The 288,358-nt window shown below is 38.3% G+C and overlaps 3 protein-coding genes across 4 annotated transcripts; all 3 read left to right on the top strand.

Annotated features, from left to right (window-relative positions):
* The first annotated feature begins 60,422 nt into the window (after window positions 1–60,422).
* On the top strand, window positions 60,423–201,766 carry Ddah1 (dimethylarginine dimethylaminohydrolase 1). Its single transcript, XM_046443270.2, has 6 exons — window positions 60,423–60,882; window positions 159,877–159,976; window positions 168,843–168,916; window positions 169,784–169,903; window positions 196,396–196,539; window positions 198,641–201,766. The coding sequence occupies exons 1-6, from the start codon at window positions 60,580–60,582 to the stop codon at window positions 198,755–198,757; spliced, it is 858 nt and encodes a 285-aa protein (XP_046299226.1). The 5' UTR covers window positions 60,423–60,579; the 3' UTR covers window positions 198,758–201,766.
* Window positions 201,767–240,916: 39,150 nt separating this feature from the next.
* On the top strand, window positions 240,917–252,062 carry Bcl10 (BCL10 immune signaling adaptor). 2 transcript variants are annotated; one of them, XM_046443269.2, is made up of 3 exons: window positions 240,917–241,224; window positions 248,083–248,371; window positions 250,714–252,062. In XM_046443269.2, the coding sequence occupies exons 1-3, from the start codon at window positions 241,168–241,170 to the stop codon at window positions 251,064–251,066; spliced, it is 699 nt and encodes a 232-aa protein (XP_046299225.1). In that variant the 5' UTR covers window positions 240,917–241,167; the 3' UTR covers window positions 251,067–252,062. The 2 variants fall into 2 exon arrangements, with proteins under 2 accessions (XP_046299225.1, XP_046299224.1); XM_046443268.2 differs by lacking the exon at window positions 240,917–241,224 and adding an exon at window positions 241,618–241,744.
* An 8,376-nt stretch (window positions 252,063–260,438) lies between these two features.
* CUNH1orf52 (chromosome unknown C1orf52 homolog) lies at window positions 260,439–268,356 on the top strand. The gene is made up of 3 exons (XM_046443267.2): window positions 260,439–260,755; window positions 261,398–261,596; window positions 267,653–268,356. The coding sequence occupies exons 1-3, from the start codon at window positions 260,480–260,482 to the stop codon at window positions 267,724–267,726; spliced, it is 549 nt and encodes a 182-aa protein (XP_046299223.1). The 5' UTR covers window positions 260,439–260,479; the 3' UTR covers window positions 267,727–268,356.
* Window positions 268,357–288,358: the final 20,002 nt, after the last annotated feature.

Raw genomic sequence — 288,358 nt, 5'->3', positions numbered from 1 at the left:
CAGTGGACAGGGAAATTAAAATTAAAATGAGTCATAGTCATGATTTATATTTTATACAAAGGAAGCACAAAATAGATTAGAAAATATAAAAATTTACCACACTCTTTGTAAGGATAGGTTTTGTTTCATGAAATTTAGTTTCAGGTTTATATCCACACACATAGGCACATGTACCTATTTGTATATGCTTATATATGTATGTAAATAGCACACAAACATACATATGATTTACTTACTGTGGAATGCAGACCAAAAAAATTGAGAAATCCTAAATGATGACTATTCTAAATAAAAGTTAAAAATGACCATGTTACACAATAAATATGATTTTATTGCTATGCATCTTTATTACAACAAGTTTTCAGTTTGAACAGATTTATAGTTCTAATAAACAAAAGAGGCATTCAGGCAACATATATTCCTATATGTATATACGGACATATATATAGGCACATATCTAAAAATGGAATTTTTAAAACATTTAAAATATGATTAAAAATAAACTTCCTGATTCCAGAAATAGCATTTATGAATGCTTGTAAAATTATGGTGCAAGTATGCTGATATTTTAAGCGTTCACTCATTCATATGCTCTAAAGGCTAGCATGAGAAAAATTGCAGGTAGCTGTTTTTCTGAAAGGTTATTGCTTATTAACTCCTAGCCCTCACATCTGCCTGTAATGATAGCAGATGGTCCCTGTGATGCAGTTGGAATTCAGAAAGAAATTCTCAAACTGTTAACACTTGAGGAGAGACAATCCTATCCCTCATCTTAGTAACTTCTCCCTGGATCTCTTTCTCTGATCTGAACCAGTCTTGCTTAACATTGTAATACTGCTTTGCCCATTCTTCACCATGGACCATGTAGACTTCCCGGAAACTCTCAGGGCTAAAGACATTCCAGACATTCTTTAACACAACGTTCCTCAAAAGGTTGGTTTCTTAGGCTCCTGCAAGAACACTGCCCACATGGTTCACAGAGACTGCTGCACTAGCCTTCCATTAGCAGACAGCCGCCCCTCCCCTCCTCTGAAAGGCTTGCTGTGCTCAGCCAGGACTCCATCAAACTCCCCTTTAGAGGGGTAGCGGAGGACACTGGGATCCTCAGTAAAGAAGAATCCATCAATGAGGCCAGAGTTTCCAGCAGCACAGCAAAGCTACACATAGGTTGTATATCTTGGTATGATGTGTGTTTTCTTTGGAAACAGGAATTTAAATGAAGTTTCCTTTAGCAAAACTTGCTCCCTAAATCCAAAGTCTCAAAATTACATTTAATGAATTCAAGAAATAGAAATTATTGGAACTCATTACATTAGTTGCCTTTCTTATACATTCTACAAAAAAAAAACAAAAAAAAAACAGGACACTTATTTCCTTCATTTTCCCTATTGATATTTCCCATTCTGCCTCTTTCCTCCCTCTTTCCTTCTCTCCTCACTTCACTTCACATGCGCTTTGTTTGAAATTCTCTCATTCTCTTTTTAGGCCAGCTAGAATGGATATCAAACATTCCAGAGCTGAAGGTTTTCAAAAAAAAGAGAAGAGAAACATTCATGAATTTCACAAGTGACTAGATGTCTTCATACTCTCTCTGGCTAATAAGATATTCACTGCCAATTTCAGTCAGTAAATTTGCCTAGAATCCTTCTTATCCCTTTTTCCCAACTCAACTCTTCCACTTGACCCCCACATTTCCTGATAAACACAACTAAATCCAGCATCTCTCTCAGCAATGCAAAACTAATGCAAGGTCTTACACACAGTTCTCACGCCATGAAATATGAATTTTGGGTCAACTGTTATCAACTGTAATGACACACCTTAATCTGGGAGCTCTAACAAATGGAATTAGTCATCAGGCCCTATTCTTTCTCAGTGACCCATGAGACACTGAGCAAATTACAGGTGCTCTATATTCAGCATGTGACTGACTGTGGGTGAAATATAACTCAGAGCCCAGGGATGCACCACAGAATGAGGGGGATGATTCAGAAACTTGGAGATCAGTTCACACTCCTGATGTATAGTATGAGAGCTAGAGGGAAGCTATTAGCTTCAAGAATAAGCATTTTTCCTTCCTTGCCTCTAACTCCATAAGCTGTAGTCTGGGACTCGCTTGAAGGTGTTCCTGAAATGAGAGTAAAATAGGCACTGGTTTTTCTTCAGCATGAGCAACACTTACATTTCCAGAACCTTTGTTACGTATTTTTCTGGATCCATTTAACCAGATGGCCTCTGCTTTGGAATCTATGGCAGAATTTTCAATGCCTACTCTGAAACAGAGAGGATCACATGCCCTGTAAGATTTTGTCACCTAAAAATACCCCTCATGGATTACTGGGAGCAGGAAATGAAGCAGAGATAGAAAGTTCACACTGACTTTTAAAAGAGTCACTATAGAGTGTTTACAAGGATCCCACAGATGACTAAAATTAGTTTATTCTGCACAGCATTATCTACTGCTGACTCAAGATGGTGATACAAGCAGTGTTAAGCTGTGAGCTCACCAGGAAGCTCATTCCCTAAAATTATTTTCTGGCAGGGATAGACCCCTAGTTCACATCAGCGGATGGAAGATGGGGTATAAATAGCAACTTGTTATGCCATCACTCAGAACTTGTGTCCTGCTTGTCTTCAGTTCTGCTTCTTGCAGATATAAGAGCATGACTGGTCTGTTGAGCCAGTGCTCAAGAGTATGGTGTGTGTAAAAGAGAGAGAGAGAGACAGAAAGGGAGAGAAGGAGAGAACACCATTCTTTTGGTTATGTGATGCAATAATTAGAAAACAGAGGTTAAGTGACCGGGTTAGGATCATCCAACAACTCACTGACAATTAAAACTGAATTTTTAGACTTATAATCCTCAAAGATGATTAAACATATTAATTTTCTTCTATAAGGTAGAAACCCTGTCCTATCAGTTAACCTAAGGGCCTAGAATCAACTTATTAGAAATATGTATAGATAGGTACAGGCAAAGAAGAATTTGTAGATATCGATGCTATCCAAGTGGTTTCTCTGTTAAGAAAACAAAGGCTTCCTTTATATTTAATGGTGGATTTATGAGAATGAAGTTGCATTTTCATAGTAATTAAAGTTGCTATTTTTGGTTGCTTCCTTCACATAGTCAATTCAATAATAATTTAAAAAGTCAGGCAAGTGAACTATTTAACTTCATTGGTTAATCAATAAAAGCAGTGAAAATTGGCTCCAGCTTTTCTGTACCCATCCATAGTCTATCGTATTCTCTCTTGCAGTGGTTTGTATTCCTTTTCATATCCACTACAGATTTTTTTATAGCATTCATTTCAGGACACAAACATCTTCTTTAGTGTGTGCCAGACTCCTTTTGGTTCTGAATAATCCTATTTCTCCATAGGTGTCCACTGATAACATTGCCCCCCATCTGTTTCATCTATTTTCTGGCTTATTAAGTACTGGGATGATTTCTTCAGTGACAGAAGAAATTATGTATCATTGATTTTCTATTTTTGAAGCCCTGGAAATTTTTTTGTTGGGACACTGAGTACTTCATTTCTAATTAGGCTTTCCTTCTTACTCATATTTGGCTTTGCTTTATCAATAAATTACACAACCAATAATTGGGAACAGGATCCCAGCATGTGCCGCAAGCATTCTTCCCTGTGACACATGGGGAAGGAAGGAGGATTCAGGGAGAACTGGAATTGGAATTGTGATGAAGGCAAGATGAGTCTCAGGCCTGATGATGGAATGGAAAGTTTGAACTTTAAAGCAACAACTGGACTCTGACGCAGGTTGGTAGTAGTTCTGTTCTACAGCCAGATGAAAGTTCAGTAGGAACAATCCCATTTTATCAGATATTTCCTTTAAAATAGTCTTTGTGCCAAGTACCTTTAGAAGAAGCCACTGGACCTGTTGAACTATATAATCAGTGTTGAAAGTATTTTCCAAGACCTAATTGTAATGTTTCCACTTCCAGTAAGTTTTTCCTGATCCCCCCCAGGTAGGAGCTATGTTTCCATCCTTTCAACTCCCACAGCATTCTGAGATAATCCGCAGAAGGCACTTAGAACAGTCTGGTATACAGAAAGAATTCCCTAAGTGACCATTATTATTGACCCTGCTTTGTGTCTCTGTTATTTCTGTACAATTTATCTCCCTGCAAGCTACTGGAGAGTCTGATGCATCATTTTTATCTCTAGCAGTGACTTGCACTTCCAGGGTACCTGGAAAACATGTATGGAGTGAATAATCAACAAATTGTCAATCCTTCTCAGCCATAACCACCTTATGCCTGACAGTCAGTAGGCAATAAGTGTGGGCATAATGAGGGGGGAAATAAACCAAAAAATCCGTTGTTAAGTCCTGAAAGGCCACTGAAGTTCAGCCTTTGTGTTCATAGAGTTAACTTCCTAATATGTTATGCCAAGACATTAAACAGCAGCAACTACATCACTCCTGATGTAAATGATGTGCTTGCTATTCACATAACTGCTTAACAACTTCACTGATACTTCCCAATGACGAGTAAAATACTTGTGGCTAATTCTTTTTGGAAATTTGCTCAAGTCAGGAGCCAGTCTTTGTTCTAAACACTTCATCTATGCTCACTTATTTAATTCTTTTTTTTTTTTTTGGTACCAGGAATTGAACTCAGGGGCACTCAGCCATTGAGCCCCAACCCCAGCCTCATTTTATATTTTATTTAGAGACAGGGTCTCACTGAGTTGCTTAGCACCTCATCATTGCTGAGGCGGCTTTGAATTCTGGATTCTTCTGTCTCAGCCTCCAGAGCCACTGGGATTACAGGCGTGTGCCACCGCACTTGGCTTCATTTATTTAATTCTTGCTGCAATCTCTTTTAAAGATGAGGTCCTGAGGTACAATGAGGTTGAATCCCTTTCTCCAGGTCAAGCTTTTGACAAACAGCACATTGTAAGCAGAGCCAGGCTGGAGTTGAAGAGGAATTATGGTTTGATGTCATGTTTCTCCATGTTTCATTCAAAAGGATGAAATGAAAGCAAAGGCCAGAATCAGTCCAACCAAGATGTTGCTGTGCAGAGGTTTCAATGACCCTCTCCAATACACTTGAGCTCTCAGATGTCTTTTCTATTGCAGGTACCTGATGTAGAGGGGGATAAAAGGCTAAAGAAGCTGCTACTTTGTTTGTGAGCCCAGAAAATGTTTGCCTACAGATTTAGACTCACTTACCTTTGTAAATGGCTGCTCTGCTCCATCAGGAAGCACAGCCCCGCCTCATCCTCTCCAACTTTGCATCTCATTCTCTGATCTCTACTGGCTATTCCCTGAGCTTTGCATTTTCTACTTTCCTAACCTCCTTCAACTGCCTGAAACCTACAGGTCTTTTGAGGTGCAAGTTAGATGGGCACTTCTTGCTAGAAGTCATCCCTGACTATCCCAGACAGTGACGGTATCTGTACAGCTCCCTGCTCATCTCCCAGCATGGGAGATGTTTCTATGTTGTAATTATTGGTTTAGTTATCACTAGTAGACTCCAAGCTCATCAAGGGTGGGGACTCTGTTTTAGTCTCTGGCATCCTAAGAATCCAGCACAATTCTGAGCACAGAGAAGGTGTCTTATAACTGTTTGTTGAATGAATAAAGGATGGAATAAATGAGTCTGTCCCTTCACGTGTCCATTCCACTCTTAAAGTAGTGCATAAACCAACACAGCAACTGTGTATCTTCACTTTTAGATATTCAAGATTTGGCAGGAATGACGCAGCCAAGAATAATAGGTTAGAGATGTTATTTCTCTGTCCCTATGTAGCAGAGAGAAAATGTCCCACTGCTATCCAAACCAAGAACATATGAAGAAAAAATCTTTGATGAGGGAGAGAAAATGTAAGCCTGAAAAAAAAAAGTTGTGGCTGAAAAAACTGTTTCAAACAGCATTTTATTTTTCTCCTCTGTGGGCTTGTTGTGTAAATTATGTGTAAGGCAAATATGTGATAGAGAGATGCAGTGGTAATTACTTGTTCTCAAATGTTTGGTTAGCCATGCCTTTTAATCCCACATACAGTAGTTTAGCACAGAATTAAATTCTGCCCTTTAGGCAGGATTAGCGTTTGAAGTTTCTTGTTTCTATCATTTAAATATTTTTATCCCAATATTTGTACTTTTCCATTTAGAATAAATGCAGAGTGTGTGTGGGAAATATAAATAGCATGGAGTTTTTATGATTCAACTCATCATCCTTATTGGTTTGTGGTCGATTTTTGTGGATACCAATTTTTTTAATTACTCATCCATAACTAGTTACAGGAACACAGAAAAAAATTGCTAGTTCACTCCCTCCTCTAATGAATCTAGTATCTTTGCCCAAAATTGAAGTTTTTAATTTTATAAGAGAAAAATAATTTCCTTCAATCTTTACTCCTAAATTTCAAGTACTTAATGAGACATTGTTATATGAAATAATCAGGGAGAAAGGTTTTTCTCTATTGCCGTGTGTAGAGGGAATGGGAAAAAAAATAGTTGGTCTGATTAACTGGAGAATCTATATGAGTGGACTACATTAATAAAATTAATTAGAATTCTAAATGAATACATTACTAATTTATTAATTCCTGCTACTGCAGGAATTAATTTCTCTGTGCCCAGGATGTACAGCAACAGCTTTATTAGAGATGTAAGAAGAACTAAAACTTGGTCTCTGTCCTCAAGGAGCTTACAATGGGGGTGGAGACAGTGGTATAAACAATTACAAAGAAACAAACCATTCTTCCAGGGAAACCTAAAAGCAGCAAGGCTCTTGAAGAAGAATATGAGCAGGCCGGGTGGGGATGATCAGGAATATGGATTTACAGAGGACAGAACATCTGAGCAGAGCCGGCTGGAGAGGCAAGAATTTAGGGGAGGGGAAGGGGGGATAGGAAGGGCAGCAGAATAAAATAGACACTAGTATTGCTGTATGTATATATGTGTCTGTATAAGCCATGTGATTCTGCAACCTGTACACTTAGAAAAATGAGAAATTATAACCCATTTGATTCAAATGTATGATATGTCAAGATCATTGTATTGTCATGTGCAACTAATTAAAAAAAAAAAAAGAATTTGCCAGGCAGCAGAGCCAGTGGTTGATGTATGCATACAGGCTCTCTAGACACAGGAGTGAGACAGACCGGTTGATGGAATCTTTGGGTTTTATTACACCAAAAAAAATGACCCACCTCGAAACTCACAGAGACACATCAGTGTGAGGCAATCCCATTGAAAGCCTTCCTGGCAGTTCTGGGAAGGCTTTAAGCACAGCGGGGACCTGTTCCTTGATTGGCCTGTAGAGTGAGAGAGCTTTCACGCTGGCAGCCAAATGGCAGGGAGACCACTGATGGGGAAGCTGCCTGAGTGTTTTGGCAAATCAAGATGAGTACTGATCTGTAGCAGCAGTGGTGAGAATTCAGATGTAAGCGGTGGTGAAGAGACAGAAGCAGAGATCTGGTGATCAGCCAGGTAGGTCACAGGGTGCCCTTGTGTAGAAGCCACAGATCTAGACTGACTCAGGTTTCTAGTTAACAGTGATGGCCACCTGCATCTCCCCAAACAGAACTCAGGTTGAGCTTTTTTGTGCTCAAATTAACATGTAGGCAGAAAGGTAAATTTAGCCCAACGTTAGAATATTTTGATGACGTTAGGAGGGATATTTTCAAAATAGATTGTCCTCATCGGGGAAGAATACCTATCTGTGTTAATTTTTTAAGCTATTGTTTGTAGCTCCAGGGAGGTAACTGTAGCCCTTCCAACAGGGAACAAACTGAGGCTTACTCATGGTTCTCCATCAGCATTCCTCCCCTGCTTTTTTTCAAAGAAGTTCATAAATATTTTCCTTGTGATTTATATTTTTATGGTGGAGCCAGCAAATGTATAGGGTAGAAGTTGATTATCATAGTCAATCTAAATTTGTGATGTCAGATCTATTTTACTGGTAGCCTGCATCTTCTATTTAATTGCATATTGACGTTTTTCTGTGCTCATGTTCATATCTGTTTTCATAGCTCTTTAGAAATCCAGAAAGGGAACTTGCTCCAGTCACATTGATCTACTGCTGTCCCTGCATTCTGGTAATGAGGTCCTTTCTTTGTGCCTTGGCGCAGATTGTTTTCCTATCTTTCCTATTTCCTATCTCAGAAATCCATGAACTTCTCTTTCAGATTCTGCCTCAAAATGAAATTTCTCTGAGAAATGTAGTCTCTATTCCAATTACTTCTTTTTACCTTGACATCATTTGTGAACTGTATTAAATTTGCATAGGTGTTTCTACTTAAGTCTTATTGAACATTTTCATGTAATTATTTAGGCATTTTCAAATAGTATCTAATGGTGGTATGTGTGTTCAGTAGAGGATAACTTTAAATATTGGACAGACAGTGGCAATACATTTCCATCCGTCTGCCCTAATTTCTTGTTTGCCTTTAAAATCTTTTCTCTGGAATTAAGATGTCATCCTTACTTCTGACTTCTCAGTATAGTTCTTTTAAAAAAATATTTAAAATATTTTACATGCACAGAAAAGTACAGAATAAAACAAACCAGAATTTTTAAAAATTAAGTATCTTTTTCAGATACTTAATTTTTGTTAGAAAGAAGTAAAATATGACAGATATAGTTGATCCCCTTTTGTGAACTTCTCCCATACTATTTTCTCCCTTTTCTTTCTAAATGCAACCATAAACCTGAGATTAGGGCATTTATCTTCTTCCTATTCTTTTTCTAAATATTTATCCTTTCATGATCAATATTATGCATTAATGTTTGTGTTTTAAGATTGTGCCCATTTGATACCTTTACACATTTGGATTTTATTTTCTCTAAACTGAACACCTTTATATCTTAATAAGCAGATGTAACACATTTGTATTCATTGTGATTATTGATATGTTTAGGATTATTTCTAGCACCTTACTTGGAATTTTTTAATTTACTAAAATTTTCAATGCTTTATTTCTCTTCTTCTTTTGTCATTTTATAAGTAACAATTCCTTTGTTTCCACACTGGTTTGGAAAATAAACATTATATTTATCTTACTTATGTGACTACCACTTTAAATTAAAAAAAATAGTTGTGATTATTTTTAAAGATTTTCAATCTATATTTACTTTCTCAATCTTAATATGTCAAGATCTATCCATTTCCCCCCACATCAATACAAGTATCTTTTTCCCTTCTTTTATAAAAAAGTGGCTATATGGGTTGGGGTTGTAGCTCAGTGAAGAGTGTTTGCCTAGTACCTGTGAGGCACAGGTTCAATTCTCAGCACTACATAAAAATAAATAAAATAAAGGTCTTTAAAAAAGCGGCTATACTCTAATATTCTTCTATAGCTTACCTTTTTCTTATATCATTTTAACATCTTTTTATGTCAGTAATATAGTTCTATTTCCTTTATTTTAGTGAACACATAGCAAAGATGGTGTTGGTGATATTTACTGAGTGCTTCACTATGCACCAAAGGTTGTGTCTCATCTGAAGTTCTCAACCAATATATGTGGAAAGAAATCCTGTTTTAGAGGCTTTGAGAGATATAGTAGGTAGAATACGACCCCCATAAATGTCTATGTCCAAATCCCTGGAAACCTGAACATGTTTAAAGATGTGATTAAGTCTAATGACCTCAAGATGAGACCATAATAATGGTCTACTATGGTCCATTGATGTGGGCCCAATCTAATTACTTGAGTCCCTAAAAATAGAACGTTTCCCCCTGGTTTAGAGGATGATGTGCTAGTAGAAGCAGAGTTAAAGAGATGGTAGCATGAGGAGGACTCAATACCCTGTTGCTGTTTTGAGATATAGGGGCTTCTGTGCAGGGACCAATGAGAGGACTTTAGAAGCTAAGGGCGGCCCTCAACTGATAGCCAGCAAGGAAAGAGAGACCTCAGTTCTACAACTACATGGAACTGAATTCTACCAACAACTGAACAAGCAAGGAAAGTGTTTCTCAGACTTTACAAGAAGAAACACAGCCCTGCCAATGCACAGATTGGCATTCTGGACTTTTAAACTACGAGCTGGGGGTATAGCTCAGTTGGTAGAGTACTTGCCTTGCATGAGCAAGGCCCTAGGTTCAATTTCCCAGTACCACAGAAAATTAAAAAAAAATAATAAAAAATAAACCACTGAACTGCAATATAATAATTTTTATGCCATTGTTTTATACCTCTAAAGTTGTAGTAATTTGTGTGCAGCAATAGAAAATGAATGCAAGTGAGCTGGCAGGCATGGTGGCACATACCTATAATCCCAGCAGCTGGGAGACTGAGACAGGAGGATCACAGGTTCAAAGTCAGCCTCAGCAAAAGAGAGTTGCTAAGCAACTCAGTGAGACCCTGTCTCTAAATAAAATACAAAGTAGGGCTAGAGATATGAGTCAGTGGTCGAGTGTCCCTGAATTCAATTCCCAGCATCCACAAGAAAAAAAAAAAGAAAAAGAAAATGAATACAAGTGGCCACAATTAGAAAGTTTAAGTGAAATATGGCTAAATCATAATTCATATTGGTGGATATTTAGGTTGTTTTCAATTTACAGTATTTTAGACAAATGAGACAGATTTCCTCATATTTATATCTTTGTACATTTTAATTAGAATTTCTGTAGGAAAATTCCTAAAAATGAAATTATTGGGTTAAAAGATAAATACATTAAACATTTAAAAAAATAAATACTGTCACATCACCTTACAAAAGGTTCCATGCAACTCATAGACAAGAACCAAAATCAGTAGGAAAAGAATTACCAAAATCTACAGGAGGTGGCTGGATGTGTCACTGGATGTGGCTCATTGATGATAATTTTAACAAAGCATAGGTCTAAAATGGCCATGTAACAAAAAATGCCTTTCTTCTTCAATTTAGCTGGAAAGCCTGCCAGTGTCTGTTCCAGAAGAGTCCCTCTGGCTCTTTATATGTGTATTGTGCATAAATTCATTTCTTTGTGCTTTTACTTCTGGTTCATGCTATTTGGCCTTTGCATTATTGAGGACTAACAAAAATAAATAGCTTTTTGAGTAAATATCCCTTATGTTACATATCCATTCAAAGGCCTATATTACTTCAACTGAGGCCAGAGTTTCACATGTGCACAATTAGACACTAATACAATTAGCATTCCGTCAATTTTAAATGACAGATTTTCCAGTGAGGCCCTGGAATCCAAATGTTAGCGAAATCACTGATTAAAGAAAATTACCAGGGGCTGAGGTTGTGGCTCAGTGGTGGAGCACCCGAGTAGCACGTGTGGGGCCCTGGGTTGGATCCTCAGCACCACATATAAATAAATAAATAAATAAATAAATAAATAAATAAATAAATGTATTGTGTCCATCTACAACTAAAACATAAATATTAAAGAAAGAAAGAAAAATACCACAACAGACAGCTCAAATGCAAGGAACCAGTGACTAGCTGGTGTTTTATGTGAATCAGGGAAAGAGGATGGCCAGTTCCTTCATCAGAACCAACCTCTTCACGTTAACTGACCCCAGGCTTTGAAAGACAGGAAGGAGTCTTTCTTGCTAAAAACAAATTTACTGATTGACTTTCCTTGGGTATGTTAACTTCATTCTTTTATTTGGACAGTGATCTTGCCGTTTTGTTGTTGTTGTGCGGCTTTTGTTTTATGGTGAGAAAGTTGGTGTTTAGAACTAGTTGGTGGTCTCCGGGTAGATGTTCTAAGTTTTATTGTTAACGTCCACAGCTTTGTAATCAGGAACCAGTAAAACATAAGCCTCTCCGAAGGCTTATCAGGGCGTTGACCTTGGCTGTGTTGGTGTCACAGCTTCTTCACAGTCTGAGGGAGTGCTTTGGCTTTGGACAACAAACACAAGCTGCTCATTGCCCTCTTTGTTCTTTGTGGCTGATTCAGTGGTCAGAGGGAACTGGATGGCACAGCGGCTCCAGAGGGTGCTCTTCAGAGAGTATCTGGTCTGCCTTGGGAGCCGTAGTGTCCAGGACTAGCAGAAGGTGGGTGAGATGTGACTTTTTTGTTTGTGGCTGGGGATGCCATTCAGCACAGACTTCTTGACCTTCAAAGCTTTTGCTTTGGTTTCAGCTTATGAGAACTACAGGTATAAATTTCTTTTCACTCCTGACTTGCATCGATGCTGGAATGTATAGATTTTACAGTGTCCTTTCTTTTCTTTCTTTTTTTTCCCATGCTCTTCCTTTGTCCCAGGACTTCCTTTTCTACTGGTGCTGGGATGTTGGTTTTTTCTCTTAGGCAGTGATTTTTAATCCCCAGCGTTGTGGAACCTTTTGACTACATGTTATACTTGCCTTTTGCCTTTGTGCTCAACTGCTTGATCCTGGGACATTGTAATAAACACCCTCTTTGCTGTGAAATAGAAAGATGCCTAATTCCCGATATGTGACTATCTATTTTCGCTTCATTTTACCTAAGAAACCAGAATGGAAATTTTAAATTCTGATCAATTTTAGTGCAGTTTATAATAACACCTGTTTATTGAACATTATTATTTTTTTTGAAAAATGCTTTCACTTATTGAGTTCTCAGAGCCATTCTGTAAGGTAGGTGCTATTATTAACTCCCTGTTTCACCATGGAAGAAATTGAGATTTTGCAAAGTTGCATAACCTGCCTAAGGCTACAGTTTAGTGGAATGATACAGCTGGATTCAAACATGGGCTTTTTTGGACCAGGCTGTGTTCTTAACCACTGTACCGCAGTGTTCTTTGACATTTCAAATTATTGGTAAGTAATACTTCCAGGAATATCTTTAATCAGAAAAATTAAACACAGAGCTAGTTAGTTGTGGTGAAATAGGAAGAACGCTGGGATAGGAGACAAGAGTCCCGGCTATATCCTCAACCAGCTGAACAAGTCTGTGAGGAAATAATCCCACCAGCCCAGCCAGGAGTTTTTTTTTTCATCTGTGAAAGTTCCAGTCCTCTAGCATTCTTAACAAAACTCAATTTCCTCTTCTTTAATTTTTCCTACACAAAGATAGATTAAACCTGCCACTCCCATATCATTGGTGACAGTTAAAGCTGGTATCAGATGACTCAGTTGGCATAGGGGTACTTGTCCTGAAGAAAAGGAAGAAAAGGCAATGATTAAATGCCCCCCCCCGCCCCCCCCCCGCCCCCCCGGGCAGAAAGCAAGCTAAGCAGAATGACTCAAGTCCAAAGCCTAGAAAATCTTGGCGGAAGCAGGGTGGATCTATTCCTCTGTCTCCAGTTTTCTCTGTGTACATTCGCCATTGACCGTAGAAATGTGGATGAACATGTGACTCATCATTCATCATCATCTCAAATTTGTTAACTCCATCATGGAGAAATAATGCTACCAAACTTTGTCCAGGTAGAATTGAGACCAGCCACAGAGAAGACTTGCTAACCTTCCCAAGTGTGTATTCCATGTGTTACCAGCTAAATGATGTCAACCCCACCCCTGAATTCATATGTTGAGGTTCTAACCCCTAGTACCTCAGAATGTGATCTTGTAAGACAGAAGGCCTTTAAAGAGGTAAATGTGGTAAAATGAAATGCTGTGGGTGGCCCCTAATCAAATAGGACCAGTGTCCTTATAAGAAGAGGAAATTAGGACACAGATGACACATAGACTAGAGACAATTTTGGAGGAGACAAAGAGAAAGTGGACATCTGCAAGCCAACAAGAGAAGGTTCAGAAGAAAACAAACCTGTCAACACATTGATCTTGGATTTCTATCTTTCAGACCATGAGGAAATTAATTTCAGTTATTTAACCCATACTGTCTGTGTATTTTGTTATTACTGTGCAAGTCAACTAATACCTCATGTTATAAAATTGGGATGGTTTTAAAGTGTCTCCCTTACTTTCCAGAAATTCTTCCCCTTCATTCTTTTAAAAAATTTCTTTCCTCTTTTGAGGGAGTGAGATTTCTACACCCTAATAAGTCATACTTCTTATCTAGCTTCATCCACACACTGAAGTACAGAGATGTTGCCATTGTTAATGGTATTTGAAGAGAACCTATCATCTTTCTTGATGAGTACTTTGAACATATCTTACATTACTATACTTCTATAAAATCCTTGTCTTATCATTGCTCTTTTCTTATGTCAGTTCTCAATTAGGTGAAATTAGTTTGATTTTATAACTGATAAAATAAAACACTGAATGATGGATAATTGATGATCATTCCCCAGCCCTGCCACTCTGTGAATTGTACTCCCTGTCTTGGGTAAAATGGAAGCAACACCACCCACCCAGGCTCAGATCCTTAAGCTAGGAACTTAGGAGGTTATTTTCAATTCCTTCTTTTTCCTTGCCTCTGACATCTAACTCATTACCTACTTCTGTTCATTTTTCCTTTAAAACATCAAATGGAAAAAGACTTATAATTTTTAAATTATAACATTAAATTTGAATTGGAAATATCAATATGGGCTCATGAATTAAAATATAAAAATGCCCGTGTGTAGAATATATACAGAGAGAGCTGGAGTATAGAGCTAGAGTGTGTGTGGATGTAGATATAGCTCTATCCACTGAAAGAACAGAATTAATGTAATCCCTCTAACAATGAGCACTCCTAGAACTCAGGTTTTGGTTTCTACTCATTCTTACCTACTAAAAACAACCAGAATCTTTGGAAAAATAGCTGATTTAGATGATGATGAACAGGAAAAGCACAAGGTAAGTTTAGGGCCAGAAAGCAAGAGTGCTCAGTGACTTATGGGAGTCTTTTAGTCAGCTTTTTCGCTGCTGTGACTTAAGGATCTGATCAGCATAACTGTAGGGGAGGAAAAGTTTAAGGGCTCATGGTTTCAGAGGTCTTAGTCCAGAGAAGGCCAGCTCCATTCCTCAGGGCTCGAGATGAGGCAGAATATTCATGGCGGAGTGTGTGGCAGAGGGATGCAGCTCACGTCATGGTGATCAGGAAGCAGAGAGGCGCCAGCTCCAGATATGAAATATATACCCCATAGGCACACCCCCAATTAAACCACTCCCTCCAGCCACACCCCATCTGCCTCTAGCCATCACTCAGTTAATCCCATCAGAGATTGATATGCTGATTGGGGTAAGATTTTCATGATCCAATCATTTCCTCTCTAAACCTTCTTGCATTGTCTCACACGTGAGCTTTTGGGGGACATCTCACATCCAAACCATAACAGGGAGCATGTTACAAGGACATCAGAGCTGGTCTGAAGAACTCCCAATAGTCAAATTTTGGACAATTTGAACATGTTTGTATTGATTGTAAAACACTGAATATATATAAATCTCAGTCCACAGTGAAACCCCCAAAAAGTGAAATAAAGGGGAAAAAAGTCCCTCACATCATTATTGGAGATGACTATTCAATAAATCCCTACTCCAGAATTATAGTAAAAGGAAAAGAATTAGACATTTACCTTTTTTTTTTTTTTTTTTTGTGGTGATGCTGGGGCTCAAACCCAGGCCCCTGTGCATGCCAGGAAGACACTCAACCAGTAAGGCACATTCCCAGCCCCTACCTTGCCTTTTATTTTGTTAATCAATGAGGGAAAAGTCATCTCTAGAGAATGTCCAAGGAGTGATAATATTTGAAAGTCACTATTTTGCAACTCTCAATGAAATAATTGACTCAGGTAAAGATCAGCAGTGGGAAAAGATTACTGTAGAACAGGATATTTACCCAGTGAAAAACCATCATCACACAGGTTACTTCCTAATCTAAGGGTGCAAAAGGGACATCAGGCAGTGACCACTTTGACCAAGTGATCGACCTTAGAATCAATAACATGGAATTAACTGACATTATGATCCTTCTGATGTAATGCAGATGAGAGTCACAAATCAATTTATGAAGTATATTTTGCTGACAGTGTTTAACCTGAATACAATGAAGTCTTCAGATCTAAATTCAAATATATGTATTACAGGGAATCAAAGAGTCATCAAAGTACAAAACAAAACAAAAGACCTGCAGAATAATCCTGAATGAAAGATATTCTACAAGACAACTTTTTTTTGCATTCCTCCAAAAGTCATGATCACCAAAGAGGAGACTGTCTTGGATTCAAAAAAACTAAAGAGACATAACAACCAAATACAACATATAAACTGCAATGGATTATTAGCTTAATCAAAATTGAAAAAAAAAGAAAAGAAAAAGAAAGAAAGAAAAAGAAAAAAAACCCACTTTGGAGTGGTTTAGTTAGCTTTTGCATGGCTTTGACCAAAAGACCTGACAAAAACAATTTTAGAGGAGGACTCATGGTTTTAGAGGTCTCTGTCCGTAGAAGGCCAGCTACATTCCTTGGGGCTCTTAAGCCCCAAGAAATCAGAACATCATGGTGGAAGAATATGATGAAGGAATGTGACTCAGGGAGCAGAGAGAGCTCCCCTCATTAAGGATAAAATACATACCCCAAAGGGACCCACTTGCTCCAGCCACACCATACCAGCCTACAGTTACCACCCAGTTAATACATTCAAGTGTATTAATGTACTGATCAGGGTAGGGCTCTCATAACCAATCATTTCTCCTCTCTAAACCTTCTTGCATTGTCTCACATATGAGCTTTTGGGGGACACCTAATGGAGACAATTGGGAAAAATCTGAATATGAGCTATATATTAACTGATGTGGATGTTACATGATGTTAAGGAACCAATACCAATTTTCTTAGATGTGATAATGGCATTGTGATAATGGTTATGTGTAAGAAATTTCTTATTTTTAGGAGATACATTTATAAATATGAAGTGTAATGATTTCAGCAACTTTATAACATGTATGTATGCACACATGTGCGTGCATGTGTTCATGCACGTGTATGGAAATATAAAGCAAATATATATTGGTTATCTCCCTTAACCCTGAGGGATACATTTCAAGACCCCCCAGTAGAAGCTTGAAACTGTGGATTGTACTGATATCTCTCTCTCTCTCTCTCTCTCTCTCTCTCTCTCTCTCTCTCTCTCTTTCTCCCTATCTCTCCCCCTCCTTCCCTATCTATCTTTGGTTTATCTATGCTGTGTTTTGATCTGAGAGTAGGTCTTAGCAATCTCATTTTTTCCCTTCCTAACTGAGAATTTTCTCTTGATGGAAGTACTTTGTCGCTTCCCTTTGGCATACCTAAATTGCCTGTATCACTCCTTTTGCACTCTGGGGTCCTTATTAAGTACAATAAGGATAAATTGAACACAAGCACTTCAGTTCTGCAACAGGCAAGCTGATAACTGAGGTGGCTGCTGAAGTGATCTAAGGGTGGGTCACGCACACAGCATGGATATGCTGAATAGAAGCGTGATTCATGTCCTGGGTGGACAGAGTAGAATGGTGCAAGATTTCATCAAGCCACTCAGAATAGCGTGCAATTTAAAACATATGAATTGCTCATTTATGTAATTTTCAATTTAATATTTTCAGACTAAGGTTGGTGGTGGATAACTGAAACCACAGAAAGTGAAATCTTGAATAAGGGAGACTTGTATGTGGCAAATCAAAACGATTGTAGAATCTATGTGGAATCTAGGTAGAGATTGTGTAAGTATTTATTTTACTATTTTTTCAACTTTTCTAGATGTTTAGACATTTTCATATTAAACAATTTAGAAAAGTTTTATGCCTCTGCCCCTCATCTCTATCCTCATGGTCACTCTTGTACCACAACTCTTCTTTGCCTCTTCTCTGAGATATTATGGTGGTCTCCTGAATAATTTCTGACTTCAGTCTAAATGCCTCCAAGCCATCTTCCAAAGAGGGCAAGAGTGAGGGAATAAAAATCGTTTCTCACTATTTCCCTACCTCACTGTGGCTATCCCTTCTCATCATCCCCATGGTAAAGCATGAGTAAGCTTAGCAAGCCAGGCTTTTACCTTTGACTCTCCCTGTAATCCTGCTCAAGATAGTCTTCTGTTACCTCATGTACTCTGCCAGGGTAACAGACTCAAATAGTTGAGAGTGTGGGTCTGGGGTGGACTGGGGAGCAGGAGCCTTCTCTGAAGGGAGCGCTGTTACTTGGAACCCATTGAATGTAGCCACTAGAGAGTACAGGCCCAGTGTTGCTAAGTCTTTTTTTACCATGAAGTCAAAAATCAAGATTTGTTTATGAATCATCTCACATCTTAAATGATAATGAGTAATTTAATTTTTTAAAATATTATGAGAGGTGAAAGAAATTATGAAGTAGACCGTGTGACATTTCTGCAATAATCCATGGACTGAATGCTTCCTCTTGGGCACTGTTAAGATTTAGCCATGAGGTGTCCACCAAGAGCTTGTGTGTAAGACCATGGAAGAAAGTTCAGAGGTGAAATGATTTGCTTAGAGCTTTAATCTAATTGTGGTTTCATCCACTGACAAGGATTAACTGGGTTATAACCATAGGCAGGTAGGTTGTGACTGGAGGAGGAAGGTCACTGGGGGCACTTGTCTTTGGGATTTATATTTGTCCCTGGAACTGTGAGCCAAATAAACTTTTCCTCTTCTATGTTGTTCTTGTCAGGTCTTTTGGTCACAGCAGTGAAACAACTGACTAACAGGCACTAATTGGTCATTCTTCCATCTGTCACCTTAGCCTAGAATATTTTCTTCCTCCTTCTCCTGGTGAAATTCTGTGGATCCTTCAAAATCCAGCAGGGAAAACCCTTCACATTGCCCTGACTGCTCTAAGCAGGTGCTCCCTCTTCAGTGGACCCCATGCCATTTATACAACTTTGCTCCAGGATTGTCATAGAATTACATATCTGGCCATCTGTCTTCTTCCACTGGATTCTGAATCCTCATGATTCAGAACCATAATTTGTTCATTTTTGTCTTTGTGCTGCTCACAATTTCTGGTAGTCAACATTTGATGAACTCAACATATGATTGAGTCGCAGGGTGTTAAAGGTAATGCTATAGAAGAATGGAGGATATGGCTTCTAAACATCCAGTTGGAAATGTACTTAAGAATGTCTATGAGTCAATTTTAAAAAATCCTTCCTATTATTATATTCCAAGTAAAGTTGTCTTTTGGGCTTATTTGTCTATTATAGGAATTCAGATAAGCAAGGTTAGCTTTCTTTCTAACACTTGAACCCAAGAGAACGATATTTCAGTATTGTTTTGAAGATTGTCTTTCCAGATCAGTCTCAGCCACGATCAGGCTAAGAACCTAGACAGCCTCAGTCATCAGCAAATGCTCTAAACTTGCTTGAACCTCACTGAGTGGTAGGGAGTGTGCTGAACCAAATCACCTCCTCTCTTTGGAACATCAATTCCATTCAGGGCCCTACACACCTGACCCTCTCATCCTCGTCTCTTTTCTGTTTTTCCTTTTGTAGAATGACTTCTTCCTTTCACTAGACATTCCTGTCAAAATCCAGCCCAAAACTTACTTCTTTCAAGAAGTGTCTGAGAAATACTATCTGCCTTGATTGTTCCTTTATGTTGTGTTTTCCATTGATTGGTGTTCTTTTTTGTTGGGTATGGCCTATATCATAGTAAGACTAATTATGATATTAAGAATAAGATAATATAATAAGAAGAACCCACTTGAGGGACTTTGTAAAAGTAATAGATTCCCAAACTCCCCTGGAGATGCTGATACGGGAGGATCTGGCATGAGATGGGGGAATGAGTACGGGTATTTGTGTTTTTAACAAATGTGACAGCTAATTCTTACCATCAGGCAACCCTGAGAAATAATAACACCATCCTTATAAGCTTAGACTTGGATTCAGACTGATCAAATTTTAAAGCTGGGCTCTTGTGCTAGCTAGCTGTGTATAACCACATGCAAGTTGACAAGTCCAAAGCCACGGTTTTCTCATCAAGAAAATGGGGTTGATAATCACTGTCATAAAGTTGTTCTGGAAACTAAACAATTCACATGGAGCATCATTATAGTGCCTGGAGCATTCTCAGTAAATGTTTGAAAAGTTATGCTTACATTTTATTGTAATTTTTTGGCTGCATTCCTATGATTCAAGGTCAGAATGATGGTTTCCTTGGGTTTTTCTGCAGCACCATGGTGATTCAGGACAGGGCAACTCACAAGATTTTACCTCTGCCAAAGACTATTTTTGAGAGCTTGCTAACCTCTGCTAACTTTTTATTGCCTCAATGAAGTATTACCATTTGTTCACTTTAATTTTACCTGTCATCTCCATTCAATTATGGAAAGGTCTCCGAGGGCAGTGACCCTGCCATCTAGTTTTGTTATACAGTAGAGCTAGTATCCTACATAGTGGGCTATCAGCCAGGGGCATTATCTAATAGAACACACACTTATTTCGTGTAATTATAGAAACATCATCCCTTACTTAGGTTACAATAGTTCCTAATGACTCTTGAGGCCTTATATTTTTCCCCTTCTATAGGCTTTCTCGACACAGCAGCCAAAGTGATCTTTTAACAATGTAATCAAAGCATGTCCCTCCCATTTCAAAATCTTCCAAAGTTTCTCACTGTATTTGGAATAAAATCCAAATTCCCTACCCTGGACTTGTAAGTGCTTTCCAGTCTGGGCTGGTCTGCTTCTATCTCCTGAAAGTCAATTCCTAGGTCATTATATTCCAGCCACACCACTTGCTATGGTTTGGATATGGTTTGACATGTGTGTAGCCCCCAGGTTCATAGAAGCTCAGCCTCAGTGTGACAATATGGGAGGTGGGGTCTAGTGAGAAGTCCTTAGATCACTGGGGGAATACCATCAGAAGGGATTAAGGTAGTGCTCATGGGATCTCTGAGCTCTCATGACGTGAGTTGTTATTAGAACAAGCCCCACATCTGAATTTCTCTATGGCTTTCCAGTTCAAGAGAGATCTTTTCCTTTTGCTGGGTGTAGTGATGCATGCCTATAATTTCAGCAAAACTTGGGAGGCTGAGGCAGGAGAATCACAAATGCAAAGCCAACCTCAGCAACTTAGTGAGGCTCTAAGCAATTTAGCATGACCCTGTCTCAGAATGTGGGGCTAAGGCTATGGCTCAATAGTAGAGTGCTCGCCTAGCATGTGTGAGGTGCTGGGTTCGATCCTTAGTACCACATAAAAATAAATAAATAAAATAAAGGTATTAAAAAAATCACATCAATCTTTTAAAAAAAAAAAAAAAGGGAGTGGGGCTGGGAATGTGACTCAGTGCCTAAGTGTCTCCGTGTGTTCAATCCCTGGTATCAAAACACCTTTGTCTCATCTCATATATGTGCTCCTGCTGTTACATCCTCACCAGAGGCAAAACCAATGGGCTGCCTGGGGCTTTGAACATCCAGAACTGTGAGCTAAATGAACCCCTTTTCTCTATAAAATCATCTAGCTTCAGTTTTCATTATAGTAACAACAACAACAAAATAGTCAATACATCTCTGCTCCCCCTCCCTGGACTGTCCTTTCTCTAATTTCACATGTCATTCAGCCCAGTTGTCACTTTCTCAGAGACCTTCCATCACCTCCCTAATGTTTTCCTTTTATTAGTTTCTATCCCATTATCTTGCTTTATTTTCTTCTTATCGCTTTCATCTGTTCAATACTGCACTTACTAGTAGCTGAAATTAACTTTTTTCTTTATTGGACACTCCATGAGAGCAGACATCTTGTCTATCTCATATTCGCAGACGGGGCCAGAACATGTTACTTTTGTGGACTTGGTTATATACTTGTCAAATTGATGAATGAACTTTACAGATAAAGAATATCTACAGGGCCCAGTAGATTTCAGCCTTTTCAAAACAAGGGACTCTTAATCAACAAAATGTTTGGTGTTCAATTATTAATTGATTTGATTGGTTCTTTTTTTCTTCTTTCTTGACAATTAATAGAATCCTACAGACATAAGAAAGCTTTTAGCAAATCCACAGCAATAGAGTCCTTGTTGTATGAGAGCCACCACCAGGGGGAAATCAGTACTCTGATCAGTAGCTGTGGACAGTGAGAAAAACTTGGCTGAAACAGGCCTAACCTCGGGGGACAAGGGCAGGCAGGCAAGAGGCGCTGGATGTTCTTGCAACATACTTCCTCCAGAGATTACCCATGGCTCTTCAGAGAAAGCAGAGGAGGCAGGACTATTGTTTGGGGCACTTTTAAATGCAGGGAGATGCTTCTGTACCTGAAGCAGCCCTGGACCAGTGGCTGTAGCACTGTAGGGAGGATGGCAGTGGCTGTGACAGGTGAAAGTGGCAACAGTGGTGGGTGGTAGGAATGGTGGTGCCACAGGAACATCTCAGGGAGGTGCTGACTTATGAAGTAGTTTCCCACCAAGCTCAAGCTACAAGGGACCTGGGGAAGTGGGCAACAATTTCAGGGACAAGCATGCAGCAGCTAGGAGGGCATTTGACCTCCCACACTCTCCCAGTGACAGGAAGGGTCTCAAGGAACTGGAATTCCAGCAGTTGAGCATGTCACGTGTGATCGTCATCAGACATATGGACTTTGTCATCCTTTGTGTTCTTTTGGTTTTCAGAATCATTCTCAAGGATGAAGCAAGATGACAGGTGAAAAAGCACATAGCATGCGATGTAGCCAGTAAATATTGTTTCCTCTCATTGCCAGGAAGCACCAGTAGGACCACATCAAAATTAGATTCCAACAGGTAAATAATATGTTAATCTCTCTGGAGGAAACAATGATGATTAAAACTTTGTCCTTGTCTCCAGAGAGCTCATAATATGCTAGGAACGTGATCATCCAAAAAGGTAGAAAAGTGAAAAGTGCTACCCAAAGCACTGCTAAAAAGTCAGGAATGTTCACATGAGCGATACAAATGCCAAGGTAGAGACCAAGTGAATTTTACAGATGAGACTTGCTTGGGTCTTGAACAATGGATCTAATTTAGGTATGGAAAGAATCAGGTGAAGTATACTCCAAATAAAAGGAATAGTGTGAATTAGTCACAGAGGAGGAACAACACATAACTTCTATAGAAAATAGTTGACTGAAGCATAAGGCAAGAGAAGAAGCATCTTGAGGGGAAAATGCAGACAGATAGAGGTTACAGATGAACTAGAACATCCGATTTAAGGTGTTACGCAAAGGAATAACGTTCAGCATTCTATACAAGAGACTTAAACTCTCAAAATGGACTTAAAAAAAATCGAACTAAAGAATTTTTAATTCGACAATCTGTTTGAGTGCCTACTATATGCTAGGCAGTGTTCTGGGTTCTAGATATAATAATTAACAAAACAGACAAAAAGCTCTGAGCTGCAGGAGCTCATGAACCATTAACATGGTTTGTAGGAAGTATTGTCTGGAATGAGATGGAGACTGGCAGGTTATCTAAGAGACTCATAATTTGTTCAGTCTAGAAATAGTAAAGATCCAAAGTAGGGTAGGCTCAGAGAATTAGAGGAAAGGAATCAAGGCGTGATACACTCTGAAGATAGAATTGACAGAGCTCAGCAACTAACTGTGGGTGGAACCAGAGATTAGGGAACCAAGTGACTATAAATTTGACCCTAGGGACTAATGCCATTACACTTGGGAAAGAAAAGGATCAAAGCTAGGAACAAAAGTGGATTTTGAAGGAAAAAAAAATGTGCTGACTTTCAATATACCAGGTGTGTTGGGTTAGTGACTACTTAGTACACAGTTGCAGTAGATATCTGGAATTATGAACTGGGGTTTGGGAAATAGATCTGGCCTGAATATATAGGTTTGTAAGTGAATGACCAGAAAGGAGAATATTGACCAAAGAGAAAAAATATTGGACTTTTATTAAAGAAATATATCCAATAGAAGCAAAAGGAGGAGGAGGTAAATAAAGAATAATGATAAATTTAGGGGGGGAAACTAAGAGGTTTTGAAGTTAAATAAGGAAGAGTTTTAAATAGCAGTTATGATCTAAAGTATCCAAAATGAAGGACTTCTGCTTCTGGTTGTGGTGATGTTATGGGTATAGCCCTCTTGCCATAAATAGCTGTACAACTGGACAAAGCATATGAAGCAACTGTTTTCAGTCACTGGAAATCAGGCAGTGCTGGACTTTGATCCCTGAGAAAAGAAAAACACATGAGAGGAGCCCCTGGGTCACCGTGTCTTTCTTCCTGGAGGCATAGGAAAGTAGAGCCCAAGTTGGTAACAGTTGTCTTGCTCAGCTGAGGAGGTACAGATCAGAACTCAGGGCTGTTGAGTGGTTGGAATTTGTAGGCCAGGGTAATGAAGAGGAAAGAATTGCACAGAGAAAGAGGTTCAGAAGTCCATACAGGCCACTGTTAAAGTCTTTGGCTGATTATTAAACCCAGGGGAAAACAACTATAGGGGAGCTGCAAGCTGCGTGGAGATTCCAAAGGTGCACAGAAATGATGTAGGCTTTCTGAGATCACAGTGATTCCTTGGGGTTTGCAGTAAAGACTCAAGAAAGGCCATACATTAGAAGCAGAACTACTCTAACCCTAGGATAATATAATAGCTTATCCAAATAAAACTTTAAAACAGCCTTGTAAAGACCAAGTTGTCCCACCAGGAAATTAGCAAAACTCAACACTCTTTTTTCTTTTTCTTTCATTTTTTTTTCTTTCTCTCTCTCTCTCTCTCTCTACTGTGGATTGAACCTACGGCATGCTAAGGAAGTACTCTACTACAGAGCTACATCCCCAGTCCTTCAACACTCTTTAAATCCAAAACCAATAATATAGAATTTAATGTTCAGCATACAATTAAAAAATTGTTATATATGTGAAGACACATGACGACAACAGATTTTAAAAATTCAATCAACACATGGCCAAGCATGACAGAGATGTTGGAGTGAACAAGCAAGGGCTTTAAAACAGTTCTTATAGGAATGGGAAGGGGGGTCTCAGGATGGGAGAGGAGAGAGGAGTGAGGAGAGGGTACAGGAAGGATGATTGGTCACGATCAATGCATAACACCTGTGCATGAAAAATCACAGGGAATCCATCCGTTTGTTGTTATATCATCATATCATAATATGGACTCAAGAAAATAGAGAAATTTTTCACTAAAAAAATGGAAATCTGAATAAAACCATCTGGAAACTCTAGAACTAAAATAGTCTATACATGAAATAAAGAAAAATAATCATTAGGTGGGCTTAACAACAAGTTGGATAATATAGAAGAAAAAAATTATTGAACTTGAAGAAGGGCAATATACACTACCTGAACTGAATTATAGAAAAAAGGCCGGTGAAAATGAACAAAGCCTTCTTGATTGGTGGGATAGTGTGAGGTGGTGTGACATCTGTGAAACTGGAGTTCCAATAAGAGGGGACAGAGTGAGGCAGAAAAATATTTGAATAATAGCTGAAAAAATTAAAAATTTGATGAAAAGAATGTTAACCCATAAATCTAAGAACATCAGTGAATTCCAAATAATATAAAAACAAAACAAAACAATAATAATAACAACAAAAAAATCACTGCTAGGCTTATATCATAGTGAAACTTCTGAAAACCAAGGATCAAAAAGAAAAGTTTTTGCTGGGTGCTATGGTGCATGCCTGTAATCCCAGCAGCTCGGGAGGCTGAGGAAAGAGGACTGTGAGTTCAAAGCCGGCCTCAGCAACTTAGCAAGGCCCTAAGCAACTCAGGGAGACCCTGTCTCTAAATAAATTTTCTTTTTTTTTTTTTTAAGGGTTGGGGATGTGGCTCAGTGACTTGGATCCAGTTCCCAGTACAAAAAAAATAAAATAAAATAACATAAAATAAATTTAAAAAAGAGAAAAATAACTCACTCTGCACAAGATTCTAGGGAACAGTAATGATGACTTCTCAACAAGCCAGAAAACAAGAGATGGCATCTTCCCAGGCTGAAAGAAATAAAACCTGTTAACCTGGAAAGAGAAACTGAATGAAACGCTTTGTTTGTTTGTTTGTTTTGCTTTGTTTTTTAATGAAGAGAAAAAATAAAGCAAGAAGGAAAGAATAGAGGGATAGTGGAGGGAGGAAAAAAGTAATAAGAAGAGAGAAACTTTGTCAAATAAAAGCTGAGAGAATTTGTCAGTGTATGTATGTATCATAAGACAAGTTGAAATAGGTTCTTCAGGCTGAAGGAAGTGATGCCAGACAGAAACTCAGATCAACAAGAAAAATGAATGGCTGGAAGTGGTAAATGTGGGTAAACAGAAACTACTTTTTCCATAGTCATTATTTAATGAGTAAGAATTAGATGCATAGCTGAGTGCCTTGCAGTACTCTAAGAGTTAGGAAATCTAGGGTCTAGTCCACTCATGATTCTATCATGGGCCAGGTAGGATTCTAACACAGCATGTTCCTCTCGTAATGGTAAATATCCAAGAACTAGTTTTTTAAAATCATTACCAAATACCTTAAAGAGGTTATCTGCCCATTGCTTCTCAAATTTTAATATGCATATGAAATCACCTGGGAATCTCATTAAATGTAAGCTATAATAATAAAGCTTGTGATTTTGGTTAAAAAAATAGACAAATATATCAACCAAATAGGATGAAAATGTATCACTTTGTAAAGCTCACTTCTAACTGGTTACTTTTAACCTTTGTACTTGTGCTTTATACTTAAAGCATTGTATGAACTGTCTAGAGTTGGTTCTTGTCTTTTTACTCAGTTTCATAATCTCTGCTTTTTTAACTGAAATATTTAGTCCAATTACATTTAATATAATTTTGAAATTTGATTTATATCTACCATTTTGCTATTTGTTTTCTCTATTTTGTCCCATTTTTTTGTTTTGTTGTTTCTTTTTTCTTTTTTCCTTCCTTCTTTTGACTTGTTGAGAATTTATATATATGACATTTTATCTCCCCTATTGGCTTAAAGCTATACTTCCATCTTATTTTTTAATGGATGACATAGGAATTGAAAGATACATCCTTTACATAGTAAGAATCTATGAATCTATGACCTCACAGAATATCACAATATGTGTGGTATAAAAAAACTTCCAAAAGTATACTTCTAATTCCCAAACTTGTTCAGTATTGTCCAAAAGCATGTACTACTGTTATACTTCTATATATATTAAAAAGTACCATGGTAAATTTTCTTATTTTTGCTTTAAAAAGTCAACTGTTTTGTTTTTTTTTTAATTAAAGAAAGTTAATAGAAGAACAATTCTGGAAAACTTCCTATAGTAATCAGTAAACTGTCTGATTACTGTATTTTCCAAGCATAGTATGTAAAGTCCTTAATTTGGCTTACCAGCAGTGAGGAAATCCTTCAGTGAAGTCACTGCTACTGTCCTGATGGCTATCCTTAGAGCATCTCTAAAAGTCACACTGGAGAAAGGGGAGAGCAGGATGCTAGAGAGGAATAATACTAGCCAGAGGCTGAAAGAATGAGACCACGCTGTCTTTTTTTTTTATTATTATTATTTTATTAAACTTCTCTTTTTTTGTGAAGTATAACTTGAAGAGTTATATTTCTTTTTACAAAGCAAGCTGTAAGACATTTGGAAGTTAGTTCATCCAGGGAGATGCTGATAATTACATTTGAATTGTCAGTAATTCCCGTTCTAGCTCCAGAAAGCAAAAATGCAAACACTGAAGAATGAATCTTTACTTAAGATCTCTGTGGGCAGAAAGAAATTTGTTTCCTCTCAAGGTCAATGATGATTTAATGATATATTACATGAAGGATTATATTTTTATAATTACATCCCATTTTGAGATCTTATTTTTTATGTAGAAAACGGAGTTTGTCTGAAATCTGCAAATGTCATATTTGAGTTGAAATTGCATTTTACTTACCATAAATATGTACTATCTAACAATCTGTTTGCAATGACCATGTATCTCAATTAAAATACATGTCCACATTACAGTGTAAATCTGTATTTAGTTTAGATATTCTTGAATTTTATAAGAATAGAAAGCCTATTTCAGAAATTTTTATAATGAAAATAGAAACCTTGTTAACATCATATAAATCATGCTCAATGTGAAAAAGAAAATTGGGGCCATCTTAATAGTACCCTTTCTTGGCACAGAGTGCTAAAGCACTGGTATGTAAGCACTGTTTTGTTTTTGTTTTTGTTTTCTTTTTCTTTTGTCTTTTTAATCTTCAAATGTTACTAAATTTCATAGTACTTCTTTGGAAATACTGTGGCTTTTGGCTCCCTGGCTCTGTGTTATATCCCAATAGAGATAACAATTCCTAGCCATTCTTTGCATTCTTGGGCTGTCCTTGACTGTGTTTCTTTACCTCCTGGGCTATGTGACACCACTCCTTCAAATATGGCCTCATGTTTGTGACTGCTGTGTCAAATTATTGGGTCTGGATGCCCCTCCAGCTATTTACCGGCCTGAACTTGTGAGAAGCCCACACAGTTGTCAGAGTCATGGTGCTCTACTCTTAGGTTAAATCATTCTGGTGGTATCCAAAACACTTCTGGTAGAAGAACTATTTTTTTTTTCTCTTTTGAATTAATGAAGCAGAAACTTAAGCTGTGAGCAATGTCTGTAAATAGACTTTGCTCTTTTATGTAGAATGGCCTCCATGTTAGCACCGGCAAGAAGATATGTATTAGTTTTATGATATTGGTGCTTGTGCAGAGTAATGGCTGGAAAACAAGGTGGGTTTTTAATTTCTTATTAGTTAGTCTTGATTAATGATATTCATGTGAGGGTTTATGGTATTAGGTTAAACCACATAAAATTGCTAATTGTGTAGATAATTAAGTATGGTTCAACGAAGTAGCTTCAGTTCTAGGAGACAAGACATTTTTAGTTAATTTCCTCTATATCATTGTGAATGCATTACAAATATTTTAAATTAATTCATATAATTTAAAACTCAGAACTCAAAAGGCAAGATTCGTTTTGATCTTATTGCTGTTTCTGCTCAGGGTCACTGCTCCCATGCTCTCAAGGAAAATGGAGACTCTCTTTACAGAACATCTCCTGACCTCTGCCATTCTATAGCCCCTTGAGAGGCAAGCAAGTAAAAACACAAATATCACTTATTTGATTGTGAGCTAAAGACATGTTTAAAACCTTCTAACAATACTCTGAATTGGCAGCTGTTCCTTTATGAATTTTTATGAATTCTCTTTTTCTGTAGAGGAGACAATCCATCACAGGAATATATTAGCAATACAGAAATGCCTTTCCCCTCCCCCTTCCTCCATATTTCTCTGTTTCAGTTTCCTCTGTACAGAAAGAGAATTCTGGTAGCTTTGGCTGAGACTTTTCAGTCAAAAATGCTTCCAAATAGAAACCAAGAGCTATTTTCAAGACAGACCTTCTAAAATTATCTTCAGGTAAGTTACCTTTCAGATGTCATCCCTTATAGCTAAAAGTAAACACGTTTGATTTAATCATGTTGATCAAAATGTACTTGCATTCAAGTGTTCTTATATATCAGTTCTCCTGGATGGATTTGAATTATATTGACAGAAAACATTCATTTCCTCACATTCTCAAATACCAAGCAGGTTTCAGAACCTGGTCTTCAGCATGGTTGTTTTGGAAAAAAAAAAAAATGTTAATTCCGCCAAGGCTTGATCTTGTTTTTCCTTTATTCTTTAAGCCAGAAGCAATTACTTTTCATTTCAGGATTAAGCGCTGTAACGTTGCCACTTGTCGCTGGGGCTCCTGGTTTCAGCATGTCCCCTTGGTTCCCAGCCAGCCTGGGTGTGCAGGTAGCAGCTGGGGCTGGGAGTGCCTCTCCAGCCTGCATTCCTTGGCCATGAATTTTGCAGCCCTGTTTATCTGATGAAGACCTCCCAGTAGTGAATTGCTCATGACTTTGTCACACAGACCTTAATGAATGGTTTGGAAAGATACTGAATAATTTCCCCTGGAATGCCAACCAATCTTGAATTTCCCAGCCTATTCATTCTGGCTGATTGCCACAAAGACCTGGTACTGAGATCTCATAAGACCCTTCCTACAGAAAAAAAAAAAAAATCTAACAGGATGTTTTCAAGTTCTCTCTGCTCAGGGAATTTTCAAAAATTATATTTGCCCATACATTGAGTCTCACTTCTCTGCACTAATTATTCACTTCAAGTTTTATAGCCATCCCTTGAAATTCTCTAGGGGTTAGTTCCAGCGACGCTTATCCCCTCCCACACCAAAATTCGAGAATCTTCATCTCTCTTATATAAAGTGGCATAAGATTTGCCTATAACCCAGACACATCCTCCCATACGCTTTAAATCATCTCCAGCTTATTTATAATACCTAATACAATGTAAGTGCTATGTAAATAGCTGTTATACTGCATTGTTAGGGAATAATGACAAAAAATGTCTGGACATGTTCAGAATAAATACAATATTTTTTTCTAAATAATTCTGATCTGCAGTTGGTTGAAACCAAGCATGCATATAACCTGAGGATTTGGAGGCGGATACTGTACATAATCTACCCATGCCCTCAACAGCTTGAGCACACAAAGCCCTCTTTTCCTTTTCTTGAAACCCACAGCTTTACTTGTGATAGTTGGGGTAGCTTGATAGCATGGCTTTATTATTATTTCATGTTTTAATTTGCTTTCCCAAACCAGATTGTAAATTCCTTGAGAGAAAAGACCCTGAGAATTAGAAACACAAGACATAGTGGGGTAGGGGGATAAATAGAAAGATCTTTGTTGCTCTAAATACTCCAGAAAATTTGCCTTAACACGCTCAGAAGACTCAAGCTCTTCTGCTAGGTGTGGCTCCTTTCCCCTGCCTGCCCTCTGCTGGAACTGCTAGTGAGCAGTAAGATGGCCAAAGCAGGACATCAACATTGTAAGGGAATGGAAAACAGGGGGCTTCTCTCACTGAAAAACAAGCTGAATACCAATTTGTGAATCCACAGCCTCGATCTTTGGGACTTTTCATTATGTGCCTTTGGATAACTAGCAACCTCACAGTACTCCTTAATTGTTCAACTGTGCACAGGCATGTGATTCTATCTACCCACATGAAATGAACCAAATGTCCCTGCTGGTCCTTTTCCTCCTCCATGTTGTTTCTTCTCCAGAACCATCCAGCAGATGGCAGACAGCCAAGCCTGGCTATGCCCCCTCCCAAACACAAATGCCCTCCTGTTTACCAGCCCCTCATACAAAGCCTTCCTTCACCTCCTTCATCTATAAAAGGCATTTACAAAGGTTTGGCAAAGTTGACCAATCTGGTAATGTAACACAGGAGACAGGTCTGAAACTCTAGACTGGTTTCCTGTTTCAAAGGGCAGCAGGATGTGTCAGCTGCTTTGCCCTTGGGGAGGAGAAGTGATCACTCCATGACCTCTCCCTCCGGCAGCCCCACAGGGAGTGTGGGCAGTCTCCCTCCTACCTGCTTGGGGCCAGGTGGCTAGATATTGTGGAAAAGAGGAGGAAAAACATGAAATCCCCCCCCCCTTTTTTAAATTATTAAAAGAGAGGAATCTCTGGAGAAGCAGAATCCATTAGCTGAATCCATTTCAGTATCTATGGTTAATTAATTTAGGCAGCTTTAATGCAATTTTATTATGTAGCCTTTAAGAGCTGTTCTGGTAAATGCCCATCCCATAAATACTGACTGTACTTTGTATGTATGGTATCCTTCTGGAAGGGTAAATCTGAATTATGAGCTAGAGATCAATCTATCCAGAACTCCAGACAATGAGAAGATGCTTCCTCATATTGTGGACATTGTTGAATATATTCGAAAATGGGAAAAACTGCTCAGATGTGACACTCTACATTTTAAGACTGTGGATGTCAAACCGGTTGCCTCCCAAACATAATTTTGATGACCAGTTTCACCAAACAATGCATTAAGTCATTGGCTTCTGAATTTCATTCTGTAAATTAAACATGTATAGTGTTTGAATTACTAGAAGGAATAGCACAGTTAGCCAATAAACATTTCTTATAAAATGACAAAATTTTAATTGATTATATATACTAACACTGATTCATATCTAAGACTTCATCAATAAATTGTCCATTTTAAAAATATGTTTCTGGAAACAACAATGAAGAAATGCCAAGTTTCAAAAGCAATGTCATTAAGGGGAACAGGTCTAGCATTCCGGGCACATGTTTAACTAAATTATAGTCAATAACTTGTGGCTCCACCTTATGAACTTACTCTCTTGGAATGTCAGAATTTAAAAAAGAAAATATTTGGATTTCACTATTTAAAAGGTGTCCTTTATTTGTTCAATATTACAGCAACCTCTGATGTTATTTTAAAATATTTATTTTGTCACTCTGACAGCCTTCTTTTACATTGCTGTTGAATTTTAATTTTGTTTACAGTACTACATTTCAATAGTTGGCTTCAGATTAAATGACTATTAGTATTTGTGATGATTTTATTAATTAGTTATTTTTTGAAAAATATATTAAGCTGAAAGTTACTCCAAAATAGAAGCTCTAAGAATCACGATTACAGGGTAAATGTTAACTTTAAGTCATTTATTAATTTCACTCACTCAATAAAAATATATTTAATACATGTCAGGACTGACTCATCCATAACTCAAAGCAGGGCCATGGTTTGAATGTTCCCTCCAAAATGTATGTTGAAACTCAATTATCATTGTAATAGTCTTAGGAACTGGGACTTTTAGAAGGTGATTAGGTTGTAAAGTCTCTGCCCTTAAGAACAGTTTAATTCTGTTATCTCCTAATCTTTATAAAGTATCTAGCTTGTGATATTCTGTTATAGCAGCTGAAAAAGGACTAAGATATTGAGAAAGGTAGGCATAGCCTCAGGGGCCCACAGTACTTAATGGGACTTATGAAATTGTTTTAATTTCTTTTAAAATAATAAGAAAAAATAAAATTTTGGGTCAAAGAAAATGTTTAGAAACAGTCATCTCTTATTATCCTTAGCGGATTTGTTCCAGGATTCCCCCTGAATCTCAAAATCCATAGATGCTCAAGTCTCTTATATGAAATGACAGAGGATTTGTGCATAACCTATGTACATCCTCCTGTGTACTTTAACTCACCTTTAGGTTATTTATAATGCCTAATACAACACTGTGTAAATATTTCTTATGCTGTGTTGTTTATGAAATAATAACAAGAAAAAAATCTGTAGATATTCAGTGCAGATGTATTTTTTTTAAAGTATTTTTGATCCACAGTTGGTGGAATCCATGGATGCAGAACCCATGGATACAAAAGAATGACTATATAACATTTATATATTTATTTTTATATTAATATGGTTATAAAATATATTTTAAAATATCTTTAATGAAGAGCAGGGCCCTTGAAGGCAAAAGTTTCCAGGTGCCACAAAAGTCACTGTGCAACCCAGTGTACTCTATGGCAAATTTTATCTATACTAGAATCTAGGGATAAGAAGATGATTAGGACAGAGTTAATGTACCCAAAGTACTCTAAGAGTCTAATGAGTAAAATAGACTTTATATCTATCTATCTATCTACCTACCTATCTACACACATATATAGATATAGACATATTTTATAAGGTTGTTTTTAAAAAATTGAACCAGTAATTATAGGCTGAAAGATATGAAGATTTTATTATAAAATGTCACTTAACACATAAACTAGTCTTGTCCTTTCAGTTAAACTTGTGTAAAAGTAGGATTCGCGTATATTATAATGCTACATAGACAGAGTAACCATATATGATTGTTCATCTCAAACACCACTGGTATTACCGTCCAGATCTGTAAGTCAAAATATTCAGATTTTATAAATACCATTTAACAATAAGGTCACAAAGGAAATTTGGTGTCCTGCGTAGTAATGGTCCAATGAGGAAGATGAGAATGAGATATGGTTTTCCCTAGCTGAGCTAATCTTACTTACTTAAGTCATTTGAGTTTTATTGAGGCTTCAGAAATGGAACAGAATCTTGGCTGCACTTTCCCTCTTCATAAAATGTCTCATTTAGATGAGATCCAGCATTTATTTTTTTCAATTACTGTTTCTAATGCCATAATTAGAGTAGTCAGAATGTTCTCCTTAACTTAAATCTTGTTAATATTTGAGTCCATTTTCACATTTTTTGTTGTCAATTAGAGAATGATTTTGGAACATTTTCTGTATTTAGAGCAATTCTACCTATATTATCCTGTTACACACACAAAAGCATTTGAATAAGTAGGACATCATAGAACACCAGAAACACTGAGCACAGGCTCACGCAAACGTGGCTATGAATCTGAATTCTGCCAATCAAGCTATATGACCTTGGTCATTTCATTTAACCTCATTTGCATCTCAGTTTGTTCATCTATAAAACGGGGACCATTCTATGTGCCTCACAAAGTTGCTGTAAGAATTAAAATAATATCTGTTGAATATTAGACCAGTTCTTGGAATATAGTAGATGTTAAATAAGTAGTTGCTCTTGTTATTAGCCATGTTTTATAAAGTAGGAAACTGAAACACAGACATATCAAATACTTAGGCCAGCTTCAGGGTGGGGAGTCATGGGTGGCACCTACAGGCAAATATTAGCCTTAGTTTTAACCACATTTTGACAGAAAGAGTGTGAGATACAAGTGCAGAAGCAAATTTATAGATTTGATCACATCGAATCAACCAGGTGATCAATATACGGGCATATCAATGATCACATTGTAAGTATAAGGCACTTTGTGTACAGCTGGGCTAGTGGGGATTGCAAATGTCAGAATCTCAAGTTGCTTACACAAAAAGGAGAATTTGCTGGCTGATATCATCCAAACACAGAGGTGGGAGGGTGATGCTGCAGATGTCTGGATTCAGTGGCAAGAACCCTTCTAGGACTTATACTTTGAGACTGGTTCAATTAAATGCACATGTCATCCTTGTCATGAGGCTAGATAAAGCTACAATGAGCAAGCAAAAATAGTAGCATTTAATTTCTACAAGTTATAATAGAGAGCAAGGTGCAGTGGAACACACCTGTAATTCCAGTGGCTTGGTAGGCTGAAGCAGGAGGATCTTGAGTGCAAAGCCAGCTTCAGCAGCTTAGTGAGGCCCTAAGCAACTCAGCAAGACTCTGTTTCTAAATAAAATATAAAAGTGGGGGTGGGGCACTGGGGATGTTGCTCTGTGGTTCAGCACCCCTGGGTTCAGTTCCCAGTGCCCCCCCCCCAAAAAAAAAGAAGAAGAAGAAAGATGTAATGGAGAAATTAATATTTTAATTAATTAATTTAAAAGATAGAATTGACTGAAAAAGGCAAGACCCTAGAATTTCAGAATATCCAGCTGAGATATCTTCAAGAGGCCTGAGTGGACATGTTTGTACATTGCTCGGCTAAGAAGAGAAACCTATCATACATCCCAATTGTGTTCTTAGACTGCAGACTTAAATTTCTTTCTTAACATGCCTACTTTTTAAAGAAGAAAGTTGTGATGCTTTGGTATTATCTTAGAGAAAGCAGAACTCTTTAAAGAAGCTGGACGGCAGAGCGACATCTCTGTGATTTAAATAGTTGCAGGATGTCTTGTCCTGTTGGGAAGAAGCATTATTCTAACAGATTGCTTAATGCTTTGTCTTCCTGAGTGTGTGGTGGGAGCAGGGACTCAGAGCAGACTCATAAATTGGATTGTACAGTGCATGAGCTTTTCTTAATGTCTTTGCTGGGGTTATTTAAGACATTGAACTGTTGGTCTTGTCTCCAGTGGGTTAACAGCCACTCACCATTACATTAAGGGGAGGATCATTACACTGGCTTAGAGATCTAGAAAGCTGGTGAGTGGGTGGCAAGTCAGTGTCTTGACTTTTTATGTCAACATCATCATTCCCTACTTGCTTCACATTTCTCCTGTGAGTTTGCCCCTTAACTTCAAGGTTACCTTGATTTGTTTCAGGTCTTTAGTCCTTAATCTTTTTAAACTGTTTTTACCTCAGAATGTTCCTTCCTTTCATGAACTCACTTTTCTGTCTCAAAATTAGATGGGTTTCCTACTCTTTTCCTATGTTAATTTTTTTTCTCTCTCACATCCTTAGGAAACTTACTCCGCCCATTACTTCATCTTCTGTTTGCATCTTCAGTTATCACTCTCCACTTATCCACTTACAGAACCATCCCCTTGAGATATCGAATGAGATCTCGCATGGAAAGTGTTCTGTTATTCTAAAATGGAATATAAATATGGAATAGTATCATTATCCTTTCTTCTTCACTCCAAAATCACCTAAAAATTGTCAGTATGAAGTATTTCTTAATTTTACTTTATCACTGTTTGACTCATTACTTCGTGTCTTGAAATCTAAGCTCTGTCTCCTAAAATACTGTGTTGAAGTTCCTTCTCGTAATCCTTCTGCCAACATTGGACGCAGTTAGCTACACCCTCCTTTCCTGGTTTCCATTCTCTCTTCTTTGGTTCACCTCCACTCCCTCTGACCACTCTTTTCTCCTCTTCAGTCGTCAGCCTTTTCCTTCTACCCCTGAATGTGGGTGATTTCCATTATTTTGTCCTTGTTCTTTTTCATTCTTATAAACCCTTGAAGCCATCTACAGATCTCTTTTCCCCTCAACCTCTATTAAATATCAGCTTGTAGTTTTAACCTAGAAGTCTCACTATCACCCAAACACAATGTATGGATAGTAAAATAAACTCTTATCCTACTCCAAATGTTATGGTCAGGGTGTCCTGTTGGGGTCCAGGTCCTTGGTGTCCAGAAGAAAGAATTGAGCAAGATAAACATAGGTAACAGGCAATGCACAGATTTATTGAAGGTGAATATAGCTCTCCGTTAGGTAGAGCAGAGAGTGTGTGTTTATGGGGGGGTTGTGTTCAAGCCATGATCTGTGAAATTAGTGTCTTATATGTTGAGCTGTGAGGTGTTCTTCCCTTTGTGGATCTGATTGAAGACCTTCCTCATTTGCTCCCATAGGTTACCTTGTGATACCTGATTAGAATACTATCCAATTTACCTCCATTGGTCATTGTAAAATACCAAACCTGTGGTGGGAGTTGTCATGGTAATGGAGTTTATTGTAAACAGGGATAGGACTCATCCCCTTGTCTTGTCCTCCACAAACTTCTAATACCCTGTCTCCGCCATCTTGGTGTCCCTGAACTCATTACCTAACACAAATATCTTCCACCCTCTCTCAGTCAAGTGTTATTCAAGGATCCGATTCTTTTTTTTTTTTTTTTTTTGTGATGCTGGGGATTGAACCTAGGGCCTTGTGCATGCCAGGCAAGCACTCTACCAACTGAGCTATATCCCCAGCCCCCAGGAATCCAATTCTAACCATATTTTAAGTGCATGCTGTTCTGTTCTTCCCTTCACTGTCTTCCCACTCTGCCTTCAGAGAGCAATAGTTCAGGCCTCTGCATTTTGCTCTTAGTTTGTCCAGGAGAATTTTGTGGCCATACTTTTTCTCTTTTTCAGTGTTGGTTCTTTCCCTTTTTAGAACTGAATAACCATCTGAACTTAATTTATAGAATGCACTAAATATTTTTCTATCTAATAATACCTTTCTCAGAACCTAAAGATACACAAAAATGTTTAGAAAGGTTTGCATAACAAGCCTGGCAAATAGCAGCCAGGTGTAAGTTGACTGTTGCTTATAAGCAATAACATGACAAAAATGCATTTCATAGCTACATGTCTTTGTTAATATGATTTGCACCTTCAAATACAATCAGACCTTCTTGTCAGAACTTTTCAATCATATTTGATTCAGAAAGCTGAAATTTCGAGAATATAAAGATGTGCTAATGAATATGCACTGAACATTTTGCTTGAATTTTGATACTTTTTCCATCAATCATCAGAATGTAATTTCAGCTTATGTCTAATCTTATCAGAAACATCAGTTTTCAATCTCTGGGATTCGAGTCTTCTCATTTTATTTCTGCAGATCCTAATAACAAAGGATACTTAAGGATAGTTTCAGTTTTCCCAGTTTTGACATTAAGGATGTTTGATGTTACAATATCTTACTGTGCGGCTATTAAAAAAGAAAAAGTACATATTTCTGTAATGTGTGTATACAGAAAGATCTCTGTTAGGGATTGAATGTTTATGTCTTCAAATTTCATATATTGAATGTCCTAAACCCAATGTGATAATATTTGGTGATGGGCTTTGGGAGCTAATTAGGGTTAGGTGAGGCTGTATGGCAGAGCTCTCATGATGCAATTAGTGCCTTTATAAGAAAAGACACCAGAGAAGTTGCTGGCTCTCTCTCCATCATGTGAGGACAATAGCGAGAAGGCAACCATTTGCAAGCTGTGAAGAGAAGCAGGCTCTTTCAGTATCCAGAACTGTGAGAAAGTAAGTTTCTGTTTTTAAGCCATCCAATCTATGGTATTTTTTTAAATTTATTTTTTAGTTGTAGTTGGATACAATATATTTATTTTATTTTTATGTGTTGCTGAGGATCGAACCCAGGGCCTCGCACGTGCTAGATGAGCGCTCTACCACTGAGCCACAATCCCAGCCTCAATCTATGGTATTTTGTTGTGGCAGACTGAACTGTCTAGTATAATCTCCAAGATTTATTTTTAAGTGGGGAGACAAGGGTGCCAAAATAATATCATAATTGGGGTAAAAAAGACAAGAGCTGGGTGCAATGGTACATGCCTGTAATCCCAGGGCTGGGGAAGTTGAGACAGAAGGATCACAAGTTTAAGGCAAGCTTCAGCAATTTAGGGAGGCCCTAAACAACTTAGTGAGACCCTGTCTCAAAAACAAAAGGGCTGGGGATGTGGCTCAACTGGTAAATCGCCTCTGGGTTAAATCTCTAATTCCAAAGAGAGAGAGAGAGAGAGAGAGAGAGAGAGAGAGAGAGAGAGAGAGAAGAGAAAATAATCTAGGCTTGGACTATCTTACAGACATATTTTTTAAATCTTGGGAAGTGCAAATGAGAAACTGGTAATGTTGATAGCCTGTCGTGCAAGGATAGGAACTTGGCAGATAGATGACAGAGGGGGAAAGGAGCCATTGCTGTTTATCTTTTTAAATTTTTAAATTATTTTTATTTTTGAGGCTTAAACTATGTAAATGTGCTATCAGTTCAAGAAACTAAATAAATAAAATTTACTTGCAGTAATAACAAAAATATTTGTTCTGGAAAAACAAGATTATATTGAAAGAAGAAAAATACTGATTATATTGAAAGAAGGTTATTGAATACCAGGATAAATATAGCAGTTTACTTTTGATGCAAATACAATTTGAACAAGATGAATGATTAGGAGAAGTTGTATTAAATTGCTTCTTAGTTCTTTTATAATGTAGGCAGTTCTTATTGTCTATTTTCCTTTCTTGGATCTGCACTGGTTCCTGCAAGCAGAGCTTAGGGCCCCACATGGGATACATATAACTGGAAGGTGATGAACAAGATCTCTACTACTCTCAGTAATTCCAGATGGTCTCTGACAGTAAAGCCTTCTCCTTCAACTTTCTTTGGGTGGTGGTCATAGAGACAAGGACAAAATCTGTCAGGAAAAGAATCCAGTCTTTCCTTTGAAACAGGTTGATGTCTCTTCTAAGGAAACAGATGTAACTCTTCTCACAACTACTTTGTCCAGTTAAATCTCCAGTTGTATCAGGTATATTATGTGATACCACCCCAAAGTGTTTCTCTCATATGCAATCTGATCCCCCTCCTTTTTTTTTTTTTTTGGTACTGGTGATTGAACCCAGAGGCGCTTAACCACTGAGCCACATTCCCAGCCCTTTTTAATATTTTACTGGAGACAGGGCTCGCTAAGTTGCTGAGGCTGGCTTTGAACTCACGATCCTCTTGCCTCAGTCTCTCAAGCCAATGGGATTATGGGTGTGCACCACATCAGGCCTCTGATCACTTCATTTTTGTTCAACATCTGTCTCCATTAGTTTCAGGATAAAATCTAAACTCCAGAATATGATATTCAAAATTCCTGATCATTTCTGCCTATCTCTTTATCCCCATCTACTCATTTTTTGCTGTTTCTTCTGGACCCCAACGTGCCTTTTTTTCTCAAGCCTAGAGTGAGAAAGTGCCATTTACATTCTCTGGACCACCTTTCTGTTTGTTGCTTTTGATAATGCTTCTCCAAATTGAGGTATCACCTTATATTTATTGAATGCCATTGAGATTCTCTATGTGTTCTTTCCTGTCCATCAAACATAAGAAGTACAGGAGTCATTTTGCACCTCTGATACTGGCATCAAGTATGTTCATTTTGCACCTCTGATACTGGCATCAAGTAGGCACTTGATGGTTGAATGAATGAATAAATATATAGTCTGGCTGAAGTTTTAACCGTAGAAATTTTATAGTAACCTATAACAAAATCCAAACCAAGACTTGGGGAAAATGCTCAGCAGCAGGATTCTGTCTGCAATTTCAGAGTATTATTCAACCTCAGATTGACTTGTGAGAGATGAAATATATCAGAAAAAATATTGATGAGCCTTTCAATTTTTTGGAAAACTTTCAGTTTTGTAGATTTTTGTGTGTGTGTGGTTTAAAAACTCTACTAGACATCACTTTGATGAACTCATCTGTTTAAGAGCATTTTACTTCTAACATTCTGAAGCCTTAATGACAGCTCTCAATCCAGTGGACTTTCATTCTTATCTCCAGAAAACCACATTTCTTATGGTTTCTTGGTTGTTACATATCTATCAAAACCATCCCATGGAAGTTAGTCTTCAGTTAGAACCTCAAATCCACATTTGCTTGCTAGAGAGCAAGAGTGACAGCTGGGTGAACTCTACCACTGTGTATTTAGATGTGTTTCTCAAAGACATTCTTTTAAAAGTTTGTGTAAGTTTCAGAAAATAAATAAACATATCTTCATAATATTTTTTGTCATGGTTTATTAATTTCAATTGTCCTATGGATGCCATTAAAATGTGTCAAATGATATGTCTAACGTGTTAGTACTCATTTTTCTATAGTAATGAGAACTGTCACTATTGAACTGAGTTCAGTAGACATTTGAGTACAAGCCTGGCACTAATCTCAAATAAGTAGCACATTTGATCTTAGTGACATGTGGCTGAAGGCAAAACTCAAATCCAACAGAATTTGCTGGGCTTTATTTCTGATGCCATTTCTTGCAAAATTTGGAAATAAAAATGATAACAGTCTTGGAAAATTTCTAACAGTTTTATTATTTTACAGTCACTGAATCTGCAAACTCTCTAGATTTTCTGTCCTTAAGGAAACATTGTCTTAATTAAATAGTTAATTAAGCTCTTTTAAGAACCAGCGATTCTCCTGTGGTTTGCTCCTATAATTGCCTCTTCACTCATGAACTAAAGGACTACCTAAGCTGTCTTATTTGTGCTCAATATGTTTTACCTATTTAATTCATGCAATCATTTATCACACAGCTGTAATATCTTTGTTATCAAAATGGGAGGGTATTGGAAGACAAGACCTGAGTATCCTTATTTTCTGTGGAATCCACACAGCATTAAATGGTATTAAGCAGGGAACAATTATTTTAGTGTGATGATGATGGAGACAGGAATTTATAGTAGACTGATAAAATATGAGTTTAACATAGAAAAAAGTTATTGAAGCTCTATATGTACTATTCATAGCACACAGTAACCTATATCAGTTACTAAGAAGTTTAGTATGGGAAGGCAGTGATGAAAATTTTCAAAACAGGCAACTTCCAGTGAATCATAGGGTGCATGTGTCCCTTCAATTGCTCACCTGCTTTTGCTCAAAGTCTATATGTCAGTTTTTATTTCTCCCATAAGGTAAATTAGCTAATTTTCTGTGAGTTCGTTGTCTGGCAACAGGGTTGCTGAGAGAGGAAGTGGTAACGATCACTAAACTTTACTTTTAGGGGTCATTTTTCAATTAAGATCTTGACAGTCAGCTTACATCAATAAAGCAACATGCATCAAACCTGTGAAGATATTCTTTTGATGTCAAAAGCTCGGTATGGTTAGTTTGACGGTAGAAGATCTCATATCCACATGAGGAAATTAAACGGTCCGTCTTAATGGACTAGCAGAGTGTGAGGAACAAGCCTTAAAGACAAAGAACAGAGTTTTTTTAGAATTGAAGAATTTAACCTTTGTTCTAGTGCTCTCTCCTGTCAGCCTCATCAGCAGGAAAACTGTCAAGGTTGATTTCAAATGAATCATCTTTTGCAGCACCCCCCACCCAGAACCACTTATCTGTCACTTCTTGGAAATTGCTACTTGCCCTCAGCAATATGCAACAGTAGTTCAGACATTGCACAAAGTTCATTACATTAAAAAAAATTGAAAAAAATCCCACATTATATATTACATGTAAGTAACATTATATATTAAAATAGATGAATAGTTAGATAAATTGATCAATAGATTGATAATAATCTCTCCTAAACTGATTATGTGTCAACAAGTTCAGCAGTTTTACAGTTAAATTCTGAAACCACAGCCTATTTATCACTTCTTGACAGTTGCCTCTACTGTTTTTCCAAAGAGAGATAAGGAAGTATTTGGCTTAGAGATGATCTTTAAAATATGCTAAGAAGTGCATTTTTTAGCTTTATTAACATTACTTCTACCTAGGTGACTCACATGTCTCTTGATGTTTTTAAATGTTTGCAAACTGAATTTATGGTAATATTTCTTTTTCCTTCAAACCAACTCTAGGTCCCTGAGGCACTTGTGTTTTTTTTTTTTAATTTTTTATTGTAAGTTGTTCAAAACATTACAAATTTCTTGACATATCATATTCCACACTTTGATTCAAGTGGGTTATGAACTCCCACCTTCACCCCATACACAGATTGCAGAATCACATCAGTTACACATCCATTGATTTACATATTGCCATACTAGTGTCTGTTGTGCTCCACTGCCCTTCCCATCCTCCACCCTCCCCCCTCCCCACCGCTCCCCTCCCTTCCTCTCCTCTCTCTCTACCCCCTCCACTGTATAACCCTGAGGGTCTCCTTCCATTACCATGCAATTTCCCTTCTCTCTCCCTTTCCCTCCCACCTCTCATCCCTGTTAAATGTTAATCTTCTTCTCCTGCTCTTCGTCCCTACTCTGATCTTAGTTACTCTCCTTATATCAAAGAAGACATTTGGCATTTGTTTTTTAGGGATTGGCTAGCTTCACTTAGCATAATCTGCTCTAATGCCATCCATTTCCCTGTAAATTCTATGATTTTGTCATTTTTTAATGCAGAGTAATACTGCATTGTGTATAAATGCCACATTTTTTTTATCCATTCGTCTATTGAAGGGCATCTAGGTTGGTTCCACAGTCTTGCTATTGTGAACTGTGCTGCTATGAACATCGATGTAGCAGTGTCCCTGTAGCATGCTCTTTTTAGGTCTTTAGGGAATAGACCAAGAAGGGGAATAGCTGGGTCAAATGGTGGCTCCATTCCCAGCTTTCCAAGAAATCTCCATACTGCTTTCCAAATTGGCTGCACCAATCTGCAGTCCCACCAGCAATGTACAAGTGTACCCTTTTCCCCACATCCTCGCCAGCACTTGTTGTTGTTTGACTTCATAATGGCTGCCAATCTTACTGGAGTGAGATGGTATCTTAGGGTGGTTTTGATTTGCATTTCTCTGACAGCTAGAGATGTTGAGCATTTTTTCATGTACTTGTTGATTGACTGTATGTCCTCCTCTGAGAAGTGTCTGTTCAGGTCCTTGGCCCATTTGTTGATTGGGTTGTTTGTTCTCTTATTGTCTAATTTTTTGAGTTCTTTGTATACTCTGGATATTAGGGCTCTATCTGAAGTGTGAGGAGTAAAGATTTGTTCCCAGGGTGTAGGCTCCCTATTTACCTCTCTTATTGTTTCTTTTGCTGAGAAAAAACTTTTTAGTTTGAGTAAGTCCCATTTGTTGATTCTAGTTATTAACTTTTGTGCTATGGGTGTCCTATTGAGGAATTTGGAGCCCGACCCCACCGAATGTAGATCGTAGCCAACTTTTTCTTCTATCAGACAGCGTGTCTCTGATTTGATATCAAGCTCCTTGATCCATTTTGAATTCACTTTTGTGCATGGCGAGAGAAAGGGATTGAGTTTCATTTTGTTGCATATGGATTTCCAGTTTTCCCAGCACCATTTGTTGAAGATGCTATCCTTCCTCCATTGCATGCTTTTAGCCCCTTTATCAAATATAAGGTAGTTGTAGTTTTGTGGATTGGTTTCTGTGTCCTCTATTCTGTACCATTGGTCCACCCGCCTGTTTTGGTACCAGTACCATGCTGTTTTTGTTACTATTGCTCTGTAGTATAGTATGAAGTCTGGTATCGCTATACCGCCTGATTCACACTTCCTGCTTAGCATTGTTTTTGCTATTCTGGGTCTTTTATTTTTCCATATGAATTTCATGATTGCTTTCTCTATTTCTACAAGAAATGCCGTTGGGATTTTGATTGGCATTGCATTAAACCTATAGAGAACTTTTGGTAATATCGCCATTTTGATGATGTTAGTTCTGCCTATCCATGAACAGGGTATATTTTTCCATCTTCTAAGATCTTCTTCTATTTCTCTCTTTAGGGTTCTGTAGTTTTCATTGTATAAGTCTTTCACCTCTTTTGTTAGGTTGATTCCCAAGTATTTTATTTTTTTTGAAGATATTTTGAATGGAGTGGTTGTCCTCATTTCCATTTCAGAGGATTTGTCGCTGATATACAGGAATGCCTTTGATTTATGCATGTTGATTTTATATCCTGCCACTTTGCTGAATTCATTTATTAGCTCTAATGGTTTCTTTGTAGAGCCTTTTGGGTCTGCTAGGTATAGAATCATGTCATCTGCAAATAGTGATAATTTAAGTTCTTCTTTTCCTATTTTGATGCCTTTAATTTCTTTCGTCTGTCTAATTGCTCTGGCCAGTGTTTCGAGAACTATGTTGAAGAGAAGTGGAGAGAGAGGGCATCCCTGTCTTGTTCCAGATTTTAGAGGGAATGCCTTCAGTTTTTCTCCATTCAGAATGATGCTAGCCTGAGGCTTAGCATAGATTGCTTTTACAATATTGAGGTATGTTCCTGTTATCCCTAGTTGTTCTAGAGTTTTGAACATAAAGGGATGCTGTACTTTGTCGAATGTTTTTTCCGCATCTATCGAGATGATCATATGGTTCTTATTTTTAAGTCTATTGATGTGGTGAATAACATTTATTGATTTCCGTATATTGAACCAGCCTTGCATCCCAGGGATGAATCCTACTTGATCATGGTGTACAATTTTTTTGATATGTTTTTGTATCCGATTCGCCAGAATTTTCTTGAGAATTTTTGCATCTAGGTTCATTAGAGATATTGGTCTGTAGTTTTCTTTCTTTGAAGTGTCTTTGTCTGGTTTAGGTATCAGGGTGATGTTGGCCTCATAGAATGAATTTGGAAGTTCTCCCTCTTTTTCTATTTCCTGAAGTAGCTTGAAAAGTATTGGTATTAGTTCTTCTTTAAAGGTTTTGTAAAATTCTGCTGTATACCCATCCGGTCCTGGGCTTTTCTTAGTTGGTAGTCTTTTTATGGTTTCTTCTATTTCCTCAAATGATATTGGTCTGTTTAGGTTGTCTATATCCTCCTGACTCAATCTGGGCAGATCATATGACTTAAGAAATTTATCTATGCCTTCACTATCTTCTAATTTATTGGAGTATAAGGATTCAAAATCGTTTTTGATTATCTTCTGTATTTCTGAAGTGTCTGTTGTGATATTGCCTTTTTCATCCCGTATGCTAGTAATTTGAGTTCTCTCTCTTCTTCTCTTCGCTAGCATCGCTAAGGGTCTGTCGATTTTGTTTATTTTTTCAAAGAACCAACTTTTAGTTTTGTCAATTTTTTCAATTGTTTCTTTTGTTTCGATTTCATTAATTTCAGCTCTGATTTTAATTATTTCTTGCCTTCTACTTCTTTTGCTGTTGTTTTGCTCTTCTTTTTCAAGGATTTTGAGATGAAGTATGAGATCATTTATTTGTTGGTTTTTTCTTTTTTTAAGGAATGAACTCCAAGCAATGAATTTTCCTCTTAGAACTGCTTTCAATGTGTCCCATAGATTCTGATATGTTGTGTCTGTGTTTTCATTTATCTCTAAGAATTTTTTAATTTCCTCCTTGATGTCTTCTATAACCCATTGATCATTCAGTAACCTATTGTTCATTCTCCAAGTGATGTATGCTTTTTCCTTCCTTCTTTTATCGTTGATTTTCAGTTTCATTCCATTATGATCAGATAAGATGCATGGTATTATCTCTACTCCTTTATATTGTCTACGAGTTGCCCTGTGACATAATATATGATCTATTTTTGAGAAGGATCCATGTGCTGCTGAGAAAAAAGTGTAACTGCTTGATGTTGGGTGGTATACTCTATATATGTCAATTAGGTCTAGGTTATTAATTGTGTTATTGAGTTCTATAGTTTCCTTATTCAACTTTTGTTTGGAAGATCTGTCCAGTGGCGAGAGAGGTGTGTTGAAGTCTCCCATGATTATGGTATGGTGGTCTATTAGACTCTTGAACTTGAGAAGAGTTTGTTTGACGAACATAGCTGCACCATTGTTTGGGGCATAAATATTTATGATTGTTATGTCTTGTTGGTGTATGGTTCCCTTAAGCAGTATGTAGTGTCCCTCTTTATCCCTCTTGATTAACTTTGGCTTGAAATCTATTTTATTTGATATGAGTATGGACACTCCTGCTTGTTTCCGAAGTCCATATGAGTGATATGATTTTTCCCAACCTTTCACCTTCAGCCTATGTATGTCTTTTCCTATCAAATGCGTCTCCTGTAGGCAGCATATTGTCGGGTCTTGTTTTGTGATCCATTCTACTAGCCTGTGTCTCTTAATTGGTGAGTTTAAGACATTAACATTTAGGGTTATTATTGAGATATGGGTTGTTCTTCCAGCCATATTTGTTTATTTCTGTTACTAAACATGGTTTGTTTTCCTCTTTGATTATTTTCCCCCCTTTACTGTCCTACCTCCCACTGTTGGTTTTCATTGTTATTTTCCATTTCCTCTTCCTGTAATGTTTTGGCGAGGATGTTTTGAAGAGATGGTTTTCTAGCTGCGAATTCTTTAAACTTTTGTTTATCGTGGAAGGTTTTAATTTCATCTTCCATCCTGAAGCTTAATTTCGCTGGATACACAATTCTTGGTTGGAACCCATTTTCTTTCAGTGTTTGAAATATGTTATTCCAGGATCTTCTAGCTTTCAGAGTCTGTGTTGAAAGATCAGCTGTTATCCTGATTGGCTTACCCCTAAATGTAATCTGCTTCCTTTCTCTTGTAGCTTTTAAAATTCTCTCCTTATTCTGTATGTTGGGCATCTTCATTATAATGTGTCTAGGTGTGGATCTCTTATGATTTTGCACATTCGGCGTCCTGTAGGCTTCTAGGATTTGGGATTCTGTCTCATTCTTCAAGTCTGGGAAGTTTTCTCGTATTATTTCATTGAATAGACTGCTCATTCCTTTGGTTTGGAGCTCTGTACCTTCCTGTATCCCAATGACTCTTAAGTTTGGTCTCTTTATGTTATCCCATATTTCTTGGATGTTCTGCTCATGGTTTCTTAACAGTCTTGCTGAGCTGTCTATGTTCTTTTCCAGTTGAAATACTTTGTCTTCATTGTCTGATGTTCTATCTTCTAAGTGTTCTACTCTGCTGGTAGTATTCTCCATTGAGTTTTTAAGTTGGTTTATTGCTTCCTGCATTTCTAGGATTTCTGTTTATTTGTTTTTTATAACCTCTATCTCCCTGTATAGTTGATCCTTTGCTTCCTGGATTTGTTTGCGTAATTCATTGTCGAAGTGATCTTTCATTGTCTGATATTGCTGTTTAATGTCTTCCTTGATACTCCATATCATCTGAAGCATGTATATCCTGAATTCTTTATCTGACATTCCATCTGCTGCAGCTGTTACCTCTTCTAAAGTTGCGTTGACCTGCATTGCTTGTGGTCCTTTCTTTCCTTGTCTTTTCATACTGCTTGCGTATCTTTCCTGCAGGCGCGGGCGGTGGCTCTGCTCTCTCCTTATTCCAATTGGGGTGTCGTGGCTACCACGCCGGCAGGTCACTGGGCCTGTTCTGGGAGCTGGCGGCGGCTCTGTTCTGCCCCTACTCCAATTGGGGTGACGAGTGTACCACGCCGGCAGGCCACCGGGCCTGATCCGCCGGTCGGTTGCAGGTTTGCCTACCCTGCAGGCGCAGGCGGCGGCTCTACTCTGCCCCTACTCCAAATGGGGTGACGTGTCTGTCGTACCGGCAGGCCACTGGGCCTGTCCCGCTGGTCGGTTGCATATCTGCCCACGGGTGGAGGCTCTGCTCTGCCCCTACTCCAATTGGGGTGTTGTGACTACCCCGCCTGCAGGACACTGGGCCTGTTCCTGGCACGGGCGGCGACTCTGCTCTGCCCCTACTCCAATTAGGGTGGTGTGTGTACCACGCCGGCAGGCTCCTGGGCCTGATCCGCTGGTCTGTTGCAGGTCTGCCTACCTTGGAGGCACGGGCGGCGGATCTTCCCTGCCCCTCCTACCACGCCTGCGGACCCCTGGGCCTGATCTGCAGGTTAGTCACAGGTCTGCTCACCCTGCGGGCACGGGTGGCGGTTCCGCTCCGCCCCCACTCCAATTGGGGTCACGTGGCCACCACACCGGCAGGGCCTGATCCGGGCGTGGGAGAAGGATCTGCTCTGCCCCTACTCCAGTTGGGGTGATGTGTGTACCACACTGGCAGGCCACTGGGCCTGACCCGCCAGGCTGTCACAGGTCTGTTTACCTTGCAAGCGCGAACGGCGGCTCTGCCCTGCCCCTCCTACCACGCCCATGTACCACTGGGTCGTGGGTCTGCCCACCTTGCGGGTGCGGGTGGCGGCTCCGCTCCACCCCCTCTCCAATTGGGGTCATGCGGTCACCACGCTGGCGAGCCGCTGGGCCTGCTCTGGGCGCTGGCGGCTGCCCGGCTCCTCCCCTCTGGCTCGACGACAAATTGAGGAGACTCGGGTGTCTGTGCCTCACCCCCCCTACCAGGAGACCAACTGTTTCTGTCGCTGCTGGTATTGATGAAGTTCTCTCCTCCGCTGCTTTCTGATGACATCAGATCTCTGCCATGTTGGTATCCTATGCGAATGGCAGCATTTCGTTCCCCTTGCCGGGCAACCAAAGCAACGGGTGAGTCCTGACCGGCCCTCAGCAGGACCCGGACCGAGAAGCAGTTTCCGCGGGCTCCTAGCCCCGGGCCAGGGCAGTTCCGGGAGCCGGAACTCGGCCGCTCCGTGCTCGGTGTAAGCTCCTATAAGGGTAGGCTCCAAGAAGCAGTCCCCGCGGGCTCCACTTGTGTTTTTAAGACATAGAATTGGAGCATTTTCACTCCTGGAGTGTATGTCTGCCATCAAACATGATGCTAATGTGAATTTTAGTTTTAACTCCTAAAATCAGAGCTAATGTTGAGCTTAACGAGCTGGTTGAATTGAGAATGGACAACGAAGGATGTGTCTGAGTCCCCACATTTTTCATAAAGGTTCACAATTGGGGCTGGGGATGTGGCTCAAGCGGTAGCGCCCTCGCCTGGCATGCGTGCGGCCCGGGTTCGACCCTCAGCACCACATACAAACAAAGATGTTGTGTCCGCCGAAAAATAAAAAATAAAAAAAAATAAAAAAATAAAGTTTCACAATCCATTATCTGCAGTTCAAAAATCCAAAGGGGTACAAAAAAGGAGTACTTTTTAGTAACAAATTTGGTGGTCAAATTTGATTCAAAGCTTTATAATCCTTATTCACCTCTTTAATGAGAATATTATTATGTTTGATTATGAGCTTCTGCATAAGATATGCTTACCACATTATTTTCCTAAAATTCAAAAAAGTCAATTTTGAAACATTCTGGCACAAAAGATTTTTGAATAATAATTATTAACTGTATCTTTCCTTAAAATACTAAAGACTTCTGAGAAATCACTAGGAATGGTAGCATATTAAATCTTCCATATTTGGTGGGGGTGGTTAGTTGTTCTCATAATGCTATGTACATTACTATACTATAATGCTTAACATAATGTAGGAATAATTTGTTTTCAATCTTTCAATTTGGACTAGACTTACAACTCTTCTAGAGAGAAATTGTCTTTAAAAACAATGTTTATTGTTTCTGATTATAACACAAGAAAATTGTGTATTGAAGAAATTTTGTAAAATACTTAAAAGTTTGAAGAAAATAAAAATCATACGTAATTGTACTTCTAAAAGATAACCAAAGTTGCTATTATATTTCATTAAGTCTTTTTTTCCTACGCATGTTCTCATAGTAAAACTGTGATAATACTCAACTGTTGCTTTCAAAAGCATATTTTTTGATGGCTACAGAGTAGCCCAGAGATAATGTATTCCACAGACATGTTTTTCTACCATGATTTATATAATTATTTCCTTATTGTAGAACTTTCCGATTGTCACCAATTTTTAAAATGATGAAGAGACAATCTGTTTATGAATCAGATTATAGTCATAGTGCCCTATCACAGTCACTTAGTATAAAATTATTGAATTGACTATTTTCATCCAAGATTTTAGCCTGAATAGGTTTATTAGTTTTAGACATTGAGGAGGAATCTGAAAGAATTAACCCTAGGTAGATATATTTGGTTCTGGAAGAGAGTAATTTAAGCCTGGGTTGAGAGAGGAGAATAACAGAGAATTGCTCAGGGTGTGTGGGGTGGGGAGAGAGGAGCATAAAAGAATTTCTAAGATGAATTTCGACTGTGTCACAGTTTAACATACTGACAGAAGTGTTGAACCATCTCTAATGGCTTAGTTCTCCTACGCTTCTGAAGGAGTAGCTCTTTTGTCACATGTTCTGTTTTCTCTTTTAATTGCTCACAGTTCCTATGAGAGAAGACATGTGCTTTGTGAATTTAATTGAATGTCTGCTTTAGAATAGTGTGACAAGGAAATATTATCTTCTTAGATTTAGTATGTGTATGATAGGTACAGTCATTTCTATAAATTCCCAAAGCAGAACTGTGTGAACTTTTCTAAGATGTGGTTCGTCTGACCCAGCACGACTCTCTCAAGCAGGGCCAAGCAGATAGAGGCTGGAAGCATCATTTTTCCCTAAAGGGACTAGGACAAGGTCTAGCAAATCCACTAGCAATTTCTAATCTCCTGGTATTCTAATGTTCCTCACATGAGCCCCACCTGCAGAATGCAGGTTACCATAACATCTAACACTGCCTGTTCTGATTTGTGGCAAAGCTACTCTGCTTTCAGACTGGTGAACACCGTTGCAACACTCAATAAGCAATTAGTGGTGCAAACGCTGGTCATGGTAATATTAATGTTCACCTAATTTGTTTAATTAAGTAGTTAATTTCCGTCTGGTATCTTCATAAAAGAAAAACAAGAGGGAGGAAAAATAATCTCAGATTATTAACTACTTTAAGCTTTTCAGGTGCTAAATCTTGGGCTAAAGTGAATCATGAATCTTTAAAAAGCAAAATATAAAATAGATTTAAAATTATGTTTAGACTATCAAAAGGCAAAGAAGATATATTTTATTTTAAAAAACATTAGTTTAACATATTTCTTAGAATAAATATTATGAAGAGACATAGAATTATATGAAATACAAAATTATACTGTGTATGAAGTCCCAAAGACTGTCCTCCAAAATGTTCAGAGCCCATGCTTTTTACATTGATGTTCATTATTCTTCTCTGACAATGTCCAACATTTTCTCTATTTCTAGTTCAGCTGTCAATGACAGTTTCCAATGAATCAGAACAATATTGCAACAACTGAATATTGTAAAGCTCAAGAAACACGAACAAAGTCACAATAGGAAGGATAATCCAGCTGAAAAAATAATCCCTAAAATTAAGATATCGGAAAGGATTCTTGGCAAAATACAAATTAGTGTTGAAAACTGTCTTCTTCTTAAAGATGTATTATGTGATCTTTAGGTTTTCCATAAACATGCAATTCTGATTTTTATAATATGCTTGCCCACCTTCCCTTTAAAATGTTGTATTTATCCTAGCACTCCCACAGGAAAAAAAAATTTTTGCTTTCCAAGACTGTTTCTTTTCTCTCTCTCTCTCTCTCTCTCTCTCTCTCTCTCTCTCTATATATATATATATATATATATATATATATATATATGAAAGTTATTGATAAACCTTTATGTATTTATTATTTATTTATTTATATGTGGTGCTGAGAATCAAACCCAGTGCCTTACATATGGCAGGCAAGCATGCTACTGCTGAGCCCCAGCCACAGCCCTGTTTCTTTATATTTTTGAAGTCTTTTTTTCTTTAAAAGCCTTTCTACTTTTTTTTTTTTTTTGGCTTTTGAGTTGGCAGATGGCATCATTAACTTTTTTCAATTATAGCAAATACAATAAAATAACTGAACAGAGACTTGAGGCTCACATACCATGGGATAAAAACATAAGCATCCTGATTTACCAAATTATAGATAATCTGTATAGTGTTTTTATTGATGCATATGTTGGTTTTATGGTTGGTATATTTAAATAAATTCCTTGAAAAAAATTAATAAGTAGTTGCATATATGACCTGTGTGAACACAAATTACAATTTTCCTCTAGGTTTTATATCAAAATTGAAGCGAGCACGTGCACATACACACACGGACACACACACACACAGTGGATATAGTAGTATGAGTCATATATCATCTCTAAAGAGTTATATAACCTTGGTATGAATTGATTTTTATTTACATTCAAATTACACACTATAATACCACCAGGATATGTTGTATTTTCTGCAGACAATGTTTTTGTATGGTGGCTTTGATGCTGGATATGGAAGAGTTTCATATAAGATGTCTTTAGGTTGTAGCAGACACTCCTGCAATTGTAAAATCTATATTTAAAAAAAGTTCTTTATAACTAGAAGAAGCCAGGCCACATCTCAAGTGCCCTGTGACTGAGGAAGCACACTTAATGTGGAGCCCAAGCCCCTATTTGTGTCAGGGATCTCAGTTGGGAACTGATCCTTAAATTTTAAAGCAAGATTAACAGTATCATGACATTCCAGCACATGGATTTCTATTAATTCTTCAAATGCACCAAGTTCTCTCTCATCCTGTGTCTTTGCTTATAAGTTCTCTTGGATTGGTGTATTCTGTCCACATTGAATCAACTCCTATCCATCTTTCAATGCTCAGCTCAAAAGTCACCTCTGCAGGGGTGTGTTTTCTTGATACTCTCAGACATAGTCACTTAAGTCATTGCATCAAAAAGCCTGTTTATGGTACCCAGGCCATACAAAGGGAGTACTTGGACTTTGTTCTGAGGATACTGGAAGCCACTGGAAGATTTAGGCAAGAAAACAGTCATGTTTGCCATTCAGAAAGACCACATTGGATAATTGACTGTTGCAATAATCCAGGAATCCAATAATTGCATTCAGAATAATGTGGTGACAGAATGAATGGAGAAACATGGGTGGATTTGAGTCATTTTTCAGAGTTAAATGTCAGAAAGTGGTGTTTGATTAAACATGGAGGCAAAAAAAAAAAAAAAAGCAAAGGATAACCCTTGTGTTACTCACTTGAGAAACTACATCTACGAATGGAATAGGGACTGGGAGAAGAGAAGGAGAAATCCTGGATAGAACATGAGTCCAGCTCTGAGCATGTTGACTTCAGAGTGTCTGTGGGACATCCAACCCACACTATTTCCTAAACTTTTCTGAAGCTCAGCACAAGACCAAAAATGAAGGTTTGAACATTGGTGTCATCAAGCTGGCATTTGAAGTCACAGAACTAGTTTAGCTCACCACAGAAAGGGGCATGTAAAATTCAAAGAAAAGAAATGCAGGGCCAAAAAATTCTGGGAAATACCAACATTCAAAAGGTAGGAAAGAAGAAAAGCAAGGGAACAGAAGCAGAGACAGAGGCAGACAAAAGAAAAGAAACCAGGAAAGAGCAGTATCATTGAGCAAAGGAGAATTCCTGGGACAATTGTGTACTGATTCTGTTAAAATAATTGTGTGTTAATGCTATAAATGCAAACATGATAATATCCTGGTATGGCTAACCTGAAGTTTCCTTGGTCTTTGTAAGGAAATGAAGCAAGTTCATGTCATAAGAAAATGAAGAAGTCTTATCCAAGCACTGTAGTGTGTGTGTACACATGTAGCAACGTATAGATGCATATATGACAATTCTAACTGTAGTGAAATAGTTATCTTTTTCTGTATTTGAATTACCTTCTGTATGAGTGGTCTTTTCTCTCAACCTATTTCTTCCCCACAAGCATACATTTGAGTATGAAATAGTTATTAAAAACCACTTCTGGAAAGATAATGTCACCAAAAGCTGTGACTGAAAAAAAAAAAAAGAGCTATGAAAGTTCGGGGCCATGGTCTCCTCTGCATAGCCTTATAATAAATCATGAACTTGTTAAAATTCAACACATTTATATGGTACTTTGTACTTTCAAGGATACTTTATCTCATTAGCCTCTAATGTGGTTGTAATGAGGTAGGTACTCGAGCAGCCATGGATTGTTGCACTGTGCTAAGAGAAAGGGATAGCGGTATGTCTCAGTTCTTCCAAAAGAACTGACAAGAACAGCTTAGAGGAGTAAAAGTTTATTTTGGCTCATAGTTTTAGGAGTTCAGTCCACCATCTTCCGGCTCCATGGCTCTGGGTCCGGAGGTGAGGCAGAACATCAAGGTGGAGGGGAATGGCAGAGGAAACCGACTCAGTTCATGACAGTCCAGGAAGCAGAGAGAGAGAGAGAGCTCCACTCACCAGGGACAAAATATGAACCCCAGAGTCATGCTCCCAGTGACCTACTTCATCCAGTCACACATTACCTGCCTATAGTTACCACCCAGTTAATTCTATCAGTGGATCAATTCAGTTCTCATAAACTAATCATTTTACATCTGAACATTCTTGCTTTGTGTTGCCCATGAACTTTTGGAGAACACCTCATACCTAAACCATAAGACAGCAGATGAAGGGGAAACAGAATTGTGGAAATTCAGAGAAGGAACGTGTTGTTTTCATGGGAGGAAGTGGGGAAAAGAGAAGGCTGAGCTTTGATGGTCCAACAGCACTTACTGAGTACTTTTAGTGTTCCTGTAATTGTGGTGGGCACTTTATATGTTTTCTCATTTGAAGAACTTTGGTATATTGAATGTAGAAATGGACATTTTACAGAGGCAGGTGGATATTTTGGTATTCGTCATCGCACTTGGCACAAGAGTACAATGGCTATTAATGTTAGTGGTGATAATTACTGAATATTTCCTGTGTACCAGAAGTAATGCTAGGGCCCTTTGCACATTTCAACCTCATAACAGCCCTGAGAACAAAGTATGATAACTTCCACTTTACACATACATTCAAGTGACTCATCCAAGGGGAGGACCCTGGTTAAAAAAAAAATCAAATGACATACTGAACTAAGAATTTTAAATATAATGTTTTTAAAAAGAAATGTTTTTAGAGGTATTGCTGGTTAAAGAGAATTAACAAGGAACACTGAGGTACTCAGGGACTATCAAAAATTGAAAACTAATACCACGTCTAGATAGGGATAATGGGGAAAAAATGGCATTATCAGAACCCAGCTGAGAGTCAGAATCACAAAAGAGGATATCAGCAGAAGAAAAGCAAAAAGGGAGTCAGAGCAGTCCGTGAAAGTCAGTTCTCCAGGGCTTTCAGGAAGACAGAAAGTGGTTAACCTTGGACTTGAGCACATGGAAGTTACACAGTGAAGGCAGCCGGGCCAGGTTTCTTTGCATCTAAAACCCATGCCTCCTACACTGCTTTTACATGTTTCTCTATCATATACACAATGTAGCTGCTTAGTAAATACTTGTATAATGAATGAAATCCCAGATGAAAGTTGGAGAAACCAAGTTTGGGGGCTATGTGTCTTGACCTTAGGAACCCAAGCTATGGTTACTCTGAAACTATCTCCCCATATAACTCACTGCGTGCTCATTTGACGAAACATCACTCACTCCTTGGGATGTAAAAGGAACTATATTCAGCAATGACCTTCTTTCACAGTAAAACTTTCTGCAATAATTCTTATGTTGAAACACTTAGGATTTAGTGTAAGACCTATGGTGCTTACTCTTGCAATATTTCTAGCACTTGTGATGGATAAGAACATCATTGAATTTTCCATCTCTTTTAGGATTCCCATCCCCATCCTCAAACACCAGCTTCAATGAAAGTAAATCTTGTATCTGCTACAGGGCAGGAATGTCTGAGATACATGCTATGTAAACTTGACTTCAAAATTCGGGTGCTAGCAATGTTATCAATGGAGAAGAAAAATTGCTTCTATATTCATCAAATCCAGTTCAGAGAATAAAAACAGCTGTTTCAAATACAGGAACTTTATACAGGAAATTGGTTATAAAGGTGTTGAAATGTCTGGAAGACCAAAAGAAGCAATTTGATAATAAGCCCTTCATTATCATTCACAATTACATCCCCAGTGCCTAGCACAGTACCTGGCATGTAGCAATGGCTCAGTAAATATGTATTGGATCTATGAACACATTTGTGGGTGAGATTTAGGCTGTCAGCCTAAGAAGGCGGCTAGTTCTTTTGGAAAGCATTATGACACCTGCATGACTCTTGATAATTCCACTGATGTGGATATGTGTTTTGGCCTTTGAAAGAAAATCGTTCAAAGTCTTCTGTTCAAAATGTTTTAATGGATGACATTCATTGAGCCCCTACTGGGCAGCAGGTACTATTCTAAACACTTTTCTAAGCACTTTGAAATATTATCTTCAACATAACCCTAGGATAATGGGTTCGTTATTCCTCATTTTACAGATGAAGATGAAAGTGAGGCAAAGTGCTTTTAAGTAACATCTGAGATCATACAACAAGGAAATGGCAGAGTCAAGCTTTCACGCACAGAGTGCGGTTCCCAAACCTACGATCCTAAGTTCTGTACCATATGTGTCTCCATGGCTTGTGATGAAAGCTTAGCCTCCCTTTCTACCTTCGTTTCCATTTTATCCACTGCACCCCTACGCTCTACTAGCTAGAGTAGAAATTAGATAGCTGTTTCCCGATCTCATTTGTTCTTCTTCTGGGCCACAGAAGATCATATTTTCTAGCCCTTCCTCATGGTTGTTGAAGCTGTGGTAATGAATGTAGCCAGAGGAATGTAAGCAGAGGTGACATGCATCCGTGGCAGGCCTGGCCTATAAACCTTTCACATTTGGTGCCATTCCCATGTTCTCTCCCTTTCCTTCAGCACGAGGAAGGTGAGCATGGTGAACTAAGATGCCACGTGCTGAAGGGCTGGAGTCACACAACAGAAGAAGGCTGGATCCCTGGATGATGCTTGGAGAAGAGCAGAGAATCAAACAGGAGCATCTGCATTCAACTTTAAGCAAGTGAGAGATAAGCATTGCCAGATTTGCACTGTTATACAGTAGGTTTCCTCCTCCCCTTCCCTTTCCTTCCCCTTTCTCTTCTTTTCTTTCTGAGATGTAACTCAACAAATACCCAATTTGAACGGATCTATCTATTGTCCTTTGAACATGCCTCTGGCTTTTTCCCATAATTTTCTCATTCCCTTCTTCAATTACAGTCTAAAAATTATTCGAGGCCTAAACCAAGGGCAATCATTGACTGTCAGGTACCTTTCTTCCACTCCTGCCAGCTACAATGATAGTTCTTTCTCTCGGCTTCCTGTAGCACTTTGTTATCTACACCTTTCATGTGCGCTTATTGTGGCTCCAATTCTGCATGTCTTGTTTTCCTAATGAGAGTGTAGTCTCTTTAAGGACAAAGATCATGTTTTTATGCTTTCTGTGTGATTCTAAAGTGCATGGCATGGTGTTGTGCCTTGGGAATTTTCCATAAATATGCATGGGGAAAGAAACTTGTAAGTGTATTAAGTTCAATAAAGTCCATTTTTCTAAAAACCATCCTTCATTACTGAAACATGAAACCATGTAAATTATAATTTATTGGATTTGGTGTTTTTATTATTCTTTTCACCAACTTACACATTCTAACTCTTCTTAACTCCTTAGAGGAGACAGAAGGCAGGCATGCTTATCAAATTTCAGATGGCACAGACTACGAGTAATAAATAATGCACAAAATGACAGAACCAAAACTAGACAAGTTGGGATGTAGCAGATAATATTAAATAGGGATAACTACAAAATTGCATTTTTTAAAACCAGCTGTCCAATTTCAGTATGGAATGACATGGTTAACACCAATTTACAGGGAGAGACTTTTAGGATTTATTGAATGCTAGGCTGACATGAGCCCAGAGTGGTACACAGAACCCTGTTCACAGGATGAGGGTGATGATTGGCTGGCAAACTGTTCAGACTCCAAGATACAGGCATAAATGAAGGTTGCTGGATGGTGTCCAATTCAAAGTGGATCAAGCTGCAATGTTGGGTAAAATCTACAATAAATAGGAAACAAAGTCTTATATTTTAATTTGGTCAAGCTAAATATATGGGTTAACTTTCACCTTTGAAATGCTTGTGGGAATCCTCCATCAGAGGACATCATTAAGTAGTTTCTGATGTTAAACTGGTATTAATTGGTCAGGGTTGATCCCCTGAAAGTTTTGCTTTAGAAGCAGAACCTAGTCTTAAAGGCTTGTTTTTTTACTTTTGATCCTCCTCCTAGGTGTCAGGATTAGAGTTGTCCTTCAGTGAAGTTGACTAATTTTAGAAGCTGGCAAGTGCTGTCATTTGTAAACTCAACTCTCCTTGGGGAAAGAGTGAGAAAGCACATCCCATCTTCTTTGGGCTCAGCTGGGACAACCATTCTCAAATGCTCATATAGATTTGCTCCTAGAAACCCATACTTCCTGAAAGCTGGGATCAGAGATCTGGCAAGAAGACTATAGCCTAGGCCTTGGCACTAGAACTCTGAAAAGTGAATATGGTCTTGGACAGTGTTAACAGAAGCCTAGCATCTGGAACAAGGGTGCTGCTCCAGTCACGCTGGTCAGACCACACACATGAATAATTATTTTCCTTCCAACACCATGATTTAAAAAGGATACAGGCAAATTGGTGCACATCAAAAGGGAGATTACTAGAATGTTGAAGGGACTTAGAAACCAAATCACTAGTGGTGGTTCAGGCTCCAAGACTGAAGGGGGTCAGGATGGAAGGGGGCACCATAAATATTCCAAATATCTTCAGGCATGTGCATGCTATTTTGTCAAAGATTGTTGGAACTTTAGGTAATGCCAGAAAGCAGAACTGGGGCCAGTAGGATGTAAGCTTAAAATGATGTTTTACAGCCATTAGAGATCTTCAAAAATGGAGTCAATTTTGTGAATATGAAAGATTTAAAATATTCAAGTAAAAATTCAATGATTGTCATAGAGTTTTTAGGTGGAATTCAAGACATTGGGCAGGAAGTTAGATAACAGGGTTTCTAATATTTTAGGAGTTGAACAATCTGAATGATGTGGTACTAGGCATGGTGATGGCTGCCTGTAATCCCAGAGGCTGGGGAGGCTGAGGCAGGAGGATTGGGAGTTCAAAGTCAGCCTTAACAACTTAGTGACACTCTAATCAACTTAGTGAGACTCTGTTTATAAATAAAATACAAAAAAGGGACTGGGGATGTGGCTCAGTGGTTAAGTGCCCCTGTTCAACCCCTGGTACCCAACAACAAAACAAACAAACAAACAAACAAAAACCATTAAAAAATGAGTAGCTGTGGTACAGCATGTGAAGAGAGAAAGTTATTACCTTTAGATTATTTTGGTGTTATAGCCTTTTTTTGTTTTTGTTTTTTTAAGTTCAACCCATCAAAAAGGGTACAATCCATGGATTTTAAAATACGCAACATATGAGAAAAAAATAAAAGCTTACAGAAGGAAGAATAGTCTCATAGGGATAAAGAAAAAGCAATGTTCGAGGAATACCACAGGAATTCCAGAGTCTGTACCAATGTGAGGGAAAAAGGCGCAGGGAGGAGGTTGGAAACCCTGCTTCCCACGGACAAGGATCTGATGCTACACACTTGGCACCATTCCAGGTGAGCACAGATCTGTACTGGGAATAATACGCTTGCTCTTTGGCTCGTAGGTCTATTGGCCATGGAGACAAACACTCCAGGATCACACTGTTCTGAGAACTGATTGTCCTGTTAAAAAAAAAAAAAAATGCGTTTTTTTCTCTTTCTTGGACTCTTCCTCTTTTTCACGGTTGAGAGGAAATACATTCTTTTTATAATCTCGTGTCTCATGTGGGGTAAGAGGTCAATTTTGGAGGAAGTCAAGGTAATGCAAACTTGAATATAAAAACAGATTGTAAAGCTAGGAACATGGAGGATGTGGGGCGACCTGGGAATAGAAGAGTGTGGTAAAAAAGGTGAAAGTATCCACCAAAGAACCATCCCATCCCTTGCCTCCTGACCACCAAGAAGACCTCCCCGGTCATTTTGTATAGACCACTGCCCAGTCTCCAAGTCCTCTTTAGGGGCAAGTGAAATGTGCACCTGCGGCGGAATACAGACCAGGTAGGGGTGACTTTTTGCAGAGACCCATCCACCTGCGCACACCACTCGCCCTCGCTGCTTCCTCGGCTGTCTCCCCATCCCCACGCCTGGTGCGGTGCCCCTGGCTACAACTCTCGCTCTGGCTGCCGCAAAACCCCGGAGCGCTGGAGTGGGCGCGCGGGCTGCGCGCGGGCCGGCGCCGGGAGCACTGGGCATGCTCAGTCGCGCGGGCAGAGCTCCGGGCGCGAGCCGGGCTCCTTCTGCACCACATTCATCGGCTGCCAAGGGGAGCCACTGGGCGCTCGCAGGCTTCGCAAGCGCTGCCCGAGGGAAGACCCGGCCGCCGCGCCCCCGCCGCTGTCCCATCGTCTCACAGAACCATGGCCGGCCTCGGCCACCCCGCCGCCTTTGGCCGGGCCACCCACGCAGTGGTGCGGGCGCCGCCCGAGTCCCTCAGCCAGCACGCGCTGAGGCGCGCCAAGGGCGACGAGGTGGATTTCGCCCGCGCGGAGCGGCAGCACCAGCTCTACGTGGGCGTGCTGGGCAGCAAGCTGGGGCTGCAGGTGGTGGAGCTGCCGGCCGACGAGAGCCTCCCGGACTGCGTGTTCGTGGAGGATGTCGCCGTGGTGTGCGAGGAGACGGCCCTCATTACTCGACCCGGGGCGCCGAGCCGGAGGAAGGAGGTAACTGCCCACCCGGCGACGCGAGGGGCGCGGCCGGGGGCGCGCGCGGGGCCCTCTCCTACTGCCCGCTGCCGAGTTGCCGGCGGAATTGGCCACCCCGGCTAGTTCACAACTTCTCATTGGGGGGCGAGGGGGTGTGCGTACGGGTGTGAGAGAGAGCGTCAAAGAGAGAAGTTCATTGTTCACACCTCCTGGCTGTCGGCAGGCTGCCTTCCAGACGATCCGATTGAGTGTGGTTCTGGGGATTGGGGCAGGTGGGTGGGCTGGGGAATCCATCTCGCAAGCATTTTTATTTGCAAAAATTAAACAGCAGAAAAGACAAAGCAACTCTGAGTGTTTCCCAGGAAGTGGGGACTGAGATGGGTGTCGCCCCAGGCAGGCGGGCGGTGGCTGGGTGCCCCTCCAGGGGACAGCGCCCGTAGCTGAAGAAACCCTCAAGTCCTGCCTTGGCGCTTGGGGCTGGGCGAGCCTGATGAATTAACAGGCGTCTGTGCCACAGATCTGGGGGGCGATTCGAGTTACTTTTCAGTGGTGGCGAGTAAGTCCCAAAGAACGGGACTGGCAAGCGAATGAATTTAAGGGGAGCGTTTTGTTGGTGAGCTGTGTATGGGCTGGGTTCAAAAAGCTGTACTCACTGTGGGATGTTGGCTTGTGCGCTTAATTGAAAATATTTTTTCTCAAATTCCATAATTTTTATTCTCTATATTTTTTAACTCATAGCAATTAAGAGAGCTTTTTGTGTTCTCAGGGGATAATGACTAAAATATTGCAATTGTGAAAATGGCTGTGATTGCTTTAAAGACAATGTAGGTTAGTGGGAGAGACAAATAGAGTGAGATTGGATTTTAAAATGCCATCTGGCTTGGGATTCTTCTCATTGCGCGTTAAGAGCTCAGGCTCAAGACTCTCCTTTGCTATTGGCATTATTGGCATTACAAGATGCAGGTGGTTTCTTTCATTTCTGAGGGTTAGAATTTTTTTCCCCATTTTTGTCTTTTTTTGCTTCGCATTGGAAATGCCTCATAAAGCTTATGATTTAAATATGCTTATTCTATATGTGCTCCACTACTTGGATGATGGAATCTTGCATGGTCTGAGAATAACGATATTCCATTTATTTTTCACTGAAGTAATCAACTTTTTTCTCACCCTACTTTAGAAGAAAACCTTTAAAAGAGTAACAGGTCTCATTCTTTTAGCTCTTTTATTGCCTTTGCTACACCTTTCCACGTTTGAGTCTGTGAGATGCCCACTCTGTTTTAACCTGGTAAGGAATGTAATCAATCCCATTAGAGTACCTTCTAATGTGTTATAGACCATATGGCACAACTGTGGTTTCTACTTAAGAGTAAAATAGGTTTCAGAAACCCTTTTAAAATGGTACTCATTTGATGATAGTGGTCCAGTTTTCTCTCAAGAGACTTCATCCATTTCACTTTATTCCTATAATAAAACCTCCCAAGTTTATTAGTGTGAGCAGTGATTTTTGTCCCCTGCCCAGATATGGCTCCATTTTGATACCAGCTTGTTGGCCCATTAGCAGAGGTCACAAAGTTCAAAGGATGAGAACATTAGGCTGGATTTCTCAGCCTCACCGCTTCAATTCTATCACCTTGGGGAAATATTTCTTGCCTCAATTTTCTCACCTATTGGGTGGGCATGATAATACCTATTTCACAGAATTGTAATAAATTTATTAATCTACCTGAAATTCACAGGTGAGGACATTTGATGAATGTCAATTATTAATTATCCACTTCATGGGTCACGGAAGAATGACTCCTTGAGTAAGAAGCAGTATGCAATACACTGATGTAGTTAGTGACATTTCTACTTCCCAGGGTGAAGGTGAGTCACCTTTATGCTTTAGGCTCCATCTTAATCTTTCTGTGACCTTGCCTCTTAGCTTGGCTTTCTGTGTATGATCTCTCCCGGAAACACTTTTGCTATTGCATATGATCTGGGTCACCAGGGTAACAGGCCTTCCAGCCAGAGAGAGGAAAACGGGCAGTCAGTGTTGGATGGGATGCTTCAGGAAAACAGGGCCATACGGGGTGATGCTCTTTGAAATCTCTCTCAGTACAATGCTTGTTGGAATGAATGAAATGCTAATTAGCTAATACAGACAAGCCTGATAGTAACTTCAGGATCCTTTTTAGATTGCTATGTTTTTTTTTTTTCATGTGATGTCTACCTTCTTACCTGAAAATATACAGTAGCCAAGGAGTTATTTGATCTCCCTGCTTCTATTCTCTTTTTATTTTATTCCCACACTGTAGCCAAGTTGATCATTTTAAAACTCTAATCTGATACTGTTCCTCCTCTGATTAAAATTCTTGAGGTACCCCCACTTAGCTGGATAAATCCATGGAGCTTGGTTCTGCCTGCCTTTCCAGCGTCTGCTTCATCTCCAAACACTTGGCTTGAGCCAGCTTTATTATACTATTGCTTTTCTGAATGGACTTTTTTTTTTGACAGGGGACATGCTTCCTCCTTCCTCCCTTCCTTTTACCTGGCTAATTTTATTTATTCTTCAGTTCTCAGCTTACTGTCATCATTAATATTATTAGCTAACATTTATTGGGTACTTGTTATCTGCCATATACAGATTTGTGACATGTATTTCCTTAATACTCAACTCTTTGAGCTCAACACTATTTTTATTTCTATTTTAAAGTTGAGGGAGCTAAGGCTTAGATTAAATAAATTGGCCAAGGTTATAGAGTGGAATCAGTGAAATCAGGATTTGAATCCAGGTTTGCAGAACTCCTAAGCTATAGTCTCACACTCTGTGTCATTAGACATTAACTTTCCTGTGGATTGGTTCTCTGTTTTTTTTATTGGTGCATAATAATTGTACATAATAGGGGGTTTCATTATGGTGTATTGATATATACATATAACATAATTTGATCAGTTTTTCTCCATGCCTTCCCGTATCCTCCCCTCCTTCCTGGATCCCTTCCTCTGTCCTCACGTGAAAACCTAGTGTTTGCCTCAGTGGGGCCTTCAGAGATTTATAAAACTCAGCTCCTGTGAACACAAAGCTTAAGTTTTAGTGAAAGAAACTGTATATATAGAAAATAAATAAATTATGTTAATTATCTAATAGCTCTGTGTCTTCAGGACTGTGTTTTTAATATGTTTATTATTTTGAAGATAAATAAATCAGTCTTGAAAAGACTATCATTTTTTTTTTAGTTGTCAGTGGACCTTTATTTTATTTATTTGTATGTGGTGCTGAGAATCGAACCTGGTACCTCACACATGCGAGGCAAGCCTCTACCACTGAGCCACAAACTCACCCCCAAGCTTGTCATATTTTAAATGAATCCAACTTATTTTTAGGGGAAAAGGCCAATTCTTAAATACCAAAACATGTAAGTACATTCTCTAAAACCTAAGGTAGAACAAGTGACAGAATGTGATGATTGAGTTTTTAAAAAATAATTTAAAATTTTGTATAGGTTACACCTGCCTACAGTACCACGTTCAAAAAGTGTAAGAGAATATGCAATGAAAGCAAGCGTCACCTTGCCCTTCCATGTGGCTCTCCAGTCCCCTACCTTAGAAGCAACTATCAATACCATTTTCTTGAGTTCCTTTCAGGAGTTTTTTAGTACAAAATCAAATTATTAACAGGTAAAGCTTATTTTAAGCAAAGTTGTGACATGTATCCTGTGCCCTTTTGTCCCTTTATTAAGAATGATTTTATCCTTTCCCAGGTACCTAAGTATCAGTATGTGGGATAATTCTGACCAGGAGAAAAACCATGCACACATATTCTCACAAAGTGATAATAGCTTTAATCTTTCCTTGATCATTTTCATTTTTGGACCTCTTTAGGAAGAATGCTTAGAACAAAGTTATAAATCCTGAAAGAGACTTAGGCATCAGGTAGGAGGATGGGGACATAAATGGAAGGAATGAGCATTATATATTTTGGTAGATGGTCCGTTTCTTTTAGGGCGCTTAACTATTAGGACCTACATATTTTGGTTCTGGGTTTATTCTCTCACTAGGAAAAAGCAAAATTATGTTGATCCTAGAGGCTAGGTGAACAGGAGGATCGTGTCTAGTAACAAGAACTAACAAATACCTAAGTTCTTAAGTGTATATGAATCTAAAAGATGGTATTAGTATTAGCCCTATTTAACAGACAAGAAAAATGAGGCTCAGTAACCAAGATTAAGTAACTTGACCAAAGTCATACACAGATAATAAGTTACAGAAGTGAGGTATTCATGGAAATGTGAAGGTCATTTTTTGCTTAAAGGGCTTATTGCCAATTGTGGTTAATCCTAACAGAATATTAAATAGACACAGAAGAACTGCTTGAAGTCTGTTTTGCACATTTATGATATACAACCTAACTTAGTTGTTAACTAAGTGAATCATTTTACTTGCTTTCTCTCAGGAATGAGAGTAAATTATTTTCATCTTAGTTAAAAAATAACAATTCAATCATTTACATGAACCTCCTAAGTTGCCTGGGCACAATTTGGTACATAATTGTGTCTTGTTTACTAGCAGATAGGTATTTAGTTTTTTTAAATGCACATATTTTCCTCGAACTTCTGTTTTACTTCAGGTGAGGATACTGCCCTGAACCATAATTAGAAATTACTCTGTCACTGAGAAGGAAAGTGAACGTGCTGGAGGCTGTTCACATGGCAGCAGATTAACGGTTCTTGATAAATCATCACCTCCAACTGGTTAGAACAACTGTTCCTTTTCAGGATGTTTCTTTTTCAACTCTTTGCATGGCCTTGGCAATAATATTTAGAAATTGATATGTCCCAGAGACTGGGATACATTCCATAATGCAATCTATCCTGTACAGTTGATCTTGAAAGCCTTAAAAATAAGAACAAAATGATGAGTAGAGAGTGACTTCTATTAGATACTATTAGCTGAAAATGAGCTTTCTGCAGAGATTCTCAGAATCATTAGAGAATCATTATAAGACTAAGAAGGCAGGGATGAATTCCTTGTAATTCAGACATGCTGGAAAATTGCTTTTGCATGTATTTGAATTTTTATTGAGCTCAGATTTCTTCAAAATTAGTTTTATTATAGAAATGGTAGGTATATCCATTAATGTAAACTGCAACCACAGAAAAATTTGCTTAGACTTTAGAACAAACAGATTTATCTTCTGTTGAGATCTTCCACTGCTTTATGTCATAAATAAATTATTTGTGGCATATTATAACCTCAATATAAATTTGGATATATATGTGGGAAACATGAGTGCTGATTATTATTTATTTTTCTTATTAAAGTTTGTAACCATTTCAGAAATGGTTGAATGGTGATCTGGACATGTGGTAGTGTTCATTTCCCCTTATCAAGGGAGCATCATAATTAAAGATAGAATAGCTGAAACATTAATGAGACAAAGTATCTTTTATATAGAACACGGTGAATTGTTCACCCCAGGTAGTCTGTAATTGTTTATTTACCACAACTGAATCTCCTGCTGTTCTGTCAGAATGTTCATCTGACCTTTGAAGTTGGCTTCCATTGCTTTCCATAAACTGATAATAGATATTAAATCTGTCAGAGTCCTCAGACTCATTTCATAAGCAGGCATTTTCCATCTGAATAGACAAGCAGAAGTAATCTCAAACAACAAATCCCATTAAAAATTTCTTGCATATAATGTCATCCTAGTTCACTTTGTCATTGTCAAATAATTTAATGATGTCCATTGTCTTCCTGAAACTGAGTGCTGAAGGAGCAGTTGCATCACATAAGAAGGAATAAATCACCAGACTTTAGACCTCTGTTTCTAAATGTCTAGATCATCCAAGCAAGTATCACGAGAGAAATCAGTACATCGGAGTACAAAGATAAAAGTACAAAGTACTGCAGGTTTGGTTCAGTTTTACCCAGTGAATCAATATGGGCAATAACTTGACTCAGGTTTTATGCAAATTTAAGGGAATGCAACGTTTAAGCTCCTTTTTCTTTTTTTTCTTTTTTGTAGTTTTAGTCTTTATTTTCTTCTTTTTGGTCAACCAGTAGGAGTTAAGCTCCTTTTTCAATGAAGAGGTATACATCTATATTTTTTGGATTTGGATATGTGTAAGTAAACAAACCTTTGTCTTCATTAAAATATTTTGCCTTGATTTCTTTGTTCTTATATTGTAAAGAAATATGAAAGTTTTCTAATTTTGTGTGGCAGTAAGTATACCTGGGATGATTGCATTGAAAAGGACTTTGCTTTTGAAAGTAAAGGGATAATAATTGCATCACTCATGTATGTTTGTATTCAGTAAGTTTCTGTTACATGCCAGAAGCAATATTTGGTGCTGGGCAATGTAGATGAGTTAGATACCTCTAATGCCCTCAAGGATCTCATGGTGTAGCTAAGGATCACATGGCAGACCCTTGTAGAAGAGTGTGACAAAGCTCTGCCTGGTACCGTGGATGCTTCAGGATATGTCTGACCCATACCAGGGCTTCTAGATGGAGCAGTTGATGTGTGAGAATTAACTAGGGAAGGCAGGAAGGGCAGCCTTTTCAGATAAAGAAACCACATGAGATAGGATGGAGATGATAGTCCAGTGAAAATTAATTTTATTAATTTTGGAAAGGTGCAAAATTGAAAAAAAAAAGCACACTTCTGCCATTTAAGATCACTTAAAATTTCAGATACTTGATTCCAAGTTCACCAAGAGAACTACATTTATAATACTAATTCTTGCTTTGGGGATAGAGGGATTTGGCTGCCTAGCAAATCTCTTGAAATTCCATAAGGGTCTTACTCCCTTTTCAGGATTCCTGATTAGCACACCTTAGGAACTATATAGTCAACCCTGGAGTGCACTTATGTTCACTGTAGGTCTGAGACTCATTTCTGGAAGTTGCCATTTAGACTCTGGAAAGGCACTTTTGGGGGTGAGGTCCTATAAGTTATAAGTATATTCTTTGGTGGGCAATCATTTTTCCCCTTGGCACATAATTTGGCATATTAGGATATATCAGGCAAATTTGACATCCTGTAGCACATATAACATTACCTGCGTCAGTGGCAGGTAGGAAAAGACTATTTTCTACTTGGTGTTGAAATGTGTTTTTATTCACAGATCTCTTCATCTTGGCAGTAGTCAGCCCTGAATCTCACACTAACATAAATCAAGAGCAGAAGCTGAGTGGCATCTCTAATCAGGGTTAAACTTTGTATATGCTCCTGAAGGTAGAAGGTTGGGGAATACAACACTGTCCTGCAGATTAGAAGATGCTGGTTTTGGTTTCTGAAATGACATTAAAATCTAATATTGTTTTCAGCTTGAAAACACCATTCTTTTGAAACTCAGGTGGTGCTTCGGTGGAGAATATAGAATAAGAAAGGGATAAAGAGAAGTGGGAAGTGGTGGGGAGTCTGTGATAAGTTAGACTCATGAGAAGGGATTGGGGTTTGATGAATAAAAAATACTGGATGTTATTCAACCCAAGACATTATACTTTTTCCACTTAATTAACCAATCATATAAACTCATGTCTTGCTAATGGTAATCTATTATGAGATGAAGTTGAATCTGCTAAATCTATTTCACAAGCTCTGCTTACTCAACCATTCATAACACATTTAATGAGTAATTTTTCCTATAGAAGATTTAAAATAAAAAGTCGTTGAAATCATCTAAGATCCTTAGACCTACATAATTTCTGCTATCACGTATTGTTGAGAGCCACAGCCAAAGGGGCCCCAGCAAACTTCCAGCTGCCAGCAAACTTCCAGCTGCTGGCTGATGATTGGCTCACAGCGGCTCCAGCAACATCTAGCTGATTGGCTCCTCTGCGGTGATGCTCATTGGGCTGTTTCCCTGCCCTTTCAGACCACGGAGCTGCTCATTGGGGGACTTTTTTGGCTCCGCCCACGTGACCCAGCCAATCGGCCTCAAGAGCAGGAGGATTGTGGGAGGTGGAGAGAAGCTTGTGTGGGAGAGAGAGGCTTGTGGAAAGCCGGTGGTGGCAGTTGAGGCTCTGAGGGTTTTTCCTGAGAGGCTGTTTTGTTTGGCGTGTGTGGTTCTAAAAATAAAGTTAGTTTCTTTTGACAAGTGGCTCCTGATTGTGCCCAGCCAGACTGCGGCATTTCGCCTAGCCGTCTCCTTGCAAAATTCCTCATTGGCAACCTTCCATAACAGGTATTGTCCTCCATTTAGCACAGCTTTACACATATTAGCCCAATCTGCTGGCGTCATGTTCAAGTTGTTAATGGATTCGACCAAGCTTACAGTGAAGGGTGCTTGAGGACCATAGGTTGTTACAGCCTCTTTTAGCTGCTTCACTGTTTTGAAATTTAAAACTTGGTAAAATCGCTGCCCTCCTGCCTCAAATACAGGGCATGTTAATATTTGAGACCTTGTCTCAGGATCCCAACTATCAACTGCGGGGGTTGGGGGCCTCCCAGCATATGGAGGTGGCGCTGTTGGTTGGACACTTACGCCCTCTGGTGATAGAAAGGTGTTAGTAGCAGTCTCCTGTAGAGGTGGTGCTGTTGGTTGGACACTTACACCCTCTGGTGATAGAAAGGTGTTAATAGCAGTCTCCTGTTGTAACTTTCCCCCTGATGGCTTTTTCTGTTTTACACTTTCTTTCTCTGTCTGACTAGCTTGAGAGGCCTTCTCTTTTACTTGAATCTTTTCCTCTGTCTGACTAACTTGAGAGACCTTCTCTTTTACTTGAATCATTATGTCTCTCCTTCCTCTACCATTGTCTGAACTGAAGGCTTTGGACTAAGCAAACAAGATACGAATGTCCACAATGGCAATGTGCCAACTGGCAGAGTCCCTGGGCTTTTCTTTTCTACTCTTTTTAAATCTTCACCATGATGGTTCCATTGTGATATATTTAACAACTCCTCCTTAAAAAGCCATGGGCTACATTTTTGTATTGTATCAACGTATGCCCTGACTGCTCTTGATTTTACTGGGATGCCTCCTTCCTCTAACAATTTACTTAACACTCTTTCAGTTTGTTTTTTACTAATTTCTGATCCCGTATTTCTACTATAATACAACCCAACAAGATGACGCCAAACAAAACTGAGACAGAATGAAATAAAAAGGGAACAACAAAAAGTCATTATAGCCTTTCTATCCTCCTGACATGTGCATCCGTCCTTTCTCCCTATCTGTTCCTCAGACGTAAATAGTTTTTCCTCAGATGTGAGCGGTTTTTCTTCCGTCTCACTCATCTCCAGGGACAGGCAACTTAAAACAAAAGTGAAGCAAAATAAAAGAGGAATCTTAAAATGGCTACCCATCCTCTCGCCCTGCCCTCAGGGGCGAGCAGTTTCACTTACCCTCAGTCGCTCCCCGTGCGAGCCACCAAATGCCGCAGTCTGGCTGGGCACAATCAGGAGCCACTTGTCAAAAGAAACTAACTTTATTTTTAGAACCACACACGCCAAACAAAACAGCCTCTCAGGAAAAACCCTCAGAGCCTCAACTGCCACCACCGGCTTTCCACAAGCCTCTCTCTCCCACACTGAGACAATAAAAATTAGCAGCTAAAAGAGGCTGTAACAACCTATGGTCCTCAAGCACCCTTCACTGTAAGCTTGGTCGAATCCATTAACAACTTGAACATGACGCCAGCAGATTGGGCTAATATGTGTAAAGCTGTGCTAAATGGAGGACAATACCTGTTATGGAAGGTTGCCAATGAGGAATTTTGCAAGGAGACGGCTAGGCGAAATGCAGCAGCTGGTTATCCTCAGAGAAATCTAGATATGTTGTTAGGAAAGGGACCTTATGAGGATCAGCAGCAACAAATTGCATATGATCCTGGCGTATACGCACAAATTGCTGCAGATGCAATTAAGGCATGGAAGACTTTACAAGGACATGGAGGTTTACAAGGTCAATTATCTAAGGTAATACAAGGAGCTAATGAACCTTATGCTGAATTTGTAGATAGGCTTATTCAAACAGCTACCAGAGTTTTTGGGAATACAGAACAAGCAATGCCATTACTAAAACACCTGGCTTATGAGCAAGCGAATCGTTGGTGCAGAGATATCATTAGACCATGGAAACATGAAGATTTAAACACATATATTAAATTATGTAGAGACATTAATGAACAAGAGCAAGTCGTGGCAGCTGCAGTAAAACAGGCTTTAGATGCCAGAGACATTAATGAACAAGGGCAAATTGTGGCAGCTGCAGTAAAACAGGCTTTAGATGCCAGGCCAAGAACATGCTACAATTGTGAACAAACAGGACATTTTAAAAGGAATTGCCCCATTGGAGGAGGGTTTAACAAAACTAGGTATCAAAGGAGTAGAATACCAGGTATTTGCCCACGATGCCGTAGAGGGAGACATTGGGCTAATGAATGCCGTTCTCAAACCACCATAGAGGGTACTCCATTATCAAAAAAACGAACAAGGACCAGGTGTTTATCCACGATATCGTGGAGAAAGGCATTGGGCTCCATTGCCAAAAAATGGACAGGGGGGCCCAATGCTCCGGGGCCCAAAACCACAAATATACGGAGCACTGGAGGAACCCAGCAACCCCATCAGGGTAGTGCCCAGGACACATTGTCCATCACGTCCCTCATCAGACAAACCAGAGGGAGCGCAGGGTTGGACATCTGCGCCTCCGCCAGAGCAGTACTAACTCCAGAGATGGGAGTTCAAATCATTCCCACAGGGGTGAAAGGACCTCTTCCCAAAGGAACAGTAGGCTTATTATTGGGACGCAGCTCTTCTACTCTAAAAGGACTTATGATAAGTCCTGGGGTAATTGATCCCGATTATGAAGGTGAAATAAAAATTATAGCCAGTTCTCCAAAGGGTATATCAGTAATTTCACCAGGAGATAGAATAGCACAGTTACTAATAATACCCAGCCTACATGATAAATTTTCCAGTCGTACTGTAGAAAGAGGTTCCAAGGGATTAGGCTCCACAGGTGTAGATTGGGCTATGCTTTCTTTAAATTTAGATTCTCGCCCCATGCTAAAACTAAATATTCAAGGACATGAATTTAATGGGCTACTGGATACAGGTGCAGACCTTAGCATCATCTCTCGTCAAGAATGGCCAAAACATTGGCCATTACAACAAGCCACTCAAACGCTTCGAGGCCTAGGAGTGGCGACTAATCCCCATAGAAGTGCAATGGTATTAGATTGGAAGGATCCTGAAGGATGTGAAGGAACTATACAGCCATATGTATTGGATCATCTTCCCGTAAATTTATGGGGACGAGATGTCCTAGATCAATTAGGTTTGACATTAACAAATAACATCAACCAAAATGCACCCACTATTATGACTAGACAAGGTTTTAGGAAAGGAAAAAGATTAGAAAAACAAGAACAAGGTATAGCAGCACCAATACAAATAGATCAAGGAACAGACAGACATGGGTTGGATTTTCAGAAAGGGCCACTGAGACAATAAAAATTAGCAGCTAAAAGAGGCTGTAACAACCTATGGTCCTCAAGCACCCTTCACTGTAAGCTTGGTCGAATCCATTAACAACTTGAACATGACGCCAGCAGATTGGGCTAATATGTGTAAAGCTGTGCTAAATGGAGGACAATACCTGTTATGGAAGGTTGCCAATGAGGAATTTTGCAAGGAGACGGCTAGGCGAAATGCCGCAGTCTGGCTGGGCACAATCAGGAGCCACTTGTCAAAAGAAACTAACTTTATTTTTAGAACCACACACGCCAAACAAAACAGCCTCTCAGGAAAAACCCTCAGAGCCTCAACTGCCACCACCGGCTTTCCACAAGCCTCTCTCTCCCACACAAGCTTCTCTCCACCTCCCACAATCCTCCTGCTCTTGAGGCCGATTGGCTGGGTCACGTGGGCGGAGCCAAAAAAGTCCCCCAATGAGCAGCTCCGTGGTCTGAAAGGGCAGGGAAACAGCCCAATGAGCATCACCGCAGAGGAGCCAATCAGCTAGATGTTGCTGGGGCCGAGGAGCCAATCAGCTAGATGTTGAGAGCCACAGCCAAAGGGGCCCCAGCAAGGGGCTCTAGAGGCTGAGGCAGGAAGATCACAAGTTCAAAGACAGTCTCAGCAACTTAGTGAGACCCTAAACAACTTATAAAAACCCTGTCTCAAAATAAAACACACAAGGAGCTGGGGATGTGGCTCAGCGAATTCAATCCCTGGTATCCTACTCTAAAAAAGAAGCAAAAGATGATACTCCAGAGCCCCTGGGATTACAGGCATTTTTTTTTTTTTTTTGCATTTGAGCCGCTGTGAGCCAATCATCAGCCAGCACGTATCACTCATTAGTGTTTGCCAGTTTGTGTTTCTGTGGTAAATGTGAATCAATGGAAGACAGTAGAATGAATTGGACATAACTTTCATATGTTCATATATGAATACACAACCAGTGAAACTCTACATTATGTACAACCACAAGAATGGGATCCTAAGTTATATTCCATGTATGTATAATATGTCAAAATATACTCTACTGTCCTGTATATCTAAACAGAGCATTATTAAAAAATGTGGATCAGTGGTCTAAAGTAAAGGAGAACAGTGGATATGAGGTATGTGCTGTAAGTTAGGTTTGCTATTGTAACCAAAAGTTTTGATTTGTCCAGGTGACTACTTCTTGTCCATAGATTTCCATCTTGATGCTGAACATTTTGTTTTGTCTTCCAAATTTTAACTTTTATCTTCAAAAACTTCACGAAGTTATTTTTCTATGTAAAGACAAAAAAGTAAAAGATACCAACTTAAACATAGCCTTTCTGTAGTTAGCTCTGTACACAGTACAATATTGTTAGTCCTGTGCAGTATACATGTAATTATTTTTTATCATGTAGAGATATGGTTGTGGTAAGCCTAGACATATTTGGTCTAAAATGATTGAAATAGTTAAAATTAGTGAGCTAATCCTAATGAAGTTACAAAATTATAATAACAGAAGATAACATGTCCATTTTATAATTCTTCTTTTTAGTCATAAGGGAACCATCATTTCAGGAAGAAAGAATAATTACATTTTGACTTTGGATCATATTTTAAGCCATTTAGGATATAATTTCTAGTTCAAGAGTTTTGTGTGGCAAAATTAAATCTAGTATATTCTAAAGAATCCAGGCCATTTTTGGTCTTGCTTTGGATATTTTTTGAACTTTCTGCATGCTGTCTTAATCCTCTGTCAGGGTTCCTATGCATACCAAGTCACATTGGATTTTTACTCACTTTGCTTGACTCTTTTCAGTCATGGTTTTCTGGCTGTTTAGACCCCTGTCCATTCAGAAAACTGGTATTGAGTACCTAATTCTCTGTGGCCTGGTACATGTGACTAGGAAACATGAAAAAGAAGATTGTCATCTTCACCATTTGCAAGAAACTGATTCTTCCTCTTCTTCTTTGGTGACATTGAGATAGGAAGGCATAGTTTTCCACCTGAACTTTCATCTTTTGCTTCTTTTTTAGAGTAGGATACCAGGGATTGAATTCGCTGAGCCACATCCCCAGCTCCTTGTGTGTTTTATTTTGAGACAGGGTTTTTATAAGTTGTTTAGGGTCTCACTAAGTTGCTGAGACTGTCTTTGAACTTGTGATCTTCCTGCCTCAGCCTCCAGAGCCCCTGGGATTACAGGCATTTTTTTTTTTTTTTTTTGCATTTTTAAAATAGTAGATTCAGTGGCAGCAGTGCCAGGGGCCATATCTAGCAGGAGGGAACAGCTTCTCCCCAGCTTCTTTAGGTGGAGACTGAGACCCACACTGTCACCAAGAGGCCTCAGGGTTCAACATCAAGATTTGGTTGTGGATACTCTTGGAATGAAGATAGAAACTCAGCACACTTTTTTTTCCCCCTAGCTCAGAGAAGTCCAGCATGAGTACTAACACAGAATGTACCAAAAAAATTATAATTTTCATGTTATTCTCAGGTCAGTGCCTAAAGGCCTAGAAACGACCTTGAAAAACCACTGATTTCACCATCTTTCCTTCACACTTCCACAACATCAGACAGGTGTAAATCCAACCTTTATGTGAGAGTGGCCAAAGGAAATTTAATTTTCTTCCCTAAGTATCCCATTTTAGAAATATTTCTTGGTGATGGTGCCTGTTAGGTATGAGACATTTGGTATGATGTGTAAGTTGAGATTGACTGTGACAAAGTATATGTACTGTTTTAGTAATGAGTGATTCCCTGTGATTACAGGGAAACTGGACATTTGATTTTCAATGGTAGCTTCTGATTCCCAGCTATGCAGCTTACTTCTAAGAGTGGAGTGTACTCCCTCACATGTGCCATTTTGTCCCCACAAAAAGAGTGCTTTGAAGATTTTGATAAAAGACATTAATGATAGAGGCAAACTATGTAGCTGTGACATTGTGAAATTGTGTGTTTGTTGGAATTATGTGGTTTGAAGCTGTAATTACATGAGAAAAAAATGGGCAGTAAGATTGTCATGTCCATCTCATTTTTCTTTTGTGAGCACTGAGCTGGATAACTGAATCCTCTGAATGGTTTGCAAGAAAACTGAGGATTAATATTGTTTCTAAACTGGACCCCCAAACAAACTTCTTGGGGGAGGGGGTGGGTAATAAGGATTTAAGTTACAGCATTTTCTTGAAAGTAAATGCAGAAAAACACAGGATACAGCCCATTGGTCTCGGTGCAGCTGAGGACTCAATTATGATTCGATCCACACTCCCTGAAATGCTTTCCTGCCCTGAGGTCAGCCTAATGACTGGAAATGCTGGAAATGTAACAGCTACTGTCTCTTGGCCTATTTTAAAACACCCCTGCCACCACCACCACCACACATACAGTTTGTACACATTCTGAATCAGGTTTGGATAAAATCAGTTTCTAACAGCGACTTCCTTGTGAATAACACTTGGTGGTAAGGTAGGTTAACAGAAATGCTTAGAGGAATCCTTGAGTTACATTATTTTGATGATGTTCGAACCAGGATTTTTTTTTTAATGAGTTATGCCTTTTTACTGGGCTCTTCCAATTTGTGATTGCCTCCATTAGGCCTTCTTTTTATCTTGTTTTCACCCTGGGGATGGGTTTTTTTTCTGGAGCTGTACGTGGGGCAGAGCGTATCTGCAGTTCCTAGAGCTTCCATACCCTTCTTTACCCTGATCTTTTAGGGGAGCTCCTGTAACACCATGGACTGGTCTTTATACTTTGGGTCTGGCTGGTGATTTGTAAATAAGAAGTTTCAACTTATAAGTGGATCACAAACACACCCTAAGGGTCACTCCAGTGTTTTTGTTTGTTTGTTAGTAAATGAGCTGGAGTAGATGGAGTAGAATAGGAAATTTCAAGTGCATGTGTTACTCAGAGTATAGCCAGGTATTATTTCATGTAAACTTTGTTTCATTTAAAACACATTTACGCACACATGTATGTCCCCTTGCATGTTGTAGGTCACAAGGTAATGAATATTTCTCATCATGGGTCATTATCAAGAGATTTGAAATATACTTATCTAAGAGACCAAAACAAAACTTAAATAAGTACTGTCATTTTAGTTCTTGTTGCCATTCTTTGCCATTCCCAGAAATAATAGAATTTTAGTATGTGTCAGTGGTACTTGACTTCCATTGAGCAAATATGGGCAGTTTCGTCACAGGGTCCTGGGTATTTATTATCTAGTAGGAAGGTAAAGCTGCTTATCTATATCTAGGAAAATAGAAGAGATGGAGAGGAAGAAAAGAGAAGCATATAGTGTAGGTAGAAAGTTTTGGATTTTCCCAGTGACTAGGAATTGTCAAATATCAAGGACTCCTTCACTAATGCCATAGAGTATTTTCATACACTTAGAAGTGATGTGTTGGTTTGTAAATCAAATAATGTAATGTTGTGATATTATAGTCCAGGATGGCAGGTGTTCAGAAGCATACCACTGGCCACATGAGAGCCCACTACATTTTCATGTTTTGTTGGCCCCAGTCTCATTCCCACTGCTTCTACTTTTGCTTACCCCCCCCCCACCACCACCACCACTGATCTGTCCACCATAAAGTTGTAGAAAGTTAGTTATAACTTTAAGACTTACCTGCAGAGGGTCTGAATCTCCTTTTAAATGGAGCCCCTTAGGCAATAAGTGTTTGTTGATCAGATGATGCATGCCTGGTCTAATGAGACCCTTCCCCAGGCAAGTATGAGTTGGTGACATTGACCAGGAACTAAACTAGAAGCCTTAAAACCTGTTCCTTAAATGCTGCGTGGCTGAGGGCCAGTAGGTGGCCAATGTGGGCTTTAGGATTTCCGTCTGTAAACTGAGGAATAATTCTGATCTCAATCAACCTCTTGGTGCTGAAGTTTAAATGAAGAAATGAACATGAGGGTAGTCTCTGAGGATCATGGCTGTGGGCATTGTGCATTGGCTGCCTCTGAACATTAAACTCAGCATCCACAGGAATAGGACCACAAGGACATCTAAAGACAGGCCCTCAGCCCCATAGTCCTCTCCAGAACCTTTAGAATCAGCTCTGATCTGCCCGAGATGGCTCCTCAGACTTCGGGTAGCAGGATCTGTATCAGTGGTTCTGAGTATGCCAATCTTTTTACCCTGTACCAAGGTACTAGTTAGCAAGTAGGACTCCCATGAGAAGCCCTCTTGTTATGAGAGACCCAGGAGATGAATTAGCATCAAAATATTCACCCTGTAAGTAGAAAAATAACTACCATTTATGGTGCTGTGTATTTTCTGATTTGTGTTTCCTACTTCATCTAACCCTCACAAAGCCCCAATTTTATAGACAGGAAAACTAAGGAGAAGTTACATTGAGTTACTTTAGGTCAAGTAGTTACTACGTATTTGTATTAGCCTGATTTATGTTGTTATAACAAAATACCTGAGACTGGGTGACTTATAAAGAGGTTTATTTAGCCACAATTCTAATGGATATTGTCCAAACGTGGTGCCAGAATCCTGGTGACGGCACCCTGGCTTTGTTGTAACATGGCAGAGAAAGGGAACTGGTTAGGTAGAGAAGGAGCATGTGGGTGAACAAGGAAGCAAGAGACCAGTGAAGAGCCCTCTTACTCTTTATGTAAAAACCCATTCTCTTGGGAGTTAATTCACTCCTTCCAGACAGGATCCACTCCTATGAGACAGCATTAATCCATTCATGGGGGTAGTCATGACCCAGTCACCTCCCTCTAGTTCCTATCTCTTCAAGGTTCCACCATCTCTTAACACCAACCACCATGCTTCTAGAACATGAAACTTCAATGGGAAAAACTTAAGTTATATCCAAACTGTAGCAGTAGTGAAACAGATTGCAGTGAGGTCTTTCTGACTCAAAAGCCAGAGCATTTAGCCACTGTGCAAACCTGACTGTAGACACTTTGGGTTAGTGAGACCCTGTTGGTATAAATACCATAGCCGTGGTCTTGATGTCCCTGAGGTGAAGGTATCCTGTCTGTTAGGACATCAAGAAGAGTAAAGACAAAGGCTTCTCTTGATGGAGACAGGATTTCAGTTCAGCTTGACCTATATTGCTACCCCTTATCTCTAAGGGTAGCTTGGAAACCTTCCACACTCCAGGGAGTCAGGGGCAGTCATTGTTGATAGCCATGAATTTAGTCCAAGTTTAATATTTGTTGGCAGAGTTCTATTCCAAATAACTGTACAACTCATGGAGAACCCTGACCTTAATATAAGCATAGAAGAGTGTGGTGAATAAGAGCCTATAGAGGAATTCTGGGAATGTCCTAGCTCCAAAAAGGAACCCCCACTGGCTCTTTAGAGTAAAAAATAAGGGTTAATTCAATTTTCACACCTGCACTAGCTTTTGCTCACTTTCCTCATAGCCAACCAAAGGGGAAATTACATGAAAGTTGGGGCACAGATTGTCATTATTCTGGAAATAGATGTTGCCCTAAGTCTGTGTGTCTTGGTAAAACAGACCCCTAGTCAACAATACAAACAATAATATGAACCACAATGTAAACAAGAGACCACTTCTGTAATTTCTGTGCACCTCAGTTTTGTTTCAGGGAGTGGGGAAGCATACAGAAGTATGCTTGGACCTTGTTATCTCCATATGTGAGAAGAGGAAAGGCAGGATGACATGCCTGGCTTTGAATCCCAGCATCCCTTAGCCCCACAACTATGACCCTTTGCATCTCTGGTGACCTGGGAAGCCCTTAGTGTGTAAACCTTCTCTCTCCAATTCTGCTCTAGGCTTGGGACCAATATTACCTATGCACAGTAGAAATTATAATTTACCCAAGCTCTTGCTCCTGTTAGTGTAAATCTGAGTTTTTCTTATAAACAGTCCCTCTCCTTACTAGAGGATACTGGAATCCTGCCCAAATTCAAGCCCCATGGGTATCTGCCTTTGGCCAGCCCTGACTTCTGGACCCTGTAGTCTGCTGCTTTCTCTAACCTGCTCTTCTCAACCTCTTTGCTTCACCTCCCACTTGTTTCTGCAACTTTGCTTTCCAGAGATTCAACCTTACCTACTTGAACTTCCACCCACAAAACATGTATCTCCCTTGAGCTTAGGTCCAGTTTTCAGGTTCATTGATTCCTTTCAATGTGACCCACCTTCTCCCAGTTAATCCTTTCACCTGCAATGAACAGCAGTAATATAATTTATCATGTATTTATTTGCACCAGCACTTTAAATCCCATCATTCTTACTAGCTGTATTGGCTCTGTTCCAAGATCTGGAAGCAGTTTGGCTATACGCTGAGGAAATAAGGGGCCCATTAGCCAATGGGTCACCTGGTCAGCCTCATCATTTCTGCTGTTGGCCATGCCCCAACATGACCCTTCCTCATTTCATATGCTTATTTTGTGCCCTGGTTCTATTAACTGGGTTTACATCTTGACCCCTTCTGCTAATGTCCTGCCTAGACCTGAAGACTAACCCCTAATCCCTGTATGAGAGAATGCCTGAAACCTACTGCCAAGGCCTCTGGTGCCCTGTTCTGCCAGCCCTCTTATACATCTGTTGGGTTGTTTGGCCAACCCCAACATGCCTTACTCTGGCCTGTGCCCAGCAGCCTGGCCCCTCCTGAACGGCCTCTGACTATTCTTCCTTTTGCCCAGACCTGGTCACTGGTCTTGAGCTGGACTCAGATCCAACATATGTTTTTATTTTCTAAAGCATTAGGTTCTACCTATTAGGAGGTTTGAGGTAAGGTGACTTGGCTAAAACATAACTTTAATTTTCCATCTTTTTCCTTACCTCCTGTGGTAGCTATCCATTAGATGCTACTTTTCTGACCTCATTTAATCAAGAAACTTCTTCTTGGAACTCTTCAGTAAACTGATACCAGCACAATTTAGTAAAATGGCATTTGCTAGTAGAAAAGTAATTTTATTGTATTTAATTAAACCTATTAAAATATGATTGTATCAGTTGTCAAAACTGTATTTGTAGAGTTCCTGTGTTTTGTGTTCCTTTTTGTAAAAGAAAAATTTTTCACGTTATTGTAATTCCATATAGTACAGAACTGAACAAAGGAAGTGATGCAAATCCTTTAGCAAAAAGGTCAGTTGAGTCACTGGAGTGTCCTGAACCATGGTGGGAATGTGGGGCCGCTGTCAATGCACAGCACATTTCTTCAGATTAAGACGCCAGTCATTTGTGTGGAATTTTTCTTCTGAATATTTGGACTGAAGGAGAGTAGAGGGATATTCATTTGTAAACAAAGGTGGGTGGTGTGGGGAGGAAATGAATGCTTCATGGAACTCCAGAATAAAACAGATTCTCAGAACCTCTCACTCTTAATAATAATTATAATAATTCCTGCCATTCTTTATCTTTTAGAACAGAGGTGTTTGAGAGAATTGAAGAGCATGCTTAGGAATGATAAAAATGTGAATTCTGACTGGTGATCCAGGACAACAACTCAAAAGTGTCAGCCCTTGATATTCTAACAGGAAGGGATAATGACTGTTCCACATCCTGATCATAATTGGTAGGCATTTACTGCAGAACACATGGCACTGAACAAGGTCTCCATGTCTTACTCAGGTCAATGTAAAATAAGAGACGAATATAGGAAAACAGCCGGCTCCTCTTGTGGATGATTTGAGTGAAGGGAAAAAGGTAGTTTTGCAGAGGAGAAATCATTCCAGTGTTTCCATCAAGAATTAGCCTGTTGATGAGGCACTTCAGAAAGCAAAGGCCATTGTAACTTTTGATTAATATTTTGCATAATTCAGACTGACTAAACCTGCAATTCCTGGTAACTCAATTCCTGGTAACTCAATTTGAATCTTTGGCAAGTCTTGAAATGAAATAGGATCTACCTCCAGGCTAAGACTAGCAATCATATTACTGGGATAGGGATTTTTAGGTTACAAATAACAGAGAACTAACTGTCCATGCCTACTGCAAGAAAAAGAGGAAGACTGTAATGTTAGACTCAAATTGAATCCACAAAATTATTAGGACCCCAGAGTCTCTCTCTTGATGCTGTTGTTTCTCTCTGCGGAATGATACATTATGATTCTTTTCTCCTATTTGTCTATAACATAAGCTTCCTTCTGGTTCACCCAGAGTTTCAGGGACCTATAATAATTTTTGTAAGCCAGTCAACCAAGTCATAGGTAGCTGGCCAGCCTGTGAATATACTGGATTTGGGGCAAGTGCCCAACCTTAATTCAGTCACCTTAGTTTCAGGGTTGAAGGTCATGGTAGGTTTCTTAGAACAGCATTCTGCTACCCATACAATGTATATAAATATTTAGGAAGGCATGGATGGTGTCTCCTTGCATAACTAGAATCCTGCTAGTAAGTGGATCCAAACACTATACTGTTGTGAAAGAAGTACCCTGGGTGGGGAGACCACAATCTAGTCTTTTATTTCTTTAGAGTTTTCCAATTCAAAGATGACCACCTTCCTTTATCTCCTGTTGAAAGGTGGCCCATCCTAAATCCATTTAATGTGAATACCTCTCTCCTGCCCCCAGGGAAAGTTTTAAGACATAATATTAAAAGCTGTTGCTACAGGGGAGAGTGAACACCAAGAAGGGCAAATGGGAAGTGAGAAGAAGAAAAGGAAGAACTATCTAGAAATGAAGTCCTCAGTTTCCATCCATAAATTTGATACATCTTCATCTTGCTCATCTATAAACTAGAAGATTGGGGGTGGGTTGGGGGCAAAGTTGAAGAAGTTAGGGAGGAGGGGAGGTGAGGTTGAAACTTGGAGGTCAAAGAACCAGTAGCAAAGTAATTGTGATATTGTGCCTCAAGGTGGGTATTCCACCTTGATGTCCTTGATGTGATGTTGTCAAAGGATAGGACAAAAGGTGGACTTAAAATGCAGATGATCAAGTGGGCCTGGCTGGCTTTCAGCTTTCCCTTTTCCTGAAAGCATGCCAGTACACAAGCCCATGAGCAATCACTGTGGCATGACATATCAGCATGAGTGTCTCAACCTCAAACCAGCCTCAGTCAGAGATATACCAGAAAGCAAGCATCTGGGTGTTCCAGACAGCTTTACTGGGTTGTAGTATTTTGAATTTGCCATTTTAACAAATGGTCAGAGTTGCAGATGGCATTTAACTGTTGGGATAAATTCATCTGGCTTTAAAATGTAACATGATCTTTTCAATGAGCTCCTACCCTTTAGAAAGGACAGAAGGACTTCTTTATTCTTTTGTGCAACTTTACTTTTAGCATTATGTCTCTCTCCTAATTTGTTGCCATATGGTCTGGCCTGCAGATCCACATATGTCAAGGTTCCTAAATATCTGGTCTTGGGCCAAGTGCTAACATTGCACAAATCACTAATCTTTTACCCTCTTTCTTGACAATTAAAAAATAACCTACTTGTTGAATCCCTGAATTCATTCTGTTAAACTTAACTCAGATGTCTCTCCTCCTTGAAGCACTCACAGACTTCTAGAGTTATTATATCCTATCTGCTTTAGTCAACCATAGTATCAACCTGGTATCATAGTCACTTACTTGCAAGATGTTCTCCTTCACTATCTGTGAGCCCTTCCTGCAGCTCCTGTGACTGTTTTGCTTCTGAACCTCCAGCACTGAGCACAGTGAGCTGCTTGCAGGCAGTGCTCAGTGAATGTTGGTTGAATTGAGTAGACTATGTTCAGTACAGTTTAGCATTCACAATATTGTCAGGGCCCATTCTGTAGGGCCATCCCAAAGTGACAACTTTGGAAGAACACAGGATTTTGGGTCAGGATGCCTAGCTTTGTTCTTTAGGTGTGTATGGCTTTGGCCCATGTCTCCCTGGATCTTGGTTTTCTCATATGTAAAATAGCATAAAGATTCTTACTGCTTAAGACTTGTGAAGATGAAATGAAAAAAAAATGTGGAAAGTCTTTATAATGTTAAAGAGTGTAGTTTATTAAGCCGAATATCTTCAAAACCATCCCTTTAGAATTTCAGAAAGTAATCGTCCTTAGATGTAATCCAAGACAGACCTTTCTTCTACTGAATCCTGCTCTGTAGCAAACATGTCATAGAGTTGAAAGCTACACTGTGGGGAGAATGTGAAACATGAAACATCTGGTATGGTGCTGAGCATGGAACAGTCAGGTCTTGCATGACAGCTGCCATTACAGTTACTACTGCTGTTATTAGATAATGTAACGTTTCCTCAGCTGACTTAGAGGAACACACGTGGTGGTCTGAGCAGGGTAGCGGGTCTTCAACCTCTTGTCATTTCTATAACCTTCTGTCCCTGCAGAGAACTGATTTCGTGTCTCCTTTCTCAGTCCTCTATAATCTTTTCTTGTGTACTGTGAGGATGACTTTGAGCTCAGAGAAGTGCTGAAAAATCCAGGCGAGTGTTGCTTTCCTCTTGAGCATGTGCTCATTCTCTTGTGATCTGTACTAGGATGATGAGGCCCTAAAAACATCTGCATTTATCTGCAGGACTGATACACTGCTTGGGGAGTTGGGGTGGAGATGGAAGCCTGTCAAGTACCTGATGCCATTGAGCCTTGTGAATTTGTGAAGAGGTTTTGTATTTGCCCTCTTTCTTTGCCTTTTTTTTTTTTTTAACCATTCTTAATTTTCCAGTCCTGCTTTTTGTTGGCTTCAGATGTGCTCACCAGAGTCCTGCCAGCTTTAGTTGGAAGGAATATATTTCCGAGCTTAGTTGGACATCAGTTTTTTTTGGGCCCTGCCCAGACTTTTGACAGAGAAGGTAGTGTTAAGGGGGTTGATGGTGTCTAGACAGTAAAATCAGAAACTGTGTAATTTATGTTGTATTACAGACATCCACTTCCCGGATTGGAAAAAGGAAACTGGCTTTTATCTAAGGAAGTTACATTAAAAACCGAAACCCCTGGGTATTTCTGACCTATGAAAAGTTGAAGCTTGAATAGTTTTATATAACACTCTCCAGCCCCCTCAGAGACAGGAATTATTGAGAATAGTACTTACACAGTACTAGAGATGAGAAATAAACTTCCAAGTTTCAGGAGACAATTCCAAAATTGTACAGCAATCCTCTCCAGCTACTCACCTCTGGTTAGACCTCCATGAGCTCACAAGGCAATCTGGGTACTACATATCAGTTTTAGAGGGATATTGGAGAGGAGAGAATCTAATAGCAAAAGAACTTGAAAGATGATTGAAAATCTGACTCAGGGACCCACACCTCCCCTACCAAAAAAAAAAATCAGATTTTGCCATAAAGAAAAAGCATGCTTTTGATTAGAAACAATCATAATAAAAATAAAAACCTCATCAGATACTCAATATTCTGACTGAGGAAAAGAGTAAAAAGATAAAAATCTTAATAAGCAAGGCAAAATTTCTGTGGAACTAAATGTTTCTAAAGCCTATGACAGCTTTTGTTTTGTTTTGACCTGGATGATTATCCAGGTCCTCAATTACAACTCTGAGTCTCTTTTAGAAAAGTATAAATTCTGTGTAGAGCTATGAGGCATCATATCAAAAGCTGCCATCTGAGCTGTTTTATAATGCATGCATTCGAAATGCTACAGTCTTTGTTAGTATTATAAATTAAATTCGTGTTTTTCTGTCAATCTTTTAAAATATATTACTGTCTCTTAAAACAGGAAAATTAAGCATACAACTTCAGTCATTACTGAGGAATTATCTTGTTTTTCTTACCAGATTCTAGATTAGTCCACTAGGCTTAAAATCTAATTAATTATTCTTTTCTGCAGATTTTGCCTGGTCCTAATAGGCATTCAAAGAGTGCTAGTTGAACCTATCTATTGAGTTGCTTCTAAATCTTAGATAGGAATCACTTTTAAAGTGTAGTAACTATACAATTAAAATTTGTAAAGTAGATAGTTTTTGTAAAGTAGATAGTTTTTTAAAGTAGATAGTTTCCAATATTAAATTAAAAAGGAGTACAATGTATAGGGTGTTGGTTGCTAAATACTCGTGTATAATAAGGAGAAATCTCTGAAGCAGTCAGGGATTGTAATGAAAGCCTTTTCTACAGCTTTGTAGCCCTTTGGCAGGCGGACTTGGAGATCAGAACTGTCTCAGACACTTGGGAAGCTGAAGTCATTTGCTCACACCAGTTTGGGATATTTAGGTTGTTGGCTTCCCAGGGTGAAAGTTTCACAGTTCTAGCATAATGCTGGAAGTATAGAGGTACAGTGGGAAATTCTCAATTAATTGGTGGATTGTCTGTACAAAAGGACGTTTTTTGTAACCAGAATGAGCTGGGACATTTGTATCTTCCCCTGCTAATTATGTTATAATGCAAAATTGCGAAACTGCCAAAATAACAATTGATAATAATAATCACCATTAACTAAGCGCCTACCACCAGCTCACTTAATAGTCACAACTACATGAATTTGTGAGTTTCTCTGTAGAGTTTCTCTGCTCTCTCTAGCTCAGAACTTTCTAGCCCTCCTGCTTCACATTCCTCCTTACCCCTACCATAATACTTATCGGAACAATTAGCCCAGGACTGTGAAGCCCAAAGAGATATTGGGCCCCATTATCAGCACATCCAGCAGAGCTCCTGCCGCCTTAGCACCACCCAGTGCCTGAGCCTTTCTGACCCAGGCTCACAGTGTGGCTGTATGGCCAAAGCACTTGTTTTTACCTCACCAGCAATGCAATGCAGTGATATGCCACAATTTTCCCAGGATGTTTTGGCTAAAAGCTTCATTTTTTAGTGCACCGCTCTGTTGGTCAGCTTTGATCACTGTGACCAAAATACCTGAACTCAAAAAGCTCAAAGGAAAGAAAGATCTGTTTGGCTCATGTTTTCCAAAGTTTTGGTGCATGGTCAGCTGGCTTCGTTGCTCTTAGGCCTGAGGTAAGGTGAAATTTCATGGTGGAAGGGCATGGTGAAGGAAAGCTGCATAGCTTACAGCAGGCAGGAAGGAGAAGAGAGGAGAGACTGGAGAAAAGATGGAGACAGACACTGACAGGAGAGAAGATAAACCCTTACATGCCACACCCCCATTGACCAGCTTCCCTCAACAAGGTCCTGCCTTCCAGTAGTCTATTCAGTCACTGATAGGTTAATCCACTTAAGAGATCAGAGCCCCCATGATCCAATCACTTCCCAAAAGCCCCAACTCTGAACACATGCAACTTTGGGGGACATTCTAGATCCAAACCATAAAAACCCCAGTCTTAAGTTTCTGAAACACTAAATAAACACTGAGTGAAATTAATAAAATATATTAGTTCTGGAATGGAAAACCTATTCAAAGGCATAGAAAAGAAGTGGATTTTCCTTCCTACAAAGAGTTTATTGGTTGCCAGGACAAAGCAGGGTTTTTCTCCTTTGATTCCCCTGATGACTTTGATGTACTGGAAAATAAAATATAGTACCTCCATATTTTCATAAATCATCCTGCTGTGTTTTTTTTTTGGTGAAAATGCATTTTTATGGCAGAAAGATCAGTAGAGGGAAGAGAGTCGGGGTGGGGGAGGGGAGGGAAGGAGAGATACTAAGTACTGAATTAGAGCAAGATAGATTCCATGCTTTTATAATTATGTTGAAATGAATTCTACTGTCATGTATAACTAAAAAGAACCAATAAACCAAAAAAAAAAAGAAAATGCATTTTTTAGAAAATTAAATTTAAATACTAAAAGCTTCCTAGAGCTTTAATAAATAATAGGGAATATTGTTTGTGGGTTAGTAAAATAAATTATTATAGTTTTGTTTGGAATGTCTTCTTTCTTATTACCCAGACATCATGTATTCATTGTGTTCCTGAAGCTGGAATAATCTTCGGGATTTATTGTGTGAGGGTCAGTGATTCAAGACCTTGTTTTTAATCATGTTATAAATTGTGAAGGAACCAGCCAAGTGCATTTTCTAATTTTAAAATATGACACTTGATTTGGAGAGTGCAGATGTGGCCTTTAACTCATAATTCTGAATCACTCATTAAATGTGAGCAGAGGCCTTATTCTGCTTAATCTTACTCTCATAAGCAGCTATCTCCAGTATTTGCCATCCAGGAAGCTGGAATGAGCTGCACCAGGGATCCTGGCAGTCACCACAATGCTAGGTTATAAGGCTGATTTCAGGCTCAGTGTACTGTGACCATCACTAGTGGCCATTTAGGGAGGATTTAGTGTGTCAGGCACTTGGTGCATAAAATCTCACTTTAATCCTTTGAAACATATGTTAATGTCTACATTTACAAGCAGCAAAACTGAGGCTTCAACACAGTCATGATTATAAGAGCTATTTAATAAGTCTTAAAATTGAGCACACCGATTCCTCCCATTTTTTCAAGATTGTTTTAGCTATTCCTTTGCCATTTCATATAAATTTTGGAACAGTCATGTCTATAGATTGAAAAATCTTTTAGAATTTTAATAGGAATTACATTAAACCTGTGTACCCCTCTGGGGAGCATTAATATATTTACTGTGTTGAACCCTCCAGTCCACGTACATGGTATATCTCACTATTTATTTAGATCTTTGATTGCTTTAGTTTCATAGCATTTTATAATTTTCCACGTACTCATCCTGTATATGTTTTGCAGATTATCATCTAAGTACTTCATTTTTTGAATAATTATAGTTTTTATTTTCAATGTCTATGTGTTCATGTTTAATATATGTAAACATGACTGATTTTGTATGTTTATCTCATACCCTCTGACTTGGTTGAACTCACTTATTAGTTCTAGAAGATTTTTTTTTCCCTTGAAAATCTTGGGATTTTCTGTGTACACCACCATGTCATTTGCAAACAGACAATTTTGTTTCTTCTTGTCTAATATGCCTTTTATTTTCTCTTATTATCTTGTTGGCAGTGTCCAGAACATTGAGTACTATGTTGAATAAAAGTTTGTGGTAACAGTCACTATCCTTGCCTTGTTCCTGATCTTTGAAAGAAAGTGTTGTCATTAACTCTTTTTTTAATTTGTTTTAATTAGTTACAATGACCTTGACATATCATACATTTGAATCACATGGGATACAATATCTCATTTTTCTGAGTATACAGGTTGCAGAATCACATTGGTCATGCATTCACATATATACACACAGTAATAATAATGTCTGTTTCATTCTACTATCCTTCCTATCTTAGTATAATGTTATCTGTAGAGTTTTTATAGATCATCTTTATCAAGTTGAGGAAGTTCCTGCTTATATTTTGGGGACATTTTAAAAATCATGAATGGGTGTTGAATTTTGTAAAATGTTTTTATGTATTAATTGATATGATCATGTGATTTTTATTCTTCAACTTCATCCTAATATATTGAAATTCCTTCATGTTGTTGCAGCATCAATAGGCACTCATTCACTTGTATTCCTGAGTATGCAGAATATTCCTAGTATAAATGGAAAATTTGAGAGGTTTTTCTCACCTTTTACCCATTGGGTTAATCTGATATATTGGATCTATAAATCAATTTGAGGAGAAATGACATCTGAATATTTGAGTCATACAAAGAAAACCCAGTATTAATTTAGGTCCTAATGCTGCTTTTGCAACGTGTTGCAGTTTCCATACATAATTAATGTTTTTTAGTGGTATTATAAATGGTATTTTTAAAAATTTACTTTCTAGTTGTTTATTGCTATATATAGAAATGTAGTTTTTGGGTTTTATATAGGAACTTTGTATCTGCAAACTTGCTAAATTCATTTACTAGTTTTAGTAGGTTTTTTTTTTTGTGTGTGTGTGTGTGGGGGGAACCTTGTAGTATTTTCTGTATATGTGATCATGTCATCTGAGGGGAAAAAAAGATTTATTTTGTCCTCTCTAAATGGTGTAATGGAATGCCTTTTCTTTGTTTCCTTTTTTCTTGTTTTATTTTGTTTAGTTTTACTTATTTCTCTAATCTTTAATAAAATGTTGAAAGAAGTTGTAGTTGTAAAAGTGACCATCCTAGCTTGTTTTCAGTCTTAGGGGGAAAGCATTCAGTTTTTAACATTAAATACGATGTTAACTGTGTGATTTTCATAGATGTTCTTTGTCAGACTGAGAAAGTTCTTCAGTTCCTGGTTTCTAAGCATTTTCATGAATTTTCTGAAAGGGTATTAAATGTTTTCACATGGTTTTTCTGCAGCCATTGAGATGATCTTACGAAGGTTTCCTTTGCTCTGTTAATATGAAGAATCGACATATAGTTGTTTAACTAATATAACCATTTAAGTCAATGATTAATATACAAACATAAAACTATTCCTGTTAAAAATGATCACAAAGTAAGAAGACCTGTTTTCATCTTTTAAAAATAATGTTCTTGAATTTCTGGTTAATGCAATAAAATATAAAACAGAAATAAGTGGTCTAGCGTAATCAGACGTCCCTCTATTTCCCCTGCTCTTCTGTCCTGTACTCAATTCCACCTGGCCACTGCCCAGGAATACTCTTTGCCTAGGGCTTTGCACTACTTATTCTGTCTGCCTCCGGCACTCCTCTCACACATATGTGTGGCTCCCTCCCTCACAGACTTCAAGTCTTTCCTCAGGAAGTTCTATACAGAGTACTTTATTTAAAATTGCAAAGCCCTTCACTCCTGCATTCCTTGTCTCCCTTGCTCTGGTTTTCTATAGGATTTGTCACCTTCTCACACACTATATTTATTAGTTGTATTTTTCTACTCCATTGGGTGAGATTTTTTTTAAAAAGTATTGCTCACATCTATATTTCTATGGTCTAGCACCATGCTCAGCATATAGTAGATGATCTATAAATATGTATTGTATAAATGGATAACAATTATAAGAGACTGAAACCGTGATTATTTGCCATGCTAAATCATCTAATTAGAAACCCCTAAGTAATCAAGTAGAAAGATATTAAACTAATGGGCAAATCAATTGGAAAGATCAATTGCTATTATAGCATCAGTACTCTGTTAGTAAATGTTTTTATAGTCCTATGCAAGAAGAAACGCATTGGAAAATATTTCATTAAAAATTTGTAGGACTGGGCTGGGGTTGTGGCTCAGCAGTAGAGCATTTGCAAGGCTCTGGGTTCAGTCCTCAGCACCACATACAAATAAATAAAATAAAGGTATTGTGTCCAACTACAACTAAAAAATAAATATTAAAAAAAATTTATAGGACCCACAGAAGGAAAATTGTAAAACTTCACTTAGAGGAATAGACAACATAAGAGGATAATATATCTGGGTGATCATTACGTATCTACATATATTATGAGGATTTCCAAGTTAATTTATTTTTATTAATATCTGATATTATACACACTATTAATTTTAACATTATTTTAATATTGTTTCAGTTAATTCCCAAAGGATTTATTTGCTTTGGCACTTGAATTAAAGTTTGCCTGAATTCAAGAATAAGTGTGTGAAAATAGCTAAGAACATTTTAAAGACACGGGGTAATATTTAGTCAGAGGATTTCCCTTATTATAAGACAGCAAAACATTATATTATACTGTAAAATTGGTACTAGAGCAAGAATAGACATAAAATTATGGAAACATAATAGTCTAGAAATTTTCAAGTGTTTATAAAATTTAACAAATGTAATAGAAGGCATTTCAAATCAGTGAGAAATTGGTGATTTTTTAAAAAATTGAGGTGTAACATGACATCAAAATAAATTCTAGATGAATTAAAAATTTAAATGTAATATGTAGGCCTGGGGTTGTGGCTCAGTTGTAGAGCGCTTGCCTAGCATGTGCGAGGCCCTGGGTTTAATCCTCAGCACTGCATAAAAATAAAATAAAGGTTTTGTGTCCAACTACAACTAAATATACAAAATATTGTTTTAAAAATGTAATATGTAAAAGGACAAGAGAAACAGGTCATTTTAATGATATGGTATTAGGCTAAAAAAATAGAAAACTATAAGCATAAAATAGAAATCACAATGTGAAAAATTGGTCATTTTGGCTATATTTTATACCCCATCTCTTCTAATGTGTTTTATTTTTTAATTAATAAGAAATATGCAAAAGTGTTTATTTTGTTTGAAACCTACATTTGAACTAAATAACTGAAATAAATAATTATCTAAGATTTGTGTGTTTCTTTTCTACAAGATCAATAATAAAAAATATTTAACATATTATACATGAATTTTTAATTAGCTAAATCAGAACTAACAAAATATTTTATCTTTCTCAAGTTTTAATTTCCTCTGGTATTTTTCTCCAAAATTAATATAGCTTGAGCTATATGTAACACATATAGATTATATTGCATGGTTATTAACTTGTTGACGTTGTTTTTATGAAAGAACATGAATGATTTTAATGATGTTCTTATAAAAGAATGGTACAAAATGTGAAAACTAAAAAGAGATTTCCAAAAAAAATTGTTCATTTTTTTTTAGTTTAAGACTTTAGTACAACTCTTGTACATATTACTTGTCTGCCTAGTTGTTGGATTGGCAACAACTCCTGTAAAATTCCTTACAATTTAGTATTTTAATTAGTCTTCTTCAGAATATCCTTAAGTTATTGTCTGACTATGTGCATGATATGAATTATTGCAGTTGTCACTGTTGTTTGGCCTTAAAGGTCAGAATCTCCATAGATATCAATCAAATACCCAGAATGCATTTTCCAGAAATTATTGAGGAGAGGTAGATGTCATGTACAGAGGTGAAGAAAGCCCTTCTCCATACTGCCGCCTCCAGCCAGGTTCAGACCCATTCTCGTTCCCTTGGAACTTCCTTTCTCTGGGTATGCCCCCTGGAGCCCCTTACCAGTTCTTTACCTCTTAATTACCTCTCTTCCTGGCACTTCAGCTTTTCCATGATAAATCACTGTGTGGCACATGAGGACCTTAAAAACACAAGCAAGATTGAATATTTTGTGTGTATCTATATCCCTATCTAGAGAGAGAGAGAGAGAGAGAGAGAGAGAGATCGATCCTAGCTCAAAAATATTTTTTGTTAAATTAATTGGTATCACACAGTGTAAATATCAGGACGGTAAAGTAGATTCTGTGCCTTCTAGTTGTCTTCTCTAAACCAGTAAGTTTAAGCCAAAATTAAAACAGAGAATTCTGAGATTTGGAGTATTGTCTTGTTTTCTTGGTTTTGGTTTGTGGGAGTCAGGCCACGTCTTGATCACTTCAAGCTCCTCATTTGCATTCATCACACCATGCTTTCAAGATGCGAAAATACCAGAATTAAAAGGGAGAAATTCTGTTGATTATCTAATGCCCTAAATACTAAATGGTTGAGTTAACATTTAAATTTAAATATTAAACATTTAATTTAAATATTAAATATTTGAAGGTTTAGTAGATGAGCCAAATCATCAACTAAACTAAAAGTCATTTATATTTGTTTCTGGAATATGTCATGCAATATTTTCCTGGGAAAATTTACCTCCTTAATTATGTTGGTTTACAATAATAATAAAATAACTGCATTTCCTGAGTGCAATTCAATTGTGCCATTAAGGGATGTGATGTTCTTTCATCATTCCAGGCAGGGTAGAATCCACTGGGAATAAAAATTGGCCATGAATAATCCACACAAAAGGAAAATAGACTTGATAATCTTGTTAGTCAGCTTTTTGTTGCTGGGATGAACACCTGAGAAAGAAAACTTAAGAGGAGGAAAAGCTTATTTTGGAAACTCAGAGTTGCAAAGGTTTCATTCTTGGTCCTCTGGCTCAGTTGCTTTGGGCCCAAGGGGAGGCAGAACATAGCAGAAGGGCATGACAGAGGAAAGCTGCTCAGCTCTGACAGCCAGGAAGCAGAGAAAGAGATAGGAAGGGACCTGAAACAAGATCCAATGTCTAAGGGCATGCCCCCAGAGACCTTTTCCTCCAACTATGCCCCACCCGCCTACTGGTCCCATCACCTCCCTGTACTTCATTCAAGGATCAATAGATTAATGCACTAATGAGGTCAGAGGCATGATGACCAATCACTTCCCCAAAGCCCTGGCCTTTAACACATGAGACTTTGGGGGACAGTTCATATCCACACCACAGCAACTATATTTAAAAGCATCTATACAGATAGGATTTGCATTCTCTCTCTGTTCTGGTATTGCTTAGCTTAGAATCACAGCAGGCATGTAGGGGGCCCTCACTAATTTAGTGAGGTAATTTAGGAAGCAATGCAAGTTACCCTGTGGGGAAAGGAGAGTGGATGAAGAGGCCATGCCATCGAGGAGCTCCCTATGTAATGGTGCTCCATCTGGCTATCTTGAGCCTGTCTTCATTCCTTCATACTCCAGGATTCAAACTGGAGGTCACAATCTAAGGAGATTGTAGAGGACATGGACCTAAAGTGGGACTACATCACACACAGTCCTTAGAAAAGTTTCTAACTCTGCACAGTCACCTTACATTTCCCAAAGCACTTCTAAAATACTAATTGTACTTAGGAATGAACAAAATCTATATAAAACTCATCACATTTGAGTTAACACAGATAGAACCCAACGGATGTTGGCACAGACCAAATGCCTGAGGATGTAGGAAAGCACTTCATGCTGTAAGGTCCCTACCTCTTGTATTGCTATATTGATTCCAAAACAGTGTGTGGGAAACAGAGAGACACATGGAGGCCCTTTGCCTCACCTGGCTTGACTGTTCTGGTTTTTTTTTTTGGTTGGTTTTTGTTTCTATGATGCTGTAAAGAAGTGCACTTTAAAAATATTACTTATGCCTCAAAGCGTCAGTTTTGTCCACCTGGAGGTGCTGTAAAAGGTCAAGGGTTACTTGAGTCAAATAGCATTTACTGGGGTCAAATGTGTTGCTAAGGGAGGGCACGTGGAGGTGTTTCTTTTTATTCTTCTTTGTAAGTACTGGGGATTGAACTTGGGGCCTCAGGCATGATAGGTAAGCACTCTACCACTGAACTACATCTCCAGCTGGTGAAGGTGTTTCTTAGTACTGTCATGGAGCTTTATGTAAGGGAGGGAGGGAGGAAGAGTCTGCTGGTTATTAGACATAGGAGAAGCGTTTCAGCTTAAGGAATAACCTAGTCCCCTCAATCCCTGGAACTTTTATCCTTTCATGATCATAAATTGAAGGCAAAGGGTTTGCCCACCCTGCTCTGCACAACTCTCCTAGCTGTTCTTAAACAGGACTGAAAAACCTCCCATTCTCACCCCCTCTCCACTTTCCTAGCCTCCTTGTCTGTGGCTCTAGATCTCACTTCCTCTTGTTGCTATCTCCCACCATATGGCCACACATCCTCATTTTTTTAATCACACATGTTTAACAGAAGCCTTCACCAGAAAATTGTAGTCCCGCAGGGCTCTGATTCTCTGAAGCTAAAATGCTTGATCATCCTGCATAAAGCACTGCTTTCTTTGCTGTCCAGGCAAGCAGGAGTAAACAGGCACCCTGCTGACTGTTTATGTTGCCTGGAGTCACTTGTCTTGAATCTTCACTGCAGGAAGTTGGTGAACAGGCCAGTCCCACTGCCTTCTCAGATATCAGTTTACTGACCTTGGCCACAACCTTAGGCTTGTTAAGTAGCATCCTCTCTAACCAAAGCTCTGGACATGCAGTAAAATCCTTCTGAGCCTTTGTCCTAAGAGGGCTAGAAAGGCAGATGAATAACCCAAAGGATCCTGAGAGACCCAAACTATTTGAATTCCTAATATACAGACAATTTATTACTCAACTGGTTAACACACAGCCTTCTAAGCCAATAAGAGAAGGATGTGGATTGGTGCCACAGAAGAATGAACCTTTCTGTGTACCTCTGATTATACTTCTCAAACCAGTGTTCAGCTCTCAATGCTAGAGGAGACATTTGATACCTGAAGATGTGAGCCTTCCCTACCCCCTCCCTCACCTGTGATATTTGGGGAGACAGTTAATTAGGAAACAGGCAAGAGTTTATGAGGTAGGAGGGGATACAATAAATATACTCAAATATCAGGGGCTCCTATTGTGACTTTTGCTGTTCCTTCTACTTACTCTTACTTCTGTCACAACCATAGAGAGAAATAAGAAATTTACACCTTGTTTGTTTTCCGAGAGTAGTTGACAGTCCTGAAAACATACTCAGTTTAACGATCAAGATAGATGATCATTCTGGTCTGTCCCTTAGTTGGCTCTGCATGGACTGGCAGGTCACAAGCATTTTGTACATGCCATTTCTATATAGAGATCTCAGAGCTGTAAAAGTCTTGCTTGAATCCAAGTTACCATATGAACCAGTTGGAATAAAAACCCTAAACAAAGTTCTGCGACTGGCTTATTCCTTCTGAGCAGACTCCTTGACAGAAATCTGAACTTCACATAAAAAATTTTGGAAAATGAACAGATTTTCAGGCATGCCATTAAACAGAATACCTCTTTTCTATTTTACTTCCCATGGGCTCCTCTACTTTTTTTTTTCCTTTTTCTTTTTTAAGCTAGCTTGGGGAAAGGAGGGAAATGCAATAGAACTATAAGAATGATGAGCTCTTTATACACTGAGGAGCGGAATCTGAGGCCTGAATTCTGTTGTGTGTGGACGTGTGATAAGCGCATGCTTGCCTTGGGTTAAGGGTGAAATGGAAACTGACACTGACATTCACTATGATCCCGAGGAAGTAACCCCACTTCTCAGAGCCTTAGTTGCCTCAGCTGTAAAATCGGGAACTCAAACTATGAGCATCCTTAAACTAATAAGGAAGTTTAGAAGTTTTAGCCAAAGTGGGTATGCCAGGAAAATGTCATGTTTTTCAATCCTTTTGATATTTCAGGTAATTTATTGTTAGGCAATATCAAATTAGCAGAAGTTGTTTGAGTAAATTGGTAGTTGGTTACCTACTTCAACAAATTTGATTGTTAGGTCTCAAGAATTGACAGGACTGCTTGGAAAGTGACTATTGAATTGCTTTGGCAATAAATTAACATTTAATTCAATTAACATGTATTGAGGGACCTGTAAGATCAAGGATTTATGCCAAGCGAGACATTATGACACCTTTAATCTTTGTAGCATAAGGTAGTTTACAAAGCATTTTCATATAAATGATTTTATTAGATTTTCATACCAACACTATGGAGTCGACTGGCAAATGTCATTATCCTTTCCAAATAAGGAAATTGAGGCTCAGTGATAGCATATAAAATGCTATAATTTGGTCACTTCAGTCTTGGTGTCAAGGGGACAAGAACGGAAAGAGCAAAAGGAAAACTTTTCATGGGAATTTAATATAAATAATGAAGAAGGAGGAGAAGGAGAAAACTAACTTTTAATGACCTTTCATTGTTTGCTCAACACTATTCTAAGTGTTCATGAGTATTCATTCATTCTCAAAACAATCTTATGAGAGAGGTACTAAAATTACCCAACCAGTAGTGAATATTGTGAATTCCACCAGTACAGAATTTTTAAAAATCTGTTTTGTAATTGAAACTTCACAGCGTGTACAACCACAAGAGTGGGACATTATACTCCATGTATGTATAATCTGTCAAAATACATTCTGTTGTCATGTGTAACTAAAAAGAACAAATAAAAAATTGTAAAAAAAAAATCTGTTTTATTTAATCATACACCTGGCAGTTGGAATAGAGCCTAGCACAAAGTAAGTACTCCATAAATATTTTTTAATGAATGAATTTATGTTTTTCAGATAGAGAAAATGAGCCCCAGAATAATTAAGGTGCGTGGAAAATTTGAACTGAGGCAGCCTAATCCATAATTCTTAACACCACAAGCCATCTTTGTATTCAAAACAAAACAAAATAACCTACCAATCAAAGCTAAGTGTATATTTTGGAAGAAAAATTGAAACTATGGAAAGTTATAACTTTTTTTTTTTAATCCTTGTATTTAGGTTCTTCCAAGGAAACACATAATTGATGGAAAGCCTCCAACTGGATATGTATTCTTTATGTAGTTATGGTGATCAGGCTTGGGAAACATTTGTTTAGCTGAGTATTCTCATGTTGCTACTTAAGAACGCATTCTCCAAATGTGTTTAGTATTTATTTTGTTTTCGTTAGATTGCTTACTATAAACCAGGAAAGTATAGTTCTAATTTATCCATCAAAGAAATAGAAATGTCTGAGAGGCAGTGTGATGATTGAAGTTGGAAGTGGGGCCTGAAGGGAGGAATGCAAATTCAGGTCAAAACAAAATATTTAGGAAACACTAAGTCATCATCAGATGTTGCATTTTTTTCTTCTCTTCTTTCCTTTTCTTTTTGTGCTGGGGATTGAACCCAGGACCTCATGCATGCTAAGCACACAGTCTACCACTCGGCTGCACCCCAGCCTCCAAAAAGTTTCTAGCTTGTAGAAATGGATGAGTGAACATCTAGAAAGAAAAGAAGTGATGGATTGTCTTTGAAAAGTACAGATCTGAAACTGCAATACTGAAGTGAGATTTTGGTTTCAACATGAAGGAGTTTCAGTGTGAAATCTTACACCTCATTTCATCCAATAGTTAATACAACATGACAGTTCACCTGAAAATGAACTGCAAAGACATGCTAAACTTAAAAAACGATATTGTATGTTATCAGTGACTAAAACATTGAAAGTTCCTTAGCAGAGCATAAATAAATGTTTCAGTAAAAAACATAAATTCTTTCCTAAAAATAGCCTGTGATAGTAGATTGGTGACTGATAATTTTCATTATTGTTTATGTAACTAGTGTCCTGTGTGTATTTGCTATTTTTTTTTGCATTGATACTCTAGAAAAGAAAGCCAAGAGTGGATTCTCTTTATTTTATAACTTTTGTATTATTATAAAATTGATAAATACACATTAGTATGTACAAAATCCTTTAAAAAGATTTTTTTTAATTTAATATCTTAAAACTCAGAGATTTCCAGTAGAGAGGTGATATATATATATATATATATATATATATATATATATATATATATGCCTATAGTAACTCTTTTAGGAACTTAAAAATAAAGGCTGGATTTTCTTATATACTCCTGTGAACTAAAAAATAAGGAGATAATGGTACCCATATTTATGTCTGAGAAAATAGAGATGCTGGCTAAGGAAATAAATATATAAATGGGGTTTAAAAAGCATACTCACAAATAAAAAAAAAAAACTAAAAATGGGAGTTCATAACCCACTTGAAGCAAAGTGTGAAAGATGATATATCAAGAACTATGTAATGTTTTGAACAACCAACAATAAAAAATAAAAAAATAAAAAATAAAAAGCATACTCACTATACTGTGTTATGCTCTTTACTTATATATAGTTATATCACCTTAGTTAATGTCTTGCAGAAAAACGTGATGTGTATTCAAAGATATATTAGGTTGTGTAAGTCATACAATAGCTAGCTTAGTTTCACAATCCCTAATGTCATCTTGATTCCACTCTACTTAACAACCTAAAAAAAAAAAAAGCACTAATCTCAGTTGATTTTATTGGTAAATTCTACCAAACATTTGAAGAAAGATGGAACCAATTCTCCATAATCTCTTCCAGGAAGTAGAAGCAGAAAGAATACTTTGTAATTCATCCTATGAGGCCCATATTACCTTAATACTAAAGTCAGACAAAGACATAATGATAAAGGCCTACTGGCCAATATTTCTTATGAACATATATGAAAATCCTCAAAAAAATATTAGAAATTGAATCTAATAATATATAAAAAATAATCATATACCAAGACCACATCATTTATTCCAGGTATGCAAGACTGACTCACTGTTTGAAAATCAGAATAATCCTCCACTTCAGTAGTCTTAAAGAAGAAAAATAATATGGTCGTACCAACATATTCAGAAAAAACATTTGACGCATATTCATGATTCAAAACAAAACAAAACTCTCAGCAAACTAAAAATACAGAGGAACGTCCTTGATACGATAAAGAACTTCTACTAAAAAACTTACAGCTAACACAGATTTAAGGGTAACAAACTAAATGTTTGCCCTTTAACATCAGGAACAAGGTACTTCTATTCAACATTGTATTGAGAATCCTAACTAGAGTAATAAGACAAGAAAAGGAAATAAAAGGTATACATGTTAGGAAGGAAGAAATTAAACTGCTTTGTTTGCAAATGTTATGATTTTCTCCTTAGGAAAATACCAAAGGATTGATAAGATAAATGAGTAAATAACCTTCTAGAATTAATAAGGAAGTATAATAAAGTCTTAGGGCACAATGTTAGAGCATGAAAGTTAGTTGCTTTCCCATATACCAGCAATGAACATTTGGAATTTAAAGTTAAAAACAATACCATTTAAGATGTCATTAAAAAAGAAGTAAGGAAGAGAGGGGGAAATATTTATGTAAAATCTAACAAAAATAAATATAGGATCTATATGTGGAAAACTATAAAACTCTGATGAATGAAATAGAAGAACTGAATAAATGGAGAGATTTTATGTTCATGGATTAGAAGACTCCATTGTTAAGATGTTGATTATTCTCTACTTGGCCTATTGATTGATTCATTTCAAATCAAAATCCAAGCAAGCTATTTTGTAGTTATCAACAAAGTGATCCTGAAGCATGTATGCAAAGGCACAAAATCTAGAATAGCCAATTTATCCTGAACAAAGTCAGAGAACTCATACTACCTGGTTTCAAGACTGTCTATAAATCCACAGCAATCAATGCATTGTGGTATTGGTGAAGGAACAGACATGTAGACTAATGGAACAGAATAAAAGGCCCAGGAATATACTCACATAAGTGCAATCAACTGATTTTTTGATGAGGATCAAAGGCCTTTTATCTTAGTCTGCTCAGGCTGCCATAACAAAATCACACAGACTAGGTGCCTTGCACAACAGAATTGTTTTTTCCTCACAGATTTGGAGGCCAGAATTCTGAGATTAGGGTGCCAGCATGATTGGATTCTGGTGAGGGTTCTCTTCCTGGCTTGCAGTTAGCTACCTTCTCACTGTGTGCTCACTTAGCCTTTCCTTGCTTCTTGTGCATGGAGAGAGAGAGCGAGAGAGAGCAAGCTCTTAATGTCTCTTCCTACAAGGGCACCAATCCCATTTTAAGGATGCTCCCATGACCTCATCTAAACCTGATTATCTTCCAAGGGCCCATCTGTAATCTCACTGTATTGGGAACTAGGCTTCCACAACATGTGAATTTTTGAAGGAATATAGTTCAGTCCATAGCATCATTCTTTAGAAAAATGATAATCTTTTCCAAAAATGGTTCTAGAAAAATGGAATGTCCATAAACAAAGTGAATCTAGGCATATACTTTATGGTTTTCATAAATATTAACTCAAAGTAGATCATAAACCAAGATTTAATATGCAAAACTATAAAACTTCTTAAGGAATACATAGGAGAAAATCTAGGTGGCCTTGGGTTTGGCAACAAATCTTTATATATAACACCAAAAACATGATTCATGAAAGAGAAATGTGATAATCTGGACTTTATTAAGATTTAAAACTTCTGCTCTGTAAAAGGAACTGTTAAGTGAATAAAAGACAAGCCACAGACTGGGAGAAAAACATTTGCAAAACACATATCTGGTAGAGGACTTGTATCCAAAATATACAAAGAACTCTTAAAAACTCAGCGATAAGAAAACAGTCCAATTAATAAATGGCCAAAAGCTCTGAATAGATTCCTCACCCAATAAAATATACAGATAAGAATAAACATATGAAAAGATGCTTAGCATCATTTTTTGTTAAGGAATTGCAAATTAAAATGAGATACCACCACCCACCTGTTAAAATGGCTGAAATCCAAAAAACTGTCAATATCAATTCCTTAGCCAGGAATCAGAACAACAGGAACTCTCATTCATTGTTAGTAGGAATGAAAATGGCACAGCCATTTCTTTCAAAGCCAACACAGTCTTGCCATACAATCCAGCAATCATGGTGTCAGATATTTACCCAAGTGAATTGAAAACTTATGTTCACACAAAACCTGCATATAAATGTTTCTAGCAGAAAATGTGTGTGTGTGTGTGTACTACAAATTGAAAGGAACCATGATGTCCTTCAGTAGGCAAAAGGATGAACAAACCATGGTACATTTGTATAAAGGAATATTATTATTCAACAATAAGAAGGCATAAACAACAAGTATGTAAAGGATATAAATAAATCTTAAATGCATATTGCTAAGTCAAAGGACCCAGTCTGAATAGGCTATATGCTATGTGATTCCAGGTTTATGACATTCTGGACAAAACAAACTATAGCAACACAGAAAAGATCCAGTGGTTGCCAGGGATTCAGAGATAGAAGAAAAAAAGGTCAAATAGGGGAAGCACAGGGAATTTTGAGGAAGAGGTTGGTGCAACTATTCTGTATGGTATTGTAAATATGGATATGTGAATCTGTGCATTTGTCAGCACCCATATGTGCATTTCACAGCACAAAAAGTAGATCTTAATGAATGCCAATAAACAATCATTGAGGTGGGTTGGAGTTCCAGGATTGAAAGCAGAACTTGATAAAAAAAAAAACCAGTCTTACTGTATGTATTACATAGTGAGTGAAACAACCACACTGAAGTGGGTGAGGGAGAAAGCTGCTGAACTGAGTGACAGTGGAAAACAGTACACAAACAATAAACTCTGATAAAGTAGTTTCTCTTGGAGACATGGGTTAGCAATTCTGACTCTGTTATAACGTGTACCTGAATTGAACAATTAAGTAAATGGTTAGCAGATAGCAGTAGCTAGGTTTTTCACATTGGATTAAGAGTTCACATTTAAGCCAGAAAAACTAGAATAATTCATATGGTAATGGATTAGAGTTGGAGAAATCAATATGAATTCCTTTTCAGTTTGAAATAGATGATTACCCGTGGAGATATTTATAGATATGTATCTATACATAAGTTATTATGCACATACTTATTTCTTTGCTCTATCAGTTGAGAGGACTTAGAAGTAATAACACCCCAGGAGAAGCAAGCATAACTAACACCCAGATCTTGATTTCTAATACCATTCCCTAATCAAATGAACCAGGCCCCCTTGGAGAAATAGCTGATTCTAGAACTAGGACAGGAAGATATCCAGTATGAGCCTGGAGAACCTTATCCTGCCAGAAGGCAAAGAAAGCTAAACAAACAAACAACCCACACACTACAGTGAGGTGTGTCAAAAGAATACAGGAGCCAAATGAAAGAGCTCCTAATGGCTGGTGCTGGAGCAATTTGAGCAACAAGATAAAGTTCTATTGGATTGTAATTTAAAGTATAAAATGACTATCATTCAGTCCATCCTGATATAAATAAATGACTAAGTAAATAAATAAATACATGTGGGGAAAAAAAAGACAAATCCCTGAATAATTTATATAGATGCTTTGCCTTCAAGGAGATAGAACAGAATTCCTCACACCCTTAGCGTGGGCTGCGCACAGTGACTTCCTTCCAAAGGGACAGTGTGAGGAAAAGGGCCTGAGGTAGGTGGAGGGAATAGTTTTGCAGGGGAGAAACCTGGCAAACACTGTTTCAGACGGGTGATGGTGGTCAGCATCAGCAGGAGTAAATCATGTTGACAGTGTAGACCCTTGATACATGTAATGAAAATGGCTCTGTAATTCCATAGTCTTCTCACAAAAAAACATAAACCCAGGCCAATCACAAACAAAACATAAGGCAAATCCAAAGTGAGGGACATTCTACAAAAACCCTGACAAGCACTCCTTAAAAATGTCAAGGTATCTATCAGAAATAAGGGAAGTCTAAAGAATTATTATAGCCAAGAGGAACCTATGGAGATGTCATGGATAATCATGCAGATTTATTTCTCTTTTTTCTTCTAGCTGATCACTAACAGTGTACCAGTTGAATAAATGTACCACACCACTATTAAGATGTCAGAAGTAGGGGAAACTGGTTGCAGATGTGTGTGGGAACACTCTGCACTCGTTGCATAATTTTTCTGTAGACCAAAACTATCCTGAAAACAAGGTTTCATTTTAAAATGTCACCCAGCTTTTAAAATGGTCCCTAGCAATTTTGTTGTTGCTGTCATCCTGAGGACCACTCATCACACAGCACTATCCCTGTAAAATTCGGTGTGAATGGTCCCTGTGAAACTTCAGTTGATAACAGATCCTGCTTCACTTGTTTGCTCAGAAGGGAAAGGCTGTGCTGAATTAGTGACTTGCCTTTTTCAGGAAGAAGTGTGGAAGGCACTTTCCCTCTTGTTAACAGGTATCAGCCCAACTGCCTATGAGCAGAGGGCATAGATAGACCAATGTTGAGATCTGACTGGCTTCTCCAGTCCTGGCTTATGATCTTCACGCTAGCCCTTTACACAATACTGACCTTGGTGATAGGGCAGGAACCTCAGCCTCACATAAATGGCAATTCTGGTGTTTTAGCCCCCTGCACCAGGAACCAACTCCAATGGACCAGAAAAGCTCAAGGCTATGGGACACTGCGTTGGAAGAATCAGAAGCAGCAGCAGCATTCCTGAGCACAAAGAAAGATGTTTCCAACGTCCAAAGAGATGTTGCATTTTCCAGCCAGCTTTAATAAGAGGCGAAAAGATAGAAAACTTTTGTTGACGCCTCTGAAAACTTGGTTTAACCAAAATTTGTAAATGAAATATTAAATTCTCCTAAAATATGAGGCCGTATCCTGGTATTTGGTTCATAAATTATTTTCTACCAGATCATGAAGCTCCTGCATTCCAGACCAAACAAATGGTCTTTCACTTTCTGTTCCTATAAATTATAAACTCCAGATGTGTCAAATTATATAATGAAAACCATATAAAAAGAAATTTGTATTTTAGGGGACTTCATAAATTTCTATGTTTTAGCGAAGTTTATTGGTCTTATTTCAGTGGTACAGAAAAAAAAAATTAACCTTTCATGTTTTCACTTTATGTTACATTGCAGGGAGATCCTGAATTGTAGTGCAAAAAAGGAAAATGCTCTTCTTGGGCCAATTTTTTGAATAGAGTAGGTCCAGCTGCTGAGATAAGCCTCTTGCTGAACCAAATGTATGTTTTTGTGTTTGGTCTTGGATCTTATCTGCCCACAGCAGCAAGCTTAATAACAAATGAGGTTCAAAGAGATGCCTCTGCTATTTCAGCTTTTCACCCTAATGTTTTCAAAGAGCTCTTTAGATTTGGTCATTATGCCCATCCCTAATCAAAGTCTTTAAAAGCTTATCATCTGCCACATTTCCTACAGCCTTTCCGCAGAGAAACCATTATTTGTAATCATTAGTAGGATGGTATGTGGTGTGCAAATATATGTGATAGGTGCATTTCCAAGACATTTTTTAAGACCATCCTTTAAAGGCTCTCAGCTTGACAATGAATTCTTTTTCATTTTCAAACTGGAACATTTTGCAATTATTTTGCAGTTAATTTCCTAAGTTATTCTTCAGTTTATGAGAGGTATGGTTTTTCCAGTGCAAGTGACTTAAATATATGGTATTTGGGGGTTATAGATGACAATTAGAAATTTTTTTTTTTGTGTGTGTGTGTGTGTGTGTGTGTTTGATAATACTGCAGGAAGCTGCTGCTGATTAGAGAGAGAATTGTGTGTAAGGAGGCTGATAAAGAGGAAAACGATTTTCCTAGAATGAGATGGAATTCATAGACCAACTTTGGTTTTCTTTCAGAGGCCCTGTTGCTTAAATTGTTAGAAAATATGATTGAACTTTCCCATCAACTAAACTGAGGAAGGGGCCTGTCAGCATTTGGAGGGTGTGGGGTGGCGGTGTTGGGGATAGAGACTAATGTGATGAAAGAGGGACCAGAATTCCTAGAACACAAGCCTGTTGAACCCACTTACCTCTGTGAATGGGGGCTCCTGACCACAGCCATGCCTGGCTTCTCTCTCCACTGCTCTTCCAGCAGAGCCTACTGATCCAGCCCTGCCAAGAGGTGGCTGTCCTTGGCCAGAGGCAGCTCCTGGCTGCACGCTGTGCTCCACACAGCCTTCCAGCCCAGCGAGCTTGGCTATGGGGATCTCAAATTTCATCTCTAAGTGCCAGGAGAGTCCCTTTACTAAAATCAAAATTTTTTTTTCACCTGGTAATTTGATCATTTCACAGTGGGTGGGTTTCATACACACACACACACACACACACACACACACATACACACACAAAAAGTCCTCTAAAAAAAAATCCAGTGTTATTGTTCATGATGTTACATGTAATAACACTACCCAGTAAAAGCTACTGAGAGAACCTTGGTCAGAAAATACCAGTTCAGTTGTCCAATCTATTCCACATCTGACCACACCACTTTAAATTCCTTCATAGAAACTAGAGACACCTGTTTTTTTTAAAAAATAAATATCAAATGTTATTAACTTCATAAGTGTTTCTCTGCAGATAATCAAGCTAATGAAATACTATTTGCAGAAGGAAACCAAAATCACAGTCACACACAAACTGTGACAATGTGAGTGACTTTTTTAGAATAAAAGATTCAAAAGATATTTATTGTTTCTTCAATCTTTGAAGTAAATTTTATGGAAATATGTCTTAACATAAGCAAACTCATATTATGACCATCAACATAAATAAATTAGGGAGTTATTTTTTTTTACACTAAGGCTTTCATGATAAATTTTTGTAAAGAGATCATTCCTATAGCTTAATGGTGGAGTGTTTTGCCTAGCATTTGTGAGTTGAAGAGGAGGAGGAAAAGGAAAAAGGAGAACTTTATATATTCATAAGATTTATAAAACAAAAATGAAAAAAGAAAAACACTAAAGCCAATACTCATGTACTGATTACACAGATTAAGAAATCAAAACTCAAGAGGCTCCTATGTGCCTTTCCTAACCACATTTCTCCCCAAAGAGGTAACTAGTCATCTGCATTTTATGTCACCCCATTCCCTTATTTTTCATTATAATTTAGTCATCTATGTATTAAAATGATAAAGCATTTAGACTTTTCAGTTTTGAACTTCATGTAAAATAGAACCATACTTTGTATTTTTGTGTGACTTCTTTTACTTAATATGACTGTGTACTAGATTCCAGTGTATGAATATGTCCACTTTATTTATATATGCTCCTGCAGATCGACATTTGGGTTGTTTCAGTCTCTTGCTGTTTTGACCAATCTTGAAGTTAATATACTTTCACATATCTCTGAGGCCACATGTGAAAGATATCTCAGGTAGATATTTAAGAGTAGAGCTGGGTTGTTAAGGTATACAAGATTTTCAGCTATAGTAAGTAATGCCAAAATATTTTCCAAAGTGGTTGTTCCTATTTATTTTCCCACAAGCCCTGGATGAGAGTGCCCATTGCACCACATCCTCTCTAAATTATTTGCTTTTAGTTTTTTCCAGTATTGTGAATATGAAATAATATCCCGTTGTGGTTTTCATTTTTATTTCTCTGGTTACCAGTGAAGTTGGGTATCTTCTCATATGTTTATGGGCCATTGTGTTTCCATTCATTTTATAAATATTGTTTGAGTAACTCCCATGTTCCAGTCACTCTTTGGATCTCTCCTCTAGTTCTTTGAAATGCCTGAATGTATCAATTGCCCATTTTTCTATTGGTTTGTTGTTCCTTTCCAAAGCAGTTCTTTATATGTTCTGGAAACTTCCTTGGTTGGTTATATGTGTTGCAAATATTGTCTCCAAGTTTGTGGCTTGCTGTTTTACTCTGTGGTATTTTCTGATGAACAGAAGTTCTTCATTTTAATGTGGTCAGGTCATTTTCTGATATTGTCTTCTAAAAGTTTTAGAATCTTGCATTTCACATTTAAGACCTGACTTCCATTTGGAATATATTCTTACGTCATATGAAGAAGGAATCTAGTCTCTTTCTTTTTGTTTTTCCCCATGTAGAGAACTAACTCTCCTGACACCATTAATGAATGGTCTAGCCTTTGCCTGGTGAGCTAAAATGCTCTCCTGTCCTGAGACATGTCCCCGTAGATGAGTGTGTAAATTTTTTTCTATTTCATTGTTCTGTTTCTTTCCCTTTTTCTCTCTATGTCATTTCCTCTGTTATCACTGTCTTAATTATTTATCATAAAAAGAAAAAAAATTGGAATAATTTTGCAAGTTGAATGTACAGTGCCTGACACTCAATAAATGTTATCTATTACTATTTTAATAGGAAATACATTTTAATATATCTATTAAAATTGTATTGAAAAATCTGTAGACAATTAGTAAATATTTCATAGAAATAGCCACTTTTTGCATTTGATCTGAGTTACTGTGGGTATCTTAAGACTTAAGAAATATCCATTGTCTTTGCCCTTATTGGGGATCAGAAAAACAATACCTCAAAGTACAGCGCTTTGGCAGGCTGAGTACGTTGAACTAAAGGATATTGGAAGGCCTTAGAAGCAAAGCCTCTCTTTCTTCTGTCTCCCATGCCTCCTTCTCCCCCCTAAAATTAGAATTTCTCTTCCTCAAGGTGAATCACAGAAACTAAAACTCTTGTCCTCAAAGCAAGCCTTACAGCCTAGAAAAGTCACTCTCTCCCTTCTCCCTTAAAGACTGCCTTTCCAGAGGGGTCCTTCTCTACTAATAGGAGGAAGGAAGCCTGTACAGAAAGGTCAAGAAGAACCTGAACAAGCAGGCCCCCTGCGGGGTGGGGTCCCCTCTCAGTCATACCCTTTTGTCCAATCACATTTCTACAGAGCAGTCTATTCTTCACTAACCCTAAGCATAAAAAGTTTGCCCTGTTTTTTTTTTTTAGGGGTGGGGGGGGGCGGGTCTTCATTTCTGAAGGCTCCTGTGTCTTGGAAAACATTGATTAGATAAATTTGTTAGACTTTCTCTCATTATTCTGTTCTAGGAGTGTTGACTGTGACCTGGATGGCTGAGGGAAAGTGGGCCTTTTCACCCCCGCCCTCTTTGGAAGCCTGTAGGAAAGGAGGAAGGTCTGTAGGTCCTTTACTCTTTCTCATCAGCAGTCTCTTAAACTAAATGAAGAAGTTGTGGCTTTGATACTTTGTTTCTTTCTCAGATTTGAGTTCTAGAAGAGAAAATGATGCTGGAAGATCAAAGAACTTTATTAGGGAATGATGAGGGAATGGTAATATCGGCACATCCAGTTTTCTGCATCTTGCTTCTATGGCATATTTTACTTATTATAAACCCCACTCAAGTTCTTTATAAATGAAACCCATTTGTTTGATGAAGGAGAGGGAAGTGCCACATTTTAACTGTTACTGAAAGAAATGTTCTTTGCTCTGTTGGTCTTGGACTTCCACAAAATGCTTGATTCCAGATGTTAAATTGTTTTTTCAGAAGCCTTGTTAAAGTGCCAGAGCGTTAGATTTTTTTTTTTTTTTTTAAGGCATTTCCAAACCCCAGCTGATTATCACAACACACAGGAATCCAAACTTTCAAGCTCAGCTTTGGCTCTGATGTGTATCAGCAGCTGCAAAAAATATGAGCAGAGGCACAGGTTCACAGGACTGGGACCCAGTGTCCTTATATGGTAAAACTATAAGTAAATTTCCTTTCCTTCCTAGTTATCAGAGATTCAGCTCAGTAGTTTAAAACGCACCAAATTTCCTTGATGCTATCAGGAATAATTAGCTTGATAAGGTAATAGCAAAACTGGTGTTTAAGTTCTATTATATAATATTACAGATTTGAATAAATTCTTTGTTTCTATTAGTTTTTGTTTGTACCAGGGATTGAACTCAGGGCACTCAACCACTGAGTCACATCCCCAGCCCTGTTTTGTATTTTATTTAGAGACAGGGTCTCACTGAGTTGCTGAGCACCTCACTGTGGCTGAGGCTGGCTTTGAACTCTTGATCCTCCTGCCTCATCCTGCTGAACTGCTGGGATTATAGGTGTGTGCCACTGCACCTGGCTGTCTCTATTAATTCTTGTACCAATGTATTCACAGTGGTGAATTTATTTTGAATTTTACTCTAGTTATATATTCTTAGACTACATTTAAGTAAGTTAAGTAAGTAACCTTTCCTCAAAATATTTTATACATAACTATTTGCATTATTAAGTAGTCTCATCATTTTCTAGGGAATAGACATTATGTTTTTCCAAAGATGGAAAGAAAGAAAGTTTTCTCAACAGATGCCTTCCACACAAGGGTGGGAAGAGGTACGATGGGAAAGCAAAGGGAAGCTTTGAGCTACACCACATCAGTGGAATTTGAGAAGAGGGGAAGGTGCTTCAGGTGAGAAAATAACAATGGCACAGAGGCACTAGTGGCCAAGAGATAGAAGGCACAGGAAGATAGTCTTGCCCTGAGCAGAGGACACATTTTGATTTCTTAAGGACAGTCTAGTTAGAAGAGGCAGGTGAACAAATGTAGAAGATATCCCCAAAAATGAAATTCAGTGTGTTCCAACAGCAGACTGAGTATTTCTGTGTTAGTCTGTATCACTTAACAAACAGCATTAGAGCATCTAGTAGATTCCACACTCAGTGAATTCTTGTAGTCAGAGGGAGCTGAATTGTATAGTTTATAGTAAATGAGAGAATATCCCAGGCCTTAAAATCTTTCAAATGTTTTTAATTAATTTTTTTTAAAAATTCTATTTCCTGCCATTGGCACTATGCCTGGAATTTGGTACATGTAGGAATTTAAAAAATCAGTCCTCTTTCTCTCCTAAATTGCACAAGTACATTCTATATAGGTGGGATAATTCAGAAGGAAGCCCTAATGATATCCATGCAGAATATTCTTCCAGGCTGGGTAGGCTGGGGATTTTGCTTTCATCTGTTTCTAAATCCTTTTTCAGCTATTGATTGGCCTCCACCGTGCTGAGGCTGAGATGTCAACTGATCTTTTTGTGGTTCCTTAAGATTCCTCCTTTTTAGCAAAAGCCAGCATGACTAGAGTAGTTCCAAGGAACCCACAGCAGCGGTCCCCATGGGGAGCCTCTGAATGATGGTGAAACACATTTACCCTCAAATGGTTCAGCAGTTGTCATCATGGCAGCTATCGGGAACTGCAGATGTCTTTTTCACTGTCTTTATATTTAAGGCCCAGTAGAATTAATCATCTGCTGTCCTGACTTCTGGGTATAGACAGATGTACACTAGATGAACATTGCTTAGGGCTGGGGATCCCAAAATGAAAGACAGCCCTAGCCACAGATGAGCTCATGCAATTTAGTGAAGGACACAGACAAGGACTGCAGAGCATGGAAGTGAACACACCATTGATCCCCCATAAGAGTCAACATTTACTCTGTCAAATGAGCATCCAACTTTAAGCAGGTCTGTTATCTTTCTAATAGTTTTCCCAGTTATATGGAGTTTTCTCTTTATCTTACTTGACCTTAACACTTGCAGTTTGTTTTTTAAATCTTACTCTAAGCTACTGATTGTGATTGATCCAGATGTTTAATTTATTTAATTCAGTCAGTTCACAACAATTCATTGCTATTTCTTAGATTCCTGACTCTCCACCAATCTGTTATTGGTTTGTTTCATGGATGACGGTAACTGAATATTTTCACATGCCCTGTGGCGCTGTTTTCTGTGATGCTGTGATAATTTGTGAACTAGACCAAGACTGGTTGCTGTGGACCCCTGCCCAGGCAATCAAGTCAATGGACCTATGAAGAATATGCTTAGTGTAGAGCTGTCTCTCAAAGACATCTTCTTCATCCCGTGGATGAACAATGCTGTCTGCAACAGCCTAGGCTCCATTTGATAGTGACTCTACTCTTTCATAGGGTCTCTCTCCCTCCTTCCTATTTCCGTCATCAGATTTTCTGCTCCTGCTTGGTCCATGTTTCTCAAGGTTGCTGGACCAGAAGCAAAGGGATGTTTCTCATTGACTTTAACAGCATTCAAGGCTATTATAGAAGTGAATGCTAACTGCTTTGGAATAGAGAACTAAATATCTGCCAAGGAAGTTAAGTAGCCCTCATCAGAGAGGGAATGTTTGGATTGAGAACCATATGTAGGAGCTCCAGGTAGAGAAAGGTGAAGGATATTTTAGGCAGCATGTGGAAAATCAGAGAGGTGTAACAGAGAATCTGCAGAACAGTGGGACATTTGAATAGACTAGAACCTAAAGTAACAGGAGAAAAGTTGGGAGATTAGACAGTGAATGCCAGGCTGAAATGATTGTGGTTTGTCCTGTATTGTGATTTGAGGAAGAATGAGGAAGATGTTTCTTTGGAGCAGTGGTACGATCAGATCTTGCTCTTTGGGGATATCTCTGCTGTGGATTGGAATGCAAAACACTGGACAGAGGGAAATAACCTCAGGCGGGGTTCCTGCAGTCGTTCCCACTGAGAAATGTAGAGTCTGCTGTAACAGTGGCTGTGGGAATGGAGAGAAGAGGGTAAAGTTGGAGGGTCCTTAGAATTCGACTGTTAGTGCCATGAAGGCAGGAACCATGTGTGTTCTAGCTCTTGTTGAGATCTCCAGGTTGACATAGCTTCTTTCTTCTCTTTCTTGCTAGATTCCTACCATTTTTACCTTTCTACTCAAATTATACTGTTCAAAGTAATGGACCTACTCATTGCTTCCACTGCTATTGGATACACAGAATTGCCATCAGTGAAATAAATAAAAAATTAAACTAAATGTCTTCACTTGTCCTTTTTCAAACACCATTTTGTTCTGTCTGTCCATCTAGGTTATTATGGAAGAATGGCATTAGTTTTAGTGGATGTTTTTAATTTGCCCCATTTCAAAATATAAGCTACATACAATGAAATACTTTTTACCAATGTTTAACATGAAATGGATTAGATGTACAGAAAGAGTAAGATTTCCAGGAAGTAGTTTTTAAAAAGGTAATTCATGACAATATTTCAAATATTTCAAATGCAAAACAAAATTATATATTTTATACATAAAATCATGTAAATCTCCAGAAAACAGTTTGAAAGGGAATACCCTAATTTGACAACAGTGGGTACCTCTTGAGGAAAGTGGAATGGAAGGGAGATCTTTTAGTTAATCTTTATTGTTTAAATATTTTATCACACAAAAAAATAACAACAACAAGAAAAAGGAGAGGAAAATGAACAGGAGGGAGGGGAGATGAAGTAAAGCAGCCCAAAGCAGAGATCTTTTGAGGCAGAAAATTCCTCTTTTGTGCATACATTTGTCAAGAGGAAAAGAAATTAGGAAATTTGTCTGAAGAAAAGAAGGATCTAGCTTTATTATTATTATTTTTCTTATAGTTACTGAAATTGTGAGTGATAAAGAATTGCAATGAATCATGAATCTTATTTCCCATTTTAAAGTAAAAACTCCTATTGCAGACCTGGGCCTGCCTTAGAATAGCTCTGAGTTCAGACTAACAATTTAAAATTCTAGGTGCATGGTCTTCCAGTTCCAAAGGAGGGGAAAAAATACTTACACCTAAAAAGGATACTGGAGGAGACAAATGAGAAATCTTAGCAAAAGAACTGAACTCTTGAATTTTATGTAAATATAAGATAGAATGTCCTGATGTAATCTCACATACACATACTGACAGACATTGGGTATCTATTGTGTAATGTTTACCAATTTTAATGTGCAAATTAAATTGTTTAGGGTAATCTTGCAACATCCTGAGTCAATATTACAGAAAACTAACAATCAGTTCTTTCAGTTTCAGATTTCAAAAAGCCTCCTTTCAGATTTAAATCAAATAGACAACCATTATTTTTAGTGCTTAAAAACACAGTGCTGTCCCTTTGGAAATCTCCAATTAGTAGCACCATTGTCTAATTAGGTGAAAACGATCATCTAAGAAAGTCTATCAGTTGTTCTAAAAGTAAGATATTATAAATTCAAGTGTATTTCCAGATGCCAGTGAATTGCTGGAAAGCTGCAAGCTTAACTTTCTGCTCTGATAGAGTTTTAAAAGAGGTCAGAGTACGTTTTACCATAGTGTCTAGCAATGTGAGTTTATTCAGACCTTTTGGCAGACATTCCTGCACACTCAAGCTAAATCAGTGAATCATCCATTGTTGGCCAGCTCCACTTTCAGTTGCTAAGAGATTTTTCAAGCATACTAAGGTTTTGTTCTAGATGGTCTGTAGAAGGGAAAAGTACATAAAGTTTTAAAATGCCTCATCTTTCCTAAATTAGTAATTAAAACTTTGCTCAGAGTTTTAATTTTGGGGCAATGGGAAAGTCTGTATGCAGCTAGAGGACTTTCCACTTGGGAAAATACACAAGAAAATGTCCTGCCTGTAACTCTTTAGAAATAGTGTGTAGAGGAAATGGAAATATTTAAAAAGAGGACACAGACACCAAACACAAAAACTTGGGGAGGAAGGTCTGAACTCTTTAAAAGAAATATAACATGTGTTTCTTTTAACGTTTCAAATGAATTTTCTTTAATATTAGTAAATGTTCTCTAATTTTTCTATTCCTGTTTGAGTCATAAAGACCTTTTTTGTAACTTAATACATTATTTTAAAGGTTTGATATGTCTTTGAAAATATAGAATAAAACCATGCCCAGTGGCATGCACTTGTAATCCCAGCAACTTGGGAGACTGAGGCAGGAGGATCACATAAATTCAAGGGCAGCTTCAGCAAGTTAGTGAGGCCCTAAGCATCTTAGTGAGACCCTGTCTTAAAAAATAAAAAGGGATGTGGTTTGGTGGTTAAATCCTCCTGTGGTCAATCCCTAGTACCAAAAAAGAAAGAAAGAAAAAGGAAGGAAGGAATATATAGAAAAAAAATTTTTTATGAATGTTTATAGTATAGTCTGCTCTCTATTGTTAATAACAATGTATTGTATACTTGGAAATTGCTAAGATAGTAGACATTTAGTGTTCTCACCACAAATAAATAAGATGGTATTATACATGTTAATTAGCTTGGTTTAATCATTCTATCACTTATACATATTTCAAAATATAATGTTATACCATAAATTATATGATTTTTTTATCTGTCAATTTAATTTTTTAAATAATTTTATTTATTTATTTTTTATGTGATACTGAGGATTGAGCCCAGTGCCTTACATGTGCTAGGCTACCACTGAGCCACAACCTTATCCCTTTACCTGTCAATTTTTAAAAATAAAAATTTTAAAATGAAATTTATTATGTTCTATACAATAAACATATGATAGTTTAAGATATGTAATAGTTTTACTTATGTTCCTTTCGAACTTGGTGATGATTTCACATTATTGAGAGTCCCACAATTCATCATGGATATTAATCTTTCATTTTGATGAAAGAAAAGGGAAAATCTGGACTATGAATTTAAGAAGAAAGATTGAGTGTAATGTATCTTAACTTAAAAAACAAGATTTTTTTAAGCATATAAGATTTAGATTTAATGATAAAGTAAACTTCTCATAATATGGAATTGTATTTCAGAAATGTCTAATGAAGACTTTATGAAATAATTTAAAAAGAGTTTTATAGATGGAATGTGGACTTTGGAGTTAGACGGGCTTGGCCATTCCAAGTTGTTGATGGTGTGACCCTGGACAAGTTAGTCACCCTGTTTGGGCCTAGACTTCCATGTCCATGAACATAATGCACACCACATCAAATAGCTGTAGGATTCAAGTGAAGAAACACAGGAGCTCTGGCACATAGTGGCTCTTGGATGAATGCCACTTCTCAGTTTCTCTCAAACTGTTGGAGGCTGATACCAGTATGCTCTCAAATGCTCACAACCAAACCCTGTTTGCTTTAAGTTGGTGACGTTAAGTGTTTTGTTTCACTTCTTAGTTCAACTGAGATGTATTCAAGTGAGTAGGAGAGAACATTCATCTCATGTCGGGGCTTGGGATAAGAGGACATGGAAGAGCCTTGTGGTTCCTTGCAGAGAAACAAAACATTTGTGACTCTTGGGTTCTTGCCTAGCTCTCTCTCTCTCTCTCTCTCTCTCTCTCTCTCTCTCTCCCACTCTCCCTCTCTCCCCTCTTCCCCTTCTCTCTCTTTAAGAAATAAAGGACCCCGCTTTCTCTGAAGACTTCTATTCCAGAGTGCTGTCTCTAATCTACTACTCACTGCTACAAGACAGGGCTACCTCAGGGCACTGTAGATCCAGCCAAGGCCAGCTGTGCAGCAGGGAATGGACTGTGTGCCTTGGTATTAGCCCTGCTGCAGTTCACCCAGAACATGACTTTTTAAGACTTGAACCAAGCTTAAAGAAAAATAAGAGTGACCCTATTTATATACTCAAGCTTCCTGACACCTGTGTTTGTTTAAAGGCAACATCTCCATGTCTGTACTGACAACCCGATAATGCACACCCTTTACAGAACCAAGTACCGTGTTTTTACAGTAAGTTTTTTAATATCAGAGAAAAAACAAAATCTCTTCCTCAGGTGTTTGGCTATTTCCTTGTGTAATTTTAGATACAGTTTAAGCCCTATTTCTTTTAAGTAATCTTGTTATTTTAGATGGTTGACTAAATGAAATCATACCCATTTGGACTGTCTAATTAAACTGAAGGGAATTACTAGAATGTTTGCTCTCAGAGTAATGTGAAGTGGCAGCTACATCGAGCTGGTGGAGAATCTGGTAGGTCTGCATAATAAATGGAAGGCCTCATATAACTTAGTGGTACCAGCAAAAGAAACATGTCTGTGCTGATTGAGAGAGGGACGATGACAGAACGAGACCGTAATACTTGTTGTTGTAAATGTTCACCTGCATTTTCCTGATTAGCTTTATTTGTGACTTCTAATGTATAGTTCTTAAAGGAAAATCCCATAAACTTTGTATGAGGGCGCTTAAAAATATCCTAGAAATTTATTAAAACCGATTATAGTAAGATTTCTTAACCTATTAAAATAGCAGAAAGAGGAACAGAGTTATGATCTAAGATATAGAAATCATTTTGTATTAACTAATATGTTTTATTGTCAGCAATTACAATGTCAGGCTCTCCTAGGGCCGGTTATAGAGTTTAGTCATTCCCTGGCAAAAATGAAACAAAAGAAAATCCAAGGAAAAGGAGTTTAATGGCTAAAGAAATAATGTTCCCCCCAAATATAGAAAATCAGCATAAACTGACAAATTGTGGTGGTGGGGTTCAATGACAACACTATATGAAACAACTCCTGTGGTTTTCTGTTAGTTTCCCTTTGTAATTATAACTTGTATAAGTCAACTTGAGAAAGAGGGAAGGGAAAAGGGGGAGAGAAAGGGAGGGAGAGTTTTCCTCACTTTCTAAGTCATGGTTCAAAAATGTGTTATAAAACACCAAGAACGGAAAAGCCATTACGTAGAATATAAAGAAATACTTGAGTCTACAATACCATTGAACTCTTGGATTCAGTTTCAGCAGACATGCTCTGTATTCCCACAAGTGTCTGGAAAAATTAACTCCTATTTTTTTCTGTCTGGAGTTGCAGTTAGTATTATTATTTGCTCCCTGGCTCAATCCGGGTCAGACTGTTCTGCAGTAACACAGGTGGATGTTGAAACAGGGAATCTGTTGAAAAGATTGCAGAGAACTGCTTCCCTAATGCAGTTTTGGATGGCAATTTGATGGCAGTCAGCTGTGGTAAGGAAGCTCAGCAATACCTTCTAGAACGTGGTCGTTCAGAGTTTGTCAGTGCAGTCCTGTGGGCAGCGGTTCCATTTGTAATGGCTCCTCACAAACTGGTGGCATCACTAAGAAGTGGGTTCTAGAAATGGAGGTCATTGAATGCTTAATACTTGGGAATTGTATTGTTGATCTGCCTTTTCTGGATTAGCCCTATTTGTGAATTACAATATGTAGTTCTTAAAGGAATATTCCATAAAGTTGTGTGTGTGCGTATATGTGGTCTTGAGTTATTGTAGAAACTTGTTAGAAAAGCCCAGTTTCTTATGTAAATTTCTTATATAAATAGCAGGAGGAAAATAGCTAGCATTTGAGATATAGAAATTGTTTTGTATTGACTAATGCGTTTTATTGTCATCAATTACATTGCTAAAATGTAACAAGTGATTTTGCTTAGAATACATGGATCCATTTGTAAGTAATCACACAAGGGAAACTATATGTTATACATTCTATCCATTGAATCATTTTTTTTTAGTAAACAACTTGACATAACATTCATTTAACAACTATGTTAAATTATGGATTAATGCTCCAAAATAAAATTTGAACTGATTTAATACATAATTCAGTATGAGGGGGGAAAATAGATCTCTTCCCAGCTGAGGTTAGACATAATTTTTTTCTTTTGAGAATAACTTATTTTCCCCTTAATAAGTTTAGGACTTGCCTGAACCACAGCCAGCCTTAAGAATCCTTTGTTCAGAAATGTTTAAGGTTAAATTGACTAAGGAGCAACTTGGGGGTTGAGAAATAGATCAGCTTTTCAGTTTCTGACTTTAGACTATTTTTAAAGTAAAGCGCTGAGAGTTCCAATTGAAAAATTGCAAGTGCTCCAGGACACTGTGCCTGGAAATAAGATTCCTGAAGAGTAGAGCTTAGGGATGTTTAGGCGGCCCTTACAGAAATGAGCCTTCACAGTACAATTAAAGTACGGTGTGTCTTGCACGTTTTGAATGGTTCTTCTCAGACTTTTCTTGGATATGACTATTCTATTTCATTTTACCTTTTTCCGTAATTCTGTTTGGTAAACCTAGGAATTTACAGGTCTAAGGGAGAAATTCCCTAAAATTGCTCTCATTACTCACCAGATCAAACACTAGCAGGCCCTTAGGGAGGGTCCCAGCCCAGGGCCAACACACACAGATCCATTCTTATCACTGTGAACAGACCATCCTCCAGGGGTGTGCATATAGCCTTCTCAAGAGAACAGGTAGCTGTTGAGGTTAAACTAATATTTTTGGAACAAAAATGAGAATTCTGAGAAGATTTTTATTAGTTAATTGTATTTCCTAGAAATGAAACTTTAGGTCAGCTGTATTTACCAGAAAATCCACAAAGCACTTTTGTATCATAGTTTTTGTGACAGAAATTACAGGAGTCAGGGGGAAAAAAACAGATTAATCTGAGGCTAAAACACTGTAAGAAATTTATATATACTATATTTTCAAAAATATTTCGTGTATAAGAAAATGTGGGACATACTCTCATTGCTATAGATGACTCTTAATTGAAGAAAAAAACCTTGACATTTTCCCTACTGGAATAGAGAAATGAGGTGGATTTTTGAAGACTATATTTTCAGGACACATTTAAAAAAGGACGAGGTATGAAACAGTTTATGAAAATGTTTCCTTTCAAGTTAGATACTAATAATACTTCTTTTTTCAAATTTACATATAAATGAGTATCTGATTCTACAAATTAATGAAAGATATTTTAAAATAGCTCAAAAGCTGCTTTTCTTAACATTCAAGGTAAAATTACCTTTCAGCCTCATTGCAACTCTTTTTTCTTTAAGCTAACTATTAACCATACCATCATGTATGTGCTGTTTAAATTCTCTGTATTTGATTTATTTAGCGAGTCTGCAGTGCTCCCAGAAAGTGAATAAATCCAGGTTGAAAAAAAAATGTCAGTAATGAAAGATTTTATTTTTCATGAATTTCTTATTTTTGTAGTAGGCTTTCTTTGGAGCTCTGTGGTCTTGGAAAAAGTGAAGGATTTCTGTAATTTTGTCATTAGACAATGTCAATGTAGTTATAGCTACTTTTAAACACTAGAGTGCTATTTCTATGCAGCACCAAAATTTAATGGCAAAAGAGTGCAGTCTACTGTCCTCAGAAGTGTTCACTTTTTAGCCCAGTGTTCTGGGATTGTATAGATTAAGCTTTAGAAACCGTAGACTTCTGCCTGTCATGTATTGGAAGAAGGTAATCACATCATGGGTGTGGATCAAATCTCTGATTACTTTTTATGTTTTTCATTTATGCACCATCATTTTGCAGAAGTGATAGAAGGCAGCCTAGAAAGATACATAAAATATGAGGTACACATAATCAAAAGATGGGTATAGGAGGAAAATAAGAATAATTACCATTAGGTAGAGTCAGGAGGGCAGTTTGTGACAGCAGGATCTGCATACTAGGTGGTCAAAGATTCTACTCTAAACCTTCTTGCTTTCAGTATAGAAGTGAGTTTGGTAGATGTTTCAGTCTATGAAGACTCAAAAGTACAGGCAGTTTGGTTACTGAGGAGAAGGGAAGGTATGCTTACTGCTAAACTCAAGAGAGGCATTTCCTCCCAGGGACCCCATGTGGACAGTGTGGGTGAAGTAAACAGAATTCAGTATCACAGCAGGTGAACTCTCTTCATTTAGGTGTGCTGGAAGAACAGGCCATGTCCTGAAAGCTTGGCTGAGATACAACAGAAGAAGGCCAAGAGTCTCCATCCAAAGTGGAAAAAAGTATCAAAAACCTGCCTGTTCACTTGATACATAGACAAAAAAACAAAGCAAAACAACACAAAAACAAACAAACAAAGAAAAAACTCAGACTTTCACAGCCCCACCATTCTATTTAATGAGGCTGGCATAGAGACAATCTCAAAAAAAAAAAGGTATTCATCTCAATAAAACATCTATTTAACTTGGTGTTGTTGTCTAGTGTTGTCTCCAAGATGAACCACTTGAATTGTACCACCCAAGCAACTAAACTGATTTAATTTCTCCCTCATTATTACTTATATGACAAACAAACAACAAAATAACTCCAATTTTAGGATATATGAATCACAGGCACCCTTTCTTTTTTTGTTGTTATTATTAGCTATTAAATTCGTCTTATCCACCCATTCCTAAAGAGCCTGTCAATATGTTTCTACACATACACACACACAGAATATTTCTGACACCAGATATGTGGGATTGTGACCACACTGATCAGTACTCTAACACCAGCTGGACATCCGGTAACTCAATTCAGTTCTAACATCATCTACCTGTTAACAGTAGATCCCATAAATTCAGGGCTCTGTCCCACAAGACTTCCCTCATATCAGATGCTGATCATAAGCCTAGACTTCTTGAACTTCTGAAAAAACAGCTATAAATTGGGAGGTCCCTAGGACATCCTGCTGAATATTTCATAACTTTGTAGGAATGGCTCATGGAACTCAGGGGAACACTTTACTTACATTTACCCATTTATTATAAAAGGATACAATTTAAGAACAGCAAGATGGAAGAGATGCATAAGGCAGGGTATGGAGGTGGGTGTCCAACTTCCATGTCTTCTCTAAGCATGGCACGCTCCTAGAATCTCAGTGTATTCAACAACCATGAAGCTCATCAGATCTTGTTGTTTAAGAGTTTATGTAAAGTTTAATCTCTGTCCTCCTACACTGCCCACTTCCTGGAGGTCAGCGGGTAAGGCTGAAAGTTCTAACCCTTCAATCACTTGGGTCTTTCTGGTGACCAGCCCCATCCTAAGGCTATCTAGAGATCCTACCTTGCCACCTTATTAATATAAACCCAGGTGCAATGGAAAGGATTTTGTTATGAATAACAAAAGACACTCTTATCACTCAGGAAATTCCAAGGGTTTTAGGAGCTCTGTGCCAAGAACTGGAGGCAAAGACCAAATTTATTTCTTATAATTCCACAGAGATAAAAGAAATAATTATATAAAGAATACTTGTCCTTCTGCTATCAATAGCAGAAGACCAAGCATCTTTTTCATCCAAACACATTATTGGATCAGTAAAAACCATGCTGAAAAGAAATTAGAATTTTCTCACAATCTTCTATTTTTTTTGTATCCTTTCTTTCCTCTCCTTAAAAAAGAAAAAAAATTGTACATGGAATGCAGGAGGCAAGAGCCATTTATCTCCTTTCCTCATATTTCCTTAAAGGAAACCATTGCCGTGAACCACTCAGGTCCTTTTATCCATAGTAGATGACTAAGGTTGTTGGTCAGCCATACTTCTGAGTGAATTGGTAGGTGGCTTCACTTCAGAAGTAGGAAACAGATTTCACCATTTTCTCTTTGCTCAGCAAAATATCCTTTGCCCTTCTGTTTCCTGTTGGCCTATGGAATGCCGTGGGACAGAAGGGTAAGTAGAGGACCATACTATCGAGTTTTTAAATCAGATTCACCCTGCTTGCAGATCACATTGTATTCAGTTTTAACTGAAAGGCAGGAGACCTTCTCTAATTTGGCCATTACCAGGGAACTCTGGATGAAGCTTATGTCTGACCCCCATTTTTCAGTGTCTCTTCCTAATCAGCCATAAGATGGGAAAGAGGAGGGGGCATGACTCTGACATCCCTGACCACCGGCAGATAGTGCAAAGACCCTGGGGAAGTACTGGGCTTCGCCTAACATAGAAGAATAACAGTATTATTCCTTTCCTTCCTTTGACTTTAAGATATAAAACTGAGTGGAGTCTCTTTTTTCTACAAGTAATAAAGATGCTTCTCTTTTTTGTTAGAAATTAAGAAGTCTTATAGAAATGTTGCCGTTATCACTGAATTCGATTAGCATAACTGTAATAGAGTTTTTAGTATTTTCCTAATTGTGATCCCAGTGTGTGAAATTTTCTTCCTAACTCCCTACTTCCATTGTCATTCCATTCCCCTTTGGGGAACTTCATTTAGAACATGAGTTCCCTGAAATCAAGGAGTAAACTTAAATCATCTTTGGGTCATATCATTCATTCATCCCACAAAATCTTGTTAGCCTCTCCTACTTGGTAGGCTCCATGCCAGGCCCTATACGTTACATGGTGACATAGCCATTGACATGAGAGTAGAGACCCCACACTTGCTGAGCTCAGTCTCTAATGAATACCATCCAGACAAGAGGATTTCAACTAAGTCACCAAGGTGTTGAGCGCAGCCTCTGACATGACATCAGCCTCTCAGCACACATCTGTTCAGTGGATGAGCAAATCTGTAGCAGTAGAAATATAGTTAAATAGGCACATAGTTGGTGTTCTGGGTTTTTTGTTTGAATGGCCTAAATGGCTAGACTAAACTTTAACAGATAATAGTTAATGAACATTCCTTGAGTAGGGCAACACTAAATGCTCATCACAACAACCCTGAGAAGTAAAAATAACTTTTAGCATCCATTTTATAGAGGAGGAAACTGAAACTCTAAGTAACTTCCTCAACTTGCCCAATTAAATAACAACTGTCAAACCAAGTTTTTCAATTCCCCGGTGTGAACCCAAGCATTTTTCTGCATAATCCACAAGGGTTGTCTGTTTGAATGCCATTTAATGAATCCTAGGACCTTAAACTGGCTTCCTGCCACTTGGGGAGCTAAACGCTCTGTCTTGAAAGTAGGTGAAAATGGCTTCATCAGGAGCTCAGGAAAAGGGACACTTTCTTCTTTTTGTCATATTTCAGGGAGCCATTGGTTGTCCTAGAGTGTTAATAGGTACCAGGATTTTCCTGAGTGCTACATCCAGATCAGTTCAAGAAGACAGTGTGGCTTCTTATAGTGATATTTCTATGTAAAATATAGTTTTATACTTGTCCAGGTTCTAATAATTTTGCATAACACATTTAGAAATGGAACTGGGAGGGGGAAAGAGAGGTTGTTCCTACCCATGCTTCTTCTAGTTTCGTTTCTCAGGGAAAACAGTGTACATGGTTCAAAACGATTTTTTATAATTACTTTTCATTCAGTCATTCAGATTATTCCTGTAATCTCATTGTCAGTGACATTTACTGTCTATGTAATTTATGTTTATAAGGCTAGTGTTCAAGAGGCAGTTTCTCTGTTTCTTAGCAGGGTTGGGCTGGTGATGCAGCTCTTAGTAGTAGAAACTAGTGTGTTCTGTCCCCAGTACTGCCAAAGAAACAAAAACCAAACAAACCCACAAAACTGACAGCAACATTAGCTTAAATTGAGAGCTTGCTTTGTGTCAGGCTTTGCACTAGGGCTTTTCACATGCATTATTTCATTTAAACATCACAACAGACTTATGAGATAGGCCCTGTTCTAATCTCCTCTTTACAGGACAAGGAACCAAAAGTAGGAGAACATGGGTGGTAACTCAAGATCGTACAACTGGTAACAAATTGGTAGATCCTATAACCCAATATGAGGTCTGGCTGATTCCAGTCCGTGAGCTCAGCAGGTCTCCTAGGCCACCTCCCTGCCAAGCTGGCCTGACTCAGAGTAAACTTCCATCAGGTCAGAGGTGGCCACTTGGTTAAGGCCTTGGGGTCCAAATGTACAGGTTTCCCAGTGGCAAATTTATTTGAGGAAGAGTTTGGTGATAATTTTGGTTTTCTTTATCAGGGATAAATGGAATTCCCTCCCCCCACCCCCCAAACTATTCAGAATTTGTGTTTGCTTCAAGTAGAAAAGTTCCCAGATGCCTTGCCTTGTGCCAATGTCTGTGAGTCCTTCCACAAAGGCACTCTGGCAGGCCAAGGCTCACTCTCTCTCTCTTTTTCCCCCAAGGCTTTCTTATTCAGGAACTTAAATAGATACTACTGAGGAGAAGAGGAAATGTCAGCAGTGATTATTAATTATGCTTCTAGGTCTCTGTTAATTTTAATATAATGGTTACATTTGCTTATTAATCACTTTGCTATGTAGATCCATTTCCCAAAAAAGGTCCAGAGACAGACTGCAGTGCAGTACAAATGATCTCCTTAATTAACTTCCAAGCTCTGTTACACTGGAGGACTATATGTGAGCATAGCATTTTAAGTAACATTTAAATAAATCCAAAAGTAAGTTTGATCTTGCTGGCTGCTCCCTCTCGTGCCATCATCCAGATCACCAAGAACCACCATGTTTGTTCTTACAGAAGCAATTGCTAGACCTTCTACTTATTTATTAGCTAAGGTGGCAGGGGAGTGATGTTGGTCCTCCACGTTGTAATGAGAAAAAAAATAGGCACTTGGGTTATGAGAAATTGCACAATGTTGTTACAGAGGTTGTCAGGGAAGCAGAGTGGCGGTGTGTGGGCTTCAGCAGTTCACTTCCAACTATGAGAGATTAACAGCGATGGAATTTCCCTTTTGCTCTAAACAATTAGGCAAATGGGCCAGCTGTATGAAACAACGACTTTCAGATGGTGTACATCAGGAAGCCTAGGACCAGGATCCCTAAGAGAAAAATGAACGGAGATTTGTAATTACCCTTGCCTACTGTCTTCAGGCAATTTCCAGGCCACAGTAGAGAGAGGGGGAACAGAACAGAGCCCAGAAGTCTTGCTGACAAAGATCAGAGTTTTAGGAAACCAAGAGGGTAGAAATTCCAGGGCAGAGTACCGGAGATAATGGATGGCACAGAGAGCAATCCAGAGATCTGCAGAATCATTACTTGAGTTTTTGGCTGGATATCTGTGCTTAATTAAGAGGAACTACCCAAAGCTGGAGAAAGAACCAACAGAAGATAAGCCAGACAATTCCCAGAGTTCGTGGAAAGATGAGAATAATTTACATTCCCACAAACCAGAATGGAAAGACCTCATAAAACACAGAGCTTCAGGTGAGATTCACAGGACCCATGCTTAGTAGTGAGGGAAAATCTCTACTTTGTACCAGAATCTTTATGCCAGAAGAAAGACTGCTCTGGATTCACCATAACAAAGGTGAAAAATAATCCTCAAAAGAATCAAACTGATATGAAATTCATTCAACTACATACCAAAACAAAAGCCAACCCTCTTTAAAGAAATACAGTCCAATCTAGCCACCAGCAGTGTTTACATTGACTAGAATCTAATTAAGAATGAGCAGTCATGCAAAGAAGCAGGAAAATATGACCCATATTCTGGGGGAAAAACTTATTAGAAAGAGACCTGTAAAATGATAGAGATGATGGAGGTAGAAAACAGGTATCATAAAAATCTCATAAATATGCTCAACTGGATAAAAACTCAGTGTGATGGGACAAGATGTAGAATATGTATTTTTTAAAATCCAAATAATATTTCTAGAAATTAAAAACATATCTTAAGTAGTTATAAGTGGGGAAATCACACACACACCAAAAAAAACTTAAGAAATAATAGCTGAAAATAATAAAAATAATAACATTTTTCTAAGTTGAGGAAAACTATACTCCCAGACTTAAAATATGCAATTGCAAACAAAGGAAGCCAAACCAAACATAATCATAAGCCAAACATCATAATCAATAGCTAAAAACAAATGATGAAGAAAAAAATTTAAAAGCAGTCAGAAGGTGGGGAAAAAAAACCCTCATGGTGTACAGAGGAAAAAAGACGAAAATGATAGCAAAATTCTTATTAGAAACATTGTAGACCACAAGACAATATAAGGATGATCTTTAAAGTGCTAAAAGGAAATCAGCAAAAGAAACCATTAAGAACTTGACAAGAGAGCCTACTGAATGGGAGAAAATCTTTGCCAGGTACTCTTCTGACAGGAGATTAATATCCAGAATATATAAAGAACTCAATATATAAAATAATCCAATCAATAAATGGGCAAATGTATTAAACAGACATTTCTAAAAACAGGAAATACAAATGGCCAGCAAATATATGAAAAAAATGTTCAATGTTTAGAAATCTGGGAAATGCAAATCAAAATTACACTTAGATTTCATTTCTTCAGTTAAAATGGCAATCCTCAAGAATACAAATAACAATAAATGCTGGCAAAGATATGGGGGGAAGGTACAATTATGCATTGCTGGTGAGACTGCAAATTAGTGCAGCCGCTCTGGAAAGAAGTATGGAGATTCCTCAAATGACTGGGAATGGAACCGTCATGTGACCCAGTTTTCCGATTCATTGGTATTTATCCAAAAAAATTAAAATCAGCATACTATAGTAATACATGCATAGCAATGTTAAGAGCAGCACATTTCATGATAGCCAAGGTATGGAAGCAGCCCAGGTTGAAATCAACAGATGAACAGATAAAGCACATGTGGTATGTACACACAATGAAGTCCTACTCAACCATAAAGAAGAATGAAATTATGTCATGTGCTGGTAAATGGATGGAAATGGAGAACGCAATGCTGAGTGAAAGAAGCCAGACTCAGAAAGCCAGCGGTTGAATGTTTTCTCTCATATGTAGAAGCTAAAGAAAAATAAGGAAATTTTTTTAAAGGGTTTCATGAATATAGAAGGGAGAACAGTGAAGTAGAGAAAGGGTATTGAGGTGGAGGGAGGAGGGATGGGTAAGGGGAGGAACTGTGAAATGAAATTGATCAAATTATTTTATGTGCATGTATGATTATCACAATGAATTCTACTTTTATGTGTACCTATAACATATCAATTTAATATAACTAAATAGAAAGAAGACCAATAGGGTAAAAGGAAGGGGCTAAAAGGGAGGGAGAAAGGAAGGAAAAGGGGAAATCCTAGGGATTGAGATGGAGCAGATTATGTTATATACATTTTGATTATTTCAAAATGAATTACACTATTATATATAACTATAATGCACTAATAAAAATATTTTTTTAAAAAAACCCTAGAATTCTATATCTAGAGAAAACATTTTAGATCCACAGTACCTTTCCTGAAATGCTAATATTTCAAAAATGAGATTTTTCAGATTTTTGAAAAATGTGTAAACTAAATTTTATAACATATCTAGACAGGTCTGAGACAGCACCCTCTAATCAAACACAGCAAAACCTAGGAATAGCCATTGTAGATGAGAAATAAAATCTGTTAAAACTTGCACATTTAATTGCACTTGCTACTAAATGAGTTTGGGCATTAAATTTAAAAACAGGCTATAGTTTTCAGAGATCTTGTACTAGTTGCTTTTCTAGATGTTATAGCTGCATTACCTCTAATCCTTACCAAGTGTATATTATTGGCTGCTATCCCAGTTTTATTGAAGCAGAGACTGAGATTAGTGATGGAGCCACTCTCAAGCAGGAGGAGCTCCTGTCTGCTCTGAGATAACTGAGGAAGTCAATATAAGGAAGAGAAATCTCAACTTCCAGGATTCTACTACCAAAGACACCATCTGCAGCCCCCAAGTAACCCAAAGGTTCCACTGGATGAAGCCCAGGGAAATTTCTGACCTCACAAAATCTGGGAATTGACATGGGAGGTCTTCAGTAGAGAGAGTGGCCAACATTATATCCTGGGCTCTGTGGTGCAACAGTGTGGTATATGAACTGTGGCTTCAGTGTTCATGCTACCATCCCCATTCTACTGTCTTCACACCAGTGAGTAACTAGAGCGAGAACACCAGGAGTGCAAAGGGAGCTTATAGTCAGGATAAGAATATATGACTACAGAATGCAACAGGGTTCTTGTAGCCAGTGACAGTGAGAGTGTGGCCATTTAAGCCATGATAGTACTAGTGACCTAGGGCCCACGGTAGACCCAGGTCTATCCTGCAACCCGCAGACCCCTGATAGAGCTCAGGCCCAGCCCAGGACTGCCTCGCTGACCTGCATGGGATCCAGGACCCAGGGTAGGCCTGGGTCCATCCCGCCACTGGCAGAGCCCCGCCGGAGCTCAGGCCCAGCCCAGGATCTCCTCACCAACATGCATGGGAGCCAGGGCCCAGGGTAGGCTCAGGTCTGCTCCCACCACCATCATGTGGGAGCCCAGGTCTAACCCACTTTCATCTTGAGACACTTCGACCATCCCCATAGCCTGCCTCATGCAGGAGCCTCTACCCTGGGACAATAGACAGGGACTAGAAGCAGCTGCATCTTAGAGCAGGCATCCCAAAGCCAGTGTAAGGTCCACCCTTTCAGCTCCATCTCTGAAAGACGTTGCATCCACCTTGGGGCACCTCCATTGCCATCTTGAGTACTTCCTGCTATTGCTGCCACCACCTATAGTTGTAGTAGCATGTGTCCTGGGTCACCAGCAGGGTCTGGAAGCCCAATACCAAGGTGAGATACAGACAATCTGCACAGATAATAAAAGATTATAGGGTAGAAACTGTAATACCTCAGATCCACACTGCAAGAAAGGAAATCACATAGACAACAGGAAAAAACAAGGGAGGAAAGTGCCCCAAACAAACCAGGATACCACAATAACAGAACTCATGGACAGCATGCCGATGAAATGTCAGAGAAGGAGTTCAGAAGGTTCATAACTAAAATGATCTGTAAATTAAAGAATGACATAAGTAAGTAAACAGGCGAAAATTGATCACTCTAACAAAGAAACAAGAGAGCAAATACAGGCAACCATTGATGACACCAATAAACAGATAAGGGAGCAAATATAGGCATCCATTGATCACACCAACAAAGAGATAAGGGAGCAAATACAGTAAGTAAAAGATTACTTCAAGAAAGAGAGAGAGATTCTGGAAAAAAATCAGAAATACTTGAAATGAAGGAAACAATAAGCCAAATAAAAACCTCAATAGAAAGCATCACCAACAGACTAGATCACTTGGAAGACAGAACATCAGATAATGAAGAAAACAATATACAATCTGGAAAATAAAGTTGACCACACAGTGAAAATGGTAAGAAATCGTGAGCAGAACATCCAGGAATTATGGGATAGCCTCAAAAGACCAAATCTAAGAGTTATTGGGATAGAGGAAGGCACAGAGTTGCAAACCAAAGGAATGCACAATCTCTTCAATGAAATAATATCAGAAAATTTCCCAACCATGAAAAATGAATTGGAAAATCAAATATAAGACTCTTAAAGGACAATGGTTTCCATCTTCTATGGTCTTACAGGACAATGAATGAATGGGTTGCAAAAGACATCAAGGAGGAGATTAAAAAATTTTTACAGGTGAATGAGAACCCAGATACAACATATTGAAATCTCTGGGACACCAAAAAGGCAGTATTAAGTTGCATGGAGTTCATTCCTTAAAAGAAGAAAAAGTCAACAAATAAATGACTTAACATTACATCTTAAAGCCCTAGAAAAAGAAGAACAAATTAACACCAAAAGCAGAAGACAGGAAATAATTAAAATCAGAGCTGAAATTAATTAAATTGAAACAAAAGAAACAATTGAAAAAATTCACAGAACAGAAAGTTGGTTCTTTGAAAAAATAAATAAAATTGACAGACCCATAGCCATGCTAATGAAGAGAAGGAGAGAGAAAACTCAAATTACTAACATACGTGATGAAAAAGGAAATATCACAACAGACACTACAGAAATACAGAAGATAATTAGAAGTTATTTTGAAACTTGTACTCCAATAAAATAGAAAATATCAAAGGCATCGACAGATTTCTAGAGTCATATAATTTGCCCAAATTGAATCAGGATGATACACATAATTTTAACAGATCAATTTCAAGCAATGAAATAGAAGATGCCATCAGAAGCCTACCAATCAAGAAAAGCCCAGGACCAGATGAATACACAGCCAAGTTCTACAAGACCTTTAAAGAAGAACTAATACCAATACTCTTCAGTTTATTTCAGGAAATAGAAAAAGAGGCAGCACTTCCAAATTTCTATGAGGACAATATCACCTTGATTCCAAAACCAGGCAGACACATCAAAGAAAGAAAACTTCAGACTAATATCTCTAATGAACATAGATGCAAAAATTCTCAATAAAATTCTGGAAAATTGAATACAAAAATATATCAAAAAGATCATGCACCACAATCAATTGGGATTCATCCCAGGGATGCAAGCGTGCGTGGTTCAACATACAGAAATCAATTAATGTAATTTATCTCATCAGTAGACTTAAAGAAAAGAACCATATGATCATCTCAATAGACAGAAAAAGCATTCAACAGAATCCAGCACCCCTTCATGTTCAAAACACTAGAAAAACTAGGGATAACAGGAACATATCTCAACATCATAAAGGCTATGCTAAGTCCCAGGCCAACAACATTCCAAATGGAAAAAAAATGAAGGCATTCCCTTTAAAAACTGGAACAAGACAGGGATGCCCTCTTTCATCACTTCTATTTAACATAGTTCTTGAAACACTGGCCAGAGCAATGAGACAGACAAAAGAAATTAAAGGGATACACATAGGAAAAGAAGAACTCAAATTGGCACTATTTGCTGATGATATGATTCTGTACCTAGAAGGCCCAAAAAATTCCACCAGAAAACTTCTAGAACTAATAAATGAATTCAGCAAAGTAGCAGGATATAAAATCAACACCTATTAATCAAAGGCATTTCTGTATATCAGTGACAAATCCTCTGAAAGGGAAACAAGGAAAACTACCCCATTTAAATAGCCTAAAAAAAATACAATACTTGAGAATCAACTTAACACAAAAGGTGAAACATTTATATATTGAAAATTACAGAACCCTAAAGAAAGAAATCAAAGAAAACCTTAAAAGATGGAAACATCTACCTTGCTCTTGGATCGGCAGAATTAATATTATTAAAATGACCATACTACAAAAAGCACTATACAGATTTAATGCAATTCTGACAAAAATCCCACCAACATTCCTCATAGAAATAGAAAAAAGCAGTCATGAAATTCATCTGAAAAAATAAAGAGACCCAGAATGGTTAAAGCAATCCTTAGCAGGAAGAGTGAAGCAGGTGGCATCACTATAGCAGACCTTAAACTATACTACAGAGCAATAGTAACAAAAACAGCATGGTACTGGCACCAAAACAGACTTGTATACCAATGTTACAGAATAGAGGACACAGAGACTAACCCACATAATTACAGTTATCTTATATTAGACAAAGGCGCCAAAAACATTCATTGGAGAAAAGATAGCCTCTTCAACAAATGGTGCTGGGAAAACTGGAAATCCATATACAACAAAATGAAATTAAACCCTTATCTCTCACCATGCACAAAACTCAACTCAGTGTGGATCAAGGACCTAAAAATTAAACCAGAGACACTGTGTCTATTCGAAGAAAAAGTAGGCCCAAATCTCCATCATGTGGGATTAGGCCCCAACTTCCTTTATAAGACTCTGTAGCACAAGAATTAAAATCAAGAATCAATAAATGGGATGAATTCAAACTAAAAAGCTTTTCAGCAAAACAAAGAATCTGTGAGGTAAATAGAGAGCCTACAAGTTGGAAACAAATTTTTACCACATGCACATCAGATAGAGCACTAATCCCTGGGATACATACATAAAGAACTCAAAAATCTTAACACCAAAAACCTAATAATCCAATCAATAAATGGACCATGGACCTGAACAGACACTTCTGAGAAGAAGATATACAACAAATACATGAAAAAATGTTTGTTATCGCTAGCAATTAGAGAAATGCAAAATCCAAACTACTCTAAGATTTCATCTCACTCCAGTCAGAATGGCAGCTATTCAGAATACAAACAACAATAAGTATTGGCAAGGATGTGGGGGAAAAGGTACACTCATACATTGCTGGTTGGGCTGCAAATTGGTGCAGCCAATATGGAAAGCAGTATGGAGATTACTTGAAAAACTTGGAATGGAACCACCAGCTATCCCACTCCTTGGTTTATACCCAGAGGACTTAAAAACACCATACTAAAGGGACACAACCACATCAATGTTTACAACAGCACAATTCACAATAGCTAAACTGGAACCAATCTAGATGCCCTTCAGTAGATGAGTGGATAAAGAAAATGTGATATATATACACAATGGAATACTATTCAGCATTAAAAGGGAATGAAATCATGGCATTTGCAGGTAAATGGGTGGAGTTGGAGAATATAATGCTAAGTGAAGTTAGCCAATCCCCAAAAAACAAATGCTGAATGTTTTCTCTGATTTAGGGATGCTGATTCATAAAGTGATTGGGGGAGGGGCATGGGAGGATTAGATGAACTCTAGATAGTGCAGAGTGGTGGGAGGGGAAAGGAGGGAGATGGGGGTAGGAAGGATGGTGAAATGAGATGGACATCATTACCCTAAGTACATGTATGAAGGCATGAATGGTGTGAATATACTTTGTGTACAACCAAAGATATGAAAAGTTATGATGTATATGTGTAATTTGAATTGTAATGCATTCTGCTGTCATAAATAGCAAATTAAAATTTTTTTAAATAAAAAAAGAATTTGAGACCTTGGTAGGATGATTCCTGGAAGATACCAGTACAAGATACCATGTAAATGCTCTGTGTGGATGTCAGGTAGAAAGAAAGAGTTGTAGAGGAAGAGAAAAGAGCAGAATTTAACTAAGTTGAAATCTAAAATGATAGAATTACTAGGTTTGACTATGTTTACTTGGATTGTTTTGTACCTTTAGCAATATGTCCAGTTATAAGAAAAGAAAGTTACATTTTTATATAACAGAATATGTGGGTTTTTAAATTATCCGCTACACATTATTTAAGGCCATGGGTTCTGGTTGCTCATCTGTTAAACAAAACAAACAATACCAACTTCACACAATTACATAAGGTTGCAAAGAGAAACATGGGGGGAAGGGTTATACATTTAAAAGAAAATTTCAAATGTGAATATGAGATAAGTTTGGGTTTTAAAATTCTTGGAGATTTCTGTTGTTTTAAGATAATTACTTTGGGTACAGTATGTATGATGAATTGGAGAAGGGAAAGCCATTAGGAGGCCACCATGTAGGAGGAAACAGGGAATGAGGCCACATGTAAGGAAATAGCATGGGTTCAAGAGCTTTCCAGTGATAGAAACATAGAGAAGGGTGAAGAATTAGGAAAGAGTTAAAGGTGACACTAAGTTTCCTCTGTTGGTGATTTAAAAGGACAGGGTAACATATAACTGAGCTGGAAGCATGCACAGCAGCAGGTTTGAGATTAAATGAGTTCAGTTTAGTGCATGATGAATTTACAGGGTAGGCAGATGTCCTGAGTAAGGGGAAAGTGAACTGACTACTCTAGTTAAGAGTGAGCATGTGGGGTGGCTTCAGAGACCAACTGCTGCACAAGTTATATGAGCACTTAGTGCCTCTGTTTCCTCTTCTGTAGAGTGATGGTGAATATAGTACGTGATTCGTGGCTTTGTCATGATAGGGAATAAGGTCATCCAAGAGAAGGTCCTCGAAAGGCACCATTATTTCATGAATGTAGCCCTCACATATGTCCTTCATGGTAAGGACCATGCTGTGGATGTGATGGAAAGAGCCCTGCCAACTGCTTTGGTTGACCGAAGACAGCCCTAAAATCTAACTAGCTGGTGACTTTGAACAAGGGACTCAGCTGGGTCTCAGTTCATCTGTGAGATAAGGGATTGGATACTTCTCAATGAGGCCACTTACAGTTTTTAACTTTTATTATGTGGTTGATGCAGATATGCCAAAATGGAGATAATTTATTCACAGATAATGGAGCCACTAACTTCAACATGTTTATTAAACATCTGTGTTATTTTTGCATTTAAAGCACATTAGGAAATTTAGAAATGGTAAAGGTAAAAAACTTTTTAGATTCACCTCTGAAGACTATATTTTTTTAAAATTTGGAATTTCAATTGTGCCTTATTCTTTACCTATCTCCACAAATTCTCTTCAGGATTTCAGATAAATATGGCACCTTTATTGCCTTCTCCTGTTATGATTGGCTTAGTGATGTCACAGAACAGCTGTCGGGATACTTACTTCATTTGCAAGAATAGGACATTTCATTTGCCAGGATTTCCACTTCTCAAAAAAAATCTGAGCTCCATAGACAGGGTTCTAATTTACTGTCACTTTCTCCGCTTTTATAGCAGAGTGCAATCTTCTTTCCATTACAGTACTAGAAACTTTTTGTCAATCAAGACATGCTAGGCACACAAACAAGCTAAGATTTGCATTTAGCATATATGGGAAGAAACTATGAGAAGGAGATGTTAAGAAACTGACTTCTTAATAGCATACACCTGCTCTATTACTTTGCTTTTTTTTTTTTTTTTTTTTTGTAGAGGAGATTTCATTCACCCTCATTATCTTTCTTTATTCTTTTTTGCTTTTCAATTTTTATGCCTACTTATATGTACTAAACAAAATCATCATTCAATTATACATCCTGCATAAATGCCAATATGTGAGATATTGTTGACATAATGCAATGGAATTCTATAAGTCACCTATAAAAATCAGTATAATTATTACCTTATATTCACATGAGTTACTACACATGCTAAACTTTCCCCCCTCATCTTAGATATTTTTTCCAATGTGTTCAGCTGTTAGAAATTAGAAATCGAGTACAAAAACTATGTCATGGTTTATACTATATATTTTCCAGTTCTTGAGTTATGGAGGTTTTAAATATTAATGTAGAGGAAGAGGGATTGTCATCTTACTCAGGAAGCTGAATCTTCCTCAAATAGATTACTCAAAAATCTTACTGCATGTGGGTGTGAGTGTGTGGGTGTGTGTATATTTCATGTGTGTGTCTATGTGTATATGAGAGAGAGAAAAACAGAAGGAAAGAGACATGTTTTGCTTCTTAAAATAAGACATTGTGAATTACTTTTGATTTAAATTTTTCTCTTTTCAACAAAAGTTGGAAAACATCTAGACCGTAATTCTGCATTGTGTGGACACCTCTAAAAATGCATCTGCCTATGAAATGTCATGGAAGACCATAGTCCTCGCTCTTGTCTTCCTAAGCCAAGCCGCATTTATTCTATTGTCTTTGAGTTTGGTCAGATGGCAGATGGTTCCTCGTTTTGTGGCAGGAAAAGCTGAAATCTTAGCCAACATAAAAACTTTAAACAAAATCTGGTGATTTGTACTTGGGAGTCTAGAAAACAATTTAAATACCCAAGAACATATAATTAATTACACTAATTATTTTCAAACATTTAAGTAGAAACAACTTTTTATTAGCAGTCAACATTGGGTTTTCATCTCAGAAACATTTCTGGTTCAGAAGAAGCTTGTTTTACAGTAAATAAATGGACTTCTTGTCTAATCCTGCTTTTGTGCCTATGACTGGAAACTGTCACTTAAACCTGGTTGGGGCTTCTTCTCCTGATCCTTATGACCACCAAGATCTCTTCTGCATTTTACATTTCATGATTCTGCAACTTTTATATCCTGTGCTAGTTTATTTTCATTTAATTCTCCAGTCCAGAAATTCATCACACATATATCTACATCTAGCTTTGACATGTGTTAGGTGATCAATAAATATTTGTTAAAGTAATGGTGTGTTTTTTTTCTGTTTGTGATGGATTGTGAAATTATTGTAATTTCACAGCTTTTTTTATTGAGGCTATTACTCATTTTTATTTTTGTTGAATCATGTTATTGTTGCTTTAACATTTACTTTCTACTGTGGCTTTATGCATGATTTACAGTTGGTTTTTATGTGTTCTCTCTAAGGTGTTTCAGAGAAGAAGCTGCAGGAAAAATCATTTCACAACATCTAAACTTGGTCACTGAAAAGATAGACACAAATATTTTCACAATCATAAAGTAATTCAAGAAGTAAACTTTGCTTTTATCCAGCTTGGTTTTGCTGGCAAAAAAAAAAAAAAAAAAAAAAAAACCAACATTCTCAGTACATGGGCAGTTCCCCCCCCCCACAAACCAGTTGCCCTATGGAAAGAAAAGCTACTCCAACTGTATCCATTGGAAAACTGTCAGGGTAGAGACAAGCATTTGGTACCGTGAGTTTGAGGAGACCTATCATTTCTTCTAAGGCTCTAAGATTTATATAGATAAGGAAAAAATTACAAAGAATTAATTGCTTCCTGTTCAATAACAGTATTTTAAAGTTAAGATATTCCCCTCAAATTTAGTATTATTTTCTATCATGTGTTTCAATTAATCTTTAAATGAGGGATAAACTAGATGAGCCATAAGATACATAGTGAAAATACTGTTATTTGCTCTTTTAAAAGTACCTGCCCCCATAGGGGATCACTTCAGCTTCAGTATTTTTCAGTACTTACACCCTAATAACAGCAGTGGCTTCATATGCCATTTATAACAGAGAGGCAGTTAATTACTTGAAGTGAAAAGCAAATTTCAAGCATTTGATCCACTGTATGTTATTATTTGCTCTGAGAGACTATCTTACGATTTATGAGGTTCAGTTTTGAACCCCGGAATAAATGAAGGTAGGAGAAACTTCCCTGATGTTGAAGGGGAAATCCTTGTTTTCTAACCTCCTATGAATAGCAGTATTGTCTATCACCATTTGTGCAGGAGGAACAAGACCTTGCCAGTCCATACTTAGGCTTGTTTTTATTTTTAAAGAATGTTGGAAAATTGTGGAAATGAATGTTTTTTCTTTTCTTTTTTTCCTTAATACCTCATAGATCCTGACCTTTTCCTTTAAACTGGCTTAGTATTTGTTTCCCTTAAAATTGATCATTAACCCCAGAGTAAGTTTGATTTTCTTTTTCTGTGTTCTTCTCTAAAGAATTCTGTTAAGAGCATACTAAACTGGATTACAAACTTACTGAAAAGGTGCTTTGAATTTTAGGCAACCTTGGAATCAAGGGCACAGAAAAAGTAACACTGCACAGAATGAAATTGGGCAAGTTGGTATAAAGGAAAGGAATGCGACTGTATGGTTGGTGTGATCAACATCTTCTAGTAGGTTTATTACCAATTTAATGGAATATGGTTATTCAATCACAATGATGGCCCCAGTTGAAATGTCTGTTCTGCTCTTTTCCCCATACACTTTGGAATGAGTAGAATGTGACAGTGGGGCTTTCAACAAGCTTCATGAATTTTAAATTCTCTGTAGTTTTAAAACCGGGTACATGGTATGTAGTTGGTGTGGACAAGGAGTTGGCAACCTCACCAGGTGTTATGGGATATCAGGTGTCTTCAAGATAATGAGGGCTCAGGTTGACCAGGTACATTCTGGGTCTGCTCTTCCTTTCCCCAGAGAACAGAGAACCTCTTTCTGTCCAACATTTATAATTAATGATCTTGTAATTGTAAGAGTACTTTACCAGCATTTGGTGCAAGACCTAAAATCCTTTTTATTGTCATAGAAGAAAACCTTTACTGATGTCTCAGAACAACTTTTTTCTTGACAGCTAAAATTTTTATTTCATTCTCTCTCTTGCTGATTTAGGTATAGTCAGAGAAGAAAGGATCTGTGAATTGTGACATAGCTTTGAATTCTCAAGTTTTAACACATAACCTAGTTGATACACTTCTTTAAATATTTAAATGTTTTACCAAGTTGTTCTGTTACCACCATAAAAGTCTGAATCTCAGCTTTAAGTATTCTAAAATTCAATATAAGGAGCTTTGCTTGTTGTATATGGAATTACTTAACAACAAAAGATTATTTTCAAAGATTTTTTTCCAAAAAAATCCAAATTAAAGTAATTTCAGTTAAATTTTATGAATTTATTTTAAATGGACTTATAACAATGCTTTGTTTTATTTAAATATGGAACACGTGCTTATGGTATAATTTTATAGTAGTATGGGCAAAAAATGTTCTTATAAACACGTTTAAAAGGAATGTCTGGAAGTTTATATGACAGATTATTAATAGTGAGTAATATCTATCCATGGCTGTTGGGATCACAAAAATTTTTAATGGTTTTATTTTTCTTACTTCCTAATTTTTCTACATTGGCTGTCTGGGGATATGGGATGTTATCTTTTTCACATCAAGTCCGTAGAATGGACTTCAAATATACCTCTTATAGAGTTGATATATAATCTTTGCATTTTGGAAACACCAAGGACAAGTGTCTGAGATATCTAGAGGACAAGAAGCTGGGTGACCAACTGCTTTGCTAGACAGCCAAGAAGGTACTACTGGTTGGGGAGAACTGCCCTGCCAGTTGGTGGACAAAGTATATGTAAGAGTTTATATGTAATAGAAATGGGTCATGTACGAGAAAAGACTGGGTTGGGGCTAGTGCAAGTCCAGTACAAGATGGTAGCCTAGGGATGCAAAGGAATAATCACGAGAACTTAGAGTAACCCACAGGTGGAGCAAGGGCAAAAACTACTCCAATGATACAGCTCCATGTGGTCCAGTTTTCCATATCTGGAGACACATTAGCATTTGGATGTTTAGATAGAAAGTGTGCCCTATGCATAGATTTGCCTTAGGAACAGGTAGTGATTTCTGTAGTTGGAGGGAGTGGATGAAATTTTGACTGTTTAGATTATGGGTCCCAGGTATCTCTCAAATTTTGTCACCAGTGACACATGTTGATCTATCAACCAACTGTAGTTCTAGTTTTATTTTTGCATATTTCATCTTAGTCTATTAACAGCCAGACTTTTAAAAAAATTATTGTAATTCTAGTTTTTTGCTTAATCTTTTAGCTGCTGAATTTATTATCCACATTCTCCTTATCCTTAGAGCTGTCTCCTAGTTTCACCCTGGGTATTTATAAGCATACTCTTGGGTTCATACACTCTCAGTTCTTTAATACTAAATGGCTTAATCACTGAAGAAGGTGTATGTAAAATTGCACCCTGAAGATCTGAAAGAGTTCATCTATTCAGAGTTCCTGAAGTGCTGTCTAGGAGAAACTGAAGTAACAAGAAAACCTGGCTAACTATATAATGTAAATAATAAACATTTTGGTCATATATTTAGATGGTACAAAAATGCATTGAGTTTTGACAGCATAAATAGAACTGTATTCACTGGGAATTAATTTCAAGATTTGAAGATCAACCCACATTATATTAAATTCAGTTAAGAGACATCAGAAAAATTTGCAAATCATAACCCCTGTTAAGCTAAGTGAAATTTTGCCAACAGATTGTGTGCTTTGTTGGATTGAAAGCTTTATACATTTTATAATAAGCACATTCCTGTTGTGAAATGGAATGTATCTGATCTATAATAAATCTGCTAGAGAGACAATGGATTCCAGCCAGTGCATCCCTAGTTCGAGGAAAATACAGTAAGTAGGGACAATGACATTTATGGGAATCTAATTTCCTCATGCTCTGTCTCATAAGAAGTGTATCGAGATAGTGTTAAGGTTATTGTGTATTGAGAGTTGCTTGCTCCAGAATTGAACTCTCTTCTGTGTTATATCCCTAATGGCTATTCCTCAAGTGATGTTTTACTCAAAAATTAGTTAATAGGTGGTAATAAATTTGAAGCAGAAATAAAAATTTCTTTTAAAAGAAAAGAAAAACTACAAAGAAGGAAAGAAAAACTACAAAGACAGAAGCTTATCATGTGTTTAAAAAGTAATTTGGGAAAGGCAAAATTTATTAGCTAGATGATAATTTTCCTTGGCAAAAGGTTGGCTGGAATGTTTCTATTAGGAAAACACTATTGAACTATTCCTCTTTTGGTCCAGCTGAGGACACCCAGATTGGATAACAGAGAAAAGAAATTGTTCATTGTTATTGTTACCACCTTGTTAGAACATGAACCACTTTCAAATGCAAGGACAATTTTCTGAAGCTAGCCTTCCCCCTCAGCACTGGGGATCAAACCCTGGGACCTTGCACATCCTGGGCAAGCACTCTATGACTGAGGCACATGCTCAGCCCTCAAATCTAGCCATTTTGTTCAACTACAGTTAGAAATAAACCTTTACTTAATATCTGTGAGAATACAAGTATTTAGCTAATGTTTTTTTCACTAACAATTTTGCAGAGTAAATTTCTGTGCACTCTATTAAGCCTGACTGGACCCTTTCACCACCATCTATGTTGAAGGCACTAATAATAAAACTCAAAAAAATCCAGGACTAGGAAGGAAAAAAAAAAAGCACTAGCACTTTCAAAAATAAAATAATTCATCCCAGCCTTCCAGAAGCCTTCCTGCATACCACATTCAGCCCCTGGGAAGTGTGGTACAATCAAAAAAGCACCAGCTCACACCAGTTATGGAGAAGGCTACTTTCAGTTGGTGAAAAATTAGCAAGTTCAATGTATTTATTTTAAAGAAATGCAGCTTTACTCATTTTTAGCACATGCAGCAGTTATGGAACATATACCAATGAAGAGTTTCTCATTGAAGATATTTACCTACTTGAATAAGTGAATAAGAATGCATTTTAATTAGCACTGTAAGAATTCATTCAATCCTGTGTAGCTATATAGTGTGAATATGTTTTGAAATGACTGATCCAAAAAGTGTTTGAAAGGTATCCTACTGCCTTGCCTACTCTATTGATTTGCTTAATGACCCTCACCTGTCTCCTGTTTAAGCACTCACAATTTAAAATTTGGTGATTTCTGAAAGGATAAAATTTTGTGCTACTGCCATGTTTTATAGCTTCTACAAAACTGAATTTAACAAGAAAATGTACAGGCAATTGACAAGAAGTAGCACTTGAAGATTTCAGATTCCTGTTACCTCTGGAAAGTTCATTACAATCCATTCCTTTCCAGGACTTTGTCTAGATGGCATCTGTTCAGTCATAATGAATGTGCAGTAAGGAGCCCTTCCTGCTGGGGGGAATTTTTCCAATCATTGCTGCAAATAGCCACCATACCTGGCAACAGCAGTGAGTGAATGAAATCTCCTGGAGCTTAGAATATTATCTTCTTAGAATATAATTATTAAAAGGAATGGATAAAGCAAGCTTTCTCCCATCACTTCTTTTTTTAATTTTTTATTTAGATATGACAGCAGAATGCATTACAATTCTTGTTACCCATATAAAGCACAATTTTTCATATCTCTATTGTATACAAAGTATATTCACACCAATTCGTGTCTTTATACATGTACTTTGGATGATAATGTCCATCACATTCCACCATCATTTCTAACCCCATACCACCCTCCCACCCCTCTGCTCTATCTAGAGTTTGTCTATTCCTCCCAAGCTCCCTCTCCCTACCTCACTATGAATCAGCCTCCTTATATCAGAGAAAACATTCTGCATTTGGCTTTTGGGGGATTGGCTAACTTCACTTAGCATTATCTTCTCTAACTCCTCCCATTTACCTGCAAATGCCATGATTTTATTTTCTTTTATTGCTGATTAATATTTCATTGTGTATATATGCCACATTTTTATTATCCATTCATCTATTGAACAGCATCTAGGTTTGTTCCACAGTTTAGCTGTTGTGAATTGTGCTGCTATCAGCATTGATGTGGCCGTGTCTATAGTATGCTGTTTTTAAGTCCTTTGGGTATAGACCAAGGAGAGGGATAGCTGGATCGAATGGTGGTTCCATTCCCAATTTTCCAAGAAATCTCCATACTTCTTTCCATATTGGCTGCACCAATTTGCAGTCCCACCAGCAATGTATGAGTGTGCCATTTTCCCCACATCCTCGCCAACACTTATTGTTGTTTGTCTTCATAATAGCTGCTATTCTGACTGGAGTGAGATGAAATCTTAGAGTAGTTTTGATTTGCATTTCTCTAATTGCTAGTGATGGTGAACATTTTTTTATATATATTTGATGATTAGTTGTATATCATCTTCTGAGAAGTATCTGTTCAGGGCCTTGGCCCATTTATTGATTGGGTTATTTCTTGTGTGTGTGCTTAGCTTTTTGAGTTCTTTATATACCCTAGAGATTAGTGCTCTATCTGATGTGTGAGAGGTAAAGATTTGGTCCCAAGATGTAGACTCTCTATTAACCTCACAGATTGTTTCTTTTGCTGAGAAGAAACTTTTTAGTTTGAGTCCATCCCATTTATTGATTCTTGATTTTAATTCTTGAGACAAAGAGTCTTATTAAGGAAGTTGGGGCCTAATCCCACATGATAGAGATTTGGGCCTACTTTTCCTTCCAATAGACACAGGGTCTCTGTTTTAATTCTTAGATCCTTGGTCCATTTTGAGTTGAGTTTTGTGCAAGGTGAGAGATAAGGTTTAATTTCATTTTGTTGCATATGCATTTCCAGTTTTCCCAGCACCGTTTGTTGAAGAGGCTAACTTTTCTCCAGTGCATGTTTTTGGAACCTTTGTCTAATATAAGATAGTTGTAATTTTGTGGGCTAGGATCTGTGTCCTCTATTCTGTACCATTGGTCTACCAGTCTGTTTTGGTGCCAGTACCATGCTGTTTTTGTTACTGTTGCTGTGTAGTATAGTTTAAGGTCTGCTATAGTGATGTCACCTGCTTTACTCTTCTTGCTAAGGATTGCTTTAGCTATTAGGATCTCTTATTTTTCCAGATGAATTTCATGATTGCTTTTTCTATTTCTATGAGGAATGTCGGTGGGATTTTTATCGGAATTGCATTAAATCTGTATAGTGCTTTTGGTAGTATGGTCATTTTGGTAATATTAATTCTGCCTATCCAAGAGCAAGGTAGATCTTTCCATCTTCTAAGGTCTTCTTCGATTTCTTTCTTTAGGGTACTGTAATTTTTATTATATAAATGTTTCATCTCTTGTGTTAAGTTGAATCCCAAGTATTTTATTGTTTTTTGAGGCTATTTCCTTGTTTCCCTTTTAGAGGATTTGTCACTGATATACAGAAATACCTTTGATTTATGGGTGTTGATTTTATATCCTGCTACTTTCCTGAATTCATTTATTAGTTCTAGAAGTTTTCTGGTGGAATTTTTTGGGTCTTCTAGGTACAGAATCATATCATCAGCAAATAGTGCCAATTTGAGTTCTTCTTTTCCTATGTGTATCCCTTTAATTTCTTTTTGTCTGTCACATTGCTCTGTCCAGTGTTTCAAGAAGTGGTGAAAGAGGACATCCCTGTCTTGTTCGAGTTTTTAGAGGGAATGCCTTAAATTTTTCTCCATTTAGAATGTTGTTGGCCTGGGGCTTAGCATAGATAGCCTTCATGATGTTGAGATATGTTCCTGTTATCCTTAGTTTTTCTAGTGTTTTGAACATAAAGGGGTGCTGTATTTTGTCAAATGCTTATCTGTGTCTGTTGAGATGATCATATGATTCTTATCTTTAAGTCTATTGTTGTGATGAATTACATTTATTAATATCCATATGTTGAACCAACCTTGCATATCTGGGATAAATCCCACTTGATTGCTGTGCAGGATCTTTTTGATATGTTTTTGTATTCAATTTTCCAGCATTTTATTGAGAATTTTTATATCTATGTTCATTTATCGATATTGGTCTGAAGATTTTTTTTTTAATTTTTCTTTTTTCTTTGTATTTGCCTGGTTTTGGAATCAGAGTGATATTGTCCTCATAGAATGAGTTTGGAAGTGCTGCCTCTTTTTCTATTTCCTGAAATAAATTGAAGAGTATTGGTTTTAGTTCTTCTTTAAAGGTCTTGTAGAACTTTGCTGTGTATCCATCTGGTCCTGGGCTTTTCTTGGTTGGTGGGCTTCTGATGGTATCTGCTATTTCGTCACTTGAAATTTATCTGTTAAAATTTTGTATATCATCCTGATTCAATTTGGGCAAATTATATGACTACAAATTTGTCGATGCCTTTGATATTTTCTATTTTATTGGAGTACAATTTTTCAAAAATAATTTCTAATTATCTTCTGTATTTCTGTAGTGTCTGTTGTGATATTTCCTTTTTCAACACGTATGTTAGTATTTTGAGTTTTCTCTCTCCTTCTCTTCATTAGCATGGCTATGGGTCTGTCAATTTTATTTATTTCTTCAAAGAACCAACTTTTTGTTCTATAATTTTTTTCAATTGTTTCTTTTGTTTCAATTTAATTAATTTCAGCTCTGATTTTAATTATTTTCTGTCTTCTACTGCTTTTGGTGTTGATTTGTTCTTCTTTTTCTAGGGCTTTAAAATGTAATGTTAAGTCATTTATTTGTTGACTTTTTCTTCTTTTAAGGAATGAACTCCATGCAATGAACTTTCTTCTTAGAACTGTTTTCATAGTGTCCCAGAGATTTCAATATGTTTTATCTGTGTTCTCATCACCTCTAAAAATTTTTTTGATCTCCTCCTTGATATCTTCTGCAACCCAGTGTTCATTCAGTAGCATATTATTTAGTCTCCAGGTATTAGAGTGGATTTTATTATTGATTTCTAATTTCATTTCCTTATGATCTGATAGAATGCATGGTAGTATCTCTACTTTTTTATATTTGGTAATATTTGCTTTGTGGCATCATATATGGTCTATTTTAGAAAAGGATCCATGTGCTGCTGAGAAGAAAGTGTATTCACTACTTGAAGGATAAAACATTCTATATATGCCAGTTAAGTCTAAGTTATTGATTGTGTTATTGAATTCTATAGTTTCTTTGTTCAGCTTTTGTTTGGAAGATCTATTCAGTGGTGAAAGAGCTGTGTTAAAGTCACCCAGTGTGTTGTGGTCTGTTTGAGTCTTAAACTTGAGAAGAGTTTGATGAATGTAGACGCTCCATTGTTTGGGGCGTACATATTTATCATTGTTAAGTCTTGTTGGTGTATGGTTCCCTTGAGCAGTATGTAGTGTCCTTCTTTATCCTGTTTGATTGACTTTAGCTTGAAGTCTATTTGATATAAGGATGGAAACCCACAGTCCACGTGAGTGGTATGATTTTTTCCAACCCTTCACCTTCAGTCTGTGGGTATATTTTCCTATGAGATGTGTCTCTTGGAGGCAGCATATTGTTGGGTCTGGTTTTTTTTTTTTTTTTATATACAATCTGCTGATCTATGTCTTTTGACTGGTGAGTTTGGGCCATTCAGGGTTATTATTGAGACATGATTTGTATTCCCAGCTATTTTTGTTTATTTTTGGTATTTAATGTCACTTGTTTTCTCCTCTGATTAGATTTCCCTTTAGTGTAATACCTCCCTCTGCTGATTTTCATTATTGTTTTTGATTTCCTCTTCATGGAATAATTTGCCGAGGATGTTCTGTAGTACAGGCTTTCTAGTTGTAAATTCTTTTTTTTAATTTTTTTATTTGTTTTAATTAGTTACACATGACAGTACAATGACCTTGACATATCATACATTTGAATCAGATGGGGTATAATTTCTCATTTTTCTGAGTGTACAGGTTGCAGAATCACATCGGTCATGCAGTCACATATATCCACACAGTAATAATAATAATGTCTGTTTCATTCTACTATCCTTCCTTTTCCCCCATCCCCTCCACTCCCCTCCCATCGCTTCTCTCTACCTAATCTAAGGTAACGCTATTCTTTTTTTTCCTCACATCTTCATACATGTATTTTGTACAATGATGAGGGTCTCCTTCCACCATCCATGCAATTCCCCTTCTCCCTCTCTTTCCCTCCCACCTCTCTTCCCTATAAATGTGGCATTTATACACAATGGAATATTACTCAGCACTAAAAAATAATAAGATCATGGCATTTGCAGGGAAATGGATGGCATTAGAGCAGATTATGCTAAGCGGAGTTAGCCAATCCCCAAAAAACAAATGCAGAATGTCTTCTCTGATATAAGGGGGGTGACTCAAAATGGGGTAGGGCGGAAGAGCATGGGAAGAAGATTACCTATAGCTATAAGTTCTTTTAACTTTTGTTTATCATGGAAGCTTTTTATTTCATCATCAAATCTAAAGCTTAATTTTTCTGGCTATAAGATTCTTGGTTGGCATTCATTTTCTTTCAGAGTTTCAAATATGTTGTTCCAGGATCTCCTGGCTTTGAGGGTATGGGTTGAAAAATCTGCTGAGATAAGAATTGGTCTCCTCCTACTTGTGATCTGATTCCTCTCTCTTGTGGCTTTTAAGATTCTATCCTTATTCTGAGTGCTAGGCATTTTCATTATAATGTACCTTGGTGTAGATCTGTTGTAATTTTGTACATTTGGTGTCCTGTAAGCCTCTTGTATTTGATTTTCCAATTCATTCTTCATGCTTGGGAAATTTTCTGATGGTATGTCATTGAAGAGATTGTGCATTCCTTTGGTTTGAAACCCTGTGCTTTCCTCTATCCCAATAACTCTTAGATTTGATCTTTTGATGCTGTCCCATAATTCTTGGATGTTCTGTTCATGGTTTCTTACTATCTTCACTGTATAATCGACTTTATTTTCCAGATTATATACTTTGTCTTCATTATCTGATGTTCTTTCTTCCAAGTGATCTAGTTTGTTGATGATGCTTTCTATTGAGTTTTTTATTTGGATTATTGTATCCTTCATTTCAAGGATTTCCGACTTGTTTTCTTTCAGAATCTCTATCTTGAAGTAATCTTTTGCTGCCTGTATTTGCTCCCTTATCTCTTTGTTGGAGTAATCAATTTTTGCCTGTATTTGCTCATTTAGGTCATTGTTTAACGCACAGATCATTTTAATTATGAACCTTCTGAACTGCTTCTCTGACATTTCATCAACTGTGCTGTCCATGGGTTCTGTTATCATAGTGTCCTGGTTTGTTTGGGGCACTTTCCTCCCTTGTTTTTCATGTTGTCTATGTGATTTCCTTTCCTGCAGCGTGGATCTGAGGTATTACAGTTTCTACCCTGTATTCTTGTAGTACCCGTGCAGATTGTCTGTACCTTACCTTGATGTGGGGCTTGCAGACACTGCTGGTGTCCCTCAATGTATGGTACTGCATTTAAAGGTGGTGGCAGCAATAGCCGAGGTAACTCAAGGTAATAGTTGAGGCGCCCCAAGATGGAAGCAGTGTTTTACAGCGAGGGGGCTGAAAGGGTGGGCCTCGCGCTCTCTTTGAGAAGCTTACTCTGAGATGCAGCTGCTTCTAGACCCTCTCTGTTGTCAAAAAGTTAGGGGCTGCTGGGTGGAGAAGGCTATGGTGGTGACTGCAGTGTCCCAAGATGGAAGTGGGTTAGTCTTAGGCTCCAAGTGGGGTGGGGGGGCAAACTCAGACCTACCCTGGACCTGGGTTCTGTGCAAGTCGGTGTAGGTGGATCTGGGCTGCTGGGATTGACCTCCTGAGGTAATCCACTGCTAAGAATGGGCAGTCCTGTGCTGGAGGCTGGGCTCTGGCAGGTGGAGGTATGGACTTGGGCCTACTGTGAGCCTAGGTCCCGTAATAGGTTGGTGTGAGTGTATCTGTCCCATCACTTCTTGCCTGTTCAGTCAGTGAATTCTTCCAGCATCTCTTGATTTTAAGTACCTGTTCATGTACTTGACTCAAAAGTTCTTGTTTCAAGTTCTGACTACTATACTCTTCACAAATCTGGACTAGCATATTCAAGTGTGCTGACATCTACCTTTGAGTATCTAGAAAGCATTTCCCATTCAATATGATCAAAAACAGAATTATTAAATTTTCTCTCTTCACATTTGCTCTTCTCCTCCTTGAGTTTTCCTTATTAGGAATTGGGACCCTCGTCTACTCAATTGTTCAAGACAAAAAACAATGACGACAACAACAAAGAACTTTTTTCACCCTCACATGTAATCTACCAACTCCTGTCAAGTCTCCCTTTAAAACATGCCAAATTGAGATAGGGTCTTTAAAAAGATAATTAGATTCAAATGAGGTTCTTAGGGTGGGCCCTAATTCAATGTGATTTATATCCTTATAAGAGATTAGGATGCAGGCACTCAAAACACGTGCCAAATAAGGACACTTCTCTGTCTCCACTGTCACCACTCCTGTGCAAACCACTATCGTCTTCTGCTTGGACTACAGCAACTGCCCCTCAACTAATTTCCCTGCTCCAATTTGTATTTTCCAATCCACTTTCCACAAAGCAGCTATTCAGAATTATCTTTGTAAGTTAAACCATGGTTGTTCAAACTCTCCAATGGCTTCCTAGAACAATTCTAATCCTGTGTGCTGTTTTACTAAATTCAGGATGACCTGATCCCTTCCTATGTCCCCAGCTTTATCTGGTAATTGGCTGTATTAGTTTTCTAGGACCATTGTAATGAAGTATCAAAGCCTGGGAGGCTAAAACAATAGAAATTGATTTTCTTATAATTCTGTAAACTGAAGTCTGAGATCAAGGTGTCATTAGGGTTGGTTTCCTCTGGAGTGTCTCTCCTCAGCTTGCAGATGACCACCTTCTCACTGTGTCCTCACATGGTCTTCTGTATGTGTCTATGTCCCAATCTGTTTTTATAAAGACACCAGCAATACTGGATTAGGGCACACTCTTAATGACCTTATTTTAAAAAGTACCTGTTTAAAGACCCTATTGCTAAATAGGTACTGAAATTACTGAGGTACTGGAAGTGTTGAATATATTAATTTGGTGGGGAGATAAAATTTATCCCATAAAGTTTACCCTCTCATTTCAGCCCCATACTGGCTATCTTTCTGTTCCTTGGACAAATTAAGCGTGTTCCTACCTAAGGGCCTTTGCACTGGCTCTTGTTGGAATGTTCTTCTTACTTTCAACAGGGTTGGTCCTTTTGGTTATTATGGTCTTGGTGCAAATGTCATGTTTTCAGAAAGACTGCTCCTGACTGCCCAATCTATAGTTACTACCCACTCACTGTATAGTGAGTCTCCTGAATTAAATCTCTGCACAGCACATATCACTCCCTACTATTTTTTTCTGTTTATTGTTTGTTTACCTAGCTCTCTATTTCCCCATAAGAACATACACAGATTCTTCTCTCTTTACTGAGTACCTAACATAGTATCAGGTATGTTGAACATGCTGAACAAATGTTCGTTGAATGAGCAGATAAATGAATGCAATAATGATTGGAGAAGAGTGGCGGCAGTTAGTGATTTTTGGAGCAAATAGGTCAAGGATAATTTTCTCATTTGGAAATCCTTAGAAATAAAGACAAATCTGTTCACCCTTGAAATGCCAGAGGGTTGTTTAGAAGGAGTCACCCACCTTGTGACTATACCTGGACATTTTTGCCTTGTGTGTAAGTTAATAACATTCCTCGAAATTATGTCCAATTTGCAGAGTTGTCAGCTGTTCCTTCAGTTAACATATAGAGCCTGCCGGGGGCCCATCTTGTGTTAGCAGAATGCCCTAGGGGACACCCAGAAGGAATGTCTAACCCAGCCAGGAACCACAGTTGGGGTGGGAGCAGAAATATGTCAGAAGGCTTGTAGGGCAGCTTCGTGCCTACAATGTATTAATTGTGTACTGAACGTATAAAATATTTCCCATAACTTCAAGTCTATTTGCTTTACATTATAAATGGCAGTGTTTAACTTCCCTGAATTCACAGAAAATTATGGGCATTTGAGTACTATAGCTGGTGTTTATTTTGGATGGCCTGCACAGTGAATTTTTATGCCTTTTGACTTTCAGGAAAATTAGTTTAAAAATTTAGAATCTTGTCAGCTTCCTGGATTTTTCATATACTAAATTTTGCAGGCCTTTTGGCAGCTGACGCTGACACTCATTAGGTATTGGTGATAAATCATATTTTTATTTGTCCTCTGCAGGCAGAATGTCAGTGGCCCTTAGGTACTCAATACATGTATTGTGCCATTATCGTCAACAAGGAAATGTCCTGCTGAATTGGTACGTTATATGTCAAGAGAGCTGACAAGACCAGCAGAACCCCTGCCTTGCTTTCATTTAAAAAGCTGAATGTTGCTTTCACCCTTCTTCCGGGAAACTGTCTTTCAGTGACATCTTTATGGAGGGACTTGCGAATGCCTGGAACTTTGTCATTGTGTCCCTTCCAAATAATAAGGAGGAGCTTTCTTAGTTTTATCCAGAGTGGTTTTTATTTCTCTGATATACTCTGACCTCTTTGGTTTTTCCTTCCACATTTCTATCTAACCTTCCTTGACACCAATATATCCTCCAGATCTGAACACTGGCTCAAAGATGTAAATGCTGGACATTAACTTTCAGGTCTAACATGCAAAGTTGATTATCTACAGAATCAATAAAGTATAGTCCTTCCTGGGTTGCTTTTAGCCTTACAAGTTTTTATTTTTGGTCTATTTCCTATGATCTATTATTATGACTTATTGTTTTTCTGTAAGCAGGATGGCATTAGTGTTATAAGTAGTAGTTGATCAAATCTTTGTCACATATGAGACATTGTCAGTTAAAATCACATCTTACAAATGGTATAAATCGTGATACGGCTAGTCATGGTTTATACCTGCAGAAAGAAAAAGAATATTCCATTAATAGTTGTTTCTACATTTAAATATCATGAGTTTTAGTAATGCAGTCTTTACTAGTTCTTTGAATACTACTTGTTGGTTTTGTCATGTAAGTAAACTAGTTGCTTTTAGCTGCAGCAGAAAACTCAAGGCAAATTAAGTAAGGAAATGAAAGTCATCATCATGTATGAAGAATTCCAGGGCCTCAGACTTGGTAGATCCAGCATCTCCACAATGTCATTAGGGACTCCCATTCTTCCCATCGCTCTGTCCCACCACAGCTTGGTAGTTGCTGTGTCCTCAGACCAGCACCAGTTCCAGACATCACATCCATATAGGATAGTGTCCAAAGGAAAACAAGGGATTATGTTTCTTTCTACGGCTTCAGGAACATCAATAGATTTTTGCTCATTGGCCAAACCAGGTCACTTGCAAGGGAAAGGGAACTGCCATGAGTGATTTTTACCTGCAGGGATATGATGATAACTAAATGATGCAATCAGTGCAGAATCATTTAGCACAATAATTGGCACTGAAAGGGAATATAATAAATTTATGTATTATTAATTATGACACATCTTTAAATTGTTGATGAGGGTCCAAGTTATGAGTAGTTAAGAGACGGATTCCTCATACCTTGCTGACACTGATTCTATGTTGAGGGAATGGAGAAAGATGGCAAGGATCAGCTGAGAAACTCAGCTACAGTGCTCAGTCGAAGGGTCCAAAACTCATATCCTTGGGGAGAGCACAGAACAGAACCCTGTTCATAGGAAGAGACTGGGTCAAGTTGCTAGCACAGAACTCTAGGGGAAAGAACAAAAGTACTGCCCAGGAATGTGATCTGAAGTGGGCCAATACAGAAAGAATGACTTGATCCTAGGTCTCAGCCTAGCATGAGCTTGTTAGATCCTCTTTTCTCAGGTTAAGATTGATCCTGGGAATCAAGTAGGCAATGGATCGAAAATTGATGAAATCTACTATATGTGGATATGAGAAAACACATAGCTTAGCAACTAAGTAGGGCATGACATCAACCTTCTCATAGGAAAGGCATTATGGGTGTTTACTGTTGGCAGGTAGTTAGCAGCCTTGGAGGAACTGTGAGCACTCCAAAAAAATAAGATAAAAGTGTAACAAGTTAGTGGTAAGCTGACACGCACCTTATTTTCTAGATATAGTTTTTCCTACTACATAAAATCCTTCTGCTTGCTTCTGATAGCTCCCATCCTTCTGGAATTTTTTTAATCCACTCTTGTGGTTTGCTGCATCTTTTCTCTATCCATACACCCAGCCTCTTGCTTCTAATTGAATTTGGTTCAACACCAGAGCACTGTACTCATGAATAACCATCTGGGGTGTTTTCAATAAACTCAATGTGAGGAAAAGAGGACTACACATTTATGCCTACCAAAAACTGTTTAGAGAGTACAAGTCTTAGAAATGTAGAACTGGAAATGACCTCATTTTAAGCTTTGTCCTCTCATTGTACGAGTATGGAAGCAAAGATGCTAAATATCCTCATTAATTTTTAGTACTTGTCACTAGAAATAAGCCAATAAGCTTAGAAAACAATGAGAAAAAAATACAATGGATATGTAACAGTCTGTGGGAAATGTTTTAAAACTCTTATTCACCTAGGTTATTTTTTATAAAAGTTCAAAGGGAAAATGAGCTAAGTATTTATAAAATCTTATGTATGTTGACTTTTATAAACATAAAGAGTTACCAGAATAATCATAGGATTAATGACATTTACTTAACTCTGGTGAGTTTTGAAATTTTCAATTATTGAGTAGTTTCCTGTTCTATGGACCATTTTCCTAATACAATAAGCCCTTCATTAACTAATCATAGACTGTAGTGAGCTATTTACAATCTGAGGATCATCCAGAATTTTCTTTTGCTTCTAAGGAATTTCGGATGATCTACCAGCAGGAATAAAAACTATAAACATTTTGATTTTTTTTAACTTAAATGCCACTTCCTCAAAGAGTCCTTCCTCATCTGAATTATGTCCCTGTCTTATATCTCAAACATGCAGTGTTCCACACCTGCCACAGTTCCTTTGTTGCCTTTATCATAATGTTTAACTGTATGTGGCATGTGTGAATGTTCCATTTCTGTTACCACAAGGATACTAACTATATGTCAGGGGCAACACCTAATTTTGATAGCTACTGACCATTGCTTAGCATGATGTCTAGCTCTCAATACTGAACACTTACTAAGTGAATGAAAACTAGAGTAAGATTGGAGTGACCCAGACATGTTTTTGCTTTTTATTACTATGTATATACATGTATGCGTATGCTTTGGTCATTTTACCCCATGTGCATGTGTTGGATTTATAAATTAAACAGTATTGCAACTTGTTTTATACATTTTAAAATTTTGACTTTACAACATTTCAGTAGGTAATGGATTAAGGAAGTTGGTGTGTCTAGGACCCCTAAACTCATTTAAGACATAGTTTTCTTGGGAATTTCTTAGGAACATCTTATGAAATGGTACACCATATTTGGAACAAACAACTTGGAAATAAACATTTAATTCAACTTTTCTGCTTCTGACTACAGGCCTTTACAAGTATATGCTTAAATAAAATCTGTTTAAATTTGGAGTTTCCAGTATTCGTCTTCTATGGCTGTATAATAAATCACCTAAACATAGCAACTTAAAGGAACATCTGTTTATTATCTCACAGTTTTTGCAGGTCAGAAATTTGGTCATGGTGTATCTGGCTTCTTTGGTCAGGGTTATGCAAGGCCACAGTTGAGGTGTTAGTTGGGCTATGTTCTCATCTGGAGCTTTGGTCCTCTTCCAAGCCCATTCAGATTGTTGGCGCAATTCCGTACCTTGTGGTTTTAGGACTAACAACCTGCATTTTTTTTTTTCTGGGATTGTTCTCAATTCTTAGAGGCTGCCCTGTAAACATCCTACATTGGCAATTCATGCTGATTGCTTTTTTCAGAACAGAGTCAGAACATCTTTCTGACTTGTTCCTTTTCTAACCCTTGAGACCCCCTTTCTGAGCTCTCCTTATTAGGTCAGGGCCAGCAGGGACATGCTCCCTTTTGATTAACTTAAGCCAACTGATTAGTTACCTTAATAACAAACATCTGCAAAATATCTTTGCTTGTGTTGTGTAATGTAACCTTATCACAGGAGTGATAGTCCCATCAAATTAACAGGTCCTTTCTGCACTCAGAGGGGGAAGTTTGTGCAGGATATGCATATAAGGGGCAGCATTCTTGGGCACCATCCTGGAATTCCACCAGCCATAATTCACAGTGTGGTCAAAACTCTTCTCATCTTTTTAAACTTATCATATTGGTTTGAAGTGCATCTGGGTGTCCACTGCTATTATAACTTCACTAATTTAAAACACATATCATTGATTATTCCATAAATAACACCTCATAATCTGATGCTTGAATTAGTAGCTCCCAAACTTCATTAGCTTTAGTTTGTGTATGCTTGGAAAAACATAATTCAGGATCTTTAGAAACCAAACCCAGGTTCAGACAGCTGCAGCACATAGTCTCTGCCCTCCATTCCTTCAGAATGCTGTAGTCCACCTTTTTTTGTTCAAGTGAATAATAATAATAATGAGTATGATCTGTTTTTGAACAGATTTTGATAGCTCCTCACAATCATTCTAACACTTGTTTCCATTTGAGTGCACAGTAGGTGACTAAATAATCTTTTTGTTAATGACAATATTGTAGAGGAAAGAATACTTTAAACTTCAGAGCATAGCTCTCAAAACTTAAATTTCAACTCTGCTGATTACTTCCTGAGATTTTGGGCATGCTATCTACCCTACCTCCGTTTCCTCATTTCTAAAAGAGAAACAATGCTTGATCTTGCTTCATTAGGTTGTAAGAATTATATAAATGAAATATGAGTTCTGGCATATAGGAAGACTGTATACATGTTTGCTATTATCATTGCTAATTTTTAAATTAGCAATATAAATTCCTCTGAAAACCTTTGTCCTACATTTAGAATAGAGAAGAGGATTCCAATGTTTTTATTTAGAAATTAAGACTGAGTTGTTTGGTATGTTAAACCTCTCTTTGATCCTACTTTTATTGGTCGTTTTGGTTAGTTTTAGTAATTTAATCAGCACATGTGGAAAAGTTAAGAAATGAACCACTAAGACATCCCAAAATTGAAGGGTGGTAGTTAATATGCAGGCCTTCTTTGGTAAACATCCCTGGTGTGGTTTGTACATTCTATTCATATTACTTAGTGTTCTTAATCTCTGGGTAACTTAACATCCTAAGACCCTAATTTATAGGAATTTCATTTACCTCTGATTTGAAGAGATCATTGAATCCAAAGCCACTTTGGCACAGGATCTTGTAATATCCAGTGGACTTAAGTGTGCAGAATTGGAAAGCAGCAGACATGAGCTCCAGTTCTGATGTGGGCCAGGCTAATCACACAGTAGAGTGAACATGGGGATAGATTCAGGAGACTTGACTCAGCAAGTCAGGTAGCTTCCCTTAGCCTCAGTTTACTCATATGTAAAATAGACATTCTAATAGGCATTCTACCCTTCCTGTGTTTTTGGAACTCCTGTAACATAACAATTAATATTCCATTTTATTGTCACTATGTATTCACAAGTTGTATCTCTTCCACCAAATTGTTATCTTTCTAGGACAAGGACGATAGCATTAAAAAAAAAAAAAAAACTTTAAGGACTGGTAAGTTGACATCCACTAAATGTTTGCTGAACTGAAATGTTAATCATATGAAAAAATATATAGGAAAGCATGATACAGACACTAAGAACTGACGTAAAACTAGCCAAAATATGCAGATGTGTGGATTACCAAAGAATATTAAAGTGGCATAAAGAAATGAAATGTGGCCTTTTGAATGTGACCAGGATTGACATAGTGTGGCTTTAATGCATCAGCAAGTTCCAAGACAACTGTTTCTTGACATGCTAGAGACATTACATCAGCTTCTTGAGTGGCTTCCTCAGCATTGTCTGAGTGCCACACTTGACATGGAAAGGCACAACAAAATCAACAACAAGTGGAGAAAAGGAAACCATTTCACCACCAACTAAGCTATGTTGCTGCTATTCAACTCTTTGGATAGGATGACAGCATCATTTCAAAGGCTTTTATAATGTGAGCAGTCTTAAAAGGACTTGGAAAATGTAAGTAGGCATTGAAAACAGTGGTTTGTTAGTCAGCTTTCCATTACTATCATAAATACCTGAGAAAATCAACTTATAAAGAGAAAAAGGTTATTTTGGTTCACAGTTTCATTCTACTCCATGATCAGTTTTTTTCTGTTGTTTTGGGTCTATGGCGAGGTAGCACATCACAGTGGGAGTGTTAAGGAACAAAACCTCTCACCTCTTGACTGGGACATAAAAGAGGGGAAGCAGAAGGGTTTTGGTTTTGTTTTTGTTTTGGTTTTGGTTCCTAATATCCCTTTCCATGACATGTCCTTAATGACTGGAAAACTTCCCACTCATCCTTACCTCTTAAAGGTTTTACCACCTTCCAACGGCACCATGGGTTATGGGCCAAGCATTTAACACACAGATCCATTCTGGATCCCAACTATAACAAGTGGTGATAGTATTGACAGCATAGCTTCCAGCACAGGCAGAACTGTGGGTGATTGAGACAGATTGGCCACAGACAGGTCAACTTCAAGGGCCTCCTTCGTAGTCATAACATTTGACAATCCACTGAGCAGAAGCAGCTAAAGGGAAGTGGTTTAGCTAACAGAGGCTGATGAGTATTCTTTGTGGAGCTGCAGCACATCGGCGCATCAGGCCTGATGAGCGCACTCACCACATTCAGGGTGAAGAAGCAGAACATTCCAAATGGACATTGAAAAGACACAGCAAGAATCAACTTTGGACAGGTCACCTGGAAAATATTGTCTCTAAATAAAGAATACTAAATTAGTCACAGTATGTTGCAAGCTAATATGAACATAGCTTCCTGGGAAAACTGTATAAGGTTTTTGATTCGATTTGTTTTTCTTTATATTAGGGAGAGTTTGGCGGGGAGGGGGGGGTTGATTTTAGGTTGGGGGAAAGTTTGCAAGAAGAAAAGTAGAGTTGAACTTCTAAGATTATTTAGTGCTGAAAGTGGTGTTTTTAATCTTTTCTTTCTTTTGAAATGTAACCAGAATCCAAACAAAAACTGACTTAAGGCCAAAATACTACTACTACTAATAATAATAGTAACTATTGGTTTTGAGTCCCACATGGCAGACACTGAGCTAGGTGCTTTCCATGTGTTACCTGACTTATTATTCACATAATCCCTGTTAGAAAAATGTTATCTTGTTTGCAGATGAGGAAACTGAGGCTCAGAGAGGTTAATTTATTCCAAGTCATATCACTCACAAGTCACAGAGCCAGTATCCAAATCTCTAGTACTTTACACTCACTTTGAGGGTCTGAAATGAGAAGACAGGATGATGACAGCAACTTGAGAAAACAAAGGAGAGAAAGGAAACTGGGTATCAAGAAAAAGAAGGAATCCTTCAGACTGATTGCATCCTCTAGAGTGGCCGTGTCCTCATAACCCATTCATATGTCTGGGCTGATGTTCTTTTGAGTTCTGTGATACATCTTACCAGTCAGGCCCACTCTGGTGTGGTACCTGCAGATCACTGGTTCAAAGCAGATATTATACAAGAAATGCACCTCATTCTTTCTGGCAGCTTCCAGGACCTGGAAGAAAATCAAATTTGAATGTTTCAAATTTAAATATAAATGTCCTTTACATTGAATTTGCAGAAAAGACTACAGTTTTAATTTACTGGAAAGCAGATGGAATCTGTCATGGGGTGGCAAAACACAAGAAACTTGTCCAAATGTAAGAAAAAGGAACAGATTTTTTCGTGGTGGGTCAGTTTTATAACACAAGTATCTGTAAGGATATGCACACAAGCTGGTATTTCACCAAAACAGTGAACGCTGTATCTAACATTTATTGAGCAATTACGGTTATATGTGCTCAGAGCTTTGCATGAATTTAATAATCATAAAGAACTCAACAAGTTGGTATTATTATAAGTAAACAGCCACTTTAAAGATGAACAGACCGAAGATCATCAGAATGTTAAACAAACCAAGGTCACTTAGCTAGTAAGTAGCAGAGTGGAGATTTGAACTCCAGGCCATAGATCATAGACTTTCCTAGTGTAATGACTATGAATGTGTAACCCCAATAACTACATTTTTGAACACTGGTACTCCAGCGGAAAAGAAAAGGAGAGAGGAAGTGGAAGGGAAGATAATTACCTCAAGCCTATACCAACTCTTGGAGACCAAGATATATGGCTGAATGAAGGGGAGCATCAAAGGTGATCAGAAGCCACTGTGGCCAAGGAAGTAAAGGGTAGGAGGAGAAAAGTTGGAGCAACAATAAATGCAAATATAGAATAAAACGATGAAATCAAAGTGTATGAGCATGATGATGGAAGGAGAAAGTTAATTCTTGTAAGTCTTCAGAATAGAATAAGAGAATTATATATCCTACTCTAAGGTACAAATTGAGGTTTAAACTAATTAGGGCTGTTTCTCTAATTCTGCCCTTTTCGTTTCTAATTTCATGGGCTATAAACGACCCATTCAGCTCAACCTTTGGAATTAATACTGTTTGTTCTGACGGTTTCTCTGAGTAATGTAAAATTCCACTCTGTGGGATTACTGTCGCTGCTAAAGGTTGGTGGTATAGTTTGGCCTTTTTTTTTTTTTTTTTTTTTTTTGTACCTCTTGAAAGTTAATTAAGTCAGCTTTGACCATGGCTGTGTAACAACAGAATGGGCAGTTTCTTGAAGGTTCATGGTTTGGATCTTTTCCTGCATACATTCCCACTTCTACAGTTAAAGTTCTAACTGCCTGAGTGGCTGGCTCACTTTGTGCCTGTGTGTCAGGGCAGGGCCTGGTCTGTGTGCAGCTGCCTTGGTATGCTTTGCTGGAACCTCTGTGCCAAGAGAATGCAGTTCTCTGTGGTCAGCCTATGGGGTTCAGCCTCTCTTGTTTCTTTCTCAGAAATCTCCCTGAGTTAGCATTACCAATTTGACACCATATGGTCCTGCGCTTCTCAAAACTGTTTACTTGATGTTTAAATTTTTAAAAACTCTTCTCCATGAACTTAACTCTGAAAAATTAATGTAGTACTATCAACATTTGTGGTATGGACCTCTCCTTATGACTTTGTGTAGATGTGACTGAACATTTAAAAAGAAAAAGAAAAAAAAAAAGTACTTCCCTTGCACAAAAGCCAGTTCCTTAATGTCAGTGCAGCTGTTTTGACTTTTATAAGAAAACCACAAACATTTTATCCTCTAAAACTTTGATTTTGAAAGATATAAGACTTTTTAAAAAGAAACAATGTTTCTGAAACCTGTGTATAAGTAGCCTTCTTACTGTCCTTTAACACTTAAAAGTTGAATGAAGTTCTTAAGTTGAGAAGTTACATAGTTACAGACAAACTTTTCAGACCAAAATCCATGTTACTGCTAAACTCCTAGTAACCTTTGAGATGTTAAGCTATAATGGAAGCGGCAGCATTAGCCATAGAAACAAAAGGTGATGGTAGCACAGTTCTCATGATCTCTCTCCCTATGGTCAGTGAATTTTCCATGGACACAGAAGCACAGAGGCCAGAAGCAAATGGTTGTGTGTTTTCCTGGGTTCACAGTAGCTCAACAAGCCATAGTAAATGTTGTTTTCTCTTTTTCCATGCTATAGCAACGATTCCATTTCCTGTTACATAGGAAAACCTATCCTGCTGTTAAAAGAGGTCACTGGATGTATTTATAACAACATTAAGACCATTTTGTCCATGGAAATAATTTTTATTGTTCTGAGTCACTCTGGTTTGTGGAATTTTAGCATGCGTTCCAGAACAAGGATGAGATGATATATTTATTTTACTTTGTATCCTCTTTAATGTTTTTGAATGCATGAATGTCAGCCTTGTTGTCGAAGTATTTCCATATTTTTATTGCTTTAGAGCCGACTCTTGCCATACTGATATCTCTTCATTGACAAGTCACTCTGTGTCCTCAGCATGCTATATTTTGGCAGAGCCTCCTGCTTCGCCCAGTGTGTTGTGATCTCTTATTTTCCTTTCATGTCTTGTGAATGTATGTCCTTGCCATGTTAAAGATTTTGCAGACCTTCAAAACTATTTAAGTTGTTTTTTTGAGTCACTGGAATGACTTTAATTAAATTGTAAGCTTCAAAGGGCATTTGTTATGCCTTATAGTTTTTTTCTCGTATTAAAGTAAGTCTCATTAGAAATGTTTCCTAATTCAGCCCAGAATCTCTGTGTGCTGAGACACACCCCAGAATCATAGAGAGTCCCTGAATGTCATTTTCTAATATTCTTTGGTTTGACTGCAGTTACTATATTTGTTAATCCTCTCTAGGGAAGTAGGTTTTAAGACAAGTAATCATATTAATTGTTTGAGTATAAACTTAAATAACAATTTAGATTTACAGAGAAGGCTTGGAAGTTCTGGCATTTTAGAAAACACTTGAGCCAGGCACAATGGTGCACACCTGCAATACCAGCAGGAGGTATCTGAAGTTTAAAACCAGCCTCAGCAATTTAGCAAGGCTCTAAGTAACTCAGTGAGACCCTATCTCAAAATAAAACATAAAAAGGACTGGGGATGTGACTCAGTGGTTAAGTACCCCTGGGTTCAATTTCTGGTACTAAAAATAATAATAATAATAATAATAATAATAGGAAACAATGGCCGCCTATAGATTGAAATTTCAAGTTGTTAGTTATTGATTTTCCTTCCATTATTATTCTGTATGTGTGTTATTCTGACTCACCAAGTGACTCAGGATGAAAATTAAGATCTTGTTCTTTCTGGCAAAGATATATGGACTATGTCACTTGCCTCTTGCCTTTTTTGACTTACATGCCCTATAAAAGGTCAGCTTCCAGTAGTGTCCTAACTGGTCAGCATTAACAGTATCCTAGATAGTGAGTTACTCTCCTCCAAAAAAAGAAGACTAATATTAATTAACTCTTAGACTAAAAGGGAACCAAATGGGTAATTTCTAATGATAATTTCTTCTCTTACAAATTGTCATGACTTATCCTGTGATCTTGCACTCTATAACATGTTTCCTACATACATAAGGATGAGAGAGTGTGCGTGTATGTGTGTGTGTGTGTGTGTGTGTGCGCGCGCGCTTACATAGGAGGATAACAGTGCTCAGAAGTTTTCAGAAATTGGTTTTTGTATTAGGAAATGGTATCTACTAATATGAATTGTTTTATTTTTCAACAGGTTGACATGATGAAAGAAGCATTAGAAAAACTTCAGCTTAATATAGTAGAGATGAAGGATGAAAATGCGACCTTAGATGGTGGAGATGTCTTATTCACAGGTAGAGTTACATTTATTTTTTTATGTCCAAAAATACTTTCACTACCTTAATCATACTCATTTTCTTATAGTTTTTATTTTACTTACTGAAGTAATGGATGCTAAATGCCGAGAATTTGACAAATACAGAAAAGCACAATGAGGGAAAAATTGACCTTCCATTTAGAGATAATCACTTTAACATTTGGTTGTTCATTCCTTTCAATACTTTTGTTTGCATATATTTGCATATTCTGACAAGAATATTATTGGTAGGTAGATGATTAATATGTATCTTGCTTCTGTGTTCTTCTACAATTGATTTTATGAGTGGCATAGTTTTGCATCTAGCGACTGTATGTCTGGTTTGTATTTAGAGGATTCTAAATTCTAGATTAGTGTCATTTACAAATAATTTTCTCTCCAGATGGCAAGAGGAATTCAAATAATTTTCTATACAAATTGACTTGGCTTAATGCCAGTTGAGTAATAGCAGACAAAATATAAATGTTAATGTTATTATTGATCTAACAGAATTGCTTTGTACGATCAGTTTAATATGGCTATTAAAGAAACAGTAATTTTAGTATTTAACCTTTCTAATTATTTTTGATCATAGGACTATTGTTTTATAAAAATCATGTATAAAATTTGGACCCCCACATTCATCTTGGTTATACTGAAGAGCAAGATAATAGTAGTTTTTAAGTCATACCAAGAGTTTATTTTCCTCTGAATGTCAGAGGATGAATACCTGTTTCACCAGTGTAGCCCAAAGAGCAAAGGCTGGTTCTCAGGAATCTGGGAAAACAGCCTCCCTCATGTGACCCACTGAAAGCACAAAGCTTAATATTTTAACTGTTGTGTATTTATATTGAATCCCGTGTATATAGCAGAAGATAGCCTTCCTTGTTTTCATCTAGAAATGTTTTTGTGTTGCTTACATTTGGATATACCTAGTTTTCCTGGGGGAGGAGTGTGTTTATTCTCTGCTCAGTGTCCTGTGCCTGGTGCTGAGGCCATTGTGTTGCCCAGCTCCAGGGGGCACCATTCCACCAACAGCTCTGTGAATAGAACCCTCTAGAGCTATGCACTGCAGGGCCTGTGCTGCCGTGGACAGAGCTGCTAGTGGCCCTGCTGCTGGGGTGTGGTCTGCCGCACAACGCACATTGAGCCTTCAGATGCAGAACAAGGGGTCAAGGAGGCTCAGGCTGCATTCTTAGCTCTGACTGTGCCTGGCAAGACACAGACATTCTTCAACTCTACCCAGTAAGTCCTCCCCATCCCCCACTTAGAATATCCTTTGAGCCTCCCATTGATGGCACTTTCATTCTTTTTGACAGCCCAGAACAACAGCTTGTTTCACTTAGAAAATAGAGTTTTGTGAAAAGCTAGATGTGTAAATCACACTTCCTTAACAATACTTTTTTTTAAAAAACAGAAATAGCCATATAATACACAACTGATTGTAAGCAGATACGGATCACATTTGCAGTACAGCTTAAAACAAGCTATGTTCACAGCCATTTAGTTGTCTTCACAGTTGAGCTGCACAGCTACCCTAAAACCTCTTCAATGGGAAGGCGCAGAAGGAGTCCCTTCCTGCATGGTCTACAGTCTTTCCACAGCATTTCAAGCCCAGTGCTTTTCCCCATATTCTAATTAGGCACTAAGTACTAAGGCTTACCTTTGATACACTCTGTAGTTTTTTTTTTTTTTTTTACTTGCTATATTCAGTATATAAATTACCATCTTAGGTATTATATTGAAAATTGAGATAATGTTGGGACGTCTTTGCTTGGCATCTCATTCAAACCTGATGTTATGTTCTGCTTTCTTTTTCCAACCTCTGAAGTTTTCTTTCTTCCCTCATTTTTTATTGTGGTAAAATATGACATAAAATTTGCCATTTTCACCATTTTTAAGTGTACAATTCATGGGGCAATAATCACATTCACAATAGTATGCAATATTACCACTCAATTTTTGGATTACACAGAATTGTATAAGAAAATCTGTAGCACTTTCTATGTGTTCTGTGCCCTCTTCCTTCTGTAACTCAAGATTCATTAATAATTTATCAGGAAATGGACAGAAGGAGAGCTGCTTTCCAATTCCAGTTCCTGCTGGGAAATCTGTCAGTCAGGCAAGCAGCTACGGGCTAAAACTGTTTTCATTCCATTTCTCTTGAATAAATAACATTGGCTTATCTCTACTTTTATTTATGTATTTTGGTGAAATATAGAGTGCATAGAACTGAATTGTAAAATGTGTATGTACTGCTTTAAAGACCAAAAAGAAAATTAACACCTGGGTATTCACCCCTGTCTTATGAAATAGAGTATTACCAGGACCACAGAAACCCTTGGGGTCCCCCCATCCCAATCTCTCCCTCCTCCCAGCCTCAAGAAATCACTGCTCAGTTTTGCTTCTCTTACAGCTTTTTACTATTAGTGTCCCACTATATGAACTCTTGCATGAATTTTTCTACTTTTGATTCAAGTCGATGTGTGTAGCTGCAGTTCATTTTCAATGCTGGCTAGTACTCTGTGGAATTATACCACAGTGTATTTATGCACTTTCTGGTGATGTATATTTGGGGTATTTTCTGGTTCTTCTCTACTATTATCTTCAATGCTGCTATGTTAATTTCTGTGTGTGTCTCCTGCAGACATGTACAAGAGTTCCTCTAAGATCAACATTGGGAAATGAATTCCAGGTTATAGGGTAAATTCTTTCTTTCTTCCAATGAAATGATTATTTGATTTTCTTCTTTAATCTGAAACATGGTTAATTATATTAATCAATTTTCTGGTAGTTGACCAGTCTTACATCTCCGGATTGAAATCAAACTTGATCATGATTAACTCACTTTTTCATACAGTATTGGAATTAGTTTGCTAACATTTTGTTAAGACTTTATTTCATGTCCTGTAATTTTTCTTTCTTGTTATTCTTGTCTGGTTTTGGTAAAGTGTTATATTAGTCTCATGAAAAATATTAAGGGATGTTTCTTATTTTTCTATTCTCTGGAATCAGTACCATTTGAACTGTGTATTCCTTGAGCTGTGGTAGGTAGGACACGTCCATAAACAGTGTCTGGTGCCTTCTTTGCAGGGATGATTTTAAACTGGTTCACTTCTTTAAAGATAATATGACGAGGCTTCCCTGAGTCCATTTTGAGGCATTCCATTTTTCTAGGACTTTATCTATTTTATGTAAAATTTTCAAAAATGTTGGGTATAAAGTTATTCCTGTCTTCTGATGTTTGTTTAAGCTTCACAGCAACAGTAGCTTTATTCCCTTTTCATTTGTGATATTTATGCCATCTGCCTGGCTGCCTGTCCCCTTCCTTCCTTCCTTCCTTCCTGCCTGCCTACCTGCCTGAAGTTGGTCAATTTTATTAACCTTTTCAAAGGACCGGCTACTGGATTCGTTGAACTCTCTCTCTTGAATATTTCCTTTATTTATTTCCTTCTTTCAGATTTCTTTGTTTTATTGGATTCTTTTTCCCCCTACATCTCAAGTTGGAATTTTATCTCATTAATTTTGAATCTTTTTTTTTATTTTTTATTTTAATTTTTTATTGTTGGTTGTTCAAAACATTACATAGTTCTTGATATATCATATTTCACACTTTGATTCAAGTGGGTTATGAGCTCCCATTTTTACCCCATATACAGATTGCAGAATCACATCAGTTACACATCCATTGATTTACATATTGCCATACTAGTGTCTGTTGTGTTCTGCTGCCTTTCCTATCCTCTACTATCCCCCCTCCCCTCCCCTCCCCTCCCCTCCCCTCTTCTCTCTCTGCCCCCTCTACTGACATTCATTTGTCCCCCTTGTATTATTTTTCCCTTTCCCCTCACTTCCTCTTGTATGTACTTTTGTATAACTCTGAGGGTCTCCTTCCATTTCCATGCAATTTCCCTTCTCTCTCCCTTTCCCTCCCACCTCTCATCCCTGTTTAATGTTAATCTTCTTCTCATGCTCTTCAACCCTACTCTGTTCTTAGTTACTCTCCTTATATCAAAGAAGACATTTGGCATTTGTTTTTTAGGGATTGGCTAGCTTCACTTAGCATAATCTGCTCTAATGCCATCCATTTCCCTGTAAATTCTATGATTTTGTCATTTTTTAATGCAGAGTAATACTCCATTGTGTATAAATGCCACATTTTTTTATCCATTCATCTATTGAAGGGCATCTAGGTTGGTTCCACAGTCTTGCTATTGTGAATTGTGCTGCTATGAACATCGATGTAGCAGTGTCCCTGTAGCATGCTCTTTTTAGGTCTTTAGGGAATAGACCGAGAAGGGGAATAGCTGGGTCAAATGGTGGCTCCATTCCCAGCTTTCCAAGAAATCTCCATACTGCTTTCCAAATTGGCTGCACCAATTTGCAGTCCCACCAGCAATGTACAAGGGTACCCTTTTCCCCACATCCTCGCCAGCACTTGTTGTTGTTTGACTTCATAATGGCTGCCAATCTAACTGGAGTGAGATGGTATCTTAGGGTGGTTTTGATTTGCATTTCTCTGACTGCTAGAGATGGTGAGCATTTTTTCATGTACTTGTTGATTGATTGTGTGTCCTCCTCTGAGAAGTGTCTGTTCAGGTCCTTGGCCCATTTGTTGATTGGGTTGTTTGTTCTCTTATTGTTTAATTTTTTGAGTTCTTTGTATACTCTGGATATTCGGGCTCTATCTGAAGTGTGAGGAGTAAAGATTTGTTTCCAGGATGTAGGCTCTCTATTTACCTCTCTTATTGTTTCTTTTGCTGAGAAAAAAACTTTTTAGTTTGAGTAAGTCCCATTTGTTGATTCTAGTTATTAACTTTTGTGCTATGGGTGTCCTATTGAGGAATTTGGAGCCCGACCCCACAGTATGTAGATCGTAGCCAACTTTTTCTTCTATCAGACGGCGTGTCTCTGATTTGATATCAAGCTCCTTGATCCATTTTGAATTAACTTTTGTGCATGGCGAGAGAAAGGGATTGAGTTTCATTTTGTTGCATATGGATTTCCAGTTTTCCCAGCACCATTTGTTGAAGATGCTATCCTTCCTCCATTGCATGCTTTTAGCCCCTTTATCAAATATAAGATAGTTGTAGTTTTGTGGATTGGTTTCTGTGTCCTCTATTCTGTACCATTCGTCCACCCACCTGTTTTGGTACCAGTACCATGCTGTTTTTGTTACTATTGCTCTGTAGTATAGTTTGAAGTCTGGTATCGCTATACCGCCTGATTCACACTTCCTGCTTAGCATTGTTTTTGCTATTATGGGTCGTTTATTTTTCCATATGAATTTCATGATTGGTTTCTCTATTTCTACAAGAAATGCCGTTGGGATTTTGATTGGCATTGCGTTAAACCTATAGAGAACTTTTGGTAATATCGCCATTTTGATGATGTTAGTTCTGCCTATCCATGAACAGGGTATATTTTTCCATCTTCTAAGATCTTCTTCTATTTCTCTCTTTAGGGTTCTGTAGTTTTCACTGTATAAGTCTTTCACCTCTTTTGTTAGGTTGATTCCCAAGTATTTTATTTTTTTTGAAGATATTGTGAATGGAGTGGTTGTCCTCATTTCCATTTCAGAGGATTTGTCGCTGATATACAGGAATGCCTTTGATTTATGCGTGTTGATTTTATATCCTGCCACTTTGCTGAATTCATTTATTAGCTCTAATAGTTTCTTTGTAGACCCTTTTGGGTCTGCTAGGTATAGAATCATGTCATCTGCAAATAGTGATAATTTAAGTTCTTCTTTTCCTATTTTGATGCCTTTAATTTCTTTCGTCTGTCTAATTGCTCTGGCCAGTGTTTCGAGAACTATGTTGAACAGAAGTGGTGAGAGAGGGCATCCCTGTCTTGTTCCAGATTTTAGAGGGAATGCCTTCAATTTTTCTCCATTCAGAATGATGCTAGCCTGAGGCTTAGCATAGATTGCTTTTACAATATTGAGGTATGTTCCTGTTATCCCTAGTTTTTCTAGAGTTTTGAACATAAAGGGATGCTGTACTTTGTCGAATGCTTTTTCCGCATCTATCGAGATGATCATATGGTTCTTATTTTTAAGTCTATTGATGTGGTGAATAACATTTATTGATTTCCGTATATTGAACCAGCCTTGCATCCCAGGGAATTTTGAATCTTTCATCTTCACTAACTTAAGCATTTTCTTCCAAGTACAACTTCTAAATTTTTTTTAATTTTTGTTATTTAGTTCCAAATATTTTTAAATTTACATAGTTATGATTTAATTGTTGACTCATGATTTAAAAAAAAACACTTGGCCATTTTTATAAGTTATTGAAACAACAACCCATCAGTCTAGTGGTGGGTAGGTAAAGGAAAGACACAGCATTTATCTTATCTTTCCTTTTACAAGTTGTATTTCAAGTAGACCAAATACTTGATTCGTAATTTTCTTTTTAGAATTCCAGCCAGCAAATGCAGATCTCTAACAAAATAGTGGGTCTATGCATGATCATCAAACAATATGAAAACCATTATGTGAAGAATTGATAGAAAACTGTATAATAGGGAAATTAATCTGATGCCTCCTGAAACCACTGATCCTTCTAGTCTAACTATTGAAAATGGAGCAGTCAGTCCTGTGCTTCCTTATGTAATGCAGTAAAAGCGCAACCCCACCTCTGAAGTTGTCCTATCCAAAAAAAAAAAAAAAAAAAAGCATGAGATTCTAATTTAACCATCTACATTAAACTATGTTTACTAAAAATAGAAAGGATAAAGGAACATTTTAAATATTAAATGATATTAGGAAGCAATCGGGCAAATCTAGAATATTGGCTAGTCCATAGATAGACTAAAAGGGCTGGGTTTTCCTATAAATAAATACCATAGAAGTGGGGGAAATGAACTGGCATAGAAGAAAATGACACACAGATACCAAAAAACTGTTTTTAAAATACTTCAATTCCAGCATTTTAGTTATTTCCATCAGGAATGTCATTTAGGGGATCTTATCCATAACACTGCCAGAAACAGAGAAGTACAACTTAACTTTTTAAAGACATAAACAGTATGCTTATTTTTGTACTTTCCTATCATATTTAATTTTATAAAATTGAGATAGCGTGCATGCCCCTCTTAAAACTTGCTTAAAGCATTGAGTTTTTCTTTTTTTTTAAAAAAAAATATTTTTTAGATGTTGATGGACCTTTATTCATTTATTTATATGTGATGCTGAGGATCAAACCCAGTGCCTCACATATGCTAGGCAAGCACTCTACCACTGAGCCACAACCCGCGCCCCAGTACTGAGTTTTTTTTTTAAAGTAGTGTATGAGACTAATTTATAAATGTATTCTTATCTGAAAAGAATTAGTGAAACTTTATTTTGTAATTATAGCTGACTTTTTTTCTTATAAAGTAATACTTTTGCCAAGGAACAGACCTGCCCTACTTAAATTTTGATTTTTATGTCTGAGTTTTCTTAAGAGACTACACAATCATACCATTGCCAAAAAAATTGTCACTGTGCCACAGCAGATTTGTCTGTCTGCCAACAGCATAAACCCTTGGAATTTGTCCTAACATCATTTGACCTGTGTCATTTACCCCTTTTATGAGGACAGATGAAGATTAAAGGAGTAGCATTTGTAAAGTCTGTCAAAACAGTCCCTTTTCCACGGCCATCTTCTTATGTTTATGATGATGCTCTGGGACAAAAACTCACTGATTTCTCTTTGAATAACAAAGGTAACAAAGGGTAATACTGCTAACTTGTCCTTGCTGCTGTTACCTAATTTCTGATTAAAGATTGTGAATGTTTAATTCTTTTGTTTCCTAAATGAAAAGTGAATTCTTTATTGTGGTAAAATATGCATAACATAAAATTTATCATCAGATCTGTTTCTGAGGGTACAGAGGCAGTATGGACGACCTTTATGCTTTCAAGTGGATTTTTTCCCCCAAAGAATTAAGGGAAAATGAAAATCCCCACATTAATGTATTGCTCAACCCTATGTACAATTGTTGTCTCATTGCCTAAACTTAGAGACCATTTTTATTTAGTGTTTGCTTTCTGAATAGAAAAGTTGCAGAATTTCAGAGACATCAAACACCAAGGTCTTTCGTCCTTAATTTTTTTCACTTTGCAAATAGGTATCTTCATGTTTGATTTGAAACAAATAGAAGTATAATATTAAAGACGGAGCTCTTAGAGACCAGACCCGAAGAGCAGTAAGCACTACCCTCATGTTACCCATATGGTTTCTTCAGGCCTTACTTGATGTTTATAAGAAAAGGCCTCTGAGTTAATTAAAAACATTATTCTTTTAGGAGGTAACAAAGGGCAACACTGCTAACTTGTCATTGCTATTACCTAATTTCTAGTTATAGATTATGAGTATGTTTAATTCTTTTGTTTCTTAAATGAAAAGTTAATTCTTCATTGTGGTAAAATATACATAGCATAAAGTTTACCATCAGATCTGTTTCTGAGGGTACAGTCAGAGGCAGTATGGACTTTCATGCTGTTATACACCACCATACCTCAGGCAGTATGCAACACCATACTTCAGGCAGTATGCACCACCATGCAGCGCTAGGATTTTTTCATCTTCCCAAACTGAGACTCTGTGCCCACTAAACTCGCTCATTTATCTCTCCTCTCAGCTCCGAGAAACCTCCATCCTGTTTTCTGTCTCTATGAATTTGAAAAAAAGCTTATTTTTAAGGGCAATAATTTGAGTTGAACTTTTTGTAAAGGGAACAGGGGTCTTTTTGGTGGAGCTGTCCTCTGTGGCAGGAAGGAACTATGTGATGCTTTCAGGTCAGTATTTATAGATAAAAGAAATAGTGCACAGTCACTGGAGCCACCCACTCACTATGTTTCATGACATCTATTATAGGCAGAGAATTTTTTGTGGGCCTTTCCAAAAGGACAAATCAACGAGGTGCTGAAATCTTGGCTGATACTTTTAAGGTAGGTAAAGGATAACTTATGCCTGGCAGAGTAATTACTTGATAAATATTCATAGACCCATTGAATCAATATGTTATGAGTAATGGTGTTTACATTTCACCAGCATGGCAAAATAAGTCCTAGTATTTGTACATTTGCTAGAAGATTTAAACATTATCAAATTCAAATTTCTTGATAATCAAGCTTCATTAATTAATGGGAGCAACTGACAAAGTTAGTGTGACCATCCTCTCTTTTCTTCCAGTATGCAATGATACAAACACCTGGTACATGTTCCTGGAACAATAAGTGACACACACACACACACAAATTTGGAGATCCAGTTGACTTTTATATGAAATGTTACTTTTCTGATGAAAATCAGAGATTGCCTGTACATGGATGCCTACTATGTGCTCGAAACTGGGCTAGGTATTTCACATCTCCTTTCAAGGTCCCTTTCCTGATCATCAATAGATGGGCTCTCCTGACTGCTTATGAAGGGATATAACCACTAATAAGCTGGTGAGCTTATTAGTGGTTATATCCCTAATATATAATCCCTAATATATATATCCACTAATAAGCACTGAGCCACAGTTTGCACAGGGTATTAAAACCACCATCCTATAGTGGTCCGCTTTACAGGCCAGAGAGCTGGCAAAGCTCTTGACACAGTCATATCTGGGAGGAAGTTCTGCTTGCTTCTCAGAGGTAGTCTTCATTGCCAATTACCCAGCATTACCAAAGCTGTGGGTCACAGTTTTTCTTCCAGATATTTGGGGCCCGACAGCCTTCAAATGAGCAAGTGCAGTTCAGGCAGGATTTAATCAGTTTTAGAATTACTCTGCAATACCAAACTGCTTGTTATTCTGTTTGTCTGTGTAGGACTATGCAGTCTCCACAGTCCCTGTAGCCGATGCTTTGCATTTGAAGAGTTTCTGCAGCATGGCTGGGCCTAACCTGATTGCAATCGGGTCTAGTGAAGCTGCGCAGAAGGCCCTCAAGGTAAATACAACACAGTGTTTCTCCTTGCAGCAGCACAGTGCCTGCTAAAGGGCTTTTCTGGTCATCTGCCAGTTGGGCAACAATCAGGCCGGCAGGGAGAGAACAGAGTGGCACCTGTGTGTGATATGTACTGTCGTGATCTGGCATTCATTAGAACCAGGAACACCTAAGTGTAGGAAGAGCTCTTCACTGGTGAAATATTTTTAGTCCCATGCCAGGTTTCCTTGAACAACCAGGTTTCAGGATAATAAACACCAAACTCATCTCAGTTATACAACCTGAGGATGAGAGGTCCTGGCCCCAGATAGAGCTCCTTGCAACGTTTTCTCTCTTATGTAAGAGAGTTGGTACATAAAGGCTTGTTATATTATTCTTACCCTTCTGTTATGTCTGAACTATTTCATAATAATCTTTTAGAAGGCTCTGACTCAGAAGTACCTAAAAAGCCTAGCTTCTTCATTTGTATTTGAAGTAATTAAATTTTAGGAGAGGAAATGTCCACATTTTTTAGCTGAGACTAACAAAGCCCAGAAAAATTGTGACTGGCCCAGTCACACAGCTAGATCAAGAGTGGAGGCTGTTGATGATAAAGACTTTCTTTTGTCACAGTGCTTTCCAGTTCAAAGATATGTTTCTTCTCTGTAACTTCAACCCAGGGAGATGATCTGAACACCCCACAAAGGCAAAAACTGTCTGTGTAGCTCGCCATTGTGTTACTTCACGTTAGACCCACTGTGGGCCCTAAATAAATACCTGGCGAGTGGATGGATTGATAAATGAGGCAATGTTACCTCATTTTTGCTGATAAGAAAACTAGATTGAGTGCCTCACCCCAGGTCAGAAGGCTAGCACTAAGTAGTGGGGTGGGACAGCAGCCCCTTCCTCTAAGGGGGCCCTGCACATCAGTATGCATGACTTATTCAAGCACCAAAAACAGAGACTCCTCTTAGGCAAAGGGAACAGATCTGTCTGCCCCCACTTGCACAATTCATTGGTCTGCCTTTGGGGTTCTTCCTTTTCTACCTCAGCGCTAATACGTCTGGGGCAGTGGGCTGGCAAGCAGTCATTCCCTCAAGCTGAATTTCCCCTCTGCATTATCTGCAGCTCTGGCTGGCTCAGCTGGACTTTCTCCCTTTTCCTAAACTCTATCTTTGATGGTATTCCTGGAGATTTTAACAACTGTTGCTGAATTATCTGTCTCAAGATTTGGTGTGTATCACGGCGTTTTTTTTTTTTTTCTTTGTCTCCTTAGAGTATGTCTTTTAGTCTGCTTCATCCAGAAAACGGTGTCAACTCTCTGTGTATAAAAATAATGTTATCTTGAAAGAAAGCATTTGATGAATCGTGTCATTCAGGGGATCTAGGAAGATGGTATTTCTTCTTCGGGAGTAACTGTGGAATCTATGGCAGTCAAATTGATCTGCACATGTCTGAAATCGAGTATAAAGGAAGAGGAGGGCTTAAGCTGGTCTCCCATACCATTTCTTTGAGTTCATAACTCCTTTCTGGGTGGACAAATTTAAAAAGTAGCCCCTTCTGCTGTTCTGAGCACTAGGTCCCTGACTCAAGCCATGCAACAGGTCTCTAACTCAGAAGGACACTAACTCAAATAGTATGGGGAAACTAACACAGAACAAAATAAGAGATAATATTATATGGCTAGTTAACATGATATTATATGAAATACCCTCCAATTTCCTGTTCAAAATTCAGAGGAAAAGGGTGATTCTCTCTGGGCTAGATATTCAGAGAAGTTTCCTGGAGAAAACGGGACTATTTGTGCATCTTAAAGGACAGATGGCATTTGGCAGGATGAGAGTCTTCCAGGTGGGAGTGTAACATAAGCAAAGACTAAGCAAAAGCACATTCATGAAATATGAGCAAACCAGCCCAACTGATCAAGGATTTTCTTTTGGACCTCTGAATGGAGAAGGTGAGATCTAAAGAAGTCAGAACTTAAAAGTTAGGAAGACAAGATTAATAGTGTAAAGCAGGAGTCTGGGCACTAAGAGTCTCCACATTTCTTCAGAGATGTTAAACCAACATTTCTTTTTCAGGAAAAAACAAAACAAACAGAAAGTTGAAGGGGGAAAACCTTGCAGTCAGAAAAGAGGACCACTGATGACCTAGAAAAGAAAGCTAAGGCCTGAGTCCCATTTGTGTCTTAGCAACTCACTCCCATTTCTTCATTCATCTTCCCTTCCATTGTCAGATTCTCTAAGACCACATCTCTTAAGGACATCCTATGTTGACTTCATAGTCCTCCTTCCTGTAGAGTTCTTATGAGTTAGCATTAATAATGATGTTCATTCTCTACTTGAAACCTGTGTCAGAAGCTATAAATAGTCCGCACAAGCTAGAAAGGCATTCTTTGGAGATTGAATTTTCCATCAGCAAATGTGCTGCCTAAACCAGGGGCCCGTGGAGTTGGCAAATGACCACCCACCGTGTTCCTACCATCAAAAACGTCCTTTTACTTTGTAGTGAGAGCAGGAGAACAAACTGAATGAGAGAACAATCAGATCTGCCAGAGGGAAGGAACTCGGGTCAGAAATGGGTGGGTTGGTGAAATTCATATTTGAGAACAGTCTGTCCCCTGAATTAGAGCCATCAGTAAAATAAATAATTGGGTAAATCCTACTACTAACATGGAGACATAAATACTGATGTAGACAGAGAAAACAGGTGGATATAGACACATATATCATTTACAACTGCAATGTTATTGGTTTATTTCCCCCATTTTTCAGGTCAAAATACTGAGAGCTGATGAAATAAGAATTTTGAATAGGATCTCATGGTACCAGAATCACATTTCCGGGGCCCTAATTTCTCTTCATCTCAATTGCCCACTCTGTTAGTTAGCTTTCCTTCTCTGTGAAAAATATCTGAGATAAAAAAGACAAATCTCTTTAAGTTGATTTGTTTGTTTGTTTTTAAAGTGCTGGGGATTGAACCCATGCATGCTAGGCAAAAAGATTTATCTGGCTTGGCCATGTTTCTTTGGGTCGGGAGTAAAGGAGAACATCATGGTGGGAAATGCATGGCAGAGCATAGCTGCTGACCTCTTGGCAATGGGGAAACAGAGGGAGGGGTCAGAGGTCCCAATGCCTGCTTCAAGGGCATATCCCCCAGTGACCTAACTTTCTTCTACTAGCCCCACCTCCTAAAATTCTACCACCTTTCAGTAGCATCATGGCTGAGTACCATTTTTTTTTTAACACAATGAAGTTTTTGTTTTTGTTTTGGTACTAGGAATTGAATCCAGGAGCACTTAACTACTGAGCCATATCCCCAGCCTTTTTAATTTTTTTTATTTTGAGACAAGGTCTCCTTAAGTTTCTTAGAACCTGCCTAAGTTGCCTAGGCTGGCTTTGAACTTGTGATCCTCCTGCCTCAGCTTCCTGAGTTGCTGGGATTACAGGCATGTGCCACCACACATGGCTGACACATGAACTTTTGAGGGACAGTTAAGACCCAAACTATAGTACCCATCCCATCTACACATTCTTTTTCTGTTGGAAACCCTTTAGAAATTATTTTACCCTGGATTGGTTTTTGTGGAGCTCTCTCTTCTCCTGCCCTCTCTCTCCAGCTCTTCCTTCTCTTCCCATTTTTTACTGGTATCTAGGATTTGACTGGTCTTAGGGAAGGAATGAGTTTTGTCCCAGATGTCTATTTTTCCTCTTGCAAACCTCGATGTGGACCTTGCCTCTGTAAAAAGCAGTCCAGGCCCTTTAGGCATCTTTTTGAAAGGCAAATTATTTAAACAGAGGTGAATTGTACTTTCCTGTGCTACACACTGAAAGCTTGATTACTTCCCACATCTGTCACTGCACTCTGAGTACTGGTTTCCTTCAGAGTCTGAAAGCAATTTCTTACATATTCATGTAAAGTGGAGAGCCCAAGGGTTTCTGGGTGGTCTTATTGCATTTGAAACACTTTGCAATGGGCTGCAATCTATTCTTGGTTAATGAAGTGGGTTCTTAATGGAGATAGTCATCATACCTGTCTAGGTTGTAGTACATTTAATAGTGTGTGCATTGTATACTTAAATGAAATCATCCATCTGGGAAGATTTTAGCAACTCTCTGCTAAAAGGCCCAGAACACATTTAATACAGGGTACCAACCTTGCAATGGAGAAAGAAGGACATATTATTATTATAATATTTTACTTTGGTATGGCCAAGGTACTGGAAGTTAGAGTGATTTGATCCAATTCTTAAAGAAATTTAACATCAAATCTGATCCCAGAAATGTTATTTAATCAAAATTTGTCTTTAGAGCAACCTGTTCATTCTGTAGATTTCTCCTTCATTTTCCATCATTTCCTTCATGCCCCTGGACAACTGCCACCTTCATCCTACCTCTCTACCTATAAAAAGGAATAAAGTAAGATTTATACACAGGCATCAGACCCACTGGCCACCTTCCAGAAGAAATGTCTGTCTTCTCAAAGATGAGCACTCACTGCACCACAGCTGGAACTTCTGTTCACAAACACAACCTGAGCAATACAAGTCAACCTCCAAAGAATACCCAGTGTCATTTATTCATATAAAGTTAAATAACAGGCAAAACTGTTCTACACTGTTAGCTGTCAGAGCAGTGGTTACTTTAAGAGAGGGAGAGAGGGAGTCATGGTCCAGAAGGTCATTTTGTATGTTGGACTTTAATTTTTGAAAACTTTATGAAAAATACGTCTATTGTTGGAAGTGGGCTATAGCTGACTTAGAGAAATAATTCCCAAATAGTGAGATCTACCTCTCAAACCCCTGCTTTTTTCTTCTGCATAATGCCTGTCTTTTCTAAGGGCTAGCCTATTTTAATTTTTTTTTTTTTTTTTTTTTTTTTGGTGGTGGTTCTGAGGATTGAACCCAGGGCCTTATGCCTGTGAGGCAAGCAGTCTACCAACTGAGCTATATCCCCAGCCCTTAATTTTTTTTTTTTAATTAAAGAAAAAAGAAAGACATTATAAGAGTAAATTCATACTGTACCTCACCCCATTCTTTTTTTTTTTTTTTTTAGATCCTGTACAAAATCAATTGCCTTCCTTTCCAAAAACCTGGATTAATTACATGCTCTCTGTCAGAGGAGGACAGATTGTGATATCTGCCCTCAGGAGGGACTCACAGTAATTTTCAGTAATGATTTTTAACTCAATCTCCTTGGTGGCATTCAGTCCTCCAGTCATCTTGGGATGGGGGGAGGAAGATTGAAGGAGGTGGGAGGGAAGAGAAGGAGTGGGGCTGGGGGCAGGGAGCAGGAAGACAAAGTGGTAACCTTTTGCTAAAACTCCTGAAACTAATCAGATGAGGAAGCTGCTGCCCAGCCTCAGGGACTGCAGCACTGACGTGCAGGGACTCTGCCATCTGCTGGCTGGGTAGCAGGAGGAGCAGTCTCACCTTCCTAACCCTGTGCAAGAGACTGTTTTCTCCTTTGGGCATCTACAGTTTGGTTTAGTGCTTTTCTTTCTTCTTTTCTTTCTTTCTCTTATTAATAATTATGTTCCTTTGTATCAATGAATTATCATTTTAAAATAGAATTTTGAGATCACCACTCTACTTTTTTCATGTCTTTGTCATGTAAATGGAGCTGAAATACAGTAAGTGGAATTCCAGTAGGCTTGTAATTTTAAATTAAAATGCCCACAATGCATCTGGATGGAAATGTCTTTTAGTTTTTTGATCTACTTCCTGAAATAACTGACTGCATTTGTAAGATTCCTTGAATGAGGACAAGAACTGCTTTGCAGCTAATTTAAATTGCATAGCACACAGCCTGTTTTTCCTCTGAATGACTAACTACATAATAGAGATCACTCAGACAGTATTTCCTCTTGTTTTGACTCAGCTTCAGCATTGATTTTTATGTCCAAAAATGTCCATGTTATTTTATGGATCGTCATATAAAAAAATGAAGATGGAAAACCCCTTAATGTGTTTGGATTTTGCATGCTTTTATTGTCTGGAATTTCCTTTAATGACAATGAGAACAGCAACAGTAAAACTCAAAAGACAGAATGAGAATTAACTAGTATCAATAGGGTGATTTTGCACTTTTAGTTGTTGTCTCAGGGAATCCTAATATGTAGCCAAGAGACTTTGGATCTCTACCCTGAATGGCATATGACAGTCCCGCTGTAGGTTTAATTTGGTCTTACTTAATCTTGTTATCTGGTTATCTTTTTCAGTTTTATTTATCAGACCCACAAAACAATGATATTTTTAAAATGTATCATGCCTGTATTAAGAAATTGAAACACAAAGCCAAATAACCGATGAATTTATACCAGCTGCTATGCTCCTCTTCCTGGCAGCACTTGCCTTATCTGACAATATTCCCAGAGCTGTATGCCAAAAAGGCTGGGGTGGCCAAAATAAAATGCTTTGGCATGATAAGGCAATAAATAATTTGAAGTTGTAAGACCAAAACAGCCATGCAGGGTTTTAGCATTAGTCTCAAGGCAGGAAGAAGGCAAGATTGGCCAACTAGGAGAAAGGGAATAAAAATAAACCTTTTTCCTCCCTTTTGGGGCTTTCAAGAAAATGTCAGAGGAAAAACAGAAAGAAGTTATGTTCAAAGTGCTTTTGTCCATTACCCAATGGAACATCAAAAAGTGCTCAGCTGCCTCTATGGGATATTTTGAGGGGGAATTCAAGTATCCATGGAATGGCAGAGAAAATGGCCTTACAAGGAACTTTGCGATCTAAGACCTTTACTTACAAAAGACAAAGTCTGTAAGTGACCTCATACTAGTGGTTCCTAGTGAGAGGAGTGGTTCAGAATCATCTGAGAGGCTTTCTGAAAACATGCCTTTGACCTATCTCAGAAAATTCTGGTGTGCTGAGTTTGGGAGAGAGTTCAGACATCCACATTTTTTAAAAGCTCCAAGAGGTGATTCTGATGCACAGGCCAAGTTAAGAGCCACTGCCTTCAAGGATACTTGTAACTTCCAAAAGCCCCTAGCCTAGAATTCCAAATAGTTAACATATGAAGAGGTCAACCTTATGTAATATAGTTGTAAAATAACATATTCTGGTTTAGCAGTGAAAGTAAAGTGAGTGTCCAGTTAAAGCCATAGAAAACTAGGAACTCCTGACCATTTTTGCTGCCTGAAATTCAACATTATATACACTTGAAATGTAATACCTAACTGGGTAATAATTTGTATGTCATCATTCAATCCTTTTTATGCTAAAATTCTTTATTAAAATATTCCAAGTTATCAAAAATCACTAATGTCATTGTTTTCTGGGAACAGGAAACTTGAATGCAACCCATGTTACCATACCCCTTCTCCCAATACACATACACACAAGCAGAAAAGCCTAATAGAACCTGACCTTAATGTCTGAAGATTTGTGCCAGAAAGAAAAAGAAAAGTTAAACTGTATGCCATTCTGATACTACAGAAGAATTTGCTTTTTAAATAACCGTATGTTGATTCTACTAAAGAAACATTTGTCCACTGGGCCAAAAGGGCTATGAGGGCAAAGCAGGGCACTTAGAATCAAAATTCATGGATTGTCATTCTGGCTCAGCCTCCAGCTCTCCCTGTGTAACCCCATGTCCTGTACTCAGTCTATTCTTAAAAGAAAAAGAAAAAAAAATTGAATCAGTCTCACTAGGAAATGAGAGCATTATTCTTTCCTACTGGAAATTTTCAATCAAGGTGCAGGACAATGCCTTAAACATGGGAGTGTGCAACTCTGTGTCAAAATGTAGCAGCCATATAATTACAAAGTGCTCATAATGAGAATTCTTCCAAAGACAATTCACTGTAGACTCTGCTACTGTGGTATTCTTTCAGTGGCTGTTAGTGAGGGAGGACTTTTGCTTAGCAACATCTTTATGCCTGTCTCAGGGTAAAACAACACAGAAGACTTAAGTATTATTCCATCTTAAGTTCACTGTGGCACAGGGTAATTGCCTAATGAGTGGCTCTTCATCTTAGTGAAGGTTCTGGGAGGTCTGGGGAGGGAGTGATCACAGGAGGCCAGAGTCAAAGGTCAAACATAAGCCACAGACTGGCCCAAAGGAGAAGTGATCATTACAAACAGGACAACCTGGAGGATTGTCTGTTTATAATCAAGAGACAGTGGCTATAATGGGGCCTGTGACAAGGAAAGAAAGAGAAGGTCTAACATAAAAGTTTGGACTGGTCCAACTTGTACCTTGGAAAAAGGACTTGGAGTTTTCTAATCTGTGGGCTGTGGCAGCCACAAAAGTTTTTAGCAGAAGAGTAAAAGCTGACGGTGGTCTTTCTGAAAGGCACTATACTGTAATGATTTATCAAGAATAAAGATTAGGAGTAACAAAACTAGTTGGATGCCACAGCATTGTCCAGGAATAAGTGAGAGGAGGGTCAGGACTAGGAGAGTAGCTGTGAAAATGGAAAGGACAGTGCAGAAGGTGAGCCCAGTTAGAGGAAGAGTAGAACCCTGGGACTGGTGGACTTTGAGGGGAAGAAGGGGGATCAGCTCAACCTGGCAGATAATTACAGAACGGCTGCTCTGTGCCAGGCACTGTGGTAGGCCTACTGGGGTAGCCCCTGGCTGCTCAGTTAGCAAAATGACTTCAAAAACATCTACCAGAAGAAAGTTCCTTTGAGAGGATTTTTGGAAAAGAATTAAGACCCTCCAAGGCACCACGAACTCAGTTTTCCCCATCTTCTGCAAAGAAACAAACCACCGAGAATTGGTGGGCAAAAAGCATGTTGCTCGATTTCACTGACCTAGATTCACGTTTTGGGAACTGAGTGATACTCAAACACGTCAAACTAACTGCAGCCCTGGTAGAAATCCAGTGTCTGTGCTTGTGAGACACAAGTAGGGTTGGCTTCCCCATGTCAGTTTCCATTGGCAGCAGTGGAATCAATGTTCATCCAAACTCCAAGTCTGTCCTTCACTCCTTTCCATTTATTTGTCTTTATCTACTCACACTCAAAGCCCACCCCACCTCCCCAAAAAAATCACTTTAATAACATTTGCATATCTGCCATCTCCAGCAGTGTCAGATTTTTTTCTTGGCTGAATTGATGTGGCAAAAGATCGCCAAACAAAACAAAACACCCAGAATGGTTCCTGTCTCAGGGGCTGAACTTGTACCTCACAGCATGACCCCTGTGATACTCTCAACCATGCCAACACTAGTGCCATTGCTGTTGAAAGGATTAGAAAAAGTGTCAGTTGAGCTGGAAGGAGGAAGGTATTGAGTTTTGGGTTACTGTTTCTCTGTGGAAATCACATGTTTGAAATGCCTTAGGGGTTGATGAGTATCCTATTCCTTGGCTGAAGGTTAATTAAGCATACGGTAAAACAGAGACACTAAATTTGAAGTGTCATTTTAACCATGTATTCTTTACCAGCCTCTGGGGAAAACATCCCCACTACCTGACACAATCCTAGGACCATCTGATGTGCAAGAGAAACAGATTAAAAGTAAATTTACTGCCATACTTCTGTAAAACCATCACACAAGTATTACCCTGCCCTTAATGATCACTTCTTATTCCTCCTTGCTTTCATCTTTTCAAATGTTATATCAGCCCAGCAATCTTTAAGAATATTTGTAAACTTTATTTTTCATTAAGGATCCCTGGATGGTTGTAGTGCCACTTTGGGGTCCCTGTATTAGTCATAACACTTTTTGTCTGTAGATGTAAATGGTACCGTTGTAAATAGCTGACAGCAGTCATTTCCTTTTATCTCTTTCTGAAGTAGAGACAAGTTCAAAACTGTGACCACATACTCAGAGGTGACTCACAGCTACAGAGTTCAAAAAAAAAACAAAAAAAAACAGAAGCTTAATCAATTATATATTGTGTGTTTTCTAATCATTTATTTTTTTATCCACACCCTGGCAAGTGATAAGAACTAAATACAGGTCAGCTATTAGTAGTTGTATTATCAGTAACAATAATAATACCTTTTAGGTATGAAGATATTGCTAATTATTTTTTAATTAATCTGTTAGTGGTTCTCAAATTTAATAAACCCAAGAATTATACACAGTATGCATTTAAAATGCACATCACATTCCTGGAGTTCACCATGAGAAATTTTGATTTAGCAAGACTGATGCAGGTAATCCATAGACCACACTGTGGGAAGCTCTGACTCTCATAACTCACCAGACATCATCAGATTCTATGTTGGTGTTTGAGGACAAGGGGAGAAATTCATTTTTAAAGTAAGTTGCTATATCTTTAAAAAGAGAGTACCACCTAAAACCATTCAGAATAATGTCATGTTGGGTGAAATCACTGGCACATTAGAGAAATAGCTCTCACGTGAAGGAAAACCATGCATCACTCCCCAAGATTTCAAAATGCAAATACTTAAGAAGTGGTGACTTCTCTCAAAAATGCTGTGTCTTTTTAGGGGGTATGCTTCCGTAATGAAAGCTTTTTATCATGTTTTTCATATAATATCTTTCTCTCACTAACATTTGAGCATTACAATAAATGTCTCTGCGGTGAGTTTTTTAAAAAATATATTTTAGGTGTAGATGTACATAATATCTTTATTTGATTCACTTATTTATTTTTATGTGGTGCTGGGGATCAAACCCAGGGCCTCACATGTGTGAGATAAGTGTTCTACCCCTGAGCTACAACCTCAACCCCTCTGCCCTGAATTTTTACTGCACTAACTCTCATTAGGCATCTAACCCTCAGACTTGAATAGAAAAGTCTGCCTTCCTGCCCAGCTTTGAAACCTTGTGGCTTGAAAACAAACATGATACTAAGCTCTTCAATTAGGAATAGTGGAAGGAGAAGGAAACCCAGATCTCTTTTTGGATAAGAGGTTTGTCTGGCCACGTCTCTGAAGTTTGTTAGGAAGAATTTGAGAAGGGTTTCTGGAGAGCACCCTAAGCTGATTAAAGTCAAAGATTCAGTAACCAGCATTGACTACACAAAAGGATATGGCAGGAGTGCCAACTGGCAGCCCTTCTGTGCCTCACTGAATGTTCAGTTGTAAGTAAGTGTGTCTTATGGGGAATTGCATCAGGAGACTTTAGGGAGAATTGAAGAGTTGTTGAAATGTTGAAATGCCCTGCTTAAAGATTATTCATTCACTTAATATTCAACAGATATGGATTATGCATCTACCACATGCCAAGCACTACTACAAATTCCTGCACAAGAGACAGTCATAAGACTGTGCCCCCCTGAGAGGCACATCATCACTTCTAGGAAGACTTAGATACCTTGATTCAATTAAACTCAAACAGTATGTCAATCACCAAGAAGGGCAAAGGTCAAAATATGTTTAATGGGAAGCTGGGGGGTGTAGCTCAGTGGTAGAGTGCATGCTTTGCTTGTACAAGGTCCTGGGTTCAATCCCCACCATTGAGAAGAGAAGAGAAAAAAAGAAGAAAAGAAAAAAATATTACTTTCCGAGTCAGGTGATGACAGTCAGCTAGTTGCTTTCTCTAACATCCATTCCACCCTTCCCCCTGATTAACCAAGCTGTGAGTATTAAATGTGCACGTTTTCACTTGAAATAAAATCCATATTCATAGATTTGGATTTTATTTCCCCAGCATCTGTGTTTCTTTTAAAAAGAAATACTGATATTTGGGCCCCACTCCAGACCAAGTAAGTGAAAAATCTCTGTGGTTGGGGCACAGGCATGTGTATTTTTTAAAAGCTCCCCAGATGATTCTGCTGTATAGCCAGGACTGGAAACCACTGGCCTAAGCCACCCCACAAAGCATGGAATAGAAGGGCAGGGAAGGGAGGAGTTGACACTGTTCCTCCCTGGCCCACTTAAACTCTCCACCAAACCAAGACCAACAGAAAAAGCCTCAATGAGTCACAGACCTGGGATCCAGGCCTGACTTTGTAGTGATTTGAGTTATTCCTTAATTTCTTCATCACATTGATCCTCTCTGAAAGGGAAGTGGGCTTGGTAATTTTCAAATTCCTGCACAGTTCTCAAATGTATGATTCTAAGTTTTCTACACAATGATGTCACTTGCGTGGGTGTTCAGAGTACCTTATCAGCATTTACCATCTAACACTAATAAAGACCATGTCCAAAAAAGAAATGAAGATTTCTCCTCCCCGTTTCAGGGATGTAAAATTGGAATGTAGAGATCCCAGGTAGCTCCCCCACATGGGGAGGCAGCATGGAGATGGGTCCACAGCCTGCTTTCTTCACTAGCCCTGGTTTGGTTGTGGTAATTTGTGGAGAATTTTTGTCTCTTATAAAAGATATGTGGGGACAACAGCTGTTTTATTAAACACCAGTATATTTCCAGTCAGGCATTTTATTAGTTCAGAGTAGGAAAAGAAGAGTGAACAATATCCTTATTTGAAAGTTTGATTTCATATTCCCTCTCCTTCCCTCCCTTCCTTCCTCCCTATCTGTCTCTCTTGTTTTTTTTTTTTTTCTGTTTCCTGTGAATATGTGCTCTTTCCTAAAATATGACTAGATTTGATGGCTTTCTCCAAAAATGATGGTTCTCAATAGAGACAACTCTGTCCCGGGGCCATTGAACTACATCTGGAGACATTTTTAGTTGTCACAACATCTGGGGGCGGGGAGTGTCAGGAGGATGCCGCTTGCATGTAGTGGGCAGAGGCCAGGGAGATAAACATCTACAGTGAACAGGACAGCCCCGACAACAAACACTTGTCCAGGCCAAATGTCAATAGTGCTGAGGTTAAGAAACCCCATCCTAAAGTATGAATGAACTTGGTCAACCTTGTTTCGCAGAAATTTCAGTTTCTGAGCAAATTGCAGTTCCATTGCTTAATCCTAATGCCTTTAGGGACAAAAATGGCTCTCCAACATCAAGCAGCCCATGCCAGCAGGAGTGTTTTCCAGTAGCAGGGAATTAAGTAGCTATAAAAAAAATTAAAAATGAAATGAGACCATCCTTTGAGAGAAGTGAGTTTGGAGCCTCTGCACTGGGGTGTTCAGATTCCTTCACTGACAAATTCGGTAGAGGTCACAGATTTTGTTTTGCATATGCATGTGTGTGAGAAAAGGTCTGAAGGATTGATCTCAAACTACTGTAATGGTTTGACATGAGGCATCCCCCAAAATCTCCTGTTAATGCAGAAATATTCAGAGGTAAAATGATTAATTTATAAGAGCTGTAACCTAAGCCTAGTTTAAATGCACCGACTGAGTGGTAACCATAGACAGGTAAGGCATGCACCCTGGAAGGCTCTTTCCTCTTCTCTCTCTGCTTCCTGACTGCACCATGAGCTGAGCAGCTTTCCTCTGCTGGGCCCCTCTCCCATGACTTGCTGCCTCCCTTTGAGCCCACAGCAATGCAGTCAGCCATCAGTGGACTGAGACCTCTGAAACTGTGAGCCCCAAATAAAATTTTCCTGCTCTAAGTTGTTCTTATATCAGGTATTATAGTCACAGCAAAGTAAAGCTAACTAAAACACCTACCCACAGGAAAAGGAGAAGGGGCGAAGACAAAGGATGTGGTGGGGGAAAAAACAGGACTTTTAACTTTTTTTTTAAGAGTTAGCTTTATTGAAATATAATTTCTACACAATAAAATTCACAAATTTTAAATGTAAAATTTGATGTTTTGACCAATGAATGCAGTTATGTAAACTCCAATAGTATGTTAACTTTTCATATTTGAATCTTTTATTGGACTCCTGTGTTTTGTGATAATTTTACAATTAAAAACATTTTAGAAAAACTGTTTGAGATTATATAATCCTATTACCTCATTTTGCAAAAGTGGCTTACAAAATATAGGAAAATAACAAGTAAAAAATAGAAGGGGAAGATGATGTAAAAGTAGAAACAAGAGCAACCGTGAATCTTCACTTCAGTTTTTACCCATAAAACAATTGGACTTTAAGCTCTGTCAGTGTGAAAGGGAAGCCCACATCATCTTTTCTTGTCTAGAATGTCAATGAATCTAGGCTCCTAGAGAGTAAATACAATTTTCCACTCTACCTTCCAAGTGTTTGTGATTCCTTATTCCATTAGTGTATTTCATAAATTTACAGAAAATTAATCCCCAAATATTGTCTGCCTATAAGGAAACAAAAGTTCCCTAAGCCAAACTTTAAAGTTAAAGTTATCTACAGCATTGATGAAGTCTGTAGTGTTGACTTAGAGTAACTTTCTATGACAGGCTAATTTACACTGACGTCCAGGAACCAAGTCTTATAAAACTGTGCAATCTCAGGAATAGGGCAATAGTTTGCAAGTGCCATCTTCCTTGATTGCCAAATTTTGAGGAATTTTGCAGGCTGGCTATTAAACACAGTCATTATTAAAAAGTAAAATTTGCACACTTGCAATTAAATAAATTATATTAAAAGCAAAGGTAATGAATACTTAAAACTTATCACTTCCTAAATACATTCCTATATTTTACTGTTATCTGTGTTTTTGTGGTATTTTCATGGCAATAACATTATGTAATAGGCATTCAAAGATGTCACCGTTGTCACTCAAAATTAGCCACAGTGGGAGTATTTGTACCATTGGAATCAGTAAATGCAACAAATCAGGAGTTCACTTATGAATTGTCTGAACATCAGAATATTTAAATTGATGAAGAAAATTTGAATAATGCAGGTATAATTTAAAAGTGTGTTTAGCTAGGCATGGTGGTACATGCCTGTAGTTCCAGGTACTCAGGAAACTGGGTGGGAGGGGTGAATTATTTGAGCACTCGAGTTTGAGGTCCACCTGAGCAACATAGCAAGACCCCATATCAAAAAAGAAAAATCTTTAAAATGTGTTATGTATTTAGCCATTACAGTGAGGGAGAAATGATGAAATATTTCTTCCAGTATTCAAAAACTATTATGCAATTCATCAAAGAAGTCACTCCCATCATTGCCAAACAAATGAAATTCCAATAAATGTCCTCATTGTTTCATTTGCCTTACTCATTAGTATAAACAAAAATATCAGGGGCTAGGGTTGTGGCTCAGTGGTAGAGTGCTCACCTAGCACGTGCAAGGCCCTGGGTTCGATCCTCAGCACCATAAAAATAAATAAATAAAATAAAAGTATTATGTCCATCTACAATTAAAACAAATGTTAAAAAAAAATATCAACCAACAGCTATGCTAGGACTACACTGATTTGTCAACTGCAACTATAGGTTGGCCTCAGATACACAATCTCTGCAAAAACCAACAAAAGCATTCCATGAGAATCAGCTAGCAAAATAAAATTTCCAGTAATTATTGGACATTTTATTTTATATGTAAGTTATATGCAGCCAATCTTTTTTATCAGTAAAATGTATAATAAACTCATGTGGGTATAGTATATTTTGCATACATTTTCCCCAGTTTAATTAAATATACTACTGACTGGAGCTGAAGATCTTAGGTACTGAGCTAAAAACCTTTTTTCCTAATTACTGGGCCTAAGAATGCAATTAGGTAGAGTTATGTAGTTGGGAGTCCCAGTGATGATTTTCTTCACTCTGTTCCAGAAAAAAGAGAGAGAGAGAGAGAGAGAGAGAGAGAGAGAGAGAGACAGAGAGAGAGACAGAGAGAGAGACAGAGAGAAAGAGAAAGAAATCACTATTCTGTGGGCACAAACACTTCCCTAACCCCTAGAAAACCCTTTCATGAATGGCCAAGCAGACTGGACAGAGGACTTTGGATAAATGAGAGCAAAGCAATGATAATTATTGGAAAATTAAGACATGTTTAATGCCTTCCCTTTAATGAGATAACCAAGGAATCATTTGTCCATACAGAGAATAAGGATCAATCCACCAGTTACAGGTGTCAGGACTGGTCCTGGGCAGCATTGTAAAATTGTGCATGTTTGGCCATTTCTCATCTCCCACCTTGGAGTTGCCTACCCCTCTGCTGCTTTAGAGGCCATAATCCCTCTTCACTCGCTGTCTTTTTCCATTCCAAATTCTTTACTCTTCTTTCATCTACTTAAAAAAAACAATAGACTAGTTCTAAGGAAATCAAGTCATGTAGTCCAGTAGCAAACTCAGATGGCTTCAGGGGCCAGAGATTCTCTGTCTAAAATGCATTCACATGCAAACTTTCAAAATTATATGCATGTCAAAATACATTCTATCTTTAGGGAAAATGAGCTCATAAGATACCAGTGAATGAGCTCTGAGTCTAGTCTTTCAAGGTGACAGGGTGGTAGTTTGATGTGAGAGAAGAAAAGTGGGAATTTCAAGATAGATACACTTTGGCTTGAACCCTAGATTCACTGTCTTAATGTGCAACCTTGGACTAATTACTGAATTTCTCTGAACTTTGGTTTTCTCCTCAGTAAAAATGGACATTTTGCCACCTAATATGCAAGGTTGCTATGAGAAATGAAGGAAGAATAGATAAATTAATGTATCAATAAATAGAAGTTGAATGTTCCAATTGTTCCTTGATGTCAAAGGACCCAAGGGAACTTTAAAAGTTTCCATATCCAAAAGAATTACTTTTTGATTGTAGGATGTAAAGTGCCAAAGGGTGTGGTGGTGCAGGTGTCTGAGGAAGCACAGCCAGGGCACAGCCACGTGGGCAGCCCTCTGCTGTACTTACTTGTAAGACATAAGATGATGGGAAGCATAGGCAAGAGTAAGAAAGGAAGGTAGGCTCCCAGGTTTCACATTTTGAAAGGGAAGCTACAGTTTGAATTTCCCTCCTCTCCATTCTTGAAATAAAACACTATTCAGGGCTGTCACTCACCCCAGAAAGTTTTCCCCTTGTTCCTCCAGCCCGTTCCCTGCTTTCCAGCCCCCCAACAGAACTCAGAGTGGTCTGCTTAGGAAGCAGGAGGTTTTCCCAGCCTCCCATAGAGGCCACTGTTTTGGAGGCTCCATCTTAGAAATTGTTCACGTGACTTGTGGTTATAGTTTGAACAACATAAAATTCTTTACTCCACATATTTGTGTGGTCCGTATGATCTTAGCAAAAGCAACAGCAGCAAGTATGAGAGGCAATTCATCAAGAAAAGGGCAGCTGTCTTTGAAGGGACTATTTGGCATTGAAATTATTCTACACAGCTGGGCCTGATGGTGCACACCTGTAATCCCAGTGGCTCAGGATACTGAGGCAGGAGAATCACAAGTTCAAAGCCAGCCTCAGCAATTTAGTGAGGCCTCTAAGCAACTTAGTGAAACCCAGTCTCAAAATAAAAAATAAAGGGCTGGGATGTGGCTGAGTGGTTGAGTGCCCCTGGGTTAAATCTCCACTGCCAAAAAAGAAAGAAAGAAAGAGAGAGAGGGAGGGAGGGAGGAAGGAGGGAAGGAAGGAGGGAAGGATGGAAGAGAGTGGAAGAGAGGAAGGAAAGTCTGCACAGACTTAGCCATGAAGAGCCGTGTAACCTCATTCTTAGAATTTGTACAGCTCATCAATGCAAAGAGGAGGTTTAAAAGAACATCTCAGGCTGTATTCATTTTAAGCTCATCTGTCAAAGATTATAAAACATGAAATATAATATCTATCGATTCTAGAGCATTATCTATAGTTAATCCTTTAAAAGGATTGCCAGAGCTTGATGCCTGTTATAATATCAGGCTCTCAATAGACTCTTGATGCATGATAAATAAATGAATGAATGATCTTAGATATTCAGTAGCAATGAAGTGTTGATTGTGCATTATATGCCTCAATAGACTTTATAGTTAGTTGCTTTTAATGTTGATTTCATTTTGATATGTTAAGATGGGTTCATATGAACATATCAGAGGAAGATCAATTATGAGTGATCCAAAAATGTGCTTTGAATATTTCCTAAATATCTCTAAATAGCATATTGACCAATTAAGTCCTAAATTCTTCCATCAAACCACGAAGCCAGGATTATATTATGTATGGTTTCTCAAAGAAAGCATGAGTAAGAAGCAGAGGAATGAAGCTGCCTTCCAGTTCTTTGAATGAAAAAATTCCCAGAAATGTTGGGAACTGCCGGAAATGCCTGGTTGTTAATGCAACTAGCCATGCAGATTCTCTTGTGCTGAAAGCCAGAGGGTTCCCACTCTTATTTTGTGACAGCTCCACTCTGGGGAGCAAGGCCAGTACCAGCAGCTGTGTAACAGACCATGAGGATGACGCGGCCAAGATGATTCTTGGGGCCATTTCCTCTCTACTGCTGGGCTGCGTGCCTTCTTCGTTAAGGAAGTGTCTATGACACAAGTAACGTTGACTTTTTTTTTTTTTTACAACCAGCCTACCTTTCACATGCTGGTCCTGCCTTAAATTATAGATCTTCATCTCCCAATTTAAATTACCTTTGCATCTCTTTTTTTTTTCTCACCTCATGCCACCACAGTACCTAGCCCAAAGGGGCCCTCCATAAAGGATAGTTGAATGAACTGAACACCAATTGTATCTAACCCCAGTGGTAGTCTCTCCAATTTTATTTACACAATCAGAAAATGCATTTGAAATAGCAACTCAACTTCTCAAATCTTTCCCCCAAATTCAGTAAAACTTATGTAGAATTTTCAGAGTTGACTCTGAGGCCTCTCAAGGTATAGAGTGATCTGCTCTCCGGGAGAGGAATGTGTGTGAAGTGTAGAGGTTTTCAGTGCTCTCTGCTTTCTGTTCTGGCCAGGGGCTCAGTGAGAAGCAGGAAATACAGTCCCTGGGGTTAAAGGAACACTTTACATAGTGCTCTGGAACAATCACACCTCCTCCACACTTTTTAAAGGGGAAAAAAAAAAATGGAACACGGAACTAAACAGCCCAACAGCTACATTCTCGGGATATTTGAAATGATGCTCATCTTTTCACAAAGGCTCTGTGCATCCACGGAGGGGAAATGAGCCTGTTGTCCGCCTCGCCACTGCAGAGTCCTCAGAAGCCTGGGTTCTTTGAGGCGCCACCCTGTGAGCCTGCAGTGTGAGTGCATCCTCACTGTGCCCATTCACACCCCACAGGGGTTGTTGGAGATGCTGTCACCCCCACCCAATCTTTCTCACACATCCCCGTGGATGGCGAAGGCCCTGCATTATATGTGTACAAGTACCTCCTGGACCCAGCTATAAATAAATGGTACACTGTCTTATTTGGACAACAATAACATGTAAGAAAGGAAAATGTTCATCCTGACAGAAAAAAGGAAACATGTTCATCGCCCCAAAAGACAGAAATTCTATATTTATAAAAAAAAAAAAAAAAACTTTTCCATGAAAAATAGGAAAGTATTTCTTGTTTAGTATCTACAGTTACCCCTTCCTAAATCCTTTTCATTTAGAAAGACTCCATCTGGTGTAGCTTTTATACTTTTTTGTTTCACAGTCAAACAGAGCCACTCACTGCTCCAAATGGGGTCTATTCATTATTAAAAGTCATTTCTTCTGGCATATTTTTTAATTTGTTTCAAAATGATAACCATGGGGCCTTGATAAATTAATTGAAAAGCTTCTCCTAAGGTGGCTTTGGTGGTTTTGTTAAGACATTTATTTTAAAAGTAACTCTCAGTAGAAATTATCAATAAATTACTTCATCTATTCTCAGCATTAAATTATTCCCCCACTAAGAATATTACAATTCCATTCCTCCCAGCAATGAAAAAATGAAACTATCTTCAGACAATTCTAGATTGGGTACTGGCCCTTATGTCAGAAATTTTAGGAATGCCCCCATCAGAAGGTACAAATTATAAGCCTCAGAAAAGGCGGACACATTAAAGAGAGAGAAAACCAGCAATTAGAATTTCAAATAAATGCCATCAGCTGAAGAACAACAACTCAAATGGGAACCAAGACGGGGAGGATTGTTCACTCACGGATGTGAGGATGGGGGATGGGATAGAGCCAGAGTACAAACCAGAAAGGAAAAGCTAGGGTCTCCATTGCACCAGCGAAACTTGGCACTTTCTAAAGTAGGCACAGCCTTGAAGGTTTTGTTTGTTCTCTCACTGGAAAACAAGAAGTTGGCACTGATAACAGTCCTTGATAACACTTCCTCTGGAATGCACGACATTACGTGTGTTTGCTTCATAGTCACCAACAGATATGCATGAGTCAGATGGACAGGTGGGAGATTTGCCCAGAATGTTTATGGAGCTAGGGAGGGTATAGCAAGGCTTCAGACCTATGGTCTTGCTGTGCTTCTTTCTTATGGCCCGTCTTGTACCAAAAGATGTGTGATTACTTCATCTATGGATAAAGAGTGCAATGAATCACCAGTAAACCATGAATTAAACTGGAAACTCAACTGGTAGTTATCTGGTACATATGAGAGGTAGGAGCAACTAGCCTAAAAGTGTTGAACCAAAAGATGCTACCCATTACTCTTCCAAGTGCTTGAGAAATTAAGTCAGTGGGAATAGTAGATTATCCTGATTGTGGTTTTTTGTTTGTCTAGATTTGACCAGATAGCTATGGCTGACCATTTCATTATTAAAGACCTCTATGGATTTCTTGAGTTACTGGGGCTCTCCTTAATAAACCTCTGGCCCAGGAAACTGCCTTTCCAGTAAAATCCTGAACTTTTCTGGTAAACTAGATCCAGTTTCTGTGAAATTAAGACAGAACAGTTCTGATTACAAATAAGAGCAGACTGACAATCTTAGACCACCTTCAATAGCACACCCTAAGCTGACATGCAGACATGGTATAACTCCACTCCCTGCACCTGGAAAGAAGTGGGTTGACAAGAAAAGCAATTGTTGAATTTTTTCACAGATCCTGACTCTGCAGCCCAGGCTGGCCATCTTTTGTCTAAAGAGCCTCACTGTACCCATGAAGAAGTCAATCTGCCCGTTGGGTTTATGGACTATTTTACTAAACAGGAGTCATAGACTAACTGAAGTTTACATGTTCATTTTGATATGTGCAAAGGGATTGTTTCCCCCTTTCTTTGTTTTAATGCCTTCAGGTGCTAAAAACTTTTCAGTTCACTCCAGGTTCACCACTCCTAATAGGTTACTTTGTCATGTAAAGTCAATAGACCACAGAATGTAGTTCCCCTCTGTATGGCTTCAAGAAAATGACAAACTCTCAGTTTCATTGATTTCAGCCAGGTTTCACATTAATTAATGATTGCATTTCTATTTCTGAACATAGACCCTATCTTATTTTTCTGAGGGAATACAATTATTTATCTATGTGATTGGTCATCATAGCGTACTCCCAAGGTTCTCTCCATATCCTTTGAAAGAGTAAAAAAAGAATGAAGAAGTGAATCAGTTCATTATAAATATATTTTGATCATCTGCCATATGCAGAGTGACTTGCAAGTAACAAAAAGGAAGGGCACTCAAATTTATTACATGTTGCATATGTGCCAGAAACTCGTGCTAACCACTTTAACATACATTATCTGCTTTGGTTTTTAAAAAATAATTTTCAAAGTTACCCTATGAGGAAAAGTATGGCATTGTCATCCCATTTCACAACTGAGGAAATCCAGGCTCAAAGTGCTTAAGTGACTTTCTCGAGATCATATAATTAATATGTGGCCAAGCATGACCCAGATCCCTCTGACTCTGCAGCCCAGGCTGGGCCACTGCACTACACCCAGGCCAGCATTCAAGGAGTTATTGATCTGGTTGAAGAAAGACAGAGACTTCACAAAAATCTCACATTAAATTTTTTCTTTATTTTGAAAATTTTGGGAACTGTAGTGATCTAGGCAGATGGAATGCTAAGCCTGTAAGACCATTGAATTATGTGTTAAATAATGTGGTTCTGGAGGAGCCTGGAGAAACTACCATGGGCCCACCAAACATGTAGTCTTATGTGGATTTAAGAATAAGAATTGAGGGCTGGGGATGTGGCTCAAGCGTTAGCACGCTTGCCTGGCATGCGTGCAGCCCGGGTTCGATCCTCAGCACCACATACAAACACAGATGTTGTATCCGTTGAAAACTAAAAAATAAATATTAAAATTTTCTCTCTCTCTCTCTCTCTCTCTCTCTCTCTTAAAAAAAAAAAAAGTAAGAATTGGCCTCCAAATCAGGTTGTGTTAAAAATGAAGTTGATCATGTGATACTGCAATCTGTACACATGGGAAAAAAAGAATTCATACCCCACTTGAATAAAATGTATGATATGTCAAGATCATTGTAATGTTTTGAGCAACTAATAAAAAAAATGAAGTTGATCAACAATACCAGACCTTAAATTATATTGCAGAGCTATAGTCACGAAAATGGTGTGTTGTTAGCACCAAAATAAACCTGAAGACCAATGGTTCAGAATGGAAGACACATAGAAAAATACATAAATACTTATCTTATACTAGACAAAGGCACCATAAACATACATTGGAGAAAAGATAGCCTCTTCAACAAATGGTGCTGGGAAAACTGGAAATCTATAGGTAACAAAATGAAATTAGACCCCTATCTAACCCTGCTCAAAACTCAACTCAAAGTGGATCAAGGACCTAGGCATTAGACCAGAGACCCTGAGCCTACTAGAAGGAAAATTCAGCCCAAATCTCCATCATGTTGGCTTAGGAACTGAATTACTCAACAAGACCCCTAAAAAGCTAAAAGTAAAATTAAGAATCAATAAATGGGATGGTATCAAACTGAAAAGCTTCTTTACAGCAAAGGAAACAATCAAGAATGTAAACAGAGAGCCTACAGAATGGGAAAAAAATGTTTGCCACCTGCACCTCAGATAGAGCATTAATCTCCAGGATACATAAAGAATGCAAAAAACTTAACACCAAAAAAAAAAAAAAACAACAACAATATGGGCTAAGGAACTGAACAGATACTTCACAGAAGAAGAAATACAATCAGTCAAAAATATATGAAAAAATGTTCAACATTACTGGCAATTAGAAAAATGAAAATTAAAACTACTCTTAGATTTCATCTCACCCTAATCAGAATGACAATCATCAAGAATAAAAACAATAAGTGTTGGTGAGGATGTGGGGGAAAAGGCACACTCATACATTGCTGGTGGGAATGCAAATTGATGTAACCACTATGGAAAGTAGTATGAAGATTCCTCAGAAAACTTGGAATGGAACCACCATTTGACCCAGCTATCCCACCCTTGGTCTATACCCAAAGGACTTAAAATCAGCATACTACAGTGATGCAGTCACATCAATGTTCATAGCAGCTCAATTCACATGACTAAAATATGTGACCAACCTAGGTGTCCTTCAATAGATGAATGGATAAAGAAAATTTGGTATATATAATCAATAGAATATTACTCAGCTTTAAAGCAGAATGAAATTATGGCATTTGTTGGTAAATGGATAGAATTAGAGAATATCATGCTAAGCAAAATAAGCCAATTTCAAAAAACCAAAGGCTGAATGTTTTCTCTAATATATGGATGCTAATTCAAAATGGAAGGGCGGCACTAGAGAAGAATAGAATTACTTAAATTAGATAGAGGGAAGTGAAGGGAGGGAAGGGAGGGGTCGCAGGGATAGGAAGGATAGTAGAATGAAACAGACATTATTGTGATTCTACATCATGTATACTCAAAAAAAAAAAAAGAAATTATATCCTATCTATGTATATAAAAGTGCATAAATGCATTCTACTGTCATGTATTTAACTAATTAAAACAAATTAATTTTTTAAAAAGAGAAATAACAAAAAATAAATAAAAGAAGGAGGTTGATCAAGCTGAGTGTGGTGATGCATGCCTGTAATCCTCGCAGTTTGGGAGGCTCAGGCAGGAAGATCACAAGTTCTAAGCCAGCCTCAGCAATTTAGCAAGGCCCTAAGGAACTTAGCAAGACCTTTTCTCAAAATAAAAAATAAATGGAAAGGTCTGGGGATGTGGCTCAATAGTTAAGCATTCCTGGGTTCCATCCCTGGTACCAAAAAAAAAAAAAAAAAAAAAAAAAAAATGAGGTTAAACATCCACATCTACCAGAATAGTCAACAGAATTGCAGAGTGCAAGCTGAAACCTTGTAACCTTGTTCATCTGATGTAGCTATCATAATATACCTACAGCTTATTAAGGGTTCTTTACTATACCTTATTAAATATATTATATTCATTTACCTTTAATAATGAGTACATGAAAAAACTATTATTATCCCAATTTTGTAGGCAAGGAAACTGAGAAGACAAAAATAAAAAATAAAAACTGCTTAAGTTCACACAACCAATAAAGGTTAACACTCAGGCTCAAACCGAGGTCTCACTCCAGAGCTCATGATCTTATATTGCTTTCTCCCACACAATGGTAAGTGGAAGCTAGTATTATGGTATTTTAGCAACAGCCAAAAAGAAAATGTTCATAAGAAGTAATTAAGTAGCAATTCATAATGGAAGAGAGCTACTTGAGTCTGGAATTTTTTCTCTTAAGCTTCTTAATATTGTTTCTGGGCATATCCAATTCATAAAGAGGGCTGATTTGAATGTGATATTTATCTGCTTAGAAAAGCTTATCTTTAAGAGTTGTCTTTCATTTCTTAGTTGCCCATATGATAGAATAGATCTAAGATATTTAATTTGTTGTATTTTTCTAGTACCCGGGACTGAATTCAGAAGCACTCGACCCCCTAATCACATCCCCAGCCCTATTTTGTATTTTTTTGGAGACAGTTGCTTAGTGCCTCACTTTTGCTGAGGCTGGCTTTGAACTTGGGATCCTCCTGCCTCAGCCACCCAAGCCACTGGGATAACAGGCTTAGATCTAAGGTTTTTTGATTAAGGCTCTAAAGAAGGACCCACCTGGTAGTTGATCTGTGTTATGGGCTTCTCTTTTCAAAGAATAGTTTAAGTTTAAAAGTGCAAGAAAGCAGTCCAGTCAAGTCCTTTAGCTACACTTGACCATACCAAGTCATAATAGGATTACATATGAAAAAATAATTAATGGTACTACAGGAGAATAAATGATAAATACCAAATAAGTGTGAAAAAGTAGATGCTATGGTAGTTTACAGGAGGGAGAAATCTGCTGCAGCTTTAAGAAAGGGCAAAGTGAGATTATTAAGATAGAAGGTTTTAAGTTGCAAAGGGCAGGTTTGTATTGACCCATATGACCTTAAGCAAGTTATTTGACCTTTCTCAGTTCAGTATCTTCATCTATATAATGAGAATTTTGAGATTAGATCATAAGGGTACAATGTATAGCCTGGTGCCCTGCTTTTTTCTTACTGTAAAATTACCCATGTATCTGTCATTCTTCTCCATTAGACTGCAGTCTCTTAGAAAACCGGACCTACATCTTGTTCATCCTTGTGTCCCTCAGCCTTTCCATACAGTGCTTCCTAGGCTCATCCACATCCTTGATGTTACCTTCTGTGAAGGGCATTCCATTATCAGACTACTCCTGGCTTCTCTCCACTCCTGACATAGTGTACATTAGGAGAAGTGAATGATTTTCCTGATTGGCAGGTGGGGAAGGGCTTATTGTTTGCCAATCTTCATGTTTTCTTGGGACTTAATTTTCTACAGGGAGCATGCAGTCTTTCTTATGCTCTTCTGGTACCATAAATCTTCAGTGTCCAATGTCATCATGAGTGTGTGTGCAAGCCTGCCTTAGTTATGAGAGCACATTTCCACAAAAATATTGAAGAGTAAAAGGAGACATGACTGGACAGGTAGATTAGAACCAGATTGTGGGAAAAAAATCATGGTATGCCTTCATGGCATGAAATTTCAGCAGATTCCTAACAACATGTGAATGTGTGTAAAGAATGAAAGCAGTCCACATGTCTAAGCCCAAAATAAATTTTGCTTTTTCTTTTTGGTGTTTAAATATTTTTGTTGTTTATGGGGGATTGGTTTTTGGCAGTTTTATTTTGATTGTGTTGAGATAAGGATGAGATATATTTTAAATTGTGTGCAGAGTTTGTTTTTGTGTTCCTTTTTATTTTATACTAAGGGGGTAATAAGTACTAAGGGGGTAATAAGAGTAAACCTGCTAATTTAGTCTTTCTATAAGTATGGTTCAGGGATTCTCTGCTTCAGAATTATCCGGAGAGCTTTCAGAATGCAAATCCCTATGCTCCAACCCAAATCTGCCAAACCATATTCCCTGAAGGTGATCCCTAGAAATATGAGTTTGTCTCCACCCCCACCCCACCCCACCCCTGCTCATTGTATTAAGGGTGTCAGCTTTCAACAGATGGATGACTCCAACTTGTCCATAAAAGAGCAAATTGTGTGTGTGTTTGTGTGTGGTAATTGCTAAATCTGCTTATCTGATTATTGACCATTCTGATTACTGTTATGGTCCTTCTCTTCATATAGACCAGGGCAGCCCTACTTACTCAGCCAGCGATATCATCCAAACCTCTGCTGGGCCATTTATATATGTAGCCATTTTGTGTCTTACTAATTGATCTTATGACCAAAAACTAGAAAATAATAGTTCTAAAACTTTTTTTTTAATAGGGACAAATATAGACTTTGAAAGAACAACTAGAACCTTTGCAATTTTTCCCAGGAATCAGTTTAGTTGGGTTTCCCTCTTCTGTTCTAGCAACTGGAGGAAATAGCCGAGAACTTAAGCAGCAGAACAGCTCACGGCAATCACTTGCAAGCTTGTGCCAACTGCCTTCCCTCTGTTTGAAAGTGTGTGAGACAATGCTTAGACCTCTTTGTTTCTTTTTGTAGATCATGCAGCAGATGAGTGACCACCGCTATGACAAGCTCACTGTGCCTGATGACATGGCTGCAAACTGTATATATCTAAATGTCCCCAGCAAAGGGCATGTCTTGCTGCACCGAACTCCAGAAGAATATCCAGAAAGTGCAAAGGTAAAAACACCATCAATTCTGACCACTGCATCTGGGTAGGCCTCCTAGGGGATTCTTTCATGATAGAGTGGCAGATAAGGGGCTTCCTCCTTCTGAATTGATCAAATCATTAAGAAACCAGAGAGGATAATTTGGGGCACAGTGAAAGTTTACTTTCTTTTCCCATTCATGTCACTGGTCACTAATGCATGCATAGTCACTGAGACAAATCATGCCTGGTATTCAAAGCTTTTAAAATAAGTAATCCAACCACCCAAGTTGTGCTTCAGCTCTGATAAAATGTACCTTCCCATATCACATACTTATTAGGAATAAAGACCTACAATCAACTGTGTCATTGTTTTCTGACAAATCTGAGCTGCCCCTTAGAAGAGGGCCATTTGTTTCTTAAGGCAGGGGAATGTGAATGACCTGAGTGCTCCCTATCAGGGCTGCAAAAAGAGAGGGCTGCACATCCCAGATAGCGAGAAGATATATCAAGAAGAAATATGGCACACTTGGAACCAGTCAGATGGTCCCTTAAAGAGACCCTGCATTTGTGTTCCACCAAGGGAATTGTCCCTGGATTTGGAATTCTTTCCTTGTATTTCAGAGCATTGTGCTAGTGTCATCTGTATACCTTAGTGATTTTACCAATTTTATCCTACAAGCAGATATAACAGTGCTCAACCATAGATTCTTCAGGTGCCCATATCTCCTAGGCACTTTGGCATCATCTCCTTTACCCAGAGAAGCCAGATATTTACACGACAAGCTTTACAAATTATTGTTTGCTGTTTGTTCATTTTATGCTTTGAAAATATTAGAGATTATTCTATGCCACTTTTTAAATATGCAGTTCTATATTATTACTAGGGTTGCCCTCTGATCACAGTCACTCTCTCAGCAGAAAAAGAGAAGGATGGGGACATAGCTGATTTCTTTCTATGTCCATGGCTGAGAGTGTGAACTTGAGGAAAACCTAATATTCCTAACACACTAGGGGGTTAGCAGCTCTTAGATGAATAGTGGATCTCATATTGTAATGCGTATCAGGGCTGTTAAGAATGCAGACTCCTGGACCCCTACCCTGGAATCTGCAGAATTAACAAACACTCAGTTCACAGAACTCAGTTTGAGAAATACAGGTCTGGAACAATCGTGCCTCTTGAGCCACATCGATCACCTGACAACCCAGATGATCATTAACTGCTTCCTAATTCAGTCCTGTGTCTATCAACAGTAATGACAGCATTAATAACATCTCTGTTTACCAAGGGCTTCTTCAGAGCCAGGCACCATGCCAAGCATGCTACAGGCAATATCTTATTTAGTTCCTATAACAGCTCTCTCAGGGCAGTATTATTATTCTAATCTTAAAGATAAGTAAGTACAAAGGCTCAGAGGGCTTGTCACTTAACTGAAACCATAATAGTAAGTTGACAGAACTAGATTTGGATCCCAGCTCTGACTGGCTCAGCCCTCTGAAATTTAAGGAACATGTGCTTTCTAAAGACACATGATAGATTGTTTTTAGGCAGTGTGTTTTCAAAGTGATTTTGTTTTTAAAAGTGGGCTTTGTTTGATCATCAGAGAAAAAAATCTGTGGACTGTTAATTTGAAGTTTTGACATACACCTTCTGCTAGTGTTGAAAGATGCTATAAATTTCACACCTATAATTTAAAAGCAGTGTGACCTGAAATATTCACTTAAATCATATTTTGTCAAATTTTTCCAGTGGTGTTGGTAAGGAAAGAAACATTAAAATATAGTTGAGAGGACTTCAGAGTGTGAAGAGAAAGGATATGTTGAGACTGAACACATGGCCACTGACGTTCACTTACTTAATCTAGCAATGACAATGCAGAGTAAAGACATCTCCAGCAACAACCACATTTCTGACACTTCTTTGGCTTTGAGGTTAAAGCACAGACCTAGAGGCTAACCAGTTTGAACCAGCTCCATGGGGTTGGGGGGTGGGGGCCGGGTTGCATGTGTGTCTTGGAGTTAAATGAGTGAAAAGCTTAGACACACAAACTGAATTAATTTCTCTGAACCTGAGTGTAATAAAACAAGCAGAAATGTAATCCTTCTCTCCCTTTCCCTCGATTCTCTCTGTAGGTTTATGAGAAACTGAAGGACTATCTGCTGATCCCTGTGAGCCATTCTGAACTGGAAAAGGTGGACGGGTTGCTCACCTGCTGCTCAGTTTTAATTAACAAGAAGGTAGACTCCTGAGCCGCAGAGCCTCTCCCCTGTAGCCGGCAGGATGGCCCAGGCCAGCCAATAACTCTGTACCCACTCCCTTGTTTTCCTTGACAATCTACTGTGCCACTGTGCTACTAACTCTTGTTTACAGAAATTTAATTCTAAGTTTAATTGCTTCATTTTCTGCACCTTTGCCCTCCTTCCCCTCACAGTGGTACCTAAGCTGTGGATTTGCTAAATGAATTAAGTAACCTAGAAAATATAGAACTAACGAATCATTGAAATGTGATTAACAGTAGTATGGAAACACTCATTTTTAGTGTTTGTATTATCTGTGTGTGAAAATCGTTTAGTCACAATGTATTCCGAAGGATGTCTTCTGATCAGTCAGATAAGCTAGGTCTTTCTCTGCATCATGAATCACATTTGATTCCTGTGAAATTCCCTGGCCAGTGGATTCACCCTATATCCCTCTTTTATTCTTCTGGACTCCAAAATTCTTTATTCCAGGTACTTTCTTTGCTTCTATCACAGCCACCTTGACCTTGGGTAAAATCTTTTGGGTAAAACCTTTCATCTGGATACATTTCTACAGGTCCACCCTGTCTGCCAGGTTGCCTCTGCCTCACAGCCGAATCTTCTACCACCACCAGCCCTCCCTCCCCTGAGGGCCAAACAGGCTCCTCAGCAGAGTGGTGACCAAAATCAGAGTGGCTGTTTGGGGAGTGTTAACTACACATCCTGACAGGGTTTGCCCCAGAGACCTAAATTCCAAAAGAAGTAGGGCACCACACCTAGGAAGGTGAATTTGGCCCCAGATGGTTGCTATGGGATCACAGATCAAGAAGCTTGGAAACACCCCCTGGGTACACCTTAGGAAGTCTCTAAGTCATGCTCCATGCTTTTTTTTTTTTTTTTTGTCTCATTACTGGACCTGGAGGGAAGTCTTACTCCAGCTTATTTCTTTTACTATTTCTATTTACTTCCCTTCAGCTTATTTCTGTTTTTCCCCCGACCCCGGCTCACCTTACTTGCAGCCTTCTGCCCCTTGCATTTATCCCAGTCTAGTAATGTCATTTATTTCAAAGGAGACATCACATCTAAAAATGATTATCGATGGTCTTGTGTGAGCCAAAGGGAGTAGACCCCCCACGGTCAAGGAGCCTGTTCAGGAAATGATGGGCTGGGTGCCTGAAATCACCCTCAGACAATGGATGATTCCACTTTGAAATATCTTGTGAATGTTTGCTGTGGAATTCAAACTTCTTTCTCTCTCTAGCACCTTCAAATTATACAACTTTCAACTGACAAGGGTTCCTTACAAAGAACAATGCCACAGTGAAGGAAGAGATCCTTCTTTTGCTTAAAACTGAATCAGGCCAGGAAAACGGTACTTTCCAAGGAATGCTGACTGATCCAGGCATGTGAACACACTTCCTAGTCATCGCCACCTTCCTGTGCTGCCTGTGGCTCACTGTTTTAAGATTCAGAATCAGGGAGGCTAAGAAATATTACTTCAAATCTCACTTTGCTCATCTGTGCTTTTGTAATCAAACATTCCCTAAGCCAGTGACTGAGAGAGTTACTGTCACTCATTTCATCTCCCCTCAACAGACAGAAGTGAGAAACCCCTAAGAAAATCAAGATATCCTTAAGCACTATCAATCTTTTTAATTTATTTAATGATTTTATGCCAGAAACTTGAAGAAATTCCTTCTCCTCCTTCTCTGTCTTGTTTGATTTTAATTTTCACATTGAACACCAGTATCTTAACTATGTGCATCCTTTAAATGAGCCACGTCTTGGTCACTATCATATTTTGAAACATCTCATCATGGGTGGGTGAATAATATGTTTATACCAGAGAGAATGAATGTTAGCCACATTCCCAAGTTAATAAAGAAAAATTGTTCTCAGCAATTATGGTTGCCCTTTTGGGTTAAATCTGGCCCTACACTGGCAAAAAAAAAAAAAAGAAGAAGAAAAAAAAAAACCCAGAAATTCTCCCTGGGAGAGCTCACCATCTCAAAACAACCACAGGAAAAACAACCCGATCAGCCAGTTTAGGCTAACTGGCATATAATTTTCAATAGCATTTCTTCTTTCATCCCAAATTAAAGAACTGTTCTCCATTATGTTTAGTCAATTGCAAATGAATAGATTTTTCTTTTTAACAATTTGTTCTGCCAAAGGCAGTTTAGCTCTTCCTTTTTCTTTGCTTCTTTCCCTCTTTTTTTTTTCCGTTTGTCTCCAAAAGTCACTTAGAACCTGTGTGCCTCTTCTACATCTTACTCTGAGCTGCTATGTTACCTATTAGACTGGCTTCTTTGGACTCCCTATGTGATATTAAGATGTGAGAACCTTAAAGACTTTTAGTGTAATAGTATTACTTTGATGCTCTCATTAGCATAATATTATCTTTGAAAAGGAAAAGATACTCACAACATAGGTTCCCCTTCTTGTACATTGTGATTTATAAGAATGGAAAAACTAACAAAAACTGCTTTTTGAGATTATAAAGACATGAGGAATTATATTTAAATACCTAACTGTTGAATCAGAATTACTGGGTCAGTATTATTCAACTTAATGAAGCAATGCCATAGAGCAAATATGTTATTTAGCATAATTTCTTCAACTATAATGGATTGCTATAGAAATCAGCAGGCAGTCTCTCTAATGTGTATTGATTGCTCTTTTAAGCTACTGTGAACAGATTACTAAGGTCATCTCTTCATCTCTAAGGGGGAAAATAGTCTATAAATGAAGAATGTTGCATGTTAGTCTCTGTAACCATTGACTCGTCAACATTCTACAGAACTCAGACATGATTTCAAAATGATGTTAGTTTTGTGCATTTTAATTTTCCTGCCCATCTTGTTCCAGCCAATGTATAGTTATCCACTCTGTGTGCCAAAACCTGTAACGCCTTCTATGGCCCATTAGTCCAGAGAAGTTCTGCACTGATTTTAGTCTCTCGCTGTCCCAATCCTACATGTATACCAATCACGATGGAATAAAGTGTGAATTGTACTGTGATCAACAGTGTATGTCTCTTTTTTGCAATAGAAACTGCTGTGGGGGACAAAGTCATCATTTCTTTGCCATTAAACATAAGATACTGCCAGGTACAGTGGTGCATGCCTGTAATCCCAGTGGCTCAGGAGGCTGAGGCAGGAGGATCTCAAATTCAAAGCCAGCCTCAGCAAAATCTAGGCACTAAGCAACTCAGTAAGACTCTGTCCCTAAATAAAATACAAAATAGGGCTGGGGATGTGGCTCAGTGGTTGAGTGCCCCTAAATTCAATCACTGGTACCCTCCCACAAAAAAAAAAAAAAAGATATTTTCTTGTCTCCTATAGGCTATGGAATTAGAACTTCTGTACCTATAAGTCAATTGCCATCAAAATTTAGGTTAAAATGATATTTGAGTGACACTTCATACTCCAGGCACTTTCATAGTATGCATATTATCTATGCTGAGTCAGGACGCCTTGATTTCATTTCACCTGTGTGTCTTCTTTAAAAGTGTCTGTCCCTTCTTTTTTATTGCTCACCCTAGTCAGCACATTATGTGGTTTAATTATGGAGGCAGTTAAGTGATTTCTTTTCTTTGCTCATCCAAGAGTTTGTTTTTTGTGCATTCATTTTTTATATAGTAAACATCTTTTAGGAAATGTGAAGTTTCTTTTAATGAGGCTTTTTTATTTTCAACAAAATTTTTGTAAGCTGAAAGAGGTGGGTTTTGTGGGTTTTTTTTTTTTTTCTTTTCTGTTGTTTGGTAAAAATAATACCTGGTATACTATAAAAAATAAAATCCAAGCAATACAAAAACTACAAAAATAAAAGTGAAGGAAAAATTACCCAAAATGTATAATAGCTACTATTAAGACTTCAGAGAATATCCACATATGTATGAATAAAGATAAAATATGGAATTATTTTCCATAATCATGATATTCTATAATTTGTTTCCCTCATTTAGCAAAGTATTGTGGGCATCTCATCTCAATAAACATAGATCCACATCATCAATTTGAACAGCCCCAAATATTTCATAATATAGTCATGAAGCATCTCTTTCTAAATTACACAGCATGTTATATCACAGATGGTCACTGTGCTCCCATTGCTATCAGCCAAGGGTCTTTAGGCTATCAAAAATGTGCTGCTTATAAGCTTTCACATGACCCCAGTGTTAGTTCAATTTGGTGTATTGTTATCATAACTGAATGGCAAGTGGGAATGTTCACCAGATGCACAGAACAGTTCTAAAATTCCTTAGAGCAGTCATTGATTTAATCACACCTTATCAGTTGAGGCTGTTGCATTGATTGAATTCTCCATTATTTAGTTTGGCTTTGGCATTGGCAATGAAACTGAAAAATGCCACCCCTGCAAACCTGCTCTGGGTCCAATAGGAAATGGAAGCCTCCTTCTAAGTGCCAGAATGCAGTGCTCCTCACAGAGGGGAAAGGATGGTCCTCTTTAAAGGAAGAGTGGATAGTGGTTCCCCAACTGATCTTCCTCTCAACCTTTTGAAAAAAATGAGGGAAATACTCACTCATGACAAGCTGCAGGTTCTGGAAATGGGGACTTTACTGAAAGGAGAACACGGGCAACAACAGTGTTAGACAAGTGAGCCCATATTAACAAATGCCCACGTCCTGCCAGGCTCTGGAGCACAGTCCCTGTCTTCTGAGAGCTGACCAATTGGGAGGGACAGGGAAGAATGGGCACATATATGCACTAATGATTGACACACAGCAGGTAAGGTAAGAACTGTCAAAGGACAATGTTGTGCTGATCCCAAGTTGGGGACACCCAATAGAAGATCAGGGTGTGATCTGGGCTTGGAAGGACAGCTCTGGCTCCAATAGGCCAAAATGGAGTCCAGGAGATCTGGGCTGAGGGAAAAGTATGAGCAAAGGTGGGGAAGCCTAGTGTGCACTTCAGATGCAAGTGTTTGTTGAGGACTTACTATGTGCCAGTTACGTTGGGCTATGTCCTGGGGATGTAATGGTGATGGTCCCTGCTTTCCTAGAGTTTCCATGTAGCAAGGAAGACAGACACTAAACAGCTACAGCAAGTGAGATGAGCTTTATGAAAGGGGAATGGGGTGATGCTCAGAGCAGACGGTGGGCACAAGCAAGTAGTTCTGTTTGGCTAAAGCATGGCATAAATCCTAGAGCATGGCAAGACAATGTAGACATAGACAATGTGTGTCAATCATTAGTGCATATATGTGCCCATTCTTCCCTGTCCCTCCCAAATGGTCAGCTCTCAGAAGACAGGGACTGTGCCCCAGGGCCTGGCATAAATCCTAGAGCATGGCATAAATCCTAGAGCATGGTGAGACAATTTCCAGGGCCCTACCTGCTGAGTTAGGCTATTTGGACTAAATTTGTCAGTCCATGAGGGTCCCCTGAAGACTTCTGGGTCATGGAGAAATACTACTGGAGCTCTATGTGGCAGTATTATATAAGATGATTGGGAACAGAGAAGGGCTAGTATTTCTCTTAAGTTGAATTTCTCCAAGTTTAATTTAAACATCTCTTCTGACCACCAAAATGGAGCCCCCAAACCAGACAATTAATTCTCTTCTATTTACTCTCTTGAAGAATGGTTTAATAACACCTTCCCCTCCCAACTCCAAAGGGACATTTTCAATGCAAATGAGATAAAAGAAATGAAGTGTTCTTTGGAAGAAAGGTATAATGTAAATATCATTATCATCATCATTATCCTCATTAACTTGCTATCACAGCATGTTTGGATCCCATCAAAATGTCATCTTCTATTTGAAACATCAATCACCCACTCCAGAAATAACTCAGAATTTTCCTCTTTGATGCCTCTAAGTCATCAAAGGTGTCATCCACGGTGAATTCACAGGTGTCCTTGGTGCCACCATGGCTGCTCTGTAGACATACTTGTATCAAGAAATATCCTTCACTGCCCCTTAGGCATCCTTCATTGCCCCTTCCTAGTGGCTGGCAAATTAAAATGTTCCTGTCTCCCTCCCTGCTAAAAACACTCATTTGTAGCTTAGAGCTGGGCCACTTGTAGCACAAGATAACTGGGGTCATCAGGCTTTTAGAGGACATTTAAGTGACAAATATGTTACTGGCACTATAAATAAATAAAAGATTCAAACAAGTATGCCAGTGAACCACTTGCTGAAATCCTGCCTGGGCTGGCTTGTGACATGATGCCTAAACACAATGATGGGTCTCTAGATGTTGGGAAGCCCCTTCTATTTATAAACAGAAAGTTTAGTCACTTAGTTATGAATACAGAGAAGGAGCTTGCATGATATATAGACCTACGAAGGTAGTTTGTTTTTTCCTATCCTTAAACACTTTTTTTTTTACAGTTTAATTGACAAATACCTATTCCACCTTCCTCTTTAAAAGTAATTTTTAAGTTATGCTCACAGACAAGGAAACTTATTGATTAGCTAAGACTTTTGTGAAAGAATGCAGAGGACAACACCCCAAAATCAACTAGGATATTATGTACTATATTTGAAATTTCCCTCTATCCCGTAAGAATGCAATGACTGCACATTTCACATTGATGCCGGAAAAGTTCAGGATTCCGAGCAACAGTCTAGCTTTGTAGAAATGTTAGCTTTTCCGTTTCTGGAAGAAGCTTGTGGAATAAACACTGATTCATGGATCCAAGAGAGGCTTAAAATTCCAAGGCAGGATGTGAACAAAGTCATCTATTTTGTTTACAGGGGACTCAGAGGAGTGCATGAGATCCCCTAGAGTTAATGCTAGGATAGAAACATGGGGATTGCTTTCTTTGTAGGCTTGGTAATGATTGGGGGAGACAGAAGAAGACTGTTACCAGGGCAAGATGGTAACGAGCAGTCTGGTAGGGAATAAAATTCATTGCCACTGGATTCAAATGAAGAGGTTTTAATGAAGGTCTGTTTCAGAGGTATGAATGTCAAGGGTACAAAGATGAAGTGGGCCAGAAACCAGCTGTCAGCAGTGCTCTAAGCCCAGAAGGACAAGGACACGAAAAAGAAGTACTATTGAATTTAGGATAAAGGATACAAGACCCCATCCTCAGCCAAAGACCGGGTTCCCTAGCAGGGAAGAATGTTTCTCTCTGTCTCATCTCACTCTCCGATCTGTTGCTCTGTCCATTAGCTGAAAGTGAACTGCAAGATGCTACTGAGGGGTCCCAGGTGATCTGGTCAGCAGGGATCAGCATCCCAGGGCAAAGAGCTGGCAGAGAAGGGGAGGGGAAGGATCTGGAGAGCTAAGAGGATGGCCGCACAATGCCACTATGAAAACAAGTTTAACCTACCAGAAAGGGACCATCACCAATGCTGTTTCAGAGATTGGCATTCAAAACATTAATTCCTGGCAAATTCCTCAGGCACATGCCAATTCTGTAGTCTGGTCCTCACTCCCTCAATATCAAAAACGACTGGAGTAGAACCAACAACAGAACATGAGCGCGCATGGCCTGAGGGTGAAAGATGTTTGCATTCCAGACCCATGAGTCCTGGACCTCTTTAATAAGCACGATGTTAATTCTAAAATTAGAGCAGTCTCTAGGGCACCTGGTATCCAAAAACAGTGCGTCGTTGCCATGCAAGCGCATGACCTTCTGGTGACATAAAAGTTGCATAAGATTCTGAAAATTCACTGATTTCCTCTGTTTACCTTTTTGTTTGTGCATCCAGCCCACCTAGCCAGGCACAACCTGTTGTAATTTTATGTGGTCAGGTCGTTAATGAGGATAACAGTTTAAACTGAAAGTAATGAGTTCCCTTTCCTTGGGGGTGTTCAAGAAGAAACTGAAGGACCCTGTGCAAGACTAGAGATAGAGACTACTCTGTGCAGTAACATCTGCCACAGATAGTATCTGTATCAGGGTACTCCCTGACCACCCTGATAGCCTATCATTAGGCCTTTGTACTCTTCTGATCCCAGGTACCACCTCCAGTGATCTTTCTTCCCCCTGTACCACCTCCAGTCTCCCAAACAGATGTCCTTATCTAACAAATGACCATAGTAACACTGCATTTGTGGATCCACTTCCGAGTGAAATTGGTGAAAATTATTTCTAATAAATAAACATTTAAAGTCTCTGGAAATGTCTGTAAAAGTATACAGGAAATGAAACAATTATTCAAGAAAATCTAACACTGGGTAAGATCGGTAAGTATCTGTGGTACTTGAAGCAAGACCCACCCCTTCCTCCCCACTCGGTGAGGCAGAAATCTCACTCCAGCCTGGGAAGCTGAGGACATGAGGCTGTCTCTCCCACTGATCCCAAATGAAAGTTTATCTTCCCAGAAGGGCAGAATACCAGCAGTGCTCATCCTGTGCCCTGTGCCCCACCGATATGTTGCTGAGACAAAGGCCTAGACAAGGGTGATCATCTGGTGAGGGCCCTCTTCCTTTTCTCAGTCCCCTTGAATGGGACTGAGGCTCTACTTTGAAACCATGGCACCAATAAGAATACTGGGCCCTCAACCCCTCTGTCCTAGCAAGCCATAAAGACCGGAATCTGCTACCTCTCCTCCATCTGGACTCAGCAATTAAAATTAAGTTGTCACTCAGAAGTGGGCCATTTACCCTGCCTGCATCTCCAGAGTAATAATAGCTCAGAGATTCTGCACAGGGTTAGAAGCAAACTAAAGAAGAAACATATCCAAATCTCTCCCCAAAGAACTGACTCCATTTGTAACACAGAGTACAGTTTGAGGCTAAGGGTGCCCTCAAAAACAGTGGAGATTGTGGTAAAGAGGCATCTGAGAGATTGGTAGATTCCTTAGAGATTTAAGCTAAATAGCAGGTGTTCAGTTCAGAAGAAGTAAAAGCCATCTCTATTTGCAGATGATGTCATCTTCATATGGAAAAATCCTACGAAATCCATTAAAAATTATTAAAACTAATAAATGAGTTCAGCAAAGTTTTAAAAGGGTCAGAATCAATATATAAATAAATTAACTGCATTTCTATACATATACTATGAATAATCCAAAATGATATTAAGAAAGCAATTTCATTTATAATAGTTTCAGAAAGAACAAAATACTTATAAACCAACCTAATAAAGAATGCATTTATTCCCTGAGAATAACAAACTCAAAGATCCAAGTAATTGAAAAAACCTCTCATGTTCATGCAGTAGATGACTTAATATTATTAAGATGGTAATAACTTCCCAACTTGATAAACAGATCCAATGCAATCCCTATTAGAAACCCAGCTAGCTTCTTTGTAGATATTGAAACATTAATCCTAAGATTCATATACAAGTATAAGGGGCACAAAAATAGCCAAAACAATATTGAAAAAAAATAAAGAAATTGCATATCCCAATTTTAAAACTGCAAAAGCAACAGTAATCAAGACTATGGTATTGGCGTAAGGATAGACATATAGATGAATGAATAGAATTGAGTGACTGAAAGTAAATCAGCTTGTCTAAAGGCAGCTGTTTTTCAACAAAGGTACTAAGGCTTCAATGGGGAAGAGAATGGTCACTCTGCTCAACAAATGCTTCTGGCATATCTGGACACCCTCTGCCAAAGAATTAAGTTGGACCCTTCCCTTACACTGTAGAAAAAAAAAGTAACTTAAAATAGATCAAAACCCTTTATGTAAGAGATACAATATAAACTCTTAAAAGAAAACATACTGGTTAAATCTTCAGGACTAGGGATTTGCTATTGGATGCTTACATGTGACACCAAAAACACAAGCAAAGAAAAAATGGACTTCATTAAAACAGAAAACCTGTGCTTCAAGAACACTATCCAGAATGTGAAAAGACAACCAAACTGAACAAGAGGAAATATATGCAAATTATATCTGATAAGGGACTTATATCTAGAATATATAAAGAATTCATCCAACTCGAAAATTGAAAGAGGCAAAATTTGAAAATGGGCAAAGGTTCTGAAGAGACATCTCTTCAAAAAGATATATGTGTGGCCAATAACCACATGAAAAGATGTTTGATATCATTAGTCATCAAGGATATACAAATCAAAATCACACCCAATAGAACGGTTGGAATTGTAAAGTCAGCTAAAACAAGTATTGGCAAGGATGTGGAGAAATCAAAGCCCTCCTACACTCCTGATGGGAATGTAAAATATGGCCAATTTGGAAAACAGTCTGGCAGTTCCTCAAACACTTAAACATTAAGTTACCCTATGACCCAGCAATTCCACTCCTAAATATGGGCCTGAGAAAAATGAGAGCACATTTCCACACAAAAACTTGCATGTGAATATTCTTAACAGTATTATTCAAATTAACAAAGGGAGAAAACAACCCCAGTGCATACCAGCAGATGAATGGATAAACAAAAATGTCCATACAATGGAATAATATTCAGCTATAAAAGAGAATGAAGTTCTGAACATACCATGCCATAAATAAACCTTGAAAACATGCTAACTGAAAGAAACCAGTTACAAAAGACTATATATTACATGGTTCCATTTATATGAAATGTCCAGCTAAGTAAATTTGTAAAGACAGAAAGTAGATTAGTGGTTACCTAGAAAATGAGAAGGATAAAGGGGGTGGTAACTAAAAGATAGGGGGTTTCTTTCTGAAGTTGATAAAAATCAACTGTGGTGATGGTCACACATATCTGTGAATATGCTTAAAACCATTGAATTGCACACTACGTGGGTGAATGTTTAGTATGCGAAATATATCTCAACAAAGCCTTTTATTAAATGACAGTAATAATACTCATTGTCCTCATATTTCACAGGGTAGTTGGGAATATCAGTGACAGGATTTATATTAAAGTGCTTAGCATTCTGTGAATACTATACAATGCAGCCTATTTTTATTGACTAGGATTAATCAGCTTTTCTTCCACACCTCTCACTACAAAACCCAGAACCTGCCATTCCTGAAACTACCTTAGCCCTCCATTAGAATTCCTTTTCTTCAAAGGTTAAAACACATCAACAGAGTCCAACCCTTGAAATAGTGCTGCATAATAAATAATTATGGAATGCTTCTTACCTACATCACCTTTTCAAAAAAAGAAAATAACATTTCTTTCATAGGTTTTCCTAAAATTCAACTCAAGTGCATATAATTTCCACATATACCAAGTTGTTAATATAACTCTGGAGCCCACGGGCTCTTATTATAATTTGCTGACCGGTAATGGTTCCTTTCCTCTCTTGTGCCCAGACTCAGCATTACATTTTGGTCCTTACCCTGCTCCTCTGATCTGGGGGGTATGGCAATCTGAATAAGCAAAAGGAGGTAAGAGTGAAATTTGCTTCGCTCAGTGAGTTTGAGGGTGACAGGGACAGAAGTTGATTCCTGGCCAGGTGAGCCTATGAGAGCAGCACCAACACAGTAATTTTACATAAAAAGAGGAAGAAGCCAAGTTAGTTTTCTAGTGGCACTTTCTTGGTATGGTGTGACCTATCCCATTTCACTCTCCAAAATGTATCCCACCATGGGGAAGGTACTGGGGAATGAAATGGACCAATTTATATTACATTGTGTGCATGAATGAGAATATTAACCCCCCCCAAAAAAAACTACTATGTATAATTATAATTCACCTATAAAATATATAAATATAAAAAGAATTATCATATATACCTTACAATATGTACAATTAAAATAGTAATTAATTTTTAAAATGTAGCCCCCACACACACATACCCCTCGTTTTTCATTCTTTCTCACAGCTTCGGAACACAGTCCCCCTTGCATTTGCTTGGCAAGGAGCTGATACGTTTTTAGTCTTTTTAAAGGTTCTGTAAACAGTAATTAATGATATTAGCTCCTCCTTTCCCCACCACTGGCTCTCAGCACTTCGGTGCCAGGACTTAAGTGATGGGCCACTTGCTTAAGTGATAGGCCACTTGCCCTGTGAAGCAGATGATGTCCAGACTCAGTCACTGGGCCAGGTCACACAGCTAGTGAGTGTGGAACTGGGGCTCCAGTCCCGGTTCTGTTCAGCTGCATGGTCATTCCGAATTATTCTTGGCTGCACACTGAAAATCACTGCCCTATTAATTTTTCAGAATTATTTCACATCCAGGCATTTTCCAAACGTATAAAATGTTTTCCCACTTCTGCTTTTCTGCATTAATGCAGGGTGTGTGCTGCCTTTTTCACCAGAGGCATCCCTTGGTTAACCCTCAAAACAAAGGCACGGGGTACACCCGGGCTTGCTGAGTTCAGGTCTTGCTGACAAATTGTGGAGTAGCAGCGCCCTCGCGTGGTCACGCGCGTTTTCTCAGCCAGCCTTTTGGCGGGGAGAAGTGGTGATAAGAATGTGTGGCTGCTTACTGGGTGGGTTTTGTGGACACGTGGAGAGTCTTGCTGCTCTGAGTAAACTGAGTCTGCCTAGGACCAGGAGGCAAACCAACAGAGTCATCTCAGGGACCCATTCCCAGCCCCGGCCTGGGCAGATCCAAGGCTGGCTTCTCCCAGCTGGCTGAAACCAGAATTGGTGTCAAAGTCCTGGTAGGGGTGTTTAAGATCCACACATGCTGGAATCTAGGAGGGTCTGAGCCAGGAACTCCCTCCTCTCCTGGGTGCCTCCCATCTCTTGGCTCAGGCCTGTACTTCCTCCCATGGAGCACTGGCTCTTAGCTAAGGGTTTGTTTCCTTTGGGAAGTGGAGGAGAGTACCAAACTGTGAATTAGGGGTGAGGGTAGTAACACTTTGATTCTTACTGATTCTCAGTGTGAAATATGTTGATCCAACCCTTTACCTGGTAACAGGTGTTTTAAGGGAGAGGAAAGGGCCGAAGGGCAATGAGAGGCAGTAGTAGGAAGTGAAGGCAGAAAAGAGAAAGGGCAAGGAGGAGAAAGGGGAAGGGAAGGAAGGAGGGGAGGAGAAAAGGGTGAAGGGAAGTGGGGAGAGGAGGGGAGAGAGAGGGGGAAGGAGAAAAGAGAAGAGAGGGAGGACAGGAGCCGGCTCAGACCCTTTCACCTTGCTCAGTCCTCATTGTCCCAGCCCAGGCTCCCAGGCATGAAGTGCCTTTTTTTTCAATACACAAGGCCTTCTAGTGGCTCCCGCTGGACTCCCATCATTGCTTGGTGTGTTAGGCAAGGCTCTCCAGAAAAGCAGAACTAGAACCAGTGGAGGTATGTGTGTGTGTGTGTGTGTGTGTGTGTGTGTGTGAGAGAGAGAGAGAGAGAGAAAACGAGAGTTTTACTATAAGGAATTAACTCATAGGATTATGGAGGCTGACAGGTCCAAAATCTTCAGTCAGCAGTTGAGGACCCAGAATTGCTGATGGAGTAAATCCTAGTCTGAGTCTGATCCCAAAGGCAGAAGAAGAATGCCCCAGCCCCCCCCCCCAAAAAAAAAAAACAGTCTACAGAGAGAATTCTTCTTCCTTAATCAAATTTTAGTCAATTCAGGCCTTTCAGCAGGCCAAATGGAGTCCACCCACATTGTGGGGCAGGGGGTGGGAGGTGATCTGCTTTACTCAGTGTTTTAGTCTGCTTTGCATCACTGTGACTGAGGACAACTTAGAGAAAGAAACGATTATTTTCACTCACTGTTTCAGAGGCTCTGTGCATACTCGGCAGACTCTGTAGTTCTGGGCCTGAGGTGAGACAGAATACAGTAACTATCTGCGTGTCTGTGCCCAGGCTGTCTAGATAGTAGAGGCAGGGGGCAGACACATGCTTTTCCAGCCTCAGACCCCCAGTACCTCACACAACACCTAACAGTAAGTTCTTGGGGTGTTTGAGAAGTACAAAAATAGGCAAATGAACAAATTCAAAGATTTGAGGACAATATAAAGAAAACACAGTGGTTGTCTGTACACTTGTATGCTTTACAGAGGGCAGTGTGCCTTTTCTCTTCGAGGCTGTGTAGGCCCTTGCATTTTCAGTGCTGGGTTTGGTATCTGATACACAGCAGGTGCTCAATTAATATGTGGCAACCCAGAGATGACTGGATCAGTCAGTGAGTGAGGGAACAGATCCAGTTGGCCATCTTCCCAGGGATGGGTAGGCTTTGCTTTTTACCTAGAGCTAACTGAGAATCACTCTTACCTGTGGTCAGGATCTGAGACTGGGTTTTACCTACTGGTATCCTGATGCTTTCAGACAGATTTGAGAAGCCTTTGTAAAATTCCAGACTTGCTTGTTGTGTAACCACAATTATCCTGAAGCTGTCAGAACCAATAGGACCCCTTTGGGGGAAATCCACGAAGGTACAGAATTACTGCTGTCAGTAAGGAGCCTGCGATAGCACCATGGGCCCTTCCAGGAGAGGAAGAAAATTCTGATTAGATAGAGACTGTCACACTCAGTAAGCCTGCCAGGCTGACAGGATCTGTGCCCTAACATTGTGAGACAGGTTTCTAGAAAAAGGCCTCACCCAGCTTCATCGCACTTAACTTGCTCATAGTCTTTGCTGCTCAGGAAAATCCAAGAAAGAGAAATCCACATTTTGGGTTTCTCTGTCTCAGTTTTGAAACAGTGAAGGTGGCTCTAGAGGGAGGCAGAGTAAAGGAAAGGACACTGTCAGTAGATGTGGAATTTTCATGGAAGTATTTGGGGGTTAGGAGGGGGTCATCGATTTCAACCCAATAAAACCTGTTAGTTACCACTTCTCCCTACTCCCAGAGCCATGAAGACATGAGCTCTAGAATCAGAACCATCTCAAATCCTGGCCCTAACATTGATGAGCTTGAGCCTTGCAGTGGTGGCACCAAGGGGTAACATGGAGGGACATTAGCCACTCACCATCTCCATGAGACCCTAGGGTATCTCAAATATTGATAATAATCATTGTGATGGACAGTGGATATGTTGACATATTCTTGATCTTATGTGAAGTATGCATATAACTCTATTAGAAAATTTTGGTATCTTTGTTATGCACAATCTAAATTAATACAGTGTGTTTTTTACACAAAGCATCAAATGAAGCCTCAAAACTTTAGGACAAGTCCCAGAGCATACCCCCACCCCATTGCCTCCCTGGGCCCCTCTTTATATAGATTCTGGAGCTAACACTGGCAAATCACTTACTTCTTTAAGTCTTGGTTCCTCTCTGTTAAAACAATAAAAGATATTATAATTGTTATCATAATAATATAATTATTATGAGTCCTTTCTGTTTGCCAGGAACTGAGCTTTCTTTCCAAGAAAGAGAAGCTCAGATGTTTTGATGTGAATTATCCCATTGAATCCTTACAACAGTATAAAGTAAGTCACTACCACTCTGAGCTTCAGTTTCTTAAGTTGTGAGATAGAGATATAAAGCCTACCTCTTGGGATTGGAGTGGCGGTGTAGTGCTCAATAAATATGATATTGGAAAAGCATATGAGGAAATGGAGGAGGAAGAGGAAGAAGATGAAGAAGATGAAATCATGGCTCCTGGTGGACAGAGGCTGTAGATTATATAATCAGACCCACCCTCAAGTTCTCATTCACAGCTGCTTTCACTCCCAACTGAAATGTCTCAGCAATGTCACCATATAGTTTTATTCATGCACACTGTTTATGTCAGCTTTTCTGCCACTGTGACCAAAAGACCTGTCAAAAACAACATAGAGGAAGAAAAGTTTATTGGGGGCTTACGGTTTCAAAGGTCTCAGTCCATAGGTGGCTCACTTGGGTGCTCCGGGCCAAGATAAGAACAACATGGCAGAAGGGTGTGGTGGAGGAAAACAGCTCAGGAAGTGGTACCAGGAAGCAGAAAGAGAGATCAGCTTACCAGGTACAAACTATAAACCCCAAAGGCCCACCCTCAGTGACCTATCTCCTCCAGTCCACACCCTATCTGCCTGAAATTACACCCAGTTAATTCCCGTCAGTGGATTAATTCACTGATGAGGTTAAGACTCTCAGCAGTTTAGCAAGCTCTAAGCAACTTAGCAAGGCCCTGTCTCAAAGTAAAAATTTCAAAAGGGCTAAGGGTGTAGCTTGCTGGTCTTAGTAGTAAAGCACCCCTGGGTTTAATCCCCAGTACTGAAAAATAAAAATAAAATAGAAGCCAGATGCTCTTCTTTTCCTTTTCTACCTTCCAATGTGCTGAAATCCAGTCCTGGTCCTGGTGAGGCAGCTTCAGCCATGAAGACAAAGGCAACCCTTGGGGTTGACTAAGCAGCAAGGTAGAAGCCACCTGGCTTCCTAGTTGACCTTGTCAGGAGGCCACTCACTTATCTCTGGATTTTTCCTTGGGAATTTTTACAAATCTGTCTTATTTGTCTAATCTATTGTCCACCAGGCGACCAGCACACTGGTTTCATTAAAGAGGTTCGTGGCATAAAAGTTAACTAGTGAGATCAAAATAAAACACACAGACTCAATTACCTTTTTCTATGACCAGGTCCGAGACGGCTCTCACCTCTCTGGCTCACACCTCGAACCACCTGGTGGGGCAGCAAGGCTTACTCAGGGCTAGCAGGAGAGAGAGAGAGAGAGAGAGAGCACGCCAGGGAGTGGCCTTTTATTGGGGAACAAGAAATTCAGGGGAAAATTCCATCCAATGAAGGTCGAGGGGGGCAGCATTCCAAGGTCAGGGTCAGTGATTGGCCTCAGGGTCAGTGGTCAGTCACACCCCCACACGGACAGGCTCTCGCACCTGGAGAGGGTGGGGAAAGCTCTGACACAGTTTAGCCAGAGCACCTCAGACCCAATCCGGGAGGTGCCCAATCACGTGCGAGAATGGCTTTCCACACTACTGGTTAAGGCAGCATAGACTATACCCTCACTTGTCAGTTGTCCAAAATGAACACAGTATCCAGGTTTGACAGTAGGAATGCTTGGGCTATTATCCCAGTCAGCAGGCCACCAAATATAAGAGCACCTCCAGGGCCTCTCTGAGGAGACACAGGACTGGTCTTCAAAGTTTCAGAGGAAACGGCATGAATTTCTGGGGCTGAGGTGAGAATGGCTAAAGTGCAAGGGAGGTAAGCTGCTTCCATCAGAAAGGGCAGAGAAGAGCCCCTTCCTAGACATCTGGGGTCAAGTTCAGGCCAAGGCAGATGTGACATCCAAGAAATGGTTTATTCCTGGGGAATAGCAAGACACAGCCTTCTCTCCACTTCACCCTGGCTTACGTACTATTGTATGGCCTGGTATACAGAAGAAGCTCAAAAAATATTGACTTGCATATTGATTGAATGAGTAATGAGACTTGTGAATTTTGAGTTCTTCAAAACAGAAATAGTATTGGCAGCAAAGACAAACAGCTGGGCACCAAAAGGAAAGGAGAGTTGGCTCTGTTTGACCAGTTTTTAATGGGACATCCCTCTTAATTTAAAGGGACAAAATACAAAGTCTCTTATATTTTGTTGTTGTTGGCTGGTGGTGGGGATTGTTTTTGGTACTGGGGATTGAACCCAGGGGCATTGAACAGGGGATTGAAACAAGGTCTTGCTAAGTTTCCCAGGCTGACCTTGAACTTGCATTCTTCCTGCCTCAGCCTTCTGAGTGGCTGGAATTACAGAAGTGAGCCACCATGCCCAGTTTAAAAGTTTTTTAAAGAGCAGGCCTCTCTTGGGCATCCCTGGCTCACTTCCCAAGCTTTGACAAACAGGGAAGCCACAGGCTGTGGCTTTGAGAAAACTGATTTGGGGAGGTTGGGACTGGGGAATTAAAGTAACTAAGGAAACAACATTAAATAAAACCACCTTTTTTCACCATCCATTCATTCAACACAAGTTTACTGATGTGCTTGTAGATGCCCGCACCCAACCAAGTGCTGGGATTATAGAAAAACGTTCTAGAGGCTGGGGATGCAGCTCAGTGGTAGAGCACTTGCCTAGCATGACCAAATACCTGGGTTCCATCCCAGGCACTGAAGTAAAAAAAAATAAAATAAACTTTTAGATCACAACACTCTCCCCACCCTTAATGAATTTGTGTACTTCCCCACATCCTTCCTCAAAGAAAGAAAGATAGCAGGGAGCACAGCCAAACTGCTTAAGATAGACTGGAGGTTGGATGTAGAAAATCAACAGTACTACCATCCATCCAGCAGAAGAAGGGAGATGATTTATCCCTGCCAGAATTGTCCTGATCTACAAGCTAAACTTGTCCTTTGGACCTCCACACCCTTTCTGCATCTTTTGAAAGAGGGGTAGAGCAACCATTACTATAAGGTGACACAGTACAGAATCCAGACTGCTGTAAATGCCTGTACATGCTGCTGGCTGGAGGGTGGAGACAGAAATCAGATCACAAGGCTTTCCTGGTTGGATCCCAGTCACAGGTGCTGATACACCCACTGCTGTTTGAAGTATCATAGCTCTGAGAGCCTCCTTGACTTTGACCAGACTGGAAGTGGGGAGTGACTGGAGGAAATTGAAAGGAGAAAGACTGAACAGCTTGGAGGGCTGGGTACCAGTGTGCACCTGGGGGTTGGGAGAGACATGGTAGAATGGGAAGGAGAGGGAAGCAGAAGCCCCACATCTGCTGGGAATTGTATCTGGATGGTCATTTTTTTTTATTGTTATTGTCATTGTTTTAAATCAGAAAGCCCGTGTATGTGGCTACAATAGTGGTGAGTAGGAAATGGGATAGTGCATATCAGGAAAAAGTGATCAGTGTCCATGCTCCTATATATCAGGAGAGTCAGCAAAGAAGAAAGACAACCAAAACCTGGATGGCTTGTTGGAACAAAATGCTGACTGACTTCTAGTTGGAAGCATGGTTTTCCATTTATGATTCATTTCATAGTTTCAAAACCCAGCATACACATTAAAAAAATGTCAGGCTTCTTTTTTTAATTTTTATTTTGGACTCATTTGAGACTTGCAGAAAGGTTACAAAATAGTACAAAGAGTACTATTCTTTTATGTCCTTTAACCCATTCCACAAATGTTAATATCTTATATGACCATGATATAATTATCAGGAATGGGAAATTAACATGAGTATGCTATTGTTAACTAAATTACAGACCTTATTTGAATTTCATCATTTTTTTATGATAGATTTTTCTGTTCCTGGATTCTATCCAGGACCTCACATTCATTTAGTTTCATATCTTCTCATGTCCTCTAGTCGGTAATAGTTCCTTCATCTTTCATGAGCTTGACACTAATGAAGAATAGTGATCAATTCTTTTATAGAAGATCCCTGAATTTAGGTTTTTCCAATGTTTTCTTATAACTGGAATCATGTTGTGTTTTTGGCAAGAACATCACAAAATTTATATATATATATATATATATATATATATATATATATTCCTAACATTTTAAGGGGTTCATGATGTTGATGTGTTTTATGCCTGGAGACGTTTATGTTGATCACTTAAGTTGGTATTTGCCACATTTATTCACTGTAAACTTATCATCTTCCCATTCATAGATAACAAGCAGTTTGGGTATGACTTTAGAATTTTTCTGAAAATTCATCATCTGCAATTGATAGTGTCCTAACTTCAGTAGATGACAGTACCCTGACCTTAAACTCTCTTGGGGTCATTAGTTTTAATGATTCCCAAAAATTATTCGGTGGCTATAGATGAAAAGTTCCACAATGAATCATAATTACCAAATGCAATGTGCAAATCTTGTTTGAATTTTTATTCAAACAAATCAATTACTAAAGGACATTTATAAAACAATCTGGCATTTGCATCCACGGTCTGCAGCAATTCATTTCCTGCCTCTCTTTATTCCTTTTTCTCCTTCCTCTTTTCATCCTTTATTATAAAAGGAAATCATAGTAAAACCATGAGGTTGTGATATAGTTCAAAGTAGATATGTCTGATAGTACTTCATTAACTGGAAAGCGTTTATAGGACTTTTGTTTTATTGCTTTATTTTCAAAACAGGAACTATCTTCTATGTATGGCAAGTCATCAGTTTAAATGTTGAGCTTATTTATTTGGGATTTTTGTTGTTGTTGCTGCTGTTGTTGTTGGGTTGATTGGTTCTGTGCGGTGCGCATTCCAGTCCCTGAGGGAATTAGTGGTATTCTAAGTAGCTAGCTAGCCTCCAGGGTGACTGAGATACAGATCTGATTCTCCTGAGATGACTGTCACTCTGGAGCATGCTACCTAGACTCACTCAGATGAGAAACTTCTCAACTACAAATCAACCAGGTGCTCAGTGTGTCTGCCCTTATGACTCTTGGTTATCAGAAACTATGTTGTTAGTCCTTCTGATAGTAGGACTTATCTCTCCAGATTGGCAGGTGCATAGGCCTCTTACTGAACCTCAATTTCAACAACTCTGGAGGATTCCTTGAGGTGTCCCCCAGGACCCTATAGGCACGTCAGTAATGATACCTCTCTTCCCACCCTGAATTCTGAACCTCTTAAGAAATAAAAGACCAAGTAGTTAGAATCCAAAATATCACAGTTACTATTGATAAAGTTTAGAAGACCTAACATGTACCTATTGGCTCAGATACAGATTTAGGAGCAACTCTTTCACAGCAGTATTGAGCCAGGGCAAGCCCCCTCACAAGCCAGAGGCTGCCCTGGGGTTGCTGAGCAGAACATGTGCTTGCAGATGATGAGTCTGCCCTCAAGAGGAAAAAGTGAAGCTAGGCGCCGTGGCGCACATCTATAACCCAGCTGCTCAGGAGGCTGAGGCAGGAGGATCTTGAGTTCAAAGCCAGCCTCAGCAATTTAGCAAGGCACTTAACAACTCAGCCAGACCTGTCTCTAGATGCTGGGAGCCATTAGCCAAGTAGGTATGACAATTTCCTTGCCAGCGTACCCCATGTTGCAGTGACATTGAATGTACATGACCTTGCTCAAGGACCAAGGCAGATTAGGGTGTTCCCGGTTTTAAGATAATCTTGTTTAGGGCGTTCCCAGTTTAGGTTCCAGGTTTAAGGTTTAAGATTATTCCTGCTGGGAATAGGGCGTATCCTGCTGCCTGAGTTCCCCTTGAGTTCTCACGGGATTCAGACAGTATATTTTGAGAGATAGAAGCCCAGTGGAGGTGGATTTGGGCAGAGAACGTGGATTTGGGCAGAGAACGGGATTTGGGCAGAGAACGTGGATTTCCCCAGAACGTGATTGTAGATGGCTGGTGTGAGTTCGGGAATAAAGAGTTGCTGTTTGAATCTACAAGGTGTGTGGTGGCTCGTGATTGTGTGCCCAGCCAGACTGCGGCATTTGTGCCCAGCCAGACTGTGGCATCTAGATAAAACATTTTTTTTAAAAAGGACTGGGGATGTTGCTCAGTGGTTAAGCACCCTTGGGTTCAATCTCCAGTACCGAGAGAGAGAGAGAGAGAGAGAGAGAGAGAGAGAGAGAGAGAGAGAGAGAGAGAGACTGATCCAAACTCCTAGTTTCTCCTCCCAGGTTTACCAAGCAGAGAAGGAACTCTGTCATGGACCAGTTCTAGCCAAGGACTGTTCTTTTCCCTCAAAATCCTCTTGGTGCAAATGTTTATAGAGTGACGATTTCCTTCAAGGGGACATCTGGTCACCCTGTAATCTACTCTGTTCTAACAAAATAACTAAAATACCTCTCTTTCATGCCCTTTCTGGTGTTTACCACAAACCGAAGTTGTCTCCTGGCATTCACACCTCCCACCACGCAGTCACTTCTTCCGTGTACCTAACACCCAACACCTACTCACCACCAGCTGTAGTCTGAGGGCACACAGGGAACAGTGACTAGCACCCTGCATTTCCTTTCAAACAGTTTAAAGGACACCACCCGTCCCTCCTTTGTCTTTACACAGACACGTTCTGCTGGCAGCCTCCACATTTTGGGACTTCGATGCCATTAAGTGTCGCATGGCCCCACAACAAAAATAAATGGAAAATCTAATCATTTGTATGTTTTTAGAAGTCAGTTCCATTTAAATGAGTCACACCATTAAGTCAATACACAGTTTCTCTTTAAACCTTTAATCAGTTTCATAAATACCAAAGGGTTCACTCTGAACATGTGTTATGTTAGGGTTTTTTCCTTGTTCTGTAAAACTTTCGTTCTTGGATTACACATTTCCAGGGAAGACTGCCAACTCCTCCCTTCACCCTCAGCCCTTCTCTGTACACTCTGTGTCTATGTTTTATGTCAGCATCCTGGTCCTGCAAATAAAAGTCACCTTTCCTGTTTTCTCAGCAACTTGAATCACTTCCAATTTTCCACTGGGTCACCTTGTCCGTGTTTAGTGTGCATGCTTTGCTGGATTGTTCAAAGAAGCTTCCCACTCCATAGAATTCATGAAGGCAACCAGGGTAAAGAACATTACATTGGGAAAAAAAATAGAATTTTCTGATTCTTTGTGGAGATTCAGCCTCTTCCTTTGAAGATCCAGCAGCTGGACAGGTGTTTAAGAGAATCTGGAGGATAGTCTGTTCTTCCGTCTTCTTCCCAGTAACGATTTATATTTCCTTCTGCTAAGTACACAACATCTGTATTTTAATGACTTGCTTCTTTTCTTTTTCCTTCCCTGGTGTGTGAATGTTTCCAAGGAAGAAGCTCTGTCCTGTTCTTTTGATCAGTCCCAGCTAACTCCTGACTCCTAGGAGGAGTTCAGTTATTATTTGAGGAAACTTAGAAGAGAGGAGAGAGGGGAGGGGAGGCAGGAGGCAGGTCCCAGTATCCTTGAATATGCTAGCACCCCTCTCTAGAAAGATGTTCCCACACATTTTTCCATGGACAGCTCCTTTTCTCTCATTCTTGTGTCCATTGAAAATCACCCACTCAGAATGCCCTTCCCTGGAGTCTCCACACAGACACACATGTATACACACACCCTGTCTCATTTTCCTTCACGGTCTGATGTCATTTTAGCTGGTTATTTGCTCTGACTCCTCCCACAATAATGTAAGTGCTACAAGGTACCTTAACTTCGTGATCTTAAGTAGTGCCTGGCACATGGCTAGGGCCTAACCAGTATAGGTTGAATGAATAAATGGAGGAAGAGAGAGAGGAAGGCAGTCTTACCTCATCCTTTTACCCTATTTAATTGACACTTTAAAATGCACAATGCTGGGAACCTCCACAGAGGAAAAAGGAAGTTCTTCTGCCATTTGCTGACGTGTTCACCTGGCCCTTTTAATGTGTACCTCAGGGCCTGGAAGACATCTTTAGTAAAAGAACAGGTGAGGGAAGTATAAAAGGTCTCAAGCTATTTATCTTTCAAGATGCAAAGGAAGAAAACTCTAAGGAATATGACCATCCTGAGATGTGGAGCCCTCCTAGAGATAATTCCAGCCACACTGTCTGTACTCAGTAAAGAACAGACAGAGCTCCTGATAGGACTATGGGAAACAGCACAGACACCCACAGGCATGTAAACAGAGATGATGGTTTATTGGCTATGTCAAGGCATCTGAGAACAGGTGGCATAATGAGAACTCGGGAGGACCTAAGCGGGAGGTCACACTGTTGAGGTGTGGCAGCTGGTGAAAGATTCAGAGAAGGGGCTATGTGGCTGATGATCACCCTAAAAGGTATGACCGTCTTTACCTTAGTTAACAGATAGTAAGCTCCAGATTCTGATAGCTGAGAAGCAGTTTATTATCATTTCTGTTCAAATGTCCAGATGTTTTCCATTTGTCTTTCTGTCATTAACCCAAGAACACCTAGCACTGGAAGTATAAAATATAAGAGGCTGCCCTCTGAAATATTTGCCGGGTCACTAAGGGCATTAAACACTTGTTTCCAGTGTTAGTGAAACTAAAACAGAGACCATAGGTCAATGACAGAGAGATGTTTAAAGCCTAAATTGGCCTAAGGAAGTCAAATACAGAAATCCTGTGGGCAGCTTTCCACCTTCCTCTTTCATCAATTGCACTGCCTGAGAAAACAGCTTCTGGAATGTACTCACTGGAGTCCAACTAGCTCAACAAAACAAGATAGAATGTATACCGAAAGTATCTGAAACTCCTCTCCGGGGGTGATTATGAGATCAGTTCACACAACCTTATGTCTCCCTCAACAAGTGAGTCAGAACTCATTCAATTAATTTGCTGGCATTTTAGCCCAGGCGTACATTTTTAAAATGACCCTAGATGAGCTCATTGCTTTTCTTTTTTTTTATGCTAGATATTTTTAATTAAATTTATCTTTAAGCAATTCATTTCTCTGTTGTTGGAAACCTATTTGATGGACTGGCAAGACTTAAGGGCATGAGTGGGGCCCAAAACAACATGGCCCCAAGGATAGATACAGCTCCATATGTCTTTAATAGTGGACAGGGACACATTTACAAAGATGGTATTTCCTCCAGAGGAATATTCCTACTCTAAGTACAACAAGGTATGTGTCCACCATTTTCTTGGCTCATTAGGTTCAGTTCTGATCCCAGGAACTATTCTGTGAAGACTCAAGGTGACCATATCCCCCAAACAGGTGCTTCCAGGTGCCTTGACAGTTGGAAGGTGGGCTTCCTATATGGTGTGGAAGAGCTGAGGGCTGAGCAAAGTCCTAAAGCATAGTCATCACTGTGACTGCAGCCTGTGGACAATGCTCACAAGAGTCTCTCTGTCTTTCCCCTGCACCAGTGACTTCTGAACTTAAACACTACAGATTTGGCTCATTTATTCTCTGCTTTAAGAATCCCCAAATACAAAAGCTGGGAATGGAACCACCATTTGACCCAGCTATTCCTCTTCTCGGACTATTCCCTGAAGACCTTAAAAGAGCGTACTACAGGGATACTGCCACATCGATGTTCATAGCAGCACAATTCACAATAGCTAGACTGTGGAACCAACCCAGATGCCCTTCAATAGATGAATGGATAAAAAAAATGTGGCATTTATACACAATGGAGTATTATGCAGCACTAAAAAATGACAAAATCATGGAATTTGCAGGGAAATGGGTGGCACTAGAGCAGATTATGCTAAGTGAAGCTAGCCAATCCCTAAAAAACAAATGCCAAATGCCTTCTTTGATATAATGAGAGCAACTAAGAACAGAGCAGGGAGGAAGAGCAGGAGGAAAAGATTAACATTAAACAGAGACATGAGGTGGGAGGGAAAGGGAGAGAAAAGGGAAATTGCATGGAAATGGAAGGAGACCCTCATTGTTATACAAAATTACATATAAGAGGTTATGAGGGGAATGGGAAAAAAAAACAAGGAGAGAAATGAATTACAGTAGATGCGGTAGAGAGAGAAGATGGGAGGGGAGGGGAGGGGGGATAGTAGAGGATAGGAAAGGTAGTAGAATACAACAGTTACTAATATGGCATTATGTAAAAATGTGGATGTGTAACTGATGTGATTCTGCAATCTGTATTTGGGGTAAAAATGGGAGTTCATAACCCACTTGAATCTAATGTATGAAATATGATATGTCAAGAGTTTTGTAATGTTTTGTAATAAAAAAACAAAAATCAAAAAACAAATTCTAAAAAATAAAAATAAAAAAAAACTTGAAATAATCATATAGAATCAAAATCTTCCTGTATTAATCCATCCCAGAGGCTCCTTTTTGGTTAATATTTTTTTTTGGTATGGTATTTAAGATAGTATGTGAAAACCATGACTGTATTATGTTTGAAATGAATATAAAGGTGGAAAATAAAGACGTATGCTCATCTCTGCCATAAGAAGAATGTGGCCAGCTACAAAAAAAAAAAAAAAAAAAAAAATCCCCAAATACAACAAATGACTCATATAGTTTTCTGGGCTGGGAGGAAGATCCTCAGGGTTCAAGTGAAGAAAATCAGAGAGCACAGAGATGGAAGGGGTGTGAGAGTTGGGGAGAGGCAAGTGAAAAACACAGGGTAATTCTTTCAAATATTCTCCCACTCCACATACAGGATTAGGCCTTGTGCCTATATCTAAGCCTTGTTATTGTACAATTGTGTATACCTGTTTCGTGTGAGTTTTGCAGGGCTGCAGGAGTGATATGTGGACCCCAAATGTAGAAGAAAGCATGAGAAGCTGGGTTTGGCTTAGTACTCCACAATTGGGGGTGAACAGTGGAAGTCCTGCTGCAGAATTGACCAAGAGACTCAGATCTTATGATATGCACTCCAGTGAGACAACACTGTAGCATGTTTTACACCAGCACTGTTCAATAGAAGTATAACATGAGTCACACATGTAATTTTTCATTTAATAGCCACATTAAAAAAATAAAGTATATTTTTAAAGTAAAGTATATTTAAAAGTAAAATATATTTTAACCCATATATCTAAAATATTATCATACAAACATATATAAAAGTTAACAATGAGATATTTTCCTTTTTTGATACCATGTTAGAAATCTAATATGTTATTTTATGTTTGAAAAACAATTCTTGTTGGCTATATTTCAAATCTATTCTAGCCACATGTGGTTAGTGGTTACCATACTGATCAAAGAAGTCTCAAAGTTTCACAGCAGAATTGAGCCCCATTTACCCACAGTGGTAATCTTCAGATTACTACACCCCATCTAGACTTACTTCTCTCCCTGAATAATTTCTTCAGTCCTCTACAGAATTGAAGAGCTTCCAGGGATCTTGTACCAAATGAACTACTTCTTCTTAAATCTTTCTTTCTTTTTTTTTTTGGTACCAGGGATTCAACCCAAGGTCACTTAACCACTGAGGAACATCCCCAACTCCCCTTCAACCTTTTTGAAATTTTATTTAGAGACAAGATCTCACAGAGTTGCTTAGGACCTTGCTAAGTTGCTGAGGCTAACTTTGAACTTGAGATCCTCCTGCCTCGGCATCCAGATCCTTTGGGGTTATAAATATGTGCCACCGTTACCAGCTTGTTTTAAAATTTTTGTTTCTGAGTCAGCGTCTGAGAACTCAACCTAAGACATTGTGGCTCTAAACATAATGACTCTACTGACAGACACATCTTCCTTTAGTAGTTAAATTATCCTCAATGTTTAATTTCCTTTTTGTTATTTTTACATGGAGTGAATTCTTGTTAAGAGTTACAGCAAGTTGTATTCTGTACTGTGGCAATCTGGAGGGAGGGACTGCCCATTCTTGAGCCCAAATAGCAAAACAGAACAGAGTGTCCCTCCCCTGAGGCCAAAGTGGAGGTAGCAGTAGCAGCACTACTGAGATAGCTGTGCCTGGTAGAGGGGCAATCTCAACAATGTCACCAGAAGCAAGGTGGTTGAGAAGAGGGAGGCTGGGAAAGAACACCAGGGACCCATCTTGCTTTCACACAAGATGGCCCTGCAGACATTCAGACAGGCCAGGGGCCAGCTTCCAGTCACCAAAGCAAGGGAGTGAGTACCAGCTACCACCATTTTATACTTAACAGGAAATTTAAATTTTGGTAGGTGAGGATGTGGAGGTCAGAACATCTGGATCACATGTGAACTTTTGGCTGTCTCAGATAGGATAGCTTCATAGAATCCTCCATCTATGCCTCTGAGAATAAAGAAAAACAATGGCCAGTTAAGATGCAAATCCATGCTAGCACTGTTCACAAATTCCTCTAGAAGAGGTGCTTTCTTTCTTTAAAAAAAAAATTGATTATACATTATAGAAGGGCTCATTGTGACATATTCATACATGTCTATAACATAATTTTTTTTAAAAAAGAGACTCCTTTATTTTTTTAAATAGGCCTTTACTTTGTTCATTTATTTATATGTGGTGCTAAGAATCAAACCCAGTGCCTCACACATGCCAGGCAGGTGCTCTACCACTGAACCTCAATCCCAGCTCCTCTATAACATAATTTGATCAATATCATTCCTCAGTACTTTTTTTTCCCTCCCCTTCACTCTCCCTTGATCCCCTTCCTCTATTCTACTGGTCTTCCTTCTATTTTCATGAGGCCTCCCATCTTTTTTTTTTTTCTCTAGATTCCACATATGAAAGAAAACCAACCTTTGACTTTCTGAGTTTGGTTTATTTCACTTAACATGATGCTTTTCTAGTTCCATCCATTTTCTTGCAAATGACGTAATTTCTTTCTTATTTATGGGTGAATAAAACTCCCTAAGAAGTCAGAGCATGACTTAGAGGGATTTCAGTGCTTAATACATAAGACAGCTCTATCCGGGTGTGCACAAAGTGAAGAGAGCAATTTCATGTCAGTAATCCCTAAGATATCCCTAGAAGGAACCTGACCCCAAAATGCCTACATACATTAACAAAATCTTTTGTCATTTATCTATTGAAAATGGAAATTCCTTCCTGCTTACTTATATTTTGGCTCCAATTCTCTTATACAAACTGATACAGACAATCCTTTGTGAACTTAGCTGATAGTTCCAAGTACATTTTTTCTTGAGCCACCAAATAAAGGCTAATAAATTTTAACTGCCATGAGCCAGACATTATATAAAATATTATACAGAATACTGGTCTAACCTTACCTCCCCAAACCATGTGCCTTCATTACCTTTTCCAGAAATTTAATTTAAAATAATGGCAATAACAACATTTCATTTTGGTTTCCATATGCATTCTACTGCAATTACTCTAAGGTCACTTAGACCCCCTATCCTAAAACCAGGATATTCTTTCAGTTCTCTTCCTACTTGAATTTTCTGGAGCATTCAACATATTGATTAACCTTTTTTTTTTCCTCTCATTCCATTCCAATAAATCTCTATTGATAGGCTACTATAAACTAAGGACTAATATTAAATATCCTGAATACATCAGAAAACAAAACAAAGACCTCTGCCCTTATGGAGCTTACATTATAGCAGGGAAGACATCATAAACCATAAACTTTGGTAAATGGGAGAGTGTGTTAGAAGATGGGGACCACATGGCCCTTTCAGAGACACAAGAAAAGGGAGGCCTTGGGCTTCAGAGGGAGGAGAATGTGAGTCAGAGACTGACAGATGGCCATGTGAGCTTCTCACCCCAAGTATTCCCAAACAGTCTGTAAATTCCAAAGCACCACAAAACACCAAGTGAGAAGAAATTTCTTAAGGAAAACAGAGTTGGGGTGTTGCATCATAGCAGGGTCTAGTAAGTTTCTCCCTTAAATCCTCTCTCTTCTGCCCCCAGGTGGTGAGTTCTGCTCCAGTGGCCACCTCAGCCTTTAAGCTGCTCTCTGTCCTGGGGTTCTTGTCTTCCTCTCCTCTACCTCATCTTCTGTATTGCTACCTGGGGGATCATCCTCTAAAATACAAAACAAATCCTGTCATCACTGATTTTTTTTTCTAAAATTCACATCCTATATTGGCAATATATGCTTTCTAAAGATTCTCTGATAACAAATACACTGAGAGACACAGGCTCACCTACTGATAGAATCCTACCTAGAAAAAGCACAATGGAATCCTTTTTATTCTCTTGAAGCAAGAATGAAATGCTATTCCTAGTAACAGAGTTGACACACTTGTCACTCCTTCAGGAACTAACTGTGGTTGAAATACACAACTTGATCCTAAGAACCTACAGGTGCTTGATAGAGCTAAATGAATTTTGACAGCAGCCAAGATAATCACAAGGAGCTGCTTAGGAATTTTTAGAGCTGATTCCAGTTTAAATCACATCAAGTAAGCTTGCTGCCCAGAGGTTGAGTAGCTACAAATTAATCCTGAGATTCAGCAGCTTGCCACGGCCAGAAGCAAACTAGGTACACAATGGCCCAATCAGAAACACAGAATCAACTACTACTCCTTAGCAGTAGTAAGTTTAACTTCTGCTCTGAAGGTTGATCAATGGTGTGACACTGCCTAGGGAGAACCAGCACTTAGGGAGGCAAAGCAGCACAGTTAAGGGAAGAAGTTGTGTAGTGGCTGAGGGAAATCAAGGTCATCATCAACAAGGTGGGGCTGACAAGCACGAGATAAGAAAGACCAGTTAATAATAAAAATAAGTCTCAAGAGTATGAAAGAATGACAGTCACTAACATCTACTGCCTACATGATATATCCAAGAAACTAATTACTTTTGGTCTTTGCATCAATCGATCTATGAGGTAAGATTTTGCTATTTCTTTGTCTTTGAATGTAGTGTTTCATAATATTTCACTCTTATTTCTCTCTTTTACACTTATGTAAGCTTTTTTCCTGGGTGGGTGAGAAACCTGGGTCACAGAGAACCTAGGTAATTTGCCTGAGTTTGAACAGTAAGTGGTAAAGGAATGACTCAAACCCAAGTAAAATGAGGCTGAAAACCAGAGAATGAGATGTGAGTCAGAAACCACAAGGAGGCGGTCCAAATGGACGATGAGGATGGAATGGGTTGGTGCAAGGGGTTTAGAACTAAGGCCAGAAAGAGCTATAGAACATTGAATTTTCCTTTAGCTGCTTCCTGGTGTCTTAAAAGTAATGGTGGCTGGGAGGAGCCATGCAGGTAATGGGGAAAGTACACTGGCATAAAGGGATTAAGTATGACTCAGTTATTTGGTACATATTTATTAAACACTTACTATATGCCAGGAACTGTTCTAGGAGCAGCACTGAAAAAGTGGAGTGCTGGCCTTACTGAAGTTATAGTCTAACTGAATACTAAATAGTTTAAACTTTAAACAATAATTACAGTAGATGGGGTAGAGAGAGAAGATGGGAGGGGAGGGGAGGGGGGATAGTAGAGGATAGGAAAGGTAGCAGAATACAACAGTCACTAATATGGCATCATGTAAAAATGTGGATGTGTAACTGATGTGATTCTGCAATCTGTATTTGGGGTAAAAATGGGAGTTCATAACCCACTTGAATCTAATGTATGAAATATGATATGTCAAGAGCTTTGTAATGTTTTGAACAACCAATAAAAAAAAACCAATAAAGATAACAGATCTTGTACACCCTGTACTCACAGCCAGCTCTGTTCAAGATTAAAACCTCACTGGAACCAAATTAGGAAAACCAAGGCAAGGTAAGGAGAAAAGTAACAGCTTCATATCCTTCAGGCCATGCCTCTTCCATTGTCTAGCAGAGATGTTCAAGGTACAAGTGGCTCTGACGGTATGAATAGAGGCTTAGAGCTGGGAACACTAACAAAATCGCTACAACAACCCTCTGACCCTCTTCCAATTTTTGAATTGCCTTCTGTGACAGCATCTCTCTCTCTCTCTCTCTCTCTCTCTCTCTCTCTCTCTCTCTCTCACACACACACACACACACACACACACACACACACGTTATCTGGGCTGTGCTTACAAACCTTGAAGGAAAGAAAGCATTTCTTGTCAATGAAACCCACTGGAGAGAAATATAGTTTTATTTTATTTTATTTTGCTTAACTTTTATTGATTCCTGTTAAAGGTCATCTAACCTTGAGTCTGCCATTAAAATTATTTTATATCCTCAGGTATGGGTCATCCACAAATAAACATGAATACCTTCTGGATAAGTGATTTTTTTTTCAAACAATGCTCTATTAAATACCTAGGTGTTTTGAGGAAGGGCTTGGAGGCAGTGGGCTGGGTGTGCAATAGAAAAAAAACTTTAACAGGCCCTGTAGACAGGGGCCTCAAAAGCTCAAACTCTCCTCAGCAACACCTGGAGAGGTTCCACCTTTCTCTGACTCATCATTTCAGCTTCCTTGAGGATTTTATTGGAAGAAAGGGTTGCACAATTAGAAAAAAGTTTGAAAACCCCCACCCTTGATATTCATCCCCAATTCATCAGTCTAAATGTTGACTCAAAGAGACTTGAGAGCACATTTCCCTGCACATGGACAGCAGTCACTCCTGTCTGGAAATGAGTGAGAACCAGCCTCATTATTCCACATGAATTCCCAAGGCTTACAAATGACCCTGCAAAAGGCTCCATGAAGGTGTCAGAGTGCATCCTGAGAGTCACTGTTCTGTCACTACCATTGATTCTCAGCCCTGGATATACATTAAATCAATTGGGAAACTTCAAAACTATCACCAATACTTAAGAGGTTGAATATAGTTGAATATGACCCAGAAATTCCACTCCTAGTTCTATATCCAAGAGAAATGAAAACATGTTCATGCAATAATTTGTATATGAATATTCATAACAACAACACTATTTACAGTAGCCAGAATATGTGGAAATAGCTCAATGCTCATCAGCTAAACAAACTATGGCATATACATACAATGGAATATTAACCATAAAAAAGGAATGAAGTACTGATTCCTGCTACCTTGAAACACTACGCTAAATGAAAGAAGTCAGACACAATAGCCCATGTATTGTATAATTCTATTTATACTAAGTGTTTGGTGTAAGCTAATTTACAGAGATAAAAAATAGATTAAGGGGTACCTAGAGCTAGGAACGATGTAAGCATTGGAGGTGATGACAAAAAGATACAGTTTTCAAATTAGTACAACTGCTATGGAAAACAGTATGGAGGCTCCTCAAAAGACTAGGCATGAAAACACCATATGACCCAGCTATACCACTTCTTGGTATTTCTCTTGAAGAATTAAAGTCATCTTACTACAGTGGTACATGTATAACCATGTTTATAGCAACACAAGTCACAATAGCCAAACTGGAAACAGGCTAGGTGTCTATCAAGGTTGAATGGATGAATGGATAAAGAAAATGTGGTATATATACACAATGGACTTTTTATTCAGCCATAAGGAAAAATGAAATTATGGCATTTGCAGGAAAACGGATGGAACTAGAGACCATCATGTTAAGTGAAATAAGTCGAACCCTGAAGGTCAAGGGTCATATGTTTTCTTTCATATGAGGAAGCTAGACAGGAAAAAGGAAAACAAAAGTGGAGGTGAATCTCCTAAAATTCAAAGGGAGATAAGTAAAGAAAAGGGACCTGGGGTGAAAGGCACGAAGGGAGGGGGGAAATTCTGGGGAGTGATATAGGTCAAATTATACTATTACATTGTGTGCATGTACAAATATGTAACAACAAATTCCATCAATGTGTACAACTATAATGCTCCAATAAAAAAATGTGGAAAAAAGATACATGTATATTTTGGGAGTGATGAAATATTCTAAAACTGATTGTGACTCTTCCTATAAGTGTCCAGAAGTAATCTGTGAAAATGATGCACTATTTTTTGACCTAGAAAACCCCACAAAATCATGCAAATCAAGAGGTTCAAATCTTCATATTTAAATCATGGATAACATTTACTCTTCTGGAGCGAATCTGGAAGATCTACTTCACCCAACTAGACTCAACTTCCTACAGTATCCATCACCTCCCAATAATGTCATCAAATTATAAATCAATAGATTAATCCACTGATGAGAGTAAAACCATCATGATCTAATTGCCCAAAGCCCCACCCACCTCTGAACACTACTGCAGTGGAGACTAACCCTTCAACCCATGAGCCTCTGGTGGACATTCCAGAACCAAACCATAATACCAAGCAAACAAAGTACCCGAGATGCACTGCCATACTTTCAGAGCTCATGGTGTGAGCCCTCCTCCCCACCCCCGTCACATTGAGATGACCTTTACTGAAAAGTAGCAAATTGTTTCTAAACCAGAAAAGGAGGTGGCACAGAAGAAGACATCCCAGAAACGAAAGAACTTATGGCACAGGAATAAATTCAGCACAAAGTAAATGCAAATAAAAGTAAAAAAAAAAAAATTGTGGTGATGGCTGCACAACTCTGTGAATACATTAAAAGTCACTGGGGCTGGAGTTGTGGCTCAGTGGTAGAGCACTTGCCTAGCATGTGTGCGGCACTGGGTTAGATACTCAGCACACATATAAAGAAATGAATAAAATAAAGGTTCATCAATATCTAAAAAACATTTAAAAATTAAAAATTTAAAAATAAAAGTCACTGAATTGTGGACTTTAAAATGTGTGAATCATATGGTATATACATTATATCTCAATAAAACTATGAATAACAACAAAAGACTAACCCTGCCAGGCTCCCTGAGAATTTTTGAAGTTGATCTGGGGTGGAATTTGGACTACAGACCACAGGAATAACCAGAATTCTAATAAGTAGCCCAGACTGAGAACCACTGATTCCCAGTGGGAAGGGAAACAACTGATTTTGAGGGAAGCCATGCTGCCTCTTGGTGGTCACCTTCCTCCCACTCTAGGCTCTCTGGGACACTCCTCTAATACTCCTTCCCAGAATTATCCCTGCCCTCAAGCCAGACTGGATTGTGCAAAATAATCACCTTCTTTCCCTTTATGAGATTTGTATTAGTAAACATTCCTGAATTTTCAGCTCCCCTCATGGTTGCCCTTGATCCTTTATGGATTCTCAGCAGCAGCAGGTGCTCTCATTCCCAAGGTTGTTTCTACACCCTTGGGTGCCATCTGGCAGAACCATGCACCTCTTAACTAAAGCTCATTCAGCTCTTCATTCACCACAGAAGAGTGTTTTTTGGACAAACTCAGTGTACACTGTGAAGTCCATCCTATATTCTTAAATGTCAGCTTCCTCTTCATGATATTGATGTTGTTTTTAAAGTCCTGCTCCACCAATTACCAAGCCCTAAACAGTGGGTCCATTTCTGATCTCTTCCACCTCTGAGAGCTGCAGGATGCTTTTATCAGATTAAATTTCAGGGTCCATCAAGAGCCCCAGGGGTCCCTTTCCTGCTGATCCTGGGGTATCATTTTCTCATTAGGGAATTAGAAAGTCACAGGATAAGTTTCCTGGCTTTTCTTTTTCCTAGCTCAGGCATGGAGAATGGAACTAAAACCATTAAACCATTTGCCTTGCTCCAAGAAATGCTTGAGTAGCTTCTCTGAATTACCATGCCCTGAAACAGTTACTAATTAAGTACAGCTACTAATTAAGACCACTGATCTTGTTATCAAACATCACAAAGTTGCAATCCTGATTCTGCTACTTGGTTGGAGAGTGGCCTTGGGCAAATTATATTTCCTAAGTCTAAGATTTCCTCTGTAAAGTGAGAATAATAAAGTCTACATCGCAGGACTGTTAAGGGATTAAATTGTGACTGCAGATGTCAAGTGCTTGGCTCCAAGTGGGTGTGAAATAAATGGCCAGTGATTATGTCTTCAGGCAATTTTAAGATGAAGAGATCTATCTCCTCCTCCAATGTCTGCTGATGCATGTGCCCGCCTGCACTCTCCAAGTGGAACAGTCTTCTAGGGGAAGGTAGGGGGAATAAACCTTTCTCTCAGGTTCCTCATCAGCCCCAGCAATGTCAAAGTCTTGGGATGCACTTGCAAACATCCTCAGAGCATTTGCTTAGGCCCATTCCCACAACCTAGCACCCTCCTGTTCCTTTCTTTCTATGTTGATAGTCATTCCTGGAGATAGGGATACCTGGAGTCTTCACAAAGCTCTGTGCAGAAACAGGTCAATTTCATCAGGCATTGTCTTGCCATTAAAACCCAGGAGTGTCTGTCTCAGAACTGGTTGCTTTGTCCCCCAGCTATTTACCGGAAATTTATAAGTCACCATGACCTGGAATTGAATTTGTTACTCAACATAGCATCTAACATCTGACAAGAAAGTTTACAACAAATCGTTAAGAAGCAGTTAAATATCCACCTATTAAAATTCTCTCACACAGCTTAAATACTCCTCTTTCAAGTTGTCCTGTCAGCTGGAAATGATTTCCTCTTGCCTCTCTCTGCATTCCTATAATAGCTACTTTTATCCAGTACTCATTGATTGTTCCAGAATCATACAGCTAATGATTGCCAAATCCAGAATCCAATTGAACTAGGTTGAATAGCATTTCTCCAAAATTCATATTCATGGTAACCTCAGAATATAATTTTATTTGAAAATATAGTCATGTGTCCATTAACAATAGGGATAGGTTTTGAGAAATGCATTGTTGGGTAATTTCTTTATTGTCCCAGCATCATAGAATGTACTTTACACAAACCTAGATAGAATAGTTATCTATATACCTAGTCTATATGGTATGTATATATTTCTCCTAGGACTATTCTGAGCAAAATAACATGAGATTAAATCAAACATGAGGGAAAATGATGCACTCAAAAGACATTTTGTAAATATGAGATACATGAAGCTTATGTCATCATAACAGTTTTGCTTTAAACTTTTTTTATAAGTAGAAGTACACTCTAAAAGAACTATTAAAAGTATAGTATAGTAAACACATTAAACAATAGCAGTCATTTATTATTATTATAAAGTATTACATACTGTATGTAATTATATGTGCCATACTTTAAATGACTGACAGCACAGAGGTCTGTTTATGCCAGCATCACCACAAACCTGAATAAGCAGTGCACTCTGATGCTGTGAAAGCTCCATTAGGAAGTGCAGAGCCTTTTCAATTCTTTTGTAGTGTTACTGGACCACCCCGTACATGTGTCTGTTGTTGACTGAAGCAGCCACATGTGGTTCATAACAGAAAGATCAGTATAGACATAACCAAGTTAAGATGAGGTCATATTAGAGTAGGGCGAGCCCTAAACTCAATGGTTGGTGTTTGTTTGCTTGTTTGTTTGTTTGTTTGTTTTTTCTGACATAGACAGAGGTTTATTTAGGAAGAATAACATATTCAAGAGAGAAGGCAGGCTGTCTCAAGAGTGAGAAGCAGCCTGACTTGGGCTGGGGGTCCAATCTTTATAGAAGGGCTGTTTCAAGGACTGGACTAAAGGTGCATCCAGGGTGGAGTTGCATAATTTCAGGCCAGTTTTCTCTGCGTTTGCTTATTCCCTCATTTTACAAGGGCTTGGGCCAAGGGTGTGTTGCCCACGATTTACAACCATGCTTTCTACTTCTCAACAGCTTGTGGGTGTTTCCTTTAAGATTCAGTATTTCTCTCTCTTTATCCTAAATTCCTATCTTCCCTCAGCCCCTACTTTGATCCCTTAATCTTAAGGATTGTTGGGAGGTGAAGATCTCTTCTTTGGCTACTTCAGGCGGGCAAGGGGCAATGACCCTGCCTAGTCAGGAATCAAAAGTCTCATGCTGATTGTTCTGAAGGAGATAGACACTGGTCTCAGGGATGGGTTGATATTCTTGTGTTGCCATCATCTTAACATGGAATTGCTATAGTCTGGAAGATACAAGCTTTGTTAGATTTAAAAGACCCAGACTGAGCAATAGGAGCAGAAGTTACCAGAGTTCCTAACAGTGGTAACAGGCAAGTAAGGTTAGGTAAAGTAAGTATTAATAGTTTTATTTGCCTGACAGGATCTGAATATCTCAGGATCTGAATTTTTTTAAAGCATATCATATCAGCAAAATTAACTTAGGGCAAACATCATTTTAACAGAGTGTCTTCTGATTGTTAATATCAGTCACTTGTGCATAAGACTCCTTTTTTCTATATCCTTTATTTACTTTTGGTAAGGCTGATGCAAATGTACATCAAGTTACATTTACAGTCTTTCTTTTTTAATCTCCAATTATTATTGTTCTTCAGGTGTACTTTCCTGCCAAGTATCTTAAGAGCAAATTAGTCAAAAATTGACCTTGTTCCTATCTACTGTTAGGGTTAGCTGAGATACCTCAGGGATCACTTTCAGGAGCTTATGGGAAGCCTCTTGGCTCTTTCAGTCTTCCTTTACCAGTTGTGCCATCTGCCAGGATAGGTCAGGGTCTTGCTGGCCATGAATGGCTTTCCTTGAAAGTATCAGGAACATCTCCCTCTTCACTGATGCTCCTCTTTGCAGAATGTGCACTGGTTGGTTTCCTGGTCTCTTCCTAGAGAGATGGTCAAGTGATTTGCCCAGAGCTGCAGGACATTTAAGGCATCCCATGGTTCCCTGGATAGTTGGTGTTCTTACAAGAAGAAAAGTTGGACACAGAATCACAGAAGGAAGCACAATTAAGGCCACGTGAAGATGGAGATGGAAGGGAGCCTTCTTTTTTGCCCTTTACTGTACATGGGACTCTTTCCCTGTCTTCGACATCATTCCATTTCTGACACTTTCAACATTCTCAAAACTCATTCACTTATTCACTTAATCAACTAAAAAGGTAAGGGTCTGGTTTGGTCAGAAGTGGAAATAATGGAACAAGGAGCAGGGGTTGGATAAGACTGAATGAGAATCTTGGGAATTTTTTACAGGTGACAGTTAATATTATGCTTTTCAGGTTATGTTCTTGACATTCCCAAGTGATGCTGCCATGGTACAAAGAATGCCAGGGTTTGCTAGCACCCAACAGAAATTAGAAAGAGGAAAGGAAAAATTCTTCTCTATAACCCTACTGACTTTAGACTTCTAGACTCCAGAATGGTGAGAGAATAAATTTCTATTGTTTTAAGTCACCTAGTTTGTGGTAGTTTATTATTGCAGCCTCAGGAAAGGAATATGCCAGCCTAGTATGTCACGTGCCAAGATACTCTGGTGTGCTGCCTATGTGCATAGCAGCTAAGATAGTGCACTTAGAAGTTGAGGTGGGGATGGAGACTATGCTGGGGAATGGGAAAGAAAGGAAGAATGGGCAGGGGTTCTTTTCTTGAAAATATTGCCCAACTGTCATGTGGAGGCTCTGACCCAGAAAATAAGGCTCGAGTTTCAGCAGGTGGAAGAAGATGCAAGAAGTGGTGGGAATATTGGTCATTCTTTATTCGGAGGTGGCCATTAGCCAGCTCCCCAAGCCATTTTCATAGGCCTTTTTAAAATATAGCTAAAACAAAGAAGGAACACTGCTATAGGTAACATAAGGGGGTGGGGGGTGAGCATGCTCACAAGTTCATGTTTATGACCTTGAGTCTATATGCTGAATCGCAATCTTTCTGGCCTTGACTAAACATACACAGCTCGTTCCCAGGCCTGGCTACAGACTAAAATCAACATAGTCCACTGGAAGTCTTCAGCGAAAGAGCCTAACTACAGCCATTTGGGGGCCTGCCCCAACACCAACCTTCATTATATTTTGACCCTGTGAACTTGCAGAAAAAGAAAAATTAATTTGCTAATGAAGGAAGAAGGATGCATTAAAAAATAAGGAGTGGGAACTGCAAGGTCAGCTACAAACTAGCTCTGTGATCAGGCACATGGGGTTCAGATGTGGTTGCTTTGAGTCATAACATAAAAAATACTGTTAACTTTCAACTGTAAAAAATTCCTAAGGTCTTCATTCAGTCTTATCTAATCCCTGTTCCTGTTCCACTTCTGACCCAAACCAGACCCTTACATTTTAGTTGACTTCATTAATAAGTGAGTTAATATTGAGAATGGAAGACTGAAGGCTTCAGAAATGAAATGATGTCAGACAAGGAAAAAGTCAGATGTACAGTAAAAGGCAAGAAAGAAGACTCAAGAATCAGACTGGTCTGTCATTAACATTTGGTAACTAAATGCCATAATAGAAGCAAATGTGACACTTACAATCTTGATTATGTGTTAAGGGTATTTATAATATTATTCTTTATATTTTGGTAAGTTCGAAGTGTTTCATTTTTAAAAAGAACAGTAGTATCCTCAAAATGGGTGCATTGGATTTGAATCCATTAAAGCATTCAAATCCCTTGCTTTAATGGATTCTAAACCTTGTCTTTCATCAGCAAAGCTGATATGATTGTAGGCAAACATTTCATTCCCACGTGTGAATAGACCAATACAGCCCTATGGGGAGAACCTGTGGAAATATACATGAGAAGTCATAAACTATTAATTTTCCTGGACCCAGGGTATTTATTCAAGGGCAAAGATAATTATTACAAAAGAAAAGTTTGGGGACTATGTAGATGAATAATTCTATGCAAAGTTTTTTTAATCTGTGACAAATTTTTATAACAATAAATTACAAATAATTTAAGGTACAAATAGAGAATGCGCATGATTCCCCCATCTGGTCATGCTACCCTTACCTCTGCCTGGATGGTTGTGGTAACCTGCAGCTGGTCCCTGCTTCCACCGTGTTCCCTGCAGTCTGCTCTCAACTCAAGCAGCTACCAGACACTTTCAAGATGAAATCAAATCTCCTCTCCACTTCTCTTCAAAGTATTCTCACCGCCTTCATAGCTACCATCCTAGTCTGAACCACCACCTCCTGGGTCCTAAATTATAGCAATAGCTTTCTAACTAGCCTCCTTCTCCCACTTTCTTTCACCTCAACACAATAGTGAAAGTGCTTCTTCTCAAATGATAAATCGGATCATACCACTTCTCTGCTCAGAAGCCTCCAGTGGCTTCCCATCTGACTCAGAGTAAGCCTAAATGACTCAGAGCACATCACAGTAAACTTTGACAGTGGCACACAGGAGTTCATCTCCTTCCCAGTCACACTGGAGAATTTTGTTGGCTGTTCCCTCTACTCAAAACACTCTTTCCCCATATGACTCCATGTAACTTATATAAAAAATTTCAAATGTCTACCTCTCCTGCCCCAAACATAACACATCCTAGAATATAAGTTCCACAGGGAAAGGGATTTTTATCCATTTATCACAGCTGTTTCCCAGTACTTAGAACATGGTTGACATTCAATAAATATTTGTTAAATGAAAGCACAATTGGTTAAATAAATTGAGTTATATCAAAATGATGGAAGATCAAGCAATCAGAAAAAGAGTTTTTATGTATCAATGTGGAAAAAGACTTAATATAATGTAATATAATGTTAGTGTAAAGATCAAAGCTTGTGGGCTGGGGGTGTGGCTCAAGCGGTACCGCGTTCGCCTGGCATGCGTGCGGCCGGGGTTCGATCCTCAGCACCACCTACAAAGATGTTGTGTCTGCCAAAAACAAAAAAAAAACATATATTAAAATTCTCTCTCTCTCTCACTTTAAAAAAAAATTAAGATCAAAGCTTGTGTTGTGATCAAAACTACATAGATATGGTTTTGGCAATGATGATCTTTTCTGGTTCTTTTGCTTTCATTTAAATATTGGGGCTGGGTGTGAAGGTGTATGTTTCTAGTCCCATTGAGGTGAGAAACATGCAGAAGGATCACAAGTTCAAGACCAGTTTCAGCAACTTAGCAAGATCTTCAATAACTTAGCAAAACTCTGTCTCAAAATAAAAGTAAAAAGGACTGGTAAAGTATCCCTGGGCTCAATGCCCAGTACAAAAATAAATAAATAAAATAAACATTGGGATCCCCAAATTTGTCCTTAGTCTCTTGTCAATTTAATCTACTTTGTAGCTTCCTATACCCTCTAGTTTATTTAGTATTTTGTACAAACTACCTTAGGCCCTCTAGAGCGTCTTATCCATGTATATTTTATATACACTGCTGTTTGTTAGATGGTTAGTCATTTATTCATTAGTCTCCTTCAATAAAATGGAAAACTCTCATAGCATAAGATGCCTAGAACACATTAATAAGAAGTGATAAAAGAAAATAATAAAGAATCCAATTACGTGTCAAGTACCTCTAAGAACTTTGCATATACTCCCAGCTGCCCTGTGAAGTAAGCCTATCTCTGTTACACAGATTAATAAATGAGGAAAACTTATGCTTGTAATGAACAGTGACCAAAAAGTATATAAGTGTTACATTAAGTTGTGAACTGAAGTTTCTTCAAAGAGGTCACATTTGTATTTGGGAGCTTTCAGGTTGTTTGAATTTTACTGATTGGATTATCTAGACCTGTGGGGAGACAAAGTACTGTAAGAAGCTCAAGTTGTATTGGGTTATTTTAGGCTCCTTTAACTGCCATTGTGTCTGATCTAGCATTTTTGTGACTACTGGATAAATGTGTATGCGAAGCTTGACAGACCTCTGGCCTCTATTGAACATTATGGCTGGGAATGAGACAGTACCTGAATTTTGTAGGAACTTTCCCTACTTTATTGAAAGCTTCTGAATCTTGTGGAGGTGTTTCATGATGACACTACCCGCTTGGGCGGTCTAAAAGTTTGTATAATCTTTTCATAGAAGAACCATGTCCTTGGTAATCACTGTTCACGGGGAGCTCATGCGGTTAACTTGAGTACTTGAGTTTATGTTACCAGGGCATAGTCATTACCTGCGAATAAACCATTTACTTCCTTACAGCAGAGTTATTTTCCATCGATAAGGTGCTAAAGTGGTGGGATTGTAGCGGTTTTTTTTTCCTCCTCCAAAATTTCTTTAATTGTAGTTAAGCTGCGTGTGTGTGTGTGTGTGCATGTACGTGTTTGTGCGTGGCCAAATAGTTGTAAAATTTAGACAATACAGCAACAGGAAATCGCAGAGCAAAGTCTGGGAAAAGGGGAGGAACCCGAAGACAATGACAGCCGAGATCAGACTCCACCAAAGCAAGCACTCTGCGAAGGCGGGGAGTGCCCCCTGGGCTGAGCCGTGAGGGCCCAACCCACAGAAGATTCCTTATTGGGAGGCCACCCAACGCCTCACGCCAACGACCTGAGGAGGCGTGGCTTGAGGTGTAGTCGTCTATGGGCGGAACCACTCCGGAAAGCCCGGGTTCAGGGACAGAGACAGGCGGTCGCTGATTGGCTGTCGCAGAGGGGGGCGGGCTCCACAAGACCCGCCTCTCCGAGGGGCGGTGTCTGCAAATGAGCCACTAGGAGAGGGAAGCTCTTCTGCCGCGAGGTTACGCTGGCGACGAGGTAGGTTTATAACGCCGTTGGCCCAGAGGCTGAGCCGGAAGCGCTACAGTTTGACCCCCCAAGTCCCTGCTTTTTAAGGGACGGCCCTCTTTCCCCCCGCCCCGATCTGCTCCACTTCCTCTCCGCCCCGGTTCCCGGAGGCGAAAGCCCCTGGTCTGGGCGGGGCGGCGCCGCGGAATCCTCCGGCCCCGGAAGAAGCGCCATCTCCCACCTCCGCCATGGAACCCACCGCGCTGTCCCTCACCGAAGAGGACCTGACTGAAGTGAAGAAGGACGTGAGTAGTACTACCTGGCCCCTGGTGCGGTTGGGGGCGGGCTACAGTCCGGCGGGAGAGGAAAGCGGAAACCCGGAGTCGCAGGACGCGGAGGAGCCTCTTGGTAGGAAGAGCGGAAGTTCCACGCACTGGAGGACCGCAGCGAGCCCTGTATTGTATTCAGAGACCTTGGTGGAAGTGGTGCCCAGTGACCAGTTACTCGACGTTTGAATCACTAAACGTAGGGCTTGGATTTTAAACCTTTTCCAGCTGAGAGTTTGTTGACAGTCATCTTGCCGGTTCATCGCCTATTTCATGATTCTCCCCCCACCCCCTTTGCCACTGTGCTCTTGGAGCTACGTTATTAGGGAAATGGTTCAGGTTCTTCGTTGAGTCAGACTGCCTAAGTTGCAATCTCACTCTAGAGCAAAAGCTGGATCAGATAAAAGATCCCATGCAGTGGAGCAAATACGTGAAACTCTTCTTGCAAAGGGGACTGGGGACAGCTCAACAGCTGAAAGTGCAGCCTGGAATTCCCCTAGTAAGCAGACGCCCACATATTTAAATAGAGGTGGGGGGGGGGAGACGTATACTTGTAGCTCAGAATTAATTTAAAGGTAAACGTAGAAAATATTCAGTAGCCAAATTCTGCTGTTCTGCTTGGAAGAAGCAAGCAAATTACATGACACTTTGGGGCTGATAATGTGGTTCTAACGGTTTAAAAAATTAAAACTGCACAAATCTAAATATTTAGTTTATTTAGGTATGACTTGTTTCCTTTTTATTTGCTTTTAATTGTTTTATTAGATGAAGCATAAACACCACTAAAAAGTACTTTATATTAATTCTAATTACTTTTACTAAATCATCTTTGCAAACTTGCTAGGACAGCAACTTTTTGAATGCTTATCCCACTTAAAATCCCTTTTTCTTCCCTCCTCTGTATTGTTTATTATACTGTACTCATAATTAGAGTTGCTGTGACTCATTAGCAGAAGGAAACTGGATGTGACTAGGGATTGTGCCTTAGTTTCCTCATTCACCGGAGATTTATGGAGCACTTATTGTGTGAAAAGTAGTGCCCTTTGGCCTAGAAGGCAAAAAATGAAGGCTAGGCCCATATTTTATATTCTAGTTGAGATAAGACTGGGATACTGAATTATTTTAAATAAGTGTTGTCTTATTCAAGATGCCAGTAAAATCTGAGCTTGAAGAGCTAGGTTCATTATGTTCCAGATTCTTCATCACACAATTTTCAATTTTTCCACTTAGTCTTTACAACAACCTCTAAGGAAGACAATTGCTATTATCATTTTACAGCTCATAAAACAGGACCTGAAAGAGAAGTGAGAAAGTTACACCTGTGTATAAATACAGATGCAAAGAAGTACTTCCAGATCTTTGTAGCTCTCTTGTTGATTCATTAATGTTATCCATTTCCATAATTTCAATTTATACTTGTATTGGAAAATTATAACCTTGAGGAAACCTATGGATGAGTTTCAAGAGGTCTATGAAAAAACTTTTAATTTTTCCTAGATATTTGTCATGTTTTCAAAATTGTTAATGAAAACTTGGAAAGTTTGAAAATCATCCTTTGCATATTTGACCTTCCTTCTCTCTCAACTCTAGGACCTTATTTCCAGTTGTCTACTGGAAATCTAGTTTCTATGTTCTACAGATTGCACACCTTTTATCATCAAGAGTTGAACTTTTCATTATCATCTTTCCCCCAAAGTTGTTTGCTGTTCCTTCTGTATTTTCTGTTTGATAAATGATATACATTTGTGTCTCTGAGGATAACTTTCTGTTTTCTGAGGTTTTACTTTCTGTGGTTTCACTTGCCATCATCCAAAAGTATTTCATGGAAAATTTCAGAAATTCATATATTTTTAAATTGGGCATTAAGTAGCATGGTGAAATCTTATACTATTTTGCTCCATCTAGCCAGGAGTGTGAGTCATCCCTTTGTCCAGATTATCTGTGCTGTGTACATTACCTGCCCATTAGTCACTCAATAGCTGTCTCAGTCAGATTATCATGGTATCACAGTGCTTGTGTATAGGATTTGGTATTGTCCAAGATTTCAGGCATTCACTGGAGTCAGGGGTCTGGGTTGGGGTCTGGTCCTCCAGGAGCTCCCATTTCTTCACTATCTCCTCCTCCCCCTCTTCCTCATCTAGTTATTTACCTTATCCTTTTGGTTGAATTTAATTCATCTTAATAAATAAAAATTACATGACACTTTGAGGCTGATCATTATCAGTTGGTTCTAACAGAAAATTAAAATTTAAGACACGCTTTTAATTTTAAAAGAGCTCAATTTCTTGGGGGAAGGGAAATAGACATAAAATGATTATTTTAAGTCACAAAATACGTGTGCAGTGAATTTTACATTTATCTAAAACACAGTGTGGCACTCTGTAAGTACAGGGTATTTAATATTGAACAAAATATACCTGGTTCTTGCCTGTTTTAAACATATAGCTCATTAGAGTTGAAAATATATATGTGTGTATTTACAAATTATGTTAAGTGCTATGAAGGAGACAAACTGGTGCTGAGACACTAACAGGAAATCTGCTTGAGATAGCATGGTCATTGGATATTATATTTAAACTGAGTCCTAAAGAACTCAGTATGACAGAACTAGGGGAAAACATTCTAGGCAGAATAGAATTTGCTACAGACTTAAAACAGGCAAGACCTTGGTGGACTTGAGAATATTATAAGAAGGCAAAGGTGAAGTTAAACATGTGTCCAGAGCCAATTCATGTTTTTTCTCCCAGGTATAGTAGAAATTTATTGAAGAAATATATATATATATATATATATATATATATATATTTTTTTTTTTTTTTTTTTTTTAAGACTCCTCTACCTATTCTGTGGGCTTGAGAACAAGAGTAAGAGTAGGGAAACCAGTGAAAAGACTCCTGGAATTTGTATAGATGAAAAATGATGGTGGTTTGGATCATGGTGAGGGCAATGGAAATAGATGGAGCACAGTTCCAGGTACATTTTTGAAACAAATGATAAATTGAATATGAGAATTGGGAGAGTGGAATCAAGATTGGTCAGGGGACATGTCAAGCCAATTAGATCCACCAAGTCTAAAGGTCAGAAGAGAGGTCTAAGGGAGAAATAAAAGTATGGGATTGATTGATTTCACTTAGGAAGTTGAGTGGTAAAAGACAAAAGGGTTTTCTAAGACCCTTTAAAAAGAAGAATTTGAAAAAACTAGCAGTTAAGCCTTAGAGATTGAGTGTAGTATTCATGTAAGACAAGAATTATGTTTCAAGGAGGGAGTGGTCAACTGTGTCCATGCTGCTAAGAAGTAAGATGAAGATGAAAAAGGAACTGATTTGGTAATAAGAACATCATTGGTGGCTTTGAGAAGAATAATGGAAATGTCTGGGGATGAACTGGAGATGAGGTAAAAGAAGAGACCTGATGTATAGAAAAGTGAAATATAGTCACAAGGTACTACAAAGACAGAGGAGAGGGGTACCTGTCAAATCCTGGGAGATTAAGGAAGAGCTTTTCAAAGGAGATGACTTGAATTTTTTTTTCCCCCTCCTGGTACCAGGAATTGAACTCAAGGGGTGCTTAACTACTGAGCTACATCCTCAGCCCTTTTTTTGTATTTTATTTAGAGACAGGATCTTGCTTAAGCCCTCACTAAGTTGCTGAGGCTGGTTTTAAACCAACAATCCTCCTGCCTCTGAACCACTGGGATTACAGGCGTGCACCACTATGCTGGCAAGATGATCTGAATCTTAAAGGATGAATAGGGGCTTAGAGTTTGAAAAAAGAAAAAAAGACAAAGGTGACAACATGAGTAAATACGGAGTAACAGCAGTTTTAAGGGGAACATAAAGTTAAGAGATCAGAGGTAGTGAAACCATATTATCAAGAATCTTTCCTTAAAAAAAAAAAAATTAAAAAAAAAAAAAGAATCTTTCCTACAATAATCAGTCATTATTTATTGAGCATTTATTGTATGTCAGATACTGTGCTAAACCTTCATCTACACCATCCCATTTAGTCTTCCTAAATGTTCTACAAGTTGTTTTCATCATTATTTTATCAGTAAGGATCCTGAAGCTTTGAGTGATTAACTAAACTTGCCCCAACTCTCAAAAGATGCGGCAGATTCAAAATTTGAAATGAGATTAACTCCAGAACTATGCTTTTAACTTCTCTACTATTCTGCTTGAATTTTATCCCATAAGTCACAGAACGATTTTCAGTTTTTAAAATATTAACATCACTGCGGTATTAGAATTTATATGATACTTTAGATTTACATTTTCTTTTGATAAGTAAGAGATCTAATAGATGTTTAAAGGAGTAATTTTAGAAAGAGGAAGGAAGTAGGAAGTATGGTTAGGCTTCTATTGTTAGTCCATGTGAGATATGATAAGGACACGAAGTAGGGCCAGCAATAACAATAGAAGTGATGAAGGAGCAGATTGTGTGTGCATATATGTGTGTAAATATGTATGTGGTTGGTTGGCAGGACCTTGTGGATGGGTAATTGGATGTGGCAAGTGAGTGACAGAAAGGAAGAGTTTAAGCATGAGTTCTAGATTTATAGCATGGCTGAATGGATTGTGGAACTTCCAAATGAGTTGAGAATGTCAGGGGTAAAGAAAGGGGGAAGATAATTTAGTTGGGGTATGTCACATTTGAAGTATATTTAGGATGTCTAAGTGAGGAAGGTCTTGATCATATAGGTGGTAAAATGACTATAGATGAGGTTTTTCAAGGAGTTCATCTTTTTTAAATATAATCTTTCTTTGCATCCTTACAACTTAGATTCATACATTCAACTTATTCTATGTAAGATGATTGTAGCAATCTTCTGATTGGCCTCCTTTCTCCTTTGGACTCCCCCTAGTCCTCTGCAAATGTTTTCTTATTGCATCTTTGATGACTCTTCCTTTCGAGTATAGGGAAATTTGTGTCCTTGAGCATGTTGTAGAAGTCTTCCTATGATGTAACACTAGTTTTACTTCCCAACTTCATTCCTCTCAAACCTTTCATACACATCTGTGTTCCAGCTACACCCAGACTTCTCATTGTCTTTTGCAGTTGCACATCTTCATGCCTTTAGCTCAAGTATAGCCTCTGTAGATTTCCCAAGTCCTGGGGATAGCTCCTGCTCACTCTATGCTTGCCCAATACTTGACCTATAATCTTTTGTGGGGGGGCCATATCAGTAATCTGATAGTTATTGTTTTGCATGTGGTATGTATTCCCAACCTAGACCAGAAGCCCTTTGAATACAGGATTCAAGTTTGTTCATTTTTGTTTACTCGGTGTTCCGCACTTGGCTTACTAGGAATTTAGATACAAAAAAAAAATCTCTTATATGAGTAAATACTGTATTTCACTGCATAATTGTTGCCACAGCATTAATATACATTCACAAGTATTCTGTTTACCAAAGACAGTTTAGTAATGAATATTTTTTAAGTTATACTGGCACAATTTAAAAAAGAAAAGGGATTCACCCACTGGGCAAACCTCATATTTTTATTAAAAAAAAAAAAGGCATAAACTCTGCAGTGATTGTATAGTGAAATACAGTTAATGCATGTAGGAATTCAATGAACTGAAAACTATACGATGTCTTCACCCAGAAGACTTGGTGTATACTAGGATGCTGATGATTCCTTCTATTGCTTTTAGGTCATCATTTTTGAATGTGAGTCAAATAAATCATCATTGTCATCATCCCTACTATGTACCAGGCACTTTTCTAAACACTTTGCATATAATATTTATTCCTTACAAAAATTAAATGATGAAAGAGACACAGAAGAGTTAACTAACTTACCTAAGGTCACATATCTAGTACATAGAGGAACTAAAATGCAATCACTGACATCAGATTTATTAATGGCATTTATTAAGTCTAACACAGACCTGATTTAAACAATGTGCAATATATACATGTATCCAAACATTACATGACACCCCATTGATATCTATACTTTTTGTGTTTTATATATTAGTTAAAAAAATATATAGGAACAAATAATTTTTTTAAAAACATGTATTTTCTGCAGATTAAGCCTATTCAGGCACTTCTTAGGTCTAGACTTGTTTCTCCTGTCTCCTTTTTCTTGATTTATATTTCCTAACATTCACTTTCCCTTTAGGTTCCTCTCCCCACACACACAACACACATTACATATCTCCCCTTCTACCTAGACTGACTCAGGAAGTTATAGTTTTTCTAACCAATCCCAAAGACTGACACATTATGGGCTCTTTTAGTTTAGGAGTTTTGTTTTCTGTTTGTTTGTTCTTAATGGTTTCACTCTAAGGAGATGGAATAACTAATAACAAATATGAGAAACTTAAAAATTATGAGGCTTCATACTAAGTTATCCTCCCTGTTTCTGTTTAATTCTGAATTCCTTGCCAAATGGTACCTAAAATGTGCAGTAGTCTGTTCCTATCTTTACCACCACAGGTGAACCTAAGCAGACCTTCCTATTTCTAAGGACCTGGGCTCTCCAGATTTGACTGGCCCCTCTTTAAACAGCCTGGTCTTGGTTTTCAGGTGGGAAGGCAAGAACAGAACCAGGCAGAAACAGGAATATCTGAGAACTTCTTATACCTACTTGAACTTTCATCTTAATTCACATGCATTTTAAGTGACCTGAGCCTCCTGACTTCAGAACATTGTCTCACACCAATTGAGATTCCTAACTAGAACTAGGAATGTAGCTCAGTGGTTGAGTTCCTTGCCTAGCACACATGAGGCCCTGGGTTCAAACCCCAATACTTGTGACTACTTATTAGTTACCTGTGTGGTTTTACTAGATGTTACAAAATAACACTGAAACATATTTTGTCTTTTAGGCTTTAGAAAATTTGCGGGTTTACTTATGTGAGAAAATCATAGCTGAGAGACATTTTGATCATCTACGTGCAAAAAAAATACTCAGTAGAGAAGACACTGAAGAAATTTCTTGCCGGACATCAAGTAGAAAAAGGGCTGGAAAATTGTTAGACTACTTACAAGAAAACCCCAAAGGACTAGACACTCTTGTTGAATCTATTCGGAGAGAAAAAACACAGAACTTCTTGATACAGAAGATTACAGATGAAGTGTTAAAACTTAGAAATATAAAACTAGAACATCTGAAAGGTAAGGCATCTTAGGTTTCAAAGAGTTAATATAACAGTGCTTTTTTTTAATATTTATTTTTTTGGTTGTAGTTGAACACAATACCTTTCTTTTATTTATTTATTTTTACGTGGTAATGAGGATCAAACCCAGGGCTTATACATGCTGGGCGAGCGTTCTACCACTGAGCCACAACCCCAGCCCATAACAGTGCTTTTCAGAAAAGTAAAATAAAGTGCAAAACAAAAATTGGAAATAATTATTATTATTCATTTTTTTACCATATGTGATATCATTACATTGCAAGAATGAAATATTCAGTATCCTGTATTCGTATTTATTTAGCAATATCATTTATAGATAGATGATGAAAGTAATCTCTGAAAACACTGTACATCGCATATTAAGAATTGTATATAGGAGAAGTACAACTCTGCTAATTCTCTTACCAGTTGATCACAAGATAAAGTTATTGGCATGTGTTTATAGCAATCATGTATGTACACACAACTTTAAACACTAGAGTCACACAGTTTAGCAAGGCATGAGAAACATGAGAACTGAGACTGATTAAGGGAATAGCATTACCTCTCCCATTTCACTTTCACCCCAGAGCACGCACACACTGATTGAAATACTGTGCTTCTCTTTCTAGAGCACTAATTTAAATCTTCACATGATATAGCTTTACTCCATTTGTTCTTGGCATTAGAGATCAAGAAATGAGAAATTTAGGGATCTGCCCTTAGGGAGCTCATAGTCTGTATGTCCTTACTGAGACACTTTGAACGTTTCCCCTCATGAGCCATATATAAGTTTCTGTAGCAAGGAACAGAGTGTAAATGTATTTTGAAAAACTAGTGGGAAAAAATGACATGTAATATGTATATTGCACATTGTACTAAAATTTGTCAACTCAGGAGTTTCCATTCCTTTAACGGGTTGAATATTTGCTGAGCCTAACAGAAAGATAAATTGTACTTGTAATTATTCTTTCAATTCTGGGGTTAAATGTCAACTAGACCCTTCGGATACAATAAAATTGTTTTATAGGAATAAATACTTGTCATTTAAGTAAACTATTATGTTGAGAACCCAGGGTATTATCTATCGCATTAAGGTTCTCACTTTCCCACAAAATAGTCGTGGAATAAGAATGAGTTACCTGGCTGGGTGTGATGGGATACGCCTATAATCCCAGCGGCTTGAGAGGCTGACGAAGGAGGATCAAAAGTTCAAAGCCAGCCTCAGCAAAAGCGAGGTGCTAAGCAACTCAGTGAGGACCCTGTCTCTAAATAAAATACATAAAAGGGCTGGGGATATGGTTCAGAGTCATGTACTCACAATCCCTGGTACAAAAGAAAAAGAAAAAATTACCCATCTCTGTTGGTAATAATGAGATGACTTCTAAAATCCTTTTGAGTTCTAATACACTATGATTCAAGAATCAGTAATTGCCATTGATCAGCTCATAGCATATGCACTGTTTAAATTTTGTTTTTATAGGCCAATTGGATTTTGTTTTTTACCAGAATGCTAAAAATATTAGTTGTGAAAACTATTTTCTTATTTTATGAAAAAAAAATTAGGATTGCTTCATTTTTTCCAGGTCCTTCAGTGTTTAAATATGTAAATATACATTAAATTATAGCATGCTAGTTAGCTTCTTTGAGACTGCTTCCTTATCTAGAGAATGTGATTTTTTAAGAAAAGCAAATGAGATTGAAATGGATTATGACAGAATTTATAAATTGCAATTTAAATTCTGATCATGTGGTAACTAGTTCATAGTCTTTTTTTTTTTTCCCTTGCTACTGAGATTGAACCCAAGAATGCTTAACATTTAGCCACATCCCCAGCCACAGCCCTTTTTTTGGAGTGGGGGGTACCAGGGATTAAATTGAGGGGCACTTGACCCCTGAGCTATATCCCTAGCCCTATTTTTTTTTTTTTAATTTAAAGACAAGGTCTCACTGAGTTGCTTAGCACCTTGATTTTGCTGACGCTGGCTTTGAACTCGCAATCCTCCTGCCTCAGTCTCCTAAGCCGAGTAGCAAAACCTTGTCTCAAAATTGTAAAATGGGGAAAAAAGGAGGGTGGTGTCTGAGTCCACACCTATCTTGTAACCTCTATTTTTTGTACTGGGAATTGAGCCCAACGTGTTATATCACGGAGCTACATCCACGGCCCTTCTTACTTTTTATTTTGAGACTGTCTCACTAAGTTGTCCAGACTGGCCTTGAATTTGCCATCCTCCTGTCTCAACCTCGAAAGCAGCTGGGATTATAAGCATAGGTATGACTGAATTAAACTCAGATTTTTTTAGTTACTTTTTCATTTATATCTGAATAATTTTATTGTAGGACTGAAATGTAGCAGCTATGAACCTTTTCCAGATGGAGCCATGAACAATCTTTCTAGATCAAATTCAAATGAAAGTAATTCTTCTGAAAAACTGAGAGCATCCACTGTCATGTACCATCCAGAAGGAGAATCCAGCACAGCTCCCTTCTTTTCTACTGACTCTTCTCTGAATTTGCCTGTCCTGGAAGTAGGCAGAACTGAAAATACCATCTTCTCTTCAACTACATTTCCTAGACCTGGGGACCCTGGGGCTCCTCCTTTGCCACCAGAGTTGCAGTTAGATGGAGGAACTTGTGGAAGCTCTAGTGAGATGTTTCTTCCCTTAAGATCACGTGCTGTTTTACCACAATGACACTTTACTGCCTTTTAATTTTTTTAGTAGTGACAAAAAAAATGTTTTAAAGGATATGAATCTTTTTATAAAATAATTATAATGATTTGCTTCCATTTGATAAATGTCTTTTAAAACAATGTAAGTATACTTTGTAAATATAATTTTTTAGAATAAAAGAAGCATACTTTTGGAATAGCTAAATGTAAATCATGTTGATCATGTACTTTTCAGTATTTTTTTTCATTTTTTGGGTGGTTTAGTACTTTGAAATTTTTTATATTGTAAGGTAATTTTAATAGGGAACATTTCTCTATTTGGAAACAGAAAGACTGGGAATAGTGTTCTCAATGCATTTGTACAAGAACTTTTCCGAGTATAGCCTTTTCAACCCATTTACCAGTAAATTTTCAGCATTAAGCTATTTCTATTTGGCAAGAAGCTGACGACTGATGGGAAAGCTGCCAGTAAACTGAAAAGAATCTCTTTCCCACTCATTTGGTCTTATGGGGTCTTCTCCTGATTCTGGAGGAACATATGGAGTTTGAGCCACTTATGATCTGTTTGCCAAAATTCTTACTAACCTTACTAATTGATACTACTTTCTTTGGGTTTTTACAGTCTATCCTTTATAATTTTCTTTCTCCAAAAAAATATCTCGGTATGAATCTCATTAGATGTAATTTGGTGAGATTTTTAAAAATACTTTCCCTGTATTTTTCATTCTTTTAATGAGTACCACTATACAGTTGAAATGGCTAGAACAAATTGGTTTTGAGATGTGTGACAATTCTGTTTTCAATACTATTTGAAACAGTTAGGCCATTAGCCAGATTTATCTTATTCTTGTATAACAAAATTTAAGTAATTTCACACATATAAATCTTATGTTCTCATTGTCTTCATTTAAATTATAATTCTACCAGTTTCCAGACATTCACCTCCTATATATTCCTATTATTTTAAAAACCTAGAAGTGGAAATTTGCTATCAACAATAAAAGTTTTTTAAAATGTAGTGATATGTTTTGGAGTTTCAAATTTTTCAATAGGGAATGTCTAAAATACCACCACCCAGGTAGAGGTTAGTTTTAATACTGAATTTCTTTTAGGCTATTGAATAATTATATAAACAATAAAATGAAGGTCTTAAACTTAGGCTTTGGATTTTGAATCCTATAAGTCAATTTTTTTCTCTTTAAACACTAAAAGCTTACCATTGCCAAAAATATACAAATTAGAATGACATAATGACATGATATGCAATTTGTTACTGTTGATTAATGCAGCAGTGAAAAAGTTACTTTTCAGGGTACCACATTATCACAATATAAAACAACACCTTTAAGTTCACTTTTTAAAAAAAATGGAGCTGGGAGAGCAGTGCACACCTCTATAATCCCAGCAATTCAGGGGGCTGAGGCAGGAGGATCACAAGTTCAAGGCCAGTGTGGGCAACTTAGCAAGATTCTGACTCAAAAAATAAAAAAGGGCTAGTGCTATATAGAGCATAGTTGTGGGGCATACCTGGGTTTGATCCCCAGTACCTCACACACACACACACACAAAACTAATACTTTTTGGTGCAGTTGTAGGTTTACACAAAAATTGATCAAAAAGTATAGAGTTCTCAAATACCCTTTCTTCCCCCAGTTTTCCATATTAATATTTTGCATTGTTGTGATACATTTGTTACAACTGATAAACTAGTATTGATACATTATTATTCCAATCTTGGTACCTTATTATTAGCCAAAGTTCCTCATTTATTTTAAGGTTCACTGTGTGTTGTACAATACTATAGGTTTTTAAAATGTATATAATGTCATGTATCCACAATTACAGTATTATACAGAAGTTTCACTGCCTTAAGAATTCCTATATTCCACGCATTTGCTCCACTTTTTCTGTTTTCCACCTTCTGACCCTGGCAAATATCCATCTTTTATTATCTCTAGTTTTCTTTTCAGTATGTCATCTAGTTAAAATCATAGTAAGTTGCATCTTCAGTCTGACTGCTTTCATTTAGCCATGTTCACTTATGATTTCTCCAGGTCTTTTCATGAGTTCACTTTTGATGAGATGATTCATCTTTGGTTATCCCAATACAGATCAAACACTGGCAAAACAGTAGGCCAGAATAATGGCGGGGGTTTTTTTATTACTATTTTGAAAATTTTTATTTTAGGGTTATTTATTTGGTTTTGATGAACATTTTAAGTGCAATTTGTCGATCTTTTTATGTCAGTAATTTTTGTATACTAATTTGTTATACATGATAGTAGAATGCATTTGACACATATACATAAATGGAGTATTTCTCATTTGTCTGATTGTACATGATGTAGAGTTACTATGTCAGTAAGTTTTACTGTTTAAGAGATTTTTTGCCTTCGCAGCATTTTGATGCTATTCTCCTGTTTATTTCTGTAAGTTCAGTTTTACTTTCCTGTTTAGCTCTCTGGTCCATTTCATTTTAAAGTAATTTTTGCATGAAGTATGAGATAGAAGTTCAAATCTCATAGGTACTGTCTAAGCAATGCAAAAGGAGGAAGAAATTTCCATCTTCAACCTCACTTATCACTTTATAAATATGTATACTGTTGACTTGGAAACAAAAGTAGCAAACCAAGAAACAAATAGACCTATAGTTATTAAATGTGGCCTATGAAGCCTTTCTGAAAGAGCAGATATTAACACAGATAACTTGAGTGCAGCTCCTAAAATCCTCACCCTAAATTTGCCATATAATTTTTAAAAAAAAATTTTGTAGTTATAGATGGACAGAATGCATTTATTTTATTTGTTTATTTTTATATGGTACCAAGGATCAAACCCAATGCCTCACACGTTAGGCAGGCACTCTGCCACTACAGTCCTAGTCGCTGCCATATTATAATTTAATGATCAGAAATTGTCCTTTATTGCAATGGTTTTGAAACTTTGCTTTCCATTTTGGAGTCAACAGGGGAGCAGCACCCATACCAAGTAACTTCAAATGTGTCCTTATGGAAACAGGTGATTCTATGTACAACAAAACTTGGGAATCACAGCCTTATTGGATGCCAAGTACTGTGTTTGGTGTTTACCCATGTGTAGTCTTGCAGTCTTGTTTGTAATCCTAATAATAACCCTACAAGGTGGGTTTGTTGTCTTTTTTTTATTTTAATAAGAAACTTTACCAAAAAAAAAAAAAATGGCAAATTCTTTTTGCAAAAAAGAATTGATAGCATTATCAGGAAAGACCTCTTAACAGCAGGCGACCTTTGAGCTGAGACCTAATAGAAGAAAGGAAGCTGTCCTGTGAGATTCTGGAGGGAGAGTTCCAGGCAGGAGTTGCATTGAGTGTAAAGGCTGTATTGATCTATGTGGCTAGAACATAGGGAGGTGAGGGTGACTGGAGAGTTCAGGAGCCTGCTTTGAGATGAAATTTCACAAATGGAGAGGAGTGCCTGCAGGGGTGGCCCAGCATCCAAACCTGAAGAAGTGGATAGGAACAGTATGAGGAAAGAATCTGTAGAAGGATAGGTAATGCAGATGGCAGACCCTAAGTGGGGCAAGCAGGGCTTTCCACGGGGAAAGGGATAGCAACAAAGAGAAGATCAATTGCATACTTAGGGACTGATCAAATAAGGAAACACATTTAGGATAATGGGACCCAGATCTCTCATGATACAGAATGAAGCTACAAATATAGAAAGAGAAAACTAAAAGAAACTCTATAGTATTGAATTAAAATTGAAGGTGTAAGTGCAAACTCAAGGTTTTCAATATTTCTATGAATGGATATGGAAATAAATAACATTCCTTAGCTTTGTCTCTTGGTGAGTCCTGGAAACATTAATATCTCCTTTTGCAATGAGAACAGCACCCAGATCTTGGCTTCTAAATGCCATTCTCCACTAAAAAGAATTGGGATTCCTTGGTGAAATGACTAATTTCAGGGCACAGTATAAGATCAACTTTGGGCCAGACATGGTGGCTCATGTGTATAATACTAGTGACTTAAGCTGAAGCAGAGGATAACGAGTTCAAGGCCAGCCTTGGGAACTTAGCTAACTTAGCAAGAATCTGTCTAAAAAAAATAAATAAAATACAAAGGGCTGAAGATATAGTTCTGTGAAACCACCCCTGGATTCGATGAGCTTAAAACATGTTCCAGGATGCAAGCAAGTCCTCAAGGAATGGTGGAGACGTGCAGAGGACACAGATGCCACCTTGAAGGGTTTCCACTGGCCAAATCTGAAACAATTTCAACATCAAAATAAAAATAATACTTGATCATAACTCACTAGATAAAAAGTGACACCATGAATCAATGCTAATATAAATAAATGAACAAATAATTTGGTAGAGAATAGAATATTGACACAGTTTCAAAGTGGCTCCCAACAAAATTCTTATTAATTACAAAAGGGGGAAAGGTGGCTTTACAGTAGAGAAACCTAGCCGACTAAATGATAAGCAAGAAATCAAAGTTAGATTCTTGAGTCAGGGCAAATTGAAATGTGCCTTCTAAAAGTCTGCAGTGAGAAGACTGCAATACTACTTTCAAGATATTCCTGCCAGAGATTTATAACCTGAATCTAATTGTGAGGAAACAACAAACTCAAATTCAAGTTTCTTCCACAAAATAACTGTCCTATAAGCTTCCAAATAACAAAATCATGAAAGACTGAGCAACGATTCCAGGTTGAAGGAGACAAAGACACGACTACTAATTACCACATGTCAATCTGAGCCAGATATTTTTGGTAATTTGGTGGTTGTATGAGAAGTCTTTGTAATATAGACAATATAAACAAATAAAATGTTTTTACTAAGCTTAAAGTTTGGGGGCATAATAAACATCATCTCAGATGGGTCAGAAAAAAAGTTCTTTGTCCTTGCAATTTGTGCCTGCAATTTTCTGTAAGTTAAAAAGTGTTCCAAAATTAAAAAATTTAAGGATTATTAAATATAAGGAAAAATTAACAATAAGAATACTCTTGCCATTTTCTAAGCAAAAGATGAAGGTGGTAGAAGTGGAGTTGGTCAAAGTGGTAGAATTTGGAATATATTTTTAAACTTGGAATGACAAGTTTTGTGGAGTTTTGTCCTGAGAACCTGGATGAATAGTGGTGCAATTTAGGGATAGAGAAGACTGTGAGAGATGGAAAGTACTGGTGGAGACTGATCTGTTGCTACTTGGTGCACTACTCCAAAACAGTATCTTAAAATAACAACTATTTATTTATTTATTAGTATCAACTTGAGCTTAGCTTTATGGTTCTTCTGGGTCATTCCTGGGCTAGACTGGGGCTGGATAATTCCAGATGACTTCACTCACATGTGTTTTCCCTGAACTAGATGGTTGCCTAGCAGGGACTGGCTGGGGTTCTTCCTCTCCTCACGCTAACTCTAGCAGGGTACTGCACCTCTTCACAAGGTGGCTCACTAACTCCAAGAAAGCAAAACAGAAGCATTATATTCATTAAATCAAGCTACAGGGCCAGCCAAGATTTAAGTAGACTCCAACCTTCAATGGAAAGAGTGATACATATGCACAGGGATGGGAGGAATTATTGGTGGCTGTTTGGGTAAGCTTTTCATCACCATGACCAAAATACCTGACCATAACAGGTTAGAAGAGGGAATATTTTGGGCAACTCACAGTTTCAGAGGTCTCAGTCCATAGACAGCCGACTCCATTACTCTGGGCCTAAGGTGAGGTAGAAGGGTGAAGGAGAGGCTCCATTCATGGCAGCCAAAAAACAGTGGGGAAGGAGTCACAGACAAGATGATGCCTTCCAGGCCACAGCCCCAGTGACCCATCTCTTCCAGTCATTCCCCTGCTGCCTACAGTTACTACTCATTCCTTTCACACTAGGATGGACTGATTAGGTTATAGCTCTCCCAATGCAATCATTGTTCTTGCATATATTCTTGCATAATGCAGGAGCTTTCGGTAGGGGACACCTCATATCCAAATCATAACAGTGGCCATCTTTGTGGACAATCTACTGCAACCATGCTAAAGTTTCAGGGGCTTCTCTTAAGACATTGAAGTATGAAATTAGATAAAGCAGTTTGGTCTACCAAACTGGACTGATTTTATAAATGTTAGAATTAACATAAATAAGTATTTAGAGCCATTAGACTTGGAAAGTTCACTTTGAAAAGTAGGGTAGATAAAAAAAAAAAGTAGGGTAGATAAAAAAGAGAAGACAACCCAAGCCTGATCCTAAGGTGCTTCAACATCTAGAGGTGAGATGAAGAAAAAGGCAACAGAAAAACCCCAAAAGGGCCCTGTGAAATAGGAAAGAACTCCAGTGTTTAATATAGGGAATGGCAGGAAAATTAAGGGTTTCAAGAAGGAGACCTCTGTTGTTGAAATATCAAGTTGGAAGTGATTCTTAGACTTGGTCACACAGGAGCTATTAGTGGATTTGATAACAAGGACTTGTGTTGCTTAAACTAGGTGCCCCAACCCCAGTAATACTCAACAGTGGGCCACTTTTAAAAGTCATAAAAGTAGTTATGTTCTTAGAGTACCAATTTTACTCAATAATTAAGCCATTTTAAAATATCTTTTAGGAAAATAAAGAACTGCATTAGGGACAACTGTGCAAAATTTGCATACATTTTCAAGATACTATATTGTATTTACTCCCAAAATTGTATGTCCTTGGGACTTTGGACCACACTGTATCAGCTTGACCTCTGGAGGGACTGGAGACAGCTCAGTCATGTAGGTATTCTCCATACCAATATAGCCAAGCCCCAGTAAAAACTCTGGACACCAAGACTTATGTGAGCTTTTCTGATAATATACTCCATGTATATTATCACATATCTTTGCCCCGAGAAATTAGTACTTTTCATGACTGCATTGGCAGAAGACAACTGGAAGCTTTGAATGTAGAACACTCCTAGATAGACAGATCTACCTCTTCCTTTTTCTTTTCTCTGTATTCTTTTGCTGTAGTAAATTATTACCATGAATATAATAGCTTTCAGTGAGTTCTGTGAGTCCTGCCACATTATTAAACCTGAGGGTGGTTTCTGAACTTGCAACTGGTGTCAGAAGTGAGGCGGATTGAGGGACTCCCAAACCGCACTTTAGGACTAATTTTCCTCTGTCAATATAGGCATTTGGAAACGGAAGGCTCACTCTTTTCCGTTCCCTTAGGTTCTCGGCATTAGCTGTGCCAGTCCGTGCCATTGGCGCGTCTAGTAGCCATGCCACAGAAAATTTTCTTCTCACAGCCAGGTGAAAGGATGCCATATCTGTCAAGATCAAGAAAAACAAGGATAATGTGAAATTTAAATTTCGAGGCAGCAGATACCTTTATACCTTTGTCATCACAGACAAGGAGAAGGCAGAGAAGCTGAAGCAGTCCCTGCTCCCAAGTTTCAACTGAAATGAATCAGACAAGCTGATTCAAACTACATTAAAATGTTCAAAACACACACACACACACACACACATACATATATATCTATAGACATACTTGGATGGAAAAATGTGAGAAACCATTATCTAGACATATTTCCTGGTAAACTATTATAATCAAAGAGTATATATTGATCATTTGCTTGGTAGACAGGACTGAGTTAAGTTCTAGGAATATAAACATGAACAACGCACAATCCATTCCTTCCATCAAGGAGTTCACGGACATTGTCCTATAAGATTTAGGATAGAGGAGTGAAGAAGATAGACATATCTTTGTCCTTGTAGCCTACCTCTGGGGAGGAATTGCAAGTTTTAAATGAAGGTGAGTATCACCTGAATGAGCAGGCATGCTTTAGTGGGGATCTAAACATTTACACTGACACCAACTTCATTTGAGTATCATTCCCTCTTTAGTTCACTAGAGTCAAAGATTTCTAGTTTCTGTGGTAGATAGGTACATGATTACGTAGTTTTCTAAGACAAAGAACACAATGCAGAGACAAGTTATATGAAAAAACAAGGTACTATTACAATAAGTAAAACATTAAGGTCCCAGCAGGATGTGCCTGTGGAAAGTTTAAGAGCCAGTGGAGGTTTGGTCTGGAATGTGTGAGAAAAGGTTGGGGCTAGAGACCCAGATTTGGGAGTCACAGCATAAGATTCTTGATGCCAAGGAAAGAGGTGAGCTGACATGCAATTTTGTACACCCTCTACAAAATGTTAGCAAGTGTTGCTGAAAGATAATATGTTCGGAAGCACCAACATATATGGTCCATAAAGGAATAAAGCAGGCATGGAAAGAGGCTGATAATGGGAAGTCAGAAAGTTCAGAAGACCCCCCAGAGAAATGGGATGCAATCCAAGAGTGTTTCATCAGAGAGACTCTTCAGAGTGCATTTGAATGAGTTCAAATGAAAAGGATTTGGTTTTTTTCTTGGGGGATAAAGGCCTTCACCACTCCCAAAAGTGCTTCATATCAACTGAGGGAAGCACACCAAGATTAATTTTTTTTTGAAAGAGGAACCTGGAAGAAATTCTAATCTCTAGTGCATAATGCCCCCTCCCCGCCACTTCATTATCTGATTCTTCCAATCATTCCAGAAGGATTTTAGACATATCAGTAACAAGAATGAACTTATTAGAAGGAAAAGTAAAAGCAAAGAGGGATACTCTAAAGGGAGACAATAGGTCCTCTCAGAGATGAGAGAGGCAGTGCACCTCCAGTTTTGTTGGGGGGGCTCCAGAAAAGTTTCCAAAGTTCTGCCCAGGTCCACCCCTTGGCTTTTGACAGGATGACATCAGATTTTTTTCAAGTCCCCACCGTGCATGTCAACTCTAGGTCAAAGTGACCTAAACTGACTGGTTCTAATGGGAACCTATTCTTATAGATTCTATGATTAGGGGAACTTTCCCTTATCACCCTGAGTTCTGGGATTTGGTCTGTGTAAGGGTCACAAAAGTCCCACCCTTCAGAGTGACTTATGTTCTTTTTATTGACATTTTGGACCTGCATTTCCCCTGCAGGTAACAGGTTGTTTACTGAAGAATGTAACTCGGACAGGGCTGCTCATAAATTGCTTTTGAAAAGAGAAAGTGGGAGTCAGCACAATGGGTCCATTTTATAGAATTATTCCCTTAACCTTATGTTTCCATTACTCCTGTCAGTCTATTCCTTATTAGGCAGTGACTAGAGTAACACTGAAAAGTAAAAGTTCTTAGCTTTCTATGCCTTCAGTAAAACTTACTGAATGCTTAAAGTTTGGTTGGGACCACTGGCTCAGAATCTCCTCTCTCCTGAGGTCTCTTTGGGAAAGAGCAAAAACAGATTTGTCGCATCCCGCCTCCAGCTCTCAGTCCAGGAGTAGAAGCGCAGCCCAACCACCAGGGGTCGCAGACCGCGAAACAATTGCAAGAGTTGGGGCGGAGCCAACCGTGGGGAGGGTCTTGAAGCGGCTTCCGGCTTCCGGCAGAGTCGTGGGTCGTCGTGCGCAGCCGCCATGGCAGCCGAGGAGAAGGATCCTTTGAGCTATTTTGCGGCATACGGGAGCAGCAGCTCAGACTCCTCCGGCGAGGAGGATAACAGCGAGCCGGAGGAAACGAGTCAGAAGGGCCCGGATCTGGCGAAGTCGGCGGGCGGCTGTGGGAACAAGGCAGAGAATCGACTGCCCGGACCCGATGAGCTGTTCCGGAGCGTGACTCGCCCAGCCTTTCTCTATAATCCGCTCAACAAGCAGATAGACTGGGAGAGGCACGTTGTCAAAGCGCCTGAGGAGGTGAGGTCCCCGACCCCGTTTCCCGATCTTGGCCCCGGCCTCCGCCCCATTCCTCCTAAGCGCGGTCCTAGGGGCCGGCAGTCCGTTCCCCCACACGCAGTCATCCCCCGTCCCGCGCGGGATGCCGCACCACCCCCTCCCATCTCCAGCCCTAGGGAGCCCGGGTCCCCTCCCCATCCTGGTGGGTGTCGGACCGGACCCGCAGCCCCGCCCCTTGTGAGGAGACCCAAACCTCCGCGCTCGGTGCCCCCACCCGCGGGGCGAGGACTAACGGTGGTGACTCCCCCGCCCCCCTCGCTGCAGCTTCTCCCCGAGACCCCTTCCCTTTGACGCCGAAGTGCCTGCGGTGCTGCCTCCAAGACAGTGTCTGCTGCAGCCTCCTGAAGGGGTCAGCCTTGGCGTAGTATCTGAGACTGGATTCTTCTTTGGTAACTAAAAGTTATTAGCTTTATTCATATAGGGAACCCTTTGGCTTTTCACTTAACAGTATTGTGTTTTTGATGCAAAAAATGTATCTTTAAACCTTAAGAAAAAAAAAAAAGTCAGACAGCACGGTAATCGAACGGCAGGGAGGTGCATGTGCTCATATTAATCATGGAACCTCGGTTCGTCACAGGGCTTCTTAATGTGCTTACTTAACAGCCTCCAAAGGAATTCAAAATATGGAAGTCAAACTATGTGCCACCTCCAGAGACCTACACTACTGAGAAGAAACCTCCGCCTCCAGAGCTGGATATGGCAATAAAATGGTCGAACATATATGAAGACAATGGTGATGATGCCCCACAGAATGCTAAGAAAGCTAGGCTTCTACCAGAAGGGGAGGAGACATTAGAATCAGGTAAGAAGAATTAGGCTCTGGTGGTGTTATCTTGGTCCCTGTGATGGGTTTAAAAAGAATGAGATATTTAATGAACAAAGTTTAAACCTAGCATTTTGACAAACTGAAATGGACATTGGATACTTTGTGCTCTATTTTTGAAAAAGATATTTTTCAATTTTAAATCGAAGTCTGATATCTAAACCAGTAGTATTTGCTACTGAAAGTGAAACATCATAAATTATTCAGGTTTTAAAGTGAAATTTCTGATATCACAATCAGTTTACATGATTTATGATAATTTTATTAGAACAACAGGAACTAATTCATGGATTCTTGTGATTGCACTTGTGAAGTGCTGACAGTTTCAATTTAAAGCAGTTGTGCTTTAGAACTAAAAATCAGTGTGATAAGATGGATTTAAGTATCACTACATAGTAATAGGAAGGAAATGATCTGGTTTTCTTGTCTTAGTTCATAGTATCATAATTTCATTTCTTACCTGAACTGTCACAGGAATCTCTGCCTCTGAACTCTAAACCCCATGGTTTCATCCTTTACACTGCAGCTAGTAGTTGAGGCTTCTAAAAGTCACAGATTATGTAATTTGCCTGATTAAAACCCTTCAACACAAGATAGACTTAAGAGCTTTTTGATAGGCCCTGCCTGTGTCTTCACCATCATTTTGTTTTGTTGGGTACCAGGATTGAACTCAGGGTCACTAGACCACTGAGCCACATCTCCAGCCCTATTTTTTGTATTTTATTTAGAGACAGGCTAACTGAATTGTTTAATGCCCCGCTTTTGCTGAGGCAGCCTTTGAACGCTCAATCCTCCTGCCTCAGCTTCCCAAGGTGCTGGGATTATAGGCTTGCACCACCACCATGCCTGGCTTCTTTATCATCATCTTGAAGGACCTCATTTCCAACATTGTAAGATTTTGAAATTCAGAACTGCATACATCATGCTATTTTATGGTGCTCTGCCTTTTAATATATTTCACCTTAGTCTAGAATATTCTTTCCTCCCTGTTTGGCTGGTAGATTCATTCATCCTTCAAAATCCAGCTCAAAAAATAATAATAATTATCTCAGGTGTAATTTCTAATTAATAATTGCTCCTCTGTACTTCATATATGCTAATGTTGCTAATGTCATTTATCACCTGTGTCTTGATTATTTTTTCATAAGTCTGTTTCCTTCATGAAAATAAATTCATCAACAGGATCCTGGTCCTCTGTATGTTGTATCATAGTTATTACTTTGTAAGTATTTAGCAAATAATTGTCAGATTGAACTTAATGAACATAATGTTTTGGACTATCCATTTTTAGAAAGGGTGTGCCTTTTTTCTAACAGATTTCTGATCTCACAGTGCAAGCACCACTTATTTAGTTCCCTTTATAGCCTCACAGAGAGTTATGATTTAAGAGAAGGATTAACTAATGGGCAAATGTTCATATCCCAGTTTTGATTCTACCTAATTTTTCTTTCAGTAGTCTCCTGGTGTGTATTAGGAGTCATGAATGAAAGCATACGCTTAGTGAATGGCATCCTTTTTTGGAGATCTTAAATCAAGTGGGCACTTATAGTATACCTCCTATTGTATAATATTTTATATAATTAATAAAGTACATTTGCATAAATAATGTTTAATCCTTACAGAGCCTTGTGAAACCACATGGGAAAATGTGGAAATGAGAACTTAACGTGACTTGTCCAAGGTCACAAAACTAGGAAATACATGCTCTAAAATAGGTAATTTTCACACAAGTTTTCTAATTAATTACTCTTAACAACTTGATAAATTAGTGGCACATGATGCATTTTTACTATTTTTTGTTTGTTTTTATTTTGTGGTGTTGGGGATTGAACCCAGGGCCTTGTGCATGTGAGGCAAGCATTCTACCCAACTGTGCTATATCCCCAGCCTGCATTTTTACTATTTTATAGACAAAACAATCTCAGATAAAATAATTTGTCTAAATTCACAAAGATAAAAATAGGCAGACTAGGGTTTCAAAGAGATCTTTAAATGGAAATTGTGCCTTATTAAGCTGAAGGTGCTTTCTTCATGTTTTCCAAACTAGAGTGCTTGAGAAATAGCTTTGTTTCTGTAGGAAGGTCACTAGAGTTGTTATTTAAACTAGGTTGTCATTAGGCTGGTGCTTTAATATTTTTTTTCCCTTTATGGAAAAGGCCAGGATTATTTACCAGGGCAAGCAAGTAAGAAATAATTATTTCTCTAACTTATTTCTTAGTTCAGTTAGAAGGCATTCCAAGCAAGTGGCAAAAAATACTATTCTCTCAAATAATTTATGTCCTTTTGATCACAGGATGGTTGTTTATCAAAGTAAATTAGGCAATAGCAAAAGACAGAGACCCAAGATTCAGCTGGTTTATAGCTGGATCATATGATTAAAAGATAATTCTGCATTTTTCAAATTTGACTTTAATGGTAGTTATTAATGTGACTTTTCTTTTTGTAGTAAATAACTTCCTCTTTAGAAGTGGTTTCTGTTTTTGCCATTGTAGACTTCCATCAAAAGCCACTCAGATTCATTGTTAAAAATCAGTAAGATTTGCTTATTTTTTAAATTCATGAATTAAAAATTAAATTATGTGTTTATCATGTTATACTTAACTTTTATTTTGCCTTCCATTTCCTGTCCTTTGGCCTTTTTTGCCATTTAATTTCTTTCAGAGACTTTTTAGAGGAGTTGGGCAAGGTTAAACTCATCTGTTAGGTCTTGCTGCTTTGTAGCACTGTTGTTTTGATCTGGTTTGGTTTGGCTTGCAATGGTGGGAATTAAAGCCCAGGCTTTGCGCATACTGGACAAGTGACTACATCCCCAACCCTTTTTATTTTGGGAAAGGGTCTTACTATGTTGCTCAGGCTGGCCTTCAACTTGGATTCCTCTTGCCTTAGCCTCCAAATAGCTGGAATAGCTGGGATAGTGTGTACCACCACTTCTGCCTTTTTTATCAGCATATTTAGTGTTCATAAAACATGGATAAGAAAGGCTTAGATACTCTTTGTAACTTCATCAGCATGTAATTGTAAAAGCCTAGCTAACATAGCTTATTATTTTTATTTATTCTAAAATTTAAAAAGTTTATATTGATGTTAAACTTACTTACCTTGTGCTGCTTGAGTTCCATAATTGATAAATTATTTCTGCACCAGTGCAACAGTACCATGTGACAAAAGCTCCCTAAAGTTGATGAATGAGCATTTTCAGATTTGTTTTTCCTGCGCTGGTTTTTGAGGTAATTCTTTGTCTTGACACTAGATGGCATCAGCTCCTCTACTTAAATCACTGATAGAAGTTATTTTTTTTCAATCTCAGTAGTTTGTGGTTTTGTTATCAGTAAATTTACTTATAAGTGGCAGAATAAAAGGAGAAGGAGAAGTGTCTTGGGGTCATCTTCTCAATATTTGTTAATAGTGAATTTTATAGGAGGCTTAGAAAGTGCTTTTAATTTTTTTATTACCATTCCTGAAAATAATCTCAATATAACCTTGATGGTAACTCCAGTTAAAAAACAAATATTGGAGCTAGGGATGTGGCTCAGCGGTAGAGTGCTCGCCTCTCAAGCACAGGCCCTGGGTTCGATCCTCGACACCATGTAAAAAAAGTAAATAAATAAAGATATTCTGTCCAACTACAACTGAAAAATAAATATTAAAAAAAGCCAAACGTCCTGGTCAGGTACAGTGATGCATGCCTGCAATCCCAGCAACTCTGGAGCCTGAGGCAAGTAGATCCCAAGTTCAAGACCAGCCTAAGCAACTTAAATTTTGTTTTATAAGCAAGACCCTGTCTCAAAATAAATAGAGCTGGGGATGTGACTCAGTAGTGTAAAACACCCCTGAGTTAAAATTCCCAGTCCCCCTACCCCCCCCCCAAAAAAAAAGTTCATGGCTTAAATAGAGTATTGTATCAGTTAACTTGTAGAGTCAGTATTTTTCTGTGTACATGGTAAACTACTGATTAAAACTTTGATTTGAAATTCCAGATTGGAGTTATTGATATGAGTTGTATTTATTGTATTGCTTATATAAATTCATAGTGCTCTATGAGACATGAATGATATTGCCAAGTTGTATTTGAAGATAAATTAATAGGGATCACTTGATACTAATTATTGTCCTCATTAAAAAATGAATTGTTCTGAGTATGGTACATTCATTAGAAGAGAATTGAAGGCTTAAGGTTTTAAATGTATTTCAAGTAGTTTGTGATTGGATATCAGGTTCTCCAACTTTTTAATAAGAAGGTACCTTTCAACATATATTTATTGCATCACTTATGATACTTGTTGGACTTTGAATCTCTGATCAAGAAAAACTACAATTCATTAATGCGATGAATAAAATTTTGTGTTATAAATCATAACATCTTCTACATGTGATGTATTTATTCTGTATGGAATTCTTAAAATAGTGCCACATATTTATGTAGGGACGTGGGAATTAGCAACTAGTCTGTGCTACCCTGTATTTTATTGAACCATATAGTTGGAATTTTATGGGTTTTTTTGTTTTGTTTTTGGTACTGGAGATAGTAACTAGAAGTGCTTAAACACTGAGCTACATTCCCAGTCCTTTCTATTTTTCATTTTGAGAAAAGGTCTCACTAAGTTGCTCAGGGCCTCACTAAATTGCTAAGGCTGGCTTTAAACTTGGAATCCTCATGCCTCAGCCTCCTAAGTGCCTGGAATTACAGGCATGCACAACTGCACCTGGCAGATTTTTTAATAGAATAAAAAGATCCAGGGTTGGGGATAGAGCTTAGTTGGTAGAATGCTTGCCTCGAATATACAAGGCCCTGGGTTCAATCCCCAGCACCACCCAAAAGAAAAAAAAAAAAATCCACTTTTTTAGATTTGACAGTTTTTGTTCATTGGAAATTTTCTGTGGCTACAGACACTAGTAATGTTTTGGAAGTGTTAAAGATGGTTTGGTTGGTTGGTTGGTTGGTTGGTACTGGGAATTGAACCCAGGAGTGCTTTTATACTCTTAGCCTTATTTGACTTATTTAGAGACAGGATCTCTCAGTTGCTTAGGGCCTGGCTAAATTGCTCAGGCTGGCCTCAAATTTGTGATCCTCTTGATTTCAGCTTCCCAAGTTACTGAGATCACAGACATGTACCACCTTACCTAGCAAGGACACTGTTTTAATATATGGTTCTTCTCTACCTCCATCCAAATTTGACACAATATGAAGAGGGGAAGATATGTGTTCTTCTGTTGCCATTGGAATTTTCTGACTTAGGAATGAAAATTAGAACTACACATGGCAAAACTGAAAGTAGAGGTTCAGTGAAACCTTTACTTGTGCTTTTTAACCTCAAAATGCAAGGGGGAGTGGTTGCTGAGAATGGGGGGAAAAGAAATAGTTGTGAGAGGAAAGAAAGACTGAAAAGTATAACCGATAACCCCTTAAATGATGTCATGGTTAGATTGATCCTTCTTATAGTAAGAAAACAGTGTGTTCCATTCTTACAAAGTATAGATGTCATTAATATGCAATGTATATACTGTAGAATATTAGAGAATAATTTTTCAGAGCAAATCTGATTTTCATGGAAACTCTTTTATTTAAACTACTTTAATGTAGTACTAAATAATACATTTGTGCACTGGGCACCATGGCACACAGATGTAATCCCAGTGGCTCAGGAGGATGAAGCAGAAGGATCCTGAGTTCAAAGCCATCCTCAGCAAACATAAGGTGCTAAGCAACTCAGTGAGACCCTGTCTCTAAGTAAAATGCAAAATAGGCCTGGGGGTGTGGCTTAGTGGTCGAGTGCCCCTGAGTTCAATCCCTAGTAACAACAACAACAAAAAAGGTAAATTTGTGAATTTTATATTGCTGTAATTGGAAAAAAAAAAAAAAAGTTTGTTTTCATTTAGAGTTTAATATCAGTTCTAAAAATTATTTTTAAATTTTTATTTGGAAATTCTAACAGTTGAAGGTGTTTATTTTGGTATAAAACCTATGACATTTTAATGCTTTCCATGTTGGTTGCTTTTTAAATTACTGATTGAAACTCTTCCTTTCCTATTTAAAGATGATGAAAAAGATGAGCATACTTCAAAAAAGCGCAAAGTAGAACCAGGAGAACAAGCAAAGAAGAAAAAGTAAACAACCACAAGTGACAAGAATTTTTGGACTACTACACTTGTTGAAATGTGTCTTTGGGCAGATTAATCTGATGTTGTGGGTTATTATGACAAAACATCTCTGTGAAAGTACATATGTTAATGAACTAATAAGTATTGCTTCAAGAACTTTCCACTGTAGAATTCATTTTTAATTTAAAACTTGTATGTATTTAAAATTCAAATGGTGATCTGTGATTGTGAAATTAACAGTACTTGGAAGCATTCTTGTTATCACATAATTGGTGACATGCTTTGAGAGTTTTGTCACATATTGACATGGAAATGTTCTATGAACCTTTTATAAAGGAATATATTTTTAAAGTGAATATATTGTAATGTACTGTGAACTTGTAGGGTGCTTTTCATCAGTGTTTGTACAGTGTAAATAGATCATGGAAATAAAATTACTTATTCAATATTACTCTTACTGCATAATATCAACATTTGAATATTTGTGACAAGAACCTTCCTTGTGACAAGGAGGAATTACCATTGGGGGAGTGCCTCATGTTCCAGGTGCTTTGTATATATGTTATCTCTAATCCTCAAGCAGCTTTGTAAGAAAAGTACTAGTATCCCATTTTATAATAAAGAGAGCTTGAGTAACGTGTCCAAGGTTGCACAGATAGTGATGAATATTGAATTTAACTCAGGACACTTGAACTCCAAAGTCATCACATTAAACCACCTGCCCACGTTAAGCCACTTGAAAATTTAGTCATCTTTCAAGACCTACATTAATTGCCATCTCTTCCAGGTACTCTTCTGTTCCTCCCCTGAGTGTGATTGTACTTATTAGATATGGCCTTATGTTATTCATTAATTTTCCTATTAAATAGTATACTGAAGAATAAGTGTTCTCTATAAAGGGTTATCAAATTTAGCAAAGAAAACTACAGAGCACCCAGTTAAGTTTGGATTTCAAATACTGGTAAACAGTGTTTTCAATATATGTGATATTTGGGACATATGAATATCAAAGTTATGTTTGTCTAGCCAGGCATCATGGCACACACCTATAATCCCAGCTACTTAGGAGGCCAAGGCAGGAAGATCACAAATTAGAGGCCAGTGTGGGTAATTTAGGCCCTGTCTCAAAAATAAAATATGAAAAGGGCTAGAGATGGAGCTCAGTGGTAGACTAGCATGTATGATAAAGGGTACTAGGGTTTGATCCCTAGTACCATAAAATAAACAAAAAACCCTGTTTATCTGAAATGCAGATTTAACTGAGCATCTTGTAATTTTATCTAGCAGTCCTATTTCTACATGTTTTCTCTAGTCTGTTCCTATTTTTTTTTTTTTTTTTTTGATACCCAGGATTGAACTCAAGGGGCACTTGACCACCAAGTCACATCTGCAGCCCAATTTTATATTTTATTTAGAGACAGGGTCTCACTGAGTTGCTTAGCACCTCACTTTTGCTGAGGCTGGCTTTGAACTCTCATCCTCCTGTCTCAGCTTCCTGAGCCTAGGATTACAGGCATGTGCCACTGAGCCTAGCTCAGCCCCTATTGTAATGGTGTGCATATAGTAATACTCAAAAAAACAAACTAGGGGTATTTGGGAAGATGTAACCTTGGATTTGAGTAATACAATCCAAAATGCAGTAGTTATTCATAGGTTTTTTTTTGTGGTGCTAGGGGTTGAACCCAGAAGTGCTCTACCACTAAGCTACCTCCCCAGCCTTTTTCATTTTTTATTTTGAGACAGAGTCTCACTAAATTGCCCAGGCTGGTTTTGAACTTACCCTCCAGTCTCTCAGCCTTTTGAGTCATTAAGATTATAGGCATATACCACCTTGCCCAGTTTATTTGTAGCATTTAGAACAATAAAAAGACACTGCATCAATCTTTCCATGATTCTTACACTTTTAAGAGACAAAGAGGAAATTATAGGACACTGCACATTCGGTATAGAAAACTGCCAAAATTTTAAAAGTTATATAGAATTCATTAAGTTGGGAAAATATATTAAATATATCATAATTCGTAAAAGTCGTTAAAAGTAATTGTGCCAGCTTTCGTGTTTTGTTTGATGAGGAAGGAACATAATGATATATCTCAAACTTAGAAAAAACATTTCTGTCACTTACCTAGGTTTGCAAATAAAAATCCCAAAATTGAAGTAATTGCTAAAACAAGAATTTTCTTTAAAGATCAAAGATATAGAAGGGTGTAGCAGCTGGTCTGACCCCAATTTGACACCAAACTACATATAAATAAAAGAATTATTAGGCTGTGATTCTCAAACTCTGGAGAAATCCTTAGTCCAGATGCATGGATTGTTGAAATAAATCTAAGAAGTTACTGAAATATTGCAAGATTTTAAAATTGAGGAAAAGGGGGGAAAAAAGGCCCAGCGTGCCACTGTCTGAAAATTTTTAAGTCTCTTTACTACCCATTGATTGAACTCATCAATTAGTTTATGACAAAGAATAAAAGTGTATTGGTTCCCTGGTGATAATTTGAACTTATTTTCTAGAAAGTACCAACTGGGGAAGCAAATATTTTTTTTTCTTTTTTTGGAGAAGGGGTTATGTTTTAGTTTTTCAAACAGGTGGTGGCTGCATCTGTGGGATTAAGCAGTTCTGGGAGCTATACACCTATGCCAGTATAGATCATGGCTAGTTTTTATTTTGTAAAAGGGAATAGAGGGCTCAAGAAGAAAGTTAAGTATTTTGTAGTCATCTGACAACCATTTGTATCTATCTTAAAAAAAAATGTTTCTTTTCAAAACATGGCTAAAAAAATGGAAAGGGAAATGAACTTTCTTATGAATTGCTTCACAGAAATATCCCTGGTCAAAAAAAAATGGACTTTTCCATATCACTCTCCTTCACTGCAATAGAGTGGATTCTTTTTCCCCTTCAGAGGTGTCCTGGGAACATTTTACACAAGTGTTCATATGGGTACAGAGGTTCATCTAGTGAAAACTCAGCGGGGAAGGGTCATAAAAGTTCATATAGATAACTCTTTTATTCAAATATCTTTTTAGAGAATCAAATCACTTGATATTCCTGATTGTTTCCTTATCTTTCAGGAGGCTAAACTACATCAGGCATGCATGACTTTTTTGTACAAGGTAATTTGAAAAAAAGACGAAGCATATGTGAGCCATATTTTAAAATTTACAGTATAAAAACTTGATAGAATTGTTAGGAAAGCATTCTAACTGGAATCAAAAAAAATTACAAATTAAGACTGCTTTTCAGCCATTAAAATGCTAAAGCCTGAACTTATGGCAAACTTGTGGCTAATCTTAACCTTCAATTGTATGTAGTGCGTTTACGTTAACACATTCAACACATACTAGTATTTTATTTTTTAAAAATCCTATGACATAGGTTTTATAATTTCCAAATCAGAGAACAGAAAATAGGCTCAGTGAGGTGAAGCAATGTACCCACAGGTGCACGGTGAGTCAGCAATAGAAAACAGGAAAGCACATATGAAACTGATTGTGCTTAGTTGGATATAATGACTGAGCATGAGGTTTTGTTTTACTGCAAACTTTTTAAATTAAAATATGAATGGACGAATGTAGGTTTGGATATGACCTACACAGAAGATATATTTCACATAATTAAGTTAGAAAGCTCAGCCACAAATATTTGAAAATATGTTTTGTCAGTTTTATACAATCTGAATGAATTCTCGACAATTCAATTTGATTAAGTCAAAAACTTTGACTAAATCCACATTGGGCTTTAAAATATATCATTGGTTGGATTTTGACTTTTTAGTTTGGTATGTATACTTAACTGCTTCTGTATTTCACCCCTCCATTTGATAGTAATTGCAGAAGTTCAGATGTTCCTACAAAGAGGTGCTAAAACTCCGAGCAAATATTTTTGAGTTTTCATTAAACCCTAAAGCTTTCTTTCTTCATCTCCCTGCACTTAGTTTTTTCCATATGAATGAAGAAAGAGTGCTCATGAATTCCTTTTTATATGGTCCAGAGAATAGAGAGACATTTTGCCTGTTAACTAAAACAATGCCTGGCATAAGTAAGCAAGCACTCAATAAAACTGCTAAATGTTGAAAGTGAGCTGAATTCCTCACCTTCAGCTTAGGGTTAATCCTGAATTGTCTTGGTATAAAGCTATCCTCCCTGTCCATCAGCTTGTGTTTTTAATTACATATGTCAAGTCTCAACAATATAAATCAGTTTTCTGTCATTTTCAACCCAAAGCATCCTAATTGATATAAAACTCTTTTTACTCTAGTTTCTTTCTGGGTCCCATACTAGCCTGCTTCCATTTCTACTCTATTTAGCTCCTGCTGTTCCAAATGCTCCAAATGCCAGATTAGCTTACATTATTCTTGTTCTCCATGCTGGTTCCTAGTAATTGTAGTAAAGTTCTCAAGTCTGTGGCCACCACCAACAATGGCACACTGAACTGAATGTTCTGGTATACTGTTAGGGCACTAGAGTACTCCGGTAAAGCCTCAGATTTGCATATCCACTTGTATATCTCCACTTAAATGTTCAGTGCTCCTCACATATCTTGCCAAAACCCCAATATTTGTCAAAACCCACACCATCTCCCATGTTTTCTTATTCAATAATGGCATCATCATCAACCAGAAATCTACCTTCTGCCCCACTTACCATCACCGAGGTTTGGCCAATAAATCATAGAGTTTCTACTCCCTCATTCTCGAAAACCTCTTAACCCAGCTGTAATGAATCATTTACAATTTCCCAGATAACACTATTTAGTCCCAAAGCTCTGTGTCTTCATTTGTACCATTTGCTTGACCTGGCCCTTCTCCAGCTACTTATTAAACTCCCTCTTTTCTCCAAGAATCAGTTCAAGTCTTGATTCTTTCATGCTCTTTATTTATTTATCTCTGTATCTGCACTTCTACATTGCTTTTCTCCATGCTCAGTACTAAATGAATAGCCAAAATTTCTTGAATACTTACTATGTGCCAGGCATCATGCAATGTGCTTTATACAATGTATTAACTCTCTTAATTCCATGAGGAATTAATTCGTTAATTGGAGGGGAGGAAACTAGGGTACAGAGGGATTAAGTAAATTACTCAAATACTTTCCCAGCAAAGCTGGGAAACCCAGGAGTTTGTCTCCAGGGCTAGTACACCTTATATACTGGATGAGAGAAGAATACCTGAATTAACCTATAGGTTGAGTTGTTCATGTGTGTGTGTGTGTGTGTGTGTGTGTGATTTAAAGAATGTCTTAGCCCTAAAAGACACTCAGAATACAAATATTTGGAGAATTAATGAATCCAAAACAAGTTCCCTAACAAGAGGAGCAGCATTGATTTGGTAAACCAAAGACATCTTTCAAATAGATTAGATTAAAATCAATATGTAAATGTTTTAGAGAGGTAATGGATATTTGAGGGATTTAGCTTGTTATTTGAAGTATCTTTAATTGAAACCCTTAAAATATCAATAGGGCTGAGAATATGCCTTCTTCCTCCAAAAATATTTTTCAGCATTTCACTTGTTTTTTTTTTCAAAGTCTACAGGTCTTAAACAAATGGAGACAGCTTTAAGTCACAAGATTTCCCTTAAATTTCATTGGCTTTCTTCTAGCATTTCAAATTATGGTTTGAATTTAGAATCATAGCACCTGGGCATGGGCAGGCATCTAACACAGTCTTCCCACAACTAGAAATGTCTTCAATGTGATCGTAGCCTGGCTTTTCTAGGCTCACAGACAAGCCCACAAAATGACAGGCTTACAGTCTGGACTTGAAAAGTCACTTCCTTTGTGTCTGTAATATTTTGGTACCAGGGTCTGGAACTGCTGCTCTTTCTTCCCCTATATTTACCATTTTCTGAGAAAGGAAAAGAAATAGAGGATTTGATGCATATCATCGAAGTTAAAGTGTAGCTCTTTTCCTGGTATAATTACCTGTCTTCCATTTCTAAAGGGAACCCAAATCATATCATAGCAACCTTTCCTGGAACACTGGGGATTTTCTATTAACATTTTAAATTTAGAATTCCTGAGGGAAACTGCAGTGAAATAACAAAACCAATCATTTCCAACTTAGGAGGTGATTTGTGTGCCAGCAAAACTACAAGCAAACCAACTCAGAAATAACTCCTCTGAGGCTCATATACTTGGGGGACCCTGTTGCTATATTTTGCTAGTTTCTACCTGGGATACACACACACACACACACACACACACACACACACACACAGAGCCTGAGGCTTTTAACAGACAATAGAAACTTGATCTTTTTTCACCATGTTCAGCCTTGGGGCCTTCTCCAATCCTGTCCTTAAGGCCTAAGAGCCTTAGCGGTAAAGTTTCCATAACATCTGGAATCTATACATCAAATCTGTAAGGCATTGCTCTTTTTTTTTTTTCCTTTTCTTTTAATATAGGCTAATTGCTTGAGCTCCAGATCTTCCCTGCCCCTGCCCTCCCTCCATACCAAACTAATTAGGGCAATTATGTGAACCATCCATGGCTACAGATCAGTTAAAGCCTGTTATTGAGGTTAACAAATGAGAGGGTTAATTTCTCTTGACTGTTCCATAGTTGGGGAAGAAAGATAATAAGCCCTTATATTTGTCGGGTGCTTTTGAGTTTTAAACTCTTTTCTCTACACCTCACTCTTTTCTCTACACTTCGCTGCCACCCTGGGGGGAATGGCTTACTTTGGTGTTCCCGATTATCTGCAACCCTGAGGTAAGTGATTTAATTCTGAACGAAAACCCTGGAATTCTGAGCTACTACTACACAACGAAGAGGCTCTGCAGCCTTGCTTCTTCTAGGTAGAAAAAAGATTTCAGTCTTTGTTTGTTTGTTTGTTTTTGGAATAGGATTTCCAGGTAGTAGCCTCTGGCATCAACTTGGAGATGCTAATTTAAAACCTTAGACAGTAAATAGCTTTTTCTAGATACTTTGACCAATGTCCTACATATTTTTAACTGACTTAAGAGTTTTGCTGAGTTCAAGCAATGGCTCTGGCTAATTACAAGCTACCTAGGTTTTTCTATTGTTTTTCCACTTTGGTTTCCATTGTAACCACAGGAAGGCTATCCTGTGTCAGTCTTGCTGGGTAGCTGAACTAGCTCCTCATTTCATCTTTTGCCCTGGAGGTTTATTTTAGATCACACAGTATGGCACTGAACTTTTTTTTTTAAGGCTGGGAAAGTAGTTGACAGAGGAGTAGGTTTACTTGATATTGCCATGACTTCAACTAAAGTTTCCAACAGGGTTGTGGAAATTTGATAAACAACAATGGAGAACAAGTATCAATTGTTTCACAGAAATGCTAAAAGTTAGGAAAATAATTCATATGTCACAGAAGCGAGCACACACACACACACACAAATCCACATATTTTCTTTATTACAAATATAGCTAACCTTTTAAAGATAGGAACAATGTTTAGAACAAAAATACAAATTCCTATATTTAAGTGATATGTTTCAATTCTCATTAATGTTAGATACAAATTCTTTATAATAATATTCATTTAAAAATTTTCTGATTATGGAAATGAATATTCTTACATAGAAGTTCTAGAAAGAAACAAAAAAGAAAATAGAAATTGTTATTAGAGAAGTCTGTTAATATACAATATTTTCTTTTTTTTTATTGGTTGTTCAAAACATTACAAAGCTCATGATATATCATCTTTCATACATTTGACTCAATTGGGTTATGAACTCCCATTTTTACCCCATATACGAATTGCAGAATCACATCGGTTACACATTCACATTTTTACATAATGGCATATTAGTGAATATACAATATTTTCTTAGTGTTTTTTTCTAAACCTATTTTAAGCAGTATATTCTGTCTTGCTTAACATTCAGCATTATCCATGCCAAAAGAATTCTTCCTTTCAAAACTTAGTTTTTATGCTTGTTCAACTCATTGGTATCAAATGGTATCACAATTTCTTTTCTTTTTTTGCACCAGGATTGAACCAGGGGTGCTTAACCACAGAACCACATCCCCAGCCCTTTTTATATTTTGTTTAGAGACAGGATCTCACTAAGTTTCGTAGGGCCTGGCTAAGTTGCTGAGGCTGGTGTTGAACTTGCAATCCTCTTGCCTCAGCCTCCGGAGCCACTGGGACTACAAGTAAGCACCACCACATCTGTCCATCACAATTTTTTTTTTATCACCTGTTTACCTATTGGACATTAAAGTTAATTCCAAACTTTTGACCAATATAAATAACAGTATGATGAACAAACATCTTTGTTATCAAGTCTGGTTGTAGTGTTTGATTATGGAACTGCTCTTTAAAGATTTCAAGATAGAGTCACATGTACTTAAAGATCATCTAGTTTGCTTGACTTCCTGCTCCTAACTTCTTGATGCCCTGTTTAAATAAGTACTTTAAAATTCTTTGTCCATCTCCTTGAAGTCCTAATAACAATTTGGTATTTCTAATATGCCCTTTTTTTAGCTGCTCTCAAAAACCACGTGTCCTTTTGGATGTCTGCTAAAACCTATTTAGCAGTGCTCAAGTTGAGAACGTGGTTATTTTGCCTTTAGCAATAGGAATTTGTGGACATTATGAATTAAAGACAATTTTGGAGGTAAAAAGAAGACCAGGGGGAAAATATTATAGATGAAGCCTTTTGTCCTCATTTCTACATTATTGACAACATTATTGCAATTAGCAGAAATAAACCTTAGGTGGAGCCAAAGGCTATTAAAGAAATACCCTCTGCAGTGTGCCCAGACAGACCTCTCAGATATCGCTTAGTGACTGGCTTACCTCACTGAAAGATGCACCAGAGTTGGCCAACAAGGAGAAAGAATGCCAGGGAACACCTCCTCCCCAGAAAAAGGAAAGAAAGAAGATGCCTCCTTACTGCGCTTTGTGGAATTGAGAAAATTCTGCAACTGGAGATTCTGATGAAGAGGTTTTACAAAGCAGAGACACCAAGGGAAGAGCTTCCAGGAAGGGAGAAGTAACATTATCCTCTCATCTTGTCACTTAACCACACATATTATTTACCTGGCTGCTAGGAATGTCTTATCTTCCTAACTAGATTAGGGGCTGCTAGAGAGTGCAGTAGAGCTGAGCATTTCCTGTGGGACACTCTCAAGGACTAGCACAGAGCAATCAAGTCAGGAAATGTTCAGTAAGTCATTGAACAAATAACCACACATCTTAGAGCAAATGAGTTTCAGGTCTTTTCCTGCCAGCTCATTTGCAAAGAGGGACTGAGCAAACCAGCCAAGGGTGGAAGAGGCCTAATAAAGAGCAATTTTTCCTTATTTCCTTAGGCTGACCCAGAGGGAAGCTAACCAAGTCTGGATTCTGATTCCTGTACCTTGGTTAATCCAGTTAATAATAACCTTCAATTAATTTAGATTCTCCCTTTTTCCTTTATGATTGGAAAAAAAGAAATTTTTGAGAAAACAATGGTGATTTTTATTTAAAGAAAAAAGAAGAAAAGAAAGGCTGAGTCACTTCTAGGATTGGGTTTGTAGCTCAGTGTTAAAGCCCGTGCCTAGTATGCTGAAGGTCTGGGGTTCAATCCCCAGCACAAAACAAAACAAACCCCAAACAGCAACAGGGCTGGGGATGTGGCTCAAGTGGTAGCGCATTCGCCTGGCATGCGTGCGGCCTGGGTTCGATCCTCAGCACCACATACAAACAAAGATGTTGTGTCTGCCGAAGACTAAAAAATAAATACTAAAAATTCTTTCTCTCAAAAAAAAACAAAAAACAAAAAACAAAAACAACAAACAAACTCTTCTCAGAATCGATCATAGACTAGGTATAAATTCAACTCAACTTCCTAATGTTGATGCTTCTCCATCAATGTTTCTCAAAGTGTTTTCCGAAGAAATTACTTGCAGATGCCCTGAGAAAAGGGGTCCATTGCTATAGTCCATAATTCTGTTTTTCTGGAGATTTTTAAAGACTTTGAGAAGTCATTTGATAAAGACACTTCTTTTCCTTCTTATCCCCAGTATCTCGAACTTGGTAAAATGTGTGGAATAGACATTGAAATATACTTCTCTCTTCCAATGATGATACTCCATCATCTGGAATAACAGTATGCATTTGCATTTAAGCCGGTTATGTGGGGGACAGATCATTAATTAATCAGATGGTTAGTATTTTCAGCAGAATCTATGTTCTAAATTATTTTTCACAATAGTGAAATCAAAAATCTGTTTAAAAGAAATGCAAAGTTGGGCTGGGGATGTGGCTCAAGGGGTAGCGCGCCTGCCTGGCATGCGTGCTGCCCGGGTTCGATCCTCAGCACCACATATAAACAAAGATGTTGTGTCCGCCGAAAACTAAAAAATAAATATTAAAAAAATTCTCTCTCTCTCTCTCTCCTCTCTCTTTAAAGAAAAAAAAAAGAAAGAAATGCAAAGTAGGGGCTGGGGTTGTAGCTTAGTGGTGGAGTGCTTGCCTAGCACATGTGAGGCACTGGGTTTGATTCTTAACACCACCAAAATAAATAAATAAAATAAATGTATTGTGTTCATCTACAGATAAAAAAAAATTAAAAAGAAATGCAAATTAAAGCTACTTAGGAATACTACTTCTCGACAACTAGACTAGAAAAATTTCAGTTGACAACACTCCTTTTTTTTTTTTTTTTTTTTGTGGTTCGAGGGATTGAACCCAGGGCTTTGCACATGCAAGGTAGGCACTCTACTAACTGAGCTATACCCTCAGCCCACTGACAGCAATCTTTCTTGGTAAGGCTACAGGCATGGCACACTCTCACAGTACAGTTAGGGAGGCAGAATGGTCCAGTCCTGATGGAGAGCAATTTGACAATATCTACAGAAATAAGAAATATGTTTACTCTTCAACCCAGAAATCACATTTCTGGGAATTTATTCTGTAGATATGCCTATACGTGTACAATATGATATATGGTTATTTATTGAAACATTGTTTATAGTAACAAAATAGTAGAAGTAATTTGTGCCTTAGAGGACTGGTTAAATAACAATGGTCCACCCACCCTGTGGAAAAAATAATGACAATAAAGAAGCTCTCCAAATGGATTTGAAAAGATATCCAGAATATACTATACCATAAAATGAATAAAGGAATTTGCATACAGTATACATACTATGCTATTTTTGTGTAAGAAAGAAGAGTATATAAACTTGTTTGTATTTGCATAAGGAAACACTATAACATTATAAGAAACCAATAAAAGTAGTTATTTATAGAGGGCAGGAGAAGTTTAGAGTGGACAGTGACAATGCTGAACTTTCCCTGACACCTGTGCTCCCAGAAAACAGTGAAAGTTAAGAAATCCCCAACTCTTATCTATACCAGGAAACAGTAAGGAACCCCACAGCTGTCTAAGCCCAATTACATCCTTCCTTGATTCCCAACTCCAATGTTTGGACTCCCTTGTGTCCCTGCTGCCTGCCTTTTCTTTGAAGCATCTTATTAATGAACATTCTCCCTATTATAGTAGTCAGAATAAAATGATCTCCTTAATTGTCCAGTGTAAAAGGGTCCTGTTTTCACAACAGGAATGGGAACAGGGAAGGTTCAATTCTCTATATATATCTTTTCATGTCATTTTGATTTTCAAACTATGTGACTACAATGCTACTATTGTGTATGTGTATGTGTGTGTGTGTGTGTGTGTGTGTGTGTGTGGTGCTGGGGGTCCACCTAGGCCCTTCCCTGTGCTAGGCAAGTGCTCTGTTTCTGAGTTATCCCCAACCCCAATGTCTATTTTTAAAAATTAAATTTAATTAAAAATAGAAAACAAAAGATTTTTCCAATTAATTAGTAGTTGAAGAGAAAATTCCACTAACAAGAGAAACTCTGACCCAGCATCCCAGTTAACTATTTCAAGAGAGGAGCATGCTCCATTTTCAAAACTCATTTTCTACCTGACTGATGAGGTACTAGCTCACTGACATCTTCCAGTTTTCCTCACTCAAAGGTATACTTATAATGGGAAGAGAGAGAGAGAGAGAGAGAGAGAGAGAGAGAGAGAGAGAGAGAGAGAGAAATGGTAAGAAGTTCTGCCCTCTGATGTTTTATGGTTTGGATCTTAAATGTCCCCCAAAGAATCATGTATTAAAGGTTTGGTTGCTAGCCTGTGGCCCTATTGGGAGGTGGGGACTAGTGGAAGGAAGTTAGGTCATTGGGGGTGAGCCACTGAAGGGAATATGGGGACCCTGGCCTTTTCCTTTCTTTTTTGCTTCCCAGCAACCATGAGGAAAGCAGTTTTGCTGCACAATGCACCCCCTGCTATCGTGGTCTGCCTCACCACACACCCAAAGTGATGGGAACAAGTGACCATGGATGAAAATCTCTGAAACCATAAGCCAAAATAAACAGTTTCTTTTAAAAGTTGATTTTTCTCAGGTATTTTGTCACAACAACAGACTGCTGACTAATACAGATGTATGTCTTTTCAGCTCCATAATGTCTCCTCCTACCATAAAAGCATAAGAATGTCATTTTTCTTTCTTCCTCCACAGGTCTTCTGCTGGGTTTCTGTTCTCATGACTAAAAAGCTCAGGGGTCACTCCACTTGAACTGGGCTAACTGGGCTGCACAAAATAACCACACAAGAGACACAAATACCTTTTTCTTTGGGGTCACTTTGACGGCTCCTCTGACTTTAAGGGCCCACAGGAAGAGAGAGAAGGAGAGCATGCGCTGACCCCTTTTATTGAGAAGAAGCTATTCAAATGAGGCAAGGGGTCAGGTTTCAGGGGGCTGAGTCTATCTTCATGATGTCCACTGCCAGCAGGTTGACTGACACCTGGGTAGGTCACACCCAAGGGCACCGTAAGAGAAGGGGACACACACAAGGCACTTCCATGGAAGATTCTATCCTAAACAGGGCAGGGGGTTATATTACAAAGGAACAGGTGAGCATAGCTTTACCCATGGGGCTGCAGCAAGACACACCCATGCACAAGATATCAACCCTCGAACTCAAGAAGGGTGGGGAAAGCTCTGCCACATTTCTGTGACTGAGCGCCTCAGCACCCAGCCGGGGAGTGTGACTCAGTCACATGCAAGATTGGTCTCCCATAGTCTTTGGTCCTTTTCTCTTCCTCTCTCCTGTTTTCATTGAATGTTTTAGAAATCTGAGTCTAGCTATACCTTGCGTGTGCAGCTTCCCCTCTTGCTGGCTAGAACTGGAATGTTTTAACCCTACTTTGATGGCAAGCCCTAGGAGGATTCAGAAATTCTCTAAAAGGAAACAGGATCCCTGAGTGATCCTGAGAAGCAAATCAGTCCTGAAGATGTGGACAATTCACATTGAGACTGTGATATGTGAAAAAAAAAAGACGCTTCTTTCCTAAACCTGTATGGCTTAACTGTGTCCTACAAACATGGTCCTTTTCAAGAAAGCAGAAAGAGTTGTACAAGATAATCTTTAAGATGCTTTCTAGTTCTGACATGTGAATCAAGAATAATTCTTCCACTATAAAAGGACTATGGAGTCTTAAATCTTAGCTTTGTTTATAGGGCATGTCAATGATCACAGCTATGAGGCATTTCCTACTCTGTCCCACAGAGCATGAAGAAGATCTGGACTGGAGATTTAGCCCTCTTAAGTCCAATTCCTGGCACTGTTCCTTGCTACCTGTGACTTTGGACCAATGACTTAAGCTATCTGAGTCTCACTTTCTTATCTAGAAAATTCAGAAAATACTAGAAACTATTTTGCACTATGAAAGAGTCTAGGAGATGTTCTTCTCTTTCTATGTCTTTATGTGTATCTCAGGCGATGTTCTTGGCTAATTATAAACAAATGGTCAATAAATCATAGTTGTGTTTTTCTTTTAAAATCAGTGTGGTTATTGTGTTCTGACTTTTGTCAAGATTATAAACCCCAACTGTAATACTTTTTGTATGGACAACTTTCTCATTATACGCTTTGTAGCATCATTTTAAAAAATAATGGATGAAAAGCATCACAACAGATTGAAATCACTGTGAAGAGTGAGGTGAATGTATGAGGATATATCTACTGTTTGCATCTGCTTCTCCTCTCTGCTGGGAATAGTAAAGAACCATACTTTTCAGCATTGTTGCAATAAACCCAGGTCTCATAACTCATCAAGGAACAGTCAGTCAAAGTACATGACATCCAGTGCAGAACATTTCAAGAGTTCATGTAAAATCTCCCTGATCTCTCTCCCTGCTGAAGCCTCTGGGAACCCCCTTGAGCTGGGTCTTTGAACAACTATATGGAGCACACTGGACATGTGAAATGAGAAATAAACCCTTGTTGTATTGACATTAAGTATACAATCATACTCCCTGTCCTTTTCTGCTATAATGGGTAATGACCACATTACCATAATATTCAGAATATGTAATCATTTGGGTCATATTGAAAGGCTAAAATGCTCACTTTAGGCTAAGATGACTTCCATAGATTGGGTTCCTATGTATGCAAACCAAAGCCCAACACAGAGTAAAATAAAACACAAATGTAACCAACAAGAAACTTCCAACTAACCTCTCACTAGGGACTTTTCACTTTAATCAAATATATTTTCTTTGTCTTGCTGTCTTGAAAATCTTATAAAATATAAACTAAAGTTTCGTCTCCTATGCCCCATAGTAGAGTGCAAACTGCTTGTGGGATAGCACTCCCCTATTCACGAGTTATGGAATGCTCAAATACCTCTTAAAATTGTGATGTATCTAACTAAGTTTATCTTTCATAGCTTATAAAAATCCTATAAATATGCTACATCAAAAAAATTTCATAAGCAAGGAAACTGGGAGCCAGAGAAATTAAGTAACATACTGGAAGTAAGAAATGAAGTCAGGAATTGAACCCTAACTCTGACTTTATCATCAGTTACAGTATATTCAGGTTTTTTTTTTTTTTTTTTGTTTTTTTGTACCAGAGATTGAACCCAGGGGCACTTAGCTACATCCCTAGCCCCTTTTATTTTATTTTGAGATAGTGTCTCTGTAAGTCACTTTAGGGCCTTGCTAAATTGCTGAGGCTGGATTTGAACCAGGGATCCTCCTACTTTGGCCTCCCAAATCTCTGGGATTATGGGTATGCACCACCATACACACACAGTAGTTACAATATTCTTTATTTTGGTACCGAGGATTGAACTCAGGGGCACTCAATCACTGAGTCACATCCTCAGCCCTATTTTGATTTTATTCAGAGACAGGGTCTCACTGAGTTGCTTAGTACCTTGTTTTTGCTGAGGCTGGCTTTGACCTCCTGATTCAACTGTCTCAGCCTCCTAAACAGTTGGGATTACAGGCGTATGCCAACCCACTTGGCAACATTTACAATATTCTTAAGCATTAAAAAGTCATCTCCAGGGCTGTAGCTCATTGGTAGAGCACTTGCCTTGGAGGTATGAGACCCTGGGTTTGATCCTCAGCACCACATAAATATAGATAGATAGATAGATAGATAGATAGATAGAAAGTCATCTCTGTAAACTTTGTAAAAAAACATAATCTATTTTTTCTCCATTAAAAAAAATGGAAATGGGAAAAATTTTTATTCTCAGTAGTAAAATAATTATGAATTATTTGTTAATAAATATAATAAGAAAGGTATGAGATCTATATGAAAAAATGATAAATCACTGTGAGGGGTACAAAATAAAAATTCGACATATTCTTGAATGGGAGAATTTAATATGGCAAAAAATGTTAGTAATTTGGTATTGAGACATATCAGTACTAAAAGTGGTTTAAACAACCTAGAAGCTTATTTTTCTCTATGTGAAAGTCTGGGTGGGCTTTTCAGGGCTGATAAAGTGCTCCACAATGCCAGAGACCCAGGCTTTTTTCCCCTTGATACTTTGCCCTGTTTGCATCCAGCTTTTTCTTTTAAGGACTTGTCTAAGGTCAGTTCTCTGGGAAATAGTCTCTAAGATAGTAAATGACAGCAGGAAACTTATTGGGGAGTGGTCTTGAGATAAATATCTGGAGGAAGAGATATCAGGCAAAGAGAGAAATGTGATTTGGTTACAATAAAAGTCTCAGCCAACTCTACGAAAATATCTAGAGCTATGAGGGTCCTATAGGTTTCCTCTTAAAACAAGAGAGATGGACAAACCAGTGATTGGATATGAGCTGCCCTTGGGAAAAGGAAACAATCTTAGGTGAGGTGGCTCTCTGCAGCTGATTGATGACAGTTCTTGGAGTAGGGTGCCACTGAGAGCCAAGAGCTGAGGGAAAGAGTTCGGCCCTTCTGAAGAGACATCCAGGCAGAGCCCTATATAGCATTACTGCAAGGCAAGATCTGGAAGCTGCAGATATCTCTTCTGCTAACATCTCATTGGCTAAAATTTAGTCACATGGCCACAGCTGCAAAGCAGGCTGGGAAATAAAGTGTTTGTTCTGAAGAACTATGTGCCAGTCAAAACTTTTATCACTAAAGAAGGGGAGAATAAATACTAAAAGAAAAATAGTAGTTTCTTTAATTTGTCTCAAAACTGATATGACTTTATCACAGTTTATTTATACAAAAATAATTTATGCTTTAGAGCTGGATAAACAGAACTTAAAGTTCATATGTAAGAATAAATATCCAAGAAGAGCCAAGAAAGTTATTTTTTAAAAAATAACTGTGAAGGACATGCTTGATCACATATTAAAATACTCCAAATTAGAACAATATGATCCTGGCACAGGAATAGACAAACAAGTCATTGAAACAGAATAGAGAACCTAGAAATAGCTTCAAGGCAGAGCTGTTATCCACTTGTTTTGCACAGTATTCCTGTGGATGTGGTTACAGACTGTGTTCTTGCTGGTCTGTGCCCATGCTATTTTAATTGTACATATTTTAAAGACACCCCCCGTGATCCTAGGACATATGGCAATTTAGTATGTGCAAAATGTTCTGTCAATTCAGTGGTTAAGGATGACTTAGTTCACTGATAAATACCACACCATACAAATGGTAGAATAAAAGTGAGACTGTTGGCCTAATAGACTAGCAACAAATTTCTGATGGATTTGAGATATAAATGTAAAAAGTGTAACAATAGAAACTTAGGCCTATAAAATTTCGGTTAGATAGAAAAAATAAGTTTAAGAGATATATTGTACAAAATGGTGACTATAGTAACAATGCATTGTATCCTTCAAAATCATTGAGATAGAAGATTTTATGCATTCTAGCCACACACACACAAAAAGAGTATGTGAGGTTTCTCATTCATTAGCTCAATCAAGCGACTCTCCAATGTAAACATAATTCAAAACACCATGCAGTACCCAATGAAAATATGTAATTTTATTTGTTAATTAATAAGATAAAGTAAACAGAAGCTTAGTCCTAGATATGGAAGGGATTTTTAAGCAAGAGCTGTAAATACAAATGTCAATAACTACTCAAAGATAAAAAGTATTAGCAAGGAAAAAATACCACAAGCAAATTCAGTAGACAATGACAAATTCGTTAAAATATTTCTAGCACCTATGAAAAATAAAGGGTTAAGAATTTTACAATACAAAAAATGAAGGAAATGGTAACAATAGAAAATAGAAAAAGGATGTAGATAGGCAAGTCATGTAAGAGCAAATCCAAGATGACCAGAAAAAAGAAAAAGATGCCCAAATGGCTAACTTCATGAGGAATCAGGGAATTGCAAATTAAAGTAACAACAAGATATCCCTTTATAGATATCAGATTGGCAAAAATAAAAAAAACTGGGACAACACCTACTGCTTTCAGGAACTTATGGAAACGGGCATCCTCATACAATGCTAGTAGGAATGTGAATTGTTATAGTACTCTGGAAACTAAACTTAAAATTAAATACACACACACACACACACACATATGTTAAATATATATGTCTTCTTCTTAGCAATCCTGTTTGTAAGCATTTTCCTACTTAAGTAAAAGAAATAGTATGTATGAAAGGATATACATATAAAAATGTTTATTGTATCTTTACCATTGGAAAAAATACAAAAATTAGACATTAGGTAGAAAGTGATTAAATTATGGTTCCTCCTGTGGACCAATGGAAAAATTTTGCAGCCATTAAAAAGAATGAGTTAACATTATCCAGTTTTCTTAGTTTAGATGAGACAGGCAAAACACAGAGTGCACACACACACTTGAACAGAGAGTGTATGTATCTGACTATGAGCATGGGGACAACCAATCAAGCAATATCATTAAAAAATTAAGTGTCAGGCTGGGGATGTGGCTCAAGTGGTAAGGCGCTCGCCTGGCATGTGCAGGACACTGGGTTCTATCCTCAGCACTATATAAAAATAAAATAAAGATGTTGTGACCACTGAAAAATACATATTAAAAATTCTCTCTCTCTTTTCTTTTAAAAAAATTAAGTGGCATAATAAAAACAGCATTATGTTATTCTGTCTATATAAATTTGTATGTAGATATGTGAGATGCATGAAAGGACTCACCAAAATGTTTATAGTGTAGGGTGATACATTTCAGGATGACAAGGTATCAGGTCACTTTTACTTTCATATATATATATGGACACATACATATCTATAAAAATATAAATAAAAGGTAAAATTGGTTTCAATTTTTAAAAAATATTTTACTTATGTAATCAGAAAAATACAAAACTATTTTCATTCTGGGGAAACAAGTGAAAATCCTCAATAAACTTCTAGTGAAATCAGATATTAATTTAGGGAGAAACTTGAAATGTTGTCATGAAAATACTTAAAATATTGAATAGTCTCCTACTTTATTTAAATTTGATTTAAAGCAATAAAAATATTTAAGGATTTTAAAATTTGCTTTTGTCACCAGCTATGGTAGTGCACATCTGTAATCCCTGCTACTGGAGAGACTGAGTCAGGAGGATTGCAAGTTCCAGGCCAGTCTGGGCAACTTAGCAAGACCCTGTCTCAAAATAAAAATAAGAAGGGGTGGAATGTACCTCAATAGTAGAGTTCTTGCCTAACTTGCAAGAAGCCCTGGTTTCAAACCCCTCCTTGTAAGAGAAAAAAGAAAACCAACATTTTTCTTTCTTTCTTCTTTTTTTTTTTTTTTTTTTTTGTGCCAGGGATTGAACTCAGGGGCACTTGATCACTAAGCCACTCAGTCACCCAGCCCTATTTTGTAGTTTATTTAGAGACAAGGTCTCACTGAGTTGCTTAGCACCTTGCTTTTTTGCTGAGGCTGGCTTTGAACTGGAGATCTGCCTGCCTCAGCCTCAGGAACCACTGGGATTACAGGTATATAGCACCGTGCCTGTCACAATCCAATTTTGTTTTATGTAGTATTCCACCCTAAATAATAAAATGTAGTAAATCTCAATTCATTTGGCCTGAGTTTTTGTTATTAGGAAAATTTTCACTGTGATACAAAAGAACAAATTCTGCTAAAAGATTCATTTTCTCTTCATTCTTTCAACAAAATCTTTAATTTTCTTTCTTCCATGGCCCACATTATCTAGAGAACTGCTACTTAGTGGTTTTGTTCCTCCACTCTGCTTCCTTAATTTTAAACGACATCTATGGCTATCGACTTGATATAATGAATTCATGAGAGTAATTCGTCTGTGACTTCAACACAGAATGTACAGCGTTTTGGGTGATTTTCTCATGGTGAACCCATTCATATGAACACGTAGCTTGTTTTAAACAGGTGAAGAAGAGAGTTTTTGTTGTTGTTGTTGTTTTCTTTTTCTTTCTTTTTTTGGTACCAGGGATTGAACACAGGGTGCTTAACCACTGAACCATATCCCCAGCCCCTTTTTATATTTTATTTAAAGATAGGGTCTCACCAAGTTGCTTAGGGCCTCATTAAATTGCTGAGGCTGACTTTGAACACACAATCTTCCTGCCTCATCCTCCTGAGCCAACAGGTGAAGAGAATGTGAAGTCATAATCCTGGTGGAAACTCTACCTGTTACACTAACCAGTGGTGTTAACAGGAGAGGACAATTGGGGCAGAATCAGAATAACCAGTGGCTGAGAGAGACCTAGAGGGAGAGGGCACTGCTCCAAACAGCTCAACCACAGAATGTACCCGGGGTTTCTACCTTCCAGCCCTCTCACTGCTATCTGCCCACACAGTCTTTTTCTTTCTTCTCTGGCTGAAACATCTCCATGGTCTTTTTGTGTATTATGTTCTGATAACATTTCTTTCACAATGAGAGGCTTATTGGTATCTGGCTTTCATTAACAAATGCTCTCTGTAGTGACCAGAATTTTTTAAAAGCAAAAGATATAGACACAGACGCATCATTTCAGTGGCTTTCTCTGGTCCCTGAGTTGTGTCAGGAACTGTGGATCAGGTCAGCTGCGTGAGAGCTGTAGGATGCTAGGACTGACTCCAGCCCTCCTCTGGTTGGAAGCCTCACTCTGTGGTGGGTTGTGGCTTGGACACTCATTTGCTCCCTGACCAAGTCAATTCTCTTTTTCTAGAAGCAAGAAAATTCAGGCTAATTAAAAAATGGGATTGGCTATGCCCTTCCACTGGAGAAATCATGAAACATTTGACATGTTTTGATAGCACTTTCTAACCCTGGCTGAAAGAACTGTGGAAATCCAGTGTTAGCCTGTTTTTATGGCTATGGTGGCTTATTTTGCTTCAATGATGTAACAGATTACCAAACAATGGTTTCTTATGATCAAGATAAGATTGCAGATTTGTGTATGACTAATTTTTGAGAAGCAAAGA

Source organism: Marmota monax, unplaced genomic scaffold, assembly GCF_021218885.2.
Source record: "Marmota monax isolate L192 unplaced genomic scaffold, Marmota_monax_Labrador192_F-V1.1 WCK01_AAM20220418_F8-fsc00046, whole genome shotgun sequence".
In the NCBI taxonomy this organism is placed as follows: Eukaryota; Metazoa; Chordata; class Mammalia; order Rodentia; family Sciuridae; genus Marmota; species Marmota monax.
Note: the sequence above shows the minus strand (reverse complement) of the source record. Positions and strands in the feature narration are given on the sequence as shown.

Coding starts and splice junctions, on each gene's coding strand:
- CUNH1orf52 (XM_046443267.2), top strand. CDS start 260,480: ATGGCAGCCGAGGAGAAGGATCCTTTGAGCTATTTTGCGGCATACGGG. Junction 260,756..261,397: donor TTGTCAAAGCGCCTGAGGAG/GTGAGGTCCCCG, acceptor CTTACTTAACAG/CCTCCAAAGGAATTCAAAAT. Junction 261,597..267,652: donor GGAGGAGACATTAGAATCAG/GTAAGAAGAATT, acceptor TCCTATTTAAAG/ATGATGAAAAAGATGAGCAT.
- Bcl10 (XM_046443268.2), top strand. CDS start 241,658: ATGCAGTGGAGCAAATACGTGAAACTCTTCTTGCAAAGGGGACTGGGG. Junction 241,745..248,082: donor TGCAGCCTGGAATTCCCCTA/GTAAGCAGACGC, acceptor TTTGTCTTTTAG/GCTTTAGAAAATTTGCGGGT. Junction 248,372..250,713: donor AAAACTAGAACATCTGAAAG/GTAAGGCATCTT, acceptor ATTTTATTGTAG/GACTGAAATGTAGCAGCTAT.
- Ddah1 (XM_046443270.2), top strand. CDS start 60,580: ATGGCCGGCCTCGGCCACCCCGCCGCCTTTGGCCGGGCCACCCACGCA. Junction 169,904..196,395: donor CTGCGCAGAAGGCCCTCAAG/GTAAATACAACA, acceptor TTCTTTTTGTAG/ATCATGCAGCAGATGAGTGA. Junction 196,540..198,640: donor AATATCCAGAAAGTGCAAAG/GTAAAAACACCA, acceptor TTCTCTCTGTAG/GTTTATGAGAAACTGAAGGA.